This window comes from Leucoraja erinacea, chromosome 29 (genome assembly GCF_028641065.1).
Source record: "Leucoraja erinacea ecotype New England chromosome 29, Leri_hhj_1, whole genome shotgun sequence".
Taxonomy (NCBI): Eukaryota; Metazoa; Chordata; class Chondrichthyes; order Rajiformes; family Rajidae; genus Leucoraja; species Leucoraja erinaceus.
The window spans coordinates 11,380,768-11,627,988 of NC_073405.1; the positions used below are offsets into that span (position 1 = coordinate 11,380,768).

Consider the following 247,221-nt stretch of genomic DNA (forward strand, 5'->3'; position numbering starts at 1 on the left):
TAAAAAATTCCGATATTACGTGGTAAAATATTATTTCGATGAATTTAAAGGGAATGTGTGGGTAAATGGTTCTGGTCTGTTGGATGAGGGTGCGAGTCGGGGCTCCAGTGAGCAGAGGGATTGGGGAATGAGTATAGGGACCAGGGCCCAGGGGAGGGAAGGTCTGGGAACCAGGGGGGTGGGGTGGGGGAGGAGAGAGGATGTTGGCAGAAGTACTGAACCCAGTGAGCTGTGGGGATGGTGTATAGGGACTAGGGTCATGGTGAGGTGTGGGGGGAGAAAGCAGAGCATGGGGAGCTAGTGGGTGGGGGCATGAGGGGGTGGTAGTTTGAGACCAGGTGAGGGGGCATGTATGAGAGTATGGGAGCCAAAATCCTCGTGACTGGGTAGGGGAGAAGGGGCGGCATGCCAATGTATGGGGAAACTTGTGCCTGGGAAGGTGGTTACGCACCATACACTCATGATGAGAAGCACACATCATTTTACTTTTGTTTAGATTTGTGGAGCGTTCCAGGCAAACGAGGGCTGCTGTGACCATCCAGAAGCACTACCGGATGTTGCCAGTGCGGAGACTCTATGTACTCACTCGTAACTCAGCCATTACAATTCAAGCTTGGGCTAAAGGCATGGCTGCAAGGCGAATGTATCGCAAGGCAGGTTTTCAGTGGTATATCTTCAATGCACTTCAATTAAAAAAATATTGGTGTAACTCAGCAGATCGGGCCCCATCCCTGCAGAACAAGGATGGGTGAAGCTTTGGGTCGGGACTCTTCTTGGGAGAGACTTGTGATGTTTACCCCGGAATGTGCTGCCAGGGATGGCGGTGGAGACCGATAAAATAATGGCATTCAAGTGGCTTTTAGATAGGCACATGGATATGCAGGAAATGGAGGGATATGGATCACATGCATGCAGAGGAGATGAGTTTAACTTGGCTTCATGATTGACATGAACATTGTGGGCCAAAGGGCCTGTTCCTGGGCTGTACGGTTCTATGGCATCCTAGGGGGAATGACTGGTGCTATATAAATGCAAAGCTGTTTGTTGATGTCTTAAACTTGTTTGGTATTGCCTTGCATATAAAATCAATGACCATAATACCAGCATGTTGATGAGGGATGGGAAGGTGTACAAGTATGTGTGTGGAATGGATCATAACCCACTTTGCAATTAAAGGTGAACATATTTTCAATTAGATGGTCCAGGAGCAGAAGGCTATTGTCTTGCAGAAATACATACGAGGATGGCTGGCTGCCCTGAGGTATGGGAGAACTCTGCACGCTGTTGTCTACATACAGTGTTGTTACCGCCGCATGATGGCACGTCGTCTACTGAAGAAGCTGAAGGTGGAAGCTCGGTCAGTCGAACACTACAGGAAGCTGAACAAAGGGATGGAGAACAAGATCTTGCAGCTGCAATGTAGAGTGAACGATCAGGTGAGGGGGAGAAACATGCAAGTAAGTGTCTCACACAGGAGTCAACCCATTCATACATTTATTGAGTGGGGTAGGGGGCAAGGTATGTGGATGGCTCTTGGTTCAGAACTTTTTTTTTTAGCCAGTCTGTGTTTGAAATCTGCTTTAAGCCTGTGTTGGCAGCTTTATAGGTGTCTAGTTTGACCATGTTTGGAGTATTGCATGCAGTTCTGGTCATCCTAATACAGGAAGAACACATAGGCTTTGGAGAGGGTGCAGAAGAGGTTTACCAGAATTCTGCCTGGATTAGATGGCATTAGCGAAAGGAGAGGTTAGACAAACTTGGAGACGCAAGGAACTGCAGATGCGATTGCTCTCTCAGGAGCTTCTGAGGCTGAGGGGAGACCTGATAGAGGCATAGATGAGGTCTTTGCCAGAGTGAAAAAGTCAAAATGTTGCCTCTTTCATTTTAAAGCTACAGCTTAGCTACAAGGTGAAAGGGACAAAGTTTGAAGGAGATAAGCTGTGCAAGTTTTTAGAGGATTTTGGATGCTTGAAATGCGCGGTGGTGGAGATATTTCAGTGACTTTTAGATGGGCTCATTGATATGCAGGGATGTGGATTATGTGCAGGCAGATGAGATTAATTTAGCTTGACATGTTCAGCACAGTGGGTCAATGGGGCTGTTCCTGTGCTGTAATTTTCTATGTTTTTTGAAATGCCAATAAGGGTTAGTGAATTGAATGATTGATTCTAGAAATAGCAATAATAATATGGGGAACATTTGTCAGACGTGTCGGACAGCCATACACACACACAACATAACGTTGCGTTTATCTTTTATGCAATATGCAGATAACAAAGATTAATGTCGTCATATTAATTGAGAAAATAAGCTAGACAGCAATCTCAAATTTGCTCCATATTCTATCACCTGCCACAAACCTTTTGTCCTGTGTTGCAGTGGCTTCCAACACAAAGTCAGTCCATATCAATGCAAACACTGGACTCTGGCACTATATGGAACCTTACAGTGGTGGTTTTACACAACTTACCTCTGATTCTAAATTGGTTATTGACTTGTCTTTGCAGTTTATTCATTTTACTTTGATTTCTACAGTGTAAACATCAAATGGCAAGTAATTTACATTGAATCACCAATGAAATGATCAAAGTGACAGATGCATAACAGTTTTGATGCCCCACACATGAAGTCTGCGAATGTAACAACAAGTTGTTTGTACAATTTCTCACTTTAGACTAAGGAGAACAAAACGCTGGTGGAACAGATGACTGCTCTCGCCACTTCTCACAAAAATGAGGTGCGGTGTCTTAAGAATGAAATGGAACACATTCACCGCAGAGAGGAAGAGACCAAAGTCCTGATAATGCAGGAGATAACAGCAAAACTGCAGGAGGAACTCCAACAAGCTCTCCAGGGCAGGAGGGACACCGAAATTAAAGCCTCTCACGAACTGAATCTATTGAGACGGGTAAGCCTGCGTTGATGGTTCTTATAGATTGGAAGGTGCTTTGTAATCCTTTAAAGATGGGAAAGCAAATTGGGAGCAATGGACCAGTTTAACACCAGAAAATGCAGGTATCAATTATATAGGATGTGGTTTGGGGGCACTTAGAAAATATTAACAAGTTTAGGTAAAGTCAACAAGGAGATATGACGGGGAAATCTTGTTTTGATTAAGCATAATAGTTTTTGAGGGTGTAACTGGCAGAATAGATGGCACAAAGTGGTGAATTTGGATTTGGTAATCCCACAAGTGATTAGTGTGTAAAATGTAAAGCTTGTAGGACTGGGTATTGGGCATGAATTGAAAGTCTGACATGGATCAAAGTAGGAATAACTGGGACATTTTGGGGTGCAGATAGTTTTAGTGGGGCACGGGAGGGATTTGTGATTGGGACCTATCTGTTAAAACAACACTGATGATTTAAATGAGGAAACAATGTAATATTTAAATTAAAATGCTGGGAACCATTCGGTAGGTCAGGCAGCACCTGTGGATGGGGAAACTGATAACTTTTCAGGTTAGATCTCTTTTATGGTTATGCCAAAATTTGGTCAAAGCTGCCATCAATGTTGAATGATTATAAGTTCAAGAAATATTGTGAACAAGTCAAGATTTACAATGGAATGAGGTTTGCTTTAATGCTATTCGGGGCACTGTGGTAATGACTGTTTGTGGATTAATTTGGCCATTTTTAAAAGTAGCAACACAATTGGAACGAGTGGTAAAGAGGGCATGTGGTAAGCTTGCCTTCATCAGTCAGGATATTGAGTGTAAGAGTTAGGAAGTCGTATTGTAGCTTTATAGGATTCTCGTTAAGTTGTATCTGAAGTATTGTGTGCAATTTCACCTGTTTAAAAGCACAAGCTACCAGGGTTAAAAAATAAAAGTAAAAAAAAATAAAAAATTGAATAGTGCAAAAAAAAAAAAATTTTGAATATTACAAAAATCTACTGAGTGCTACAACATCCATTGTAAATGGTAGTAATCACCTTTTATCTGTTCTACATGCGACTCCATTTCCACACCATCATTCACTGTTCAGAAGTAGTTTAGCAAGACTAAGGCACAATTGAGCATACGAAGAAATACCCTGGATGAATCGAGCTCCGACATTTCAGGCAGAAGCGAATAGCTTGACATTTTATCCATTACCATCTATGTTCACTGTCAGTGACTAATAAAATTAGTATATTATAAAATAGTTCAGTTTATTGTCACATGCACAGAGGTGCAGCAAAAAGCTTTTGTGCTAACCAGTCAGCAGAAAGACGATACATGATTGCAATTCCGCCGTCCACAGTGTACAGACACATGATGAATGGAATAACGTTTAGTGCAAGATAAAGCCAGTGATGTGCGATCAAAGATAGTCCGAGGGTTTCCAATGAGGAAGGTAGCAGTTCAGCTCTGCTCTCTGGTTGTGGTGGGATGATTCAGTTGCCTAATTACAGCTGGGAAGAAACTGTCCCTGATCCATCGTTGAATCACTTTATCATAATTGTGTGACTAGCAGCAGACAAGCAGAGTTAGTTTGAAAGCGTCATCGTCCTTCCCAGGTGATAGATCAGTGGACACCTGGAACCGTCACCGTACCTTCCATGTTACACACCTGCTGACTTCGAAACGTATCACTATTTTTATCCTTGCTGGGTCAATATCTTGGAATTTGCTATAACCACCATTGTAGGGTTATGTCAATCCAAATTGTTCTAGAATTATTATTTATCAAATTTTATTTTATGTTTTATGTTTACTTCAGTTGTGGTATGACATTTTTTCCAGAAACTTGCTGTTCTTGAAAAGGAAAATGGTCAGTTAAATGATGAAAAAGAAACTTTTAATAAACTAGTTCTGGAGCAGACAAAGATCATTGAAGGTATTTTTGTCAAAGCAAGTTTTTTTTTGTTTTTTTTTTTCCTTCATACTTCATTGTGATCTGTTTGTAAAAGTTATGTATTCTCATGCTAACTTTGCATAATCATCAAATAGTACTACAGTCATCACCAAACAGTGGCTTATTAAGTGTAAAATTGGAAATTGTCAGTTAGTTGAAGTTTAATCTTTGTGTACAATGATGTACATTTTAACCAGCATTTAGTCTGCACCTTTATTTAGTTCAGAGATACAGTGTGGAAGCAGGCCCTTCGGGGCACAGTCTGCGCTGACCAGCGATCCACGCACACTAACACTATCTTACTCGCACTAAGGCCAATTTGCCAAAGCCAATTGGCCTACAAACCTGTATGTCTTTTGAGTGCGAGGAAACTGAAGCACCCAGAGAAAACCGTGTCAAAGGGAGAATGTACAAACTGCATATAGACAGCACCCATAATCTGGATCGAACCCTGGTATCTGTTGTGAGGGCAGCAAATTTACAGCTGCATCACTGTGCCACTCGTAATGTCTGTATGGCCCTAGTAGTGGAATAGTCAATCAAAAGATAAACTCTGATCCCTTTACAAAACACAAATGACTGCAGATGTGGGAAAACTAAACTAAAAATGCTGGAAACTATCAGCAGGTCGGGCAGTATCTGTGTTTAAGATAAATTGCCAGTTCTTTCATCAGAATTCTATGCACGTGCCTGATGACTGCTACTGGTCTCTCCTCGCCTGCCAGAATACTGGTTTAGGTTCATTTTGTCACGTTTGTTGTTTTGCCTGGTATCCAAACAGATCAGATATACGATGCGTAGATACAATCAAGTCAAACTCGAGTACAATAGGTTGAGCAAAGTGGAAGATGCAGTGCAGAATATATTTCTTAGCTTTGTCGTGCATCAGTTCCATAGACCAAGGCCAATGTCCACAATGGGGTGAAGGTAAATCTGATGGTACCCTACTTTATGGAAGAATCATTCATAAGCCTGATAATGGGAGAAGCTGTTCCTGAGTCTGGTGGTGGTTGCATTCAAGGTTGGGTGAACTTCTGTTGAACGCATCCCCTCCATACTAAATATAAACATAGAACACACAGCCCTACAGCACAGGAGATTATTTTGACTTTACATCATGTTCCGCATGGACATTGTGGGCTGAAGGGCCTATTCCATGTGCTGTACTTTTCTGAGAATGAACACTTTTTTTGTTTTGTGCATCAAAGAACAAGTTGCCCTCAAGGTGGCGTCAAAGAGTCGCCAATTGCAGGCTGAGGCTGAGCAGGAGCGCTTTCACTACCAGAGTCTGATGAAAGAATTCTCCCGTCTCGAACAGAGATACGACAACCTGAAGGATGAGATGTCCTTTATGAAGGTAATTTTACTTCAGTTTTTGTCTGCGGACTGGAAATATTCTGAAGCCATTTCTGTGCATTGCGTTAGTCCTGGCAAAGGATGTAAAATTCCGTTGGTTTAATTAATCAAGAGTTTAATTGTCAATGGACTGATGATGGACCAAAACTCTTTTCCCTTTGAGAATATGGAAGATTCAAACAAGAGGACATGACTTCAGAATTAAGGGACAGAAGTTTAGGGGTAACATGAGGGGGAACTTCTTTACTCAGAGAGTGGTAGCGGTGTGGAATGAGCTTCCAGTGGAAGTGGTGGCGGCAGGTTCGTTGGTATCATTTAAAAATAAATTAAATAGGCATATGGATGAGAAGGGAATGGAGGGTTATGGTATGAGTGCAGGCAGGTGGGACTAAGGGAAAAAGGTTGTTCGGCACGGACTTGTAGGGCTGAGATGGCCTGTTTCCGTGCTGTAATTGTTATATGGTTATAATACACATAAGTAATGTTGAGTAAGTAAATCAATGACCCCAATACTAGTGCAAAATGAACTCAAGTCCTTGGTGCATCAAAGATAGTTTATAGTTGAGTTAGTATCTTGTAGTGTTTAAGGTGGTTGTTGGGGAGCTGTTCTTGAACCTGGTGGTCACTATTTTCAAGCTTGTGTATCACCTTCTGAATGGTAGGAGTGATATGAGAGTGTGGCCAGGGTGTTGTGGGTCGCTGTCTTTTTGACACAGCGCCTCCTATTGATCATTTTGATGGTGGGGATGTCACCACATGTGATGGACTGGGCAGTGTCCAACACTGCTTCATGTGAAGGACTGTAAAGTGACTCCCTTCACGGTAAGGAGGCAAATTCGGTCAACCTAAACAGTTGTTCAGGAAGGTTACATTTTTTGGGGTGGTAAATCGGAATGTTTAATTGCATTTTGACTTGCAATGGTGTGGGATTTTCTGTCTGTTTAGCTGATTTTATGTTCTAATTTAAAAGTTTGCAAATCGTTCACGTGTTTCTGAATGCTCGATATTTATAGATATTTAGAAGATTGGCTGCTTTGACAGCCAGCAAAGCAATGGGAAGTCCTTTGCTATCTGTTGAACATTGAGGACTGTCTCCGCTGCCATCTCAAAAGCCCACCAGTCATCAAAGTTCACCACCACAGTGCTAGATGTTTGTCCCCCGATCTCTGGGATGTGATTAGCGAGTGGCATGTCCTAGCAGGAATAAAAATAGAAGATGTTGGAAACACTCGGTAGGTCAGACAGCATCTGCGGAAAGATAAGCAGCATTGACATTTCTGGTCCAAGACCTTTGACAGAACTGGGCAAGGGTCTGAAGAGGGGTCCCACATTGAAATATCGTCTGTCCATCGCCTCCGCAGATGCTGCCGGACCCATTGGATTCCTCCAGCACTTTGTGTTTTATTGATGAATGAAAACAAGATTAATATTGCTGAGAGATTGTTGGGGGATTTTATGGATAGGACTAGGGGATAGGGCGAGACCAAATTGGTTAAATGCAGATGATGCTGCATTATTTGTGTTCTGAGTTTAGGTATGTTGCAAAACCTACCTGAATCGTCGTTGAGAATCTGTCCCAGCCCGTGTGCGCGATTTTGGCGCTGTTTAGAGGGGGCGGGTTTAAAATGCGATTTTTACTAGGCTGTTGCAATCGAAAATGTTCAGCCTAGTAAATCATTAACGAAAAATCGCTGAAAGACCCCGTCGCAAAAGGTAATATTAGTTTTTATGGCGTTGTATAATAGTTTGTACTAGTAGTTTCAAAAATGTCACTCTCTAAACCGCGCGACCTGAAAGACGCAGCCCCAGGGGGGTTTTTATGGCGTTGCATACAGTAGGGGAGTAGTTTAAAGGCATGTCCCTTTGTTTTTACCTTAAAACCAGGTAAAGCCCCAGGTTTTATATGTCGAACCCTTATTTTACAAAAAAAAGGGCTTCCTTGGAACCCTTTATAACAAAGTTACTATTGCGAGTAGCTAATTTTGGGCTGTTTATGGTTTATATCCCGCCCGGGTGGGTGTATTTTTTTCTGGGCATTTGGAGGGCACAAATCTTACCGCAATGTGAACGTATCAAAACCCAGCGCGTTCAACAGGAACCGCCACTTGACGAAAGCTGATTTAAAAATGGACTTTAATTTACAGCAATTGAACACTAAATTCCTTCCATTCCATTGGCCTATAAATTAATGTAAATGAGATTTAAAAATCATGTTTTATTGAGAATTATTTATGATATTATTTGGACACTACATAAAAATATGTATATTTAAAGAATAATTATGTCATTGGTAGTTTAATCTAATAAATTAGAATTTTGGGCAAAGAAGAATGGAGGTAGATTGAAGTTAGAATCTAGTAATTGAAGTTTTAAATTATACCTTTGGGTAACTTTTATTGGTTTAATTTCAGTCAAAGTAAGATTATTTTATATTTTTGTTTCAGAATGGTTCAATCTACGATAACTGAAAATTTAATTCAGTTCTCTTAATTTTTAAGAAAGTTATGGCCTTTTGACAGCATGTACGATCACAGCTTTTTTTGTTATGTCCATAGAAAATCAATAGGGAACAAGATGCTAATTTCCGAGTATGAAAATGGCCATAACTTTTTAAATACTTGAGATATGAAAGTGAATTAGGTGTCAAATTAAACTTCTTTTTTATGCTTTTATCTGATGGGATACTTACAGATAAAATTACAGATTTTATTTTAAATCTCAAAATTTTGTAACATTGCTACTGAGTTGAGAGTGATGGCTGTGGGATGTTCCCAGCAATATGGATGGTTAATGGAGAGTTTAAAAAATCTTGAGCCAGAATTACAGCTGGATGGTTCTTTCAGAGCTCTCCAACATCTGGCAGCTGTGACACAGCCCTCAGTAAGTGGAGCCGGATTAATGCGTTCACCAGCAGAATAGGTGACTCTGCTGGCTTTCTGTCCCTTGAAAATAAACCAGAAATCAGTCGATCGTTTGATTACTTTGCCTTTGCATTAGTGTGGAATAAGTTAACTTGGATTCAAGTTTATTATTGACACTCGTTCAGAGGTACAGTTTTATTTTAAAGGAGGCAAGGTGCTGGAGTACCTCAACATGTCAGGCATAATCTCTGGAGAACATGGAAGGTGACACGTTTTTGGAGGCTGGACCTGGTCTTAATGGAACTTTCTTGCGACTGACGCCAAATTTACAGTCTGAAGGAAGGTCCCTGACCCAAAACATCACCCACATGTTTCTCCAGAGATGCTTGCCTGACCCCGCTGAAGAACTTCAGCACTTTGTGATCCTTTTTTTTTGTAAACCAAGCAACTGCAATTCAATGTGTCGACATTTTTTTTGTTTTTGCATGTTTATCTAAGAGTTTGCAGTACTACACCATGGATACAATCAATCCGAACTTGGTCGACAGAACAAAGGTGTGCAGAATATAGTTCTTTGTGGTGCACCAATGTCTGTTGGGCAGTGTTTGCGTCCAACAGAGAAATTTTTTTCTTTTTTGCATGGCTAACATCTAATCGGTTTGTCTGTCAGTACTACACATGTGTTCTGAATCCATCCGAACTTGGTCAAACAGAACAAAAGGTGTGCAGAATATAGTTCTTTGGCTATGTGCACCAAGAAAACTGTTGGGCAGTGTTTGCGTCCACCAAAATTGATCTTGTTAGTCAGTGCTTTCGTTGCATTGCCAGTGGGTTGTCTGTCCTCTGGTTCCATGTGTTCTGAATCCAGTGCCTCAAAGCGGTCTCAGCATTTTGACATCTGGAAGTGGGGCTATGCTCATCTAAGAAACATCTGGCACAGCAGCACGTTCCCAGTGACCATGAGTTTATTTTTAGTCCTGCCATTTCGAGAGAAGAGCAGAAAACGTGGCCACTCTCATTCAGCCTCTCCTTGTACAGGGACTGGAATTCTCTTTGCACCATCAATTCTGTATTTTATTGCTGAAATTTTGCATTCTGTACTAATGTGCTTTTTTAAAAACTCGTGAATCAAATTAATTCAAGGCAAGAATAATAAATGTTGGGTAGGCAACGTTTCGGGTCGAAACCCTTTTTTGACCTAAACAAAAATAAATGTTATTTCCCTGTAGCGTGCTTTGAATTAATAGAAATTGGCTTGTGCACCACTTTCAAATGCCTTCTGGAGGGGATGAATCAATGTATATAACCTGCCACTGTTTTAAAATGTACCTCCGCTTACCAATGAAGGCCTAAGTAGAATCCCCTTGACAACTGACAATTTGTTGAAATAAACTAACAAACCTTCTGGTTTTAAATCTTTAGTGTAGAGTAAATATCCTCTAACCCTGATGTCTTATTATTTTTGCTAGTATCAAGAGCCTGAAAATGGGAACAAGATACTAAAGGAAGAGCTCAACCAGCAAAGAAATGTCAGCAATTCTGCAAATGGCTCCAGTGAACAAAACAGTGCCAGCTGTCATTTACTGAACCAGCTTGAAGCAGCCACTGAAGAAGTGGAAATTCTTAAAGAGCAACAGATTTGGTTTAAATCTCAACTCCTTACAGCAGAGAAGAAGATCGAGGCAATGAAAAATAAGGTAAAGGGCTCTACCCAATTAGTAATTCATCTTTTGTGTATGTCTTGTGATTTACTTTAACTTCTGCAGTTGCTTTTGTATATTAAGAATGGCATACTCCAGAAGGAAGTCAATGGGGCAGGAGGTAGCCCTGGGAGATAATATTACAGAAAATCCAGATTTTATAAATGCATTAAGGAAAAGAGGGTAACCAGAGAGAATGGCCATCGCTCAGAAACAAATGTGGTCATTGTGTAGAGTTACAGGAGATGGGCAAGGTCCACAATGCATATTTCTCCTGTTGTTACTGCGGATAAAGACTGGATGAACTTGGGATGGTCTGTTGGAAGTGTCTTGAGGGTGGTCAGTATTCTGGTCGAGGAAGTGCTGAATGCCCTAGGGCGCATGAAGGTAGACAAATCTCCCGGGCCTTATCAGATATATCCAAGCACACTGTAGAAAGGTGGAGAATAAATTGCTGGTGCCCTGGCTGAAATATATGAATCATCATTAGACATGGGGGAGGTGTTGGAAGGCTGGAGGGTGACTAATGTTGTGCCTCTATTTAAGGCTGCAAGGAAGAGCCTGGGAACTATTGACCAGCGAGCCTAACATCTGTGGTGGGCAAGGCACTGTAGAGTATTTGGAGGGATAAGATTGCATTTCAATAGGCAGGAGCAGATTAGGGATTGTCAGCAAGGTTTGGTAAATGGGAGATCATGTCTCACGAATCTGAATTCTTTGAAAATGTAATCAAAAGGTTGACAAAGGCAGAGCTGTACACATTGTCCCTATGGATTTCAACAAGGGATTTGATAATGTTCCACATGGTAGGCTGCTCTGGAAGGTTAGATCGCATGGGACCAAGAGAGGTCCAGCTGACTGGATTGGAAATTGGTTTTGTGGAAGGAAGTAGAGGGTGATGGTGGAAGGTTCTCATTGTAGAGGTGGAGGGATGATCATGTAGCATCAGGTGCATGAGATCTTGAGGGAAATAGTGGATGTACAGCCTTTTACCCAGAATAGGGAAATCAAGAACCAGCAGACATGGGTTTAAGGGGAAAGATTAATGGGAATCTGAGGGGCACCTTGTTCAGAAGGTGGTGAGTACATGGGATGAGCTGCAGAGAAGGTAGTTGAGGCTGATACTATTGGATGGGTACAGGAGCCCTGATGGAAGTATATACAGCTGTAGAATGGAGGTGTAGATAGGCATGGCCTTCACTCAGGATGGAAACGATCAAATCCTAGAGGGCATGGCTTTAAGGAAAGAGGGGCAAAGTTTAAAGGAGATGTGTGGGGCAACATTTTGGGTGGTGAGTGCCTGGAATGGTGCCTGGGGATGGTGATTGAAGTCGACACGATAGTGGCATTTGTGTGACTTTGGATTGATATATTGATGTGTAGAGAATGGGGGAATGTAAAATGTGTGCAGCCAGATACGCAATAAAGTCCTAGCTTGTCCACTCTCTCCCTTTTAGTCAGTCCCTCAAGTCCTGGCAACATCCTTGTAAACCTTCGCTGCACTCTTCCCATTTTAGATTCCTTTATTGTCATTCAGACCTTTCGGCCTGAACAAAATTATGTTGCCTGCAGAACCAATAAAAACAAAACATACAATAAACACAAATTAAACATCCACCACAGTGAGTTCACCAAGCACATCCTCACTGTGATGGAGGCAAAGTCTTAGGCAACAGCATCCTTCCCCCAGCAGGTGATTAAACTGAACACAATCCTCTAAATGTGGCCACTTGTACATTAATTAATTTATGTACAGCTGTAACATAACTTCTGTACTCATTTACCCAGACTGATGAAGGCCAATGTACCAAAAGCCTTTTTTAACCACCCTGTCTACTTGTGACCTATACTTCTAGATCCCGCTAATCTACAACACTCCCCAGAGCCCTGCATTCACTGTGAAGATGTTGCCCTGGTTTGACTTCCCAATACCTCACACTTGACTCCATTAGCCATTCCTCGCCTTATTTGCCCAACCGATCAAGATCCTGTTGTAATTTTTGATAGTTCTCTTCAGTCTTTGGTAAAACCTACTTTAGTGTCATCTGCAAACTTGTTACTCATGCCTCTGACATTCTAGTCTAAGGGCCTGCGTGGGTGGTAGTAAATGCTGACCTTGCCAGCAAAGTTTAGATTCTATACAAAGTAACTTTCTCTGCAACTAAACTTCAAATCCAGCTTTGCCATCGGGAAGAATTTCATTATTTACCCTATAGAGAATATTTGAGAGTCTGACTCATCCCTTTTTTTTGAGGAAGAGGCTCTGACAATTCCTGAATACTGATGAGATGAACAACATTGGAACTGGGCATTGAGGTGAGAGAGAAAAATTTAATAGGATCCTGACGGACAACTTTTTCCACCACAGAGTGGTGCATATATGGAACCAGAGGAGGTAGTTAAGATGGGTACAACCATATTTAATAGGCATTTGATGGGTACATGGAGAGGAAAGTTTCAGAAGGATATGGGCCAAATGTGGGCAAAGGGACTCGCTTGGATGGGGGCAGCTTGTTGGGCTGAAGAGCCTATTTGTGCTGTATGACTGAGGATTGTGGCGTATTTATGCCACCTTGGGCAAACTTCTGAGTTAATTGTGCTTTGTTTGTAACCTATAAACCTTGGAAATTGTCAAGGTTTCCTGACGGTATGCTTGAATAGGGATTAATACAACATGCAAACTGCAAACATTGACAGCTTGTAAAATCACAAAGGGAAAGACTATTTATATGGACGTTAATCTGTTCACCACTGGCCTTACTGCATTAGTTGCTCTGCTAACATAAGCCTGCTAGCTAGCAGTGGTACAAAGATGATAACAATGATAAGTGTAGAAACAGTTGGTCCAGAGCATGACACCTTTGCATCCATTGGAGTGTTAGAATCTTAGCTGAGGAGATTCAACATGCCTCCAATGACTCTTTGCAATTTCTACAGAAGCATCGTCGAGAGCATCCTACTGAGATGCATCACGGCCATGCATGGCAACTCCTCTGCCCAACGCTGGGAAGAGGGGAAAATGCAGGGAGTTGTGAACACGGCCCAGTCCATTACACAAACCGACCTACACCACTTCCCCGACCCCGTAGGTTAACGATGATGAGGGTTTGATGGCACTGGGCCTGTACTCGCTGTAGTTTAGAAGAATGAGGGGGGACCTCATTGAAACGTACAGAATAGTGAAAGGCTTGGATGGAGTGGATGTGGAGAGGATGATTCCACTAATGGGAGGGTCTAGGACTAGAGGTCATAACCTAATTTCTTTAGTCAGAGGGAGGTGAAACTGTGAAATTCTTTGCCACAGAAGGCTGCAGAGGCAAAGTCAGTGGATATATTTAAGGCAGAGATGGATAAATTCTTGATCAGTACAGGTGTCAGAGGTTATGGGGAGAAGGCAGGAGAATGGGGTTAGGAGGGAGACATAGATCAGCCTTGATTAAATGGCAGAGTAGACTTGATGGGGTGAATAGCCTGTTTCTGCTCCAATCCCATGATCATGATCTTATGAGATGAATTATTGATCTTTTGATCTACCCCTTTGTGGCCTTGCACTTTTTTCTGCAATTTCTCAATACAGGTGTGACTATTCTGCACATTGTTTCCTTTCTCTTTTGCACTACCTGATGTCCTCTTGTATGGGATGATTTGCTTTAATAGCACAATAAAAAACAGTTTAGAACTATCTTGTTACAAGTGTTGGTGATATACGAAAACCATGGTGGGACAAACCATATAACAATTACAGCACGGAAACAGACCATCTCGACCCTTCTAGTCAGTGCCGAACACTCATTCTCCCCTAGTCCCATCCACCACCTTCACTGGAAACTCATTCCACACAGCCACCACTCTCTGAGTAAAGAAGTTCCCCCTCATGTTACCCCTAAACTTCTGTCCCTTAATTCTCAAGTCAAGTCCCCTTGTTTGAATCTTCCCTACTCTCAGTGGAAAAAGCTTATCCACGTCAACTCTGTCTATCCCTCTCATCATTTTAAAGACCTCTATCAAGTCCCCCCTTAACCTTCTGCGCTCCAAAGAATAAAGCCCTAACTTGTTCAACCTATCTCTGTAACTTAGTTGCTGAAACCCAGGCAGACAAAGCCAACACTTTCCTCATAGGCTGTCATCAAAGAAACCCTCAACCAGTCAATGCTAATTCCATTTGTCCTTGGGCTTTATCCATTACTGTTATACCTAGTGCTTAACATTTAAAGTTATTAAGTAATATTTGGGCCTGATGACATTTTAACTGTATTTTCAACATAAAGTTTGTTGGAACCTTGTTTAATATAGTTGCTCTAACCAAAGTATTTGAAAGCACTATCCTTGTCCACCCAGCTGAATTCTAGACTGATACTTTGGAGTTGTGGTCTGAGAACTTGGGAGAGCCTAAGATAATCCAGAAGAATGTTGGCATAATGTGTTCATTCTGTGTTTAACAACTCCAGAAAATGTAATTTCCTTGTGTTTGGGGGAAATCAGCTGGAACTGTTGTCGAATGAGAATGAGTAGTTGTCTACAAGTTCTCTAATTTATGGGCTATTTCCCACTTGCAGGCTTCTATGGTGGACATGTCTGCATTACCTAAAGATGGAAATAAAATGTCGGCCGATGATTTGCGATGTGCGTACGATGCTGTCCGTGTGGCCAACAAGTAAGTAAACAACAACTTGGCGAGCTGCATTCCTACTTTTGTATGGTCGGGTTGTTCTATAGTTGGATATTGTTTTTCTTTTTGCTGAGTTTGCTGTTGGTGTTTGGAGATCGTAGACTGAGTGGGAAGGGCAATTACACGGAGCCTGAAACTGGTGAACCAGCAAAATTGAAGGGAATAGCTCGGTGTGTTTTTTCTATTTGCTAAACGTCCTACCATAAGCTAGGGTCCTGTCCAATTTAACCCATTGTGGACATTGGAATTGGTCTTTGGAACTGATATGCAACAATGCTGAGAGTGGGTATTCTGTACTCTATCTTCCTCTTTGCTCTGTGTACTACAATTGAGTTTGGTTTGATTATATTTGTATATAGTATTATCTGATCGGATTGGATAACATCAAAACAAAGCCTTTCAATGGACCTCTGTGCAAGTGATAGTAATAAACCTAAACCAAATTTGCAAAGCTCTTCGAAGCAAAGCTCTCCACAACAGTTGAGGTGGCTGGTACAAATTTACACCTGGATGGGGCAACAAGGAAACTGTGGCAGGTTACGCTTGCACCAGAGGAGTTGATTGATCAAAGTAAAATGTTTTTGAAAGGCAAAACCAACTGGAAATTCATAACATGTGAAGGCGCTTTCAGTGCTGAAGATACACAAGTTCTGCCGCTGTGTCCCTTTAGTTGAAAGACACTGGGTGGAAGCAGGCCCTTCGTCCCGTGATCACCTGTTCGCACGAGTTCTGTTATCCCATTTTCTCCTCCACTTCTATGCACTAGGGACAATTTATAGAAACCAATTAACCTAGAAACTCACACGCCTTTGGAATGTGGGAGGAAACCCGAGCAGCTGGAGAAAACCCGTGGTGTCACAGGGTGAGCATGCAAACTCCTCACCAACAGCACCCGAGGTTGGGATCAATCTCGGTTGCTGAGGTGGCAGCTCTACATGTAGTGCCACCCTTAGTATCCCCAGTCAACTGCTGGCCAAATCACTGCAGACCTTGATGTTTATTGATAATGTATTTCCCTATTTTTGTCCTATTCTTAATTCTGTCTGCATTTCCCAGGTTCCGTCTTTGATTTGACATTGATTTAAACGTACACTAATTTACAATTTTTAAGATCCATTCTGATTGTTTAGTGAATTTAGATTTTATTTATCCCTAGACCCAGAATAAACTGCCTTTCTCTCTACATAAATATTTCTAGACCATCTCTGCTCGGTAGTCAGGTTTATGAGGAGCTGGGGAAGCAGAGCTTGCTTTCCTGCCTGCTAATTTTCACATGCTGATGGTGTGAATGCATCACCCACTCAGCCACCCACACTCTCTGGTTTTCTGGCAGTTGACTAAATAGAATACATTAACTGGGGGAAAGAGATTGTGTACAAGAGATCTGTAATAGGAAAAAGTACAACTTTTGGGGAATTGCAATTGATTTTCTTTCTAAAATTGTAGAATTTATACTTTAGAGATACAGTGCGGAAATTGACCCATTGAACTACAGAGTCCGTGCTGACCAGAGACTACCCTGTACACTAACGCTCTCCTATGGAGCAGGGATTATTTGCGATTTACAGAACCCAATTAACCTACAAACCTCCATGTTTTTTGGAACTTGGGAGGAAACCCACATGGTCACGGGGAGAACTTGTAAACTCCGTACAGACATCACCTATAGTCGGGATTGAACCCGGGTCTCTGCTGTAAGGCAGCAACTCTACCGCTGAGCCACTGTCCCACCCCAGTGCATTTAAAAATAAATATGTGCAAACTTCAGAATGTTCCTTAAGCAGAGAAGGGAGGGAAAAAGTGCAATGTAGTGTTAAGAACATGGCATAAGATAATGAGGGGAGGATGTTGTCACCTTTAAAACTGCCTTTCTCCAACACAATTGTGGCTGATCCAACCCAGGACTCATCTCTTCAGTATCCACGTACCTTGAGAGTGCTGTACCGACCTTCCGATGAGGTTGTATAGGAGTTTTCTTCTCTCTCTTTCCCCAGTTCAAAGGGGCATTTGAAGGCCAACTCCGGGCTACTGATGCAGGAAACGTGTTCCCAATGTTGGGGGAGTCCAGAACATGGGGTCACAGTTTAAGAATAAGAGATAGGCCATTTAGGACTGAGATGAGGAAAATCTTTTTCACCCAGAGAGTTGTAAATCTGTGGAATTCTCTGCCACAGAAGGCAGTGGAGACCAATTCACTGGATGTTTTCGAGAGAGTTGGATATAGCACTCGGGGCTAACAGAATCAAGGAATAAGGGGCGAAAGCACAGAAACAGGCCCACAGTTTCCGTGCTGAAGATGATGCCAAGATAAACTAATCTCTGCCTGTGCCTATCTAAAAAATCTCTCAAATGTCACTGTTTTATCTGCCTCCACCATTACCTCCAGCAGCACATTCCAGGCACCCACCACTGTTTAAAAAAAAAACCAAAAAAAAAAAACCTTCCCCTGCACATTTGGTTTAAACTTTTGCCCCTCTTACCTTAACTATGCCCTCTTGGTTTTTAAAAAAAATATTTTCATCCTGTGGGAAAAAAGGTTCAGACTGTCTACCCCATCTAAGCCCTTCATCATTTTACTTTTCTATCCAATCTCCCCTCAGCCTCCAATGCTCTGGAGAAATTAATCATGGTTTGTCCAGCCTCTGCTTGTAGCTAATGCCACGTAAACCAGGCAGCATTCTGCTAAACTTCTTCTGCACCTTCTCCAAAGCCTGCACATCTTTCACTTTGAGCATCTTCAAGCTGGAATGTGCTTGAAGCATTCTGGATCATTGCCAGGGACATTGTGTTTTGCTTTTTGAGGGTTCTGTTTGGTTAGAAGGATACAACTCTCCCCCTCTGGTTTGGATTCTGCAGACCGTAGAGGAATTCTGATTATAATCATAGAATTTAATTTGTACGTGGCTAACAACAGCAGGGTCTGCACGATCAACTCATGTACACCTTTCCCATGCGTGGGGTTCATCCTTGAGACAACGTGGGTTTCTTCTGGATACTCCTCTTTCCTCCCACATCCCAAAGCCGTGCGGGTTTGCAGGTTAACTGGCCTCAGTACATTGCCCCTAGTGGATGAGAAAGTGGGGTAATGTAGAACTAGTGTGGATGGGTGACTGATGGGCAGCCTGGACTTGGTGGGCCGATAGTGTAGGGAAACTGCATATGCTGGTTTAAACCGAAGACCGACACACAAGGCCGGATAAAACAGTGGGACAGGCAGGATCTCCAGAGATGCTGCTTGACCAGCTGAGTTACTCCAGCCTCTTGTGTTCTTCCCCAGTGGGCCGAGGGGCCCATTTCAATGCTGTATCTTTCAAGCGATCGGCTATTTTGAAACACAAGGTTGGTTGAAAAAGCTTGCGTAAAGTGACACACACACACAGTTTCATTAAGCTCGCAAGTATTTGGCTATCGTTGCATTAAGGTATTGTTTGTTCTTTTAGTGTGACTTGTGCATCCAATTTCCTTTTTTGACGTGCTGCTTCTGCAGTTTGTTAATGTGCTGCAGTGCGATTTGTATCATGCCAGGCTTCTTGTAGATGCTTTACGGTGCAACTGCCAGGACCATCTGTTCCAATTGCCATAAATATGCCTTGTTCGTCACAAGAAAGCTCTGGCCCCTGGTGTGATTTACACGAATGTCGTACTCTGTGTACGCCTGAGAACTCAGCGCTTTTATTTCCAGGAATGTTCTTGTTCGTATTTTTAAAGGCACTTGTTCCTGATGAAGGAAGCCTCTGTATGGTCCCCACAACTCGCCCTTTGCTATATGGGAAGGAATTACTTTCTGACAGCTGTCTACTGCTTGTAAAGGGGTTAGTGGAATAGAGGGCAAGGGACATTAAGACTGATCAGGCAGCCATTAGATGCTTCCTGATCTGCCTTGTCACCAGTTTGGAGCCTAAAGGGCCTGTCCCACTTGGGCGACCTAATCCGCGAGTTCTGGTGAGTTTGCCCTCGACTCATACTCGCAGCATGGTCAACACGAGGTCGTAGGAGGTCTTCATAACTCTCCTTCATGCTCGAGAGTAGTCTCCGCGTACTCGAGGCCTCAGCTAGGTCGCGGCGTTTTTTTCAATATGTTAAAAAATGCCCACGTGTAAAAAAGGTCGCCATGGAAAAAATCGATACTTTTTTTACTCGTAGGTTTAGTCGTAGTAGGTCGGCATGTTAGTCGTAGGTAATCAAGGGTAGTCGAAGGTGGTCATAGATAGTCTTCATCATAGTCGAAGGGAGGTAAAAGGAGATCGAAGGAGGCTGTTTTCACACTCCATATTCAGTGTCCAATTTTCCGGTAGCTAGTCGAAGTTGGTCTTCTACATAGTCGAAGGAGGTCTTCAACATGTCTTTTTTTTTTTTTTTCAAACTCTTCTAAACTCTCGAATTAGGTCGCCCAAGTGGGACAGGCTCTTAAGTTTCCATTCTGATGAAATTCGAGGCATTGGTTTCCTTTTTCTTTGCAGTAAACAGTCCAAGTACAAAATGTGTTTCACAGTCTTAACCAGTGATCAGTCTTAACCAGTAACACAATATGCAATCCTGTGTAAATCCTAAACTACAATTGTACATTACATAGTGGCACAGCTGGTCGAGCCACAGCCTTGCAGTGCCAGCAACCCAGGTTCAATGCCGACTTCTGGTACTGTCTGTGTGGAGTTTGCATTTTCTTCCTGTGACTGCTCCAGTTTCCTCCCAAAACATCCAAAGATGTGCAGCTTTTTTTTTTTGATGTTCAGTCTCTGTAAATTGCTCCTAGTATGCAAGGAGTGGATATAAAAGTAGGATTACGTAGAACTAGTATGAACGGGTGATCGATGGTTGGAGTGGACTGAAGGACCTGTTTCCATGCTTTATTCCTCAAATTAAAACTAAAATAGATATGAATCATGACGTGTTCGGCACGGATATTGTGGGCCAAGGAGCCTGTTCCCGTGCTGCACTGTTCTATGTTGTAAGAAAGTAAATATTGTAAATTGTTCTTCTCGGACGTGAAGCTTCTTGATTTAAAAAATAACTTTTCTCCCACTTTTGCTGCCCACTGTTATGAAACCTAACTGTGCCCAAATGATGCCATTGTCTTATACCCTGTCCTCATACAGCTAGCATCCCATCTACTGGGTAGCTTTATTTTTCCACTAGCATCTGTCACCTTCTGTCCCTTCCTTCAAAAGCCTTGGAGTAGGTCAGGTGGTCTTGATCAGTAGGCAGCAGTGTGGCACAGCAATAGAGTTGCTGCCTTACAGCACCAGAGACCTGGGTTTGATCCTGACTACGGGTGTCTGTATGGAGTTTGTACCTTCTCCCTGTGACCACATGAGTTTTAGAGAGTCAAAGTGTGGAAACAGTCCCTTCGGCCCAATTCTCCCACATTGACCAACATGCCCCATCTACACTAGCCCCACCTGCCCGCATTTGTCCCATATCCCTCTAAACCTGAGCTTGTCTTAAACGTTGCGATAGTCTGTTAATCAACTATATCCTCCGGTTTCCTTTCACACTCAAGACCCGCAGATTCGTCGGTTAAATGGCTTCTGTAAATTGTCCCTAGTGTGTAGGACAGTGCAAGTGTATGGGGTGATCATTGGTCGGTGTGGACTCGGTGGGCCGAAGGGCCTGTTTCCATGCTGTACCTCTAAAGTTGACAACTCTATAGCTAAAGTTGTGTTTCCATTCTCTCTACCTACTCAGACTTCTCCTGGACCAGTTACAGGAAGAGAAGGATCGACGTTTGAAGGAAATGGAGGTTTTCCAACGTGAAGCCAGAGAGTCTGGCGAGAAGTTTGAGAAGCGGCGCCACTGGTTTGCTCGGTCACGGGAAGCTGCGCTGGTGGACGGTTTGGACGGTGGTTTACGGCAGGAAATTGTGAGACTAGCCAGTGAAAATTTGGTAATGCAACAACTTCCCCTTCTATTCACGTTTGTTCCTCTGGAGGTGGTTGCATGTTGGACAATATCAGAACCAGATATCTCTTTGCCCCATCACCAAATGAGATGTATGTGAAAGTGATGCACCAGTCCCTAGGGTTGAGCAGGGATCGTAAAACAGTACAGCACAGAAACAGGCCCTTTGGCCACAACTTCTGTGTTGAACATGATGCCATGGCCAACTAATCTCATCTACCTGCATATGACCCATTCCCCGCATGTCCATGTGCCTGTCCAGAATGTGGCGGTTGCTTCGAAGGCAATTGCGCCTTTCTTATTCATTGCAATAAATAGTGGACATAAAAGATGTTTTCTGATGGCATATCAAAATTGATGGTATTGGTAGGAGCTTGGATTGTCCAATTTGTTGTGCCTGTCAAGGGAAGAGTTTTTTTAAATAACCCTACATGACTCTTGAGATCAGGTTCCCAGTGCAGTTTGAAATCTGAATTTAATTTTGTTTCTGGCCAACATCAGCTGGGCTTCAGAATTTAAATTGAATTTGCCCTCCTTGTGGATGAAGAACAGTGTGTTCCCACACAGTTCCTTCCAGTCATCCATCTCTTCGGTATTCTTCCCCATTGTCCCAATCAACCCTTGTTTTTTTGACCAGGACCTACAGATGCTCTAGTCCATTGAGCAGTGTCTAGTTTGTAGAGCGTAGATACAGGGTCTACACCGACTAACATTCCCTGTACACTAGTTCTATCCTACACACTAGGGACAATTTGCAGTAGCCTTCTTCTTGCGAATGAAACATAAACCAAAGGAATAGTTAGATATCAAGCCGGGTGTTGAGCAGCCAGGTTGTCTCTGCGTCAATGTCTGCCAGGCCCTGACCTCCATTTGGTGGGTGGTAGAGCGGGCACCCAGAGATGACGAGGTTGGCCGTCTGTTGTTCTGCTCCGCATTCACAGGCTGGGCTCTGGCGGAGGGAGCCCCCATCTCCACACGCTGGCATTGAAACGCCCAACTCCAGCAACAAGTCTGTTGAGCTTCACCCATGCTCCTCTGGTGAAGAGATGTATCTGTGTAATGGAGACGAGGTTGCCTTCCACTCCTGTGACCACTTGGTGGCTATTCAGTGTATAGTGGCCAATTAACCACAAACCTGCACGACTCTGAAATGGGGGAGGAAACCGGAGCAGCCAGAGAAAACCCCCATGATCACGGCAGCCCCCGTAGTCGGGATCAAACCCAGGTCTCTGGCGCTGTAAGGCAGCAACTCCAGCACTGTGCAACTGTGCCACCCTGTCAGTGCTGGAGTAACTCTGTGTCAGGCAGCTGCTGTGGAGGGAATTGACCAGTTTATTTTATTTTCCCCATGATAGCCTTCCTTCCTTCCTCCTTGGAAGAAGGGTGATGCATGCACTAAAGACACTGCATTTGCTGGGCAGGTGATGGTACATTGGCCTTTGTACCACTCCTTCCTCTACCAGGCCCAGGACTAAATGTCAGACTCAATGTTGCAAATGTTATCTTCAGACCAGAGTGTTGGTCCTCCAGCACTTCTAAATGTCCAGCATTCCAGCGCCACCGGACAGTACAATACATTATTCATAAAGGGGTAATTTTCACCGAATGGGTTTCCCTGACACTAGTTCTATCCTACACACTAGGGACAATTTGCAGTAGCCTTCTTCTTGCGAATGAAACATAAACCAAAGGAATAGTTAGATATCAAGCCGGGTGTTGAGCAGCCAGGTTGTCTCTGCGTCAATGTCTGCCAGGCCCAGACCTCCATTTGGTGGGTGGTGGTGCACGCTAATGAGAGATGACAAGGTATCATTGGGTGTCTGTTGAAACTGCTCTTCAAAGTTTGATTCAATTGTGGGCTCTGAAATTTGAGTGGCCCCAAAAAACATCCAATGCAGCACAGGGACTGAACATTTGCCCCACAATGTCGATGCTGAACATGATGCTAAGTTAAATTGATCTTGTCTGCCTGCACATGATCCATATCCCTTCATTCCCTGCATATCCATGTGCCTATCTACAAGCCTCAATTACATCAGCCTCTGCCACCAGCCCAGGCAGCTCATTCCAGGTACTCTCGTAGTTGCCTCAAAGCTGGGTCCAGTAGCCTTTTGACATTTCCACCCGCGGAGAAAGATTCTGACCGTCTACCCTATCTATCCGCCCTCATAATTTTATGCACTTCTATCAGGCCTCCTCTCAGCCTCTATAGTTTCAGACTAAACCATCCAAGATTGTAAGGCAGCAACTCCAGCACTGTGCAACTGTGCCACCCTGTCAGTGCTGGAGTAACTCTGTGTCAGGCAGCTGCTGTGGAGGGAATTGACCAGTTTATTTTATTTTCCCCATGATAGCTTTCCTTCCTTCCTCCTTGGAGGAAGGTGATGCATGGACTAAAGACACTGCATTTGCTGGGCAGGAGATGGTACATTGGCCTTTGTACCATTCCTTCCTCTACCAGGCCAAGGACTAAATGTCAGACTCAATGTTGCAAATGTAATCTTCAGACCAGAGTGTTGGTGCCTCCAGCACTTCTAAATGTCCAACATTCTTCCAACCACGGTTTTGATTCAACAAGGGTAATTTTGTTTTGAATGCATTTAGGAACTTCTTCCTTTTTAACCCAGCAAGTTGTTTTTCACAGAATTGCTTATTTTGAGCGACTGGCTGGCTTCAAACTGTACTTGAACCAGAGTCGGATTTTCTCTTAGCAAGGTAGTTGTCCAGGTCTCAGTTTAATGGAGTTTTTAAACAGGAGGAGGGCACGTCAATGATGAAGTCGACCCTGTATCATTGGGTCAACGTCTTGAAACGCTTTCAAAGTTTGATGCAATTGTGGGGAGCTGTGAGTGTGACATAAACTAAGAGTAATACAGCACAATGCAACTTGGGGTTCTGCCAAGTCGATGCTGTGATGCTAAGTTGCCTTGTCACCCCGCACATCCATATCCCTGTGCAATCCATGTCATCTGTAAGCCTCAATTATTTCAGGATCTGTGGGTACATGGGACTAGCTCATTCCAGGGGCATCTTCAGTTGCACGGAAAGTTGGGTCCAGAAGGGCCTTTTGACATTGCTGCATGCGGAGAAAGATTCTGAGATGTCTAGCATGGAAATAGGCCCTCATAGGCCCACCGCACTTCCACACCGCCCAGCAATCCCTCTATAGTTCCAACATAAAACAACGCACTATAGTACGACAATCTACAGTGGAACAATGCCATCTAATCCATCAATCAGTGTTCTTTGACTTGTGGTGGAAACCAGAGATCCTGGAGAACACCCACATGGTTCACGGGGAGAACGTACAAACTGGAAGAAACTGCTGCTTATTGTTTTACTCTGGTCAGCAGCGGCCTCTGCAGCCTGTCCGCATTTTTATTTTTTTGCTATCTAACACCTGTAGTTTTTGTCGGTGGGCTTCTGAATGTGTGACGTCACTTGAAGGGGGTGGGGTGGGCCATGGGGCAAAACTTTTGAATCTCCACGGTGCAGTGATCTAGACCCGGCACTTCTGTTTGCTGCGTCGATAGGAACAGAGTCAGTTTTCGTTGGAATCAGCAACGAGGAGCGGCACAGAACAGTCATTTCAGGACTGGCTTAACGACTCGTGCCGACTCGGATTTCACCGTTGCCTGGAGCTGGCCGAGTCCAGAGCATGGATTTTTGAGGAGGAGGGGATTCATCCCATCGATCCTGTGCCAGGGAGAAAATTATTTCCACATTTCCACTCTATCCCCTGACTATGGGGAGCTGTGTGCTTGCACAACTAAGATCCCTTTGTATATCAATGCAACTTGGGGTTCTGCCAAGTGCTGTGTTCCCCTTGCCTGCACCCGTCCAATGTGCAACACCTCATTTGTAGTTGAGAGAGGCCGCGGGAGAGATATATGCGAGTACACACCTAGGGGTCTTTAACACCAAGGGTGTGCGACCTCGCACCAGCCAGCGTGGCTGTGTGGGGCGACAATCGCCATCGCCAGCATGGGGCATGACTTTGACTCTGAGAGATGCAGCATGGAAGACAGGCCCTTAGAGATAAGTTTATTTGCCCAGCAATCCCATCACAGCTATGTGATGGATGTTTATGCGACAATGTTACAGTTATGTTGTGTAACCATCAAATTTGTGTTTAATGTATGGGGTGCAGAAACCAGAGATTTCTTTGGACAACACCCACAGGGGTCAAATGACAATTAAAAAGACTATTGACTATTGACTATTGACAAGCACCCGTTGTCGGGATCGAACCCGGCTCTCTGACATTGTAAGGCAGCAATTTTCCTGCTGTGCTGCCCTATCAATGGACAAATCAAATATTGTAGCAAATTGGTACATTCCTTCCACTCCAAGTCCCTGCCAAAGCGAGTAGATGTTTAAATACTTGTTTTCATTCCCACAATCCAGATTATTAATGCAGAGTAGGACTGATTGCAACCCTGTCTAACTTTGAAGGGCATGTCCGTGTACGTTGTCCCAGTGGATGTCGATCATCAACCCTGTTCCAGCTGTTCTCTATACATTAACCAATGTCTTGTGCACCCACAAGGAAATCCGTGTCTAACTAGATGTCTAACTTGCCTACCACCCTCTTGGATGCGATTTGATTGAAGGCTTTTTGGTAATCTGGGCATGTCAACGGAAAAGGTGGTAGTTAGTTGGGCTGAATCTGTCTGTCATAAACTGCTTGAAACAGTTGTTATTTCTCCATAGTGTTTCATTTGCTAAAACTGACCAGGACTCTTTGTGTGTTTCATCTTTCTGAGACACTATCGGTCCACTTTCCATTGAATGAGCACTCTGTATTCAACGTCCTCTTGTAACTAATTAGTTTTCTGTGATGGTGACTAGTAAAAGCCCTGCCCCACATTACAAGTTCATTCCAAGAGCTCTCCCGAGTTTAAAAAAAATCAAACTCTTGGTAAGCACGGAGAATGAACGTAGCGGGTACGTCGGAGCTCGGGGACGTCTCTTAGTGCTAACGGCAGGTACTCGGGAAGACTCGCTAATGGCAGGTAAGCACGGGAAGACTCGTGAAGATTTTTCAACACGATGAAAAATGTCCACGAGAGCCCCGAGTACTGACGAGTGGCCATTACCGCAAATCTCCGAGTTCGAATCGGGGCAAACTCAGGAGAACTCTTGGAATGAACTTGTACCGTGGGACGGGGGTTTAATGCAGTAACTTGGCATGCATCTTGACCACAGTTCATCCTATTGAAATATTTACAATATTTTCATTTATCTTTGCTTGTTAAAATTCCTTGTTGAATTAATGCAACAAATCAATTGTGGTTAGAGGTTTGATGGTTGGTCTCCTGATAATTTGAGCTGTTATTTTCTTTAGGACTTACTGGAGCAGATGGACAAACTGAATAGAACTGTACAGAAGCTGAACAAACAGCTGAAATCCATGGAGGAGTCAAGTATGGTTCATCTTGTGATTTGATTTGAAGATAAGATCTTTGCAGTAGAGTATTTTAAACCAATATTGTCAGGGAGTTTTAATATATGAAGGTTTTTTTCAATGGGTCCTGATTTATTAGTTTAGAGATAATGTGTGAAATCTGGCCATTCTCCCACCGAGTCTGTGCCGACCAACTACCACCCCTACACTAGCTCCATCCTCATTTTACATCCTACACACCAGAGGCAATTGACAGAAGCCAATTAACCAGAAAACCCATGTGTCCATGGGGAGAACGTACAAACACTGTTCAAATGGCACCCACAGTGGAGATCAGACCCAGATCTCTGGCGCTGTAAGGCAGCGACTACCTCTGTGCCACCCTAAATCCAGCGTATTAAGAGTCACTTTCCCTGAACTGATTTAGTAACTGGATTTAATCTGACACTTTTACAAGATAGTATCGCAACAGCAGATTCTTGGTACAAGGAAGTGCAGATGCTGGTTTTGCAGAAAAAAGACTCAAATGCTGGAGTAACTCAGCGTTTCAGGCAGCTGTTCTGGAGAATGTGTAGAGGCGATGTTTCTGTCGGGTTTCTTCTTCAGACTCTAGATTCTAGGGCAATACCAAGCAGGCTTTTTGAACAAAAATTGGAATGTAGAACTAAGTATTTGTAGATATGTTAACCTATTTCCAAATTTATTTGCTATATACCAACCTGCTATTTTTGTAGCTTAGCTATTATTAAACACTGGTTTTGGGAGCTAAACAGGTTTAACCTAATTTTCAAAACTTTACAAACAATTCACCTGAACTTTCTGCATTTTCAGCAGCCTCATTCTGTCTCCAAAATAGCTGCTGGATCTTGATTTAAGCCACAATTAACAACAGTTCCACTGATGAGACCTGCTGCATGTTGACACCATTTCATTTTTTCAGAATTAACAGCTAGGGTTGCTACGTGCAGTGTATATATAGATGGCATGACTAGTAATGCTGCTGCTACCTTGGTGTCGGCGATCTGGGTTTGATCCTGATCTTGAGTACTGTCTGTGTCGAGTTTGCACGTTCTCCCTGTGACCGCGTGTGTTTTCTCCGGTTTCCTCCCGCATCCCAAAGGCGTGCAAGATTGTAGGTTAATTGGCCTCTGTAAAATTGCCCCTAGTGTGTAGGGAGTGGATGTGACAGCAGGCTAACATGGAGCTAGTGTGAATGGGTGATGGATGGACTGCATAGACCCGGTGGGCCAAATGACTTGTTTCCATGCTGTGTTTCTGAACTAATTCTTTAGTACATTCTATAGTATTTCTCTCCACATTTCTTTTGCCGTTGGAAGTTCCATGGAAGTTGGTGTGTTGAAGTACTTGTGGGCTTGATCTTCCATTAACCAGGGAGCAGCCTGCCTGCTCATCCTTGGTCACTGCTGTTACTCCCAACAGGTCCCTCCACCCAGATGGGTCCCAGCTGATTGAGGACATCTAAGAACTTGATGAACAATGTTAAATACAAATTGGAGGAACAGCACCTTGTATTCCACTTGCTTAGCTTTCAACCCACCTATAAGCACATTCAATTCTCCAGTTTTAGGTCATTAAGCTACAAACACCTTCCTCCTTTCTCCCTGTGCCCCACTTGGGGTTGCACCCATTTTTCCCTTTCCCCTTTCACTAGAATTCCTTCCTGTGGCTTTGCTTTTTGTGCCTCTTCTATCCTCATCTCCTTAACTCGCCTCTTTTCTGCTCCAGATTCTGGAGGCCAGTTCTCTGGATACTTTCAAAAGAGAGCTAGATAGGGCTCTTAAAGACAGGGATATGGGGAGAAGGCAGGAACGGGGTACTGATTGTGGATGATCACATTGAATGGCGGTGCTGGGTGGAATGGCCTCCTCCTGCACCTATTGTCCAGCCTTTCTCCAACCATCTGGCAATCAAAACTCCCCTTGCATATGTCCACCTATCACCTGCCATATTTTTCCCCCACCTCTTCCAGTTTTCTCCCCTGTACCATAATCTGTCTGAAGAAGAGTCATGACCAGAAATGTCACCTATCCATGTTCTCCAGACAGGCCACGTGACCCAATGAGTTACTCCAGCACTTTGTCTTTTTTAATGTAAACCAGCATCTGCAGTTCCTTGTCTAAATGTCAATCATCGGCTCTATGAAGGTCTGTTCTGAACAGTCTCTGCTGGACACTGTGTCCTTAGTTTAGTGTCCTCACAATTATTCTCTTCTGCAAAGCAGGAAAAATGAAATATCTCCCAGAATCCAGAGTCGGAGTGCTGCCCGAAATGGCTTCCATCCAAAGGAAAGTTAAAGGTTTCCAAGGAATGTTGGAATGCAGAAAAGAAGATGAATCTCAATTAATCAAGAATCTTATCACGGGTAAAATAGCCATTTTATGGCCAACTTTATTGTGTTTGTGTGTAAGGACTTGATATGTTTTGATACCTCGAGTGCTTAATTATTATATGTAGAGACAGTTAAATACTTACTTAGTGCAGCTTTACAGCCCCATTAACACAATATATAGACATACATGTGTACAATCATAATCTAAGAATTTAATCAACAGTAATACTTGAACACCAGACTGTGATAGTGTAAAACTGAAGGTCATAGTGCAACCAAAACAAAGTCCAATGTGGGTTGTAGTCCCTGAGGTAGGGTTGTGGTTAATATTGGGTTGTGTTCAACAGCCTGATGGTTGCTGGGTAGAAGCTGTTCTTGAAGCTGGAAATCTTCATCCTGATGTTGTGGTGATTTGGGTGAGGCCATGGTGTTGTGGGTCTTTGATGCCGGCTGCCTTCTTGAGGCAGCATCTGCTGTAGATCCCTTCGATGGTGGAGAGGTCAGTACCTCTGATGGAATGTCTACCACCTTCTGCGCATCTTTCCTGTAAATGTTTTGAGGTGGGCTTGGCTGGTTTACTAAACCAAGATTTTTTTTTTTTTTTTTTTTTTTTTTAATGAACTTTTCTGCTGGTGTGATTCTTTTTGGAGGCGTGATCAAATGAAAATACTTGGCTATTCTGAGAGCAATGGAATAATGGGTTTCAGCATTTGGATCTTACAAAAGATTCAATTATTTGCAAGATACAAATGTTTCTGAGTAGCCAAGTACAGTAACAGGGCTGGAAACCTGCAGGCAAAGCAAATTAAAATTTGATACAGATTAGGAGACATGGGAGAACCATGTACAGTCTCTCTGGTTAAGTGCTGTGGATGAAATCATTGCTGGAGGATGGGTGAGATGGGTACATCCTTGGAAACAGACTCTCATTCAGCCCCTCTGGGAAACTCCCCTCTACTTAAATTTAGTCATGTACTGTAGATCTTATTTTGTTTCTATTCTTACCAGTCTTGGCTAGTGGGGTGGGAAACCATTGCTTCTCCTGCCCAGGGCTCTGGTTAGCGGCTGCAGGATTGTTTAGGGTCGGTAAAGGATGAATTGTATTTAACATAGAAATCGAGACGAGGCTATGAAATTATAATTAAAGGCTCTGATGGAGATGAGAATGTAATTAAGGGCTATGGTGGAAGGATGAATCATTTTTGAAGATATTAGCTGTAGAGAAAACGAGTTTTGTAATCTCATAAATGAAGTAACCTTAAAATGTGAAGCCAAGTATATAAATGCTGAAGATTGATTTTAATTCTACACCCATTTGGATTAGGAGATATGTAATCAACATGATTTATTTTTTTAATTGGCACATTGCTAGAATTGGGAACTAGATTTGTTAGTGCGCAGAGTTGATTTAAGGGTTGTCATATGTAGAATCTCTTTCGGTTTCAACTTCCTTGTCCCTGCTATCAAAATGTATTTTAATTTAAAATATCACGTCTGTAATGGTTTGGCTTTATTATTGCTATGTGTACTGAGGTACAGTGAAAATCTTTCTTTTGCATGCCATCCAATCCGATAATATTCTACATAATACAATCAAGTCAGACTTGCATACAATTAGTAAAGATGTGGAGTGCAGAAGTTCTATTAATATAAAGTGTTTCATCTCCGGAATACTGGTGACAATTGTAATTACAGTGAAACTGCCTGATTGTGCTTAATTGATTTGAATTGAGGTTTGAAAGTGACATGTTTAAGTGTAAAGGTGTTAATCGTTTACAGATCGGCTAAATAATTTCCACATCTCTTCCACTTGAATAGTATTTTAGATTCTGCTTCCTGCCCTTTGATACTTGGAAAACATCATGCACTGCTTTCTAGAAGAGAAGTTATTTGCATTAGTTTTCTGAGCTAACCTCGCCTTTGCATGTTAATGTGGTGTGGGGGTGGGGATGGGATAGTGGATGTTCATACCATTGGGATGTAAGCTAACCAAGCTTTGTGTGCAGCCTCAATCAGGCAATGGAAGAGGCCCATCTGAATGTTATTTTTGTGTCTGGACATTATTTCTGTCACTTTAATTTCTCTTCAAAATAGCTGTTTTCGAAGTTCCACTATTGATGTGTTTAGAGTAATGAAAGGCTCTCTGATTCTCAATCGGTCTTACTCTGGACTTGCGTGAAAACTTTAAGCAAAGGTTTGGATTTAGCCATATGAATTTAATTTAATTTCCTTTAATTCTGTATAGGTTAGAAATGGTAGAGGCAATTATCTTGCGCATAGCAGTACCATGTCTGCAGGTCTAAAAGATGTGCGTGCACACAAGGAACTGCAGATGCTGGTTTACAAACAAAGACATGAAAAGTGCTGGTGTAACTCGGTGGGCCAGGCAGTATCTCTGGAGAACATGGATTGTTGACATTTTGCATCTGAGCCTTTTCAGATTGATTGCGGTAGGGGGAGGAAGCTGGAAAAGATATGTACAATGCAATATCATATCACTAAGAGAATGGCCTTGGGTAGATGCTAATCTTTGATCCACCTTTAATCTTTCTCAAATAGCTAATACTCGAGTAGAAATCATCTGCATTCAAATGAGTTGAATGGCTCGTGGACAAATTACATTGTCCATGGTCAGTCAGTGAACAGTGCCAGCCATTTGGTAAACTTAAGATCGACACAATACTGGAGTAACTCAGTGGTCAGGCAGCATCTGTGGAGGGAACAGACTGGAGACGTTTCGGGTCGGGACCCTTCTTCAGACCCAGTGACGTTGTGAACTAGTTTATCTCCAACTGGTCACGTGGAAGGCTTGTAAACTAGTGAAGGGGAAGAGAAGCAAATAAACTTTAATGCACTCGGAGGCAGAGTAATGGAGACTAGAATGTCACACTTACAATAACAGTATTTAAAAGACACTTGGTCAGGTATGTGGATGGGAAAGGTTTAGAGGGATATATAGGTCAAACTTGGCAATTGCGACTGGCATAGATGGGGTGTCTTGGACAGCATGAACAAGTTGGGCTGAATGACCTGGTTCTTTGTTGTATGACATGGATAGAAAAATATTTTAATTTTCGATGTTGAGAACTTCAAACATTTAAAACATGACACACGAATCTCCCTGGACTTATAACGGGTGCATCATTGCAGCGGCTTTGACTCGATGATTCATCCCTCTGTGTAGTTCATCCAGCACCTGCATGCACCAACGTCCCAGTTGGGAGATGCCATCTCCACAGTGTAGGAGAGGGTGCAATGAGGTCCGACTGACTGCTTGTTTTCCCTCTCTAATCATGTCTGTTCTTGTCCAAACTCAGTGTAACATTCAACCAACAACATGGACTATTGGCCATTAGGCTGAGTCGCACAGCATGGAAACAGGCCCTTCTGCCCAAATTGTCCATGCTAGCCAAGATGCCCCACCTAAGCTAGTCCCATTTGCCTGTGTTGGCCCTTATCCCTCTAAATCTTTTCTATCCAAGTATCTGTCCAATGCTGGTATTGCAAGTGTGCTGTTCATATCTCTGTTCTGCCACTTCCCCATGCCGACAAAGATACCCCATCTACACTACTCCCACCTGCCTGCATTTGGCCCATATCCCTCAAACTGTCCTTTCCAAGTACCTGTCTACAATGTCTGAACTGAACACTATTCTAAATTAAACTAATCTCCTCTGCCTGCTCGTGATCCATATGCCTATACCAAAGCGTCTTGGACACCACTGGCAAATCTGTGTTGGTTCACTCTTGTTGTGGAAATCTAAATGATCCTTTTCTGCTTTCCTTTTTGTAGATCTCAAACCACACTCTGATGCCATGGTTCCACTGCCCACCCTACCAGCTTTCATTCTCTTCATGTGTATCAGACATGCCGATCACACACGTGATGAGCAGAGGGCTCACTCCATCTTCACAGCCGCCATAGAGGGGATCAAGAAAGTCTTAAAAGTAAGTGAACACTTGACTAAACGCAGTATACAGTTCATGGGTTTTAAAGCTTAAGAATTTGTGAATATTTAATGTGCATTTACAATTTCTCACTTTCTCTTTTCTTTGTCTTTTCTCTCCTTTTTATAAGTGATAGGAGCAGAATTAGGCCATTCGGCCCATCAAGTCAACACCGCCATTCAATCGTGGCTGATCTATCTTTCCCTCTCTACTGCCTTCTCCCCGAAACCCCAGACACCCGCATAGATCAAGAATCTATCCATCTCTGCCTTGTATCAATATTCATTGACTTGGTCTCCACAGATTCACCACCATCAGGAATGAGGAACTTGACGATGGGAGATAAACGTACATAGAAGCAGGATGACTGTGGTGGGGGCGCGGGGGGGGGGGGGGTGTGTGTGTGTGGGAAGGTGTGTGTGTTCACACCATTGGGATGTAGTGGAGTTCACCAAGCTTGGGATGCTAACAGCCTTTGTGTGCAGCCTCAATCAGGCAATGGAAGAGGCCCATCTATCCCATGATAGAGAGGTCGGTAAAATAGTTAGTAGCCGGGTGATCCAGCAGGTCTCTTTGGGCGGAGCGCAAGTGTTCGATGAAATGGTCGCCATGTCTATGCTCGGGTGAGGCAGGAGTTTAGTGGTGGGTGTTGAACGCCCTGCGGGGGGTGGTGGTGGAGGCAGATATGCCAGTGGTATTTAAGAGGCTTTAATACAGGCACATGGATATGGATCACGAGCAGGCAGAGTAGATTAGTTTACTTTAGAATAGTGTTCAGAACAGACATTGTGGGCTGAAGGGCCTGTTGCCATGCAATATTTTCACTGCTGCTTGACATGCTGAATTAATTCATAGATCCGAAACTACTGCATAGAAAAGGTCCCTTTGGCTCATCAAGTCAACACCGGCCATCGATCACCCATTCACACTAGTTCTGTTATTCCTACATTCTCATTCACTCCCTACACACTTTAGGGGCAATTTAATCTACAAACCCGTACGTCTTTGGGATGTGGGAGGAAACTGGAGCACCTGGAGGAAATCCACAAGGTGTGCAAACTCCACACAGTGCTCCAGGTCAGGATCGAACCTGGGTCTCTGGCGCTGAGGCAGTGACACTACCAGCAGCACCACTATGCCAGCCCTGCCCTTAGCAGTTTACTTTTGCAGAAACACATGTTGTATGTAAAAAGAAAATATATCAGTGAAAGCTGGTAATGTTAAATGAGTCTATCCTTGAAAAGGTTGCAAAAAGTCTGAGGGTTTTATTTAAAAAACAACTTTTCAGTGTTTTATCCCTCTGCTTCTTTTCTACATCTTATTTCCCAAAATAGACCAGACCATTTTTTGGCTTTTGCTGATAATGATTGGTGCTTTTAACAACGTCATCAATCTTTCCAGCGTCATGGTTTTGCTTTCCCCGGCCCAAAGTCTGAATGTTAATATAGCAAATGACCCCATTCTGATCACAACATAACCTTTGTAATGTTTAGTTTAGAGATACAGCACGGAACCGGTTATGCCTACCAGCGATCCCCGCACATTAACACTATCCTATACCCACCAGAGACAATTTTTTAAAAATTTACCAAGCCAATTAACCTACAAACCTGTACGTCTTTGGAGTGTGGGAGGAAACCGAAGATCTCGGAGGTAACCCACGCAGGTCATGGGAAGAACGTACAAACTCTGTACAGACAGCGCCCATAGTCGGGATTGAACCCGGGTCTCCGTTGCTGCATTCGCTGTAAGGCAGCAACTCTACCGCTGCGCCACCGTGCCGCACATTAATTATCAATCTGACAGGTGCAAAAGTTGTTTATTGGCGGGGTAAGGTCTCCATTTGTGTGGCAAATGTACATTATTGCTCTGTTGATCTTGATTGAAATCATGAAGGAATAGATATGACGAATGCAGTCTTTTACCCTGAGTAGGGGAATCACAATCCAGTGGGCATGGGTTTAACGTGAGAGGGGAAAGATTTAATAGGAAATTGAAGGGCATTTTTACTCTGGATGATGGGTATATGGAACGAGCTGCCAGAGGAGATAAGGCAGGTACAATAATAGCATTTAAAAGAGACTTGGACAGGTACGTGGAGATGAAAGGTTTAGAGGGATATGGGCCAAATGCAAGTAAACGAGACAAGCGTGGATGGGGCATCTTGGTTGACATGGGCAAGTTGGGCCAGAGGCAGTCTCCATGCTGTATCATTTAAACACTGTGAAGAGCTCAGTGAAGCTGCAGCACTTTAACCTGTTCAGTTCCACCCCCAAGAATACTCTGGTCACGGCCAATAGTTGGGGGAAAAAAACCTGGCAGTGAACTGGTTAACCAAGGTGAAGTGGTCAAAAACAGCAGAGGTGGTGAAAGGATAATCTGCCATCAGAGTGGCTTTTTATTTTTTTTTTTTTTTTGTTTTATTATTTATTTCTAACAGAATAAAAGAATAAAAAGCAAGTGTGAAACAGCATACAAAAAACAAAACAAAAATATTTATAAAGTGTCATAAACAATATCTATAAATAAATGAAATCATACGTGTCCGAAATCATCTTCATCTTGTCTTTAAATTTTGCAGAGGAACAATGACTTTGAGGTGTTGGCATTCTGGCTGTCGAATACTTACCGACTACTTGTCTGCTTACGACAGTATAGTGGAGATGAGGTGAGTGGTCACAGTTCGTGTGGGGGCAAGTGTTCTAATGACAAATCGGTGGGGTGTCACCAAGTTGAACAGGGATGTGGTGGGTGGGGAGTGTGGGGATGCCATGTCAAACACAGGGTTTTAAGGATCTTTCATACATAATCTAATAATACCAAGGCTCTTCTACATTCTCATTAATTTGCATTGGTGCCGTTGATTTTTCAAAGTATTATCATTTGTTGCAATTCCCACAATAGGTTAATTTGCTCTACGATGGGATTGTGGACTAGTGGGTGGATTACAGGACCAAGGCACCCCATCATAATTTTACATTTATAAATCAGCCTTTAAATCTACAGATTGGCATGGATTATGGAGGCTGTAATCACAGCAAGACTTGTTTAATTTACTAGATTTACAATGACACTTGGACAGGTAGATACTGTACATGAATAGATAAGGTTTAGAGGGGTACGAATCAAAGACTGGAAAATGGGACTGGCTTAGATGGGACATTTTAGAAACATAGAAACATGGATAATAGGTGCAGGAGGAGGAGGCCATTTGGCCCTTCAAGCCAGCACCACCATTGGTTTTGATCATGGCTGATCGTCCCCAATTAGTAACCCGTGCCTGCCTTCTCCCCATATCCCTCGATTCCGCTAGCCCCAAGAGCTCTATCTAACTCTTTTAAATTCATCCAATGAATTAATTGGCCTCCACTGCCTTCTGTGGCAGAGAATTCCACAATTTTGCAACTCTCTGGGTGAAAACGTTTTTTTTTTTTTCTCATCTCAGTTTTAAATGGCCTTCCCTTTATTATTACACTGTGGACCCTGGTTCTGTACTCTACAAGATTGGGAACATTTTTCCTGCATCTAGCTTGTCCAATCTTTTTATAATTTTATGTTTTTTTTATAAGATCCCCTCTCATCTCTAACTGAGCCTCAAGCTTATCCACTTTACTTATACTTTGTGCATTCATATATACTTTTAATCCATTATTATTCGCCTCACCTTTCACATCTATTCCTATTTCACTTGGCCATGCACTCCAATCCTTTCGTGAGCTTTCTGTCCTGTTAATTCCGGTGTCTTTCTCATACTCTTTCCCTTTAACTCCATCCTTGTATTTCCAATTTGTCTCCCCTCCCCCCCCACACTATTTAGTTTAAACCCACCCGTGTACAAGTGGCAAACCTGCCTGCCAGAACGCTGGTGCCCCGCCTGTTAAGGTGCAACCTGTCCCTTTTGTACAGGGGCTGAATGAAGGGTATGTCGCTGTGCTATAGGACTCTGACTCTAAATTGCAAAATGGATAGCAAATTTTGGAATATACACAGTCTGTTAATTCACTGGTCCTCTACAAAGTAGATCAGATTTGCATCTTAATACAGCGTAATCGTAAATTTGCTATTTGATGAGAACAGTCTTGATAGATTATTATGGAAAAACTCATTGGGTACTTGATAGTGGTCATGGACTTGGTGGGCCAATTGCCCTGTTTGTGCTGCAGGAGTTATATCAAGATGCCGAGAACAATGTGGTCACTACATTAACAGCTTTATAACTTATCAGAATGCACGCAGTCCAATAATAGTAGAAGATGGAATTGGATAAGTTAACCAAACCTTAGCATTAATAACCATTAAATAATTGTTATTAAAGGTGCATGGATAGGACAAGTTTAGAGGGATATGGACCAAACACAGGCAAGTGGGACTAGTATAGCTGGGACATGTTGGCTGGTGTGGGCAAGTTGGGCCAAAGGGACTGTTTCCACACTGTATCACTCGATGACTCTAATTGATTTTCTTTTTGGTCTTGTGAACAGAATTCTGTTGAAATGAACACGCCTGAACAAAGAAAACATGCCTTGAGGAACTCTGATCTGTCCCAATATTGCCTGGTTTTAACTGACCTCATCATACAACTCTATCACCAACTGATCACAACTGCAGAGGGAAGACTCCGACTGATGATCGGCAAGTGATCCTGTGCACCACACAACACACTCTGACATTAAAGATAGACACCAAGTGCTGGAGTAACTTGGGCAGCATATCTGAAGAACATGGATGGATGATGTTTTGGGTTGGGACCTTTCAGACTGATTGTAGGCGAGGGTGAAAATGCTGGAAGAGGCGAGGCAGGGCAAAGAACAAATAGAAGTGGAGCACTCCATTGCATCAAACATCAGGGAATTTCTGCATTGACTTTTCTGTAACGTGATGCTTGTGAAATGGTTTTGTGACGTGCCATGATTTTTAAACTTAAACGATTTGATTCTCTTTGATCTGTGCCTTTAGTGTCTGGGATGCTTGAGAACGATACAATTCAGAGCGTGACTGTGCGTCCAGCCCGTTACAGAAAGAAAGCAGCAGATGCCCCTGGCAACCCCGGCTTATACACACTGAACTCCATCCTCCAGCAACTCAACGCATTCCACGACACCATCTCCAAACAGGGTCTCCACTCCGAGATCATCAAACAGGTTTTCCGGCAGGTTTACTACATAATTGCAGCCGTTACACTGAACAACCTGCTTCTCCGGAGGGATGTGTGCTCATTTAATAACGGGGTCCAAATCAGGTAATGGCCTCCACGATGAATGTAACTAACTGACTGTTTTTTTGCTTTGCGGTTAGTTTTAACTTTGCAACGGGAGTCAGTCAGCTAAAACAGTGCAAGGTGAACAGTGGGGTCCACTGGGTTACTCCAGCTCTTGGTTTAGTTTGGTTTATTATTATTGGCACCAAGGTACAGTGTAAGTATTTGTTTGCATGCTATCCAGCCACAGAAAAGACTATACATGATAGCAATCAAGCTGTCCACAGTGCATGGATAACGAGTTCAGCATTCAGTTCAAGGTAAAGTCTGATTAAAGATAATTCAAAGGTCTCCAATGAGGTAGATGGGAGGTCAGGACCACACTCTAGCTGGTGAGAAGATGGTTCAGTTGCCTGGGTGAATAGTAACCTGGTTACTGTTGTGATTGCAAGCAGTGTCGAAGGCCTAAATACACTTGGAACAGAGGATGCGTTCAATTAGCTGACCTTTTGAAGCTGTTAGCTGCTATTTTATGTCATGGTATAACTGTCAATAATGACATGGCATGACTAAAGCTGCGTTTTTCTGGTATAGCAAATTTGGAGAGTTGGCAGACTTGTATTTTGTGATGTGCAGCATATTTTTACATATTTGTTCATGATATTGGAGACCATTTGGCACTGAATCGATACAATCCCATTTCCAGCATTAGTTTTCTTCAGCCTATTCTCTCTATATTCTTATTTCCCCCCCCCCCCCCCCCCCCATAATAAAATCATGAGAGGAATAGATTGGGTAGATCCCCAGTCTCTTGTCCAGAGTAGGTGAATTGAGGACCAGAGGACATGGGTTTAAAGTGAATGGGAAAAGATTTAATAGGAATCTGTGGGGTAATTTTTTTTATTTTTTTCCTCAAAGGTGTATGTAACCAGCTGCCAGAAGAAGTAGTTGAGGCAGGGACTATCCCAACATTTAAGAAAGTTAGACAGGTACATGGGTAGGACAGGTTTGGGGGGATATGGATCAAACGCGGGCAGGTGGAACTAGTTTAGCCTGTTTCCACAATATCACTGGATAAGTCTCTAAAATCTATAATCCCATCAATTAATTTAGTCAGACATTGCACTTTTAAAGTATCATCTTGGAAATGGAGCCATAAGTTAGAACTTCCATGAGTTATCAACATGGCCCTCTGTAATTTCAAATAAAGACAGTGCTGGAGTAACTCGGATCAGGCAGCATCTCTGGAGAACATGGATAAATAACATTTCGAGTCTGGATCCATCTTTGGATTTCAAATCATTTCATAAAGGATTCTTATTTGTTTCTACCTCTGCAATTGCAGTCAGATTGCTTTAGTTCTCGGAATAAAAGGATGTACCTTTAGAAAGGCGATTATGTTTTTCTTTAGTCAGAGGGTGGTGAATCTGTGGAATTTATTACCAGAGACGACTGTGGAGGTCAAGTCACTGGGCATTTTTAAGTCTGAGATTGACAAATTCTTGATTAGTAATGGTGTTGAGGGTTATGGGGAGAAGGCAAGAGAATGGGTAAGATAAGTCAACCCTGATTGAATGGCGGAGTAGACACTGGGCCAACTGGCCAACTTCTGCTCCGATGACTTATGAACCTATGAAGTACAAATGTACTAATCTTTTGCATATTTATTTGTTATTCCTGCACATTAACCGTTACTGTACTCAAGGCCACCCTGGATCCTTTGACTACAAACGCATTTCAATTTTATTTAGATTTGTAAAGAAAATCTGCTTTAATTTTCTAACCAATGCTGACATTATCTTTCTGCCTAAATATTTCATCTGCCATCACATTTGTCCCGTTATCCTTCTGTCATTTTGAAGTGTCTTTTCCTCCATTTTCTTAATTTCTCTTCTATTAATTGGGAATATTGTACTGTCTCCTTTACTGAACTATTGACATAGATCTTAAAAGAAATCTGGCTGAAGCACTAATCCTTGCAGAGCTTAGACAGATTTTGGTGCGTTTCTCTTTCCTTTGAACTGCTCACCAAACCATTTAATTCCAACCTTATGCACCCTTGTGTTGTAATGTGCTCATCATACTGAACGTTTATGGAAAAACGTTCATCAAAGCTGCTAATTGCAACTTAATGTTTGTCAAATAAAAGAGCTTTATTTTTCTTCCTTAATCTAATTTTGACCAGTCTTGTGGTTCTCTAAGTGCCTTGTTTCCACATCCGTTTGTATGTTTTGGCAATCTTGCCATAGCTGACATTTGATTTGATTTTCTCTTCCCATCTGCTCATGAATGAGTTACATTTGGTACCGACATGCAACAAATTCTGTAATATCAAAGCCAGTGCTGCTTACTATTCCTGGAGCAATCTTTTATGACTGAAGGTTATGAAAAGCAGAATTAGGCCATTTGGCCCATCTAATGGGTGGCGCAGCTGTAGAGTTGCTGCCTTACAGCAAATGCAGCACCAGAGACCCGGGTTCTCCCCGTGACCTGCGTGGGTTTTCTCTGAGATCTTCAGTTTCACACTCGAGACGTCCAGGTATGTAGGTATTGGCCTGTAAATGTAAAGATTGTCCCTAGTGTGTAGGATAGTGTTAATGTGTGGGGATTGCTGGTCGGCACAGACCCGGTGGGCCGAAGGGCCTGTTTCCGCGCTATGTCTCTAAACTAGTCTACTCCACCATTCAATCATGGCTGATCTATTTTTCCTTCAACCCTGTTCTCCTGTCTTCTCCCCATAAACTTTGATGCCTTTCAAATCAAGAACCTATAAATCTCTGCTTTAAAAATACCTTAAGACTTGACCTGCATAGCAATGAATTCCACAGCTTCACCATTAATTTTGAATATCCTTTAGGGGTTTGTTCACGATCAGTTCCAACAAGATTTGTCGGCTTTTAGTTGCATTGAGTTAGAAAAAATGTAATTTTGAAACTAAATTTGTGCTGTTGTGTTGATTATAGTACATAAATAGTAATCCTGCCTGTTTTCATTTGTGTATCTTAAGTTCACTGGCTTCAGCAGTGTAGCATTCTGTTTTACTGACGTTGCTCTGTGTCTTGATTTATTTTGGAAAATAGGTTAAATCTCAAGTCCTCTGTAGATATTATATGACACCCATGTGTATAAATCTAAATTTTGACTGCTGCTATTGACTTGATAATTTAAAACAAAACCGTAAAATTAATTGCAGGGAGTAGCTATTGATCAGTAGTTTTAAGGGGTTTCTTAATTCTTATTCTTTAATTTAATTTCTTAAGGAGTTCTAAAGAATTTAAATTCTTCAGGGGTTGAACAGGCTAGATGCAGGAAGATTGTTCCCAATGTTGGGGAAGTCCAGAACAAGGGGTCACAGTTTAAGGATAAGGGGGAAATCTTTTAGGACCGAGATGAGAAAAACATTTTTCACACAGAGAGTGGTGAATCTGTGGAATTCTACGCCACAGAAGGTAGTTGAGGCCAGTTCATTGGCTATAATTAAGAGAGAGCTAGATGTGGTCCTTGTGGCTAAAGGGATCAGGGGGTATGGAGAGAAGGCAGGTACAGAATACTGAGTTGGATGATCAGCCATGATCATATTGAATGGCGGTGCAGGCTCGAACGGCCGAATGGCCTACTCCTGCACCTATTTTCTATGTTTGTGTGCGTCTCGCGTGTATAACGTTAACATTCCAGCATTTGACTGCACGTTTCTGTTATTGTAAAGCTTGGCAGAAAATTGGAGTTCACATTCTTGATGCCATGTTCATCTTAATTGTTTTAAATTCCAGAGTTGCTCATCGTTCTCTCCCTCCTGATTCAGGAACAATCTCAGCCAACTAATTGAATGGTTAAGAGGCAAGAGTTTGCACCAGAGTGGTGCAGCGGAGTTACTTGAGCCGCTGATACAAGCAACACTGCTCTTGCAATTGAACAAGGTGACTGATGCCGATGCTGAGGCTATCTGCTCAATGTGCACAGCACTCTCTCAGCCACAGGTAAACGTTGACTGGTGCCATAGACCCAAAATGTCGTTTCGTCTTGTATTAGTTTGAAAAATAATGGCAATGTGTCGAACTGGAATCTCTTTTAAAATAGTGACTGGTTACATGTGAGAAGATGAAGTCGTTAGGTTTAGATTTCAATTATTCAGATATTACAACTTGTGACATCCTAATTCTGAAAGCCTTGTGATGGAATCAGCTGTTAGAATCAGAATTTGCGGTATTTCCAAATGTGCGATGTATTCTTTGTGTATTTTCTTTAATATATTTTTCCTGATCGCTTTTACTTGTATGCTTGTCACAGATTGTGAAGATTTTGACCCTCTATACACCTATTAATGAATTTGAGGAGCGTGTGACTGTATCTTTTATAAAGAACATCCAGGTTAGTTTATGGACTAATTTTCAATGAGTAAACCTTACTTTCCTCAGTTTCTTTTTTTTTTCCCAACGTATTATTTAGAAATTGTACTTGGGTCAGAGAAATGTTTAGATGGTAACCAATTTAGTTCATGAGTAAAACAGTGTTGGAGTAACTCAATGTGTCGGGTAGCATCTATGGAGGAAATAGTTGATTCTTCTGAGTCTGAGGTTGTCCTGACCTGAAACATCAGCTATTCATTCCATCCACAGATGTTGCCTGACCTGTGGTCCCCACTCCAGCACTTTGTGTTTAGCTCAAGGTTCTAGCAACTGCCGTCTCGTCTTTAATTTGTTCATGATCTCATTTAACTCCATTTCCCTTTGAATGAAGCAGATAAAACTAGCTTTGTTTTTTGGAGGCAAGTGTTGAAGTTTGGCTGATTTTGGGGTTTCCACTTGTGCCTTGTGATTCAACCCCCTCCTGTTTGGTGCTTTTTAAAGGCGGAGATGTGTTGCAAATGGGGAAATAAAATCCTAGTTCATGCCGACTTCTCAAAAGAAGCATTTTGAGTTTTTAATCTGCCTGCAATTATTCCAAGTAACTAGTATTTTATGGAACACGTATTATAACTTGCATCTGTTTCAGGGGTGTATATCTTTAAAGCGCTGGTAGTGATTAAACTATTACATTTTGTTTAATTAGTGACTAATGGAATGGAGTAATATCCATGAAGTAAGATGTTTGGAGAACGTCAAAATTGTGAAGGACTTGCGATTGAATAGAGTTGTCTTTACAGGGAAGATGTACTTCATAATTAATTTCTCTCCAAACTATTCCAGGAAAACATATCCTTCTGTGCACATAGATTCCTCTCCCCCTCCCCCCCCCCCATTAAACAATTGTGATTCTCGTGAAAGAATCCAGTTGGAGCTTTTATTCCAATGTGTCTTTAACAATCTGCTGAAGGGACTCGGCACGTTGTGCAGCATCTGTGGGGTGCGGTGGAGCTAAGGTTCTCAATGTTTCGGTTTGAAAACCTGCACTGAGACTGGTTAACCAACAACGTATTCCTCCACCCCCACAGATGCTGCCTGGCCCACCCCACCCGCAAATTGTTCATCGCTCCAGCATCTGCAATCTCATGCTTGCAGAACTTCTGTTTTTCAGTACTTGTCTGGAACCAACTCTGGTTACAAATTGGCTAATTATTATTATTTTTTGCTTGATGTTTTGTCTTGTGCAGAATCGATTAGCAGGCAGAAGTCCAAGTCGGCACTTACTGATGGAATTGAAGCACGTGTTTGCTGTGAATTTTCCTATCATTCCCTCGCCAGTGAACCTGGAGGAGATTCGAATCCCTGAAACCTTGGAGCTGGACTTTCTCAAGAGAATCTGAAGATTGTTTTTGGGGAGATTACTTTCTACTTGCACAGATTTGTAACTGACAAGGTTTTTGAAATAAATTTTGCACGAGTCATGATTATTTAGAAATCGTACATCAAACATTTAATTGAATAGTTCAGTCCGCCTTAACTCAAGCTGTTTTAAGTAAATTCAATTGACAATAACTTTTATCACTTATTTATTGTAGAAAGTACATAATTTAGGTAATTGGTTGATGCTTCTGCAATTAAACTAAATTCGGCACTTTAGAAAACTAATGTGCATTCCTTTAACCTTTGCACAGGTGTTCAGTTTGGCTGCTATCAGTTTTTAAGCTAACATATTATTGCACTGTTAACAGAGTACCTTTATCTGAATATTATATTTGCACCTGAGCAACCAGGCACTAGACATGGTGTGTCACTGATCTAACAAGTAGAAATGTTGCATTCTGAATCAAACTCCCACTGATTTTACTCCTCCCCACTTCCCCACGTCCTAAACATCAAGTGGCTTCACTTGGGAGAGATCACCTGGTTACAATAAGCATAATATATTGGGATATTCTGTCACGTTCAATGAAATTTGTTGTTTGTAAATTCATAACTAACATTTTAATGCTAAGAGGTCATGCTTATAACATTGGTGGATTTTTATGTACAGACATGTAAATGTGTTAAACTTATTAATGTGAAAAATATGAAATGTGAAATTGTTTAATGCATATCTTCATTAAAGAGAATGACAATTGTAACTACATGGCTACAATAAAAAAAAAATGTGATTTTAAAGATTAAGTTGGTTGAAACGTGTAATCTGCGAGTGTACAATTGGTCCTAGAGTTCATTGTGGATGTTCAGTTGATGTAGAACAGTACAGCACACGGGCAGGCCCTTCAGCCCACAATGTCTGTGCCAGTCATGATGCCTAGACCATTTATCTACCTGCACATAATCCATTTCCCTCTATTCCTTGCATGTCCATGTGCCTATCCAAAAGTTTTTTTAAACACCACTAACGTATCTGCTTCAACTATGTTACAGGCACTCACTCTCCCTCTCTCTTTAAGTCCTTGTCCTGCACATCTCCTTTAAGCGTTGCTCCTCTCTTAAAGTAATATCTCTTGTATTTGAATATTCCATCGGGTTGGGGGGGGAGGAAGAAGGAAAGATTCTGATTATGTATGCCTCTCATAATTTTATTAACTTCTATCAGGTCTCCCCGCATGTATGGGAATTAAGATTTACAATTAAGTTCTCTTGTATGTTGCCTCACGGTTCAACACTTGGAATTGGAATTGTTCCACTTGAGCAGACAGAATATTGTCTGTCTTTAAAATTATAGTTGAATAGTCTCTACACTTCAGGTGCCTCTACACATGTGGGAACTCCTGGATCTCAAGTCAAACTAGATGTTGGAGCTTTTATATTAACTATTTGGAATTAATACGGCACTTTCTACAACTGCTACAAGCAGCTATGAATAACAAGATGAATTTGGTGAAATTCTCATAATTGTCGAGATTATTACTGTTAAAGTACTTGCCGAGCTGTTCGAGATCCTGCTATAATTTTTGATAACTTCACTATGATACCACCCACTGTCATATGCAAACTTGCTATTCATGCCTTGTACGTTCTCATCCAAATTGTTGATATAAATCACAAATAGCAACAGGCCCAGCACTGATCCCTGAGGCATGCCACTGGACACAAATCTCCAGTTTGAAAAAAAAACAACCTTCTACCTTCCTCTGCTTCCTTTCTTGGAAACCTTTATCCAATTGGCTAGCTCTCCCTAGATCCCATGCGATCTAACCTTCTAGAGCAGCCAGCCATGCGGAACATTATCAAATGCCTTGCTAAAGACCTGTAGATAACATCTATGGTTTTGCCCTCATCAACCTTTGGTTATTAAAAAAAATCCTCTTAGATTTGTAAGACAATATCTCCCACGTACAAAACTATGCGAATTACCCCATATCAGCCAATCTATGCAAATGTACATCCTTGAATAGAAACATAGAAAATAGGTGCAGGAGTAGGCCATTCGGCCCTTTGAGCCTGCACCGCCATTCAATATGATCATGGCTGATCGTCCAACTCGGTATCCTGTACCTGCCTTTTCTCCATACCACCTGATCCCTTTAGAATAAATTGTCCACCACAGATGTTGGGCTTATGGTCTATAGGCCCCAGGGTTTAAATAGAGGCATTACATTAGTCACCGTCCAGTCTTCCAGCACATCGGTGTCTAATGATTTGTGCATCTCAGCCAGGGCACCTGCACTTTCTTTAACTTTCCACAGCTCTACTCTCACATGGACACTTAATTCCACCCCATCTTCCATCACCTACATTCCTTCCTCTGGCTTCACAATTTGCAACTCTCATCCTCTGGTCCCCCCCCCCCCCCCCCCCCCCCCATCTTTTCATCTCTGCCCTTTGTCTAACCATCTGTTCATCAAAAGCTCCACTCGCCTGTATCCACATATAACTTGCCATGCTTTGTCCTGCCCCTCGTCACCTATCTATGTTCTCCAGAGATGCAGCCTGACCCAGAGTTAGAACCTAGCACCTGCACATCCTTGTTTCTGCTCTTTAAATGCACCTGCTCTGTCACGTTGATGCAAATTTTCTTGAAGCTTTTGTGCTGACAAGTGGAAAAGTAAATGGTTCCAATATCATAATGGCATTTTTCCACGGTGAAATCAGATGAATGCTCTTGCTTGCATATTGTAACTATTATTTATTATGAACCCTTAAAACATTTTCCTTCTCCCTGCCTGCTCTTCAACTTTTAACTTTGAGCAAAATTGCTTGAGTTTCACTTTTATTCCCCTTCCGCCTCTGCAGCTGAACAATACAGAACTTGCTCTGGCACCACTCCAAGTGCTGAGTAACTTGTGAATAATTTTACACATTACAAAGTGGCATGCTGCTTTAGTGACACATGGCTTAAAAATATACTGACATGTTAACTACTGGTATTACCTTTTTACACAGTAGATTTTAACAAAACATTCTAGGATGCTTTTCTGTTTTTATAAATTGTTTTCATTGTGGCAAAAGGTGCAGTTGGAAAGCAGATTGAGGCTGTACTGGTGTTGAATATAGACACAAGCTGGAGTAACTCAGTGGGACAGGCAGCATCTCCGGAGAGAAGGAATGGGTGAAAAATATTCACAAGCTATTCATCACTTGTAGTGGTGCATGGCTTCGGGTTAAGACCCTTCAGACTAGTTGATGTGGGGGGGGGGGGAGAAAGGTAAACGAGAGATATGGACAATTATGTAGAGCAGTGGTTCCCAACCTTTTTTTGGCCATGCCCCACCTAATCGCCTCTAAAATCCTGATGCCCCCCCCCCCCCCCCATGTGGTGATATATAATTCTTATCATTTAAAAAGTGAACTCCGTTTCAGCTGAAGAAGCTTAAAACGCCAATACCTTGGTTTAAACAAGCTTCAAAAGAACATTGTGGTGATTATGTAATAACTACACAATAAAGACCTTTTTTACCCAAAAAAAAGTTATTTACTCAAAATAACATCTGAAACATAAACTACATGTTTACCTGATGGAAAATCCAAAAAAATAAAAATTGAAAATTTGGACCCAGACCTCCTCAGTCGCGCTCAATTGCCCCCCTTAAAAATCAAATTGCCCCCCTGTGGGGCGTACGCCCCACGTTGGGAACCACTGATGTAGAGAGATTGCAGAACCATCCATTTTCCTTCTACAAACGCTCTACCTGTTGAATAAACAATTTGCACAATTCCTATTAGAAACATGTCCATCTAAAGCGACTCACTGCCAACTTGTCACCAAGCCAATGATAGACACAATATGCTGGAGTAACTCAGCAGGACAGGCAGCCCCTCTGGAGAGAAGAAATGGGTGACATTTTGGGTCAAGATCTTCAGGACATATCAGGGGAGAGGGAGAAGCATAGGTAAGGAAGTGTAAGGTGTTAAAACAGGACAAGGGAATAAAGATCAAGGAACATGTAGAATAGATCATTGTTATCATTGTCAGCTGGGAGAAGATCACAACGAAGCAAACAGAGATAAAATGTAGTCTGAGACGGTAAGACTGGCCAGAGGACTGGGAATGGGGAGAGATGGAGAGAGGGAAAGCAAGGGTTATTTGTCATTTGAGAAGTCAATGTTCATACCGCTGGGGTGTAAGCTGCACAAGCGAAATATGAGGTGCTGTTCCTCCAATTTGTGCTGGGCCTCACACTGACAATGGATGAGGCCCAGGATTGAAAGGTCAGTGTGAGAATGAGAGGAGGAGTTAAAGTCTTTCGCAACCAATCACCAAGCCAATGTTCGATCCAGTTCACTTGTATCCTTTGTGCTTTAACCTTCTGGACCACAGTGGCGCATTCGTTGATTAGATCTCATCAGTGAGCGTCTAGGTTACAAAGAACGGGCAGCATCTCTGGAGAACGTGGATGGGCGAGGTGAGACCCTTCAGATTGCACGTCTTCAGGCTAAGTGTTGGTGTCAGCACTAGTGTGTTAATGTTGCAAAGGGCACATTTCCATATGAACTATTGACATTCTTGTAGTCTTGCTCTTGCCTCTCGTTCATTAACGATGCATCTTTCCTCACATAATCTTGGTACTTTCACACATCTGTGGCAGTTATAGCATGTTGCTCTATCCCTCCTGTGCAAAGTTTGTCTTTAAGGGTTGGCAGCTAATTGGATTGCTGTGCGGAAATGTGGCAGCAGCTGTGATAAATTTAATTCATCCATCTGGTGAAATTATGCTAACGTTGCTGCACATTTGTTTGTGGACAATTTTATGATATCTATGGATGACCTGATATGGAGCTGGTGCTACATGCGACATCCTGTTAAAGTGCACCAGAAATTAGTTGGTTGTTATCATTCAAACCCTACCCAGGCTGTTTAAGAGGAACAAAAAGATCCTGAATGTTGTGATCAGTGTTGTGAACTGTTGTCACACATTTCTGGTTGGAATGAGTATCATGCACACCAACACCCCATATGCCAAATATGCATTGTGAGAGAATCGATGTAAAATAGTGGGTTTTGTCCCACAACCATTCAAAAGCCATGACACAAAAGCCACAAAGCGTTGGAGTAATTCAACAGAACAGGAGTCATCTCTGGAGAATATGGCAAGGTGATCATTTGGGTTAGGATCCTTCATCTGACTGTCATCCATGTTTTCCAGAGATGCTACTTGACCTGTTGAGTTACTCTAGCATTTTTTGGAATAAACCAGCATCTGCAGTTGCTTCCTACACTGACACGAGTTTATAAATTCATCTGCAGAATATCAGATTTGTTTTTATTTATCGGAGAAATGAGGAACTGCAGGTGCTGGTTTGCAAACAAGACAAAATGCGTGAGTAACTCAGCGGGTCAAGCAGCATCTCTGGAGAACATGTCCAGGTGGCATTTCGGGTCGAGATCCTTCAATTGACCCACTGAGTTACTCCAGCACTTTGTTTTTATCTATCATTCAGTATGTTGGTCATTTTGGATGTGGGATGAAAGACTGTATCACCGTTTTTGAATCGTATACTTTAACATTTAATCTGGTAGTGTAGTTAACCACCTATGCTGAGGATGTTGAGATGTGACATTGATACCCTGGTGTCCTGCATTAAAAAAAATATATATCCATTTATGCCTTTGTTTATTTTGAAGCTTTTGAAAAATGCTATTATATACTATCAGATTAATCCAATAAATTGAAACCAGTTAATATGTGAAAAGAAATTGGGTTAAAAGTTTATTTTAAGAGGATGCCAAACTTGGTTGTATGGCACAAATTCCATATCTGCTAACCAATAAACAAATGTTTATACTTTTAAAATACAAACTATATAAAAGAAAAACCCATGTGCGAAGACTTGTTCAGAATAGGATCTTAAACATGAATGTAGTAATAGTGCAAATCATGCCACACAATTCATCTCTGAACATCAGTCACGTGTTGCAATGAAATTGCCTCTATCGTATGTGCTATATTATTTGGAAACTATTTTCAGCATGCTGGGTGCTGAAAACATATCAAAAACACCATTTTGATAAATGACTTCACAAAAAAAAATGATTTCATGCTGTTTTCCCACATCTTCAATAAAATAATTATTCAGCCATAAAGTGCCATATCCCTCGTTGAATTTTACTGTCATGCACTCCCTCAAAAGAAAACAATTCTTACACTTAACTTAGCACGTAAGGCAGCAAAAACAAGTGTCACCCATTGTGAACAGGAGAATACCACATTTGGCACTGCAACGTGGTTTTAAACCAAAAGCAACATTTATTTTGAGGTCCCTTTAGGATTAGACACCAGTTTTTTTTTTTCAATACATAAGATCTGTAAAATAAATTGTGGCGAACATTGCTATTTTTCCATGATCCTGATGCAAAATGAACTAGGATAACTTGATCTGTGATGAGGTGACATTTCTGCTCCTATAGAATGCTAACCGTATCTATAAATGAATCTAACTTTTATTTCCTTGACCACTCGTGGACTAAACAAAAGGGCAGTTTTTGCCTGTGCACTGAATGGGGAGTGTATGACATCACTAAAGGTAAGAGATATTAAATATTTAATGGTCTTTGTTCCTGATCAAGAGAGCCAAGAGTGAATGTTTAGCAGTGGGTATGTATTTTTGATAAAATATAATGAAAAATGGCAAGGGGGTCAAGATAATCAGCATCTGACTAAAGTGCCCTTTCAAATCTGATCAATTTTAATTGTGCTTTGCCTTAATATTGTTTCCAACATTAAGTAAATGTTTGTGTATGATTTAATCAATTTAATGGCTGTGATCAATTACTGATGACTGAAAAGTTTTGACTTGGGACTTTGCCCCTTGCTTATAGAGATAAAAATAGAAATTGTGGTTTAAATTGGAGATATATATTAAAGCTTGCCAGGGTGTTTTACTCTGAAAATACTTTCAATGTTGACTTGCTGCTCTTGTTTCAAGGTGGTACATGTGCAAGCAGATTGGATCATCAGTTTAAGTAGACATTGTGTTGGACAGGCATTGTGGAGCAACAGGGCTGTTACTTTGCTGTTCCATATTCTATCAAGATACTGGCCTGGGTTTCCCCCGGGGGATCTGATTCTTTTAACATGACATTTTCCTTGTAACTTGTACTGGGAAATCTACATGCTGAGCCTGGCTGAGTTCACCAGGGAGCGTGGCTGAATGTTAAAGCAGTTATAGAAAGAACTTGCCCTTTACAGTTGTTCAATTGTGGAAGGGCTCACCAGAATGGAGTCAGCTGTGTTACTAAGTATGGATTGGTCAGTGCTCGATCTTTTTAATCTTTTGTGTTGTCTTGTATCATTTAGTTACTTTAGAGGTACAGCGTGTAAACAGGCTCTTTGACCCACAGAGTTCAGCGATCACCCATATACCCTAGCGTTATCCTACACACCAGGGACAACTTACAGAAGCCAATTAACCTACAAACTTGTACGTCTTTGGAGTGTGGGAGGAAACCGGACCACCTGGAAAAAACCCACGCGGTCACAGGGAGAATGTATAAACTCTGTACAGACAGCACCCGTATTCGCGATTGAATCTGGGTCTCTGAGGCTTGTTAGGCAGCAACTCTACTGCTGCGCAACTGTGCCGCCCCATAATCTTGTAATCTATTGTTGCATGTATATTTCTACCAAAAGCAACTACAGTAAAACTCTCCAATAATTTGCTATCCCCCAGCTTGGAGATCCTGATGGTTCAGTATCTTGCTCATTGGGGCCTCATTCCCACGTTCTCCTTAAGTGCACCATGTTCACTGGAAAAATGCATTATAATATTATGTAATATCTTAAAAAATAACATGTTGGGGTATAGTATATAAGTGTAGTAGCATTCACTCTTGGCCAGTGGTCTGGAACATCTGGCAGATTAGCACTGCTGGTGCTGCTGCATTAGTTTTACTGTATGCCTTGGAATTTGAGTGGAGCTGTGATATTTTTGCATTCCATAACTACCTGATCCACATCCGGAAAAGTAATCTTGTTGGAAGGAGCTTGTCTTGAAGCCGATCAATGGTAGGACAATGTTTGGCATGACCCACGCATGACTTTGTTCACAGCACTCCTGGGGAAATGCAGGTAGGGAAACTGCTTGCCACAGCCATAAACCCAGCGTTGTCATCTGTCAAAGCTATCAACATTTTTCAGTGCTTCTGAATATTTCTGATATTCAGATGCATTCAAAACTTAAATGTTTTCATTTAAAAGCCCTTTTAATTATTTAAATATTATTGCAAGCAAATAACTTGTCATTAGAATTTTTCCTTGTAGGTATGAATTCTGCATAGAAATGAATAGGCTTATAGATCTTGTGCCAGGTCAAATGAGAGTTGATATCCCAGCTCAAGTGCTGTGCTATTCCAGCAAGCTCCTGCCACACCATTGAGGAGTGCTGTGAAAGCTTGGTCAAGGAAATTCAAGACTTGTGCGTTCACCAGGTCTCCTACACTTGTCTGTAGAAATGTTGGCTAAGTCCAGGCCAATGGAAGTCAAAAAGGAAACACTTGGGAGCTACAAGGAGTGTGTACATTAAAGATGTAGCTAACTTGGGTATAAAAATGAGGTTATCTTAACAGTCTGTGTAGCAAACCGTCAGTCATTTCAGCACCAATTGTTTACAGGAAAGCATTTGGTTATAGTAACTCCAAATCCCAATATGTATACATGTTGGTTTTCCTTCTCTTGTTTTGTATGTGTGGCAGGGGCAATTGTTTCAAATGTAAATAGAATACTAGGATCACTATCTTTTATTACTAATATACACTCCAAATGCTTCATGCATCTACTCATCTTCTGAGCCTTGCATCTAAAGCTCTCTTTAGTCCTTGGTTTCTATATAAAAAAACAAATAAATCTATAACTAATTAAATGTCCACCAGTTTATCTCTGGCAGCACAAGAAATGGATGTGTTGAAACAAATGGTAAGAGACGATGCGTGGTGGCTTACATTTGTAAACCTTTTGTGGATATTATTACAATAAGTTGGTCATGCTTATTACAGTATTTTTTCAGATTGCATGAAACAGCTTGTCATGATGACTATTCCCTGCTACTGGTTCAAGAGTTGATTGGCTTGTGGATATTTAACTTCACTCACATTCGTCACATCGGAGTTATTGTTTTACAGACATTTTGCAAAGCAGTTAATTAAACCCCAAAACTTGTGTCTAATCTTAAATGGTACGTAAAATACTGAGCCTGTTTGTGAATACAGCTCAAATTAACAATCTATTCAGGAAATACTGTGGAATGTGTCAGAAATTAGTTACACCAGTCAATATAAAGACACTTTGGCAGTTTGGTGTTGAAGAGAAAGGTTAACTGAGGCTTTTCACAAGAGGTATACAAGTTCTTTCAGCTGTAGGTCTCTCCACAAGAACAGGATCACAGTGCTCATTGTACACAGGCTCAGTAGAGTCATGTGGGATTTATTTACTCGAGTGACATTAACCATTAAAGTTAATCCGGTTGTAACTCCATAAGAATACTCTGACTTCTCCGGGGCTGGGTGCTGCCTCTCATGAACAAAAAGTAAAATTAATTGTCCACACTGGCAAAGAAAAAATAAATTAACCACAGAGACATGCACAGACCAAAACTTAAATCGGGCCTCCTGATTTGTTATTTTTTTGCTTACTTAATTGGGGCATGTGGCTTCATTAAGATGAGAGAACTGAAGCTCCAAAAGCTTAAGACATTAAAGTTTTTAATTCTGATCTACCTTTCTGATTTTTGGCCACCTTTTTCAACTGCCTTCTTCAGCAGATCGTATGTCAGATTTCAATTTTACAAATTCCTTTGCCACCTCATCATTGTTTCTTTGTGAAAGTATCCTGAGGACAGTTAATCCTGTCTCATCCATGTGAATCCTGCGGCCCAGAGGTAACCAGCAGGCACAACTTCCCTTCTGGATAATATCTCGCAGCTGCATCATGGCGATACCAACACTCCGATCTTCTCTTGCAAAGCAGTAATCTTTCACGCAAATCTGGATTTCATAACATTCTGGACCATCCTCGGCACTCAAAGTGCTGCAGAAGAAAAAGCAATTGGTTGAGTGAATGATATAAATTTAGAGGGATGTATGTATCTCATTATCCTTCCCGCACGTGATATACAGTATCTCGCTCATCTTTTATCTATAATTATGATTGCAGTTGTAATAACTTGCATGCATAGACAAAATTACTTGAAGTTGGAAAAACTGAAACCAGATTTCAGAGAAAATATAATTTTGATACATAGAAATTAGACCCATCTGCCTGTCTGCCAGATATAATCCCAAATTAAACTAACCTCATACCTGTGTGTGATCCATGTCCCTCCATTTCCTGCATATCCATGTGCCTATGTAATGGGCCCTTAAATGTCACTCTTGTATCTGTCTCCACCACCACCCCAGGCAACACTATCCAGGCACCCACTGTGTTTAAAAAAAAAACCCAACTTACCCTGCACCTTAAGTTTGCCCCCCTCATCTTAAAGCAATATCCTCTAGCCTTTGACATATCCACCTAGGAAAAAGGTTCTGACTGTCTACCCTATCTATGCCTCTCATAATGTTGTACTTCTAGATGAATTATAATAATGGCTGTAATAACATGGACTTTCTGAAGACTAGGCGGATATATGGGAAGAGGATAACACGTTAGATAACCACCATAAATTAGTTGAACAAAGCAGTTATTTTGTATCTGAGCAAAGCACAGTGCTAGAGGAACTCGGCAGTTTAGGCAGCATCTGTGACGAGATGGACTGGCAATGTTTTGGTTCGGGTCTGAAAGAAGGGTCCTGACCTGAAGCATTGTTTGTCCATTCCCTCCACTGGATGCTGTCTGACCTGCTGAATTTCTCCTGAACATTCTTTTGTCAAGATTTGAGCACCTGCAGTTTCGTGTGGATCTAATTTGCAACTAATTTCGATTTCATTTTGCATGCATCTTGAAATGTCACTGTTTCTGCTCCAATGATCCCTGCGTACGTTAAATATATGACCGATTCCTGTGAATAATTCATGTGGGGAAAACAAAACTACAAAAAATTCACTGTTGACTGAAGTTGAGCAATTGGGGGAATAAGGTGAGTTACTGAAATGGCTGCCCACTACTCAAACAAGAAATGGCTACATTTGACATGCTTTTCAGAGTAACCAACAGGCCATATTAAATGGCCCATTGCTAAAAGCAGAATAAAAAGATACATACAATTGAAAGGTTTCATTAAACTTTGGAGCCCAGCTGTTGTTCTTGGATTTAGTGGCAAACCTCCTCTTCTTGTCACTCAGGTGAGGGCCAATCATATTAACTTCGACAAATGGACGGAAGATACCAGTTGTTTGCCACTTTAGATCATTGGCAGCCACAACTGCAAGGAAGGAAAAGGGATTAAGACTAGAGTATATATTTAATTGCAGTATAGATATGGTTATATTAAATGTTTTTTTAACCAGGCTGATCAAGAATGAACATGATAAATGTATATTTCTGGTAAAACTATCAAAAAAAAAATACTAAAAAGTCTGAAGCAACTGGGCTGTTGCATCTTCTATTGTCCAGGAGCTTGTCCTATAAAAAGTGAGTTTAAACCTATACGCATTGGACATTACAAGAGTGCAAAATGAATTTACCGAGATGGGATAGATGCTGAGATTTATTTCTCTCTAAAACTTTAGAGTATATATTCAGGATAATTGGGAAAAGAAGATTTTCTCTCTTCCCCATACATACACACAAAGATGGTTGTAAGCCTGTGCATCCATTCAGTATATTCAAGGCCGAGATCAAAGGTTGCACAGGTATTCCAAAGATGTGGGTATTGTGTGGCAATGTTTGCGTTAAGGCATATGATCCATCAGTGGTGGGACAGGCTCGAGGGATGGCGTGCTGTTTCTCTCATTATTATGATGAATGTATTTGCTGAGAAAACCTATAATTGTTTTTGAAGTGGTAGCATAGCAGTAGAGTTGCAGCCAGAACTCCTGCTACAGCACCAGAAACCCGGATTCGATCCTGACCGCGGGTGCTGACTGTACGCAGTTTGTACGTTCTCCTCGTGACCGTGCGGGTTTTCTCCTGCATTCTAAAGATGTACAGGTTTGTAAGTTGATTGGCTTTGGTTAAATGATCCCTGGTATGTGCAGGATAGTGTTAGTGTGCGGCGATCACTGGTCGACGTTGACTCAATGGGCCGAAGGGCCTGATTCTGCACTGTATCTCTAAACTAAACTACTCAATGCCAAAAAGCTAGGATGTGGATGATGTTCATGGACTGTTGCCAGACCAATTTCCCTCTGGGGATGAATAAAGTTCTATCGTATTGTATTGCAACCAACCTTTCACTGTGATTTTGTGCTCTCCAGTTCCTGGATGAGTGAAAAGCTCAACGTGGATAGATACTTCTCCCACCGGATCATCCACACCAGATCCTATAAAATTGTAAAGAAATATGAAGGCCCTCTTAATTATGATTATTAACTGTGTGTAAAGCATTCGGTGCAAAACTCACTGTATGCGAAGTGAGCCTCAGTGAACGACTAATTTATTAAGTGGGATAGCCATGAGTGACATGCATAAATCTAACCAGTTAATATTTCCTCTCCCTCCAACCCAGTGCAAGCAATGTTTCAGCCACCATAATGCCACTGGTTCTGTTCTGGTGAGTTTGATGCAATTAAAAATAACAGACACCAGTCTACATTCGAATCTGCATGACAAATGCTTTAATTCAGTTTGTTGGGAGTTTAAATCCAATTGGTGTGACTTCAAAAATTAGACTATGTAGCCAAGCAGTGATATTATCAAAAACAATAGATTTTGTAAATCTTCTAAAAGCTACTATTCCTCAAAATATATTCAAACTTTTTTTTTCTCTCCTTACAAACTGAATATTATTTCAGAGGAAATTCCATTTCAGGGTCTTGCAAAGACCTTTTCTTTAACCCAAATGAAAAAATCCTCCCTAATTATAAATGTAACAAGCAAATCACTACTTTGTGTGTTGATTATCTGTAGAAACCTGCTTGCTGCAAAAACATGCACGAGGACTGCTCAGTTTGGGTTGCTTAGTTTTAGATTCTTTTATGCCCCACTTAGGTATCAACTGAACAGTTGTTTCAAGCCCAGACATTCTAATGCTGCCATTAATGGCAACATTACGCTCAGACATACCCTTTTCAGGATAAACCTCCTCGCTATGGGTAAACCTAATACCCTTCCCACCATGCACTGAGTTGTGATATCAAAGCCAGACGGCAGGCGACAATGTAAAGAAAAAGAAATTGGAGTGAGAATATGCACAGAAGACAGACATATCAGTTGACCTAAGAAACAGATTTAGACACAAGATTATTGGAAAAAAGTACATTAACTTTTGAGCTAAGAGCTTGTAGAAATCAAAAACAAAGAAACTGAAATTTCTGTTACCTTTCATAAAATTCACGTTATGGATTTGTTCATGTAGTTGTGTAAGAGATGAAGTAATATTTGAAAATGCTAATTCAGTATATTTAGCGTACAAAAAATGAGACACCTGTTTTCTGGATATATTCAACTAAATATTATCCTGAATGATCTCAATGTTTCATAAAGGAGCCAGATGTTCCAAGTCTTACCACTATCCAACACCGTTAGCATTAGTCTGAGAAAACAATGCAGAGAATCCAATATACACACCGATATTTCAGATTATATATATCGATTAAGATATTCAAATAGTATACAATAATTTTCATCCACATCTTTAAGAACATTAACTGACATAGAAAATCAAATTCACTATTTTAGATTGGTCTAAAATCTTAAATTTTAATTAAGATTAATCTTAATAATCATTGGATGTGAGCATAACAGGTGGCTAGTGTTTATTATCCTTGGTGCCAGGCTGCTGTGTTACTTCACAGGGCTGGTAAAATTTAACCATTTTATTGCAGATCAAGACTCTGTTGTAGGTCAAGGGCGAATAAAAATAGCAGTTCCTTTTACTTAATTACCAGAATGTGATTTTCCTAGCTTCCCTAATGAACTGTTAATTAACCAGAGTAACCGCAAAGCTACCACACTCTTGATTCTTGTTTTACCTGGTAAATTTGGGATGATTGTGAAAATGTAGAAGGGAGAACTTATTACTAAATTGGATTAAAAACATTAATTTGAATTAATTGCTAACTAAAATATGGATTTATTGCAAAAGTTCCACCAGCTTTCATCTACACAAATTCTATTTTGTCCATTTAATCCTCATAACAAGAGGATTTCAGTGTAGGAGTAAAGAGGTTCTTCTGCAGTTGTACAGGGCTTTGGTGGGACCACATCTGAAGTATTGGGTACAGTTTTGGTCTCCTAACCTGAGGAAGGACATGTTTGTGATTGAGGCAGTGCAGCGTAGGTTCACGAGATTGATCCCTGGGATGGCGGGACTGTCATATGAGGAAAGATTGAAAAGACTAGGCTTGTATTCACTGGAGTTTAGAAGGATGAGGGGAGATCTTATAGAAACATATAAAATTATAAAAAGGAGTGGACAAGCTAGATGCAGGAAAAATGTTCCCAATGTTGGGCGAGTCCAGAACCAGGGGCCACAGTCTTGGAATAAAGGGGAAGCCATTTAAGACTGAGGTGAGAAAAAACGTTTTCACGCAGAGAGTTGTGAATTTGTGGAATTCCCTGCCACAGAGGGCAGTGGACGCTAAGTCACTGGATAGATTTAAGAGGGAGCTAGATAGAGCTCTATGGGGCTAGTGGAATCGAGGGATATGGGGAGAAGGCAGGCACGGGTTATTGATTTGGGACAATCAGCCATGATCCCAATGAATGGCGGTGCTGGCTCGAAGGGCTGAATGGCTTCCTCCTGCACCTATTTTCTATGTTTCTGTTTCTATGTAACCCCTGTTTTGAAACAAACTAAATTCTTGTTTTTAAAATAAAGTAGATTTTGAGTGGAGAAACTACAAAACCTTCAATCATAACAGCATAGGGCAGGTGAAAACATTTAGACACTAAGACATTCCAATTGTGTTTTTACCACAGTCATGGGATGCAAACACTTTAATGCCAATTAAGACAGAATGAAAGGTGGTTTGTGCTTATAAATTACAAAAATAGTGACTACCCAACCCCATTTGAATCCAAGAAAGAAAATATTTATCCAGAGGCAGATTGTTGTTATAAATGACATTTAAATGATCTTGTCATTGTAAACTGGTTTCTAATTATTTGTTAGAATAATTTGACATCATTTGAGAAAGTTTCAACACTTCTGTTATCCAGCAACATGGGATTGCATTCTCATTTATCTGTAATAATCAAAGAATCATCTGCAATAATGTTTTCCTGGTCCTGCACTGGTAACTCTGATGTTTTCTAGAAACTAAATTTTCCCCCTTTTTTTACAATCCAGTTGCTACCACTAACATCATCCAAACACACATCGGGTTCATACATATGATGATGGCATCAAGCCTCAACTTAAGCTTACCCCTCTCAAACTCTCCAGTGCTTAATTTATCACTTTGTTTGCCTGACATTCGTTCCTGGAAGAACTGAAAATTATTTCAATTAAATCACACTCCCACTCCTTGGCAGCTGTCCAAGGCTGAGATGACCATTCACAGCCGTATCTTATGAACCAGCCATGAATGCCAAACTACAATCTCTAACATCGCCTACTTACACCTCTAAATCATTGTCCAATGCTGCTCCACCTTCACTCGTCTTTAACTGACACTCTCCTCCATGATCTAACACCCATTTAACTCGTCTAAAATTCTGTAACAAGTTCCTTGGATGTATTTGCTCATCCTTCTAATTCTAGTCTCTGACTTCCTGATTTTAAGTCCTGCCTGGGTATTACGGCTCTGACATTCCCTCCTTGAAGCTGTCAGGTAATTTGTCTTTCAGATTAGAATGCTTCTTTGCTTGCTGCCAATTATGTTTGATAAAAGGTGCTCAAACTGCAAATCGTCTTTCTTCAAAATTGAGCAGGGTCCTACTGCAACTTATTAAATCACCCAGTACCATACCTTTATTAATTTAACTGACTAGCTTCTAATTAGATTTCTATTATATTTCACAAGTCTTTGAAGCTGCATGGTAGATGTTCATGTAATTTGAAGAGTACCTTGCAGCTGTTTAAAGCTATGTTCATAATCAGTTTCAATTTGAAGCTGTTGAGTAACTGAAGCTTTATTCTCCTCAATCACATTTTGTTACTGGTTTTGTAGGGAAATTAAAAAAAAATTACTCAATTCAAAGCTGGAGTAGAATAAAATATCTTAATATCAGGCCTAACCAATCTTAGAGTTGATTGTATTATACGAAGGATGTGGGGTTTAGGGAGGGTGCAAAAGCTATTCACCAGAATGCTACTTGGATTAAGGAGTGGTGGAATCAATATGAATTGTGTTCCACTGGGCTATCAGAGGCTGGGGGGAGACCTTCTTCCCTCAGATAGATGTATAAAATTATGAGGTGTAGATAGTCAGAATCTTTTTCCAGCAATGTCAAATACCAGAGAGCATCAGATTAAGGTGAGATGGGGGAAAGTTTAAAGGAGATGCACGAGGCAGGTATTTTCTTGCATTGTAGTAAGTGCCCTGTATGTGCTGCCAGGTGAGGTTATAGAAGCAGAGAGAATAGCAACATTTAACAGGCATTTACACAGGCACATGAACAAGGAAATGGGGGAATATGGATAATATGCAGACAGATGGGATTAATTAGACTGGCATTGTGGTTGTCACAGAAAGTGGGGTGCTGTACCTTTCTGTGGTCTCTGTTTCTATATAAGGCGAGGGAAACAGGGAAGCATTGAGTTCAGTCGGAAGAAGGGTTTCGGCCTGAAAAGTTGCCTATTTCCTTCGCTCCATAGATGCTGCCGCACCCCCTGAGTTTCTCCAGCAACTTTTGTCAAGCATTGAGTCAATGTTAGCTGGCTCAGGGCTGATAAAGCCCTAATTAACAAGGCCAAGAAACTCTACCAAACGTTAACAATAAACAGACTACCTCTGGAACTGTGAGGAAAAAAAACCATAGTAAGGGCTGAAGCCACACTATGTATTCTTGGAGAAAGATTAAATGAGTTAATGTCAGGCATGATGTTGCAAGCCTTGAATATGAAATCTAGAGGGAAACAGTGTTAACGTAAGCTAATGGTTTTAATGTACGTATACATCACAGTTTCTAGGTTGAGGTTTAGTTCCTCCAGCTTGTATGTGGCCTTACTCTGGCATTGGAGGAGGCTCAGATCAGAAAAGCCAGTATGGGAACGGGAAGCACAGTAAAAATGGTTAGCAACCGGGATATCCAGTACGCCTTTGCAAACAAGTGTGTTGGACAAAACAGTCTACGCTTGGTCTCGCTGATGTAAAGAAGGGAACATTGGACAATAGATGGAGGTGAGGGAGGAGGTATAGGGATAAGTGTAACAACTCTTGCAATTGCAGGAGAATTAATAAATTGTACTCATTTCAGTCAGAAATGTACACCACATAGAAACAGGCTCTTTGGCCCACCTCAACCTTGAAACTGTGATGTATACGTACATTAAAACCATTAGCTTACGTTAACACTGTTTCCCTCTATGCTCTTTCTAGCCAAGTACCTACCAAAAGCTGATTATATTAATTACAACCCTGGCTAGCTAGCCGCTTTTACAAGTGCCTGGCTGTCTGAAGTCTTTGAGGATCTGTGTTGTTCCTTTGTACAAAGAACACACCTCCTATGGGTAATGTCTCCAGGTCCTTCCACGCACTCGTCCGTTCTCTCCTCACTTCAGTTCTTGAAGAACCAATATTCTCCTATTTGTGGAAGAGTACTGCTTATATTGTTCAGTTCCCTTTACAGGCTGCCTCCTGTGCTGCAAAGCTATGTGCCAGCATCTATGTCATCTTGCAATAGGTCAAAATGATACCACTTTCTGAAACTGATACATCACAGTAATGTAAAATAAAGTCCAATAAGAGTGTTCTTGGAACTTAGAAAATGTTGATTTGAATTGTCACATCACTTTTAAAACATGATTAAGGCAAAACAAAATGCTGTTTTAATGCCATTAGATAATAGGAAAGGAATTACTCGACAGCTATTTATTTTCAAATTTACAACTGGCATTTTCCAGCTACCCAAGAAACTAGTTAATATTGGTGTTGATAAGTCTAATTGCTCCAACCTTCCCTCCCTTGTGTCATATAGCACCAAAACAGGCCTTTGGCCAACTTATAATTGCACCTGCCACTACCCCAATTTCTGACGGATCTTTCCATGTACGTACCATCCTCTGTGTGAAAAACTTACCCCTCTGTTCCACTTTAATCCTAACGTGGAAAAGAAGACTGTGACTATCTACCCTATCTTTGCCCTTCATATTTCATAAGCCCTTAGAAGGTCACCTCTCTGCCGTCTATGTTCTGGAGAAACAGTTGCATATATTTCATTCATTTGTTCTATATCTCTCTGCATCACTGTCTACATATCTCGTTTTCCATTCCCCCGACACTAGTCTGAAGAAGGGTCTCGACCCGAAACATCACCTATGCCTTCAGAGATGCCACCTGTCCCGCTGAGTTTCTCCAGCATTTTGTGTCTATCTCCAGCCTAACCATTCTCTCCTCATTACTCAACCCTCCGGTCCAGGAAACATTCCTGTGAATCATTTCCGCACCATCTCGAGCTTACTCACGTCCTTCAAGTACCTTATAAGTTCACAAGACATAGGAGCAGAATTAGGCCATTCGGCTCATTGAGTCTGCTCCACCATTCAATCATGACTGATCTATATTCCCCCCTCAATTCCATTCTCCAGTCTTCTCCCTGTAATCTTTGACACCCCTTACTAATCAAGAACCTATCAATCTGCTTTAAAAATAACAAACACTCTGACCACTGTCTGTGGCAATGAAATCCAGATTCCCCAGTATTAATTTATCAATGCTGTCCTTTCAAAGCAAGGTCAGAAGTAGGATTTTGCACTGTGTTGAAATGCCTTCAGCACTCAGATCATCCTTGCCTGCAGCTAGAAACATTCAACATGCGGTGAAAAGTGGGAAATAACATTGGCACTAGACATGTCTAACCATCTTCTCCTGACATTCAACAATATTTCTAATGCACATATATCAAGTTAAAATCTGGGTACCCAGAGGCACAAATTGCTACTAACAACTAAAGCCATTCCATCAACTATAATGAATGCACAAGTGCGGTGGAATATTTCCAATTTGATTAAATGAGTGCAGCACCATCTCAAACAACCAACAGATAGGGTACCAAAGCAACATTGCTAATCATTCATTTCCTCCACCACTGCAACTCCAGGCTGCAGCTCGCACTTTCTACAAAGTGCACTACAGCAATTTGGTAAGACTTCAAAAGTAGCGACCTATGATCGCCTTGAATTAGAAGTCCAGTAGCCTTGTGAAAATGCCACCACTTGGAAAATGAATTGCAAATCATTCAGTGTTGCTGGATCTAGATACAGGCAATGCCCGACAAAACCTTTCTCTTGCTCTTGCATCCACAATTTATGTGGCAAATGACTGCAAATCAATATATTTTACACGTTGCTTTGTTTCTCTCTTAATCAATCAGTGTCTGATGTGCTGAGTATTTTGCAACTTTTTGCTATTTCTATTTCCAATCTGTGCAGTATTTTTGCTCTAGCATCGTGGAGTAATTGTTTCTATGTTAGATCACACTGCTTCCATTGATTCTTGATCAACCCTAGACACAGAATTCTTCTCCTATTGGCATTATTGATTTCACATGTTAGAATAAAGTAGAGGATACAAAAGGAAGATACAAGCAAATGATGTAAAAATGTTGTTAGCAAGTTAGATTTTTGTCAAAAACTGATGAGCACAGTATAATTAAGATACGAACATCCAGATGAATAGATATTGTATGAAATTGACATACTGTGTAAAAATAAATCTGACAGCATCTTAAAATCTCTAAAATATAATTGCAGCCTTCTCAAGGGCACAATGACTTAGATACACTGGGACCTCGATGATCATAATGTTGGCACCACGTCTATCAAATATCAGGTTTGGATTATCAATCGGTAACATTATCTAAGTTTTCCTCACTCCAGAGGGCATGCTCAACATTTCCAGCATTTTCTTTTTAGATTTCCGGTTTCAATAACAGTTCTGGCGTGCATTTCAGAACTTTAATAGGTCCCTTTGTTTTCTGTCTCTCTCTTATTGCACATTAATTTATTCACTAGATAGTTCATTAAACATTGGGATCTCCTGATTTCACCCTATCAATGATAATCTCTGTGATTATGCAACCCCATCTCATCTGCCAAGTGACCCTCTCTGTAACCCAAAGCTAATGTGTTTTCTCAGCTTCCTAGTTTTGATGAAGGAGTCACAAACTGAAAAGCTTATTGTGCTTACTGGGTTTCTCCTTCCACGGATGTTACCAGACATGCTGAGCAATTTCCGATTTTTATTCATATTCCCAGCACGCGCAACTTTAATTTTCTATTACTGTCGACATCCAGTGGTTTTCCTAATGAAACTAAGCTTTCTCATCTTCCATAAAGGTATACATTAGTTGGAATTACACTTACTCCACCCATCTGCCATCTCCACCCTGTATCCATTTAACACTTGCCACGCTTTGGCCCCATTTCTCTTTTCCAGGTTTCTCCCCCTACTCTAATCAGTCTGAAGAATGGTCCTGACCCGAAATGTCGTTTGTTCCAATTCCCTCTACAGATGCTGCCTGACCCACTTAAATCCTGCAGCACTTTGTGTTTCAGTCAAGATTCTGGCCTCTGCAGTTTCACACGTGTCCATATTTATTCATATGTTTTGTTTTAACTTTACTTTTGTGCACACTTTGCTGGTAAAGTAGTAATGAATACACCAGTATAATTTTGTTAGATTTTCAAACAGGAACAATGATAAACAATGGGATTTCAACTATGCAATCAGTTATATAGATCAAAACAATATCTACATTAATCTGAAAATATCCATATGTTACAGAATACACATTAAACACAGAATAAAACTTGAGAAGATAATGCCAGATAACATGCATCTAGCATACAGGAAGGAGTCACCAAAGCTGTACTCACCCTGAGATGACTGAGATTGGATGAATGTTTTAATGAGGGTGTCAGTGGCCTGTGTGTACAGCGACAGAGCATACCGTAGAGATTGCAGATCAAGGCTCTTTTCCAAAAATGTCTTTTTTAGGCCAACTCCACCAGCATGGAAATATTGCTAAATCATGAAAGATTCTCAATCAGCTCCACAAGAAATCAGAACTAAAATTTCTTCCAAGATACAATGCTAGGTTAAGTCAATTGCAAGATCACCGTGTGAATTAGGTAAACATATGGAAAAAATATTAATAATGCGCAAGCAAGAAAATGAAATTACGGTATAGAGTTATACAGTCTGGAAACAGCCCCTTCCACCCAGCTTGTCTATTCTGACCAAGGTGCTCTATCTACACTAGTCCCACCTGCATGTACTTGGCCCATATCCCCCTAGACCTTTTCTATCCACGTAGCTGTCTAAATGTCTTTTAAATGTCATTATAGTTTCTGCCTCAACTATCTCCTCCAGCGGATTAGTCCCATATACCATCCATTTAATAGATTCCTATTAAATCTTTCTCGTCCAATCTCCGGTTCTTGATTCCCCTACTCTGGATAGAAGACCCTATCTATTCCCCTCATGATCTGAAACGCCTCTATAAGATCACCTCTCATCCTCCTATGCTGCAAGGAATACAGTCCAAGCCTGCTCAACCTCTCCCTTTAAGCTTAGGCTCTCAAGTCCTGGCAACATCCTTGTAAATCTTCTCTGCACTCTTTCCAGCTTAACAACATCTTTCCTATAGCAAGGTGACCAAAACTGAACATGATACTCCAACTGTGGCCTCACAATGGTTTGTACAGCCATAACATCTGAAGTCTGAATGTATTAGATTGCAACACAATCTTAATACGTGCCCTTGTCCCAAATAGTGCCCTGACCCACTGAGTTCCTCCAGCACTTTGTGTTTTGTTCAAGATTCCAGCATTTGTAATTTATTATGTCTGCAATATAATCTCATCCATTTACCACTCCAACTAAATGATATGTAATGATGCACAGTCATCTGATACTAGATATTTCACCAATATCTCATGTTCCTGAACATCTAACATTGTTAATTTTACTTTTCTCTGTAGAATTTCTATATTGAATAGCGCTGCTTCGAAAAACTTGTAGTGTAAGAGCGTCTACACATAGAAACTGTAAGGACAAATTGTTTATGAAATACAAGTATTGATTACCTTAATAGTATCAAGTGCAAGCTCCACTACAGCACACTGTTTGGGGGAAAGACTTTTGGCTTCTTCTCTGACCATATGATCCTGAAAAGTACAATCAGACAGTAATTTATCATAAAGGACAATAAAGCATACATCAAAATAACAAAATAAAAGTCATGAAACTAATGGAATTTCTCATTAATTTTTTCTATTTCCTTATTTTTTCCAATAATTTTCCTATCACATTAAAATGAATAAAGGTACTTGAATTAAAGTATCACATTTCTTGCCCTCCAGTCACAAAGTACCTCATCTGCAGCTAGTAAAGTGCTAAAAATCTATCGTGGCCTCACCAGTCCTTTCTCTTGTCTCCCTTATCAGCAGGTCAATACGTCTCATCTGGCACTAGGGATTATTTTACTATAATGTCCTTCTCCTCACTGAATAAAGATGAGAAGTATTAATTTAAGACGATGGCGCAGCAGGTAGAGTTGCTGCCTCACACGGCAGAGACCGGGTTCAATCTGACCTCGGGTGCTTACTGTGTGAAGTTTTCATGTTCTCTATGTGACCACGTAGGCTTCCTCCGGGTTCTCCAGTTTCCTCCCACTTCCCAAAGATGTGCAGGTTTGTAGGTTAAATGGGTTCTGTAAATTGCCCCTAATGTGTTGAGCGTTTATGAGAAAGTGGAATAACATAGAACGTGTGATTGGTGGTCAGCGTGGACACGGTGGGCCAAAGTGCCCGTTTCCATGCTGTATCTCTAAACTAAACCTCACGTCCTCTACCTGCGCCCACATAATACTTTGATCCCAAATGGGCCTTATTCTATCGAATACCGCAACAAAACCTTCTATGAGCTTTTAGGAGATTCTTATAATTGAGTGATCAAAAACAAATTAGCAGAATGTGTATTAAAATAGACTAATAGGATAATATTGGAAAAGTCAGCAGTCGCAAAGAAAGCACTTCATTCTTACATTTAGTTTTCGGTCTCAAAAACAACTAAATCATTGGAAGTTTAGACTTACAACATAATTGTGTGATAAACTACACTTGTACTTAATATAATTTAAAGTACTGGTTGGAATCACATTCACTGAGCAATAGAAATATTAGAGTTTATTTCATCTGATGGATGCTTGCCATGGTTACACTGGCAAAGATATAGATTAAGATGCACTGTACTCCTACCTTTAGTTTTGAAAGTTGCCCGAGTTCTTTTGCAGCGTTGAAAATAAGTTGCGTTCCCTTTGAAAAAGAAACATATACAATGAATGCCAATACTCAGCTGAAATTATAGTATTAAAAAAAGCTGTAACAATCTTGCACTTCACAAAACTTTTTCAAAATACAGTCACAGACACATTCAACACCAAATGATTTTCTTACATCGCTGTGACAGACAAGCTTCACCCTTCCCTGAAAAGAGAATATTTATTACCTTTTCACACATTGCTCATCTATTTATTGCAGAATGTTATTGACAAAAAAAACATAATAGTAACCACTTATATATAGGGAGAGAATTATTTTAAATTAAAACATGAAACGGCTGTGAAATCCATCTTAAATATCTGATAAAGATACATGGTATTATTATATTTAAACTGGAGTTGAGGTTCTACAATACAAATGTTTAAAACAGCAGCTGATAAGATTGACAGACATAGAACTAGGCAGGAAATTCAGGCAAAGCTATGCTTAGGTTGACTTCAATAAAATAGAACAATATGCGTATTGAGAATCTCAAAAACATGATGTAGCAATACCGTACTACATGAATCAACTGAAGAACAGTGACATGCATTTATATAGCATCTTTAGCGTAATAAAATATCCCAAGGTACTTCACAAAAGGACTAGTAACTAAAATTTGATACAGAATCTTACACAGAGGTAATGTGCTGAATTGTGTTGACTGATATTTCCAAAGGAAAGGAAACTGCTGATTATCCATCATTTTGAATTTCTGCACATGTGTTAGTCACATACGGAACTCTGGCATGTGCTGAAAGTCATGGGCCAGCACATCAGACTGTCTACTATTTGGCTGCAATCAACATTTTGCCCCTGTGCAAAATAAAAGTGCAGATAAAGGCTTTACTTATTCATTTTGATTTAAATGTTTTAATTACGTATTGATATTTTAATTACATTTTGATCATTATAATTTTTTTTTAAACTATTAATAATTAAAATGTCTCTATTAGTTGTAATTAAAAATAATTAAAAGCCTTTGACGGCTGGTGAACTGCATGGGGTCTGAACATGGTGTCTGAGATATAATACTGTTTCAAGCCTGCTGCCACACTGGACGTTTACTGGGTGTAGGGGCTCGCAATCAGTATATGAACAGGCGTTTGGGTCCGCAGGCAGACGGTCCAGACAGAAGGCCTGGTCTAGCCTGATCTGACCCATTAGAGCAGGTGAGCAAAAGCTTCAACAAAATTGCATCTGAAAAGTATAGTATAGTATATCTTTATTGTCATTTTCCTGAGTACTCACATACCCAGAGGAAACAAAAAAAAGTTGCTCAACCAGTGTCCATTCAGTGTGCAGTAAAAAATAAATAGAAATAAATATACATATATCATGAACAAATTAAACACTCTACTCTCTACTAAACATCAACAGGCGTTCCGATCGGCAGCGGCACGACAGTGGCTCTTCTGCAGTGTGTCCAGGTTGGTGGTTGGTGCGCGATACTTTGGCAGGGGGCAAAGTCCGTTTATCAGTCTTATTGCCTGCGGGAAGAAGCTGAGGAGCATCCTGCTGGTTTTGCAGCTAATGCTCCTGTACCTCTTCCCAGATGGTGCAAAGTACAGAGGTGAAGAGACAGGAAGAGACAGGAAAGGAATTAATGGGTAGCCATCTTGAGAGCATGAATTCACAGCTGTCCAGAATGGAACAATTAAAAATCGGAGCTGTGCTAGAAATCAGAAGAGGCATAAATGTCTCAGGGAGGAGTGGAGAAATTAGCAGAGGTTTGAAAAAACAAAGACAAAATGTAAAATCCTAGCAGTCCTTAACCAGGAATGAGTGTAAGTTCGGAAGATAAGGATGATGGATAAACACAATTTGAATGGACAATTGCCCAAATTATCCTCATTTAACACACAAGAACAATTAGATGCAAATTTTAGACAGAGTGGCTCATGTCTGCCTGATGACAGAAATGTAATGGCACTGTTGTTTAGATTCCATGCCAATCTATACCAATTTATCCTCTGTTCTGTCAGAGAATCTTCATTTACATCACAATATATATTTTTGGCTTGCCGACTTAAATAATTGAGAACTGAGAAGAGACTCTGTGCTTTAAAATGTTAATGAACATTTAATTGTACCTGCTATATATTCTGTGATCTGACAAGGCAACTTTATCATGTTGTGAATTTAGTGGTAACTGGTAATTTGTGTAAACATTGGAAACAAAATAAATGTTTTGTGGGAGAAATGTGTTGCTGGGTACTCACACAAGCATATCTATTTTCACCACATAATTGTAGAAGGCATTTGTATTTTTTTGGAATAAATTTGTATTAAACCCTCTGTGTGCTCAGGATGGTCGTGACTATCTTCCACACTGTTTATTTCATCCCCAGGATATCGCATGTCAGAAAAAAATAGACAATGGAGATAACACCTAAATGAATGGCTGTTATTATTCTACAGTAAAACACGAAGTGCAGGAGTAACTCAGCAGGTCAGGCAATATCTGTGGAGGGAATGGATAGGAATCATTTTGGTTTGAGACATTTCGGGTTCAGATTCAGACCGATTTGGATCTCGACCCTAAATGTCGCCTAAATGTTCATTCCCTCCATAAATGCTGCTTGACATGCTGCATTTCTCCAGCACTTTTGCTCAAATTTTATGGTGCCTCAGTTTAACACTACAAATAAACAAAGGGAAGTGCAAACAAGAAACTATAGTTGACAGACGTCTGGGTGAGAACATCGGTAGCAAACCTGGGTCTGAGGAAGGGTCCCAGCCCAAAATGTCACCTCTCTAGGGGTCCTCCAGAGATGCTGCCCTACCTGCTGAGTTACTCCAGCACTTTGTGTTCTAAACATAGGGAAGTTATTGATCATAAGATCCAAGTTACACCAATTCAGAAGAACATGAACTGCAATGACACTAATGGGCAGCAGGTGTATGGGAAGACGTTCCCTTTGTTCCCGATGCTCCCTTTCCTTTTTTGCTATGTGATCATCACTGGGTCTAGATCGTAGAACTCCTTATCCAACAGAACAGTGAATGTCCCTTCACCAGAAGGACCGCAGTGGTTCAAGGCAGTGGCTTAACCATCTCTACATGGCAGAGGGATGAGCAATAAATGCTGACCTGGCTTGTGCTGCCCAGATCCCCGAAAACAAATTAAAAGTTCAGATTATCTCAATTAGAAATTAGATGGAATACCTAACATTTTATTTCTTTCATTCTGCAACATCTATCTATCTGCGTTTAATTGTGCATGTGTGTGCTCTATAGATAATGACAGATTGCATCCATTTTAATGAAAAGGTCTGCTTTCTCACAGTAATTATTCATTACAAATTGCAGACCATAGTTTCAGTAGGACAAAATTATGTTCGGTATGTGGTTCAGCCCTCTGGACTAATCTCAATCAAAATGAACATGTCTAGAAACATTCTATCACCCGAGTCTGACAGCTAGTCTCAAGGAAGATTATGCTTAAGGCTAATTTTGCAATATCCTTTCATTCAGTCAATGAATATTAATAAAGGTAATAGAATGTTGGAACATTTTCTGAAGTTAGCTGTTCTTAGAGAAAATTAGTAACAAATAATAAATCTCTTCTTTGCGCTTAGCCACTACTTACGATCCTTCAAATTATGCTATTTTAGATGCATTTCTATTGGGTTGAACAGGAGCTGGCAAAGCACCTCAACATTCTTTTGGTTTATGTGTTGCATAGAACTCAATTTATCTTACAGTCTGGATCAGAAATGTTAGTATTTTCCTAATTTATTTAAAGTCAAAAGAAGCGCTGCTAAAGATCCTATGCATACCAGAATACACCATTTAATGTACAAAAATAAAATTATTTTGCATTGTGACCAAATATCAAAACTATTGCTTGTAAGACGACATTTTAATTTGCAGATTTTCTTCCTAAAATCATTTATATTTGGTTTAGTTAAGAGATACAGCATGAAACCAGGCCCTTTGGCCCACTGAATCCACGCTGATCATCAAAAATACGCTGATACAACAAAAAAACACACTTTAACAAAAGGTTATCAAACCATGGTTGAAAATATCCAAGGAGAATCTGATTTCACAATCGCAATTTTTACCCAAATTGGGCTGTACACAAGCGTTGTACTCCAATGCATTTTTTGTTTTGAATTTTTTGTCAAACTTATATTTATTATCCATAGTGCTTGCTTGAAGCAATTTCTTACACAATTCAAAATTACTCGGTGTTTGTGAGCATCAGTTGTAAAAGGATCCTTTAATCACAAATAACCTGCATATGTTCCGTGCCTATCACCTAATCTTGCACCTCCTCAATGATCAAAGCAAATAAGAGGTAAACGGTTATATTCCGACTGTACTTAAAAAACAATTTTAGATTAAGATTGCAGCATTTTTCATTGTTGCCAGCTCTTATTACAAATAATGAATAAAACATAATTGCAGATACATTTCAGATGCAGGGCAACTCTTGCAGAAAAAGAATCAGCCAGCAGTTTAAAACATATACCGCAGCTATTAATTAAATAGTGGTAGCAAATGATACACAAAATACCATTTCAAAAAATACAAGCAGTTAGCTTTTACAAAGATAGACATTTCCTTGATGTACACATCCAGAATTGAGCTGTAAACATACAACACACTTTTGACAGATTTAAAAAAAATCCAAAAGAGCAAACATTTAAGTGACAAAACAAGGGGAAATTTCAGGTATGGGAACCCAGCAGAGGTTGTTATTATTAACCAGAGTCAGCCATGTGCACCAGCTTGTGGCAGCATACACTAACGAGCGCAGCCACACACATTACTGACTAATTCTATTAAACGTACAGCAGACAGACAGACACATAGTGCTGTACTTACAATCATCTGCCATAATCAGAGAGCAAAACAATTAAAGAAAACGATAATCAGACCAGTGTACTTAAATTACTTTTCTAGTTTTATGCAACTTTTTAAATTAGTTGATTTTATAAACATTAAAAAAACTTATTAGATTCTGTGGCCCTTTGGTAAATTGCCAAATCTTAATTATTTAAAAAAAAATCAATAAAGGCACTGTCAATAAAGATCAGAGATGTAAATATCTGAATTACTTAAAATCTATTATTTCAAATGGATCTTGATTGCACTGCTTTAAAAAACATTTACATGGTAAAGAATGTAAAATTCATCTGTGCACATAATGCTTTTGTAACAACATTTTATATTTTAATGATGCAAAAATGCCTAAGATCCTGAAAGAATTAAGCAATTACAACAATGATTCACATAACGTTTGTTCCCATTAGTTTTTAAAGCTAGCAAGATATCTAGAGCAAAGGGATTTAATTCTTTTTCTCCAGCTCAGGCCTTACTTAAGGAACCTATATAATGTAAGGAACAGTCAGTTTTTTGTTTTTTTCCAACATTTTCCATAATTGTGGCATTACCAAGTAAGAATAATGTTTGGAAGTATATTTTAATTTTACATTTATCAATTCCTTAACTGAGATAATACATTAAGAACTATCAAGTCGGCAACCCAATCCACGTGGAAGATTTTCCCTCCTATGATGCAACTAAATCATGATGTAATAAAAAGCATTAACAATACATTTGACATGAACACTTGCACAGCCATTGCAGATCAATCCTGCAATTGGTTGAATTGGCCCCTGAATGAATTTGTTGCGATATCCCACTAAGTCACAAACAATGATTGAAATGTAGAAATTGCTGCTTACCGTTTGATCAGTTAAAGGTGGCAGGACAATAGTTTTCTCCATTGTGTTCATTACAATCTTCCACAATTCTTTCAGAACGCGCTTCAACACTGTTTTCTCGCAGATCTTTGCGAACAGGGTCAAACTGGAAGAGGAAGCAAGTGTGTGCACCAGTATTCAAACTAACACCTAGTCAATGTAGTTTTACGTAGCACCTTCAACTCAGCCACAGTATAGATAGTCTGCTATTAGGCATTAGTTGTGTTTCTAAGTAACCTTGTGTTATATAAAATAGCATTTTAAAAATCATGTCAATGGTGGGGGGGGGGGGGAAAGGGGGTTAGTGGCTAGAGTTTCATATTCGCCATAACAAAATTCGTTTTTTCATGCAGGATTTTAAAAAATGATGGTCTTTTCAATAGCACTACATTTATTTTTGTTATTGTAAGCTAAAACTACTAAAGGCTGAATGTTATATTGTTTAATGGAGAAATTGCCCGTGTCAATAGAAGCGATTACGTGGCAATTTTAATGATCAACTACGGTGAAACTAACAAACTGTGTTCTAAAGAGACAATGGTGGGTCATTTCTGCGGGGTGGTTACAGGAAAGGTTTTTCACCTGCTATAATGTTTAGAGGTGCAGAACTTCTAAAATGAAACTTGATACCACCGGTCCAAGGCAGGTGAGAGTGCAAAGATGTAGTGAAGCAATCAGAATTGTGCAAAGCCACACTTGGAGATGTACAAAGAACACAGAGAAAGGTTGGGTAGATAAAGTTAAACGGACAAAAGACAGGAGAGACAATGGAAATATTTGAACACAAAAATGAATTTTAAAATTTGAGAAAGTGAAAGCCTGAGAGCTGCTGAATGAGAGAATGCATTCTGGAATAAAGAATTTTGGAAGAGATAATGTAAATTTCACCCTAGATTAGAATAATTGAATAATTTTAGCAAACAGTTGGCTGAGCTGGGTAAAATCTGTGCAATATCTGGAAGGTAGATGAAGCTAGTCCCGGTGCTGGGATCAGAAAGCCTTTAGATCTATCGAACAGCAGTTTCTGCCACTAAAATATATAACTAATTGATGCCATAAAGAAGTTAAGCAACACATTTATACACTGATTTTCTTGATTTCAGAAAAGCCCTTCATGAATGGCTTTTTTTCTGAAATATAATCACAGTTATAATCCAGGAAATAAGCCAGATCAGTATAAACTTATTAAACAGTGGAGCAGGCTTGAGAAATTGAGTGGCCAACTCAAGCTCATAATTCATATGCTTATAATAGCAATGCGATCATCTGGCCTATATGATTTTAGTTGAGGAATAAATATTAGATTAATTATTGAGGAGCATATCCATGATCTGTGCAAATAATGATCACCTCAGGGACGGATGCAACTTTGGTTTAACATCTCATCCAAAAATCAACATCAGCAATGCCACATTTTGTCAGAACTCTATTAGAGTGTCAACTTAAATTTTCTGCTCAAGTCTTTTGAGTGGGAGTCCACAATCTTCTCAGTGGGAGATATCAGTACTACCGCTGAGACACAGCCTAAACCCATCAGAGTATATGCATGATACATTGCTTATATTTAAAAATAATTTAGAGACTTCCCTTTTGCACTATTTCATGCATTATTCTCCCTTTGAATATATTGTGAAAGTTTCAAAAGGATAGAATCAAAGTAGATTTCATGGTTTTTTTATTTCATTTTATGACAACTAACATGTAAAAGTAACCACTTGGCTCCTTTGGATTCTAACTAACTTTAGTTCATTCAGTTTTGAAATGCAGATGGCATGTGGTATAATGCCTTTCTTCCCCAAGATCGCCCTGGTAACTTTAACCTTTGGTAACAGTAAATAAAAATGACAATGTCAATTTTGCTCGCTGTGTCAACACCTCACTAGATTTTTATTTCCATTGACATCAAGAAAGCAAAGATTGCTTTTGATTGATTGATCGATACAGAATGGAAACGGGCTCTTTGGCTCACTGAGTCCATGCTCACCATTGACCACCCTTTCACATTCGTTCTACGTTATCCCACTTTCACATGTTATCCCAATCCCTACACCCTAGGGTCAATTTTACAGAGGACAATTAACTTACAAACCCACGTCTTTGGAATGTGGGAAGAAACTTTAGCACCCAGAAGAAACCCACGCGGTAACAGAGAGAATGTGCAAACTCCACACAGATGGCTTCTTTTACATGTTAGCTTTGAAGGAGGAGAGTGCAGTGCAGGTTCAGTGTCCATGCCGAACTCAGCAAACATGCTAATTTAAAAATTGAGAAAATGTTGACTAACTTGCTATCTAGTAAGTCCATGAGTGGCTGGAGAACATTGTCAGCATCCTGGGCCACACTGTTGCAAGTACTGGCAGGCACATTTCCAGTTCCTTTCACCTGGCTGAGAATATCTCCCATCTGCTTTACACATTCCTCAACATGAGGCTGAAAACTGAATATAAGCAAGGATGTTAAATACAGCATTAAACATAAATCATTCTTTAAGAAAAACAAAGGCATAAAATGTTGCACATTTGCCCTTTTTGAGATACTATTGCCTTTGTAACTGTTAAAGTAAAAGCTAAATACTAAGAAAATAATATGAAATAAATGACTAGTAGCTCTCATTGAAATATTATTGATTGACTGAATGGAATGGACTAAAATGAGTTAGATCCCATCCACACGACACACTCCTGCCCGCACTTGCTTGATTAAGATGCAAAGAACCAATCAGGTTGATGTATCTAGCTTGGGAGATTATATATAACTTTTGCAATTGATTTTGCAATTAAATAACTATACAAGCCAAATTCTGATGCTTATGATTTTTATCATTTATCACCCGATTAGATGGTTTTCTGATGTCCCAAGTTTTTGCAGCAGCCTCTTTGGTCACGTGTGAAATGTGTCATGTGTGAACCGTTTTTATATTTATTGTTTCTTTTTTTATTGTTTATATTTTGTGTTTAAGCTTTCCATTAAAATACTTAATATTGAAAAATGAATAGAACTTAAAATCATGAAATAAAAATCTAGTTTGCTCACCTATTTTAGCGATGTCTCATTCTGTAGTCCCTCCCGTTGTCAATGCTATTCAGAGCGCTATAACGGGGTTTTTTTGCATTCGCGATTTATATTTTAAATTTAAACAATGCGATTATATTCAATTCAATTCAATTCAACTTTATTGTCATTGCACAAATGGCAGGGAGCGGGGCACCGATGATGTGCTGTGCGGCGGTTTTCACCACCCGTTGCAGTGCCTTCCTGTCAACTGTGGTGCAGCTGCTGTACCATACCGTGAAGCAGGTGGTCAGGATGCATTCGATGGTACAGCGGTAGAAGTTGGGTCTGGGGGGACAGGTGAGCTTTCTTAAGCCTCCTCAGAAAGTAAAGGCGCTGCTGTGCCTTTTTGATCAGTTTGGTGGTATTGAGGGACCAGGACAGATCCTCTGAGATGTGTACCCCGAGGAATTTGTAGTTGGAGACGCGCTCCACCTCAGTTCCGTTTATGTGGATGGCGGTATGTCTGCCACCTCTGGTCTTCCTGAAGTCAACGATGATTTCCTTCGTCTTCTTAGAGTTGAGGACGAGGTTATTATTGGTACACCAGGCTGCCAGGTTCTGGATCTCCTCCCTATAGGCTGTTTCGTTGTTGTCCCTGATCAGTCCTACCACCATTGTGACATCGGCAAATTTTATGATGGCGTTGGAGCCATACTAAGGGACGCAGTCATAGGTGAAGAGGGAGTAGAGGAGAGGGCTGAGCACACAGCCCTGTGGCACGCCGGTGTTCAGTGTTAGTGGAGGAGGTGAGGTTGTTGATCCTAACAGACTGTGGTCTGTTGGTGAGGAAATCCAGTGTCCAATTGCAGAGGGAGGTGGTGATGCCAAGCATTGACCCTGGCATGAACTAGGGGCCACGTGATGGGTTAGGTGCTGACATTTTGTAAGGGAGCTTCAAAATCAGTAAGTGTCCCATGTCTTGTTAGTTTTATAAATTTAAAAAAAATCTTTTTTTTCAAATTTTGAAAAATATTAAATTTTGGTCAAATTTTGATCACAAATTAGCTCAAAAGGCCCATTTTTATTCCTGTGATATTTCATTGTGTTTTAATAACTTTCAAATTTGGCTAGGTTGGTACCCTTATTTACAGAAACACCCATATCTTAAATATCTTTGCCTAAGTTTCTTTATATACCCGATTATGATTAATTGCACACGTACCTTAAATCCTATAAGATTTTTGATATCCCTACCTTAATGCAAACACTCTGCTGAGATCATCCAGCACATTGTTGAGTTTTATTTGCAGCTCTTTTAAAATGTCACTGGCTTCTGAATTCAGCTGCAAATACAGACATGCATTTACAGTACACATAGCAAACATTCTGAAATACAGGCATGCATTCTGAAAACCATTAGCCAAGCTGAACATGGTGATTCAGCGCACTGAACTAAAATAAAGAATGAAGTTGAATGTCAAAAGCAACTATCATAATGAGCTTAACCGCATTTAGTATACTACTTTCTTAGTGTTTTACCTTCTTCATAAATGTACAAGCCTATCAGGACAATGCATCCATGCATGGACTTGTATCTGAAGCACTGTTCTGGAATGAGCAATGTGCATTATTTATAGCGATTACTGGTGCAAGAACCATTAGAAATCACATATCAATCAAAGGAAAGTGACAATAGTACAGTAACATTAAAAACAAATGATACCATGCTAATGGTATCAACACTAACAGTTGCCCTCCAGTTTAATTTAGGTCAGTTATATTTTGATAGTTGGGAACACTCCAGCTGAGTGCGTGTTCATATTTTTGTAACATTAAAAATAATGTACATAGGAGACAATATTTTCTTTCTATGGACCAAATATACCAAAAGGGACGCGAAGAACAACTTGTTCACATAGAACCAGCACGTATGGTACTATTATAACATTTAAAAGATTCTTGGCCAGGTAAGTGCATTGGAAAGATTTTCCGGAATATTGGCATGGGGCAGGCAATTGGGACTAGCTCAGTGAGAGAGCTTGGCCAGCATGGACAAGCTGGGCCGAACCACCCGTTTAGCCAATAAATGCTTAATTCATCAATCAATGTCATAGACGGTAGAATTTGCATGGTAACACCATTATGACACTCGCAATCTTTGGATTTCTTTTGACAGGTGAAATATTGTGAAACATAACAGGAGATTAAAGGTTGATAAGAAATGTAATTCGTTAAATTAGAAATCATAAAAGATTTAAAACTAAAAATAAATTAAGAATTTCATAATCTTACATCTTTTCCTCCCATTGCTTCAAACATCTTCTCCAGTTGCACTCGTAGCTGCTGAATGTTGTTCATCAGGATACATGGCTATAAAATGTTATTGTATCAGTAATTATTTCTATGGTTATAGGCTTTTAGCTTTACATAAAATGCCATAGATTGGCTTACAAGTACAATCAATGTTGGCCTGCCCCGAACAAATAACAATGATGTCTAAAAATGCATTACAGTTCTATTGAATGTGTAAAAGGATTATAAAACTCATGCGCATTTCTTAAGGATTGAGAAATAACTTAAAATATGAAATGGCAGAACACTAGCAAGGTGTTGGAGACTTTATTGGGATAGTAGAGTCTACCTTACTGGTGTCCCCATGATCATTTTTAGGGGCATAAAGAAGTGGAACTATACCAAGATACCAATGATTGAATCATGGATTTATAATAGCTTTCTACATTTGCCATTGCTGAAACAATACTTTTAAAGATAACATTTGTGGATTGCAAGTATGTTGGACACCGCTCATCTTGAGGAAAAGCGATTCCTCCTAATGGATAAATCAGACCAATTCATAACGAGTTGGTCTCCATTCGTCGTTTTTTTGGAATCATATGGTGCAACACAATTGTAAAAAATAACTGTTTCAGGACTGGACGAGGGTTGGTCAAGATTATAAATAATGATCTCCTTTTCTTTTTTATTTTATTTTCTTTTCTTTATTTTCTCTCTCAACTTTCTTCATTTACTCGTTTTCTTTCTTCACACACTATATATATCACATCTTTCTATTCTTTACTATCTAACTTCTTTTTCTTATTCTAATCTTTTTTCAATGTAACAAAAAAAAAGTTGTACATAAAATGTATTATGAAAATATATATTAGGCACTTTTGTGCCATATGACTGTACTTACTTCTAATAAAATAAAATATTTAAAAAAAAAAAGATGATATTTGTTGAAACTTCTGCAATATTTATTTCCTGGCCCAAAGTGAGTCCCAAGAGAACTTTAAGCCAATTTTTGCTGTTGAATTTTGCAAACGTTCAAAGAACAGAGGGATGACTTTTTGTCTTAAAATGTCTGGTATTAAGATACAACAGTGCCATTTTATTAAATATTAGTAAAATTAGCACAACATTTTAATACTAGAGTGGAAAACATTAAACCAAACATTCAAAGAGGAGAAAGGTAAGAAATGGGAGAAATAATAAAAACAAAATAATTTCTTCTCATAGATGCTCATACAAGTGCAGTGTTTACCAATATTCCGACTTCAATTCTATAGTGCTGATAGGTTACAGAATATTAGAATAGATTACCACTTTCTCCTTTGAACAATACGATGCGTAATCCTTCGCTATTATCTCAGAATACTGCAATAGCACATTGCTAATTGTCTGAAAAATAAAATTTATATTTATTTAAAAAATTGTTTTCTTTGCACACAAACTATAAAAATACTTTAAAAGGGAAATAAATGTTGATATTGGAATAATGAACCAGAGTGCAATTTTTTTATCATATTCTTCAATGAATATCATGCCACCTAACATTTTTGGATGTACAGATATTTAAAAGGAATCATCAGTGTTTGTACCAGGCATCTATCATTTCTAAGGGCAAAGAGAAGGGATGGGCGTGCATGAAATTTAAAAGAATATTATTGCTGGTACATTAATTATATGGTGCTCATTTCCATTAAGCCAGGCTTATTATTTAAGAAATAATTCTTAGTTTAATTTAAAGATACAGTATGGAAACAGGCCCTTCGGACCACGGAGTCCACGCCGACCATCAACGGTACACTAGTTGTATGTAATCCCACATTCGCTAGGGTCAATTTACACTAGGGTCTATTTACAGACGGCATTTACCCTATAAACCTGCATGCCTTTGGAATGTGGAAGGAAACTGAAGCACCCAGAGAAAGCCCACGCTGTCACAGGTTGAACATACAAGCTCCGCATAGACAACACCCATACTCAGGATCAAACCCAGGTCGCTGGTGCTGGGAGGCAGCAGCTCTACCACTGCATCAATGTCTTATTATTGTAGCTCCAGAAATCAAAGAGTCGAAGTGCCAGACAAAAAGAACCTACGTTACTCTTCTCTACCCCAATCTGAAGCAGTTTGCACAATGGCACCAGTATAAAATCAGGAGCTGGCATTAACAAGATGGCAAGCTTAAACTAAGATCCATGGGGTGAATCTACTGAGAGACAAACAGATGTATCATGCTCTACAATCAGGCAGTAATGCTAGTAAAAAATAATAAAACTCTGGCCAATAGATATCGATGACATACAGAAATATTATTGTAAGTCCTTGTATTTGATAAGGAAAGCCTCGACAGCAGTGAGGCTGAAATTTGAATATAGTTTGATGTCTTTTCACCTAATATGTTCATAAAGACTCATTCTTTACCTTGGCAAATCTTCTCATGTAATGTCCCACTATTTTAGGATCAGGGCATTCTAGCTTCTTAATAATTTCAAAACTCTGGTTCAATTGCGAGAAGACATCCACGACAGAACAGGAGAAGAGGGCATGTTCTGATGTTTGCTGGAACTGCGGTTAAAAATAAAGGAAATTAATTTTGATTTTCATTTGATCATTTGATAATAAATCTATTTACACAGTCTGCTTTCATCTTAGATGGAAAATTATTGAAACAGATAATAGAATTGAACGATTGTTCTCAGAATGAAGGAAAGTATACATTGAAGTTCTCCAGGAGTTGGTACAAGTACCTCTGCTTTTGTTAACTTATTAACTTTACTTTATAGTTGGGACTACGGAAAGCAATTTCTAAATTTGTGGATGACTTAAAACGTGTACATGGTGAACTATGAAGAAGAATGTGATAAATGTCAAAGAGATATACAAGATGGTGAAATGGGAGTTGGAGAGAAGGGAATATATGAGAAAACCAGACTATTACATTTTGGTGGGAACAATGAGAAGAGTCAATATAAACAGATGGATGTAAGTCTATAAGAGGCACAAGAGAGAAATTTGAAGGTACAGTTTGTACACTGTTTATTGAAAATTGAATCACAAATTAAGATAGTGCTTAAAAATGCTTACACAAACAACTGGATAACAATGGAGGTTTTAACAATGAAGGTTAAAAATGGGCAACAAGCAGAAGGTAGGACACAATAAGGGTGGCCTATGTGTTGGCTCTATGTAATTATGTGAACATGCATTTCTGGATTTCTGAAACAATTACAGTAAAAGAGTGGCCATTTGGCCCAACACATCCATGCTGGCTCTCTACCAGAGCAATTCACCAGACCAACCCCACCTGTCCTTTCTCAGTAACCGTACAATTAATTTTCCACCATTTCCATTTTAATTGAACCTGCTTCTATTACACCAACAGGCAGTGTGCTCCTGATTCTAACTTCACTTGATAATTTAATTGAAAATAAAGTTAGGTTATTTTGTAATCTGCTCACTTCTTTGTGGGCATTACAGAAAGCAGTCCTGTCAATATTCATAGAAACATTGAAAGTAGGAGCAGGAGTAGGCCATTCGGTCCTTCGAGCTGGCACCACCATTCAATATGATCATGGCTGATCATTCAGAATCAGTACCCTGTTCCTGCTTTTCCCCATATTTTTTGATTCCGTTCGCCTTAAGAGCTATATCTAACTCTCTCTTGAATATATTTTAATGGATCCTTTCCAGTCTTACACAACCTACCCACATAGCTGAGTAAGCTCGCATCTGACAGTCGTAATGATCTTGACTGAACCGAGACCCATTGTTTTGACCATTGGTATGTCCATGGCGATTGGTTGCCGTTAAGGTAACAAAATTAATAGTGAAAAAAAATCCAAATTCCTTTGAGGGATCTCAGATGGCAGCGAGAATTGGTCTACTTCCATTGGGGGTAAGGTGCCACAATGATACCCCCTCTCTCTGCACACCTCTGTAATGCTAAAAATGGGTGGTGGGTTCTCATTAAAGCCATTTCAAGCCGCTTCAGATAACATGAAGAGCTAATGTTGTTGTTTTGATGTTGATGTTTTGCCTCTTGTCAGATCACATATCACAAAGCTATCACAGCAATTTTTAGGTTAGGATGTGAACAAATATTGGTGATGAATACATTTTCATATATTTAAATTGATATCTGGATTATTTTTCTTTGAAAAGCAGATTCAATAATAACTTACGAATAGACATTACATAAATATATGAAGAGGAAGAAGCCTTAGAACAGTGGTTCTAAATAGTAGGTGAGTGGAACCTCCTGGATTGCTCTTTCAACAGGTATGAGTAGAAAGGCAGTTTCTGACCTGTGTGTTTTTACTGCTAAATCAATATTCTCGCAAATGTACAAGATGTAGAAACAACTTAAGCCCACAGTTAGTTAATACAATAAGCCTTACCCCATCCTTCTTGTCACGTTCTAGTGCACCATGCAAGAAGTCTCTAGATACCTCTTCATTCTCATCCAACCATTGTATAACAAATGGTTCAAACCAACTGTGGGGAACAAGGATCAAAGTTTAAACTTGCATTTTAGAAATATATTACATCCATGCACAATGTCATTAATAAGCTTTCTTCCTTAAGAGTAAGGACCCAATTATTTTCTAGATATAAATTAATGATAAGCTAATAAAAGTAATTTATGCTCAGCATAAAAATATCAAACAATGCAGCTTACATCAGTTCAATTATTTATAGAGATGTCATTTTCAATGTTTAACTATTTCAATTAAGAGACTTCCTACTGAGTACATGAGCGTGTGAATATTAAGCAAAGAAAAAAGCATATTGCAAATATATAGTGGGTCAGATAGTATCACAAAAACGGAACAAAACATTTAATGAAATAATTGAATAGAACAGCAAAACCATTGCAATAATAATGCTTTGCATCTAACATATGATAGCAAACGAAATAATGAACAAACAGCTAGGATTTTTCCACTGGTTTGTGGGTTTTTAAAGCTAATGTCGAGGAGCACCCATCGCTGAACCTTGGGTTGACATAATTCTGCAGACATTTCGGCCAGGCATAACTACAAAGGATCTACAGTACAGATATAGATCTTTTGAATCAATCAAATCGTGTCTGCCTATGTGGCCATGGCCATGAAAGATCACCAACCTGAAATCTTAACTTTTTCTCTCTACAGATGGAGCCCACTAGGCTGATCATTGTCAGTATTTAGCTTCTATTCCATATGCCCAGCAACCAAAATTATTTTGCTTTCACACACTTGGACATAGATTGGATTAGTTGTATGATACCATAGATATATATCATCATCATCATCCCCCCCCCCCCCCCCCCCCCCCCCCCCCCCCCCAGGACAGAGATTTTTGTATGGACCTTCAAACGTGATATTCAAACATGTGCATGCACACTTTCATATAAGAGCACCAGTTTGAGATACACACACCCTCATATGGACCTTTGAGTGCTCTGTTTTGCAACAAAGTGGGCTTACTGTTTCAGGGAACAGTAGGTAATTGAAAAATTGTCAGAGACAGTGGGTATCTAAGTGGAGGATGTGGTCTAAGTAGGTTCATTTCTCACCTACTGCAATTTGTATCCATGTGCTGCCTCGTTTTGAGATGGTAGTCTCAGCGCACATGCAGATGGAGTGGTCTATGGCAGGGTACTTATCAGCAAAGCCTAAATTACATTGTTGCCCATGGGTATTTCAGCAGTCAAAGCAAGAACGTAAATAGTTGGCTCAATCTCTGCTAAAACAACACAGATTGGATCACATGGCAGTGCCAGAAAGTGAAATAGAAGAATAAGCGAAAAGAGAAATAGCATGCACGAGTGTTCTTACAGAGTATTTAGTATATATTTTGACTGGCATAATAATTTTTTTTGTGACTTGTTTACTTTTTAATGTGTAGTCAATGTTGCAATTTGGTATGGTAACAGCATTTACCGTATAGGACAGGGACATGGATAGGAAAGGTTGAGAATGACATGGTCAGATGCAGACTAGTGGCACGTCGTAGTCCTCCTAGATAAATTGAGCTGAACGGCCTGTATGACTATGCAAGTCTATGAATGGTCTTGAGATCAATTTGTTTGGGAAAGGGGCTAGGGTCTGAGGTTTTGACAAAAACCTAGACATATGTAGAAAAATAATTTAATTTGACCATTTAACATAATAAAATTGCCAACCATGCAAGTTCCTTGCATGACTCATACATTCAGATTATGAAGTCGGTGGAATGGAGAAATCTTCCAGATATGTAGTCACTTTCACTGCAATTAGAATTCAGCTTTAAGTTTAATGGTGTGCAAGTTTAACACTGCCCCAGTAAGCTTCTGCATTTCAATGAGCTTTGGTAGTAGTTTGATACTTCATAGCTTCATCAACTTTTATTACTACATTTAATTATTTATGCGCTTACATTTTCATTTGTCTTTACTGTTCTACCTTAACTCTTAAATAAATGGCTGTAATTCTCCCACAAAATGTACCATTTCAATATATTGAAGTAATTTGTCTTCTATCCACCAATCTTTTTGTACTTTATTGCACTCCTCAACCTTATGTGCACTGCTCTGTCATTTGGCAACAACTGTCTTCTGGTCCCATTTTCTATTATCCTGTGAACTTAGGGTAGTTATAAAACAACTGTTGAAAGGAGTTTACAGTATTTTTGATATTAATAGTCTTACTTGGGGAATCCTTATTCACTAAAATTTGCTGATGCACATAAGGCATGTAGTTTATTTTGTGATTCTATGACAATTAACATTATATGTATACTGATTATTTTCAAGTGTGATATTAAAAGTCAGCCCTGAGATTGGCAGGGTGAATATAAATTGTGTTTAGATATACCGAACAGGTTAATAAATCGGTTTTAATTTTTGGCATCATTCATCAGAAGTAAAATACATTTGAATCCACAATGTATTTCCATTCTGACAAGGATATGTCAAATGTTGAAGTATATTTTTTGTGGCAAAATTAAAGAAACATTTGACTAAATTGTTATTGATAAATAAAAACTGAATGAAAACTAAATTCTATAAATTGTGAATACCTATTATATTACTCATTTGCAACATGATTGTAAGATTTGATATTACTGAATCATTGTGAATGTGTGAATGAGAGAAATTAGCAATTTCTAAATGCCATTTGGAGATATTCGGATCATTGTTTAAAGACACTTTTTCAGGTTGCTAAATTTCTTGGTGCTCTTTAATCCTATGCTAATCCCATTTATTGTCCCCATATTCCCATCAACTCCCCTCAAATGTTACCATTGGCCTACATTCTAGGGGCAATTTATAGTGGACAATTAACTCATCAACCTGCATGTCTTTGGGATGCAGGAGGAAATTGGTGTGATCAAGGGAGAATATGCAAACTTCACGAACAACATCAGCAGCAGGATTGAACCTAAGTTCCTGAGCAGAGGATGCAGCTCAATTAGCTATACCACTATGCCGCCCTAACCAAAGAGAAGTACCAAAGAGAAAGTTGTGCACTTCCACTAGAGCTCAGTCCTCCTGAAGATAAGGCCCCATGCAAAAGGGTCTTCAGTAGAAACATAGAACAAAATAGGTGCAGGAGTAGGCCATTCGGCCCTTTGAGCCAGCACCGCCATTCAATATGATCATGGCTGACCATCCAAAATCAGTACCCCGTTCCTGCTTTCTCCCCAAATCCCGATTCCGTTAGCCCTAAGAGCTATATCTAACTCTCTTGAATATATCCAGTGAATTGGCCTTCACTGCCTTCTGTGGTAAAGAATTCCACAGATTCATAACACAAAGTGTTCCCTCATTTCAGTCCTAAATGGCCTACCCCATATTCTTAAACTGTAATCCCTGGTTCTGGACTCCCTCAAAATGTTTCCTGCATCTAGCCTGTCCAATCCCTAAAGAAATGTGTATGTTTCTATGAGATTCCCTCTCATCCTAAATTCCAGTGAATATAAGCCCAGTCGATCCATTCTTTCTTCATATGTCAGTCCCGCCATCCCAGGACTTAACCTGGTGAACCTTCGCTGCACTCCCTCAATAGCAATAATGTCCTTCCTCAAAATAGGAGACTAAAACTGCACACAGTACTCCAGGTGTGGGCTCACCAGGGCCATGTACATCTGCAGTAGGACCTCCTTGCTCCTATACACCAATCCTCTCGCTACGAGGGCCAACATGCCATTTGCTTTCTTCACTACCTGCTGTACCTGCATGCTTACTTTCGCTGAAGTATTGAAGTACTTTTACTGAAGTACTGAAACTTTAGTGTCAACAAAGTGAGTGTTTCTTAAAAATAGCAATTGTACCCAAATACTGACCACACTGGGAGATCAATTATTAAAGGAACACTTACGCTGGGTACTCTGGGACAGAATTCTTGAAAGCTGGGAGGTCTTTTACATATTCATTATACAGCCACTTGACTTTGAAGTGTAAATTCATATAATCTGCACTTTTGCAAAGTCTTTGTTTCTCATGTTCTGAAAGACAAAAAATGATCGCAATGTTTGTGTCGTGCTTTTGTCATAAGAAAATGAAAATGTTGTACATAATTAGAATTGTTTTTCTCCAAAACTAGAAGTGTGTGATGCCTTACGTATACAAGTCATATTTTAATGTGTAACAATGATTATGTAGGCAACAATCACATCTTGCGAGTGCTATATATATATATATTCAGACGCAAAGGATAATACATGAAAACATTTTATTAATCAAAAACACATGTAATTTAAGACTTACTGCATTGTTTTTAGTTTCCATTTAAAGTCCAGTTAATATATAAACAAACTAACAATATTCTTTTAGCACTGAATGCATTTTGTTTTGAAAATAATCAAAAGGTATCAAATCCTTAGCCAACCATAATTATATTTTGTATGTTTTTTTATGAAATCCCTAATACTTTGGTTTCTCTCTTTGGTAAATTTGAAACCAAGAGTTATTATTTTTCATTGTGGTGATTCTGAAGTAGCAACTAATTCAATATGAACCACAGATATTGATTGCTCCCACTTTGATATTTGTCTGATATGTAATAATTTTTGTAAGCCACAATTTACATATGGAAGTTACTGAACAAAGATCTCAGAATTAAATACAATATTTAAATTGAATATTACACATTAAACAAATTATTTCCCACAACTAAATGAGGAATAAAATAATATTGTGGCTTGTACGCAGACAGAAGATTTTCATAAATAAAAGAACAACTTGCACATTGTCATCTTGTAAGCCATAAATATTAATCAAATAGTACAACCTTCCATTGCATATTTCATGTCCTGGGCAAAAAGGTTCCACATTACTTCTGCACTTATCTTTCCCACATTCAATTCCTGTGGAAACCTAAAAACAACAAAGAATGTATGGCAGACTTAAATGATAAAGGGTGAGACTATTAGATATAGTATTGCATCTTTGTGTTTGCCAATTTAAGATCAATTACTCATTGTATATTTCTACACGTAACATAATTTAACTTTACAAGAGTTAGTCAGCACTTCTTCTAAATTGAATTGGCCTACAAAAACATGAACACCTTTCATCCCCTAATTGTTCTTTCTTTCAGCTGCAGCCATTAACGTGGTGGGAATCACCAGCAGATCATTCACTGGTAACTCCACCAGGATCCCATCAGACAATAAGGAAGGTCCATCTACATGACTGCTGCTGGATAAATTACCCTTCAAATCTCATAATATTCCACCTTGTAAATAATTGGCTAATCCTATATTGGATTAAAAATCAAGTCAGGAGTGTTTAAATGTCATATATATGGACAAGGAACAACGTAATTCTTACTTGCAGCAGCCTAACGGGCCTGTAACACAATACACATAGATAATATACCATAAATTAATAACCCGAATACTTGTGCTAAAAAAAAGTCCAAAGTCCTTTGTGCAACCCAAGGCAGTCCATAGATCACTGGTTAGTGTCATGTCGTCTTCAGGAGCCTGATGGTTGTTGGGAAGAAACTATTCTCGAACCTCGTGGTCAGAGTTATCAGACTCCTTTACCTGCCGATGGTTGGCGTGAAATGGGAACGTAGTCAGGGTGGTGTGTGTCCTGGAACACTCTACCCAATGGCACAATGGGGGTACATTCACCTCAAGGGCTACAACTGGTCTAGAATCAGCTCATTTCACCATTTTTCACCACTTAAGAGATTTGCAATAAATGTTGGTCTTGTCGGTCAAACCTCTGAAACATAGCCAACATTTTTCTGCAATCGTGCCTCTTGAGAAACTTGTGGCATTTATTTTTATATGCGGATGAATACTTTATTGTCACATATGACAAGTCACAGTGAAATTCTTTGCTTGCATACCCAAGGTATGCAAATAGTTGCCCACAAAGGGCTCTTTCAAAGTTACAAAGAAATCCTGTGCCAAGTCCCCCTTTGTTCTCCCCCTTCCCCCCGTCACGGCAGTCCCCCCCACGTCAGGTCCTCCATTGTCCTTCCCTCCTCTTACGATGGTCCCCCCATGCCGGACCCCATTGTTCTTCCCCCTCCCTCACGGCCGGTCCTCCCACGCCGGGTTCTCCTTCGTTCCTTCCTATACATAGGAAGGATATTATTTAAATGTGTGCTGCCAATGCCAATAAGTATATAAAGTGTAGATAAAGTAATTGAGCAATTAAACATAGAGGGTTTTCTGTTATCTCTTAATTTAAATATTGCTGCAGCTGAATAGCAAAGATGTTATTTTTCCTAAAGGGAAAGGGGGAGATGCAGCGAGACCTGGGTGTCATGGTACACCAGTCATTGAAGGTAGGCATGCAGGTGCAGCAGGCAGTAAAGAAAGCGAATGGTATGTTAGCTTTCATTGCAAAAGGATTTGAGTATAGGAGCAGGGAGGTTCTACTGCAGTTGTACAGGGTCTTGGTGAGACCACACCTGGAGTATTGCGTACAGTTTTGGTCTCCAAATCTGAGGAAGGACATTATTGCCATAGAGGGAGTGCAGAGACGGTTCACCAGACTGATTCCTGGGATGTCAGGACTGTCTTATGAAGAACGACTGGATAGACTTGGTTTATACTCTCTAGAATTTAGGAGCTTGAGAGGGGATCTTATAGAAACTTACAAAATTCTTAAGGGGTTGGACAGGCTAGATGCAGGAAGATTGTTCCCGATGTTAGGGAAGTCCAGGACAAGGGGTCACAGCTTAAGGATAAGGGGGAAATCCTTTAAAACCGAGATGAGAAGAACTTTTTTCACACAGAGAGTGGTGAATCTCTGGAACTCTCTGCCACAGAGGGTAGTTGAGGCCAGTTCATTGGCTATATTTAAGAGGGAGTTAGATGTGGCCCTTGTGGCTAAGGGGATCAGGGGGTATGGAGAGAAGGCAGGTACGGGATACTGAGTTGGATGATCAGCCATGATCATATTGAATGGCGGTGCAGGCTCGAACGGCCGAATGGTCTACTCCTGCACCTAATTTCTATGTTTCTATGTTTAGCCCAGATTGCACCATCAATATTTTATAGACAAAAATCACATTTATCACTTCCTGCTGCTTTTTAATATGGCAGATGGCTAACTAGCAAAAACTACCATCTGAGGCTAGCAGGCAATTCAACACCTGCTTTAAGATTCATACATATTAAGTATTTTATAAACAGCACTTATTTTATCTGTAAACTAATAAAAATATGAACTTACTGATTGAGGCAGTGAGTGTATGAATTCTTGTCCTCTTCTATGATTGAAACAATCAGTGTGATAAGTTTGGACCAAAAGTCCAAATTTCTGGTGCTAGGCCCTTGCTCTTCTGGGGGAACCTCTGCCTTTTTATTCTGAAGAATCAAACAGAATCAGATGGGTATAAAAATACCTTTTTAAGTGCCTGATAGATTACCAATCTAAATACACCCATGAAATAAAACTTCCAAGGTGGTGAATATCATGTTGAAATGCGAGTCTTACATCTTTCTACTCTTTCAATGATGTGGAATTCTAATTTTAAAGTTGCCATAGCTACCCAAAGATTGGATTTTTCTATTCCTACCAAGTATCTAAATATATTGGAATAGAACATGAATAACACAGATGGCTTTTAATTAACACTTGCACTAACATCTTTGCAAAATTATTTTTATTAGATGCAATACTTTTGCACGGACTCAGGATTATTCATTAGTATAGCTACACTTTAGTTATATTATGTTGCCTAATAAAGAAACCCATTTCCAGATTCTTGCCCAGAAAAGCAAAAAAATATTCTTTATTAAAATGCTATATAAATCTTTTCATCATTTAGTTTAGAGATACAGCATGGAAACAGGCTCTTCAGTCCGGCGAGACCACACCGATCATCTTCACACTAGTTTCCAGGTTATCCCACTTTCTACACACTAGCGACAATTTACAGAAGCCAATTAACTTACAAACCTGCACGTCATTGGGATGTGGGAGGAAACTGGAACTTCCCGGAGTAAAGTCACACGGTCACAGGGAGAACGTGCAAATTCACATCCAACGTCAAGATTGAACCCGGGTTTGGTGCTGTCAGGCAGCAGCTCTACCACTGCGCCACCCCTTCTTGCATTAATTCAATAGATATTTGCCTCCCATAGCTGAACTAATAAGCATAAACTTAAGGATTGGCACAGGCATGAAAAATGCAGAATTCTATTCAGTTATGTCATGCAAAGATCCTAGTAGCCAAGAGAAATGCTAAACTTATGCAACAACAGAAGATTAAATTTTATGCAAATTGTACATTAAATCAATAAGCAATAATCAAAAAGATAATTGACTGTGATTGACTACCCCTTACTCCAATTTGGTCGACTTGAACTAGGTGGGCCGAAGGGCCTATTTCTGTGCTATACAGCTCTATGAGTCTGTGAAATTCTATAAATAACCAAGAGAAAATAGATGTTAAAAGTTTGGTTTATTATCTTCAGCCAATATTACCTCAAGATATTTGGGATTCTCTTGTATTCTTACCTTTCCTTTCCTTCTCATTTTCTTGATACTGCTGAATTCTTAAATATTCCCAAATCCTTAGCTTTACTGCTCAAGCCTCATACCTTTATCATTTGCTTTGTTCAAATTTAAGACCCTAGTTTCAGATTGAACCAAGTCACTTTGAATCTTTATATACATTTGACATTTTAATCATTGTTTGCTAAATGCCACACATTGTTAGATTATTAAGTAACAGATCTGTACTCACAATGACTTATCAACTAACAGTGCGATCTTCCAATACTTCTTACTGATGCTGTTCATTAGACAGACGGCATTTGGCACATTTCTTGTGATAAATGTTCTGGCACGCACACTGTACTAAAGCTGTATGCTCTGAAATTGAATTTTAGGCCCCGATGCATTGGACTATTATTGATGTGTTATATGCAGGTTCAAAGTCTAAAGTTATAAAGGCAGCCTTAAGGGAACTTCAAACATTATAAAGAAACCATCTAATTTTTTTTTTATGTAATGAGGCCAAACCATCACAATCCTTGAAAGTAAATGGCCACTGCTGCTAATGAGGTATCATTTTATTATTATCAGCTTTCCAAAATATCAGTGTATTTTAATAAGAATACTGCAGTAAATTAATTTTATCCAAGTTCTTCCATAATTAAAAATACAAGTATGGGCTGAAAGGACATGCTCCTCTCAGACTAATAAAACCTAATTGCATTCTAAAGTGTGTAGCTCTGGAAAAGTGAGCAGTTAAGGCTAAAGTGGTGTATCAAATTACACAAATGCTGATATAATTTCTTACTCTGTGTCAAATAACAGATATAAACTTACTGGATCTGTCTGGTATTCTCGGCTGTACAGTTCATGACAGTTGTTGAAGATGTATTCATAAGTTGAATTCAAGCAAGCCTTCACACAATCTTTCACAACCTGACTGGCCCTTGGAGGGCTCTGCAATTCCTGGACCTATGAGAATGAAAGACGTTTGAAGATTTCTAAGATTGTTTTTTGTCCTTTTAAATACCTTCATCAAATAGCACTCTAATAGTGTTGCCCTGTAGATATTCCATATGTATAAGAATCATTTTACAAAGCTGGAAACATTACTCAGCAGCATTTTATTTGTTTTAAGGAAAACCTTTTTTTCGTACATTGAAAAACAGACATAATTCAAATCTATGTTCTCAGTGGGCTGCTCTGATCTATTTTAAGTGTATAATTAAGAAATCACAGCATGCTAATATTGTGAAATAGCTATTCATACAAAATGGAGCTGATTTAAAATGGAGCTGATTTACCAACTTTTGTTTAATTTTCTGTTCCTCTCCAACCTGAAATTTGCTTAAAATGCTGGAATAACACAGCGGGACAGACAGCATCTCTGGAGAAAATGGATCAGGTTTTTTCAGACGCAATCTGTTTAATCATCCAAAACTGAATTCTCTTAAATACCCTTCTTTTTGCAATTCACGTCGAATCGTCATTATATAAATTTGTCCTGAATGATTCAAATATTTTATCCTCACCAATTATAACAGTATCTTTCCAATTTAAAAACAAGATATTTCCAAAGATTCCTATTTGCTTTCTTGTGCTTAATTTTGAGAGCATCTCTTCAACATCTTATAATTGGACAATATTGCAATGTTGATTGATTCAGTTAAGGGATCAGGCTAGTTGTTTGGGCAAATGATACTCCAACAAAAGGTTTTAAACTAGTTTAAAAGATCACATAAACATTGTTTAGAAGTTATTTATGCTTGAAATTCCTATCCTTTGTGCTAATTGGTCAACGTAGGGTAACCAGCCTCTAATCAGCAATAACTCCATATGATACGTCTTAATCTTTAGGAATGTATTTTGGTCGACTTTCCCTAGTTTCAAACTACAAAATCTGTATTCATTAAATATTAATTCTATTAACCTACCTTCATCCTAAAGAAAGTAATGCTGGTTAGAAGATCAACAGTTGACTTCAAATCTTGTAATCTTTCAGGACTGCTTGCTGGGAAGTTATTCTGGTTAAAAACAAATATTACATCTACAATTTGAAAATTACATCCATAAATGCAAAAGAACAGACCATGAAAATTTAATTGACTTTGAAGAATAGAATACAATCTAATGAAATAAAATCTGTTCGATTGACATTCCAGTTACAGAGTTACAGAGAAAGGTTGAACAAGTTAGGGCTTTATTCTTTGGAGCGCAGAAGGTTAAGGGGGGGACTTGATAGAGGGCTTTAAAATGATGAGAGGGATAGACAGTTGACGTGGATAAGCTTTTCCCACTGAGAGTAGGGAAGATTCAAACAAGGGGACATGACTTGAGAATTAAGGGACAGAATTTTAGGGGTAACATGAGGGGGAACTTCTTTACTCGGAGAGTGATGGCTGTGTGGAATGAGCTTCCAGTGAAGGTGGTGGAGGCAGGTTCGTTTTTATCATTTAAAAATAAATTGGATAGTTATATGGACAGGAAAGGAATGGAGGTTATGGTCTGAACGCAGGTATATGGGATGGGGAGAATACGTGCTCGGCACAGCCTAGAAGGGTCGAGATGGCCTGTTTCCGTGCTGTAATTGTTATATGGTTATATGGTTCTATGGTAGAAATTTATTCTCCGTCATTGAATTGATTTGAATTGAATACATTTTATTAGCCAAGTATATATATACATGCAAGGAATCATATGCTCAATGTACTCCATTCTTAAAATTCGATTCCAGATGGAACTAACATGTACACTCAAGAAGCATGATTAGAACATCCACTTAATGGACTCAGCAGAGGATGAATTTTCACTAAAATATTCAAACTAGGGAATTATTTTAATGTTATTTTTAAAAAGGTAATTCTTATTAGTTATTGAACTCATCTCAGCATTTTGCTCTCTCCAATGTGTTGTAACACATGCACATAAGGAAGTTACACAAAATTGGAAAATAATATAATTTACTTTCAAATTTCGAACTTAGCTTTACCAATCAATTATATTTCATTTCTACCCACTAATACATGGAACAGGTGACATTAAATTATATGGCAATATTATAAATGTATCAGAAACCTTGCTTCTGTGCAGACATCATTGTTTATCAATATTCTATGGTTCAGTAGATTCAGTCACAGCACAAAAAAAAAATCAACTTTTATAGTGGCCTCTGGTAGAAGGAAAAAGATTCAACTGGACTGGAAATTGATCTCTGCTGTGACCCTTATTAATCAGGAAAACCGAGGAGGCTTGAAATACAATAAATTCCAATTTGTGCAGAATAGACACAGTCTCTTGTTAAATGTTAAACTTGTTTCAAGAGAAGTTCACAAAATAAGTTACAACCAAGAATTGACTCTAGATTTTTACTTTTGGTGTTTCAGCAGCAAAACCCAAGGGTTTCCTGCACTTATTGGAAACACTGGGGCAATCAACAAAACCGATTGATTGAATTGAGTGAAAGATAAAGCAAAGAAACAGACCCTTCAGCTCACCGAGTCCACACTGACTATTGATTACCTATTCGCACTAGTTCTACGTTATCCCACTTTCTCATCCACTCCCTACACACTAAAGACAATTTTCAGAGGTCAAATCCACACGGTCATAGGGAGAATGTGCAAACTCCACACAGTCAGCACCCAAGTCAGGATTGACCCGTGGTCTATGGTGCTGGGTGAGGGCAGAACTACCAGCTGGTGCCACTGTGCTACTATAAAAAAAAAACCTTTATGTGGAGCTGGAAGGAATGAGAGTTACCCTGCCTCTACTGTGAGTGTTAATAACTGCAGTGAGCTGTTGCATTAGTTCTCCTCTTCTGCACTTATCGATAACACCAACATTCACCTCACCACAAAAGTCTAAACAGTCACTGAAAGCATCTGCCGCAAATTATAGAAACCCAGGCTGGCAAGTTTTTGACCACGACTGTATAATCAAAAACATGGATTTCAAGTTTGAGAACTTCAAATTAATAGATCTACCTCATGGGATAATTGATAGATAAACAATTGAACAAAAATACTAATAATGTACTGCATTGCTGACTTAAAATGGAAGTGCGACATTAATTTTGGCTCACACATTGTTTTTTGCCTGCTATGTTAAATGGAACGTGCAATATGGATAAATGTATCTTGCCACTGACGTTTTTTGTTATAAAATACTTCCAGTTGCCATTTTCTACATTGACAAAGAAGATTTTTAATGGCCCTTTTCATTAATGATAGTCGTAAAGATTAGCTGAGGGGGGAGTAATATTAGCCTTTTGCACTGCCACCAAAATGTTGCAATTCAGTGAATAGGTGGAAAGTTTAGATGCAAAGTACAAGCTGGACAACTTGCTCAGTACTTGAGAATTCTGTGTCTGTTTAGTGATTGCAGTGGATAATTCTGTAATGAAGAGAAAATTGCACCAATAGAAGCCTAATGTGCAAATGAGCATCCCATTTTGTCGGCCAAACTCAAGCTCAAATACTAATTTTGTCTGCAATTATACTTTCCTTTATTACAGCCTTCACATTATTATGAATCAATTAAAACATTAGGTGCATTCAAATTTGAGTAAGTTCAACAAGGATTCCATTATTATTGTATTAAAGGCAGTTCTGCTATAATTCAGTAATTAACAAATCTTGTGTTATAGAAAGTCACATTATAAAGACTACTGCGAAGTGGGGAGAGAGGGGTTAGAGGATAGAGCGTTTCAGACTCTAATAACAGATTTTTTCAAAGGATTTTCAAAAATAAAGATCTTTGCAAGAGCAATAAGTTTATTTTTTTATTATTGCCTACTAAAAATACTAAAGGCTGGACATTACATAATTTAATGGAGTATCATTGCACGATTGTCAACGGAAGTGATTGGTCGACAATTTAAATGACCAAATTTATAGTTTATGATACTATAAGTGTCAACTGTGTTCTTAAGAGACAATTGTATCTGATTATTATGACAACACTACCAGAAACAGTTTTTTTACATGTACTATCATTTTCACAAGGCAGCTTTTTTTCCCACTTGCCAAATTCAAAGTAATTTTGAAACGGTTCTCTCATTCCCAACTGAAATCGTGTTACATCCAATTCGGCTTGGCAATCCAAATACTGTTCCCTAATTCATTAATCTTTATATTCAATTTGTGCCATGGAAATGCATTATAGCAGAACAACCAAACATCTAAGCAGGCCTTTAATTCATACTTATATTTAAGACTTCATTTCCCCAGGCTTCAATGAGAAGACATTACTTTGTGCAAAAACTCACCCTATACATTGACAGATCAATACGAAGGGAATTATGCAGTTGGTCCAAGAGTTTTACAAACCTCTCTTTCTGCAAAAGATAACAGAAATAATTTAACTTTTTTTCATGAGAGTGAAAAACATTTTAACATATATGAAGGTAATAGATTATATTTTATAACATATCTCATCACAAAAAAACTATAACAATTATTCTGAACTGAATATGAATTCTATTTTATTCCTCTATGGCATTCGTCACAATAAAACAATTAAATAATTAGAATCACAACTATTAAAAATGTTTGCCACACCAGCACGGTGGCATTGACATGTTTGCAGTTTCCTTACATGTGTCACACCCGAGTCTATTAGGAATAGCTGAACATTAATCATTATCTTGTGCATCAAAATGTACCATGTTCTTTTAGAAGCATTTCAACATATATAATTTATTATATCTCAGAATTTTAAATATAGATTTATCAATTTCAAAACATAATTAAACTATGCATATTTGTTACATATTGTATCTTTAGGGTAAAGAAAATCACAAATCATCCGATTTGCCATACGGCATTCACTGACAATTGATGGACTGAATTGAAGCATACAATGTGGAAACAGGCCTTTCAGCCCAACAAGTCCACTCTTGTCATCGAACACTAGTTATCAAACTTTCTCATGCACTCCTGACAAATTAGGATCAATTGTCAGACGCCAATTATCCTACAAACCAACATGTCTTTGGGATGTGGGATGAAACCAAGCGCCCGGTAGAACTGCACACAGTCATCAAGAACATGCATACACCACACAGCATTCAAAGTCAGGATTGAAACCTGGTCTTCTGGTGCTATGAGGCAGCAGCTCTACAAGCTGTGTAACAAGATAACATAATTTATCTTACCTGGCGTCAAATATTTCCAATTGAAACCCTGATATAACTAATTTCTGATCAAACATGATTAAACAGGCAATAATCAATTCGCCCATGAAAGCACATTTACACATATAAAAATAATGTACTTTTTTTTTTAAATGACACACCTCCCGAGTACATGAATATGCATAGTTTAATTGTTTTGAAATTGATCAATCTATATTTAAAATTCTGAGACATAATAAATGATATATGTTGAAATACTTCTAAATTCTTCAGCAAAGCTCAATAACCAATAATGGGATAACATCCCATGTTAATTACATGGATTCAAAATAATTTACATTGAGGAACCCATTGAGGAAGCTATATTTAATGACAAGCTTTCTAAGTTGTTTAGCTTTGTGTAAGAGATTGGTGCCCAGATACTATAAGACTTGACACATTTCGCATAATCAGTAAGAGTGCTGCATTCAACTACATGACAAGCATGTTCTGTGCTGCATTCAACTACATGACGGCGCGACTCTCGTCAGCAGTGGCCTCTGCAGCCCGTCTGCGTTTTTATTATTTTTTGTCTATGTTTTTATGTCGTTTTTGTTATTTTTTGTTGGGGTGTGTGTGTGTGGGGGGGGGGGGGGGAGGTGGGGTGGGAGGGAGGGGGTAACTTTTAATCTCTCCCTGCACGGGAGACCCGACCTTTTCTTTGTCGGGTCTCCGTTGTCGTTGGGGCTGCAACGAGGAGCGGCCTCCAACAGGAGAAGACCGGGGGCTCTGGTGCCGACGACTCACCTCACCGTCGCGGAGCTGGCCGAGACTGGAGCGGGTGGAGCGGTGGTGGAGCGCTGCTGCTGCTGCGGCCCGACCTCCGGAGATTCGGAGGCTGCAACTGCGGGTCTGGCAGACAGCGACACCGGGAGCCCGCGGGTCACTGGAGGAAGACCGCTTTTCAGGGCTCCCGCAACGCGACTTCTCCCGCCCGAGTTGCGGGGGTCGAAGAACTCCTGGAGCGGGGCCTTACAGCACCGCCCCGCGCGGCTTGGAATGGCCGCGGGACTCTGCGAGCGCACGCCGGGGGCTCTAACATCAAGAACCCGGTGTGCGACCTTGCACCACCCGGCGTGGCTTTAATGGCCGCGGGACAATCGCCATCGCCAGCCGGGGGCTTTGACTTTGACTCTGACATCGGGGGGGGGGGGAGGGGGGAGTGCAGTGGAGAGATAAGTTTTTTTGGCCTTCCATCACAGCGATGTGATGGATGTTTATGTAAATTATGTTGTGTTGTTGTGTCTTGGGTCTATTTGTTTGTAAGGTATGGCTGCAGAAACGTCATTTCGTTTGGACCTCAAGGGGTGCAAATGACAAATAAATTGAATCTTGTTCTTCTATTGCAACTTTCTGGAGACGAAAATAAAGTTTCAAGGAAGCTACTTCAGCTACCATAAATGCCTATATATTCATTTTGTCATCCTCAGTACAAATGAGAGCTAAAATATTCATGCGGCAAAACTAAAGTATTATAAAAGGCAGCTCTGCAATTTTTAGCCAGCACAACTAGCGATGCAGAAAGATTCCGATCCATGGAGGAATGCATTTCGTTGTCTCTGTACTGTACACTGACAATGACAATTAAAATTGAATCTGAATCTGAATCAGAATCAAAATTACACCAGTATAACGACAGGGCATATTGACGGTCTTAAATTGCACAACAATGGATTCTTTTTTTTTGCATTATATACAAATCATGCATTTCAGAAACATCAAATTATGTATATATTCTCCCAATGTTTGGATTTTTCTGCATATTTTGCTAATTTATTAATTGGCTTTATATTTTTCACAATTTTAGTTCAAATTTCATTGATTTCAACATTCCAGAGAATCAACATGAAATGGGAGAGATTTACTGCTGTGCTCTATATTAATACATACCCCAAAATTGGAGGCTGAAAAGCGATCAGAGGCGGAAACATTGGTGGAGGCAGTGGTATGCGCGTAGTAAGCATTGATATTTGCCAAAAGAGTGCTCATTACAGCAGGTACACCAGGGCACATATACTTTGAAGAGAGGCAGGCAAAATGTCTACAAAAGCACAAAAGTAGTAGCAACATTTCAGTAAACTTTAAATTGTAATTTATATAAATAAAATTCACTCGAGATAAATGCACCTCGAACAATATTTTAACAAACAAATAAGTTAGCTAGCTGAGGTCAAAAACTGCAAATGTTGAAAATCTGAAAGAAAGATGGAAAGTGCTGGGAAAAGAGATGCTGGTTTACAGACAAACACTCAGCAGGTTAGTCATCTGTGGAGGAGGGATAAATAGCCTAACATCTCCTATCCATGTCATCCAGATATATGCAGCCTGACCCACTGAGTCACTCCAGCACTGTTCTGGAAATAATCAGGTGATCAAGCATTACCACAAAGAGAGAAATCAAGCTTTCAGGTCAATGACACTTCAGCACGATTGGAATACAGAGGAAATAAGCATTTGTGGGGACACTGTGCATATGAAGCGCCAATTCACATCTATTCTTTTAAACATTTGGCATTCAGAATGTTGTTTACCGAATGTAAATCAGGTGACTACAAGAGTTACTGCCACAAGGTGCCTCGTCTTCCTTATCAGGAGTGACTGCCTCATCTTTTATCTCATTGCAGCCTTTGGACTTAATATTGAAGTTGACAATCTTTGCCATATAACCTTTCCTATTTGTGTGAGATATGCCTGATTCTGATATCTTCCTCAGTTTTTCTCTGCATAGATGCTACTCGAACTGTAAGGATTCCCAACATACTCATTTGTTTGAGATATCCAGCAACTGCCATGCTCTGCATTTCTTGGTTATAGTGTGTTCATTTGGTTATTTTCCCCTCTATGTACCCAGTCATCTAATAACCAGACAGCACCAAAAGTATTGTCATCTGCATCCAGACCCGATCTCCACTCTATGTACTACCAAATATATTTCTTTAAGTTCTCTATACTGGTCTCCTCTTTGTGCAACATAAAATATACCTGATTTTTTGTATTTTCAGTTCTGAAGAAGGGTATTGACTGAAATTTTAATGCTGTTTTACCCCTCAAGAGATGTTTTTTTAACCCAACTTTCTGCATAGTTATACCATTACTTTAATTTTAAATAAATGACCTACATAATGGACCTAATAGGTCCCACTTATTAAAAATGTTTTAAAATAATATCATTTGTATCTGCGACATATGGTTCCACACATGGCCTCATTGCTTTTGGTTGGAGTACAGTGATAACTATGCATTAAAATCTGTTGCACTGAACGGGAGAAAAAAAATGTTCAATTATATTCCACGGTTCGCCCAAACTTTTCCCATCCATTGTCCCTGATTTATCTCCACTTTACTGATACCCACTATCACAATAATAATGATGGCTAATTCGGCAAGAAACCCAAGAGTAGCTTGCTCACAATTCTCCAAGTACCTCCTTCAAAACAATTATCTAGTAGAGCTTAGATGCCAGGGAATGTTAAAATTAAAATATAACCTTAATTGAGGGATAGCAACCAATGCCGAGTAGTTGAATGTTCAATTACTACAATGTGAAACCAAGGGATCCAAGGTATTTTTTAAAGCACATACATTGGCTGTATCATTTCCATTATGTCAAAAATTCACATGACAAAGAATAAACATCCCCTTAGCGCCATTCCATAAAAAATGACAGTCACATCCTTGCCAGCCAATTAATTTATTTTTAGTGATTTGAAGTGATGTTGCAGGTTACTGTTCTTTTACTGGAGAACCTAGTCTGAAGAAGAGTCCAGACCTGAAACCTCACTTATCCATGCACTCCAAAGATTTGCCTGACCTGCTGAAATACTCCAGCGCTTTGACTTTTTTTTAAAATATAGAATGCAATATTTATAACACTACTGGCCAGAAGTACCAGTTTAAAATGCTCTTCCTTATATTAACAAAAATAAAAAAATAATATTTGTGAAAACGCTAACGTATTTTACAATACATACGGTATTCAACAATTCACATTAAAACAGCTGCAAGAACTTACGTCATAGCCTGATAAATGGATTCTACACCAAATCGCATTGCAAACTCATCCACAATTTCTTGTGCAGTCTCATCAAAATAAACTTTCCAAGCGTCATCTCCTTTTGCATCTGCGATTTTCACAACTCCGTTGTTTTGTATATCCGTCAAGAAATGAAATAAATTCTAATCCATAAGTGCACAAAATCAGAACATTTAGCAAAGAGTCACAATCAAAATGCAAACATTTTACTATAATTAATGCAATGACTATTATTGGATCTTGGTAATATATTGTACATGCATAATTTAAATAGTTACAAAATGTCTGTAAGGCAGGTCAAAATATTTGTGGAAGAGCATGAGAAAACAGGCTTTTTTTGCTCCTTCCAGCCTGCGAAACACTCCACAGAATATAAAATGGAATACTAAGGCAGTTTGATGATGGGTTACAACCGTAAATTGCTAACTCTGTTTTCATCTACATGAAAGCTAACTGGCCAGAGAAGAATCTTCAACATTTTCTGTCTTTACGCGTCGAAGATAATATTCACCAATGACATTTTTAACACTGCCATTAATTGGCTGTGATACTCATAGAGAGTCACAGTCATATAGCATGGAAACGGGCTCTTCAGCCCAACTATTCCACGCTGACCAAGATGCCCCATCTAAGCAGGTTCCATCTGCTTGCACTTGGTCCATATCCCTCTTCTATCCATCTACTCTAGTTAACTCAAAAATGAAATGCACTAAAAAATGCACAATTTTCTGCTAAAGAAAATGGAGGTTAAACTTTTCCAAGAAAAGCCAAGTTTCGACAGCATTAAAGTTAGAATGGCCTAGAGCATTACTGCCAGTCAGAAGCAATTACTGTACTGAATAATGTCAACAAATAGAGAACAATCCAAGCAATATATACCACCAAATCAATGTATTACATTATAGTTTATGAATCCTTCCTCAAATACCAGAACTCTTCCAAGTAACTACTTGGAATTTATGGTCATTCACTGTAATGTAACCATTTTAACTTTACCTGGTTACAGCTAATTGTAATAACAAATACAAATGTAATACAATTACAATTATATAAGCAAACATTTCAATTTCATGCCTATTTAAAAAAAATACATATGCATAAATAATCCCATTTCATCAAAGTATGTTCAAGGTTGCTGATAATGTGAGTTTCAAATACATCAATCCACATTACCTTTGGAATTTAATAAAAACCTTGTATGTAAAGAATGAGACTTGCAGAAAAGATGCTGCCATCTTAAACAATGCTATATATCCAGAATAAATACACACACAGACACAGGTAGAAACACTGCACCACAAGGCATTAATCCTGGATAGATACTTTCAAAGCAGGTGGAATGTGGAGATGTAGGTGACAGTTGAGGTGGTTAAGACAGAGGCTATTTGGCAAAAAATATAAACCTGGAAGCTTTAATTTGTATGGAACCCATTATTTCCTATTTTCAAAGGAGGTGACCAATTTTCCTCCAATTTAAATATTAGTAATATTAATCATTATAATTATATAAATATATTATAATGATATGAACATTAAATGTAAATAAACATTACCATATTCAATATTAACTATATTAAATATTAAATGAAGACATCCAATCAGAAACCCAGGATCATCAGTTAACCTTACTGATCACCAACTTCTCCCAAGCCATCAGTGGGACCAAACATTTCTTCTCACCAACCACTGGATTCCCACATGTAACATTTGCTCACCCACTCCTTCAAATGGAACTGCTCAACATTTGCAGCCTCAACAACACACCCTTCCTCGTTATATCTATAATTCAACCCTATGTCTCAATGATCAGTCCCACTCCTACTTACTTGCTCTACTAGTCATCAGCCTTAGGAAACACGTCCCATTCATTTAGATTTCCCGTGCAGATCCATCTGCAAAGCCCTTCCCTCCCAAAGGCCCCTTAGGCTTAACTATGGTAGGACATGTAAGAAACCATTCAACCAAGCTGGATGATCACAGCAGCCCACAGTTCATGTCAGTGGATTGATTCTTCCCGAGGGAGAATGCATATATACCATGTAATTACCAGTGCATAACCAATTACCTCATGTAGACATGTATACTGAACATGGTAGGGTGCTACTTTCTCTTCTCCTTTTATCTCCACACTGATATGTAATCGGATGGCACCAGATACTGCAGATTTGTCAGTACGTTTATCTAGACGTGGAAATTATTATCAGAGAAAAGGTAGTTAAACATGACATGAATAGTTTACAGGCATTTATTTGAAAAAACTAAATAATAATACACTAAGAATTTATAATTTCACACTGAAAATTATTGGAGTAATATTGGGAAAATTCATCCATTTTCAATACTTTAATATTTTTCTGGAGAACTGTTTTTAGTCTTTTATTAGGTTACTATGTTGGTACATTTTTTTTTTAGATGTGCATCCTTGAAATAAAGACACATAAGAGAAATACAACAAATTTCAATAATGGAAAAATATCATTGTACACTTCTAGCAAGGTTCAGATGCATGAAGATTCATGGTCAAAGACAATGCGATCCTTGCCCTTCTCCAAGCTTGTAGATGTGGCTGCTACACATAGAAATTTCAGTAAGGATGCCATTAATGAAGCACAAACATCTTGTCCATTGCTTCTTGCTGAAGTTGGAGCACTTCCTGTTCACATATGGCTCCAGTTGATTCTCATCTCTACCACTCAATCCCACCCCTCAATCCCATTCCCCATCTTGCAGCTTGTTCGACTTGCCCAACCCCTGTTCATTGTTCCATTTTTACTCTTTCTTGGAGGACTACTTATGCATCACCCACACCAAATCCTGGCATCACATCACTCCAGTCCTCAAACAACTTCACTGGCTTCCCATCTCCCACCGGATCACCTACAAAATCCTGGTCCTCACCTACAAAGCCCTCCACCATCTGGCCCCCCCATATCTCACTGACCTCCTCTCCCCCTACCAACCCTCACGGTCCCTCAGATCCACATCAGCCGGTCTCCTCTCCATCCACAAGCCCAACCTCCGCAGTTTTGGGAACAGAGCCTTCTCCAGGGCAGCTCCCAGGCTCTGGAACTCCCTCCCCCAACTGATCCGCAATTCCGTGTCCCTCACCATCTTCCAGTCCCGCCTCAAGACCATCTCTTCACCTCTGCCTATCCTTAGCCCCACGTCCCCCTCCCTTTTCATCTGTGCTTGAATTGCCTCATATTGTGTTTTGAATTGAATTCTGTCTTTAATTTGTGTACTAGTCATGTCTCTACTATTTATTTCATTCCGCTTACATGTTTTTCCTCTGCTTGCTAAATTTTTGTAAGGTGTCCTTGAGACTCTTGAAAGGTGCCCATAAATAAAATGTATTATTATTATTATTATCATTGTACTCCCACCATTGGGTGCAAACATTTTTTATAGTTGAATTAACATCAGAAGTCTTTCAAAACCTGCTATATCCCGACTTCTTTACCTTGAAACAACCACAGCATTTCCCTTGAAACATACCAACACCTAAGGCATGTAGAACTGTAGCAGCTATCAGCCAATCAACCTATAATTAGTATGATCCATTTAGATAGTGTTACTGGCATGGGCACATGTTCAGCCATGCAAGATTGAGTGGGTGCTTGCTGGAGGTGTTAGCTACATAAAGGGAATTGCTAGCAATACATCAATGTATATATTACTCAATGGGCAGGGAAAATATGGTCCCCTTCTGTTTGAAAGAAGTCTAACATTTTGATCTTTAGTAAAATTGCGTGGAAAATAACATTTAATATACTGTCAATATATAAAAGCTACATTTGGACCACCACTCATTGCAGAAGTCACCAGCTTCTGAAATTACAAAAATAACCTGGATTACACATTTGGTTGTTAACTACATGAAAAGAATTAAACTGAAGTGTTTATTACAACACAAATTCCGCACTTTGGAACTCTGACTCTTTTGCCTGACCATTTCCCATCAGCGGCATGGCAGGCATGATTAACAGAACATCTTTGAATCGGGTTGATTCAAAATTACTCGATATTACGTTGTACAAACAGACATTTTATATTTATTTAAGATGACACTATGGGCAGGTTAAACATTTAAACAATTAAACATTATTCAGGTACTATTACAACAAAGCACTTAAGAGTGTAGCTCAGTGCACTCATAAGTATATTTATTCCAATTAAAGTTTGGGCATTGGAACAAACGGAAAATAAAATTAAGAATTTACTTTTACAGAGCATCTTTTTCTCAAGTTTACATCAGCGATTGTTTTTTATTGTCATAATACTCAAATAACATGTCCTCATATTGGTTTCATACTTCAGAAATAAAGTCTTCTTTCCCAAAGCATGGGCCAAATGGCCTAATTCTACACCTATAACTTGTGAAGATCTAATCAGAGTTTAATATTCCCTATGATACAGACAGATATCAGCATTAACATTGCTCTTGGATAACTTCAGGAAGGTGTTTATTGTGACAATTTAGTACTCAGATATCATCTAGTTCATTACCAATTTCTAGTGTTTACAGTTTCCTTTAACTGTAGAAAGAAAACCCCTATCCATTTCAAGTGCTAATTATTGACTTTCTGATACAATTCAAAGCAGCAAAACTGATTCTAAGATTTAGTGCACTGAATTATGGAAAGCGACAGAATTAATTGATTTCTTTCCACATGAAACTCTGAGTGGACAGGTAATCTGGGTTTACATAAAATTCTAGAAATGTAGATAAAAGTTAATGTCAAGTTAATAATATCAAATTAACAAATGTATCAAGTGCATTTGTGTACTGTATTTGCTGAAACATAAATGATTGTTTACAGTTGTTATTCCTTCTACTGGTAGATATTTTTAAACTTTTACTTCAGAAACCTCCGGAGCATTTCTATCATGGATCAACAAAAGCAATACAATATCAAGTACAATGCTATCAGATACTTATTTCCACAATGGCTTAACTATGCTCAATTAGGTACTTCTGTTTAAATATTAAACAAAAGATGATTTTAGGACACGGTATGAGCTGTGAAAGACAGTAGGCAAAATGCACTTAAGCAATGAAAGAGTAAGTAATTAATGGAGCAATAATTATGCGCTAAATGGTTAAAAAAGTAAACAACAGCTCCATTTAAGCATGAACACTGAGCAACACCACAACCTAATTAAAGATCATATTTGCTGACAATAACATATTGACTATTTTGGTATTCATTAAATGTTATTTAAAAGCATCTGTTTGAACAGTTACAAAAGTGAGGCAACATTAATTATTTGGTTGGCTACCTTCCTAAATTGCCATTATATCATATTTTCCAAGTATGTGGTATGCAGATGCCAAAAACAATAAATTACCCCAGATTCATAGCAAAACTTGTAATTAGACCCTAACACTGATTTATAACATCAGAAAAATGTGATTAAATGTCATTAAATCAGCCACAGAAATTAAAAGAAAAAAATGTCAGAACCTCTTTCTATTAAGGGTCCACTAGATAATTTTGATATCAGATTTTTCCTGCTGGACAATTTCCCATCAATTCAGCAAACCTCATACCAAATTTGGTTTAATCACATGGTAATCTTTTGCAACACAGTACAACTGTGTGGCAGAAAATATTGTTAATACTGTGGAGTGAAAAAAAAAAATTGATTCACCAAACATGACTATCAACATAATTAATTAATGGTCATGGAATCATTAAGAAATTTACAACACGAGATGGTAATTTGACCCACCGTGTCTGTGCAAATTTGAAAATAAAACTATATGACCTAATTCCATCTTCCAGCCTTAGCCCCATATCCCTATAGACTATGCCTCTTTAATAATACATGCAGGTACTTTTCAAATATAATGAGAATTTCTGTACCTATCACCTTTTCAGTATGCAAGTTCCAAATCCTTATCATCGCTTAAGTGAAAAAAAAAAGCTATTCCCCTCAAATCAGTCTTCCATGTCTCCTAGTTATTGGTCCATCTTCCTATTGGTCTACCAGAGTCTTTCACAATGTCATACACCTTAACTATCTCACAAGGATATTAAATTATGGTACAATAAAATATAATCATGGAAAATCAATATAATGAGCAAAAAACAAATTGGCTCCTAATTGTTATTCCCTAACAATTTAACATATGTAAATAAAATGCACTACACAGTAGTGCCAGTTTCATCATAAGATTGTGAAGCAACTAATCAGTATCTAAAATCTATTTAAGGTACTTCATTTTCTATATGCCCAATATGATTACAGAGGTTATTTTACAAGCTATCAATGCCAACCAAACATTCGCAAAAACAACCCAGTGGCTATGCCATCAACCAGTGATGACATAACATGGTTATAAAACAAACTGGATTTTTTTGTCCAGTTTTGGCAACAATTCCTTGGTAACGGCATAAAGTTATCATTATTAACTCTGCTCACAGCATTGACCATACATTTCAGTCTTCACTGAACCTTTAATAGCTTCCATCCTAGAAATCCTTGCATTCCAGAGCTCGATTCAATGTTTGGCCTTTTAATTTTTATTCTTCTGCTCAGATGCTGCGAGGCTCACCTCGGGGTCCATGCTTTTCTGCCTCCAGTGGCCAGGTAAGGGAAACATGACCCATTTTACACCTGTTGTCCAGAGGGCTTTCATTTTGTTCAAATTCCCAGATCTGTACAACTATTCCACAACCCCCTTCTGCATTGGGAAATGTCTGTTGCTATTCAGTGCTTTCCCCAAGCAAACTATTGTGAATTAAAAACTCTCAATTGGAGAAATTCAACGATACTCCTACGCAGCACAATGCATGAATAGACAAATATGCTACCTACAAAAACTAACCCCGTGACCTAAAAGCGCTAACTTTATTAATTAGTTGTATTATTTAATATAACTTGCATTTTATTTATTGATTTACACTCATATACATTCTATTTATAGTTACCTATCTAATCTGTTATTATTTTTCTGTATTTCAAGGATATAGATTACATTTTTTATAAGAGATTTAGTAACACAGATGCTTTTGTTCATAACTAAAAAGATAAATAAAATTATTACAATTCTATGTCAATAAAACTTAAGATGTTTTTGATGATTTTTATGTTAGCCAGAATCTGTTGAATGTTGTTTAGGAAATACAGACAAGCATATGATCTTTAATTTCTCTAAGCTTGTACGCTACAGACACACTGTTTAAAATAATAAAAACCTGTATGGTAATGTATCTCAGGTCTTGTGGCATTTTCTTTTGACTGCCTTCACACCAACATTCAGACTCTTAAAAACAGTAACTGAAAAAGGAAATGAAAACAAAAGATTTAACAAACTTTTTCAACTGCTCAACTCTGAAATGTGTAAGATGCATTGTGCACAATTGTTTTGTTTTAAGTTGGTTTCTATGGAGAATTTCCTTACAATTTTTACACTTTCGTCTGAGATGTCCCCCATTCTTAGCCATCTCAACTTTTGTTCTAATCCACTGGAAGGAGCAGATATTTAGTTTTCACTAGTCACCGTCACATTCCTTGGTATGGGGGTAATAATGTGCAATTATCATGATCGGATTTGTTGGGGTGAAACTAACGTGACAAGAATTTTCTGGGTTGTTCCTGAGTACACTTTTTCATACAATTAGTTTTAATCTAATAAATAATAACAATGTGATTAATCAAATTCTATGAAATCAAGTGGGACCATCAGCAAATGATAGTGCAGGAGAACAATTAAGAAACATCAGCATAAAATAATTAGGTTCAAGATAAAAACATATTAAGAAGGAATCAATGGTAAAGGGAGAATATCCAAATGAATTGGGAAGTATACAGAAGATAGTGGAAAATCAAGAAACACGACTGAATTTCTTCATAAGAGATAGAGGGATGCAGCAAAATTGCTCAAATTACTAAAACATTCATGATAGAGAAGTGATGGAATTTCAACATGATTGTGTGAGTGTGTGTCTGTTCGTAGGATTAAACTAAAAAATATAAAAAGTTAGTCATCAAGATCTTTTGCACAATCTTAATCAAAGCCCATCCGGAGAACATCTTTGAGCCTTGTACCCGAGCTCAGAGGCTCACAGAAGATAGACTGGAATTTTTCATCTCCTTGGCAGATTATTGGCCTGACCTTGGGCTCCTTTCCTCCTTGGTTAATCTGCTAGAAGTAATCCCTCTTTAGTTACTATCCCCCAACCCAATCCCACACCCATCCCTAGATCCTGCCTCCAATCTCAAATGCAGAACAGGGGCTGATCCAGCCTATGGTTACTGGTCACTTTGCACCTCTGAACCCAACTTCACTCCTGACTTCCAAATAGCACATTAACACTTTTACAGGTTCTGATGCCTTGCAACAAATGCTTGTAACCGTGGACACGGGGGTCTACTGGCAGTTGACATTCTATTGCAATGCCCAATTGGATACACTAATATATCTAGACCACAAGGTGCTCAAAGTTCAAATGGTAGGTTCACAATTTCACTTCATATTAGCTTGAAAAATGTTGCAACTTACACATTTCTGAGAATGATCACTGCAGCAATAAATTAAAATAAAGCCTAAAGCAGTTCAGCAGCATAATGGCACTGTTGATTGACCTCCTCTGTCACAGCTCAATTTTGACCTTAAATGTTATGTGGAGTTCTTCCTCTGACCACGTGGGTCTCTCCCGGGGGCTTCAGATGTGCTGGATGAAAGGTTAATTGGCCACTGTGAATTGTTCTGAGTTTGCAGATGAGCAGCAGAATCTGGAGAGAGTTGAGTGGGAATGTGAGGGGAATAAAATGGAATTAGCATAAATGGGCCTGTGATATTCAGTACAGGCATGGCAGGCCAAAGACCCTGTTTCATGCTGTTTCATTGATGTGTGTTGTTTAAATTTAAATGTGGTGGGTACGCAGAGGAGGCTATATTCTTACTGATGATAGATGTTGGATGGATTTTTAGTGATATGAGAGCAGGGATGGTAAGAGAAGAATAGCAGATAGCATTTTCTAAACTACAGGAAAAGCTCAATTAACTGTGGCTGTCTTTTCTGGTTATGCAAATATTTGTCATTTATCACCCTGTGTATTTCTGCTTACATTCACAAAAAAGACATAGGATACATTTAAAATAAAATCTCAAAGCTGTGAAAACAAGTTCTAAATACAGCTGGGTACAAGTTATTTTTGAGAATGTTAGATGATGTAATTGCTATAAGATATTCAGAAATGTGGATAGAAGTAGTTCCCACAGAGTTCCCAGAACCCACAGAGGATGAATGGAATGTTACGGCAGGCGCGGGCATAGACACCCTGTGTCTCCCTTTCAAGGGAGATGCTAAAAATGCATGGAGATGTGACTGCTTTGTCATTTCATTTCATTATTTCAAGTATCATGTGACTGCTAAACGTCTAGAGGTAAAACAGCATTCGACAAAACAATGATAACTACTGGAACTTACCCAAGTTATACCAGACATCCATTTCACCACTTAGTGTTCGAACTTCAATAATGGTCTGACCCAAAAAGTCATCAGATTCTCTTTTAAACCTTTGTTTTACCCGTGATTTGATATCATCATCTTCATCCCATACTCGTACTTTTATTCGATCAGATGAATTATGACATTCACTGAAATAGAACAAATGTTATTTTCTGAATCAATAATAGTTCTGTTTCATTTTTAACCTTTGCTAACCGATGGAACCATTTTTTAATGTACTCATAATTGAAGAAAAAGTACACACTCTCTTCTCTGTTCTCTTGGGGATGAAGCAATTTAGATGCACACCACACTTTTTAGATTTTTGTTTTTGTTTCACAGGCACTAAACCAGTTCTGAAGCAGTATTACTCCTTCAATGTTGCAAAATGGCCATTGTGTTTCACCAAACAATACCACAATGGCTAACATATCAGGAACACAAGGTTTAGAGCCACAGAGTGATACAGGATGGTTGATCTGATAAAAAAAAAAGGAGTATTATATGCATGCTATGGAAATACCATAGGGTGAATTTAGAAAATTGGGTAGATGATGTGGTCAAACGCATTAAATACTGACAAATACTTTGGTCTGGGCTGCACAAAAGGATTTGAAAAGAGGACTGGGAATTTGTTCTGTAAGTCGATACGAATGACTCATTGAACATTTTTGCCTTTTCCTGAAAATTTCTACATTCTGTTATAAGTGCTTGGGGATAAATGCCTCGATCAACTACAACAAATTTGAAAGTAAAATGTACAGTATGTTTGAAATTCAGAATTACTTACAAGTTAAAGTTCTCCTCCCAGATTGGATTAAGGTTCCCATAGATAGTCTTAGTACGTTTTTTAGTCTTCCCAACTTGAACTGTAACGTAAGGATCACTGGAACCAGTTTTATCCTTGGCTTGCAAACCTTGGGCACACACCACTGTAAGCAAAGATTTAAAAAAATATCACTGGAGTTGCAAATGAACAGTTTTAATTATGGTCTCAAAAATGGTCTCGACTTGAAACATCACCTGTTCCTATTCTCCAGAGATGCTGCCAGCTTTTTGTGTCTATCTTTGGTTTAAAAAAGCATCTGCAGTCCCTTCCTACACATTTTTTACTTATATTTTGATATATTTTAAGCCAGAACTAAAAGACAAAAATGCCTTCTCAAATACAATTTATATAACGCTAAGATAAAACTTTGAGGAAAAATAAATTCAACAAAATTCTGAAATTTCATAAATGATTGATTCAATTCTGAAATGAGAAGGGCAAGTCTCAGAAATGTTGGCTATGATACTTTTATCATAATTTTCCAAGTTATACTTGAAAAGACTATCTTGACTTTTTGTGCTGGCTTATTCACTTGCAATCTATTTACAGCGGACCGGTGTTCTATGACAGCCTGTCCTTTATTTACACAAACATTCAATTCTAGAATAAGATCCATCTATCACTGTTTATGAACGTAGATATGGCTTGTTTGGCTTCAAACATCTGATTTTTCCTTCATTGTCATTGTCGTACTCTTTTGGCTCCAGTGCATACAAGCCTAGCCGATCCAACCTTTCCCCATAACACAATCCAGCCATTTCACAAACTAGAGTATAAACAAGAAACTGAAGATGCTGGTTGACAAAGATATAAAGCACTCAGCGGATCAGGCAGCATCTCTGGAGAACATAGATAGGTGATGTTTCAGGTCGCGACCCTTAAGCATTGAGCCTATATAAAGGCGAGGAAGCTTCTTATAGCTCATCAGTTTCAACATAATCCTGGAATGGAGACATCATTCATCAATCTGACAATCTTTTCAAGGAATCATTTAAGTAAACACTAGTACTCCTACACAGTTAGTTAACTGTACGTAATTGTGTCTCACAGAATGCTAATAGTACCTCTGTCAACTTTGCTTCAGTTCCTTTTTCCAAAGGCAATATCATTAAAATAAATTCTAAGACTTGTTCATCCACATAGAAAATCCCTTCAGTATTTTTATCTCTAAAATCGACCCCAGAAACTTCAACCGCGGAGGTCTGCGGACTTTAATAACGTGGAGCTCGGGGTCCTTGGTTAGGGAGCGGCTTCGGGAGCTCTAAGCTGCAGGAGCTTCGACCGCCCCAATAACGGGAGCCTCGATCACCCCGACGTGGGAGCTCCGATCGCCAGCTGCGGGAGCTTCAATCACCCCGACTGCGGATGGTTCGACTACTCCGACCGTGGGAGAAAACAAGATAAGACTTTATTGCCTTCCATCACAGTGGGGAATGTGGAGGAGCCGCTGTGGTGGATGTTTATGCCAAATTTTTATGTAGTTGTGTGTCTTGTTGCCTTTTTGGTATGACTGTATGGCAAACCAAATTCCTCGTATGTTGCAAAACATACTTGGCTAATAAATTACGATTATGATTATGAAATGGAGACACAATATAGTGACCTGTAATTCAGATGGAATTCATATTTCTGTACCATGACTGAAAAATAAAACGCAACAATATAATGCCCAGAGCTTATTTCAGTATCTACATAGTCCATTTATGGTTGATATTATTTACATCATCTGATTAGAATCACATCAGGACACAGCAAGACACATATGAGAAATGCCCCAAAGCTCAATATGCTTAAATAATCTATGAGAGATAATAAGTTGTTTATTAGATAATCAGATTTCACGCTACTATGGAAATATATTGTCTCAGATTTAAAGAGCATGAGATAATAGGTCTGACCTTGCTAGCAGGACCTGCTGCCCACAATTACTCACGTGGTCCTGATGCTTATACTCAACTAAACTAGATGTTGATTTCTTTAAACTAATGATATAAAAAACTCAAATTAGGAAGTACTTAAACATAGATGCATAAAAACATAATATGCACAATTTAAAAAAACAACCTCTGTTCTCTGCAGATCTAAAATCCTCATTGAAATCAATTCCCCTTGAGGAGTTACATTAAGTAGCAAAATGTCTTGCTATAGATCTCACTACTGCCAATTGAATTCAGGATATTGCGACTGACTGCATGAAGTGTATCAGTCCTGAAACTGATTCTATTAATGGATAATTTCCAGCTGATCCATTTGGAATCATTGGTTTAAATCCATCCAATCTGTGGCTGTTCCTTCCAGAGACCTTTAAGTATTTGTTACATTGGAACAGTCTTATTGCAACACTAAATCTGCAATATTAATGCAGTCATTAACAAAAGACAAAGGATTTCAATGAAATTACCTCTCCACTAACTCAAGGGAATATAGCACCATTCTATTCAATCTTTCCTCAAGGGTCAACCCCACTCTCCCAGGACTCAACCTAAATCATTATTCATTCATGGGATATGGACAAGGTCAAGATTTTTATTTGATGTAATGGCCCTGTCCCACGGTGCGAGTTCATTCCAAGAGCTCTCCCAAGTTAAAAAAAAAATCTAACTCGTGGTAAGCACGAAGAATGAACGTAGCGGGTACGTCGGAGCTCGGGGACGTCTCTTAGCGGCTCGTAACACTAACGGCAGGTACTCTGAAAGACTCGCTAACGGCAGGTAAGCTCGGGAAGACTCTTGAAGATTTTTTCAACATGTTGAAAAATGTCCACGAAAGCCCCGAGTACCGACGAGCGGCCATTACAGAGAAAGAGAGTTCCTTTTTACTTCAACCCAAACCCCCCAAACAACCATTTGCAGGCAGTGCTCTTTTATTTCAAACTAACCATATTTTCAATTTCAAACCACATTAAGGGTAATTACTCACAGGTGTGAAGAGATTTGTTCAGTGTCATTCAGAGCTCAGAGTGACAGAGACTAATTGACAGAGCTCCATCTTGATGAGAGACTGATTGAGGCACCCCACTTCCTGGTTTTATAGTCCCTCCCCCTCCCTCCAGCAGGGGCAGCAGAGAGAATGGGGAAGTTTGTAAAAACATTAATATCTCCGTCATTTTTCTTCGACTGGAAAAATCCTCCGCACACATGCGGCGGAGGGGGGCTCTGAGCAAGTTGGCCAAAAATGACGGCCGTAGGTGGTGGCGTTCTCTCGGAAAACGCAGCACAGAAGGCCAAAGGTGGTCAAGAACAGAGATTTAGTAATATATAGATAGGTAGATAGCAAATATCCAAGCACTAATCCTGAAGGCAATTAACCAGCTGCATCCTGCCAACCTGAAAACATCTTGTCTGCTTTCTAAGCACTAATTAATTCATAATGATTGTTAATATGTTACACACCATGAACCATGATTTTGCACATTTTTCAAACTTTAAAATATTTTAAATCCATTGTTGATCCTCAACCCTGTGACATAACTTCTAAATATTAACCCGTTTAACAAACCATCTTCTAATTCGATAACAGTTCTGCTCAATATTAGTATTTCTAATAATAGTAAACTTTGTTATTATATCGCTGACACCATGTTCTAGCATTTCCTGTGCTACGATGTGCTGGAATGAGTCTGCAGCTCTCTACCGCTCTCCTTTCTCCAACTCAATGTCAAGTAGAGATAGAGCCTTTTCATATCAAATCTTCAGAAAAAGACAATGCTTTATTTGGCTGTTCAAAGTCCTTATGAATATGGGATAAATTTACAATAGTGGACATAATCTACAATTATCACAGACTGATAGAATAATGCTGTGAGAGGTCCTAGAGGAAGTGGAATTGCAATGTCAGAATCTGTTCTCCATTCACAGTGCAGATACGCTAATATGGTTCAATTTATTCAAATCTTGATGTCAAACCATCAACTACAGCGTAAACAAGTTATATGGTAATGGTTCTAATCAGCTATGGAGTGGATTATTGCTGCATGAACCTTATTTCAACCACAAGGTTTATTGCACAAAAAACCTATATTAACTATTTATATGTGAAGAATATTGCGGTTACTAAGATTGAATTTGGATATGACTGTACTCTATCATAGATTCCAAACATTGATTTTTGGTAGATATTCGATTTTGAATGTAGCAGACAGGGTAAGGGAAGTTTAAATCAATATTTAGTACAATTCCATTTATTATGCCAAAGCTGTGGTGCACAAATGTATAGGACAGATCCAGCTGCAAGATAGGTGAATCCTACTCACAACACAATCACCGTTCTCGATGTCCAAGACCAGGGATGAGAAAGCCAGGTCCGTGCTAGGCCCAGTGTTCTAGACTAGAGTCCAGATCCAGAGACATGTCAAGGATGAGGCCAAGATTAAGCAATTGTGGCTTGTGTCTTAAAATCGATTTTAAAATGTCAGTGTCTGGTTTATATTATTAATATAAAATCTGTTTTTGATGAGTATAAGGGTTTTATAACGTTGTTCACCTCTAAGCTTAAGTAGCCACTAAACATTGGCTACTTTTATATCTACTCTCTAAACAGTGAACAAACATTACTTTCTGAAATCTTAGGAAGATTGGCATATGACCTAACAAAGATGGATACTACAAAGAACTAACTCTTGCACCAATTTAAATCCAAGTATATAGAGTAAAAACACAATTATAAGGCTATTTATAGATGAGGTACTGTGCCACATAGGGAAGATAGCATTTGATTCGATAGATGTACATGTTCTGGATCTGTCAGCATCTGCTGAATGCTCTGAAACACTGCTATCACAAGGGACCACACTTGATGACCATCTGGTGGTGTTGTACAATGGCAATGGAAGAAGAGAAGGATGGTGAGAGAAACGGAGAGAGGGGGTGATGGCAAAGTCCATATCCGCAAGAACTTCGAGAGACCAGCTCATCAAAGAACATTTCATTTAAATCATTGCTTCCATTTCCAATACGAATAATCTCATTATACTTCCAGGCATAATTCAATTAAAATGTTAGCGCATTGCTCTCACCAACCTACTTGATGGTTAACAATCCAAAAAAAGTTCTGAAACAATTATCTCAAAATCTCAAAGTCGACCAAAAAAAATCATGAATCATCTTTCAGATGTGTATTTTATATGTCTGCTTTCTCAGCCCAGACAAAATTTTCCCCCGACTTAAGAGGTGAAAGACTATTGAGCTATCATTAAGGATTCCTCAAGATATTGGTGCATATTCTTGAGCAGTTTTTATCCTCAAAGGCCTGAATTTAGTTTGTACTAAGATGCCACAAACCAAGATAAATATTTTGCCTACTGGAATGCATGGCACCAAAATCCATTGATGAAAGGGATGGCAAAGGCATAGGTAAATTGTCATTCCCACAAATAACACTGAGTGCCCATCCCATGGATCCAAAATTATTTTTCAGGGTCAGCATTGCAGCACTACTATCCTCTGTGGGCAAACAGATGGCACATATAACACAAACTTTGCAACACCCCATTCATAGTGACTACCAAAACCATTACATTTGGCTTTAGAGCTCGCATCGCATCTGTAACGGCCATTAAGAGAGATTCTATGACATGGAGAGTGGGGAGATGGAATGGGTAAAGGGGAGCAAAGGAATAAATTGCAGTAATGCTGGAGCTGACCACTTGGTGAATACTAGACTGTTGGAAGGGATGTTCTTCAAGCTCCACACTCAGCCATGAGAAGTGTTAAAGTCAAGCACCTCACAAGGTCGGCAATCAGACGTCTCTGCCAGCCTGAGAGCAAACATCTACGTAACTGTGAATACTTGCAAACTTGGTGTGCAGTCACATCCTAGCCCTGTGCCTTGCTCCCTATGGATTTATGCCCAGTGATTCACCTCTCCTAACCTAGCTCCTGAAATACTTGTGGAGCCAATATCCAAATATGAGCGAGAAAAAGTAACAAGGAACCTTCACGAAGATAGGCAGAGAAGCTTTCACATGTTCAATACTTGCAATAAAATGCAAGGAGGAAAGGACAGAAAGAGAGGCAGACTTGGCCAAAATATCTTAACCGTGTCAGCCAGTATATATAGACTGACACACAGCATGACAGAGAACTAGGTATGAAAATAAATCATGCACAAAACTTCTTCCACCATTGCTAGCTGCCACAATAACACTTCCTTGCCTGTTGTTGGAACACTTTCTCTTCTTACATGGCTGTACCATGCAGAGCATCTCCAACCTTCTGCTAAAAGGTTGCAAGTAGTGAGAATCTGGTGAGGCTTAAAAAAAACTTTAAAAAAGGTAAACTAAAGGTAAACTGCCAGGTGGAGATATAGGAATAGAAATGATAAAACTGAGGTGAGTTGGAGTGAAAAATGTTGAAGTTATTACTTGAAGTACATTGTAGAACAAGGAATGACGGTGCTGTGATGGAAATGACAGTGTGAACAGACAGCATGACAACAACATTCTTGCATTAACAATTTAGGGCACTGACTGTCAGATCTGTCATGGAAACACATTTGGTAATGTCTTCTCACTATCTCTAAGATTATCCTTAAAGAGCTTCTTAAAGGAGAGAGAGATAGATGACATTCCTCCTTGTTGCTGCCTGTAGCAGGATTTCCAAGACAGCAAGAGTGAACTAATTGTATTAATGCACAGTATATCTGATGTGGTGTCAGGGATGCCGCCAAGTGTGACCGTGACCACACCGACACTCGCAGATAGGCACCAAATGCTGGAGTAACACAGCGGGTCAGGCAGCATCTCTGGAAAAAAGGAATAGGTAGAGGTTCGGGTCGAAACCCTTCTTCATACTGAGAGTGTGATACAGACTCAGTCTGAAGAAAGGTCTCGACCTAAATGTCACCTATTCCTTTTCTCCAGAGATGCCTGACCCGCTGAGTCACTCCAGCATTTTGTGCCTATCTTCAGTGTAAACCAGTATCTGCAGTTCACAAGGTAATTGTTAACAATACACCCAAATTATCTTCAGTTCAGTTCTTGATAGCCTGGAAATAAATTAAAAGGCTTTAGCAAGATTTGGTCATGCAGAAGGAAATTAAGCTATCCTAGTAATAGCAGAGAGAGGAGAAAATTATCAGTTATCATCTTCCATCCATTGAATCATTGATCTGTTATTTTCCTGACATCTGCAGAATTATTGCATAATTTGTTTGGAAACCGTTATGAATCCAATGACGTGACCAAGAACGCAAAATAAAATAGGTAAGTGCAGGCAAAGACTTTGTATCCAAATAATATGAATCTTAACACTTTCTTCATTGCAATTGTTAACAGAACTTACTAAATCTGCGATATATTGCAACTTTTGCAAAACTATAATGTCAAAGGACATTTATTAACTGTGATAAAATGTCTACTACCCGAGTGGGAAAATAAAAAAAATGGTCAAGATGTGTCCGACAACTAAATTTAAAAGCCTACCAGTGATGTTGATTTTTGCTGACCATTTTGATGTGCCATCCAGGACACTTTGCTTAACCGCCTTCATCTGTTGCACGTGTCCTGACTTTGCAAGTGCAAACACCTCCTGGATAAGTTCAAAGATTTCTGGCTTATTTCTCTCTCTGATTTTCATTCGATCTTTCAGAACCATAATAATATTCTGTGTTCTATCCTCCGCTCCATGTTTTGAACTCTTTTCAGCAGCCCCTGAAATTAAATTGGTGATAGTGGTATTAAATTTAACAAATATTTTAAATATAATGTAAAATTAAATCATTAATCATTCAAATGAAGTATAATCTTCATTCCATCACATCTATTCTTCCACTATAATGACATGGTCCAACTTGTAAAATCAGTTACAATCACTGAGTTAACGAGAAGTGGTGATTTATTTTTTTGAATGGTGTTTTCCCTTAATGGGAATAATCAATGAATCATAAATGCACAGAAGCACAATGAAGGTAATAGAACCTCTTGACTTGGAACATTGTAGACTTATGTACCAAAACATGGTTTCAGACTAATAAGGTCCAGATTTGCATTCATGGTTTTTCAAACAAGTTACCCCCATTGTCAATGTCAATCAGTGGAAACAATGAGTTGAAAATATATCTGATTCAAAGGTTATCAAGTTCTGCATCTTACGCACTCCCTTGGAATTGACAATGACTTGTTTCCATTCTGTTTTTGTCGGTTCCAGGAGGACTGATGAAGTAAAAGTGAAAACGCCAGATTCTTGTATTGATGGGAGAAGGTGGTACCTGATGGGTAGTTTGTGAGGTGGTGAGCTTCAATTTCCATTTACATAGGGCACACGTTCCACAATGTCATATTTTGTCAGTAGTTGTCTTGCTATGGGTGATGTTAGAGGTATTTGTTGTCCCTCACTTGGATCATGATCAACCAGTGCCAATGATTGGACCAGGGGTTTTGTCATGAGCTCTTGATCTTTCTCATTGAAGAAAACAGGATATTTGTCAACGGAAAACCAAGCTGCACATTCACTGAATGACATGAGCGTTTTTTGCTATCACTACACAATCATGTGCAAGTAGATTGTGCATTAGTAGATTGGCATTATGCAAAAGGCAACGTGTAGGGCATCAGGAAGCTAGATCACAAGGAGGGGAACATGCAACATGTAATTCTGAAAATCCATAAAAAGGACCATAGTGTGGACATGCAATCGACATTTCAATAGATTTTTCTAGAATGTATCTGTTATTAATGATATCAACCATCATTGCCACCATTGTCAATACATAAATCATTAATGTAGTCAATTTTCTCCAAATTCAATTTCAATAATTGCACTTTCCATTTCTTATAAACAATAAATATCTGTACTTTTAAATAATGATATTGTTTACTCCATACTACTGTTTGACCCTTCAATTTAGCACAGTAGAGCAGCTGATATTTTTTAATCTACCAAAAGCAATTTGTGTCCCAGCAATAATTTCAACATAAATATGACATTCTATAAAGGACTACTCAGCAGTCCTGTGTGGAAGCTACATATTCTATCTCAAGAAAGAAACAGCTGCCTCATCAAACCGTTAGCATTAATACATTCCATTTAGCTTTGAATTACACTTAGTTGTTTAGTTTAGTTGGGTTAAAAACTATGTCATGGCATGCTGCCTGGGAATACCTTCACAATACTAAGATGAAATGCACCTGCATTGTGTTGTACATCTAAAAATTAATTGATTCAGACAATCCATCTATTTGAATACCTCCAGTCAAAGAACATCAAGCATTAGGCAGCTCCAAATGAGGGAAGCTTCCATACAAATAACTTACGTTGTAAACAATCTGCATTGAGAAGATCCTGGCACTTTTCGTGACATTTGACCCCGCATTCAGTGCAACGCATTCCCTGGCGAGCAATACCCCACAACAAGCCTTCACATTCGTAACAATAGGTGGGAGTGGTAGCTGTCCACACTTCAAAATTGTGTGGTGTTGTGCAAGAAATTGGGTAGATTAAGGCTTGCAGGGTCTTCTTGTAAACATGGTTTTTCTAACAAATAAAAAAATTCACTTTAGTAATCATTTTACAGCATGAAAGATCGTGTCAAACTTTGTTTCGGTACTGCATTAAAATAACTTCATCTCTTCTCCTGGTTGTTTTAGCTAGACCCTCACCTTAGCTTGATCCAGAATTTAACTGTTGCAGTGAGTGATCTGATGCCAACTCTGGGAAATGAACTTCTAAAGTCTTTCAAATGAAGTATAATCTTCATTCCATCACATCTATTCTTCCACTATAATGACATTAAACCAATTAACCATGCATGGTGGGATAATCTAGTACATTGTTTGGCTACCCTTCCTTTATATTGAAAATCTATTTCACTTCCAGCACTGAAGCTTGAAAATAATATCCATATTATGCCACAATAATTTTCTGTTTAACACCTCAGAATGGTATACAACAGTGGAACTATGATAGTGGAAAAAGACTCTCAGCTCATCTCAAGCTTGCTGAGCTAGAATGCCCATCTACATGTTGAATTTGCCTACATTTTGTCCCATAAGTGTTGGATTTGCTAATTTTCCGCATTTTTGGATATCACCCCAATTAATACACCCATTAGTTTTTTGTAAAATGTTGCACTGTAATATGATACATTCTCCATCAAATCTGGTCGTTTTAGAGACCACTGGAAAAGGAGCCTTACTGAGTTTAAAGGAAGCATGGGAAATGGTGCCCTGGTGAGCCGTGCTTAATCACTAGCATTTCTGAACAATAGAGTACAGAATTATTGGAGTTTTACAGTAAATCATTAAAATCAATGCAAGATGAAATAGGTTACAATAGTTCACCGAAAAAATTGGATTTCTAAATAGATACGAACTATTTCTTTGAATAATGCATTCTGAGTGCTCTGACGTCGGCTGTAGGAAAAACTCTGTGGCATTGAGTTGGAGCGGTAGCTGTGGGAGACAAGGTTCAGTACGTTCACGGGATGACGTGCTTGCGTGGATGTGTTGGTGGAATGGGCCTCTAGAGGACCTGCAGCAGCCGGATGATCGTTTGGATCAGACGCCGCTGGAGTTCCCACAGAGGTTGAGTGCACAGATCAGACGAAGCCTGCAGCAGTATGTAGTGGCGAAGCAGCAGTGGAGAACATGGAAGGCACCGACCACAGCGCCTAGCCTGGCCGACTCTTGAAACACCCACCCAGTGCCACCGCCAGGACATTGGGCCTTTAAGGCCCAGTTAAATTCTATATTTTTAAGGACTTTGAAACTTGAAAGATACCAGATGGTGCCTGAAGTGTGGCGACTTTTGTGTACTACCTCAGTGTACTCTTGCATTTAAGTAAGACTGTGCTTATGTGTAGTAAAATATTTATTGAATTGTAGGAGAAAGAAATGTCACTATACCGAAGTGTATGTGACAATAAAGTACCATTGAACCATTGAAAGGTTTTGTAAATGACTTATCTCTTGGTAGCAGATTGGCTGTCTATTTCTTTGAAACTGATTGGGTGTGAGATATGTTACAGTCAACGATTTGATTTCTAAAGACCCTTTAAAGGAGTAAAGCATCTTATGGCACCACACAGAATTGTTATCAAACAAATCCTGTGAAAAAAATTGATATAAAAGAGGTAAGTTCATAGTAGTTTCTCGAGCAGGAGAGAATGATAAGAAGATGAAAAGACTTTGAGGTGTTTAAAGAGGGTATTCTAGAGATTAAGCTCTTGGTTGTGATTAGAATCAGAGGTGCACATGAGGGCAGGTTTAGATAGTGGGGGGATCCTATGATTAGAAGCATTTTCAGTTAGGGAAGGTAAGAGTGGCCATGGAGAGATTTGAAAACAAGCATCTGAAGGTTAAAACTGGGACAATGCAAGATCAGAAACCAGTGTTGGTCAGCAAGCACATGGTCATGAATGCATGGGGCTTAGTACATATTCTTATTTAGACAGTCGAGTTTTAGTCCAAAGACAGAAGGATCAACCAGGGAGGATTGAAACAGTCAAGTGCAAAGAAAGCAAAGGATTTTATCGAGGTAACATTTTAACATCCCACTCGATTACTTTTTTAGTTCTGTCATCTTCTTAATCCTTTCTTGTGCTACATAATTTATTTTTCCAGTAGAACAACTGAACTGATTAATTACTCTTCTACATCTTGAAAAAAAAGTTGTATTCATTATTCAAAGATCACAACTTTAAAACAAAATATTTGGCAAAAAATATGTAGAAACTCATCTTACCAGTTCTTCATCATTAAGAGTACGAGTTGCCAATGCAGAGGTAATACCAGCTTTTCTTGACTGCACCAAAGACTAAATAAATAAAGAGATAAATTACCTGCATAACACACGGCAAATGTTTTTTGGGCAAATAGTACATCTTTAATAGCTAGAATTACACATAAAAATATTATAGGGAAACCAATTACCATCCTCACCCTTATTTCACAACCAGGAAGCAACACTGCTTATTGAACAAACAGCAGAATCATAGAGCCAACAAAACAAAGTTATGCATTTAAAGGTCTAAAAAATTCTATATCAAGTATTGCAATTTCACATTAATGCATAAAATAATCTTGTTCAATGGATTTTTAAAATAACATGGTACCTATGACACCGGGTGTACTGTTATGTAATGGATTACCCAGAGATGGAAATAGTGACTCATTTTCCTGTAATCAGCTAAAGGAAACCTGGAGGCAGAAGATTGAGGCATTTTCATAATTCTGCATTTGGGATATGAATATATTTCTATTAACTATTTTAAAAAATTGGGAAGAATTCAAAAGAGGCTAGACCCAAGGTACCTGCAGTTGTAATAAGAATGCTTCTTGATAATTTCAGTAATTATAAAAACTGTTGTTTTGGAGTGCAAACATCAGAAGCAGTTCTTTGTGCCAGGGACATCTGAATTAACAGTTTCTGGAATGAACTGCATTCTAGAAAGTATACCACAGCAGAATATTGTGGGTGAAACAATGGATGGTGCAAGGTTTGATCAGTCTTGATTCCTGCAAGTTCTAGCAGGAATCAAATATTATTTGGCACATCACAAAATACACACATTTTGCAGTTAAAATAATGAATTTTGACATTTGCTACTACTTAAATCACATTTAAACAGTGTATTTAAACAGGTTCACTGGCACTTGCTCAGTCATTGTTGCAGTTTTGCTGCCCGTATTGATACAATTTAATCCAAAAATATTTTACACAAAAAACATGGCAAAAAAGATGCAACTAGAATTGGTGGTGTATGAACCCTGAACCAAGATGATCCAATTAACAGGAAATATAATTTGATATAGATCCTCTTACAATAAAAGTTTCAATGTGTAGCCTCCTTCGTCAGATCATGTGTTCATTATATCTCATAGCTCACCAAATAATAAAAATTCCATTGAACGATGTGTAGCTTCATGAGAACCATTTTCTAGCTCTATTCTAAAAGAATAGACTTTCAGCATTTTGTTATAATAGAATTTGGATCAGATATTGGCAACAATATATTTATGTTTATGAAATTTAGCATCCAAAATGTATTAGGCTCTGAATTACTATGCTGCAGTAAATCTCAAGTGTTGTGACTAAACAAATGCTAATGGGGATTCATAGCACACTTCATTATCTGATTTAGTTCAATTTACTTTGGTTCATTGATTGTTCATCACTACCAGATCTTCATCAGACCAAGAATAGACCACATATAAAGCACTTACCATAGCCTGCACAAAGCGAATGCAATGATGAAATAAATTACAAAACATTAATACATGGATTAAAAAAATACCAAAGGCTTGACATTGTAGGACAAACCACAAGGTCAGTAATCATGGACATCATTGGCAAGTTAGAATTACTTTTTGTATGTTCATTTAAATAAACCGAGGCCAGTTTTCACTTTCATAGTCAACATGCTTTTGTTTCTATTTGATAATTATGGAACTAAAAGAAAGAAAGTTTCTCTAATTATCCACTGACTCGTTGTAGAGTAGTTCTTTATTATATTATGGATAACCCATTTCATTCTTTATTTTTGACTTAATTTGTTATATTATACCTTCTTTAATATTTTGAGTTTATTTATAACCTCAACCTGCCCGTTTGTTATACCAGAATCAAGAATCATTTGAATAACCTAAAGGCTTTGCAGGCTTAAATTAACAAGTGCAATTACTAATACTGCTTTCCATTTGGTATGGAAGAAGGTTCTGTGAAATGGGATTGGGGTAGAGAGTGATGAAGGTGATATTGGAGGGAGGAGGAGAGGGGAGTGGAAAGGGAGGAGGTTTTGGTCTTGTAATAAAGTCATGATTGTCAGAAAGACAGCTTTACCAAATATCCTGCAAAATTGAACTAAACAATTAAAAAAATAAAAATAGAAGTCCTAATCAGAAATAGCCTGACTGACAGAACTGATAGATATATTGGGCCAGACATCTGCAAAAACAGATAAGTGTATTGGAGAATGTGAATGATTGTTGGGGTAGGAGGGACAAATGGGAGTAATGTTAGTCTGATTACAGCAAGGAATGTGTCAGAGGTGCACAGCTCAGAAACAAGTTCCTTCAGCCGCACTCCTCTCTGCTGACCATGATGCCTGCCTAAGCTAATCCTACTTGTCCGCATTACGCTCATATCCATCTACTCTTTTTCTCAATGCCAAAACCATTTTCCAACTCCTCTGGCAGCTTGTTCCACATAACTACCACCTTCTGTGTACAAAACCTACTGTTCAGATCACCTTTAAATTTCTCCCCTCTCATCTTAAAACAATGCTCTCTAATGTTAGGCTTTGGAAAAAGACTATTTGCTATCAACTCTATCTATGCCCCTCATCATCTTGTAAGATCATTCTTCAGTCTCCTATGTTCCAATGAGAGCAAACCCAGTCCATCCAATCTTTTCTTGCAACAAAAGCCTTCCATTCCAGGCACAACTCTGGTGAATCTCTTCTACGCTCTTTCTAATGTTTTGAATAGCAGTAACATGACGCTCTAACCCTTACTGGCTTATAAAGGCAAGCATGTCAAATGCCTTCCTCACTACCCAATCCACCAGTGCTACTATTTTTAGGGAATTTTGAATTTGCAACCCAGGATCTCTCGTTACATCAATTCACCCCCACCATTTACTGTATATGTCCTGTTAATATTTGATGTACCAAAATGCAGTACCTCGCACTTGTCTGGAATGAATTTCATCTGCCAATGTTCTGCTCAGTATTCCAGCTGATCTATGGCCCTTTGTATTGATCCATGTTCCTTGGTGTTGATCCAAGTTCCTTGTTTGCTATCTATAACTCCACCAATTTTGTGTCATTGACAAACTTGCTGATCAGACCGGCTACATTCTCATCTAAGTCAACGACAAACAACAAAGATCCCTATACAAATCACTCTGGCACACCACTGCTCAGAGACATCCAGTGGGAAAAATAATTTTGTATCCAGTACACCAAATCCCCTTGGACATCGTGTGCTTTAAGCTTCTGGACCAGCTTATAAAGTGGGACCCTGTCAAAAGTCTTGCTAATGCCCACATCTACTATCCTGTCTTCATCAATTTCCTTGGTTACCTGGGTGGAGAAGTGGTGAGAGGAAGAGCGGAAAAGTCTAATTGATCAGATAATGGTGTGGACTAGCAGTCACATCCTAGGGAATTGGATGTGATAAGACATTTAATGACAAGTGTTGTGCCTGGAAGAGGCAATCCTGTTTCCGACAGCCCACAAACTGTTCTGACAAGCACTTAACTCCTGGTCTGCCTTCAGCTGCTGGTTTCCCTTGCAGTCTTGTGATAAAATTTTGAATAATTGTTTAAGCCTGGCAGCAAACTTAATTATAGTTAAATGACCAAGCCTCTCCAAGAGCAAATGATCACCTAAATCTCACACAATCTCTGTTAAAACCAGAAATGCCACTTGAGGTAAACACAATTCCAGTTTCAGATTTTGGAATTTCACCCCTAATGACAGTATTCTGTATTACATTTAAAGTATTTTCTATAAATGCATAACAGTATTGGTTACATTAATTAATTTAAAATTAAATTGTCAACTCCTTCAATTGATAAAGTATTCTCCTTGACTATCTGATATTCTCTACTGTCCAGTTTAAAAGGATATCATCAGCCTTTTTATAGCTTTATGAATCATTTTGCTCGTGGGATAATGAAATGTCGCCATGAAACCTTTCTGGTGATATTACGTCTAAATCCATGGGAAAACATCCTTGGTTGTTAGAACTAAAAGTGCAATGCAGTAGAAGCTACAGTATGTGTTTCTCTCTGCTTCCACAAGTCAGTTCCATTAACTTCAATGGAGTCCAATTTCAGGAGCAGGTTTATATACATGGCTGCTACAGCAGTGCACATATACCAGCAGTGGGCGTAATTGAGTACCTACTTCTTGCTAGTTTCCATTGTTCTACAGCAATTTGGTTGAAATCAAGTGTAAAGTAGTCATAATCTTGTATTCAATAGATAGAATCCTTTTGTGTTCAATCGCCATCCCAACATACTATTGTTTGATTTGTTCATATTTTACCTCAGCTAGAATGTTTTCTAAATTGTAACAGTCTTTTTTTATGAACAATTAAATATTTACAATTTCTGCTGTTAACTTTACTTATCCTAAAACATTGATGTCAAACATTAAAAAAATTATGATTTGTAAGTAATATTTGTATTTTATCTTTAGTGCTTTCATTATCAGTTTTAATCATTTGAGGAGGTAGGAATGCCCATGAGAATGACAATTCTACAACCATCACAATTTTATGCATCTACATTAATCAACTCAGCCAGACATTATGCATGAGCGATCTAAAGAGAAGCATATGAAAAAGCTACATTCAGAATTTGAGTATAAGAGGATGGCTCATGGAGTTAGACACAAGTCATGAATAGTCACAAAACAGGGCATTTAGCACCATTATATGATGATAGCATTATTGTGAATTTCTTGTGCATTACATCTTATCCACAGTTAATAAAATACAATAATGTCAACTATCATGCCCTACATGGTAGAATACTCCTCTTATCTCCTTATATTTGAATAAGTGTTTTTTCAGTAATTAACATACCATGGAAACAACTGTTCTTTGGTGTCATACACTGAAGCCAATTATGATAATCTTAATTTTACCATATCTATTTAGAAAACAAGCATCTCTAACTGTATGCAGTAATATACATGCGTATACAATTTACATGTTTTACTATCAAATGCCAATATATTGAGATCATTAAACTAACATGCATAAACGACTTCAAAGTTCACACTTATTTTTGTGCTGAACCAACAGTCTTTTAGTTGAATCATAAAAGGGCTTAATTCTCACAAACTGTAAATATCTATCATCATTTAAATTTTGCTAAAAGTACCCTGACTTCAGTAGACTATTAATGTCTAATTCTACAGGGAGCATTTACAATAATTGTCCTCAAATTAAGTGTGACTTTACTTGTGGTCAATAACTTGACCATCCTTTGAACACTAACTGATGTTTCACTTTATGCATCCACGTGTTTGTCTTATCAACATGAGCCAACCTTGCGATTAGTTTTATAGTGCAGCACACATCTGGTATCTTCCAAACAGAATTTTTGTTGAAAATTTCCAATAAACTTAATCACAAACATTTGATATGTTAAAACATTTGTTTAAAAGGGTAGTGCAAATCTGCCAACTGAAATTAGTTTCCAATAGCACCAAAAACATTTGTTTGTAGTCTGTATCATACCATAATATGACATACAAAAGATTTTATTCTATCAAAGTAATTTGTCTCATCAATTTACTGCACCATCGATTAGTTCAGTCTCTCATGTCAATTCCCAGCCCTACCATACGTTAATTCCTAACCTATGGTCATAGGAGAGCTCCTAAACTTCTCCCTCTGGCCAGATATTATAACAAACATGTATATCACCCTGAGGCATCTATTTTTCTGTACATTGTAAAGCTACGAATATTGTGTCATCGATCATAGTGCTGTGAAACCTCATATTGTAGGTGAAAATTTTGCTTTACTTCCTTACAACTTTAAAATCAAAAATAACGATATTTTAGCTAAATATACATTTCAAAATGTTAATCGTTAATAATACTGACTTCAAAATTCAATGATGTGATTTAAAGAGGTCCACAAATGGAAATCTTTTGAATAGTTAAATTAATTAGGTATTGGATTTAATTCTGAAATTGACCATATGCAATAATTACATTTCATTATCAACATTATTACTTTGATCTTCTTGAGTTATATCCGAATTTTAGTGCTGTGATCTGACACTTTGATTAAAGAACTATGTATTATTTCTTGCTATGCAGTGAGCTGGTGCAATTGAAAAAACATATAACAATGCTCTGAAAAAAAAAAAAACTGTTCAGCACATGTAAATACAGGTTATAATGCATTGCTCAGTATTAAATAGAATAATTTAAATTCCCATCTTACGTACACACTTGACATTTTCAGAGGAGTAAGTACACATTATATTTGAAAAAATGTATTAATTATCTCTGTGTTTAATTACCAGAAGTTATAAAGTAAAGGTTTTGCATTTAACCTCTCAATATTAGTAGGAGAATGTTTAGGGATAGGGAAATGTATCAGCTTGGCAATCACCATAAAACTGGGGAGACGGGTAGTTCAGTATACCCTCCGGCAAATTCATCATGCAGAAAAGCTTCACTTGTGTTTTTTTTTAAGCTGTAGATCCCAACAGGCTGCTGCAATGATGTCTGCTTTACTTTTAATACACCCTGTAGGAGCAATCGTTCCAAGATAACTGCTTTCAACAGCAAAGCTAAATGGGCCTCGTTAACTGGATACTGACTTTTAAAAGATTGCTCTCCTGTTCCTGTTGGCAGTTGCTCACTGAATATGACCTTCTGATTTGTTAATATTCTGACCTTAGTCAAAAATCCCTTCAGCCCAACTTGCCCATGCCCCATCTGCAAGATGCCCGTGTTTGGCCCATAACCCTCTAAATCTTTCCTATCCATGTACCTGTTGAAATGTCTTTTAAATGTTGTTATAGCACCTGCGTCCTCTAGTAGCTTGTTCCATATACCCACCACCCGCTGTGTGAAAAAGATGCCCATCAGGTGCTTATTAAATTTTTTTCCTCTCTCACCTCAAACCTACGTTTTCTGGTTCTTGATTCGACTACTCTGGGTAAATGACTCTGTGCATACACCCTATCTATTCCCCTCATGATCTTATACACCTCTGTAAGATCACCCCTCAGCATCCTGCGCTCCAAGGAATAAAGTCCCGACCTGCCCAACGTCTCCCTACAGCTCGGGCCAAGTCCTGGCAAAATCCTTGTAAATCTCTGCAATCTTTCCAGCTTAACAATATCCTTCCTGCAGCAGGATGACCAAAAACAAACAGAATACTCCAAATACAGCTACGCCAATGTCTTGTACAACTGTAACATAACATCCCAACTTCTATTCTCAATATCCTGACAGATGAAAGACAATGTGTCACTGTAATTCCACTTTCAAGGAACAATGTACATGCACTCCTAGATTCCTTTGCTCTACAGCATTCCCCAGGGCACAGCCATTCACTGTGAAGGAGGCCCTGTCCTGGTTTGGCTTCCCAAAATACTACACTTTGCATTTATCTGCATTAAACTCTATTAACCATTCCTCAGTACCATTACAGTACCATTCAACAGAAGTCCATTAGGAACTAACATGATCCCCTTAAATAACAGAGGTCAAGGGTGTTCTTGTAGCTGAAACATAGAAACATAGAAAATAGGTGCAGGAGTAGGCCATTCGGCCTTTCGAGCCTGCACCGCCATTCAATATGATCATGGCTGATCATCCAACTCAGTATCCTGTACCTGCCTTCTCTCCATACCCCCTGATCCATTTAGCCACAAGGGCCACATCTAACTCCCTCTTAAATATAGTCAATGAACTGGCCTCAACTACCTTCTGTGGCAGAGAGTTCCAAAGATTCACCACTCTCTGTGTGAAAAAATGTTTTTCTCATCTCGGTCCTAAAGGATTTCCCCTTTATCCTTAAACTGTGACCCCTTGTCCTGGACTTCCCCAACATCACGAACAATCTTACTGCATCTAGCTTGTCCAACCCCATTAAGAATTTTGTAAGTTTCTATAAGATCCACCCTCAATCTTCTAAATTCTAGCGAGTACAAGCCAAGTCTATCCAGTCTTTCTTCATATGAAAGTCCTGACATCCCAGGAATCAGTCTGGTGAACCTTCTCTGTACTCCCTCTATGGAAAGAATATCTTTCCTCAGATTTGGAGACCAAAACTGTATGCAATACTCCAGGTGTGGTCTCACCAAGACCCTGTACAACTGCAGTAGAACCTCCCTGCTCCTATACTCAAATCCTTTTGCTATGAATGCTAACATACCATTCGCTTTCTTCACTGCCTGCTGCACCTGCATGCCTACTTTCAATGACTTGTGTACCATGTCAACCAGGTCTCGTTGCATCTCCCCTTTTCCTAATCGGCCACCATTTAGATAATAGTCTACTTTCCTGTTTTTGCCACATTTATCCACATTATACTGCATCTGCCATGCATTTGCCCACTCACCCAGCCTATCCAAGTCACCTTGCAGCCTCCTAGCATCCTCCTCACAGCTAACACTGCCCCCCAGCTTCATGTCATCCGCAAACTTGGAGATGTTGCATTCAATTCCCTCTTCCAAATCATTAATATATATTGTAAATCGCTGGGGTCCCAGCACTGAGCCTTGCGGTACCCCACTAGTCACTGCCTGCCATTCTGAAAATGACCCGTTTACTCCTACTCTTTGCTTCCTGTTTGCCAGCCAGTTCTCTATCCACATCAATACTGAACCCCCAATACCGTGTGCTTTAAGTTTGTATACTAATCTCTTATGTGGGGCCTTGTCGAAAGCCTTCTGAAAGTCCAGATATAACACATCCACTTGTTCTCCCTTATCCACTATACTAGTTACATCCTCGAAAAATTCTATAAGATTCGTCAGACATGATTTATCTTTCGTAAATCCATGCTGACTTTGTCCAATGATTTCACCACTTTCCAAATGTGCTGCTATCCTATCTTTAATAACTGACTCTAGCAGTTTCCCCACTACCGATGTTAGACTAACTGGTCTGTAATTCCACATTTTCTCTCTCCCTCCATTTTTAAAAAGTGGGGTTACATTAGCTACTCTCCAATCCTCAGGAACTACTCCAGAATCAAAGGAGTTTTGAAAAATTATCACCAATGCATCCACTATTTCTGGGGCAACCTCCTTAAGTACACTGTGATGTAGCCTATCTGGCCTTGGGTATTTATCGGCCTTTAATCCATTCAATTTACGTAATACCACTTCCCGGCTAACCTGGATTTCACTCAGTTCCTCCATCTCATTTGACCCGCGGTCCCCTGCTATTTCCGGCAGATTATTTATGTCTTCCTTAGTGAAGACAGGACCAAAGTAGTTATTCAATTGGTCTGCCATGTCCTTGTTCCCCATGATCAATTCACCTGTTTCTGACTGCAAGGGACCTTCATTTGTTTTAACTAATCTCTTTCTTTTCACATATCTATAAAAAGGTTTGCAGTCAGTTTTTATGTTCCCTGCCAGTTTTTTTTCATAATCTATTTTCCCTTTCCTAATTAAGCCCTTTGTCCTCCTCTGCTGAATTTCTCCCAGTCCTCTGGTAGGCTGCTTTTTCTGGCTAATTTGTACGCTTCATCTTTTGTTTTGATACTATCCCTGATTTCCCTTGTTATCCACGGAAGAGCTGAATGTTAGTTCAGCTCTACAAGACTGAGAGAAGACATCATCTGGTATACTGAGCATCAAATCACTGCACTAGCATCAAGAACAACCTCACACACTGCTTGAAATAATGATCTGAATGAACTCCATGCTCCCTGTAGGAGATGGGCACACACATGCCGATGCTCTGGGAAACAGAGCAAGTAATGTGGCCCCTACCACAGATGTGGGAGCATGTATTGAAATTAATTTGGCTTCTATGTGTGCCTGACATAAACCACAAATTGAGCCAACGTTTTCAGCCGAAAACTCCCAAGACGTTAAGGTTTTTTAAACGGATAAGTGTAGCAGTTCCTGATAATAGTAACCAATCAAAAATTGCTTTCTGAAATCCTATTTACTACTTGACTGGTTAAGGATTGTTTACTGCTGCACCAGAGATTACTTTGAAGTTCCAAAGATTACCCTCTTTCCTGCGCATTGTTGGGCACATCTGCTTTGTGCAGATGTTTGGTATAACAACTTGAAGCCCATACAGGACCAAATAACTCAACTCTTAAGACTAAAGCTATAACAGAAGGCGAGATGGTGACAGTTTTTGTGCTGCATCGCTACTGCAGAACTAGCAAAGGAGAAACCTGTTTGTTTGTTTGCTTGCAAACCCTATTCTTCTGCATAACTACCTTTGGCCTCATGCATAGTAATTTTTTTCAGCACTGAACCTGTAATGAATTTGTTAGCTCATTCAGTGCAATTTTCTAAGCACTGAAAACTTTCTAAACCTCATGGAGAGTCACCAGCTATCTGTGGTGTATGGATCAGTGCATTCCTGAATTCTGTGGCTGCACATTCTAACTAGGGTAGGGGGAGGACAATGGATCCCATGCTGATACATCTAATCTCCCATTGCACCATCTGTAAAGGATCTTAGTCCTGCTAAACTGAGGGGCTGGATACACTTTGTTACTGGTCCCTACTTTTATGCCATGAGTACATGTGCTTTATGTGGCATTACATTCACAGATTAAATGATTTTTTTCTTCTTCAGATTTATTATCTGTTTGATTAATTTCTTCACGTGTTTTATCTATACTGTACCTATTATTATTTTTAAATGATTTTTGTTTAGGTTTAATTATATCCATTTCAAATGATCTCCAATGATCAACATAATTTAGCACGAGCTAGGGTGACATTTGACCACATGAGCTAACAAAAGACCATCAGAGCTGCCGGGGCAGGGTCTCAAGATCTGCCGCCTGATAACTTATTGCCTCCATATTCAGCTGACTAAGTACTACACCCCTGCTTAAAAAAACTCAATACCAGTAACAATAAAGTTCACTACTCATAAGCATTTTCCTTGTCTCAGTAGAGTTGACTATAGTTAGTTGGCACAGCTTGAAAAGTAATAACTCTTGGAAATGCACTTAATTTTGCACATGTGCCATTCCAAAGGCAAGATGAGACTGTAATTATACTTTGTTGTACTTGGTAAAGCATTCACACTCCACCAGTTTAATGTCAGCGTGAAGAAGAAATGGAGTGTGAAACAGACATGCAGGCTCAGACTAAATTTGAAGCCACAAAGAAATACAACTGAAAATGTTGGAAATATTTAGCAGGTCAGGCCATATTGTGGGAAAAGAAACTGAGCTAATGTCAAAGACCCTTCTTCATAACTGGGAGGACAACATAATATTTCAGGGAACTGCAGATGCTCGTTTACGAAAAAAGATGCAAAGTGCTGGAGTAACTCAACAGGTCAGGCAACATCTCTAGAAGACATGGATTTTCTTCATGTCGGGACCCTTCACAGACTAACTGACAGAGGATGTTTGTTAAGCTGTAGGATGGGTAAGGAAGGGGTAGTTCCCTGATCGACATCCAACCAATAATGAGCTTCATACTTCTTGCTCCCAGTTCTGTCAAAGGATCTTTGACCTGAAACATTAGCTGTTTGTTTCCCCACAGATACACAGTTTGACCTGCTGAATATTTCCAGCATTGTGTTTTATTTTGAGATTTCCAACATTTTCAATTTTTTTTTTTTTCAAGAAAGAAAATTGCCTCTTCCAGTGATAATCACCCAGTTTTCTTCCAGTTTGAGGTCAAACAACAACCCTGTACTCTGATTGCTAGCTGGAGCTTGGTTGTACCACAAAGCCACTTGATGATAAGACTACTGCTAAAGTATGAATATGCCATTACACGCTGGTGTGGTTTTCTCAGAGCTTACCCATTCATGTGATATTTCAATGTAGATTTATCTAGTCCTTTCTGGGCCATTATAATACTAATTAGTCCATCCAGGATATCCAAGTTATTGCCAACTTTCGTGATAAATCAAAGCAGCCTACTGTTATAATTATTTTACTATTACACCTACCATTGTTTATGACAAAATTCAGTGCTACGTGTTGCCAGAGAATCATACCTGTCATTGCCAATTGTCTTGAAATGTACCATACATTTTTCAACATAATTGGCAACTTCTACTGATATTTGCCAATTATTATTTTTCTGTGAAAATATTATTCTACTCAATTTAACATGCTTTGGAAATGTTTGCTTTGTACTTATATTCTTCAGTGTACATTTGTATTTCATTAGAAGATGCAAATCTGCACAAATATTCTTTCATGTGTAAAATTTATCATGGTGCAATACCTTTTAATGACACCCCTGAGAGTACATTGTGGTTTAATTAATAAAACATTGCGTTTGGCTTACCTTTAGTCTTCAGAACACTGCACAGTTTCTGGTTATTCTCTCACCTTGTTATCATTATTAAAGTAAACTATTTTAATAGGACATTGAGATGCACATTCATCACTACTTGTACCTCCTGTTCTAAACATGCAGTTCTTAGATTAATTTCATGGCATACAATCTTCAAACAACCGATGGCATTCTCCATTATTTTATTTTGATATTTTTCCTGGATTTTTAAAACTGGCTTCCTGAATTAAAAGTTCCAATTTTAATATGCAAAATCCAATAAGATTTAATTTTCGCTTTTTCCTCTATTAAAAAAAACACTATCCATTATTGACTGTTTCAGATTTTACATCCTAGAAGACTTCAGTTGGCAGAGATGCAATATAACATTTTTAAAATTATTCTGATAATGATCAGAGTTTAGAAATCTTTAATATCTATTCATTCAAGTATCTAAACTTGAATAATCCTTTCACACCAACTTTACAAGAGAAGGCTATTAGGGCTTCAGGGGTCAGACTGGAGGACCGAATAAACAAATCACCAGGCAATACAGAAGTCAGAAAGGGCCAGCATTGAACAGAAAAGGCAAAATATATTTGAGAAAAAAAAAAATCAGAAAACAATAGAAAGTGAAGCTAAGCTGTGGCAGTGATATTTAAGAACTTTGGTTTCTAATTTGCTGCTTGTATTTGTTAATTATTAGATCATTGACATTTTGTACAATGACATTATTTTAAATTAAACAAGCCAGCTTCATGCTACAAAATGCATTCACCGACTAGAACGTAAAACAATTTGGAGAGAAGCTGGAAATGGAATTCGGCATTTATTTAATATTGCTTTTGGGAAGACTGATTGGAACATAGATTTTACACACAGGCCTGGATTAAATGATTGCCATATCCAGATATTATTTGGTAATTAAAACCGTGCCAAAATGTTAGAAACCAAAGTCTTTCGGCCCAGTACTGAACCCAGAAGCCTGTGTAATATTGAAGAAAACTAGTTGCATGTGAAATGGTATTGCCCTCCCTTGAATATAGCAGTCAAGGATTTTCTCACCAGGTCGCTGACCAGTGGGAGGGATTTACGGCGTGGCTTAATATCAGGCATGCTGTCAATGCTACGCAGAAATTTAACGGCTGCTCCCCTACAGTTACAAGTGAAACAAAAGACAAAAGAAAGAAACCAAAAGTAAACAAAAAAAATCAGAGAGAATTACTAGCAAGCAAGGCAACAAGCAAAATTCCTTAACCATTAGATGCCTCAGAGCATAGTGGCAGGTCACTGTGGGAGAAAAGAGATGTCTCACCAAATCACTAACAAGATTTTTGGGTTTTTTCTTTCGAAGATCTGGCATACTGTCAATACTGTAAAGCCCACCGCCAGGCCTAGAAAAGACAGCAATAGCAACGTGAAGTACCATTACACAGTGGGGCAATGATCTCCTTGAGGCCCTGGTATTGTCTTGAACAACAGTAATTCTGTATATTATCTCACAAAATACAAATAATATTCTCGATGCTGCACACGTCATTTACTGAGGTAGAAAAATGAAAACATCAATACTGGTTGTCACTCTTTACATTTTTCAAGGGCATTTTGTGAATAATTGCTTTGGAATCTCCTATTTTCTACAAGGAAAAGCACCGTTTTAGAAACTCCAACAAAGTCAATAACATTCAACAGGAATTGTGCATTTTTAAAAGAATCATCTTACCACAGCTGATTGGAATTTGAGACTTGTGTAAAGTTATATTAAACAAAAATACAATTAATAGTAACTGGACGGTTTTGGTGGTCTTAAGTTTTCATACATTAACTCCTTAATTCATTTACAGTATATGTCCATTTTGAAACAATTAATGTGTGGTAGCATTTAATGCAATGGCTTTATTTCAATAAAACTGCCTATTTGCATATCAAACATGTTACATAGGTAAATTAAACATTTTTAAAAATAACCACTAATCATATTACCAATTACTTCCATGTTAACTAAATCTGCCTCTAATTTGGTTTATTGTCCGCTCAGCATAAACTTCAGAACATACTGCAGTGGCTTGAGGCACATATATGTTGTTATAAACCATGTTGTAAAGTTTTGTTACATGCAGTGTCTACATAAACAGAGTCTTTGTGAATGGGTTATCTGCTGAATCTTGATTTGTGCTTCCCAGACCAAGCAGAACTTCCTCCAAATTAGAGTAAGCAAACACAGATTTTAATTTTAATTAACTTCTACATACACCCCTCCTTTCCTTTCTCTTCCAACCCCTTCCCCCTTCTTTTTCCCTCGTCCCCCCCTCCCCTGAACCCTGTCTCCCCTCCACCCTCATCCCTTCTCCAGCTTCATAATTCACAACTTTTCTATCCTCGAGCTTCACAATTTGGCAACTCATTATCTTTATGGCTTGCACCACTTTTTTTTCACCTTTTCCTTTGTCCAACAATCTGCCTTTCAAAAAAAAAAACCCTCGCCTGTGTTGACCTATTGCTGAACACGCTTTGTCCTGCCCCTCCTCTCTTCCAGCTTTCTTTCCCACCCCCTGCAATCGGTCTGAAGAAGGGTCCCGACACAAAACATCACCTATCCATGTTCTCCAGAGATGCTGCCTGACCTGCTGAGTTATTCCAGCATTTTATATCTTTCTTTGGTAACCCAGCATCTCCAATTCATTGTTATTATAGATTGGGTGATTGTTTTATGGATCACTATGTTCAGTCCACAAAAGACTCTCACGAGTCTAAAGAAGGGTCCCAACCCGAAACATCACCTATCTATGTTCTTTACAGATGCTGCCAGACCAGCATTTTCTGTATTAATAATACCAAGGTGTCATCTATCGAGTAAAAGTGGTTACAGTGGCTCCATAAAATTAGAAGAACACTAGCTATGTGACAACTACTTCCAAATTTCACAATATAAAGAAGGCTTGGGTTAGTTACTCATACACCTGCCTTTATTCCTCTCTTGACAAGCCACATTGGTACAACAGTGTCAAATGTGACTAAATGACTTTCAAAGTATCCCTCAAGTAGTACATTCAACCCATTCCCAAATCAAGCTAAGTCAATGGTCAATACAACGGCTGTGCTGATGCTTATCAACAGTAAACCCTTGTACAACAACTGTTTATTGATCTTTCTCATTACCTACAATGGTTTGGTTACCTAGTATTACTGACAATTTATGATATTATTGATTATTGTATATTTATGTGTTGTGTAATTGCGTTAATGGGCCTGTAAAGCTGCAGAATGTGAGGATTTAATTGTTCTGTTTATGGGCGCATATGATAATTAAACACTCTTGAATTCTCTTGAACTATTGACCCCCCCTAAAGAATTAAATTAAGTAATGACTTCACACTGTCCATGAACAGTAGACAGAGGTAGATTGCAAAAGAGAAAGCAATCTATCTTTTATAGCTATCAACTTAAAAACAGCTGATCAACTGGTCTCTAAATTTGCTAATTTACCACCACACTTCAAATTATTTATTTTAAAATCTGAGTGCCCTGTGTGAAAGTATATGCTATGCATGTTAAGAACCCTCCTAATTTGGATCAGGAGGCATGAGTTTGGGTCGTCATCAAAGGCTTCATGGTTTTGCTATATTAACTAAACACTAAAAGGCCAAACCTAGAGGTGTTCTATCTAAATGCATGTTGCATCCACAACAAGGTGGATAGATTCATTCCACAAATAGTCACAAACTTGTATGACACAAACAACAATACAGGAACATGATCAAAGTTATTCAGAATTATCAAAATTTATGAGTGTCTAGACAAAAGTCCAAGGAGATGGGGGTATCTGGTTAAATGAAGGATGACATTGATATACTTCAAAAGTATATTTGCTCTGCAGGTGGAAATAAACAGTTTAGGTGAAGCTGAGAAGCAATTGAGTCAGAAAATACCTTTAGAGTGATTGATATATAGGACCCCATTCAGTGGTGGTGATGGAGGGTATGGAATAAATAAGGAAATTGCTCCAATTACAACAGGGATAATATAGTAATCATGGGTGACTTAATCATGGGAGTTAATTAATTATTCTGTTCAAAAGGGGCCCTTAGGATAGAATGGCCATTAACATGGTTGCATTAAATTCAATAGTGATGTAGTTCAATCTGAAACCGATTTTCAATGTAAACAAAGGAAACTTTGTATTTTCTTTTACAGGAATAAATGGAGCTTTCTCAGTTGGAAGGAAGAGATTGCTGCTGAGGCCCCAAAATTCACATATGTATTAATGTAGATGGTTGACATGATTAGATGTAAAATTTCCAAGGTTGTTGATGATACAAAACTAAGTGGGAATGTGAGTAATGATAAGGATACACAGAGGCTTCAAGGAATGTAGAAAGGCTAAGTAAGCAAATGGGTAACAACAAAGCACATGAAATGCAATGCGGCTATTCACCACTACGTATGCTGAGTATTTTGATTTTAAATAGTGAGAGGTTGGAAAATCTGGATGCCCTTGTACCCAAGTCTCTCAATGGTAACATAATAATGCAATAGGCAATTAGGAAGGCTATTGCCAGAGGATTAATTTAACAGGAGTAATGTCTTATGACAATTATATAGGTCCTTGGGGAGACCACATCGGAGAGCTGTGTATAATATTGGTCTCCTTACATTAAAAATAATAGAGGGAATGCAATGAAGATTTACTAAATTGGGTCCTAGAAAGGCTTGTCTATCATGAGGGGTAAAGATCGAATAGGCCTGACCCATTTCCTAGAATTAAAAAAAAATGACCTTAGTGAAATATATAAACGTTTCAGAGTCCACCTAATGGATACAGGATCCTAGTGTGAACAGGTGATTGATGTTCGACATGGAATCGATGGGCTGAAGGGCCAGTTTCCTTGCTGTATCACTAAACTAAACTGAGATCAAGAGAATTAGACAGTGTGGATATAAGACAGGAACATTGTGTTGAGGTGATCTTGCTGAACAAGCTAGAGAGTACACATGGCAGTCTTCTGCTTTCTGTTTTTCCAAAGTCGACATCAGTATTAACTTTACTACTAGAATTATTACTTCAGCTGCTATTGTATGATACCTGAAACAAATGGCAAAACTACTGCCTGATTTTATACAACTATATTTGTCTATCAAGGGTAAAATAAAGCTCTGTTTGCAAGACTTCAAACTATCAGAATAATTACCCTTTGTTTTTATGCCCAAACTCCCGCCTTTCCAGCCCTTTTGATTTTCACGTTCAGCAATAAAACACAACCCACAACAAGATTGACATAAAGAAAATATGCACTTTACTGAAAAAAAACCTATTATCTTGTGCTGTGGAGACAACGATAATATTTAAATCTGATAATTAGGTCCGTTGTTTAAAGTTCAGAGTATTCATTGCCGATGCATTCAATTTTGTTACTGGACAACTGTACTAATCGACCCAATGAACTGCTCAGAAATGCGAGAATGAGAATCATTGCAAGTATTTTTTGACAGATCACTTTCTGTTGAATCATTTTATCAAAATTTGGCCAGAGAGAATCATGATATCCCTATTCATTCCGACTGATGGATAACATTCAGCTAAATAGCGAATTTTAATTATTATTTCTGAACAGGAAATAAGGGAATATGTATAAATCAACCTTCTGCTACAGATGGTTGTTTTCCTATTCATGTTAGGTACTAGACTAATATCTTATATTAAATGATCGCAGATTAGAGAATTTGGAAACTGCTCAACACAGTTGATGATTCATTCCAGGAAGAGAATTAATATTTAATATTTAAATTTAATAACATTTAATAATAATTAATTATAGTTTCTTTACAGCTCTACAAATGTTCTCAAAGCAATAACATCTGCAGTTCCCCATAGCAGTAATACAACTGGGTACATTTCCAACTTTTCATATTAAAGAATAATTGTTGATTGACTTTTCCATTGATGACATGCCCAAATGTAATTTCCACTAGTAAATTAAAATGAAACTAAGATATCATTTTTTTAATCCAGAAGTTCCTATGAACTCTGGCTAGTCCACAAGCCCAAGTTTTATGCTGTCATCTGAAAATCTGCCTGTACGTTTAGACAGTTGAGCAAAATTATTATTAAATAAGCTAAAAATTGAACTAACTTGAAGGTGTAGAGCAGTACAAACATTTTAATACAATGTAAATGTATTTTGTATTTTACAAGGTGTAGTAATCAATAAAATATAGTTTTTGCTACATACATTATGACATTGTACTTACCCTCCTTTAAACCAAAGTGGTTTTGGCAGATCACCAACTTCCCCAAGTTGTGCCTGGAGAGAACACAAATTAATTGCTAAATTTTAAACACAATGTTATTTCCACAACAATTTCTCCAAAACTCAACAATTCATATTGCAGCTGATTTAAAAATCACCAATATTCTTTAATTACACTTTATCAGTGACATTGATTTGTCACTTAATATCGTTAAGTGGCTTTTACTTGAATAATGATGCTATGGAAACACATTATATTTTAAAGGTTAAAGTAATAAGATACTACTGGAAGTGGGTGGGCGGCGCGACTGAGGCCGTCTGTCTTTTTATTATTTTTTGTCTCGTTTGAATGTAGTTTTTATTTTATTTTTAACTAGGTATGTGTGTGGGGGGTTGGGGGGTGGGGAAACTTTTAAAATCTTTTCCCTGTAAGGAGAAACCGACCTTTTCTCTGTCGGGTCTCCGTTGTCGTTGGGGCCGAGCACCGTGGAGCGGCCTCCAACCGGAACGACCTGGGGCTCCAGTCGCAGAGCTGCGGACCTACTTACCATCGTGGACCTGGCCGAGCTCGGAGCGGGAGGAGCTATGGTGGCGCGCGGCTGCGACCCGACCCCAGAGATTCGGAGGCTTACCGCAGGTCTGGTGGACAGTAACACTGGGAGCCCGCAGGTCCCTGCTGGGAGACCGCTTTTCAAGTCTTCCGCAACGGTGACTTCTCCCGCCCGAGTTGCGGGGTTGAAGAGTACCTGGAGCGGGGCCTTACATCATCGCCCGGCGCGGCTTTGAATGGCTGCAGGACTTGCTAGCGCCCGCTGGGGGCTCCAACACCAAGACCCGGAACGTGGCCTAGCATCGCCCGGCGCGGCTTTAATGACTGCGGGACACTTACCATCGCCTGCCGGGGGCTTTGACTCTGACATCGGGAGGAGAATGGGGAGTGCAGGGGAGAGATAAGTCTTTGCCTTCCATCACAGCGAGGAGGAGATGCGCTGTGATGGATGTTTGTGTAAATTGTGTTGTGTCTTGGTTCTTTTCCTTGTGTGTATGACTGCAGAAACCAATTTTCGTTTGAACCTCAATGAGGTTCAAATGACAACAAATAAATTGTATTGTATTGTATTGTATTGTATTGTATTGTATTGTATTGTAAAGCAGCAACTTGTTATATATAATTGTTTGATGAAACATGCAGAGTAGCTTAATTCAGACATAAGAAACAATGTTTAGAAAGTGGAAGCGTACATTTGTCAAGCATTATCTCAGTGTGTACTTCCCTTCTGTTAGATATATGCTGATCTGCTAATACTTCAAAAAAGCAGTTTGCTCTTCATTCTTGTAAAACTCAATGGGTAGGAAAAAACTGCAGATGCTGGTTTAAATCGAAGGTAGACACAAAATGCTGGAGTTACTCAGCGGGACAAGCAGCATCTCTGGAGAGAAGGAATGAGTGACGTTTCGGGTCGAGACCCTTCTTCAGACTGACGTCAGGGCTGCGAGCTCCACGATGTTAAGACCGCAGGCTTCCGCAGTTGATGCTCTGAAGTCGATCCCTGACAAGGGGATCGCAAGCTCCATGATGTTAAGCCCGCAGGCTCGCACAGTTGGAGCTCCCGAAGTCGATCCCCAGCAAAGGGTCTGCCAGCTCCACGATGTTAGGCCGCAGTGCCGATGGAGATACGATACGGAAAAAGTCGCATCTCCGTCGAGAAACGAGATTAAAAAAAGTTTCCCTCACCTCCCACATAATACAAAACTAAGGATACACTAAAACATACATTTAACAACAGACTAAAAACAACAAAAGAAGAAATGGACGAGATAGACTATTGGTGAGGCCACCATCGTAAGGCGCCAACCTTTTAAGAATTCTGGCTGGCTGAGATAACTTTCCAAAACAACTTTTCTCTAAACTAACCTAAACTAAACTAAACTAAACTAAACATGTCTTAGTGACTGGAAGATTCTATACAGTGGTGTTCTGCAGGACTTATTACTAGTTTACTTATAGTGAAAAGAAAGTTGACCAACTTTCCTCCTTTAGTTCCGTTGTTATCGCTATTTCTTCAAAACCCCTGAATCTTTCTTCAATCATAAGGTCCCTTTAATTCCCTGTCTGAAAAGGTAGTGGAGTCATAAGCCTTCATGATTTTTATAAGATTCCAGGAGGAACCATAATGTGTTTATCTGTTCTGTAAGTCTCTATGGTCTAAGACAGAATTGGGAAGATACTGAAGTACAAGTGAGAGGCTTTCACAAATCACTTTTTTAATCTTGCACAATAAGTTATGAGAGCTTGTCTTATTTTTCATGTGCTCATGCCTTCTCTGGATTCCACAGATTGTGCAACATTTATGATCACAATCACAGGGTAGCAAAGTGCTTTCATTGACTTCATTCAAGCAGAAAGAAGCATTAAAAGTAACATATCCTAAACATTTTTTCCTCGGCACAAGAATGTACTTATGCTCTGTTCAAATTTTCTCATACATCTAAGAAAGAAATCTATCTCTGAAATACTATGGGTTGGGAGCAGTGGGAGTGCAGTGACAAGCCAATTTATTACCAGGCTCAGACAGTGCCTGAACTTAAATTAGCTAATATGGAGAAAAAAAACATGCACAACACAAATGCATTTTTTTTAAATTACAACTGTCGACATGCATGGATTTAATTTAGTTTTGTTTCCATAATCAATTTGTTTTTCCATTTGTGAGCTTGTCATCCATATTACACATATGAAAATTAGTAGCATGTAAAGGAATAGGCCATTTAGTTCCTCAAGCCTGCTCTGTTATATAATGTCTGATCTGATTGCAACCCAATTCCATATTCCCATCTACCTGCAAAAATCTCTCATCGCGGCTTATCAAGCTTACGGTTCACCCTTTGTTAGCAATATACAGCTTCTTTAAACAATTCCGATAAAATGGTCAAATGTTATTTCCTATTTTCGATGCAGGTTGACTTTGCTCAATTATTTAGAATTTTTCTAAGTGCTCTGCTTTAATGTATTTCAACAGCTGCTTTTAACATTTTCCCTTAATGGGTATTAAGCTAACTGGCATGTGTTTTTCTGCTTACTGTCTTTCCGCTCTCCCTTTCTGAATAAACAGGTTACATTTGTTCGGTTATTTTTCAACTTTATTTAGCAATAGTTATAAATGTTTAAAAATTTTTTTTAAATCATTTCCAATAGATGTAACAGTTATTATCTTCAATATAATTTGTGCTTAAATATTTACTTTGTGGAAAAAATAGACTTACCTCTTGAAGTTGCATACGAACTTTGTTAAAAGCTCTAAGCCAATTGGCTTTGGCCCTGGACATATTAGGATGCCCTTCCGCTTCATTTCTGTAACTAAAGACATGAAAATACATCAGACGTTAAAATTATTTTCACAAATAAAAAGTCTTATTTAAAATTTCTCAATAAATTCTGCTAGGAATTATAGACACGTTCATCGCTTTAGGACTCAAATGCTAGCGACAGCTTTGGATATTTTGCTGTCAAATTTTTTTTCTCCCATTCTAATTCCTTCCTTTTATACTTTTGTTAGGGCATCATTCAGTGGGAACATCAAATCTCCCTGAATTTACTTAAATGGATTTACATACGAGGATTTAGAGAGTAATATTATACGTGGAATAGACACAAGTAACTTGCTGGTTTACAAAAGTGAGTATTGAAATCAAATCAAGTACACATGAGTATTGAAATCAAATACACTTCAAGATGAAACATATCCTTTATCTACTTAACAAATTAGTAACAGTAAAATCCTCTTTACTTCTATCTGACTTTTTTTTAACAATTCAAATTACTGTATCTCAGAAGAGGAGGAAACTGAACAAAGTTTAAAATTCAGCATAATTGCAAGCTTTATTTATGCTTTGGTTTTTATTAAAAAAATTATTATACTCTTGAAAACTGAGGAAATACTTAAGGGGCTGTCCCACTGCGGCGACCTAATCCGCGAGTTCAGAAGAGTTTGCCCTCGATCCCCTCGCAGCATGGTCGACACGAGGTCCTAGGAGGTCTTTGTAATTCTCCTTCATGCTCGAGAGTAGTGCCCGTGACCTCAGCTAGGTCGCAGCGTATTTTTCAACATGCTGAAAAATGCCCACGAGTAAAAAAAGGTCATCATGGAAAAAATCGATATTTTTTTTACTCGTTGGTTTAGTCGAGGTAGGTCGTAGCAGGTCAGCATGTTATTCGTAGGTAATCGAGGGTAGTCGAAGGTAATCGAAGGTAGTCGTAGATAGTGTTCAACATAGTCGAAGGGAGGTCGAAGGAGATCGTCTTCACTCTCCATTATGCGGTGTCCAATTTTCCCGAAGCTAGTGGAAGCTAGTCTTCAACATAGTCGAAGGAGGTCTTCAACAAGGAGGTCTTCAACATGATACTTTTTCAAACTCTCCTAAATTCTTCTAAACTCACCAATTAGGTCGCCGCAGTGGGACAGCCCCTTAACAACTGAATGGTCTTTTCATAAGCTAGGATACAGTCCCAATTCTCTACCCTATCTCTTTCTCTGGAACTGTTACACTATAATGTTGAAAACAACATCCTGCGTTTTGGTATCTTTCTCTACATTCTACCTTTTATACGTGTTTGGCTCAATTGTACTCATGAATAGTATTATCGAATTTGATTGGACAACATGCAAAGAAAAGCTTTTCACTGTACCTCAGTACACGTGACAATAATAAACCTAAACTAAAGTAGAAATATAAAAAGATAGTCAAGGGGGATGAAAAGAAAAATAACAAAAGGCACAAGACTTGAGATTAGAGAATTATATCCTAAGGATTCGATCCCCAAATATGAAGCTGCAGAAGTAGAAAGATACAAATCCTTAAGTCCTTCTAGCTTTTCATCACATTGTTGTTGCATCAATCCTCTGCTACAAGTTATTTCCCAGCCCTTTTAAAATGCACAACTTGTACATATGGTGAAATATTCAACAGTAATTTAAAAAGATACATACAGAAAAAAATGTCAAAAGGTCATAAGTGAGAGGAGAAGAATTAGGCCATTTGGCTCATCAAATCTACTTTGCCATTCAATCATGGCTGATCTACCTCTTCCTATCTAACCCCATTCTCCTGACTTCTCCCCATAACCCTAGACACACGTACTAATCAAGAATCTATCAATCTCTGCTTTAAAAGTATCCAATGACTTAGCCTGCACAGCCTCTGTGGCAAAGAATTCCACAGATTCACCACCCTCCGACTAAAGAAATTCCTCCTCATCTCGTTCCTAAAGGAGCGTCCTTTAATTCTGAGACTATGATCTCTGGTCCTGGACTCTCCCACTAGTGAAAACATCCTCTCCACATCCACTCTATCCAAACCTTTCACTATTCGGTAAGTTTCAATGAGGTACCCCCTCATCCTTCTAAACTCCAGCGAGTACAGGCCCAGTGCCGTCAAACGCTCATCATATGTTAACCCACTCATTCCTGGGTTCTGGGTATATTTGACAGGGTCTTTCAAAAAGCTGACTGAGAAAGGGTTGTCTGAATCCTTGCATGGTGTATGACTCACTTGTGTTGTGCCAAAAAATAATTGATTTGATTCAACAGCATGGAATTATTTTTCCCTTAGCTGTTTCATTAACAAGATGACTTTTCTCTCTAATTATTAATCCGTTCCATTTCGCTACCTATATTTTACTCGTTATATGTAGTTAGCTTAGGTACATGCTGTTATAGTGAGATCTTAGCATGTTAAATTATTGCAACATAAATTGAAGGGAATTGGAAAAGGACCATTTTGTTAACAGAAATTCAAACAGTGAGTGGGTAATACTATTGTAATTTTAGGTGTTTAATTTCATGAAGCAGTGAAGCATATATTCTGCAGAATGTATTCTGCCAAACTACATCTTTAGTGATAACATGACTATTGTTGAAGATGTAGCAATGCAGAGTACATTCTGCAACATATATTTTCCAATGCTTCATGAAATTAAACACCATAAATTACAATATTATCCACTCGGTATCAGTTGCAGCATCACATCTATATTGAGTCATTTACGAAGTGGGCTCCTCAAAGTGAAAATATGCAACAGTATTAACAAATAATTTAAAATCCTTACATTTCCACTGGTTTGACTTCAGGTTGCTCTGGTGGCTCTGGTGGTATCTCTGCTTCAGGTGGAGCTTCATCTGGAACCGCAATTTCTTCCTCTTTTGGTTTTTCCTCAATTATTTCTACCTCCTTCTGAAGCTCTTCAGTTTCACAACAACCCTCCAATGGCTCATTATCTTCTTTTTCCGAGTCCACAGGTTCTTTCTGACAGCTCACTGAGCTGTGGCAAGAGTGATAAGAATCACCGTCGCGTTCATCTTCTAAATCCGAGGCTTGCAGACTCTCGTTATCTTGGTCAAAGTCCTCACTGAGCTGGGAGCTACCCTGGCTCAGTTCTGCAGATGAGGCATATCTGCTGCTACCTGTCGGACTGCAAACACGGAGAAACATTTAGCCTTCCAAATTCAAAAACAAAATAATTTAGAAAGCAGATTTTTTACAGAAAGCAATATCAAACAACTAAAAAACATATAATGTAAATTTTGACTGACAATCTGTCCTATGCAGACTGAATGAGAATGACATAACACACCTTAGAGATATAAAAGCACATTAAAATATCTAGAAGTTCTTAATTTATTTTGTGTTCTTAATTCTTTATCATTATTGTAAAACATTATATGTTGCATGAACAGAGGAGCAGAGGTTAATCTTGGGCAATCTCCAAAGATGCTAGGTTTGAATGGTACTTTACTGACCAGTGTAAATGCATAAAATTCTCAAATCACAGCAGTGTGTTCACATATTTAACCTGCTTCCCAAATTGCTGCAAAGTAGTACAGTGAAGATATGAATAAAAGCACCTCAGCTGGGAAACCAAATCAGCCCATGAAAATGTTCTAACACACTAGCTTTCTAAAGAAGTTTTCAAGGGAATTCATTCTTAAAAAACAGACTGCATAAGCATATTTTCTCACAGTTACATAGAGTGCTTGTCAATTTGCCAAGTCAAATAATCTTTTCCAACCCAGAAAACCTACTCCTAAGATTACTCCAAGTGCTGCATTTGGGACCAAAGAGTAATACTCACAAGAGAAGACTGAATGTCTCGTATTTTATTCATTTTCACAATGGATGGGGATTGTGAAGGTGGGGTTCATAGGGGAAGAATGTGGTTTTTCACTTGTCTTTTCACTTTGTGTGTTTACAAACAGAATTCTACATATTGTATTTGCATACTCAAAACAGCAATCAGGAAACAAATAACTTTATATTGGAGACCTATAAATTCTAATGTATAGAACGATGGTATGAAAATACTCATTAAAAGTGCCTATTGTAGGCAGTAGGCCATATGCCATCTAAGCCTGCTTGACCATTCAATGAGATTATGGCTGATCTGATCATGGCCTCACATCCATCTTTCCTGACATTGAACGTTCTGGTCTTTTGATCAACAGCAATAGCAATTTTACAATACCAAAGAGTTTATAAGGATATCAAATATTTTTACTAACTCTTATAAAATAATGCTACCTTTGCACTATCTAATGGCATTCCATTTAAAATGAATCACAAACAATAACTGCCGAAGTCCAAGCACCTCCTAAGTGATTAGCATTAGGTTCAAGTTACATTATTTCTTGATCAGACATCTGGAACACTTCAGATTATTTGATAAGCTTGCAAAACTATCTGAATGTAATATTTTTACTTAAAGGAAGAAGAGGGTAACAGATTTAATATTTAGCTGAACAAATTGAACGAAGATCTACAACCCTTTTATGCACTTCTAAAGTTGAGACCAATGATATTAATACACACAAAATAAAATGAAATTAGGCCATCAGACCCCTCAAGCCTGCCCACCATTGAATATGATAATGGCTGATCTGCCTCAGGCCTCGTCCCTTCTGTGCTAGTTCCTTATAGCCCTAAATCTCATAATCTTTTGAATATCAAATTCCACTACAAACTTACATTTACTGGGAGCCTCTCTCATTAATTCTCCATACCCATACGTTGTAAGGTAAGGTCTGGATGTTGGGATGGCGCTGAATCCCAAGTTTTTTCACAGAAAGCAGTTTAGAAAGCAGATGTTTTACAGAAAGCATTTTAGAGGTGCAAATGTTGCTTCTACCAAAGCTGTAAGATATTTTAATAGATTCTAAATGTCTCTGACAGTCACAGAAATTTAGCTACTAAAATTGAGTAAAACTAATAACAAAAAAGTAAAAAATTGTGAAAACATTTAGAAATACCGTATTTGCCGGCAATGAAGGCGCACCTGCGTCAAAGACGCTCCCCCATTTTGAGTTGCTAAATTTTGAATAAAAGGCTGGCGGGACATAGAATTTCTCATGCTCAAAACCCCCCCCCCAAAAAATTTAAATAAAGAAAGTAAAATTCAATTTGCCCAGATCTCCTCCATTCTGAATGACTGAAAGGGTGGGGGGTGGAGGGTGACGGCAGGTGAAGAGATGGTGGGAAAAACGGCAGCACACCGGGACAAGTTGAATCAGTTGTGATCTTATTGAATGACAACACTAGTTCAAGGGACCAATTGAGGTTACTCGCGCTGACACAGGACTAAGCTCCACTCCGCTTTATGATCTTTGCTCTTGAGCTGGTCCCCTCGCTGTCCGGTCTCCAGGCCAGGTCAAAAATAGGGATAATGAGAATTTCAAAACTAATGCCAACTGCTTTTGTGCGCGTCTGTTGACAAGGCAGCAGCATTCTTATTCTCTCTGTTATTCTCACTTGACCGACAACCGCCACACACCTCCTAAGCATTTCCCTATACAAATTTACATTGAAAGTCACGGACCGGGGCAGTGAACGTCATGCAGTGTCACCCAGCGCAGCAAGTGAGGCCATGTCCTGCTCCCGGCGGCAGTTTGAATTTAAGGATTTGCGGGAAGCGGCAGGAGAGAGGTGTTCTAAGGAGAGCACTGCCAGAGGTGAGCGGGCCGGCAGAAGGTGCTGAGGTGGCGGCAGATTCTGCTGTCTGGTCCCGGCGGCCGCTTGCAGCCACCCGAGCTACTGCCCTCCCCGGCCACAATGCGGTGGCTCCGCGTCCGGAGCGCCGCGGCAGCAGTGGGTGAGTGAGTTGCTGGCATGATCCCCAACCCCCTCCTTCTGAACGCTCCTGCCCTCCCTGCAACTTTACCCCTGGCGGCCCAGCCAATTTGTGCAGCCCAGGCCATGCTGACCCGGGCCAGACTCCCCACACGCTGTGATGTCCTTTTACAGCCGCTTCCCATCAGCTGCCAACAATGAGGGATAGGCTTGGCTATCCCTCAATACAGCAACATCGTTCTTGGCTATCAACCTAACCTTCGGCTTCCAAGACGCAGGTAAATTTTCGTGCCTCATTTTTGGGTCTTCTTCTTCTTCGAGTCCGTTGCAATCTCAGATGTCGTTCTGCCAGTATCTGGCGCAGGTCACAGCTGGTCGGGTCGGTTCAGCCAGGTCCTGGGGGCTGCACTGGGGGGCGTTGTCACACTCCAGTAGGTGGGACATTGTCTGTACTGCTCCACAGCTGCATGTGTCTTCTGCCTGGTAGTTCCATGCTTTCATAAGTGCTTTGCACCTCCCCTGCTCCACTCGTAATCTGTTGAGGGTCTTCCAGGTTGGCCATGGGAGGTCGTGCCCGCTGGCGAGGCATTCAGTCGGAGTGATTCCTCTCTCCGTCCAGTCGTGGGCTCGTGTGTTGAGCTGGTTCCATTCATCTTTCCAGATGTTGGTCCTTGCTGTTTCTTTGGTTGTCTGGAGAGGTGGGACTGTCTGCAAGAAACTGGCTCTAGATTTCAGTCGGGGTGGAAGTGCTGTGTGTCTGTGCAGGGGGTGCCTGGTATCGATCTCCTGTGCTCTCCGCTTGTCTTGGGCAACGATGGATCGTCTGATATGGGGGGGGGGGGGGGGGGGGGCAATACCAGCTAGGGGGGAGTTACTACAGTTTGGGTAAAAAATAGCGTCTTCATTGCCAGGAAATATGGTAATCAAGAATATTAAACCCAGATCATGAAATTGAAAAGTAAGTCATGCGCAAACTTCCAGTTCCAATTGAACTCAATGGAATCTCAGACCTATTCCATGTCTTGAGCTGACTGCCAATTTCCCAGCAGTATGATTTTTCCATGCCATTCTGCCTATTAAAACACCCACTTAAAAGTGAACATGAAAATCCCAACAAGATTGAGCTTAGTCGCTTAGTCATTAAACATGGTTCCACTCCACTGGCTGAATGCCAAAAGGTTTTTTCTGATCCACCTGTCACAGGCAGCAAGGTTCAGCTCAATGATTTTCGCATCCAAGCTGCACCGATCAATATAATAATTAGAAACATACCAGTTAAAGGTAGGCTGCACTGCTGCGAGGCATCCTATGGCTTAAACAGAAAGTGATAAATAGCTGGAGCAGGTTTGATAGTCATTCTACAGGTGATCTAGTCATTTTACAGATGATCTGACCCAGGGAAAATGGAGAATGGCACAAGCATGTGAACGAGCACCCAAGTTTCAAATGGTGACGCAGATACCAGAATATTGTAGCTTTCAGAACAAGAAGTCAGTGAATGCATCAATAATGTCAAATCCCTCCAACTGACCTCAGAACATCTCAATCAATCAGTTAACAACAGTTTAAATCTTTCAGGGCTCATTGACAGACTTTTATACTTTCCACTGCATCTTCACACTATCAAAATCTCACATTTCATAGCTTGCACACACTGTCTGCTATTCTGCCATGGCATGCAGAATATAATAAATTTCAAGCAATCCTTATTAAAAAAAAAAACTGCTGGAGGAACTCAGCAGGCCGGACGGACAACATCTGTGGAGGGATATGGACAGAAGACATTTCTCTTAATTCTTTCTTTGATAATAGGTATAAAGCTAATCATAAGCCATGAATCAAAGCTTTTTTTTTCCAAACAAGATGGTGCAGGAGAGAGGCGACGTTTTGCAGGCAGCATGCAGGAGAACACTTGTATATGTTTTGACCTTTAAAAGTTGAAATCTGCAGCTAGAATTACAGTACCTGTAATAGGAAACCAACTTTTAAGGCATTTAAATGCCCAGATCCCCAGAATGGAGGCATTTTCTGCATTTAGAAAGACTTTTAGCATCTGGAATTATGATTTTCAGAAATAATTTTGTGTTGCATACAATGAGTAAAACTAGATGTGTACATTTTTTAACTAAAAAGAATACATCAATGCCAGCAGATATCTTCACTACATTGGAATGATTACAAAGGCTGAACACTACAAAGTTGAATACTGATTCAGCTTTAATAAGATGTTAGCTTGTATTACTTCAGTCCATTGAAATGATAAAGGAGAATCATCAGGTGGGATATACTAGTACCTAGCAAAAGCTGGTTAAATATCAACACACAGTCCATGGTTGGTTTAATTTGTTAAAACTGACCAATGTTGCAAAATGGATAGTTGTTCATTGCAAACATTTTTAGGTGATGCAGTATCATGGCAGGTTATTGAGTGTTCAGTCTGTACTAATGAAAATCTAATATAGAGGTAGTTCTAGTTTGCGTTAGTTACGTTCCTAAGAAACCTCCTGTAAAATAAAATTGCGTCAATAGGAAAACGGGAGTAAGGGATTAGAGAGTTTCAGACTCAGAATATCAAAGTTATCTTCATGCAGGATGTAAAAAAATATTTTAATAGCTACAAGTTTATTTTGTTACTGGTAAGAATACTAAAGCCTGTTTGTTACATTGTTTAATAGAATATCAATGCACATGTATCTGGCCTCCCACAGTGAAACTGGCAGTCGGTGTTAATACATAGAACAGTACAACACGAGAATGTGACATATTCGGCCCATAATGTCTATGCAGAGCATGATGCCAAGGCTATCCCTAATCTACCTGCACATGATCCATATCCCTCCATTACCAGCACATCCAGATACTGTATCTATCCAAAACCACTAATGCCACTATCATATCTGCCTCAGCCACAAAACCTGGCACCACGTTCCAGGCACTCACCTCCCTTTGTGTAAAAAAGATGCCCCACACATCTCCGTTAAACTTTTCCCTTCTCACCTTAAACTCATGTCCTCGAGTATTTGATTTTGCCTTCCTGGGAAAAAGGTTCGGACTCTCTACCATTTCTATGCCTCTCATAATTTTATGTACTTCTATCAGGTCTTCCTGCAAACTCCAGAGTTCCACAGAAAACAATCCAATTCAATCCAATTCTATATCTCCCTATAGCCAATGCCCACTAATCCAGACATCATCCTGGTAAACTTCCTCTGCACCCTTTCCAAAGCTATATCCTTCCTGTATTAGGACAACCTGAATTGCACACAATACTCCAATTGCAGCCTAACCAAAGTCCTATAAAGCTGCATCAAGACTTCCCGAGTTTTACACTCAATACCCGGCCTATGAAATAGGGCATTTCATGACACAAAGTAACTAAGCGGGTCAGGCAGCGTCTCTGGGGAACAAGGATTGGTGACATTTCGGGTCAGGACCCTTGTCAGACGTGGGTCCCGATCTGAAATGTTGCCAATCCATGTTCTCCAGAGATGTTGAAATAAGGACCTGTAGATGTTGGTTTACAAAAAAGGATCTAAGATGAAGCTTTTCATTCTAGAACCCAAGATGAGGCTTTCCATTCTAGGATCCACCACACCTGCTCCCGAGCTGAAGCTTTTCTTTCTTGGACATCCAAGATATCCTCTTGCTTTAGTAGACATGGTTTCCCCCCCTTCTGTCATCCCTGATCCGCATCTCCTATGTGTCTAATGGTGCTGTTCTTGTTCCCCCTCCTTCCAGATGGAACTAGGATACAGTTCCTCTGGTCCTCACCCTTCACCCCGCCAGCTTCCGCATCCAACACATCATCCTCCAACCTTTCCGGAAATGGCAACATGATCCCACTACCAGTCATATCTTCCCATCTCTACCCCTTTCCACTTTCTGCAGAGACTGCTCCCTCCACAACCCTTTGGTTCACCCATCCCTTCCCACTCAAACCCAATATACATTTCCCTGCAACAGCTGTCCCTATACCTCCTCCTTCATGTAACCCCAGTCTAAAGGCGAGACAAAATTACAACTCCTGTAACATCATCTACTGTTTCCACTGTTTGCGTTGTGGCCTCCTGTATATTGGCGAGACCAAACATCATCGGCGGTCACTCGAAACGAGTATGACTGTCCTCTTTTGGGAGGACGCCTGTGCGTGACTTTGTTTAACGTGGGGAGACTGGTGCACAGACAGCTATCACATGGTTCTTGACAGATCTGGGTCAGGTGCCAGTGGCATGGAGTCCAAGACAACTGGGGACCCTTTTCTGCTGCAGCCTTCATCCACCTTCCTAGCCATTGTGACGCTCCACTAAAGTCAGCCATCATCCTCCGCCAGTTCAACCATTGAGGTCTTGGTTGGATTGCTATTTGTCAGGGACCTTCCCCTCAACCTTACCGCCATGGTTGGCCATACCAGGAGCATAGCTCCAGACGGCATCGCTCTCAGGATCACACAAGCTTCTCCACCACGACAAGGTAACAATCCGCAGAGACCAAGCATACACTTGCCGACCATTTCGCTGAAGACCATTTCGCACTCAGTCCGCCAAGGCCTACTGCATCTTCCAGTTGCTAACCATTTTAACATCCCTTCCCTTTCCCATACTGACCTTTCTGTCCTAGGCCACGTCCATTGCAAGAGTGAGGTTACACGTGCACTGAAGGAACAACAGATCATATTCCACTTGGATAGCTTACAACCCAATGGTATGAATATTAAAATCTCCAATTTTAGGTAACCTCTAACAATCCACCATGTCGCCCCGCTCCCCTTTCTCCCTCCCCGCCCCTGTACCCCACTTGGTCTCTCACCTATTTTTACCTTCCCCCTTCTCCTATATTCCTTCCTCTGGCTTCACTATTCACAACTCTTCAATCTTGTCTCACATATTCTGCTTTTATCATTTGTATTTATTCCAATGATCTGCCTATCAAAACTCCCCTCACTGGTGTCCATCTATTACCTGCCAAGCTTTGTCCTGCCTCTCCTTTTTTCCACCTTTCTTCCCCTCCCCTATAATTAGTCTGAAGGGTCCAGACCCGAAACATCACCTATCCATATTATCCAGAGATGCTGCCTGATGTGCTGAGTTACTCCAGCACCGTGTGCCTGATGTAAATTATTCTTTCTCTGTGTTTTCAGAATTCATGTTTATCAGCTTTGCCAATGCGCTGTGAACCTTAATTGGCCAAAATAGATAATGAATGTAAGAGTGAATCTCTCAGTGAATGCTTTAATCTCTAAACAATCACAATGTAGTACATTAAATATTGATCTACTTAATAGCTGCCAGGCAGGTCAAATGTGAGCTTCATTACTGTAATTGCAGAATTGCCTGTACAACAAAATAAACCATAGTTATTGAGGTATTGAGGAAATTTGGTATAAATTGTTAGCATTCAGAATCACTGAGCATACAGAAGGCAATATTGAGCCAAGCTGTCTTTTAAATAACTTCAAATTACAATGTTTTCCCAAAAGGCTAAAAAGCAATAAAATTCCGGATGCTGGAAAGGGGAAACAAACTGAAAATGCTACAAACATTCAGCAAGGCAGGCACAATATGTGGAGATAGAAACAGAATTAATTTTGTAGGTCTCCAGCCTTTCCTATGAACATACGACGACAGGTTATTGACCTGAAACATTAACTTGCTGAATATTTCCGGCATCTTGTTATTTTAATTTCAAATTGCTAACATTGGAGTCAATCCACTCTAGAGGGCGGAACTAGCCCAGTATGCGAACTTGACACAGCCAAATTAATGTCGAGGGACAGTCCCGTGCTGTGTAACTGTAGGACTCTGACATTCATATATATTCTTTCTAGTTTGGCTGAAGTTTCCTCATCCTTTCTCCCATTTAAAACATCTAGTACGTTCCTTAGATCATTAGTTGAAAGGATTTTTTCAACAAAATTGAGCTAAACAACAATTGCTATGAGAAGTATATGTTACAATACCAAAGGCAGCAAGAAACCTAATGAATCTGTTATAAAGTTTAACATAATGATGGCCAGCAATCATCATCACCGATATAAAACATAGATAGTACATCACAGGAATGGGAACTTCTACAGGTGCACAGTGGAGAGCATGCTGACTGGTTGCATTGTGGCTTGGCTCGGCAATTTGAGCGTCCAGGAGCAGAACAGAATGCAGAAAGTTGTGACCACTGCCCAGTCCATCATCGGCTCTGACCTCCCCACCATCAGGGATCTATCGCAGTCGCTGCCTCAAAAAGGCTGCCAGCATCATCAAGGACCCAGACCATCCTGGCCACACACTCATCTCTCCGCTGCCATCGGGTAGAAGGTACAGGAGCATGAAATCTGGTACATCCAGGTTCTTGAACAGCTTCTTCCCCACAGCCTAATCTCACCATCAAACAAACTTTGAACTATAACATCCTTTATTTATGTGTATATATATGGTCTATACTATATAGACACACTGAACTGTTCTGTATTTATGCTTACTATATTCTGTTGTGCTGCAGCAAGCAAGAATGTCATTGTCCTATCTGGGACATGACAATAAACTCTCTTGACTTGACTTCAACTCACAATGTCTGTGTTGAGCAAGTTGTCAAATTAAACTAATCCCATTTCCTGCACATGGTCTACATCCGTCCATGCCCTGCCTGTTCATGTGCCTATCAAAATGCCTCAAATAATGCTATTGTATCTTCCACTACCTTAACTGGCAGCATGTTTCAGGCAGCTACCACTCGGTGTAAAAATAATAGCCCTGCAAATTTCCTTCAAGCATTCCCACTCTCAAAGCTATGCTTCCTAATATTTGCCATTTCCACCCTGGGAACAAAAAAGACTATCTATCCTGTCAATAACATTACATACTTCTACCAGGTAGCTCCTCAGCCTCTGTTGCTCCAGAGAAAACACCCATTTTTGTCCAACCATTTCTTATAGCTAAAGCTCTCTAATCCAGGCAATATCCCGAATAATTGCTTCTGCGTCCTCTCCAAAGCCTCCACTTCCTTCCTGTAATGTGACCTAAACTACCCACAATACTCCAAATGTTTGAGGGTTGCAGTTGCAACTAGACTTTCCTACTTTTATACTTCAACATCCCAACCAATGAAGGCAAGTATGCCTTCATTATTACCCTATCCATTTGTGGGGTCACTTTCAGGGAGCTATGGACTTGTACCCCAAGATCCCTCTGTACATCAGTGCTGACAAGAAAGGGTCCATTTACTGTATACGTTCCTTTGTCATTTAACCATAGAATGCAACACCTTGCACTTGTCCAAAGTAAAATGAAGCAACAGCAAATACATATTTTATGAAAATAACTGTGAAATGGGATTTTGCTATTGCACAAACTATATTTTTTTACTTTTTAGTTTCCAAAGATGTTATTTGATATAATGAAAACATGGCTATGAATATTTGAGCCACCTTAGAGGACTCATTCTCCTTTGTACTAATGGACAGTAATATAATATATCCACTGTGTTTCATTTGAGAGCTATTAATAATTCTTAATTAAAATGTTTAATGCTGCTGTTGACATTATGACCTGACTAGTTTGTTATAATAAAACTTAAACAAGATTTTTTTTTTTAATGTTAAGAAGTCTTTTGGCTTAAAATGAACTTTTAATGTCCTGCCAATAGCCAATTTAGAGTCTGTCAAATTCAGTATCTTGGCAGCATACATCAGTTTTGGAATGAAATATTGGGGCTAATGGTAGATGGTTATAAAAGACTAAAGAATTACTTACAATTATTGATTATGTATCAATTTGTGGTCAAGCATAACAACTGAAGATAAATAACACGTCAGGCTTACAGCATTGTAAAATAATAATTGTTTACCATCTGCAAGTACTCCAGCAGGTAGCTAAATATTATGATAAGATTCAAAGTAAAGCAAAATTGACAAAACATTTCCTCCAAAGTGGAATGAATGTCTAACTACTGTGAACAAGAGTTTAGAATCATTTCAAATTGTAAACCATTGCTGTTTTTTTTAAATATGACACATCATATCCAGAAAGGAGCAAATAAAAAACAAAACAGACAAATGCCTGTTTGCAATATATCACTTTTCCCTATAAACTTGAAATTAGTCCCGTCATGTGCTAGTGCACATGCATGCGTGCTTGATTAGGATCTTTGATAAATATTCCTTCTCTACTTCCCAATGTACAATTCAAAAATCACCTTGTTGCTCATGAATACCTAGTTGACCACTTTACATATGACACTGTCTTCAAGTTAAGATTGTACAGAACAGATAGTTCTCATAATTAGAGGTTGAATCTCCAAGTAACTTTTTGCTAAGGATTAAATAATGGTTCATATACCAGTACACTCACAAATGCAAAATTTAAAAAAACAGGATCTTAACAAACAACTTAATTCCCTAGTACACCCGAAATACACAAGACTTATTTTTCAGAGCGAAACTGCTTATATTGGTAATCTGTATAAATGCCTGTTAGAGACTGGGTTCATCTGATTTTTATTGATGTCATTGCCAGTGCACTGATTACCTTACAAAAGCAACACTGTCCAAGTAATTTACTTTGGGAATCCTCATAATGTAAGGAGGCTTTCACAAAAATTAAATCGATTGTAATTCAATAATAGTTCTGCTATTTGTCCAAAATTGTCTTTGCATTAATTCAGTTTGCACACACCATAATTTACGTTGTTTTACAATACAAACAGTACATGATGCCACATGCTAAGTGTCAATGCTAGCCCACACACTTTCATATCTTCTGGGAATCGGCATTCTATTCAGTAGTCTTCTGCATCAAATTTAAGCTCAATAATTTACTGTAATAACAAACAAGCATTCAAACCAGTAATTACACGTTTGTCAAATTTAATTTGGCACACTAAAACTGCTGATTGGTACATTATTTTGGAAAACAAGGCTCAGTTTAGTTTTAAAATATTGTTGGAAAACTTCTGAGACATTTCTCTCCAACCCCAAAAGCAATTTACAAGCAGCAGAAGATTGCAGTCAAATTATCCAAATATTAGTAATGACCACCAATATTTGAATAGTTGGAAGCTAACAGTGAAAGATTTGACCTCAAATTCTTATTTAAATAAATTTATTGACATTTTGTTGCAATTTATCACTTAGTAATATGAAAATCTGAAGAACAGGAAACTGAACATACTTTGAGGTCATATATATAGTCATAACACTTATATCCTGAACAATTATATACTTGTACCGTTTAATCTTCTGATATTACACCATTGAAGCCACCAAGTTCACAAATACAAAAAAAAACACTTAAGCAAGCATGCACACAACTACCAGACAAGAAGCCACAGCACATTGTAGACCACAAATGTCTAGTTTAATGACAAGGCAATAGATTTGGTTAAAACCCACCTATCCGACAGATCTAGAGACTGCCTACTTTCAAGGGAACACTGACGACTGGTTAGCCTGCTAGAGTCTGACGCAGTCTCTAGGTCACTGCGTCCATTTGTGGCAGAGTCTATGCTATCATAGCGTCTACCAGAGAAAGCGGAAAGCACAAAGAGGAAAAATGTGAGGGAAGATTAAATAAACAAAAAAGTTACTTTTTAATTGTATACTCTACTGAGAAAACAGTATTTTGATCACTTATGAAATTAATTTATATAATACTCAGATATATTACTGATCATATAATACTCAGATATATTACTGATCAATTACACAACACTTTGTTGCAAATATGCCAAAAGAGGATCAATATTACAAGCATTTGACTTCTCAGCCCACTTGTTGATGGATTCTCAACCAAGTGTTTTGAGCACAGAGGATTATTTTTAGGGTAATGACAAAAAGACTTATACCATCATAATTATTATTAGCAAAAGCAAGCCAGTCTTTTCATTGGCAAGAATTCATAGGCACAGTGGTCTCACAACATAGTACACAATAGTTCCTTCATTTTCTAACGTTCATTCTCATATTGTGGTGTAAGAACATTTCAATAGCAAACCAAATGACAGGGAATAAAAATATAACAGTCTGTTATATAAAAATGAGTAGCAACATTTCCGGTTTGAAGTTATAAACAAATTTCACTGCAGTAAATATCAATTAATGAGAACAGATGTTTGATGAATATAGCTGTGAAGGTAACAACCATGTAACCATAGTATATCTGTATAGGATTTTCCAAAAAGCAATAGCCAACTGAACATAAAGTTCCCATTAAAAAGCTTTTGAATGCTTCAATATCTTAATATGAATTATAAAAACTAGCTCCCAGTATAGTGTGCATCTTTACACATTGATTTTCTTTGGTATTATTTAAATTACAGATATGTTACACTCCACATATTTCCCACAAATTGTTAAATTTGTAATATTTTAACCAAACTTCAAATTACACATCATTATATTTCAAATTAAAATCAAAGAACGTTACCCCTAAAGCATTTTCACACAGTATTCATCTCCTTATACTGGTACAAATAAATACATGGTTACCCTGCAGAGAATTAGAAAGAACTCTGATGTCTAGTTAAAAGAAATGAAAAAAAACTGATTAATTTAACATGTTATCAATCAGCAGGGAGCAACCTAAGAGAGAATCACCTTCATAAACTCAGTGAACAATAAATGCACTAATAGCTTACAGCATAAATACTAATATTTAAACTCATTTACATTAATGATGTTTATATTTCTACAATATTTTAAATATAGGTAATAAAATCAAGTAGTAAATATCACAATTATAAATGCAACATCATGCTGCATTTATATTACTTGCATTGTTTTATAATACAATATATTACACATTTGAAAATGTTCAATTACATGCATAATAAAATATAATTTTGGCTTAGCTTGTGAAAGTGTGTGCTATTACAACCATTCAAAATGTTTGCTTGCCATGAGAAATGCTTTGGCTAATATAATGTATGAATAACTTTGCACTAGTCAAGTTATAACGTATCAAAATATAACGTTAGTTTTCAAATTACAGGATGGAACTGCAACAGCTTAATAAATCACATTTGCACATTTAAAGTTAAAAAAAAAGGTTTAGATGTAATGATCATTTCAAGGAAGTAATTGTGGGGGGTTTTTAGGCATGTTGTAAATAATATTTCGTACTTTCAACATATCCATGCCAAGAAGGAAACCAAGAAACTGCTACCTGGCCAGTCATATTTTATTTCATGTTGTGTGTAAACTAGAGAGTGTATTATACATTCTCTTTTTTTTCTTCTTCCAGACTGTGGATACAGTAAATACTTAATATATTTGATTGATAGAAGCTGAAGCTTTGAGAATTACAATAAAAGGTCCTAAATTACATTATAATTGAGTCTACTAATATTGTTTTATTAAAAGATTACAAGGTAATGAATTTTATAAAATAGCATCAAACTCTGTTGTGCATTTTGCCTATAATGTGCAGAAAATAAATAATGAATAGGTCTTGCCATGCTGGCTGGAAGCAATCAAATTATTAGCAGCTAATCAACCTAAAGGTAGAAAAGAAACTTATCAGAAAGTGGTGAAATATAAATAGAAAGGCTCCACCAGCAACTGCAAAATGAAGAGCAGAGATCCTGAAAATTATATTTAGTTATGTTGAGAATGAACATACACTGTTGAGTGAAAACAATGTTACAGAAAACCCATTTTTCAAAAGTATGGTTGGGTTAACCTGGAACAATTTGTTTTAACATCTATTTTAGAGTCGTTGTATAAAGATAAAATTACTAAATCTACAAATGAAACAAAATAAGAAACAACCAACTTAGATGTTTTTTTCAAAAAAGAATTGAGCTTGATAAATCTTTTCTTTAGTAAAAATAACATATAGTGAATTAGGTGTAATGGAGAGCGTCAGATGACTATGTGAATTTTCGTTCTGCCTGTGCATAGAGCCACACAGACTCACTACTGAAGAAGATTCAACCTACTGTATATAATTAGGAGGAGGAACAAATAGAAAGAATAATTTGTTCAAAAGAAAGAGATAAAACCAGAATTTTTCACAGCAGTTGCAAATGCCCATACATTCTATTATAACAATATTTTTATTAACTCCCTCTAAATGAATATTTTAAATCGTATCTCCAAAATCATATCTCCAAAAATATTGTGAAATTGGTTTGTAAATGTTGTTCTCATTACTGATAATCAAAACAATGTAAATATATTTATGGATCATTATTCTTCACTCAAATAATTACATCAAGTTGCTAACTATAACATTTTGAAAGCTTTATGCATTATAGACAATTGTGCTTGTAGAATACTTTCCTACTTACATTCACATAGAGGTAAATATCATATAAATCAAAAAATACAATGATTAATTTTATTTTAAAAAATAGTAATTCAAGAATTATCTAATGACATCATAAAACAACATTTCTATCAAAGAATTATATTTAACTTATCTTTCATAACTGTAGCGTAGCGCATTAACTTTTTTTCATATATTTAAACTGATTCAAGTTCACATTAAAACCACAATCTCTCAAAATAGGAAATCAGCAATTGTGTACACCCTTTTGCAAATTTATTTAATTACCCTGGCAGCGAGTGGGAAGAATATCTCTTCCAATGGACAAAATATATTCAGCCAGGTACCTCTCACTTCTTTTCCAGGTGATTTTTGTTAACCAGTGAACATTATTAACAGTGGAGCTGACAAATTAGAATGTTAATTTACACCAATGTGCTATCACTTCGGTATTAGTCCTCTCACACCCTGGTCAAACTGTGCTCCAGGCCAGAGTTCAGAACTATTTACAGGTTAACTTAAATACTGGGAGAGATACCAAGCAATTATTAGATTGGCAGTCAGAAAGGTATAAACATGACAAAAAACACAGATATTTTCATTTTAGAAAATAAATCTCAAAAATCATTTCAGAATGATAAAGATTAGATAGCTTAATAACAGAATAGCATCTAAGTACCGTAAATATTATTTTTGATTACAACCTGTTACTTGTGCTCCCTCCCCCTATCCTAGCAAGAAAGAAAGCATTTTACACCTCCAATCATATATCGTAATTTTAAAGAGGCATTTGTTCTCTCTCCGAATTACCTCCAGTATATCGGAACACTCCCAATGAACTTAATTAGACCAGAAATTAATCACATCAAGAATAAACCACAATCTCGTCTACAACCACTGTGCAGTCTCAGGATATAGCACAATGCTTTTACTGGATAACCCACTTTTAACTGAAAACAACAATCAATATAGACTGAAAATAATACTTGTTTGTAAAACCAAACAGCCATCAACAAAATAAATTGTACCTTATTGGCCTCTGATGATCTGAATAATCTAGCTCATAACTGTGAATAGAATCAGTGCAAGAATCCCGCGATCCATTCTGTTGATGCCGTGAAGAAATGGAATACTGATGGACTGATGCATTAGGCTGAGATGTTGTAAAATATGGAGGTGGGATGCTGTTGCTAGTTTCACTTCGATAGTCGCTGTCTCTGTCATCCACTGCACTGTCAGGATCTTCATTGTCTATAAACAATGAAAACCACATTGCCACAATGATGAATTTACAGAATTGTAAAATAATACCAGTTTCAAAGAGTATTATTTCCAAAATGTTTCAAGATCTTCAATATTTTCACAATTCTCACAACTTGCACCCGATGGATAGCATTGTTTAATATATACCTGGATTCTGTCATGTTTGGAAAGATTTAAAAGGATGCAACAGCAGCTAATAACACAAATTAACTGGGTAGCTCATTCCTCAAAGGACAGTTGGTCTAAGATTAAAGGAAGTTGTGAAGATCTGAAAACTGTATAACACTATTTTAGAAGAAGCTGAAGTTCATAATAATTTTCCTCATTGATCTAGCAGTTTGTAGCACAAGCAGCAAGAGCATTAGATACAGGAAAGTATTGACCAGGAATTGATCCTTGGGGCTAAGTTATGAAAACAATGGGTCAGATAATGCCCGACCCATTTTGCACCTCAAATTCACTTCCCATCTTAAACACCCCCATGTCGGCACAAATTAATTCAATGTCTTGTCAGCACAGCCAACTCACAAAGCCAAAAGGGCGACAAGTGGTGATTGGGACAGCAGGCTCCACAAGTTGTGGCCCCCAAATTTGTATTGTTTAGATGCCATTTTTGTTTGTTATGCTGTCAAAGGCCATGTCAATTGTCGCTAAGTGTCAATTATCAGTATAATAGAAATAAACCCAGATTCCACAAAACAGAAACACAAGACTAATTTTAATTGATGCAGCCCACTGACCAGTCTTGCACTCTCTCCATGAGTTACTGACTTTGTACACATGCATGCTTTTGACTGTCCTTGATTCATTGACTGCGACTTAGTGCAAGATGATTAGATGAGGCAGAATTTGTTGGGTATATCCAAGGTGGACTCCTTAAACAGTATGTAGATAGTCTGATTTGAGGAGGGGAACTATACTGGACCTTGAATATCTCGGCAAGCCACAGCCATACCGACAGTATCAGATACAAAGAGAGTTTGATAAACTTGGATTGTTTTCTATGGCGTGTCGAAGGTTGAGGGGAGACTTGATAGAAGTATATAACATTATGAGAGGCATAGATAAGATAGACAACCTTTTTCTAGTGTGGAAATGTTCCTTCACTAGAGAGCATAAGCTAAAAGTTGAGAGGGGGCCACGTTTAATGGAGAGATGTGGGGCAATTTTTGCTTTTACACACATGCCTGGAACACATTGCCAGGGTGGTGGTGGAGGCAGATAAAATAGTGGTGTTTAAGGGGCTATTAGAGAGGCATGTGGAAGTTCAAGGAATAGTGGGATATAGATCATGTACAACTAAATGAGATAATTTAAACTTGGCATCATCTTGGCGGCGCCGACTTTAACATCGGGAGCCTGGGAGCTCCAAACCGGCGCAGCCTTGTCGGCTTCGGAAGCCGCGGTCCCCAGTTAGGAAGCGGCCGTTCCAGGTGGCCCAGCCGCTGAAAGGACTCTCCTGACGCCGGGGCAACAGCACCCGGCCAGAACGGCCAGGAACATCGAGCCTCCGTAGAGGCAATAACGGAGGCCTCAATAGACCTGACTTTGGGAGAACTGGGGATGGGGACTGGACATTGTGCCTTCTCCCACAGTGATATCCATTGTGGGGGGATGGTTTTTTTTTGTGTGTAATGTGAATATGTTAGTTTGTGTCCAAGATGGCTGTCGGAAGGGAGAGTGGACGCTGGCGCGGTTTAGCTGCCGCTGCTCTCTCTTCATATTGTGTTTTTGATTTTTTGTCTTTGGAGCGAATTCTGTCTTTAATTTGTGTATTGGTGATGTCATTATTTATTTTACTCCGACTATATGTTTTTTCTCTCTTGTTAATTTCTGTAAGGTGCCCTTGAGACTTTGAAAGGCGCCCGCAAATAAAATTTATTATTATTATTATGTTTGGCACGAACATTGTGGGCCGAAGGGGCATTCCTGTGCTGTACTGATCCCCGAGTCAAATGGAGACCTTATTGCAGATCCTCAGTCTATCTTAGATTGGACTTTAACTTGCACTAAACGTTATTCACTTTATTCCCTTTATCATATATCTCTACACTGTGAATGGCTCGACTGTAATCATGTACTGTCTTTTCACTGATTGGTTAGCACGCAACAAAAGCTTTTCACTGTACACGTGACAATAAACTAAAGGATAGGTGCAGCAACAGTCTGACTTTATTGACAATTAGGCTTCAGTTGATTTAGTGCTTAACATCACCAGGACCCTGAGATCCTCTGACAGGAATCAAGGCAAAATAATCTGACAAAAGCCTGTGAGGTTTTTCAAATATTTTTGAAGTCATTGGTATCCAAAGACATATAAAAAACAGAAGTTGTTTGAACGGGTTAAAATTGACAACATTCTAATAAAATGTATTTAAAACAATGTGCTCTGATCTCTATTTCAGATGCCGTGCCCCTTTGTATTCTCACTCTCCCTCTATCTCTATTTTCATCCATCTATCAATCAGATGACTCCAACTCCATCAACAACTCATCATCAGGGAATCTTTATCCACCCTATCAGAGAAAGTCCCTTTGTCTTTCCCATCCCTCCTCCACCCTTCTTGCAACTGAAAACTACGGTAATTTGTTTTCTCTTTCCCAATTCTAATAAATGACATTTGATCTGAAGCATTATACCCGTGTTTCTCTTTCCTGTTGAATGTTTCCAGATTTTCTATTTTCATTTCAGATTTCCAGCTCCTGCAGTTTTTTTATTTCCAATTTCTTTCTTGAACCTAAACGTTTTTTTCTGTTATTGTTTTATGTACTATTGCACTAAACTATTGTAAAGAGTCTGCCAACCACTTCTCTATCCATGTCAGCACTCTATCACCAATACCATGTGCCCTAATTCTGCCCACTAATCTCCTATGTGGGACCTTATCAAATGCTTTCTGAATGTTCTATATTCAGCTTTCAGAGTACTATGTACAATCCACAAAAATATTTCTTCCCAGTATATTGTATAGAAGTTACCCACTCAAAAAAATTGTTTATTAGACAATGTGCCTGTCACAAAAAAAGTAATGGAACCATGGTAATGAAGAATGATGATAAGGAAATTAGCTTAAAAAATGCGAATGAAAGCTGAATGTCACACTCAACCATAATTTCAGGTGGATTGAGTGTGGGAATTCATCAACCAGGCATGAATCTTAATTGTCCAAATGCCCTTGATGCAAGATAAAATATTCAAGATGGTTTCAATTATGAAGGGATTGGTGCAGGTTCATAAGTAAATAGGCTAGTTTTGATTACGGGCAAGTTTTAGGTCGCCGAAATATTATCAGAAGAAGTTAAGGTATTGGCATTTGGTTTCAGAATAAAACATAGATGGACCATGCTTTGTGCATTTGGGATCTGGATATTTCATGAACTAGCTAAAAATTTAATCTCAGCAGATTTTTTTTTTAAATGAAATAACAAGGATGACTGATGAACAGTTGCTAGTTTAGATGGATATTCAAAGTTGTTTTTGATCAAATGCCACCAATAGATCTGCTGGAAATGTTAATGCCCAAAAGTAAGGAAGTAAGGGTTGGACCCAGACTTTAAGAGCTGTAAGCAACCACTGTTCTAGCAGCTGGACTATTCGTCCATTGAATTATAGGATTGCTCTTTCCAAATGGTTAGCATTAAACCTATGGAAAAGTGACATATGAAAATATCTCTTCTTACATCCAGAAGTTGTCACTGTGAGTTATGCTCAATTTCTCATTTACAATTTTATAATTTGCCATGTGTATAATTAACGATAATTAACTGCAACCTACTACGTTAACAAACTCATCCACCATGTGTAGAGATAAATATCTCCTAAAAAGTTATCGTAATTAGTTTCTTACGTCACATATTTATTTTTTAATGTAGGAGGCCTTTCAACCCACCGAGTTCTCAGAACATTCCCAATTAATCACATGTTGCACTTATTTCCTTGTTCTCCCATCAATTTCAACCAGTGCTTCTATCTTTCATCTTTTGCTGAAGTAATTTACAGTGACCACATGAAATTAAACTAAAACTCCCTTCAAACAATTGCCAGTGATTTGATACTATTACTGAAACTATTTTCCCAAAAATGGTTGGAAAGAATGATCTTCAGAATGAAATAACTATTTAACTGCATGTCCTGAATAAAAAAGATTAAAAGATAAATAATTTTACTTGTGTATAATGCAATTTCTTTAAAAACTTTCAACATCTTGCTATTGTTCAGATAATTAAAAGTTCAATATCACAAAACTGAAATTACTTAAGTGCCTGCATTTATACACGCACGCATACACATCCGTGCACGTGTACACACACACACACAAAGACAGAAAATACTCAGCAGTTCAAGCAGCATCTGTGGAGAGCAATCCATGATCTTTCAACAGAATCATCAACCCGAAATATTAGCTCTCCCCACAGACCCTACTTGTTGGAGATACCCAAGTATCTCCAACATCTGTAATGTTTTGCTTTGGCATATTACATTACTTTACTTCAAATATCAAGGCATATTTAATTATATGCCACAGAACTATTTGAAACAATGTGTGTGATCAATATAGCTAATTTTGATTAATAAAATAATTTTGACTAATTAGGAAACAAAAATGATCAACATTTATGTTATCTTGTATTTAATAATGATAATGTATAATCTCAATATTTGTTCTTTAGGTTATTCAATTTCCTTGCAGTTAAAGCCAAATTATATAATAATTTTTTTAAGAATATCTGGTGCAAAGTTTGTTTAAACAAAAAAGTAGCCTGGTCTATCAACCTCATTCTGTATCAAAAAATCTGTTGACCTGTTAAAAACGTTATTTACTCACTGAACACGATAATCTATATTTGACTGAATTTGCAGTCTAATAATAGATATATTGTCAGTAAGAAGCAACAAATAATTACATACTTTGATTTTCTCCCCAGCCGAAATAGCTCCAGTTGCCTGTGGGGTAATAAAGGATAGCAAACAATTAAAAAAAACTACACACAATGATGACTAACTAAGCAATAAAAGCAGGTAGTCGTGTTATCAAACTTACATCACCACTCAAAAATGTTTTTCTTCCTAGGTTTTATTTTGAAACCTACAGTGGCTTGCAAAAGTATTCATGCCCCTTGAACTTTTCCACATTTTGTCACGTTACAACCACAAATGTAAATGTATTTTATTGGGATTTTATGTGATAGACCAACACAAAGTGGCACATAATTGTGAAGTGGAAGGAAAATGATACATGGTTTTCAAATTTTTTTACAAATAAAAAACTGAAAGGTGTGGCGTGCAAAAGTATTCAGCCCCCTTTACTCTGATACCCCTAAATAAAATCCAGTGCAACCAATTGCCTTCAGAAGTCACCTAATTAATAAATAGAGTCCACGTTTGTGTAATCTAATCTCAGTATAAATACAGCTGTTCTGTGAAGGCCTCAGAGGTTTGTTAGAGAACATTAGTGAACAAACAGCATCATGAAGCCCAAGGAACACACCAGACAGGTCAGGGATAAAGTTGTGGAGAAGTTAAAAGCAGGGTTAGGTTATAAAAAAATATCTCAAGCTTTGAACATCTCACGGAGCACTGTTCAATCCATCATCCGAAAGTGGAAAGAATATGGCACAACTGCAAACCTACCAAGACATGGCCGTCCACCTAAACTGATAGGCTGGGCAAGGAGAGCATTGATCAGAGAACCAGCCAAGAGGCCCATGGTAACTCTGGAGGAGCTGCAGAGATCCACAGCTCAGGTGGGAGAATCTGTCCACAGGACAACTAGTCATGCACTCCACAAATCGGGCCTTTATGGAAGAGTGGCAAGAAGAAAGCCATTGTTGAAAAAAAGCCGTAAGAAGTCCCGTTTGCAGTTTGCCACAAGCCATGTGGGGGACACAGCAAACATGTGGAGGAAGGTGCTCTGGTCAGATGAGACCAAAATTGAAGTTTTTGGCCTAAATGCAAAATGCTATGTGTGGCGGAAAACTAACACTGCACATCACCCTGAACACACCATCCCCACTGTGAAACATGGTGGTGGCAGCATCATGCTGTGGGGATGCTTTTCTTCAGCAGGGACAGGGAAGCTGGTCAGAGTTGATGGGAAGATGGATGGAGCCAAATACAGGGCAATCTTGGAAGAAAACCTGTTAGAGTCTGCAAAAGACTTGAGACTGGGATGGAGGTTCACCTTCCAGCAGAACAATGACCCTAAACATACAGCCAGAGCTACAATGGAATGGTTTAGAACAAAGCATATTCATGTGTTAGAATGGCCCAGTCAAAGTCCAAACCTAAATCCAATTGAGAATCTCTGGCAAGACTTGAAAATTTGTGTTCACTGATGCTCTCCATCCAATCTGACTGAGCTTGAGCTATTTTGCAAAGAAGAATGGGCAAAAATTTCAGTCTCTAGATGTGCAAAGCTGGTAGAGACATACCCCAAAAGACTTGCAGCTGTAATTGCAGCGAAAGGTGGTTCTACAAAGCATTGACTCAGGGGGGCTGAATACGTTTGCACGCCACACTTTTCAGTTTTTTATTTGTAAAAAAATTTGAAAACCATGTATCATTTTCCTTCCACTTCACAATTATGCGCCACTTTGTGTTGGTCTATCACATAAAATCCCAATAAAATACATTTACATTTGTGGTTGTAACGTGACAAAATGTGGAAAAGTTCAAGGGGTATGAATACTTTGGCAAGCCACTGTATGCAAATGAGTTCCCTTGTCCTTAAAATGTTAAATTGAGTGGTTCATTAACTTTTATTTACTGAGGGGGATTGCCTATATGTGACACACTAAGCTTACATTTGTAAACTACTGGAAGAACTCAGGACTGTTACAGGGTCTCGACCTCAAATATCGACCATCGTGTTGCCTCCACAGATGCTGCTTGATCCCTAGTATTCTTCAAGAAGTTTCTTTTTTTGTTCAAGACTCCATAATCTGAAGTCTCTTGTGTCTCCTAGCTTACATTTATTTCTTGCATCCCTGATGTACCTTCTATTTATGTTAGTTTTTAATATTCCCTTATATTGGTTATGCTCTGGAAACAGACATGTAGAGAGGAAATATCAGATATTGGCATAAAAATGTGTTTCTAACACTAAGCTTCAAATAGGAGCCTAGACCTTTTATGTTTTGCTAATGAATTGCTTCAAAATTCATTTTGGTGATATATTAAAGCATTGCAGAATGTAATAAATAAGAAGGGGGCTCCTGTTTTTACAGACATCGTTTTTTATGTAATTTTTTGATAGGTAAAATAAAGCAGAGCTGCTTTTTCAGGACTGGTGTTCATTCACCAAAGCATGAAACTATCCAAGCTGCAGAGAAAGCACCCCTTGAAAGCAATTTTCTTTTGTGCAACATTTAGAATGTTACCAGTTTCATGGCCTATCAATTATGACTGTAGAAAATAAAAAAGATAATTGACTTGAGGCATATTTCCCACCCTCATAGTCCTCATCAATGTGGCTGGCAGTATCTTGTGAAGTGTAAGCAACAAAATTACTTGAAAATGCTACTTAAACACTGTGGCTGAAGGATAATTTTTCTGCTCTGTGTCAATTCCCTCCCCAAATCTCCAATGCACGAATTGCTACTAAGAGAAGAAGAAACTTCACAATTCCCATAAAATATTCATGCAATGACTGCCACCTTTCATTTTTGCAACTGCATGAGCCTCAGCTACCTCAGTTCATTATTTCAATTTTTGAATTTGATATGGGGGGAATAATATATACCCGAGCTCCAAGGTTTAAAAATCCCAGTACACCCCAATGATCAACTCCTGTTTGAAGAAAGGTCTAACTACTAAGCTGCAGAGATCTGATGAGATAAATGTGATTTCTCTCCCTCCCTCGCACTCTTGTAACTGTATACAATTTGCATACTAGCTAATCCATTCAAATTGGCTGTGCAGTTTCTGAAAACAGGTTGATTACAGCAACCATGTTAGAAAGCATGACACCAATTGCTGCAGCATCACTTAGAGAACAGAGGCAAATAGCTACACTTCACAGGTATATATCCAAGAGTCAGTCAAGTCATTTTCTTCTCTCAAACAAAAACCCAGCATCTGGAGGAGATTAGGTTGGATCCACTGGCCCAATCAGTGCACACAAACACAAACTCGAAACTCAAAAGATAGCAAATATACTGACTGTGATGTCAATCTAAACCAATCTCATTTGTCTGCACATGGTCCATATTCCTCTATTGCCTGGCTGCTCATGTGCCTGTCTAAATGCCTTAAACTGTCGTAAACATTGCTATAATATCTGCTCCTACCAGCTCCCCTGGTAGCATATTGCAGTAACCTACCACTCCTGTGTTTTCATTGAAACCTTGCACATTTTCTTTAAACATCAATTCTCTGGGACCACAAGCAAAAATTGAGATTTCCCCACATGTGCCCTCTTTAGTCACCATCCTTATGTTTACCCAACTGCATTGCGTGGGTGTTTTGGTGAAAGTCATTACAACATTGCAATGCCAAGACTACTGATCCAGTATGTGTCACCCTTTTTAGTTTAACACACACTTTTCTTTCCAGTCAAGATGTAAAAAATTGCCAGAAGTGATATTCAACTGAGATAAGATTAAATTATTGCATTGTCCTATAATATTACATCACTCACGATCAAGGCAAACTCCTTCACTTTCTCTGCAATCATGATCAGAATGCTTGGAAATGCTGTTAGTAAATAATTCATTCTCTTGCACTGGTCCATGATAATTCTAATCATTGGTTGTACCCTGAGGTATACCATCTGTCTCCAACTGTGCATAGCTTGGAGAACACTTGCCACAGGATCATCATAGCTACCTCTATCATCATGAGCTACTCTATGACTTGTGAAGTATGAGTCACCAGGTGAATAACTACCTAGTTTAATAACTACCGGCTGCAAGCAACTGAGCTGTGCATGATATCCACAAATCCTGCTCTCGCAAGGATTCAACCGAGGAATCAACCTCCACCCTCTTCAGTTGGATGTGCAAAAATGTGCATTACTAGTGCCAAGTTCAAATTTGCAAGTTAATGTGACATGATCACATTTCACTTGCTGTTCAAGTGCAGTCAACATGATTCACGGCTGCATACCAATGAACCTCCACAACTCCCCCTTCCGTACCTGCAGAATTTATGATGACCTGCACTTCTTGTTGGAATGAGAGGTAGAGAACAAATGAAATAATAGACCAATGAGCATTTGTAAGGACAGATTGAGGTTGAGGTGGATGCTTAGTTTAGTTTAATTTATTGTCATGTGCGCCAAAGTACAGTAAAAAGCTTTTGTGTACATTGGAGAATGTGCAACTGCAATGTCCTATTGTTGCCCTGAATGAATGTGCAGGGCATTACATTCTTGCCTCAGAGTTGACTATTTCTGTGCAGTCCTGGCGAGCCTCCCTCATGCTCCACCCCTTAGTTGAGAAATCATCCAAAAGCAAAATTTCATCCTTAACTACCCAATCTCTTGGATTAACATCCTCCAAAAATCTCTACTCTGCTCTGCTATAATTCTATGATCATCCCCAAATGTAATTTCTCCACCACCATCATCTGTGTGACCAGCCTTAGAGCCCAAAGCTGATGAATTTATTTCCTTCTCTACTACCTTCTTAAAAACCTATCTCTTGACTAAAATTGCTTAATATTTTTTACATGACTTGGTCAATTTTGTTTGATAATTGTTCTGAAAAGCAGCTTGAGATGTTTTTGCTAAGTTTAAAGCACCATATCATCAAAGGTTTTGTTGTGCTGTTGTCAGTTTTCAGCTATTACAATAGTGTGCAGTGATTATTTCACCATTACTCTCACCAGAAATTCTGGACTAGAATAACTTATTAACTGGGGAGTCAGGCTCTGGATTATGCAGCAAGAAAAGTGGTCTGCTGTCGTTTCAAAATTAAGATTCAAGTTCAAGACATCAAAAATAATTTAGATCAATACCAGGGCATGATAAACCAATTGCTGATGGCACAAAAATTGAAGAAAGTTCACATAAGGAGATTTCAAAGTGACATGTTTAGTGACCAGGTAAAAATTTGGAGCATGGAATATTAAATGGGAATATACACAATGGCATATTTTAGCGGGACCATTTCTGTTGTATGAAATTCTATGATTCCAACCCAATAACACTATGAAAGATAAAAACCATTGTACTTAAATAGTGAGAGCCTGCAGAATTCTGAGGGGCAGAAGGATCTGGTGCCCTGGCGCATGATTTGCAAAAGGCTAGAATGTAGATAGAGCAAATAATTAGGAAAACTAACATTATGAATCCTTTATTGCTGAAATGTTATGCTTCAATTATATAGGACATTGCAAGATCGCATTTAAACCACTGTGTACAAGACCAATCTCTTTAAGGGAGAATATGCAGGTTTGTAGGTTAATTAACCTCTACAAATTGCTCCTACTGTATAGGGAGTGGATACAAAAAAATGGGATAACATAGAATTTGAGTAAATGGCTGAGAAAAAGAGACTCCAATATCAAGATAAATGAGGAAACATTTGCTCTTGGCGTCATGTATCTTTGGAAACCTATTTCTCAAAGACAGTGGAAGCAGAGTTTTTAATTTGTTTTTAAAAGACAAGCAATGTGTGTAGGGGGGGGGGGGGGGGGGAGCAGCAGATTAAAGGTTATCATTAATAGTTAGACTTAAATACAATTTTTTAAAACTTTGGTCATACTTACAACATTGAGAGCCCGGAATAGGTAAAGGCCTTTCCCCCTCCTCTTGGAATGCATACTAATTGAAACATCAATTAATTCATACATCAATATTACGTCACATAATTTGCAGCTGTAATATTTTGAATTTGTCTTTATTTTGCATTTACAGTATTGGAGTTTCACATAATGGCACCAACTCTGTTATTGTCTCCGAATTACCCAGATTTTACAAAGGAACATTCTCTTCTCATAGAAACATAGAAAATAGGTACAGGAGTAAGCCATTCGGCCCTTCGAGCCTGCACCGCCATTCAATATGATCATGGCTGATCATCCAACTCAGTATCCCGTACCTGCCTTCTCTCCATACTCTCTGATCCCTTTAGCCACAAGGGCCACATCTAACTCCCTCTTAAATATAGACAATGAACTGGCCTCAACTACCTTCTGTGGCAGAGAGTTCCAGAGATTCACCACTCTGTGTGAAAAAAGTTTTTCTCATCTCGGTCCTAAAGGATTTCCCCTCTATCCTTAAGCTGTGACCCCTTGTCCTGGAATTCCCCAACATCGGGAACAATCTTCCTGCATCTAGCCTGTCCAACCCCTTAAGAATTTTGTAAGTTTCTATTAGATCCCCCCTCATTCTCCTAAATTCTAGCGAGTACAAGCCGAGTCTATCCAGTCTTTCTTCATATAAAAGTCCTGACATCCCAGGAATCAGTCTGGTGATCCTTCTCTGCACTCCCTCTATGGCAATAATGTCCTTCCTCAGATTTAGAGACCAAAACTGTACGCAATACTCCAGGTGTGGTCTCACCAACTGCACAACTGCAGTAGAACCTCCCTGCTCCTATACTCAAGTCCTTTTGCTATGAATGCTAACATACCTTTCGCTTTCTTCACTGCCTGCTGCACCTGCATGCCTACTTTCAATGACTGGTGTACCATGACGCCCAGGTCTCGTTGCATCTCCCCTTTTCCTAATCGGCAACCATTTAGATAATAGCTGCCTCACTCGCATTTTGTAGGCGTCTGAACGTAATCCTTCATAAAGCAGAAAATTCTGTAAACACTCAGCAGGTCAGCGAGCACCTGCAGAGAAACAATGTTTCAAGTTGATAGACTTCATCAGAACAGGACTGCAGATTATATCTGATCACCTGAGTATTTTCAAGATGTTCTGCTTTTATTCCAGACTTCCAGCATCCACCATACATTGCTTTCACTAATATAGCATGCTTAGAGCGTGAAATTAAGGAGAAAAATACAATCTTTTTTAAGATGGTATTAAAATACAGAACTAAAGAGATTGAGCAAAAGATTTAAGAAACCGTTTTAATTTCTCTAATACAAACTAATGTTTAAAGGAATAAAATTGCATGTTTAGTTATTTAAAAGCAAATCTTGTTTCCCATAATGGTTAAAAACTCATGTAAAAAACATTGTAAGAGGCATAACTTTTACTGGCGTCTTCAGTGGGAAATCAATGGGCAAGTAACCTCTCTGTATTTAAATGCAGATGCTGATGATAGATGCTACTGCTCAACTTACCATTTTAGTAAAGAGAACAAACTCCCCAATGCCATGAAGATTTTGCAAGGAAAATTTAATAAAATAGTACAATAATTCAGACTAAACAAGGATATCATTTTTAGCACACCAAAATCTTACACTCTGGCAAATTTTAAATTTGTTGGTTTATCAACATGATGCAAAGATGCTTGTACACAACATTATAATTAAAAATCTGTAAAATGTTGTGTACTGTTGGATCCAAATATTTAATCCTGATCATAAATTGCTGTAATTCCAGGATTACATTTTTTTAAAATGGTGAGCGTCTAAAATGCAATATCATTCAAATGTTGTACAGTTAATACACCAATAATGCCCGTTATTAACACTTACATCATCGTGATCTCGCATCGCATTCAGCTGTTCTAATTTTTTAGCCCAGTATCGTGCTTCTTCTTCTGGGATATCTGCAATGGAAAGTGCATTTCTTCATACATATTTAAAGTAACATCTTAACTAGAAAACAAAATCAAATGAAGCAACTTCACAACACCAACAACACTTCATGCGATTATCCTTTGAAAAGTCTAAATCTGTTGTACAATTTGACTCATATTATTCCGTCCAACAATTAAACTAGGTGCAGTTAAATCTCATTACACAGAACACAATGTTTCTTCATTATTCTGTGCAGTTGGCAATAACTTTTATTGCAGACATTACAGTATTTTAAGGTCTCTAAACTGCTCACAAGATGTGCAAGAAACATTTTGTTTTTCACATGAATTTTTAATAGGTTCAGTTATTTATTGACCTGTCGTTATTTACTTCATCAATAATTGCCATTCTAAAGTGCCGTGATTCCCCAATGATGTTGTCATGAATATATGCAGAGATATAGATTTTAAGGTGTCTTCAATTTGATCAATTTTAGCAGCATTTTTTGCTTTAGTCACCAAACTAAAACTATTGAAAGATAGCACATACCCTGGTATAGTGCCTAATCATTCTCATCCTAAATAGTTCATCTGGTTATCAGCTCTTCACATTGTTCCTGCTATGACTGTATGCACCCTACTAATTTTGCTAGTCAGCAAGATTCCCTCACACCAAAATATCAATTTCTGAAATTTAATATGGTGTTGATGTTGAATAGCAGCAAATGTTCCCTTTCATTATGACTCTGAAAATGTGTTTTTGTCTCATAAAATTAACATTTTCTGGTCTACACTGTATTAGTTATTTGCCTTAATAAACCTGTGAAGAAAATTAACCTGAATAGGTTGGGATCAAATGGGGTAACATATTGAGGTGGTATAAAGGTATTCAAGCAGTCAAACAATTGATGAATAGTAGTGAAGCACAACAAAAACCATTGAACTTAAAATATTGGAAACTTATTTTCATGCTAACGTAAATTCTGACATTTCTCAATATTTTTAAAATCAGTAATGCTTATCCACTCGGCTGAAATCCATATAATTTAGAACTATTCTTACAATTCTCCCAATTGTAAGTTGTTGTCTAATGTTTTACTTCCAAACATAAATACTAAAATATGCACTACCCAAGCATAGAGTAATTTGGTCACAATAAAGTGTTCAACATGAAGAAAATAACCTGCAATAAAAATTGCCAAAGAAGACAAACCAATACCAAGAATCTGATTCATTTAATAATGTTGTTAAATATTAATTATTTTAAGTGGTCAGTAAATGTTTGGGTGTCAATGTCATTAATAATTATAATTTTTAACAGCACAGATAGTAATAAAAAAAATAAAAACAAGAGTGTTTTTAAAAAGTATAGTTTAGAGAAGCAACCACTTTGTGTTCATGTGAAAGGTGATAAGTATAAATCAACCTTAATGAGGCAAAGAAAGAAAAAAACTAAACCTACCAAGTGGTAATTCAAATCGAGTATCCAACAAAATCCTGTGAAATGTTGGGTCTTTTGTTCCACAGATTTCATTGTCTGTCATTATGACCTCTGAATCAAGAGTCAACCATTCACCAGGTCCCTCCTTCAAAGAGAAAGTGGAAAGCAAGTGATTGATAGCGAAAGATGACACAACACAAAATAGAAGCTACAGTTTGGTTTTGAATTTGCAGTTTAGAAGGTACAGAGAATCTTAAGGGAAGAATTATTCATTACAGCTGATCCATGGCATGCATTTACCTATATAATAAAGTACAAAGAATAGGCAGCTGAGAATGTAGGACCCCTTCAAAATTGAAATAATCCCAAATCAATTTCCAACATTGTACCTTTAAAAAAATGGACACTGTTTTCACCCAGCGTATCGTTTATCATATAATTAATATATTATGATTTTTTTTCCTGAAAATATTACATTTGACTTAATCTGGTTAATTTATCCAAAGCATTGCAGCATTATACCATCACAATTATGAATTGAATGTTTTATTTATTAATAACCAACACCTACTTAAAAACATAATTGCTCTTCAAAACCGGAATAGTTTGTGCTATTTACTGAAGAATTCACCACTCAGGAGATTCAATTTTAAAATGATCAGGGATGGAGTCAAGGAGGCAGGTAAAGGGACAGGTGTTGCATCTCCTGCAGTTGCAGGGAAGTACCTGGGGAGGGGATGGTTTGGGTGGGAAGGGACGAGTTGACCAGGGAGTTTTGGAGGGAACGGTCTCTGCGGAAAGCAGAAAGGGGTGGAGATAGGAAGATGTGGCCAGTAGTGGGATCCCGTTGGGATCCCACTACAGATTATATGCTGTATGCAATGGCTGATGGGGTGGAAGGCGAGGACAAGGGGGACTGTGTCCTTGTTATGAAATGGGGGAGGGGGAGTAAGAGCGGAGCTGTGGGATAACGAGGAGACCCTAAAGAATGAGGATCTCCGATGCCCTGGTATGGAACACCTCATCCTGGGCGCAGATGGGACAGAGCTTACAATTATCGAATTAGAGATGTAATTAGAGATTAGAGATTGGGAAGCTTTAGACCACATAGATTGGCCACAACAAATTAACAGTAAGATTGTGGAGGATTTTTCATGGAATATATAATAGGTATGTTACAAAACCTACCTGAACCGTCGATGAGAATCTGCCCCCAGGCCGTGTGTGTGATTTTGGCGCTATTTAGAGGGGGCAGGTTTAAAACGCGATTTTTACTAGGCTGTTGCAATCGAAAATGTTCAGCCTAGTAAATCATTAACGGAGAATCGCTGAAAGACCCCGTCGCAAAAGGTATTATTAGTTTTTATGGCCTTGTATAATAGTTATAGTAGTTTAAAAATCACTCTCTAAACCCTCGACCTCTCGCAGCCCCAGGGTTTTATAAAGCAAACAATTAAAGGTATGTACCTTATTTTTACATTAAAAGGGGCTTCTTAAGAACCCTGTATATAAAGTTTTCTATAGCGAGTAGCTCATTTTGGGCTCTTTATATCCCGCAGTATTTTTCTGGGCATTTGGGGGCACAAATCCACTGCAATGTGAACGTTCTAAACCAGCGCGTTCACAGGAACCCACTAGAAAGCCGATTTAAAATAGACTTTAATTTACAGCAATTGAACACTAAATTCTTTCCATTTGGCCTATAAATTGATGTAAATGAGATTTAAAAATCATGTTTTATTGTGAATTATTTGTGAATATTATTTGGACACTTAGGCTATTTAAAAATGTTAATCATTTATTAAGAAATGGATAGATGTTTAGATCTAGTAATTGAAGTTTGAAATTAGCTACAATTGGGTAACTAACTAATTATATGCTTTAATTTCAGGTCATCCAAGTAAGATTATTTTATATTTGTTTCAGAATGCTTCAATCTATGATAACTGAAAATTTCATTCAGTTCTCTTAATTTTTAAGTAGGTTATGGCTTTTGACTGTCCATGATCACAGCTTTTTTGTTATGTCCATAGAAAATCAATAGGGAACAAGATGCTAATTTCCGAGTATGAAAATGGCCATAACTTTTTTATTACTGGAGATATAAAAGTGATTTAGGTGTCAAATTAAACTTATTGTTATGTTTTATCTGATGGGATAAATTGCAGACTTGATTTTTTTAATCTCAAAATTTTGTAACATTGCTATATATAAGAGATGGTTTTCCAAAAAGGAACCAAGGAAGCAGCAAGCTGTTTAGATCTCATTTTGCCTAATGAAGAAAGATTAGTTGAAGATTTAGTAGTTAAAACTCCTATTGGGAACAATAATCATAATAGGATAGAAAGCAATTTAGTTCAATCTGAAACCAGGGTCTTAAATCTGAAGAAAGCAAACAACAAAAGCATGAGGCATAAATTGGCAATGGAAGATAGGGAAGCTACATTAAGTAGTACAGTTAGCAAACAATCTCTAATTTTAGAAATATACAAGTTACAGAGAGCTAAATAAGATAAACAGCTACAGCTATCAAGGGAGGTTTAAAATAATACTTATTATTTCTTCTATGATAATTTAGGATTTAAGTTAATACATCTATATTTTATTTCAGATACTAGTGTTGGTGCATTTTAAAAATTCTTCAGTCTAAAACGCAGCCAATTTTTACACTAAACCAATGGGAAATACTTCCTTGATTTACAAAATTTAACAAATTGTTTTCATAAATCCTAACCTTTCTGATAATTGAAGAATACCTATACAATATGGAAAACTGCAATGTTATTTATTATTATTTTAAACCTCCCTTGATAGTTATGGCTGTTTATCTTGTTTAGCTATCTTGCCTATCTGCTTTGTAAGAAAGTATAAAAAACAGACTTTTTGTTAAAAGATGCCAAGAAACTTGAAAATTGCAGAGGAATGTAGATGTCCTAGCATTCAAATCAATTAAAATTATCAGGCAAGTTTACCAAGGTTTAGAAAGGCAAATTATGCGTTAATTACAAGAACACAGCCATCTTGCTCCAAATATTTTGAGGTCTCGGTGGGTCGACACTAAAAGCTGGAGTAACTCAGCGGGTCGGACAGCATCTCTGGAGAAAAGGAATAGGTGACGTTTCAAGTCGTGACCCTTCCTCAAACTTTCAGTCCCGGTGGGAACTGAAAGACTATGTATAAGTTTTCCCTCCCTGAACAAGGAAAGATATTGCAATACAGTAGTGGGAATGCTGCAAACATTTTGCCAGATTAATTTTTTAGGTGAAGATCAAAACAAAACCGCAAATGCTGAAATGGAAAATGCTGTAATGCACGCTGAAGACATCTGCCTTTACAACATCACCTATGCGACAAGTTCACTGTATCTAAATTGTCATAGATAGTCTGGCCTCATATGTAATAATGGATAAGCAGAGATATCCTAAATGAAAGATTATAGAGATCAAATGAGCCATCTTCATTCCAAGCCATCCACCTTCTGAGGTAACTATCCCAAAATAACTGGATAGGGAACAACTTTTGCCATCTTTTTCTGGAGTTAAGTTCAAACATCATATCTGTACTGCCTCTCAACGCTGTATTCCCTCATTCATAACTCTTCCCTTACATCAGTTCAACTGGTTCTGAAAACAATAGTTCTTGGCATCAAAAAAATCAATTGATTGCAACCTGTAATGTTCTTTCACGAAATTCACAATTTACCCTTTGTGCTCCTGATACATTCTTCCCCTATCCTTACGTGCAGGTATATGGAGACAGGACATGACACTAGCATGTTAGAAGTGCTGATTGAGGGTTAGGACAATTAAACATTATTTCAAACTGTTTACCTCATTTGATTGCCGTATACTTCTTAAAGGAATCCACGCTGTACCAACCATTGTGTCCCAGATCAATCCTTTGTTCCACACTTCAACAGTCAGGCCTAGGTCTAAACGATTGATTTCACTGTAAAATAAAGGAAATAATTCAGTATAATAACATAATTTTTAAATTAAGGATAAAATTGATATAAACTGATTTGAAAAAATAATATTTTAAAAATTCAGTAAATAATGGTCAGTGCAAAGTGGATGGATCATGTGCCTGTACTGTATACATTATCATTTTCTATGATTCAGTTTTACTTTCACACTTATAACACCTTCCATATTGCAACAACTCTAGATTTTTCCTCAGTCACCCATTTCCCCAACTAAAAGCAATAGTTGTTTTTCAAACAAAAAGCATTAATTATTTTGAAAAATCCTATTGAATCTCTTTGTCCCCATGATAATAGGACATTAAAATGTAATGAAAATAAAGGGGGAGGTGGGGAACAGGCACACGTGAGATTATACTTGAGCAAATCCTAATACCAGCATGGCATCAGGACAGAAAATCTTACTCTATATTTCTCACAATGCAATACTATTTACATTTCAAACTAGAGTTTTAACATTGGCACACACCACTGAGAGCAACAAGCAGTGGATGGGCCAACTTGGCATACCCGCATAAAAAGTAATACACATTCACATGAGGAAGCTCGAATGAAGGAATCAAAGAGGAAAAGAGAATCTGGAACATCAAGAACCCCAGAATCTCTACACTCCTGTCTTCTGTGTGAAAGGAACTTTGGAGCCCAGATTGATCTGATCAGCACTCCCGGTATACACAACTCAGCACTTTAAACTAGATGTCATGGTCTTACTCCAGAAGGAGTGAGAACAGCAACAACATAATTTCAAATTACTATGTTAGCTGCACAATGTTTATTGATAGTACACAAAAAAGCTGGAGAAACTCAGCGGGTGCAGCAGCATCTATGGAGCGAAGGAAATAGGCAACGAAATAGGCCCGAAACGTTGCCTATTTCCTTCGCTGCATAGATGCTGCTGCACCCGCTGAGTTTCTCCAGCTTTTTTGTGTACCTTCGATTCTCCAGCATCTGCAGTTCCTTCTTAAACAATGTTTATTGCTATCCTGACGACACCAATCATACGAAACCTGTGTTTTTGTTTTGCTTTCTCAATTGGACTGGTTCTATAATTAATATCCATTCTTTCAAGTGAAGACGGTCATACCATAGTGACAGACTGGTTCTTAGTTTGTACTTCACATTTAACAAACAAATGTAAATATTTTGCACTGAGCATAAATGATGCTTTAATCAAATGTACAGCCAAAATATGGCAAGCAGGAGGATTTAAGGTGGCAAACAAGTTATACATGAGCAGAGGAGTGACTATTAAAATCTTTTGGATTTGCTCATGTGTTATTTGCATGCTTGTGTAGTACTAGCCCCTCGTGAATAGACAATTCTATATTTAAGGCAAATATCTGCCAGTCTAGCTTTTGGGCAGCCCGAAATGTAACCGAGTTGGCGCTACTGTTTACAGGAGGAGGCGGAGGTAAATTTCTTTCTTGTTAGGAAGAGCCTCACCATAGTATGGCAAGTCAGGTGCACTTCCAACTAGTAACTGCGGCTTGGATCAGTTCCCACTGCCCTAGATCAATGTCCCGGCACCAATCTAGGCACGTGTCAGGGTTTTTTTTTAAAATATTGAGCCAAATGGCCCAAGCCGCCGTTCGGCTGTTCTATTCCACAGAAGGTGCGATTGCTACAGTTGCGCTAACACATCATTCAGGCCCCTTGTCTAACTTCTGAAGTGAGTGGCAGTCCTGCACTTCAACGAATACAGAGATTTGATGACTGGTCATCCCAACAGGTGCATTTTACTTCTGAACTGAATTTGCAAACTAACTTATTAATTTATAAATGTCAGATTACCTAACTCCTAGAACTGCAACTCTGCATTTGCCTCTCCATGTCCTTGAGAACATGGAGAGGAGGTGTGCAAACGAGTTTATCCTTTACTCATCTGTGTGCATCTTAAGTTTAAAATAACCTATCATCAATCTTCATTAACGTAGTACATGCCCAGTGAGCAAGGAGCAAGCTAGTAATTTCAAATCGTGCCTTGACAGCAAACTGATCTCATGATAAGCATCAAGGACAATTCCCAGCACTTGTTTTCCGGTGCATTCAAATGAGCATAAAACGTTGTTTATTTTCCCAATGTGATGCCAAAAGCAATCACATCCGTTTGTGTAGAAGTGAAAAGTATTAGTACGATGGAACTAAATGAATACATTTCTCAGAACCAAGAACATACACCAGTTTAAAAAGAATTGTCAGCACTAATTGTGTTTGGCTCGGTTCAGTTACAATCCAAGTCAGAATGTAGAAAAGTACAGAACAAGAATAGGCCCTTCGGCCCACAACGTCTGTACCGAATGTGGTGCCAAGACCAACTCGTATCTACCTGCGCATAATCCATATCCCTCCATATCAATATGCCCATCCAAAAGTCACTTAAATGCCACTATCATGTCTGCCTCAACCACCACCTCTGGCAACAAGTTCCAGGCACTACTCTCTGTGTAAAAAATATGCCCCGCATATCTCGTTTAAACATTGGCTGTTTCACTCTAAAACTATGCCCTCCAGTATTTGAATTTTCCAGGGAAAAAGGTTCTGACTTTCAACCCTATCTATGGTTCTCATAATTTTATTTACTTCAACCTGGTCTCCCACAACCTCCGGCATTCCAGAAAAAACAATCCCAAGTCTGACCAACCTCTCCCTGTAGATAATACCTCCTAATCCAGGCATCATTCTGGCAACCCTCCTCTGAACACTTTCCAAAGCCTCCACGCGCTTCTTGTACCGGAGCGATCAGAACTGCATGCAATACTCCAAACACGGCCTAACCAAAGTCCTATAAAGTTGCATCATGACTTCTTATACTCAATGACCTGATTTATGAAAGCAGGCATACCATTTGTCAGCAGATCTATATCGGTGAGACCAAGCGGAGGTTGGGCGATCGTTTCGCCGAACACCTCCGCTCGGTCCGCAATAACCTAGCTGACCTCCCGGTGGCTCAGCACTTCAACTCCCCCTCCCACTCCGCCTCCGACCTCTCTGTCCTGGGTCTCCTCCATGGCCACAGCGAGCAGCACCGGAAATTGGAGGAACAGCACCTCATATTCCGTTTGGGGAGTCTGCACCCCGGGGGCATGAACATCGACTTCTCCCAATTCTGTTAGTCCTTGCTGTCTCCTCCCCTTCCTCAGCTCCCCTGCTGTCTCCTCCCACCCTCCAGCCTTCCGGCTACTCCTCCTTTTCCCTTTCTTGTCCCCACCCACCCCCACCCCTGATCAGTCTGAAGAAGGGTTTCGGCCCGAAACGTTGCCTATTTCCTTCGCTCCATAGATGCTGCTGCACCCGCTGAGTTTCTCCAGCTTTTCTGTGTAACATACCATTTGCCTTCTTTATCACTCTATTTATTTGTGTGGCTCCTTTTGGGGAATTATGGACTTGGACCACATGCTTTCTCTGTTCATTTATGCTGTTAAGGGTCATGCCATGAGTTGTACATTTTCCCCTTACATTCAACCTCCCAAACAACAATACCCCACACTTGCTCAGATCTGCCATTTCTACAATATCCCATCCAAACTCCATCTGCCATTTCTCTGCCCATTTCTGTAGCTGATCTATACTTGAACAGCCTTCTCACAGGAAGTAGAGTATCCAATCACTGTACCACAAAATACAAATGGTACTCTTCTTGGTATTCTTCAAATTACAGTCATTTTCAATGTCAGAAAACTAGCCATCCTTTTCACTCCCCCAAGTATTCTTTCATTTTTTCTCTCATTCTTCTCTTCTCAATCCCAATTTAAAACGATCACAAAATAAAACTATCCATGACAGATTTGGTTGTATGTATCTGGATACCAAGACATTTTTGTTTTATGTCCAAAATACAGACAAATACAATTTACTTTCAATCTCATTCTTACGGTATGGTTGCTTTTTAAAAAAAGGTGAACTTTTCATTCAACTTTGAATAATGGTTCAGAGATATGTAGAACAGTGAAGTACACCCTCAAGCATGATTTTCAATGGGAGAGGATGGTGCATTCCTCTGCTTAAAATGTTTAATGGCAACAGCCTCTGAAAAGTAGGAATGTTTGAATCCTGCTTGTCTTGATATTCCCCGTAAAATTTGATAAAGTTGTCCCTTCGAAATACGAGATCTTATCTGTGGAATCACCTGTGGAAAACCTTTACAAATCAAAGAAACAAGAGCAAAGGAAACAGTAATCTCTATAAAATATTTCACACTCAGCAAGCCAATATTTTTACTTTGCAATTTCACTTTTACATGAAGCTTTTGACACCACCTTGAGAATCCATGCCCTTCTTATTGCCAGGTGTGGAATCGGCAGATGACGTTTTGGTTTGGGACCCTGCTTCAGACTGATCTGATACCAGCATGGTATTTTCTGGGCCAGTGGGAAAAGAATCTAAGAAATAATACCAACTCATAAAATGGATGCTTAACATAGAGCTTCCAATAGTTGATCACACAGCCACACATAAAAGCAATTCTCTTGAAATTTTGTAAAAGCTCAAAAGATCAGCCAGCTCCTGGTCCAGAAGTATTATTACAATTTAGTGATCTACAAATTATTACTACATAGTTACACATTGAATTTAAATTTTCATTCAAAGGTGTGAACAAGGTTGACCCAAAGCCTTACAACGACATAGTATTTGGCATACAAATATATTAATCCCTGCAAATCTAATCACCAACCATAATATGTTAATTAAAAAATAAATATTAGATCTTTGCTTTAGCGAGATTGCTTTTACATTCTCATTTTGTGGTATTGTACTTTTTAACTTACCATCAATGGCAAGCCAATGGGAATGTCATATTACCATGTTCACATTTAAAACTTACAACATGAAATCCTGCTCCCAGCATGGTAGGCTCCCCCGCACTGCTATGGTCGTACTCTTGACATTTTGAACTTTTAAAGTCACATAGGTATTATATCGTTCTGTAAAAGATAAATTGATTTATGTCAGTAAACATTGATTAACTGAACATCATGGACATCGATTGCAGACACTGGCCTTTCTCTAGGCTGTGACATTGCAAGGGGGACTACGGCACTCCAAAAAGATAAGAATTAGGTGAAGGTAATTATACTACAGTGCTATTAAAAAAAGCACATTTTCTTCTAAAAAAAAGTGGATATTAAATGAGTCAGCAATCAACATACAGTCTCCAAGTAATACTACAATTAGATAGCAAGGCTTTATTCTGGTTGGAGGTCTGTTAGCAATACCACAGGATATAAAGTGAAAGGCCTCGTGATTGGTATAGGAAGAAGGGTTTCATGAGGTATGGGTTGTGGAAAACTTTCTTTAAAATGTATTTTACAGGTATAGTGAAACGGCAGAAAATACAACTGTTAACTTTATTTTCTTAACAGGCCATTCTATAAATACACAGGTAAAATCGGTCTCCTCCTTTTATGATCACCGATTCCCTGACAAAAAGCCTACAGGCCACCCCCAGTAACAAACAAATTCCCCTTTTTTAAAAAACATTCCTGTCAATTTTGCCCATATGTCAGCAAATACACAAAAATTACCTGATAGTAGTCACCATATCTCCACAGTCATGAATGTTATCTAAAGCTCAAAATTTACTTAATGAACACTTGGTCTACTATTTATAGGAATGTATGTACGTATGTTGGCCGTTTGAATGGAATAATATTATGAGTACGAGTGTCCACAAGTCAGGTGTTGGTAACCCAGCGATAGTCCCTTCCTTTCATGAAAATTAATTTAATTGTTATTATGTCATCCATATCCAGGTATTAACAGTTTACAACAAAATCAATTTTGGAACCAAATGTTTGTGCTTACAGAAGAAATTAGCGTGGGATGGGGTGAGGAGCTGGTAATAAGAGCATTTTCTTAACAGAATAAATGCAGTGCTCGGTGCCGACGCCAGTGATGTGAACTATTTACAAAATGAAATTTGGTAATGGTATTTTCCAAAAGTATCTGATTAATAGTGCTATGGTCGCTGTGAAAAACTGTATCCAATTGTCAGAATATTTAAATTTTGACATTACAAAATATTGTAAAGATGGAAGGTAGACAAAAATACTGGAGAAACTCAGCGGGTGAGGCAGCATCTATGGAGCGAAGGAATAGGTGACGTTTCGGGTCGAGACCCTTCGTTCCACAGATGCTGCCTCACCTGCTGAGTTTCTCCAGCATTTCCGTCTACCTTCGATTTTTCCAGCATCTGCAGTTCTTTCTTAAACATTGTAAAGATGGATGCTTGCATCAAATATCCTCAGCAAAACAATTAATTGAATCAATATTTACCTTGTGGACCATCAAGCTTTGCTTTCTTAACTGAAAAAGAAAAATTGGGATAACATTTAGAATATTTTTTTACTTCATTCACTGTACTAAAACAAATAATTCTGGGATCATGCACTCACAGGAAGCTAGACCAGAAATTAAATGACCTGTTCATAGTAATTTTATTAAAACCATGCTTAATTCTTAACAAATGGCCATGTGCTCAAAGTTTCAGGTAAATCCTATAGATCATAAATCTAAGCTGACACTCCTTATCGTACAGTGGTATTGCTACAAAGTCAGATAAGACAATGAAGAAAGTTGTTAGTTCTCTCAGCCAGCTGTTCAACGATCCCAATGCAACATTTCAAAGGGTAGTAATCCCTAGCACCTAGACCTCAATCAATATCTCAAATATTAACTGATCATTACCACACTTAGAGCTTGCTATGCACAAATTGTCTGCTACACTTTCTACCTTACAACAGCGACAACACATCAAAACGATACCTTGTAGGGCTGCAAAATGCTTTGGGACATCTGAACAGTACTTTGTCAATGCAAGTCCTTCTTAAAAAAAACTACAATCACTGCAGATTTCGATTATTGAGTACACCACCTGTTCAGCAGAGCAGGATATTAAACACTGTCCTTAAATATAGAACACAAACTAGCACATGCATATTTCCAGCCTAATTTAGGTCCCCTGCCACTTTATTTCAGAATGCCAAATGTAGTGTTGGCAGGTCTGGGCTAAATTTTGCTGCATGACATTAAAAAATTGCAGACATTTTTTAATATCACAAATGCTTCGCACGCATGCTCTTACATGGGGCAAGTATGATGATAGCATCTGCTTCCCTTGTATAATGCAAGTAGTAAAAATAGACTTTTTGTTGCAATAATCAATATTAATTTACTATTAACTACGTTCAGATGCCAAAACCTAAACTGGATTTGGCTGTTTGGGTTAAACTCTTTAGAACCGCATGGTGCTGCAGAAGTTAGCACTGTGGCCTCAGAGCTGCAGGAACCCCAATTCAAACCATTTCTCAAGTGCTATCTGTGGAGGTTGCATGCTCTCTTCCATGTGCTCTGGTTTCCTCTCACATTACAAAAATGTGTTAGTAGTTTAATTGACTAATGTTAATTGCCCCTAGTGTTGAGAAATGGCAAAAGGAATTAATAGGCAGTTGATGGGCATGTGCGAGAATAAAATGCAGAAGCGTGGAGAATTGAGAAGAGAAATAGGATTAATAGAATTGTACTACAGGATGCTGCATAGATCTAATGGGCCAAATGGTGATCTCCAGGGTTGTTAAATTATGTATAATTGAAAAATTCTAAACATCAGGTAACCATATATTCTCCACTCTGTATCTTCTCCTTTGCACTATCTATTGTACTCGAGTTTGAACTGATTGTATCCATGTATGGTATATGTGATCTGTTTGGATAGCAAAACATAGCTTGTCATTGTTCTATTAAATGTGACAAAATAAACCTAAACCCAAACCAACATTGGGTAATATTCAGAATTGTTTTCCATTTTTCACATTCAGCAGGACACAATGTCATTAAAGATACAGAACAATGAAATCAATCAATAATCATAATTCTAAATATAAACTTATAAGTGCCAGAGTAATACAAATAAAGTGTTTTTTTTATAAATTCATACACAAGTATCCGGATAAGTTCTGCTTCTCCAGGAACAAAGCATCACTGCCTCCTTCAGTGTAAATCTATATTTAAGATGATGTATGAAAGTATGCCTCCATTTTTTGACTGAACAGCACATCCAAATGTCATTACCAAATTGACACGTCAGCTGTCTGCCCCGAGTGTTTTAATTCAAAAGCTAGAGTTTGAGCCATAGTGACAGGAGTTCATGAAATCCCAATATACAAAGACTATTCCGAACAAACCTCCATATGAATTAACTCATCCCACTGCACACTTTTAGTTATGCCTTATCAATTCAGGGGGAAAGTACTGTAAAAATGCTTTTTGTTTTAGCTAAACATGTCTAATTTACAATCACAGATTTTGATAACTTCCAAAATATTTACAGTAACTTTATAATTGATTAGAATACACTGATTTAGAAATAATTATGTCAACAGCTTACAGAATGGAGTGAAGACAATAAGGAGATGAACTGCTAATTAAATATTGAATTGCTATCTATGAATTGCTATATATATCACAAACAGCAGAGGTCCCAGTACAGAACTTCACTGGTCACAGAGCTCCAGCCAAAATATCTACCTTCCACCACAAGCTTCTGCCTTCTATGAATAAGCCAGTTCAGAATCCATTTGACAAAATTACCATGAATCCCATACATCTTAATCTTCTGGATCAGCCTATGATGAGGGACCTTATCAAACGCCTTACTAAAATACATGTATACAACATCCACACCCCTACCTTCATCAATCTCCTTTGTCATCTCCTCAAAAAAAAATCAATCAAGTTAATGAGACACAACCTGCCGCGCACAAATGTGTGCTGACTATCCCTAATTAGCCCATTCTCTTCCAAATGAGAGTAAATCCTATCTCAAAGAATTCTCTCCAATAGTTTCCCTACCATTGATGAGAGGCTCACTGGGATATATTTCCCTGGATTCTCTCTACTTCCCTTCTTAAACAAAGGAACAACATTGGCCACTCTCCAGTCCTTCGGGACCTTGCCTATGGCTAAAGAAACAAAGGTTCCATCAGGCACTAGGGAGTTATCCACCTTAATGTTCTTCAAGAGACTCAGCTGACATCACCAAATTTGGAGGAGTTAAAAACAGTGTGGAATGCAGTTAGAAGATATAGATGAGCTGCAGAACTAGGTGGAGACAGGGCAGATGGAGTTTAACCTAAGCAAGTATGAGGTGTTGCACTTTGAGGTTGAATGTAAGTAGGGCGTATACAGTTAATGGCAAGACCCTTAACAGCATTGATGTGCAAAGGGACCTTGGAGTCCAAGTTCATAGCTCACTGGAGGTGACAGCACAAGTAGATAGGGTGGTTAAGAAAGCATACGGTATGCTTGCCTTCATTGCTAGGGGCAAAGAAAACAAGAATCAAAAAGTCATAATGCAGCTCTATTAGACTTTGATTAGGCCGCAGTTGGAGTATTGCGGTTCTTGTCGCCCCATTACTGTGGAGGTTTTAGAGAGGGTACAGAGGAGGTTTACCAGAATGCCGTCTGGATTAGAGGGTTTAAACTACAGGGAGAGGTTAGATAGACTTGGATTGTTTTTTTTCTGGAACATTGGAGATTGAGGGGAGACTTGATAAAAGTATATAAAATTACGAGACGCCTGGAAAGGGTAGACAGTCCGTTATTTTTCTCCAGGGTGAAAATATCCCATACTGGAGGGCATAGCTATAAGGTGAGAGAGGGAATGTTTAATGGAGATGTGCGGGGCAAGTTTTTGTTTTACACAGAGTTTGGTGGGGGCCTGGAATGCACTGCCAGATGTGGTGGTGGAGGCAGATACGATAGTGGCGTTTACGAGACTTTGGGATAGAAACATGTAAGTGCAGGGAATAGAGGAATATGGATCATGTACAGGCACTTGAGATCAGTTTAACTTGGCAGTTTAACTTGGCACCTGAAGGGCCCATTCTAGTCTGGTACTTTTCTATGTTCTATATTCTAGGTAACCAAAAAGGATGATGAGGGCAAACCCATAGACGTTGTCTGTATGGACTTCAGCAAGGCATTTGATAAGGGTTGGCTGCTCTGGAAAGTTCAATTGCATGGAAACCAACGAGAGCTAACAGAATGGATAAAGAATTTATTTCATGGAAGGAAGCAGATAGTAATGGTGGAAGGATGTTTTATGGACTGAAGGACTGTGACTAGTGGTGTGCCTCAGGGATTGGTGTTGGTGTTGTTTGTGGTTTATATCAATGATTTTGATGTGAAGGTTGTACTGTATTGCAAAGATTGTTATCAAAAACTATAGCAGGATCTTGATCAGTTGGGCAAGTGGACTGAAGATTTGTTATTAGAGTTTAATGCAGTTAAGTTTGAGGTGTTGCATTGTGGAAAGTAAAATCGGAGTAGTGAATGGCAGGGCCCTGCGGAGTGTTCTAGAAGGGTTGACAGAATGGTCCCAACCCGAAACATCACCGATCCATGTTCTCCAGGAATGCTGCCTGACTCGCTGGGTTTTGCATCTTTCCTTGATGAATCGGCATCTGCAGTTCTTATTTTCTGATATAATTCTGTATTTTTTTTTACTTTGAATCATATGTTAGCATGATTAGTGGAAGAGGATGAATCTTAATACAAGGGAGGCACGGTGGAGTAGTGGTAAAACTGCTGCCTTGCAACACCAGAGACCCGGGTTCGATCCTGACTATGGGTGCACGGAATATCTGTACAGAATTTGTACGTTCTCTCCGTGACCTGCATGGGTTTTCTCCGAGATCTTCGGTTTCCTACCACACTCCAAAGACATACAGGTTTGTAGGTTAATTGGCTTGGTATAAATGTAAATTTGTCCCTAGTGTTAATGTGCGGGGATCGCTGGTCAGTGCGGACTCGGTGGGCCGAAAGGCCTGTTTCCGTGCTGTATTTCTAAACTAAAAGAAACTGAACGTTAAAAGGAGGCTTTTAAGTTATCCTTGATGACATGGATAAAACCAAACTTTTAAAAAAATCAGTTAAAAAGTTAACAAACCCAAATATTTCTATTGTGGTGTAAAATTTCTCACGAGAAGCATGCCTCAGTGTGCTGTCCCGTCATCCCACTACCAGATATTTATGCATTAGTGGGTGAAAGTGTGAGTCAACACACATTGTGTATAAAAATTGTAGCGCTATCTTGTACCGTTTGCCGTAATTGCGGGAGCACAGCCCGCACATATATAGAAACAAACAAGAGGAGAGTTTTAGTAATATATAGATAGAAAGATAGATATTTAATTTATACTCAGTAATTCTATTCTCAAAACATTGTTATTTCTTCACAACCAAGCTTTGCTTCCCATTCATTTGAACAAATGACAGAAATTAACATTTTTTATTGAGGATAGTTGCAATTTTTTTATTAAGGATAATTGCAATTTTTTATTAAGGATAATTGTCCCTAGTGTGTAGGATGTGAAAGTATTTTACGTGGTGATAGATCAAAACATGAAGGATTAAGTCTTTCAGGGCTACGAGGAAACGGTTAGAGGAGTTGAGACCAACATATACGAGCCATAATCATATTGAACAGTCAGGTAGATTTGAGGGGCCTGGTGGCCTGCTTTCTTGTGTTTCATTGTGAGCACCAAACTCAACATACTAGATAGATAAACAAGTGATTTTATAGCTTCATCCAAAAGGACTGCTTAGGTCCCTGGATGGCAAGATGGGAAGAAATAAAATTATAGGTGCTGCATATCCTGAAATCATGAGAAAGTTCCACTAGTTGGTATAGATGGAGCAGCGAAAATGCGGGAAAAAGGGCAACATGTCAGGGAATGGTTTTGAAGATGGCAAAAATTGAAATAGATTATCCACTGAATGCAGAGGCATGCAAGGTGGGTAGCGAGGGCAGAACAATCTAACCTTGCTCTAACACAGAAGAAAATGGAGTGAGCATAGGTTGAGGAGTAGGAGGGAATGCAGCCAAGCTCTCTGTCAACTATGTTAGGAAACCATGATTCTGGAAGTATAAAAAAAACAGAAGTATGGAACAAATCAGAATATACAATGGAAACGAAGAACTGAGAAATGAAATGAATTCCTTGCAAAAGGCAGAAGCATTGCTCAAACGGGAGGTTGTGTATCAATCCCTAGAATAAGGTCCAAAACAATAATAAACATAGGCAGTTAAAAGACTATGCACAGCTATTCTACTCTCAATACATGTACTGGAATCATAGAATCATACAGCACAGAAACAAACTCCTGGCCCAGCCAGTCTGCATTGACAATCATTCGTCCAGTTAAATCATCATCAAACTCTCCCAAATTCCACCATTCACTTATAAACAAGTGGCAATTTATGGTGGTTGATTAACCTGCCAACCAGCATGCCTATCAGACATGGGAGAAAACCCATTGAATACTGGGAAAAAATGCAAACTTTGCACAGACAGTACAATTGATCAGGTTTGAACCCGTGTCTCTGTGCTGTGAGACAGCTTTATCAGCTGCACTACTATAGTCCGCGGTAAAACATTGTGTTTATGTTACAAAAAACAAGCTCATTTGTGTAAAACGTTTTCTGTCCAGTTTGATTTTTCTTTACAGGCGGATTTTTTCCCCCATAATCATCCGGCCCGCCGAGCGCCTGCCCCGAGCCCGACCCAGCGCCCGCCCCGAGCCCGGCAGAGAGCGCCGGCCGAGCTCTGGCTGTACCGCATCCTTCGCAAAGCCGCTGGCACGGCTACGCACCTTCTGTGAACATGTTTGAGAAAGAATTGCAGATGCTGGAAAAATCAAAGGTAGACAAAAATGCTGGAGAAACTCAGCAGGTGAGACATGCAAGGATTGCATGAGTCTGTCTCACCCGCTGAGTTTCTCCAGCATTTTTGTCCCCTATAATCTTTGTTTTTGTCTACCTTCTGTGAACACGTGATTTGATGTCTGCCATCCGGAGCAGGATGGGGGCGGGATCCATTTGTACACATGATAGATGTGGCCCGCCATCCGCTCACAGACATGTGCCCCGGCCAGTAAGCAGAACAAGGTTGCTGACCCAATTTAGATCTTCATTCCAATGTGATGACAGATTGCCATTCCCCATGGTTCATCTTGTTAATTGACAATAGTGACAAACTAGACTAACTGGTCTTCACCATAAAATAGTAGGCCTTCTTGCTGGACTCTCCCAATTTTGAAACTCATGATACTCCAGAAACCATTACAAAGGCATGTTATAGCATGAATCATTCCAATATCATAGGTTTGCTTACTTTGCTATGTACTAAACTATTTTTGAAAATAGCAGATGGGCAATTCAAATACACTAAAAGTAACCACTAAAAGTAACTAAACCAGAAAGTTCAAACACTTGTTTGTCTGAATGCTCACCACTGTCTACATAACGTAGAGTTGAGTCAAGTCTATTGTCACAGTATGGTGAGATACAGGTATAATGAAAATGTTGCTTGCAGCAATACCAGTCTATTAGACTCAGACAAAACACATGAAAACAAATTACACATAAATTACATGTAACATTTCTAAAAGAGGTGCATTATAGTGTTCCGTTGTCGACATAGGATGAGGGTTATGCAGGTTGACTGAAGGACCTGATAGAAGCAGAAAGTAACTGTTCCTAAACTTGGTGTTGTGCAACTTCAAGCTTCTGTACCTTCTGACCAAAGGTAGGAGTGACAAGAAGGTATTGCCCAGATGGTAGGGATCACTGAGAATAGATGCTACCTTCTTGAGACAGCACCTGATATAGTGGTTTTCAATGGAAGGAAGTGCTGTGCTCTATAGCCTCTTGTGTTCCCGGAATTGCCATACCGGGCCATGATACAACCAGTCATGATAGTTTCAATGGTGCATCTGTAGAGGTTTGCTAGAGTATGGTGAATCTCTTAAAATTTCTAAGAAAGTAGAGGCGTGCTTTCTTCATGATTACATCTGTGGGCTGGGCCCAACATAGGTCATCTGACATGATATCACACAGGAATTTGAAACTGCTAACTGTCCCCAAACTTGACACACCAATGAAATCTGGTGCATGGTCTCCCAATATCCCCTTTCTGAAGCCAACGATTAGTTCCTTGATCTTGAGCAAAAGGTTGTTGTTGTTGTTGTTGTTGCACCACTCAACCAGGTGTTCTCTCTCTCTGTGTTGTATGCTGATTAATCACCATCCAAGACAGATATTACTAGTTTTCTTCCTTTTTACCCATTTATAACATTTTTGATTACAGAGTATTGTGTTATAAAGCCAAAGTGGTAGCTCAACTTTAGTTAAAAATACAACTAATGCCTAGTAATCATTTCAAAATAGTGTCATGAACATTGCATGAATCAAGATATACTTTCACAACCATTTATACCTATGGATTAAAAAAACTCTAGTGACTTCAAACTATACTCACAATTTCAGTCAACTCCTGCCAACATCTGAATGAATTATAGAGTACAATGTATACAATGCAACTGCTAGACTGAATAGGATGTGACTTGATTTTATCAAATAACCACACAGCAAGAAAAACTTTGAAATATGTGCATTGTGATGCTTAATCAATTTGTAAAATTGTGATGGTGCAGTTGGATTTCAAGGAAACCACCATTTGTGATTGAAAATCGTATTCAACTGTACTATAGAAAGCAAGTCATTATACTAAAAAATGATCTAAACATCTTTTTTGGTGTGCGCATGCAATCAAAGTCAGCCTTGCAATAGGTTTACCTCAAAGTTCATAATTCCTCAACTACACTAGCACTGAACATTGACAGTCAAGTGACATTTCTTTCTCCATTTTTCTCCCTTTGAGAAGCAGCATGGCTTGTATCATCTGAACATACCACAAGTACACCTTCTTTTCTACATCTAAGAAAAATTGCCACATAGTGCAACCTGATAAAAAAAATCTAGACAGTATTAACAAAATATATTTGCACATCAACATATTGTGCAGTCTCAAAATTGTGAAATACGGGCTGCCATTAATGACATTCCATTACACTAATTAATTGATATTTAAGCACAGTTGGAAAGAAAGATGCCACAGAAACAATGACACATCACAAACATGTCAAAACATCATAAACTAGCATTAATGCGAAGCGTCCTTAACATTTAAGTGTTGAAACCAAGCCACAAGGAACTGTCAAGTAATTTCAAAAGCTCAGCACTATACGGAGGCATAGAGTTATAGAATCAGAGATTGATAGTGTGGAAACAGGCCCTTCGGCCCAACTTGCCCACACCGGCCAACATGTCCCAGCTACACTAGTCCAACCTGCTCGCGTTTGATCCATATCCCTCCAAACTGTCCTGTCCATGTACCTGTCCAACTGTTTCTTAAATGTTAGGATAGTCCCTGTCTCAACTACCTCCTCTGGCAGCTTGTTCCACACACTCACCACAGAAAAGGTTACTCCACAAATTCCTATTAAATCTTTTTCCCTTCACCTCAAGCCTATGTCTCTGGTCCTTGTATTCACCTACTCTGGGCAAGAGACTCTGTGCATCTACCCAATCTATTCCTCTCATGATTTTATATACCTCAATGGGAGCAACCCTCATCCTCCTGCACTCTGAGTCCTAGCCTACTCAACCTCTCCCTATAGCTCAGACTCCCTAGTCCTGGCAACATCCTTGTAAATCTTCTCTGTACCCTTTCCAGCTTGACAACATCTTTCCTATAACATGGTGCCCAGAACTAAACACAATATTCTAAATGTTGCCTCACCAACATCTTATACAACTGCAACATGACCTCTCAACTTCTATACTCAATACTCTGACTGATGAAGGCCAATGTTCCAAACGTCTTTTTAACCACCCTATCTACCTGCAACTCTACCTTCAATGAACCTTGATAATGCACTCCTAGATTCCCCTGCTCTACAACACTTCCTATAGTCCTAGCATTCATTGTGTAGGTCCTGCCCATGTTAGACTTCCCAAAATGCACATTTCTCTGTATTAAATTCCATCAACCATTCCCCAGCCCACCTGGCTAATCGATCGAGATCCTGCTGCAATTTTTCACAACCATCTTCACTATCTGCAAAACCACTTTAAGGAGCATCCTGGGGAAAAAAGATGGGGCAAAAGTAATAGATTTAAGGAAAGAATTCCAAACAGATCCTAGGCAGATGAAAGCAAGGCTGCAAATGGTAGAACTATAAATAATAGAATTAAGATATTAAATATAGACAAGTATAAAGCATTTCAAATGCTTTTTTTGTGGTGAGGAGGGTATATAGGTAAGGAAGGGCAAGATCATGAAAGATAAGGACAGCATGTCCTCGCTTACCAAAGCAAGAGTTGGGGGTTGGGGAAATCATGGGCAGAGGACGTTTACCAAAATAGCTACTCTCCTTTCGCTCTAGCTTTCATCTCCTACATTCTGTGCTCCCGCACATTCCTTCAACAATAAGGCTACTTTCAATATTCCATATCTCAGCCTGCTTCAATCCACCCACACAGCAGCTGCATCATTTCTTATTCCTGGAACTCTTAAGTGTAAATGTATGGATGGTGTTGCATTCTACACATCTCTTTTATGCCACCTCACTACAACAGGACTCAAATCCAATATGAATTATTTATGCAGGTGCCGAGCTTTGCAACCAGTCGTGTTAAACCAAATGAGGACACTTCATCCTGGCCAATTTTTTTTAAAAAGGCGATGCGTTTATGTATCATCTCACTTCTTGGGATGCTGCATCACTCCATGCTAATACTTGTTTACTCAAGTTGATTGAAAAGAAAATGTGCAACAGATTCAGTACAAAGCTTTCACTTACAATCAAGCATCTCTAGAAATAAAGAGTCATAACAATTAAGATACCAGCAAAAACATTGTTTTAATTACAGGTCTAATTGTAAAACCCGAGCATTTCAAACAGAGGATACAAGTTAAGGGGATGTCCCACTGCGGCGACCTAAGTTCAGAAGAGTGTCTTCGACCTTCAAGCTCGAGGGCACTCGCCTGAAAAACCTCGAGCTGGATCGACCGTAAGCGATGAAACCGCGAGCTGCATCGACCGACCGCACACACAAACACATCGCAAAGGCGGGGGCCAGGGAAAGCGTTGCCTGAAATTCACACCCGCGATGAGGAGGAAGATAAAAGACGGCTGCACAGTGTACGGTAAGTTCTTTAGAGAGAGCGGGGGGGGGGGGGGGGGGGAGAGAAGGGGAGAGCGGAAGGAAGAAGGAAGAAGGAGAAGGGGAGAGAAGGAGGGAGAGGGGGGGGTGGAGGGAGAAGGAGTGGAGACACTTTTAAGAAGTATAATAAAGTTTAGCGGGCATTTAACCTACCGGTCGGTTTTCCTTAGTCCTGAAAACTCCAATGAGCCAATTAAAATGCCCGGTCAGGGAAGGAGATTGCCTACGGCTGCCCTCGACTGACTGTAACTACATAGCGACCCCACTCCACTGCACTACGAGTTCAAAAGAACCATGCCGACCAATTTTTACTTGCGTAAAATTTTTCAACATGCTGAAAATTTTCCGCAACCTAGCTGGGGCCACAAGTATTCAGGAACTTCCCTCGAACATGAAGGAGAGTTCCAGTGACCTCCTAGGACCACGTGTCGACCATGCTGCGAGTTTGAGTCGAGGGCAAACTCTTCTAAACTCGCAGATTAGGTCGCCGTAGTGGGACAGGATCCAGGATCAATAGCACTTGAATGCTAAGCAACAATGTTATGGAATGGAAGAGTTCTATGGATTTGCATCAAAATGCGAAAATCATTGTAAAAATCAAAAAAGAAGAGTTGTTGAGCTTCCAGAACAGAAAATAGAAATTCTTAAAAAGGACTCAATGAATCAAATTATGTTCCTAAAATGCACACCAAGTATCAACAGGAATTGTACATGCTCCCTTATGGAAAAAGTAAATGGACATGGAGTGGTTTGACATTTATACTAACATTTATAGTAATACATCACAGTAATATACTTTATTCCTATGGTAATATACTAACACACAATGTAGAATCTGTTAGATTACTGAATCGAGAATAAAGTGAAAAGAACACAATGGATGGGGAGGAAAAATAAAATCAAACATTAACATTTTTAACCATGTTATTAAAATCAAAATAACTTGCCAAAAGTAGAAAATTATGGTATATTTGAATTAAGGTATATTTGAATTCACAAAACAATCAATTTGTTTGGTACAATTAAAATATATTGTGGCGGCACGTGGTGGCAACCCAAGGGTACCATCCCCAGTCAAATGGGTTGGTGGAGCGGTTCTACCGCTGTCTGAAAGCCGCCCTGAAGGCTCGTCTCATGGGCCCTGGGTGGATGGACGAGTTGCCTTGGGTCCTGTTGGGGATTCGGATGGCCCCCAAGGAGGATCTGTCATCGTCCTCCGCGGAGTTGGTATATGGTGCTCCGCTCACCGTCCCCGGGGAGTTTGTCCCTGCTGCTCTTGGGTCCCAGGAACCCTCGTCATCGGTGCTGATCCGCTTGCGGGAGTGGGTCGCCGCCAACGTCGCGTCATGGAGTGGCCCCTTCCCACTGCCGCTGATGGGCTGCCCGTACATTTATCTTTGCCGTAACTCCCACGGGCCTACTACATTTGATTTGGACATGGGAGGCCGGCATGAAACTGTGCCTGTGGCTCGTTTGAAACCGGCCCACTTGGACCTGAGTGAGCCAGTCCATGTGGTTCAACTACCCCGTCGCGGGCGTCCGCCGTCCCGGGCTCCCGGAGATTCTTCCGACCCGAGCAAGCCCCTGAGGCGTGGGATTGTATCTATGAGTTTCGGCCACCTCGTTGAGCATCCCGTCCGGTTCAGTGCCTCTGATTCCGGGGGGGGTGGGGAGGGGGTTCATGTGGCAGCACCTGGTGGCAACCCAAGGGCATAACGAATCATCGGCTCTGGAGGGCGGCATCTTGGTGTGGGAGGCGCTATTAACGGGGTCAGTACCTGAGTTGGTAGTTAAGGCTGGGCAATGCCCGTGACCTGGGAGGAGTAGGGAGCTGTATTGGAGAGAATAAACATGTCTAGTTCACGCAACTCGTGTCCGATTAGTTTTTGGCTGGACTCCTTCGAGTCCCCGCCACAATATATATAATCTCTCATATTTAAGGAAATGCTTATGAGAAAATTATGAAGCTGCTTCAAAGTTTCTGATTTCTAACTTTGAATGTGCCTGTGTGGCAATTATGTCTGAGTTGTTTCCATTTATTCCAATGAGCTCAAATACGTACTAAGATGCTAAACAAAATTATTTCGATTTAAGATCTCGTCTTCGCACTTCAAAATTAATCCAAAACTTTCCGTGTATTATAATATTGTGTTTCAATTGCTTTCCTTCACCTCCTGGTCTGAACGGCGACAATACAACAATTGTATTTCATAATAAGAACATCGATGAAATGATGCATGATCAAATGGGGAAAATCACACTTGTTCCAAACAACTGAAGGACTAAAATGTTGTATATTATTTATACAGGATGAATACTCAAAGCAGAAAATATTCCTGTTACTCAGTATTCAAAGTATCTGCCATAGCTGAGTGATAACACACTTGAACTTAATATGTTAAGTTCTGGATTTTGGGTGAAATGTTAAACCAAAGCCACATCTACCCTCTCAGCTAGGCATAAAGATGCAATGGCAATATCTGTATAACAAGGGTTAACAAAATTCAAAGCAAAAACATAAATACACTGCAAACACTTTTCAGACTATGCAACATCCACAGGAAGAGAAAGAACACCTTTGTCAAAACGTTATCTTAGTCACTTAGCCAAAATGTATCCCTCATCCAGTTTATCTTTTGAAAATACATAGCATCTCTGACAGATGCCCAAAATATAATGCAAGGTTAATTTACAATAGTTGAAAGCTTTGAAGGAGAAAAAGAACAGTCTTTGAAATCACAAACGAGATAATTCTGGAAAATGACATAGGGTGAAATCTATTCTACAGAACAATACAAGAGGCAAATGCGCACCAAGTTACTCAAGGAAGTTTACCCTGTGCCTCTCAGGTGATTTCCCTTCTAATCCAAGACTCATTAAGACTTATTATTATGCTTAGATGAATTTGAAGAGTAAACTGCCAATTCGTTTTGACCAGCATTGTAAAGCATTATGATTTGGTAAGCATAATAATTGTTAGATTTGAACATTGTAATAATGTAATTACATAATGCCAAAGACAGATGTAAAAAGTAATAAATTAAAGCAAGTTCGCCAGTCCTTTTCATTTAAAGCTTGAAGACATTACAAATGATTACAGAGTGCAGCTTGCAAGCTAAAACGCCACAGATAACACACAATTTACCAATTCAACAGCCTGCCCTCATCAACGTATCTTCACAATTGAAATAGAACCTCAAACTATATATCAATAGTAATTTGTAATCCTTCCTTCTAAGGGCTCAAACACAAAAGTAAGGTAGATTGTGTGAGAGAGCTTTGTTTTCATACTGTTTAACATGGGGCATAATATACCATTCCAAAGGGAAAAATAAATGTTCAGACAAAAAACACAACAGCTTCTCAAATGATGCAGCAGTTAGTTCACAATACACCAATAAGACTCATAATCCAAAATGGTTCTCTCTCTCAAATTGAATATGCATATTCAAAAGAACATGCAACATCAATGAAACCCGGAAGTGTTGAGTCTGAAGAAGGGGTTCGGCCCGAAACGTTGCCTATTTCCTTCGCTCCATAGATGCTGCTGCACCCGCTGAGTTTCTCCAGCACTTTTGTCTACTTTCGATTCCAGCATCTGCAGTTCCTTCTTAAACATCAATGATAATTATTTTGACAACGCCATCACCACCATTATCTGCAGGTTCCCGTCCAAGTCACACACTACTATAACTTGGAAATATATCACAGTCCTGTTATTGTCGATGTTCTAAATCCTGAAACTGCCTACCAATATTATAAGACTGCCATCATTAGATGAAAATTGGCAGAATTGAGGCCTGCGAGGAAGATTGCCAGGTACAGATTAATTTGAAGTCCGATACACCAACATGCAATGAAATTGCTTGTTCACATGGAGTTCAAAGTATAAACAGTGTACGGGCAGTAATTATTAACAATAAATAAGTTCATGTCATTATTTCATTCGTAACTTCATAAGTTCATTAGTTATAGGAGCAGAATTAGGCCATTCAGCCCATCGAGTCTACTCCGCCATTCGATCATAGCTGAAATATATTTCCCTCTCAACCCCATTTTCCTGCCTTCTCCCCATAACCCTTGACACGAATCAAGAATCTGTCCATCTCCATTTAAAAAATACCCAATGACGACCTCCACGGCCGTCTTTGCAACAAATTCCAGATTCACCAACCTCTGACTAAAGAAATTCCTCCTCATTTCCTTTCTAAAGTGATGTCCTTTTATTCTGAGATGCACGCTCCACACAAACATCACGGCTAGGATCAAATTTGGATCACTGATTAAGTAACATCACCAACTGCTGTGTTGTTCCATAGAAATCTGTTTTGCTGAATGACTTTAGTTAAATTATTACTTGTCTCATTTAGAGAATTTTGTTGAATCCAAGAGCAATTAGAATATTGATATTCTAATATGGTAACATTAAATATGCTTTTAACTGCTTATCTCAAAAATATACCACATTAGCTACCAGATTCTGAAATTTGGCATTTTGCAAGTAGAGACTTTGTTACTAACCAAATGGAATTTTAATTAGATTTAGTTTTTTTTGATTTGATTTGATTCAATTTATTGTCATTGTCTTCAATTAAGAGACAACGAAATTCTCTTTCCCTTACAGTCATATAAAAAATAAAATAAAAACCCCCCACAAAAACACAGAACACGGTAGTCCACAACACAAACATCCCCACAGCGGCGCCAAAGTTCCCCACTGTGAGGGAAGGAACCAAAGTCCAGTCAACCTCCTCACTGATATTCTCCAATGTTCACCCGTGGTCGGGGCCTCCCGAGCACCCGGTAGTCGCCGCTACGGGCGGCCCGATGTACAGCCCTCTCGCCTGGAACGATGGAACCCCAACGTCGAATGGGAGAACATCCTCAGGGACCTGGACCTCCGAATCGGCCACCTTCCACTGGAGTCCGCGGCTGCCGATGTCCACAGGCCACGTTGGGCGGAGACTCGCGCTGGTGACCTCCGGCAAAGGGTCCCAAGGACTCCGCGATGTTGAAGTCAGTGCCGCCCGCGCTGGGAGCTCCATTAACCACGGCTCCGCGATGTTGGAGCAGCGGCCCAACACTCCGGAGCTTCAACGGCGATCCCAGGTAAGGCCTCGCCCGCTCCGAGATGTATCCAGTGCTGCGCCGCAGCTGCAAATCTCTGGTCCGGTTCCCAGCAAGAAAGGCGCGCCAATCCAGTTGGTAGGCCGCGAGGGGTGTTGCGACTCGGAGAATAGCCACATCCTCGCCAGGAAGCGACTGAAGGACGGTTTCCCCCTTACCCTACCTGCTTCCCCCCACATAAAATACTGAAAAAAACAAAAAGAACACACTCTAAACATAACAAAAAATAAAAAAGACAACCAGACTGTGGTCGGAGGCAGCCAGTAACAGTGCCACCGGATGTCCAGAAAGTTCCATTAGCATATTATAGTTACGTTTTTAAAAGGATTTAAAGAATTAAAGTTATCAAAGAAGCCTAAATGTGAGCTTTCTGACCTATGAATTTCTGTTCTCTAGCAATTTTAATTCTTGCAATCTGTCAAGTGTATATCATTAAATGATGAATGAAAAAAAATAATGAACTACAAGTCAATTGGATTTTTAATTTTACACCCCAGAAATCTGATAGATATTTTGAGCATAACTTGAAAGAATCATTTTCATAATACGCACAATTACATTTTAAACACAATTAAATTGATGTGAATAACTCTGAATCCAGTTTAATTTAATAACGCAATTTAGGATCAAATAATGGAAAAGCATAAAAATTACCAATACTGGAAAACACCAATATAAAATAAAACGCACAGCAGGTCAGACACCATTTTCACAGAAGGAAACAGAGTCAACATTTTAGAACTGAAATTGACGTGAAATAGTATTACTAATTGCCTCTCCAGAGACGCAGCTTGATCTGCTAAGCAACCCCAGAGTTTTTTTTTTTAATTATAGGATCTTGGGGTCCAAGTCCACAACTCCCTGAAAGTGACAAGTAGATAAAATGGTAAAGAAACAAATGGTATGCTTGTCTTCACTGATTGAGGAATTGAGTACAAGAGTCAGGTAGTCATGATGCAGGTTTATAGAGCTTTGGTTAGACTGCATTTGAAGTACTGCGTGCAGTCTGGTTGCCCTATTGCAGGAAGGCAAGGGAAGCTTCGGGAAAGGTACAGAGGAGGTTTACCAGAATAATGCCTGGATTTTAGCTACAGGGAGAGGTTGGACAGGCTTGGATTGTTTCCTCTAGAACATTGGAGGTTGAGGGGAAACTTGACATCTATATTACTAAAAGTCTGATCTTGACCTGTTGTTCTGTATATTGATTTTAGTTTTTTTTTAAAACGCTGCCACTTACGGCTGTGATTGTTGGCCATCTTACTCACAGTCCCCCTCCGCTGTGCAGGACAAGAGGATTTTTCCCATCGATGAAAAGTAAAAGAGTTATTAGTGTTTAAAGAATGTTGAGATTCTCTCTCCTGAAGGCCACGCCCCTTCCGGAGGGACTATAAAACCCAACAGTGTTGTGCCTCAGTCAGTCTCTGCAAGATGGGGGAGCGAGAGGGTCACGTCTCTCCGTCTGAGCTGTGAATAACATGTCTACTAAACCGTGAGTGGTTTTACTGACCTGTCAGTGCCCTTAATGTGGTTTGAAAAATATAGTTTGGAAATGCTAAAGCTGCGTTGCCTTTGGTTTGGTAATGCTAAAGCTGTGTTGCCTTAGGGTTGGAAATGCTAAAGCTGTGTTGCCTTTGGTTTGGAAATGCTAAAGCTGTGTTGCCTAATTAAAGTTGCCTTGCCTAATTAAAGTTGCCTTGCCTTCTATATAATTAAAAGTCTAATCTTGACCACTTCCTGTTTGCGCTTTATATTGATTTTAGAAAAAACGCTACCACGCACGGCTGTGATTTTTTGACATTTTTTACCCCCTCCGCTCATCAGGTGCTGAGGATTTTTCCCATCGATGAAACATAAAAGAGTTATTAGTGTTTAAAAAATGTTGAGATTCTCTCTCTTGTCAATCATGCCATGAAGGCCACGCCCCTGCTGGTGGGAGGGACTATAAAACACAGAAGAGTGAACGTGGCTCAGTCTCTGCAAGATGGAGGAGGGAGAAGTCACGACTCGTTGTCTTTAGTGGCCTTGCACCCTGCTTGATATGGTATGAAACTGCATTTGAATTTGGTGGCCTTGCACCCTGCTTGAAGTGGTAAGAAACTACACTTGAATTTTATGGCCCTGCACCCTGCTTGATATGGAATTTCAAGGAATAGCCGTGCGGCAACTGCCAGCCCACCAGCCATGAGTGACTGAGCCGCCAGCCCAAGAATCCTTGGCCCACAATGTCCATACTAGCCCTCTGGAAACCAGTCCCATCAGCCCACAAAGCCCATACTAGCTAGCGCCCCCCCCCCCCCCCCCCCCCCCCCATATGGATATGTAGGGAATAGAGGGATATGGATTATGTGCAGGCAGATAAGAGTTGGTCTTGGTATGATGTTTGGTTCAGAGATTGTGGGCCAAAGGGCCTGTTCCTGTGCTGTTCTATGTTCTATTACAATATTTAGGATTAAAATAGTTTTCAAATTTGATCGAATAACCACAAAATTGAATTTTCCAATTCCCAAATTTTGCAATACCCCTGCTCTAGTCTAACACCAACACAATAACTCATGTACATATGCCAACATTAATCTGGAAATCCAAATTACAAGGCTATATTGGTGTGGCTACCATTAAATTGCTTCGCTGATCAACCAAAGTAAAACTCAAAGCATCATTAGGAGGAAAGAAATAACACTGCACATCTAGGAAGTGATTCACTACCTCATTTGAGTATGCATGCATCAGAAAAACATGAGTATTGTTTCCAAATTAAGTACCTTTATATATTGCTGCAGTATAATTCATACAACTTCACAAATTCCAAAATTGGTAGGAAAGTCTTAACCATTCCTATTGTACAAATCCCATCTCCTTCAAAATATATTTTCATATGATCATAAACACCACTATTAGGTGATGAGCATTAAGACTAACATTCCACAGTGTGAATCAAGACATGCCACAAATCACAGGTTGTAGACCCTTAAAGAAAATGATGTTGATATTAATTCAATTTGAATATTCAATTTTTTGGGGATAAAAACATTACAACCGTCTTGAACCCCCCCCCCCCCCCCCCCCCTATATATTCTTTTATCACAAGAATTGTGTTTGCTATCAGCTTTAATTCCAAATGTGTAGTAATTGTAATGACTCCATCAATACGCAATATTGTCTTTTGTAAAATGTGTTACTTTTGTAAAATGTCTCAATTTGCTCACATGAAATTATCAAACCCCTTCCAAAACAAGGTATTGCATAAAAAAATCAAAGAATGCACGTGGACTTTGAAATGAACAATTCCCAGTGAGGTTGAGAAGAAAGAGCTGTCCATGGTACTGTACTACACTGCCTGACGGGTTGCAGTAAGGTGTCGTGACGTTTCCGTTTATTCCACTTCCACACCCCAGAGCGCTAAGTACACGAGCTCCGATAATCTTCACTTGTATCAGCTATGTGTTTCATTTAACATTTAAACTGTCGACCATTTTATATGAAAGCAACAGTCTTTAAAAAATATATCCCACAAAAATACTGATTAAAAGCTGCAAGATTTGTAAAGCATTCCATAAATAATTTAGCTTTTAAAAAGAATCCTAAGCAATTTAACATGTTTTTAAAATAATCATATGTGGTCAAATCATCACAATTATTTTAAATGATTTAGGGTGAGGTATTCCGCAGCAGGTGTTTTAAAAAAAAGTACCACAATCTACTATTCCTTATAAAACAGAACCGTTATTTAAGGAAAGCTGACATGTCTTCATTTCCACAGGAAGATCTGAAGCAACCCCCTACTGCAACGCAAACCACCACCGCCACCCCATCCCTCCCACCTTACAAGATGAACGCACCCTCCCCCCTCGACAGGGCCAACAATCCCCCCCCCCCCCCCCGGCTCCCTCTATCTCCTGACAATTCAAACATCGTGCCCCCCCACAGGTACAACCCCCTCCCATGAAAACTAAAGGGATTGAACAACCGCAACCCCCACTCCCCCCCTCACGACAGTTTGAAACCCCCCTCTTTGAAACCCCCATCATTGACAGGTCAAATACCCACTCCCACGACAAATCAAACAAAACCGATCCCAGGACGAGTATTCCCCCCACCCCAAAAAAAATCAACCGCCCCACCTTTCCTCGCGGAAACCCCTTGATCTCTCTACAAAGTCGCCCCTCTAATTGTGTAAGAGCTGTCGGAGTATTTTGTGGGCTTGGGAACGGGACCTGAGTGAAGGTGCGAGATGCGCCCTTACTCTATGGAGGCCGCTGATATCCATTCATTCATTCATGCATTCGTTCGTTCATTCATTCATTCGTTCATTCATTCATTGATAAGTCAGCGCCGTGCCCAGGGAGCGAGTGGAGTGGCGAGTGGGCCGGGCCGGGAGGGGAGAGACAAGTAGACACAAGCAGCCTTACCTCCGACACAAAGCAGAGACATTGCTCCTCTCCGGGGCTGCACGCCGCCGAGTCACTGGATCCCCGGCCCGCCCGAGTTACAGATCCAAGCCCTTTGACGAGAGGCTTCTTCCTGCCGTTGGTTGTGCTCTGGTTGACGGGCGGACAGCGACTCCTCAGCTCAGCGATTACACGGCGCCGCCATTTTGTCGGGAGCAGCCCCCGGGTCCGGCTGACGTCACGGCCAAGCGGCGCGCGCGGGGAATTGGCGGGATGACAGCGGGGAGCGCGGGCACGATGACAGCGGGCAGCGCGGGCACGAGCGCGAGGCGGGTTGGTAGTTGACAGCGGGCGGCGTGGGCACGATGACAGTGGGTGGCTCGGGCACGTAGCGGGGTGACAGTTGACAGCTGGCGGCGCGAGCTCCTCCCGGGATGAGTCGAAGGCTGCGGACGCTGCAATGCCGCGATAAACACAACGCTGAGCGACGGAGGAACTTAGCCGGCCGGGCAGCGTCTGACGTGCCAGACATCGGTGAGTCCGCATTTGGAGTATTGTCAAGTCAAGAGTGGAGACACTTGGAACTGCAGGTGTTGGTTTACGAGTGATGACACAATGTACTGGAGTAACTCAGCGAGTTGGAAGAAGGGTCTCGATCCGAAATGTCACCCTATCCATGTTCTCCAGAGATGCTGCCTGGCTTGCTGACTTACTTTAGCACTTTGTGTCTTTTTTCCAAGTCAAAAGTGTTTAATCTCCATATAGTCATGCAACATGAAAGCAGGCCGTTCGGACTCATCCATGCCAACTAAGATGCCCATCGAAGCTCGTCCTATTTGACCCATATTCATATAAACCGTTCATGGCCCAGTCCAAGTGCCTTGTAAATGCTGGTATTTGCCTCAACTACCTCCTCTGGCAGCTCGTTCCATATACCCACCACCCTTTGAGTGAAAAAGTTGTCCCTCAAGTACTTAATAGATCTTTATCCTCTCGCCTTAAACCTATGTCCTCTGGTTCTTGATTTTTCTACTCTGGGTACCGAACGAGAAAATGGTAGACAAATCTACACTTGGTCTCGCTGATGGAAAAAAGGCAACATTGGGAACATCAGAGCAGTAGATGAGGTTAGAGGAGGTGCATGTGAATCTCTCTCTCCTGGAAGTACTGCTGTGGTCCCTGGATGGAGGCGAGGGAGAAGGTATATGGATAAGTGGTACATCACCTGCGGTGGCAGTGGAAAGTGCCTGGGGAGGGGGTGTTTGGGTGGAGAGTACCACAAAGTACCAGAGGGAACAGAAAGGGGTGGGAATGGGAAGATGTGACTGGTGGTGGGATCATGTTGAAGGTGGTGCAAATGTCAAAGAATGATGTGTTGGATGCAGAGGCTGGTGAGGTGAAAGGAGAGGACCTGCTGTCCAAAGCCTCCATATCCCTTTCATAATGGGGTGACCAGGATTGCACACAATAGTCCAAAAATAGCGGAGTCAGGGGATATGTGGTGAAGGCAGGCACGGGGTACTGATTGGGGATGATCAGCCATGATCACATTGAATGGCGGTGCTGGATCGAAGGGTCGAATGGCCTACTCCTGCACCTATTGTCTGTAAATGTGTAAAAGGAATTCAAGACAAAACCTATATATTGGGGACGACAGATAGCACAATGGGCTAAGAGTTCGGCTGGCGACCAGAAGGTAGCCGGTTCAAATCCCGCTTGGAGTGCATACTGTCGTTGTGTCCTTGGGCAAGACACTTCACCCACCTTTGCCTGTAATGGAATGTTACGGCGGCAGGCGCGGGCACACCGCGACGCCCTGTGTCTCCCTTTCAAGGGAGATGCTAAAAATGCATTTTGTTGTCTCTGTACTGTACACTGACAATGACAATAAATTGAATCATTTCATTTTTTTCAATCATTTCATTTCATTTCATTTCATTTCATATCTCTATCTCTATATATATCAACATACCTAGTAGATGGATTTGGAACAATGATTAACACCCCCAAAGTAATGGGAGTGGGCCAAAACATTGGGCAAGGTGATAAGACTTACTGAAATATATATTTAAAAGCTGGAGATAATCAGTGTGAAGGGGAATAAGCAATAGCCATTAAAACACATTATTGGTGAGCAATATACTGTTTGATGTTAGATAAATGTATGAATATTTATTGGTTTACTGACAAGCATTAAACAGACCTCTCAGCTCACCTTACCCATGCTGACCAAATTGGCATTTTGGGCGAGTCCCATTTGCCTGCATTTGGCCATATTCCACTAAATAGTATATAAGTTAACAAGATGTACAAATGTTAACTAATGTCAAATTAATCAGTGAGAATGCCCTGCTGGCATAATTAGGAGTCGATACCCCTCTTTTCCATCTTTCTGTTGACCAATGCAACCTTGGTTTAAAATAGTTTAAGTATCATCAAAATTAAGATTTGCCTTAAAGTGATTGAGTGAAGTGGTATAAAAGATGCATTAAGTTATATATTTTGGCATTTACTGTCAGGACAGCTTTGAAACTTTATATTTTTCATTAAGCATCTATGTGAAGTACTGAACATTAAAACTAGATGTTACATTTGGTTTGTTGCCCACTAAATACTGTTAAAAGTGAAGCACTGTTAGCATTTTTGAATTCATCACTTGTAGCTTTTGGCTGCTTGGAATCTGGTTCCAGTAAGCTGGCTTACATCAGACAGTAATTCTACAACAATGAATCAAAATGTCAATGGACTCTGATAGAATTCCTGGAACAAATCATCTTAAAACAGTGAAAGTTAATTACAGTTAAAATTATAAATCCAAAAAATACATCTAATCAATTGTTGAGTGCATGAAATGTTTGATTTCCCTTACCCATTTTTTAACTTTATTTTTTTAATTTCTTTATTGTAGTTATCTGTTTTATTTTATTTTTTTGAATATGTATTGGGGTCAAGGAAAGAGCGTTCACATCGCAGCCCTGTTTCTATCAATCTTTCCACCACCACGCACAAGAAGCGCAAGACAGTCATCATTGGATGCAGATGCCGAGAAGTGTGTTCACTCTGGCTGAACAACTTCTAATCTTGTGTGTGGATTCAATAAGAAGAAGAATGTGTATTATCATTTTACTCAATAACTAGAAGTCTGAAATCTATCATATTCTATTCTGTTTGATTGTTTACTGTGATTTGGGCTGAAATTTACCAGTAGGGAATTCCAGAGTTCAGGTAAGAGTGGCTGCTCAGTATCAAGAGTGGCATCAAGAACCATTAGAAAAATAAAATCAAAGTGGAAATTTCTGCAAGTGTAGAATGACACCCAGCGTAAAGGAAGATAGTAACATTGGGATTAATCTATTCACCCCATGGACTTAACTAATGTTCATTCCAATAATCTTCAGCTGTTTCATTAATGATCTCTTCCATGGTCTTTGGTCCCATTTCTAAATCTTCAGCTGTTGTTGATGAAGATGCAGCCATACCTACAGATATAGGCAACATTCAGGCATGAATTGTTGGGATGATAACCAGTGGGAAATATTCATATCAATTATTATATTTGAACAGTAGAGAATCTAATCACCTCCCTTGACATTCAATGCCATGACTATTGCCAAGTCTGCTATCATCAATATCTTTAGTAGAAACTAGACTAAGTTGGGTCCCAGTCACACAGGAGGCCTGGTCCCCCAACACAACCCATTCCCCAACGCAACATTCCACCATTCACCCGTTCCCCCCAATGCAATATTCCACCACTCACTCATAGCCCCTAACTGCGCAGGCACGGCTCATTTACCTGTATCCCCAAGCACTTCCTCCCCCTCCTCTTCATATGTGGGAGGGGAGGGGGGAGGGAAGGGGGGAGGGAAGTGGGGGTGGGTGGGACGGGGGGTTGGTGGGGAGAGGGTGTGTGTGTGGGGGTGGAGGGTGAATGTGGGTGGGAGGGGGGGAGGAGGGTGTGTGGGGGTGGGGGGAGGGTGTGTGTGGGTGGGGGGGTGGGGGGTGTGTGGTGTGGGGGTGGGAGGGGGGTGTGTGTGGGCGGGGGGGAGGTGGTGTGTGGGGGTGTGGGGTGTGGGGGGGTGTGGGGATGGGGGTGTGTGGGGGGGGGGGGGGTGGGGGGGGGGGGGTGGGGGGTGGGGGGGGGGGGCGTGGGGGAGGAGGGGGTGGGGCGTGCATATATACACACTGAACTTTTTTTTTCTCTCATATTATTTACAGTGTACTATGTTTACATATTATGTTGTGCTGTAGGAAGCAAGGATTTCATTGTTCTATCTGGGACATAAGACAATAAAACACTCTTGAAGAATGGGTCGACTGGGCTTGTATTCACTGGAATTTAGAAGGATGAAAGGGCATCTTACAGAAACATATAAAATTCTTAAAAAATTGGACAGGCTAGATGCAGGAAAAATGTTCCCGATGTTGGGGGGAGTCCATAACCAGGGGTCACAGTTTAAGAATAAGGGGTACCCCATTTAGGACTGAGATGAGGAAACATTTTTTCACCCAGAGAGTTGCAAATCTGTGGAATACTCTGCCACAGAAGGCAGTGGAGGCCAATTCACTGGATGGTTTCAAGAGAGAGTTAGATTTAGCTCTTAGGGCTAAAGGAATCAAGGGATATGGGGAAAAAGCAGGACGCGGGTACTGATTTTCGATCATCAGCCTCGAAAAGCCAAATGGCCTACTTCTGCACCTATTTTTCTATGTTTCTATTTAATAGGAACATGGGGGGCAGTTTTTTCGCCTAGAGGGTGGTGGGTATATGGATCGAACTGTGTGCAATATCAAACTGTATTAAAATCTGGAGTCAAGTAGAGTTGGCAAAACCAAACTGACCATTAGTGAGCAGTTTATTGGGACTAATTGTCACCCGAGAGCAATGTCAACAACACATTCAACTGCTTTGCAGATGATTGATAGTAGATTAATGGTTTTATTATTTATTTTCTTTGGAGAGTAAGATGCTGATGGATTACCTTATTGAATCACGAAGAGCACGGAAAAATTGACGTTTAGTCCTTACTCCAGGATTGGAGGATTATGAAACTAGAAGGCATAGGCTTTTAATGAGAGGGGAGTGATTTAAGAGGGACCTCCAGGGCAACTTTTTTACTCAGAGGGCAGTTCATGTTTTATATATGGCAGCAGTTTGCTGCTTGGTGTGGGCAGGGAACACATTGCCTGGGTGGTCGTGGGGGCAAATATGATAATGGCATTTAAGAGGCTTTGGAATTGCACAGAATAGAGGGATATGCATTATGTACAGGCAGATTAAATCAGTTTAACTTGGCATCGTGTTTGGCACAAACACGGTGGTACAAAGGGCCCGTTCCTGCACTGTACTATGTTTAAATGAGCTGCTGGAGGAAGCTAGAGAAAAGAATACAATCTTGACTCGAAAGGCATTTGGACAGATAAATGGATAGAAAAGGTTTAGTGGAATATGGCCAAATGCAGGCAAATGGGACTCGCCCAAAATGCCAATTTGGTCTGCATGGGTAAGGTGAGCTGAGAGGCCTGTTTAATGCTGTATAGTCTTTGACTGCAGGAGAGGCATAGTCATACAGCATGGAAACAAGCCCTTCAGCCCAACTTGCCCACACTGGCCAATATGTCCCAGCTACGCTAGTGCCACCTGGCTGCATTTGGCTCATATCCCTCTAAACCTGTCCTATCCATGTATCTGTCTTTTTCCTAAATGTTGGGATAGTCCCTGCCTCAACTACCTCTGGCAGCTCGTTGCATACACCTACCACCCTTTGTGTTAAAAAGTGACCCCTCAGATTCCTATTAAATCTTTTCCCCTTCACTTCAAACCTTCACTCTGTTCCTCGATTCTGGGCAAGAGACTCTGCGCATCTATCCGATCTATTCCTCCCATGATTTTATACACCTCTAGAAGATCACCCCTCATCCTCCTGTGCTCCAAGGAATAGCGTCCCGCAGCCTACTCAACCTCTTTCTATAGCTCAGACCCTTGAGTACTGGCAACATGCTTGTAAATCTTCTCTGTACCCTTTCCAGTTTGTCCCTGTATCCTTTCCAGCTTTCCAGTACAACAGCTTAGCTAATTCTTCTTGAAAACTCCTGAGGGCGAGTCCAAGATAATAATTTGGCACTTGGTTCCAAAGATTTCCCCTCGGCCACCAGCGTTCTAAAACCTCCCATAGTCATGACTTCTACCACCCATGGTAGACACATGGGTGCACTGCCACCTGCAATGATGCCCTATCTGCTAAACCTGCCCCTAGCTAACACAGATTACAAATCATAACACTATAGCAAATTCCATCCCTGCCAAACAGTGTGATTGTTAAACCGCTGTGAGCACATCTAAATCTGTAAATGGCAAAGCACTGTAGCACTGGAGACACAATGAGGCCGATGCTGAAATCTCCAAAGTGTTGGAGTAACTCAGAGGGTCACACAACTACTACTGGAGAAAATAGTTTTGGAATCATCAAGAACCCTGTCATGAATGAAAAAATAATTACCATAATATACCTTGGACAATATAGTATCAACAACTTGGCTCGGTAATTAAGAGCTTTAATAATTTTAAAAATGTGCTGTGGCGCCACCTTTTGTTAAGCTGTATCATTGCAAAGAAATATGTTAAAGTGAGGTACAAGATGCTGAAATCTTGAACAAATTAAGCGCTGGAGGAACTCAGCAGGTCAGGCAGCATCTGTGGAGGGAATAGGCAGATGACATTTCGGGTTGGGACTCTTCTTAAAGTGAGTTAAAATATCTCCTGCGACTGGGTTGCAGAATGTTTTCAGAGAGGATTTTTTAAAACAAAATGGTTTACATACCTCTAATTTGTAGCGTGGGATTGTTTTAGTCATCACAGCATTATGTCTAAGGATTATTTTATTTTAATTTAATAAGCATGATAATTTTTATATTTCAAAAATCTTGTCTGTTATGTCAGTGAAATAAATATTTTAGTGATGAGTTTTGATATCATGCCATATTGGAACTTTGAATAATTTGATAATTTTTATTTTTTACAAAGTTACATTTTACCTTGAAAGGCCAGTTCCTGTCCTGAACTTTTCTATGTTTTCTATTGACAAAGAAGTCCAATTGCTCATTGCACTTTTTGTCAATGATGAACATAGAACATAGAAAAGTACAGCACAGGGATAAGCCCTTAAGCCTACAGTATCCGTGCCAAACATGATGCCAAGGTAAACTAATATCCTCTCTCCGCTCATGGTCTATATCCGTTCATTCCCTACATATTAATGTGCCACAACCACTGGCAGGGTGTTTGAGGTATCACACTTTGTGTAAATCTTTTTACCACACACATCTCCTTTAAACTTTGCCCCTCTCACCTTAAACGTATGGCCTCTAGTCATTGAAATATCCACCCTGGGGAAAAGGCAATGACAGTCTACCCTATCTATGCCTCTCATAATAATTTTATATACTTCTATCACATCTCCCCTCAGCTGCTGACACTCCAGATAAAACTATTCAAGTTTGTCCAACCCCTCCTGTAAGGATACTGACTAAGGCCATTGGACCTAATGTCCATCATGTGGTTTCTTTCTGAAATTATATTCATATTTTTTGCTTCTTGGGACTTTTTCCAAGTTAAAGGCATTATTTAAATCAAATTGGTGGTCAAAATCGGAGAAATTCATAACACGGGTTTATTAAAAAAATACCTAATACCTTTTTCCACACGAAGGAAGACATATTTAGGTTGCTCATGTTAAACTCAAAGAGAAGATATTCAGCATCCAGGGTTAGTTGTGGAGATCTCCAATGTACCCGAGAATGGTGTGTAATTATGATTTCAGATTAACTGCAACTTAAGGGTTTATTTTTCTGTTTGTTCTGAAAGCTTGTGGTCATTTCTACATGCCATGATGCAGAAGATTGGCAAGAGGCTTCAGATGGTACCTGAAATAAGATGATTGTTAATTTCCCATTGGAAACTGGAAAACGATTGAGAGTGGCAAAAAGGCGAGGGATGAGGGAGCAAGATTTATAAACAATGTAAAAATGTGGGGAGCAAGATCCTGAGGGGCAACGTTTACATTCAGTGGGTGTTGGGTATATGGAATGGGTGAGGAGATAGTAGAGGGAGGGTACAATAGCAACATTTAAAAGACATTTGGACAGGTGCAAAGTTTTCGTTATATTATTTATTCTGATTACATATTCTGTGCTGCAGCAAGGAAGAATTTCATTGTCCTATCAGGGACATATGACAATAAAATACTCTTAACTCTTGGATAGGAAAGGTTTAGAAGTATATGAGACCAGGCGAGCAAATGGGGCAAGCCTCGATGGGGTATCTATGTCGGCATAGATAAGTTGGGTTGAAGACCCTGTTTCCATGCTGTATCTACAGAGTAGTTTCAGACCCAACTGGAGTGATATTAATTTCTCTGACTTCGAGTAACCCTGGCATTCCCTCTCTCTACATCCCTCCCCCACCCAAGTTGCACCAGCTTCTCGTTTTTACCCAACAGCTAACAATGGCCTGTTTCCTTTATAATCGTTACTTTTTTTGTATATCTTTCATTGATTGTATCTCTCTACATCATTGTCTATATCTCTCATTTCCATTTCCCGTGACTTTCAGTCTGAAGAAGGGTCTCGACCCGAAACGTTACCCATTCCTTCTATCCAGAGATGCTGCCTGTCCCACTGAGTTGCTCCAGTTTTTTGTGTCTTGCAACTGGAGTGACTATCGTTTAGAAACTTCTTGCACATGAGCAATGTTTCCATATTAGTGTGGCTTAAATCTACAATAAACGTTTTCTTCTTCTTGTGTATGGCGTGCATTCTAAAGTTGTTCTATTTGATCTATTTGTTTGTGCACATTGGGTTGATTGCATTAGTCGAAAAAGGGTGGGCCACGTGAAGGTTGCATTCTCCCACCTCTACAATAAACTGAACATAACGCTCTTGCCAGCAATTTAATTAGGGTTGCCGATCCATTCTCTGTTGGCCTGTGGTGAATTGGACTGGGGTGTACAACTCTTAAACATTGCTTATAATAAAAAACACTAGAGTACTGGATATCTGAAACAAAAATGGAAAAGGCTGGAAACAGTTAGCCCGTTGGAATCTTCCTCCAGAAAGATGAAGATGTTAATCATTTCCCTTTCTGATTAGTTCAGACTTTTAAGATTCTGTATTTATTTACGTGTAAAATTAGATATTTTCAAAGAAGCACTATTAACAGAATACATATGGAACAAAGGATGCCTCAACTTTTTAAACACAAATGGAAAAAGTGGATATATGCACTATTGTACAACAGCAAACTCACCTTGGCTGTAATGGGTTAATTTTGTCATGTCAGTCCTTTTCACTGGTGAACGAATGCCTGGCACTCACTGTCACTGACAAGTTACGTTTAATCATTCGTGAGCAATTGCTACTCAGAAAAATGTCATTAAATTATTTCCAGAATGTCAAGCGAACCTATTAAGTGACATTTCATTACTTTGTGAATAGAATTTTGGTTTTTGCACTTGTTAATTATTTATATGGTAATAATTCACCCTTTTAGTTCTTGGTCAATCACCATTCCTGAAATAATGCCTCTTTTTGGAGGGCTCTAATGTTGGAACTACTTCCATTTTACGTGACTGAATCCTCACAATAACGATAATGTAAATAAAATGTTGAATGATTTATCCGAATTTACTGCTGTACTTCATTTCCCCACATTCCCCCAAGAGAGAAAAAGAATTACATGTTGGGACTATTAATGCTACCACACCCTATAAATAATGGTTATAAGAGATGCCCATACTATGTTGCCTAAAATACTGAAAACACAGCCATTTCCCGTGTTTAATGTGGGTGCCATTTGAAACGCAGTCCCAGTGGAACCATTTCAAAACTGTCAAATCCTACACTCTTTATACTCCTTCACTGCACCAGAGGTCTCCAATCATACATCGTGACTGCTGTTGATACCTTTGAAACACAGTGAAAGCAATGAATCAAGGTTTATAGTTATGACTATAGACCTGTCAAATGTGGTTACATTCTTTTAAATTGATAAATTATGTTATATGAGTTGCAGATGGCTCAGGATTTGCAAATTGAGCTAAAATGACAGTTTACGATGTTTCTGATTTATGCAATCATTTATACTGTAACTTATCCAAATTAACATAATGCAATTCACAAAGAAATGTTTAATTCATTTGAAACAAACTGCACGAATGCATCAGAAATAATTGCAGTATGCCCTTAAAGGTACCCTTTATAAAGTTTCAACGTAAACATACCTCAATGTATTGGAATTTGAATACGCAGCAGCACTGAAGGGAGGAGCTATGGCTAAGTTCTCCTCAGCTCCAAGTTTCTGATCTAATCAGAATTGGGAAACTTTTCTGAAGATGCTGGGGACAAAAGCAAAAGGTCCTCCAGAAAGAAGTATATAAAATTATGGGAATCATTGATATGGTAAGCAGAACCTTTTCCCCCCAGGGTGGACATGTCAATGACTAGAGGGCATAACTCCAAGGTAAGAGAAATATAAAGAAGAGGGGCGGTGCATGTTTTTCTTAAACACTGATGGCGGTGGATGCCTGGAATGCGCTGCCAGGGGTGGTAGTGGAGGCAGATATTATATTGGCATTTCGGTGGCTTTTAGGTAGGCACATGGATATGCAAGATCATGCGTAGAGATTAGTTTATTTTGGGATTATGTCTGGCAGAGACATTGTGGGCTGAAGGACCTGTTCCTGTGCTGCACTGTTCTATATCAGCCAACCATGAACCACCAGTTTTAGAGTATCTGTCTCTGGTTTTCAAAAGTTGAGAAGTGTCTAAGCAAAGAAACCACCTATTTTCTTTGATGCATGCATTTCCGGGGCAAACCATTGAGGAAAAAACCTGAATATTTTAGCAAAAATCTTGTGAATTGCTGGTACAGAAGTCTATATTTCCACATAGACATTGAAACTTGTCCCATTCACTGTATAAAGTTAAAGTTTATAAAGTGATTTACTTTTTAAAATATAACTAAAATTGACACTGCACACTGCAGACGAATGGTGAGTAAGGCGCCCCTAAAATTGTTGCGCTATCGTGTACCATTTTGGCTGTATTTCGGGAACAAACATACATACAAGATGAGACTTGTCGATAAATAATAACTGGGGTCCCAGCACCGAGCCTTGCAGCACCCCCCTAGTCATTGCCCACAGTTCTGAAAAGGACCTGTTAATTCCTACTTTTTGCTTCCTGTCTGCCAACCAGTTCTCTATCCATGTCAATACCCTACCCCCAATACCATGTGCTCTAATTTTGCACACTAATCTCGTGTGGAACCTTGTCAAAGGCTTTTTGAAAGTCCAGAATAACCACATCCACTGGCTCTCCCTTATCCATTCTCCTTGTTACATCCTCAAAAAATTCTAGAAGATTAGTCAAGCATGATTTCCCCTTCATAAATCCATGCTGACTTCGACTGATCCTGACACTGCTTTCTAATTGCGCTGTTGTAACAATCAACTCAAGCAGCTTTCCCACTACCGATGTAAGGATGACTGGTCTATAATTCCCCGTTTTCTCTCTCCCTCCTTTCTTAAAAAGTGGGGTTACATTGGCTACATTAGTCCACAGGAACTGATCCAGAGTCGAGAGAACATTGGAAAATTATCACCAATACATGCACAATTTCTAGGGCCACCTCCTTGAGTACTCTGGGATGCAGGCCATCAAGCCCTGGGGATTTATCTGCCTTCAGTCCCATCAATTTATCTAACACGACACAATAGGTGACGTTTTGGGTCAGGACTCTTCTTCGCAGATTGCGGGGGGGGGGAAGAAAGAATTAAATCTGGAAAAGTGCCTGGCAGGTAATAGGTTGATACAGGCGAGTAGGGATTTTTTTGATCAGCAGGTGGTTGGACAAAGGCCAGGGATAAAAAGACAAGGCACTGTGAGACAAAATGATTGAAGAGTTGCAAATTATGAAGCTACAGGCAGATGGAAGGGGAGGGGGGGAAATGGGTCTAGGTGGGGCACAGGGAAGGGGAGGGGGAAGCTACAAACAGATGGAAGGGGAGGGGGAAGAAGAAGGGTGAGAAAGGGGGTAATGTAGTTATCCAAAATTGGAGAATTCAATGTACATTGGGTTGTAATCTATGGAAAGTGGAATAATGAGGTGCTGTTCCTCCAATTTGCATGTTACCTCCCTCTGGCAATACAGGAGGCACAGGACAAAAAATTGTGGATGGGTAGTTTTGGATAGGTTTCTTTTTTCTTTCTGTATTAGTTCTATATGTTCTCCATGTTACCTAAAATATTTGCAATTTTGCATCAGTCAGAAAATTAAGAATTTTCCATAGTTCTGGACATATTCAGCCCAGGAAATTTATGTCCTCTATTCCAGAACATGATTTTGACTAAAATCGACATTGTTACTCCATTGCAATAATCAAGGAGTCTTGAAGAATGGTCTCGACCCAAAACGTCACCTATTCCTTTTCTCCAGAAATGCTGACTGACCTGCTAAGTTACTCCAGCCTTTAGTGTCTATCTTCAGTTTAAATCAGCATCTGTAGTCCCTTCCTACACATCAAGGAGGAAGGGACTACAGATGCTTTGCATTGACTGGGATGAAAAATAGGGATCTTCCTTTACTGGTGAAATAAAATTTCCCTTCTGTTTATTGTTAAGGAACAAGGGGTTCTTCAGCTGTCTTTGCAGGTATCTCCCACCAAACATAAAAAGTGGACAATCTTCCACTATGGCATCACTTAACATGCGGAAGAGACAACTCGGGTTTCCCAAGAATTTATCACTGCTTCAGTGCATTCTTCCGTGATATAGAATGCAGTTGACATCCAGATGTATACAGGCAACACCTACATCCACCTTTCTACCATTTTCCAATTTCTTGACAAACTGACTCTCTGATACTTGTAGTTGAGTTATAAATTTTAGCAATGCCAGCAAATATATTTGTTTTCCACCATGAACACCGACCTTTTATTATCGACTCCCTTCATCTTGGGATTAATCCTTCAACATGAATAAGACTGAAAAAACGTATTTATTATTCAGACTCTTCATCAAGATCCACCGCAATAGAAAGTTTTATCCCGTTTCACACTGCTGAAAGATTACTCATGTTTTTGTCACCTAACTTTAAAAAAAAATACCCTCCATGCCAGCTTCCAACACCAATCTTGTAACACAACCTTCACCTCCACCACCAAATCACCAACATTCAACTGGAAGTGCAAATGGATTAATCATATTGTATCTTCAAAGGAACCTCACCATCACAGAAACCTGTCAGCCAGTTTTATTCATTCGGTGAACTGTAAAGATATTGCTGAGAGCACTGAACAGAGTTCAGAACCAGATAACATTCCGTCAACTATACGGAAGATCTCTGGAACTATCATACATCTGCTGCAAAATAAGGATTTACAAAAAAGTATATTACCTACCTATGAGCAAAGCAAAGTGCTGGAGTAACCTCGAGTAGTCAGGCAACATCTATGGAGAGGATGGATAGCCGACATCTTTGGATTGTGGGAGGAATCCAGAGCACCAAGAGACCAAACTCCATATAGACAGCACCTGCGGTCAGGATAATAAATGGGACTCTGGCAGTGTGTGGAAGCAACTATACCGCTGCACCACTGTGCTGCCCTTCTTCAGACTGAAAACATATAACATAAAACAGCACAGGAACAGGCCCTATGGCCTTTTGCACTGAACCATATGCTGAACCGATCTCATCGACCTGCACGTAATCCATATCCCTCTATTTCCTGCATTTCCATGTGTCTATCCAGAAGCCTCTTAAATGCTATTGTATCTGCCTCCACTACCACCCCACTGCAAGTGGGGTGACTTGTGCACGGACAGTCAGCACATGGTCCTTGACAGACGGACCTGGGTCCAACAGCATGGTCTCCACCACTGTTGGGCGTCTGTCCCAGCCACAGATTTGTTCCACCTTCTCAGCCGTTATGGCGCTGTACCTGTCAGCCAGCCATCAACCTCTGTGTGTCGTACCGTTGTTGAGGTCTTCTTCTTGGGCCACTGTTTGTCAGCACCTCCCCTCATCGATGACCCTGTCAAGAACATAGCTCCAGGTGGTTATTTCTGAGGATGTGAGGCACAAGCAAGCTTCTCCACCATGACAATGTGATGACTCTCAGAAAAGCTGGATCAAGCTTTCATATCTTGGAAATAAGTATTGTGTTAAATCTTTCTAAAAATAGCACAAGAATAATTGAGACAGTTTATTAAAATTAAATGAAGCCTTGTGCAATCCTTCATGTTCAGTACATTGCAAAACATACAAGACCTCATCTTCCCCATAAGATTGCCTTGTTCCTCTTCGGCTATTTTTTTTTAAATCAGCAAGCTTTGTTTAAAACTCATCCTTTTGATACACAATGCTAATTATGTGCAAAAACTATTACTCCCTTTACTTCCATTATACTGTGTAAATTAATCCGATCATTGATGCCTTGGCAATAAATTTGCAGAATTATCATTTTAGAATTTACGCCAAGAAATAATCCAACTGGATTTTAATTTTTCATTGTTCCTTAGGGAATAATGATTAACAGCATTCAAAATGAATTTCCGACTTGTAGAGTTGTAAAAGTTAATGAAAATTGGTAACGGTTTCCACACACAAGGACATGTCAGTAAACACTATCATGAAGTGTTCTAAATGTCACCGTAGAACTTGTTTACAGAACTTGATAGTTAATGTAATTAAACAGATATCATATAGATATTTTATGGATAATTTCCGATCAGTTCAGAGTACAAACTGTACACCATTTGCAATCTGATCAAGAACCTTGTTCATGTTTTTTCTTCTTTTGTGCTGAATTATTATCCTCTTAGAGGTCTCTCTGCTAATATGTCATTACCTTGTACTTAAAACATTTCAACCTAATCATTAAGCAGAAATCCATTACACACAACTATTGAGGTCTCTTTCTGTCCAAAAAGGCAAGAGATTTGGGTGCACAGTTGTTTATTTTACACTTTTTACAGTTACACAAAAGAAAACAAGAGCATGAACAGTATAGTGTCCTAACTTAAAAGTTAAATGATGCATTTTAAAAATACAACATTGTGGGAAGGAGAGGGGGTGGGGGGTGGTGGGGTTAAAAGAGGAAAATACTCTAATATTACAAAAGTCTTAATAAGTGCCAATGGAAAGTTAACTAGCCGTCTTTAGCATCTCCATGGCTGCTTGGAGAGCAAAAATGTGAAAAGGGAAATAAATGTAACGGGATATTTTAATTTTTCATTGTTCCTTAGGGAATAATGATTAACAGCATTCAAAATGAATTTCCGACTTGTAGAGTTGTAAAAGTTAGTGAAAATTGATAACGGTTTCCACACACAAGGACATGTCAGTAAACACTATCATGAAGTGTTCTAAATGTCACCGTAGAACTTGTTTACAGAACTTGATTGTTAATGTAATTAAACAGATATCATATAGATATTTTATGGATAATTTCCGATCAGTTCAGAGTACAAACTGTACACCATTTGCAATCTGTTCAAGGATTAAAAAGGCAACATTTCTGAAGGACAACTGCATCATTGTACCAAATGAAAGAATCCACAGTAAAACTTGAGATAACTACTGGCACAATCTCCATGTCCTGCTATATTTTCATGAAATTTTGAAGATAATGTCACAGGAACTGTTTTCTTTCATATCCTAAGACGCTTCAGGATTTTTGTGCTTACTTTCTTACAAAATAACATTTATACGCGACGTAAAAATATTCTAAATGATTAGACACTTTTCTAGCATTCTTACACAAGGATGATAATGAACCGTGTAAAGTACCATCTCAAAATTAAAAATATCGAGTTATACCTCTGAATTAAGAAAAAGTGAAATTCTCATGGTTTTGGTTGTAAAAAAAAATCCCAGTTATTTAATGGAAATAGATATATTTATAAAAATGATACAATCCAAACCCTTAGTCATGAAAGCCCAAAAAGGTTTCTACTTTTCCACATAATTCACATACCCCAGAATACCATGCACTGATAGAATTCAATCATAACTTCCATACAAGGCAATATTATTAAAATCACAGACATCCTAGTATAATAGCAAATTCGGAATACCAAAGGTGTGCAATAATCAAAGACCAAAAAGATAACAGTTTGCATTATTTCCCACATTTTTCTCAGGTTCCTTAAATTGGATGCTGCAAGTAATCCAATACCAAGGACATGGTCATTCTGGGAGTCTTCTTCCCATGTTCATAGTTTATCACTGAAAAGGCAGAATTAAAAACAGTAATTTCCATCTTTTTACTCCATTACACTATCTACTATTGTAACGGCAAATTTCCGACTCTTCCAGTGTCCTCTTTTCCGTTGCCATTACTACACAGGTAAGTAGGAGTGACCTTACATAGACCAAATAGACCAGATCTTCCAGTTGTTATTTCCAGTTTAATTGGTTGTTCATTGAAGTAATTGTACAAACAAAGAGATGAACGTACCAGGTTTTCCTTATCCTGCATACAGGTTGTAGCAGGCTGTTCTCCCGGGTCTGGTGAGAACTGTATGCTCTCCCTCCCCGTGTCTGTCACTTCCAGTCCCGTCTGTCTGTCTGTCTGTCTATCTATCTATCTATCTATATACTACTCTGTGCATCTAATGACAGCCCCAAAAGTGTCCAAAATAATACTGCAAGATATATCTAGACAAAATAATATAATATGCCAACAGTAGCTAGCCTAAACATAAATGGCTCCTAAAACTATGATTATGCTTAACACGAGTAAAACATTAATCCCAATTTATATGAGGAAAGCTTAGATTTCAGGAAATTACTATCTATGGGCCTACCTATTCTAAATCTCATTACCAGAAGCTGCATCTGAATGGCGATTTCTTTAAAAAAATGATTGATATAACATAATTAAAGACTTGTCCCACCCCTGGTTATTCCTCCTCCCCCCCCCCCCCCCCCCCCCCCCCCCCCCCCCCCCCCCCCCCCCCCCCCCCCCCCCCCCCCCCCCCCCCCCCCCCCCCCCCCCCCCCCCCCCCCCCCCCCCCCCCCCCCCCCCCCCCCCCCCCCCCCCCCCCCCCCCCACCCCCCCCCCCCCCCCCCCCCCCCCCCCCCCCCCCCCCCCCCCCCCCCCCCCCCCCCCCCCCCCCCCCCCCCCCACCCCCCCACCCCCCTTGGGCAGTGGATCTAGAGGCTTGGAAGTACGTACCAGCAGACTCAGGAACAGATTCTTCCCCTTAGGCTTCTGAACCTGTTGCATAAGATAGGCTACTGTCTGATTCACCCCCACCCCACTGTAGACTTTACAGCAACAATTTGCTCAGGGTGATAACACCATATTATGAAAGCTCTGCTCCCACAAGTTGACTCAATACTCTGAAATGGTATCTGAACTGTGGAGGATGGGAATGGACAATGAATTAATAAAAAGTAGATTTCCCCATTTGCTTTTAAAACTTACCTGTCTAACTGACTGATGATCTCCTGCACCCTTCCAACTAGTTTTTCATATTCTATGGGGCTGCTCTCAATGATATTGTGAAGTTTGGCCATGTAAACATCCAGTGTTCCTTCAGTTGGCGTTTCTCCAGTGCCTAGTTACCAAACAAAAAGTAATAGATAGGAATGTCTAGTCATTTTGAAATTGCAGCCAGATTAAACAGCTGCTTCAAAAACATTTATATTTTCTCTGCTAGGCTGGCAGAAAGAAAATGGCTTGCCTAAATACTTTACAATTTATGTCATCAGGTAGTAGACAAAATACAAATCCCAAATCAATGTTGATGAATTTGACAAAACAAACCAAAAAGATGGATAGACACATGGTGGCACAGGTGTCTCTATCTGGTTACCAGGCACCGCCCTGCCCGAGGTCATTTGTGGCCAGCCCTGATTTGTCCTGGATTTTTCTCACCTTCAACTATTCACCCCATCGCCACTTTCAGTTTGAAGTAGGGTCCCAACCCGAAACGTAACCAATCCTCAACATGGAAGTAGCTCTCCAGTGTGAGAAGCTGCCATTTAACTTCCTCAAAAATTACACAATGCAAAAGAAAATACCAGGCAGTTATAAATTTTGATATTTTAATTCCACTTCTTAGTAATTCATGAATGGAACAATTGCATTAAAGTTATCATGCTCAGAGACTGGTGGGAGATAGGTAGAGACAAAATAAAAACAAAACTAGAAAAGGAGGGGGAGGGGGGGGGGCGCAGATTAAGCCATAAAGCCAGATAGGAGGGTGAGGGCAGAGATGGAAACTGAAAGATGACAGGTGGCTGGTGATGCTGGAGTCCATTAAGTAAACAAGGTGGACCCAGAAAGGGAAGGCAGATGGACCAGTTGATTTAACCTTATCTTGCACCTGTGTAGTCTACAACCTAACGCTATGACACAGCATGTTCCAATTTCGGGTAAACCACACTCCCCAGCTCCTTCGCCCATTCTTTCACTTCCTTCTGATTAACCACATACTACATCTTCTGGGACTTCAAACCCCTCCTTCAACTGACCCCACATGCCCATCATCCTTCTCTTAGCTGGACCCACTTATAACCTTCCACACTTATCTAATTCCAACTACTGCAGCCTCTTTTATCCACTTATCACATTTCAATTACTATCCTCCACCCTTCCTTCCTCCCTCCTGGGATGTGCGCACTTTTTTCCTTGCTTCTACTCATCACCCACCAGTTGCTGTCTCGCGACTCCACCTCTTGCCACTCTAGCTGCCTATCAACCCCCTCCTAGCCCTGTCCAACCGGCACTTGCCTCAGCCCCTCCCTCTCACCTCTTTATAATGCCTATCTCCGTCCTGATACTCAGTCCCGATACAGGGTCTTGATCCGAAACATAAGACTTCCCCTTTCCCTCTGATGCTTGACCCAAGTTCACTTGCAGCATGTTTTTTCTTGCTCCAAATATTCAAGTTTAGCACCACCTACCTCTCTTCGCCTCCCGGATGAATACAATGCAGCGATAATAGAGCAAATACCAGGAATGTCCAACCAAATTTAAAAGGCTAGTACCAAGATAAAAAACATACTTCTATCTACTCTAATTATTTAGAAAGATCTGAAAATTTACTTAAGCAAATGGTTGCTTCTTTTAGTACAATTTTCTTTTAAACCTACTCTGTTTCTCACCTGGAATGGGAACAGACGCAAAGCTGACAGTCAGGGCTTGCCGTACAGCTTGTAACTGGTGTTGCAGTGTCAACGTTTGTCTCTCTTCCAGTGCCAGCTCCTGCTCCAGTTTCTCTTTGGCGTTGTTCATACTCTCAATGTGTTTTTGTAAGATAATATTCTGCTCTTCAAATTCAACATTTGACTTTCTTAATTTTCGCAATTCTGATTCACGCGCTTCAAGAAACAGAAACAAATATTCACATTTTCAGTTTAAAAAAAACAACTTTTCCATTAAATATTTGCATGTTCCAGAAGATGAGTGTCAGTTTCCTCAACATTCTGTCCCAATTAAATAACGTACCTTCAAAAACAAATATACTGCCCAAGTAAAAACCAATAGATCTGTGTTTCAGACACGGCCAAATAACATAGCAAGTACCAGTTTAAAGACAAGAAAATCCTGAAGTAACTCAGCAGGTCATGCTTCTCTGGAGAAGATGGAAAGATTACCTTTCTGGTCAGGACCCATCTTCATATTGATTGGAACAGAGGGTAGGAGGGGATTGAACGCTGGGAGGGAGGAGGGGCAGGATAGAGCATGGCTGGTAATAGGTGAACACAGGCAATGGGGGAGGGTGGGGTTGATAGGCAAATTATTGGGCAAAAATCAGCAATGAAAAAGATCGGTGATAAAAGAGATGACAGTCAGAAGAAATGTCTCGACCCAAAACGTCACGCATTCCTTCTCTCCAGAGAAGCTGCCAGTCCTGCTGACTTACTCCAGCATTTTGTGTCTATCAGAGAAGAAAAGACAGGTGTGGTCTCAAAAGCATAATTGTGAACTGTGATGCTCAGGGTCAGAGAAGTTGTGAAGCGAACACTGGTGGACATCAAGGGTAAAACAGTAAGGATTTGGAGCTAGCAGTTACTACTAACAGCTTTCTCACACAGATCTGGCCAGCTCGGTGGCAAGAATTTAGTTTCTGACCACAACTGCTATCAGTTTAATAGGCTCTATAAATTGCCCAGCAATTGTAATATTACACAAGAATGTTGACAGACTGCAATCACCCTAAGCACAATCTATCCGTTTAAGTTGTGCTAAATATTGAAACAAAACACACACACACAATTAAAGTTGAAATTGAAATATTAAAAAAGAATTTTGAAAGCAACATTGTTCAAAATCAGATTATGAAATCAGATCATGAGAAGAAATTGCAGACATAAAATTGTTTATTTGAAAAAGGAGTAACAGGCTGAAAATCAATAATTATGGCTCAATAGTCTGGCTTTGTGACAGATTTGATGTCACAAAATACAAGATTTTCAGCGTTATATGCCATAGATCATAATTATCTTAATCTAAACCAAAAATACGACATATGTTGGAAATCAGGTGAAAACAAAATATTCAGTAATTATCCAGCATTAAGGCAAACGCATGCTCCTTTTTTTAAATTCTAATGAAAGGTTATCAATCCAAAACAGTTTATTTTTTCATTTGAAGGTAGACACAAAATGCTGGAGTAACTCAGCCGGCCAGGCAACATCTCTGGAGAGAAGGAATGGCTGATGTTTCCGGTCGAGATCCTTCTTTTATTTTTGCTGATTGACATGAGTATTTCCACCATTTTGTTTTATTTCATAAATTCTTAAAGAGCTCTATCTAACTCTCTCTTGAAAGCATCCAGAGAATTAGCTTCCACTGCCTTTTGAGACAGAGAACTCCACAGATTCACAACCCTCTGTGTGAAAACACTTTTCCTCATCTCCATTCTAAACGGCTTACCCCTTATTCTTAAATTGTGACCCCCGGTTCTGGTCTCCCCCAACATCGGGAACATGTTTCCTGCCTCTAGCGTGTCCAAACCTTTAATAATCTTATATGTTTCAATATGATACCCTCTCATCCTTCTAAATTCCAGAGTATACAAGCCTAGCCGCTCCATTCTATCAACATATGTCAGTCCTGCCATCCCGGGAATTAACCTTGTGAACCTACGCTGCACTCCCTCAATAGCAAGAATGTCCTTCCTCAAATTTGGAAAACAAAACTGCACACAATACTCCAGGTGTGGTCTCACTGGGGCCCTGTACAACTGCAGAAGGACCTCTTTGCTTCTATACTCAACTCCTCTTGTTATGAAGGCCAACGTGCCATTCGTTTTCTTCACTGGCTGCAGTACCTGCATGCTTCCTTTCAGTGACTGATGAACAAGGACCCCCAGATCCCGTTGTCCCAACTTGACACCATTCAGATAATAATCTGCCTTCCTGTTTTTGCCACCAAAACATATAGAATGTTTTACATATAGAACATTGCTCAACTGCTTTATTCACCACTTTGATCAATATCCCACACAGCTCACAACATGGACACTTGAAGCCTGACCTTCCGAACTGCTGCAGATGATTGCTGAAGACTGATGAAATAGGGTGTAAAGGTTTCAAATTATTTTAATACAAAGGAAACAAAAGTATTTTAAATACAGCCTCCAGGACAATACTGATGTTGCAAAGTATAAATTCATCCCATCCCAAAGTATAAATTCATCACATTAAGGAATGTGGTTATGTCCTTAACCGCAAATTGGGAACTTTTCCCTATATTGTGCTTTCCCGCCTTTTTTTTTATAGCCTCGGACCTTTCTTCTTGTTGGAAAAATTATTAATATTTACTGTATTTAAATAAGAATCTCACTTGCTTTCTAATTTGCTGTGCTGCAATTACTGAATATTATATATTTTAAAACTGCAACATTTATGGTTGTTACGAATTGCTGGGCGAACTCAGCCAGTCAGGCAACAAGTTGTGCCGCTGCCGGTCGGAACGCCTGTTGAATGTTTAGTAGAGTGTTAAATTTGTTCATGATACATGTATTTTTTTATTTTTTTTTAAAATTTCTATTTATTTTTCATGCACACTGAATGGACACTGGTTGAGTAACGTTTTTTTGTTTCCTCTGGGTATGCGAATACTCAGGAAATGACAATAAAGATATACAATACAATACAAACATCTGTGGAGTGAATGGTCAGACGACATTCAGGATCGGGACCATTCTTCAGACTGTCATTTCCCTCCACAGATGCTGCCTCACCGATTGAGTTCCACAAGCACATTGTGCTTTCCACCACCTGCAGCTCGTTACATCCCCTATATCACTGACAGCAGTTTTTTTTCTGACAATGAGAAGTTTTAGCCATCTTGGACATTTAAACACATCCCAGCAATATTTCAATGCTGTGGCAGAGTGGCAGAGACCAGGAAAATTGATCAAGCACAAATCTGCAGTCACCTTGGCTTGCATGCCTCAGTTTCATTATGTGCATTGGGCCAAACTCCAAGCAGAATTGTTCTTAGATTTCCAAGAGAGCACACAATGCATAATCAACCCGTCTCAAAATACCTTTGGTTTGGTCAAGGAACTCTTCTGTAAAAATTGGAGTGTCAAACATGGAAATCCTGTCTGGCGAATCATCGGTGATCTAAATTACAAAAACAGAAATTGATCTAGAAAACTGATGTTTTGTTAATAATTTTTCAAACTTAACATACCAAGCTATCACCGAAGTGAATCAACTGTAAAATGAGTCTTAAGGCAATGATGTACCAAAACCAGATGGGAGAAGTTGTCAACTATCATTAAGTTACTTCTCAGCTGCTTGTCATGATTAAAGCTCCCATTACATCAAGTTTACAAACAATTTTAACATAATAATTGATGTCATGGACAAACTTTCATAGAATGAAAGCATTATGGCAGAGGGAGAAAACAGGGCCCAAGCCATCATGGATTTCAGTGGGAAGCCCATCGTACAGATTAGGAGGTAGTGGTGAAGGCAACTTGTTTGGAATTATTTTATTTTAAATTTGGCAATTTTCAAGTCTGTGCATTTTAATTAACTTTAAAACATTTAATAAATTGGAGACATGTTTACAATAATTGCAGAGAGGTTTTGAAACTGGTAAAAGCTGAACCCTGTGCTTTGCCTTCAGTTCAAAACCTCTCAGGAGTGTCCCAGGAGAGTGTTGCTGCAGTATAGGCTCACAGCCTAGTTGCCATCCAGACTCCAGGGTGCAGAGGACCAGTTCATTGTCAAGGGATTGCAGGGACTGGCTGGTCCAGCAAGGTCTGGCCCCTCATAAAAACAAACAATTTTATGCTGTTTCAGTTAATCAAAATGTTTTATAGCTCACCTTAGGGACTGGTCCATTAACACCTGACCATAATTCTTCTGAAATTAATAAATAAATAAATAAATAATCAGATCTCTTTTAAATTAGAAGCAACATAACTTTCAATACATCCTTAAATTCAACATGCTTTACAGCGATACTGTATTATAAAATGTCAATTAATGAACAAAAGCTTGGTCAAAGAGGAAGGTTTCAAAGTGATAAAAGGAGGAAAGAGGAGGAGAAATATTTGTAGGGAATTTTAGGGCGTATAACGTAGTTTGCTGAAGACACTGCAGCCAAAATGTGGAGAGAATTGGGGTGCAATGATCACAGGTGATTGCTGGTTCAGAGGAAGTCTGACAGCGAAGGATTTGAAAACAAAAATAAAAATTTTAAACTCAATGCTACACAGGGAGACAGTGGGAGTAGTATTGTATTTTACCCAGGCTAGGGAAATCAAGAACCAGAGGACATAGATTTAAGGTGAGAGGGGTAAGATTTAATTAGAACCTATTTTCACTCATTGGTTATATGGAAAGAGCGGCCGGAGGAGGTAGTTGAGGCAGGTACAATCAGCTGGAAAGAATGCAGACAAGATTTGCAAGGATGTTGCCAGGACGCAAGGCCCCAAGCAGCAAAGTAGGTTGGGCAGACTTTATTCTTTGGAACGCAGGAGGATGAGAGGTGATCTTATAGAGGTGTAGAAAATCATGAGGGAATAGATTGGATGAATGCACAGGGTAGGGGAATTCAACATAGATTTAGGGGAGGGGAAAGATTTAATAGGAACCGGAGTGGCAACCTTTTCCATACGGAGGGTATATGGAACAAGCTGCTTGAAAACGTAATTGAGGTAGATACTATAACATATAAAACACACAATCAGCAGTAAGAGAACACTCTTGCCAGTAAGAATAGTCTATATTCTTCGCAAAGAATATCCCAAAAATATTTCAATCCGCTCCCAAAGAATAAGAATTTTCATTCTCAAATTTTGCCTCTTCTACAGAGACTTTGATATTTACCAATACAGCAGTTTGCTGTACAGGAAGTAAAGATGGTCCATGGAATACAAATCTTTGTACAGACGCACAAAGAGATTAGAACAAACAGGATTGAAGGCAAAAGGTGTATAATAAAATGCAAAATAAATCTTCAATTGTCGATGTCTTGTTGCAAGAATAATACTGTACTTTTAAAAAGTCAGTGCTGTCACTGAGCCTGTATAAAAATGGTTAATTGAACAATGCTTTCTTGTACCCATTGCTTCATGGAAGTTCATCTTAAATCAGTGATTTAAATAATTCCACCCACAAAAGTTGCAATAGTGTACACCGTTGAGGACCAATGAGTCCCAGTTTCCACATTCAGCTCCACACTTGTGGCTGCCTTAGCAATCACAAAGATAAAAGTCTCCCTAATAGCATAGGAGTTTCACTGCAATGTTAGTGATGTACAGAAAAAATTCTCACTTTAAGTTCTCAACGTTTGTACTGCTTTACATTTTCCCAGATATAAAATTGAATGACAGCTGTTGTTTTACCTGTTAAATCAGAAGTTACAAGTGGAACAACCCAATGAATGCTAACAACTCAAATAATAAATGTTGGTAACAACTTAGTTGCAAACCAAAGAAACAGTTGTGCAAATGTGAAGATGATTTAGCAGTGTTGATTGATAACACTGTATCCCCATCCAGAATCTTACCTTTCTTCAGTTTCTTCTCTTGGATTTGTTGTGCAGTCATCTTGAATGCTTCAGTTAGCTGAAATTCTTTGAGTTCCTTTAGATATTGTTGCTTATCTTTTTCTGCTTCATCCAGATAACGCTAAGACCGAAGAAATTAAAAATGTCAAATCACAACTCCATGGTGAATGAAAACCATTACTGTAACATGTATAAGAAACGCAAGCCTGTGTATCATTAGTTTTCATCCTGTTCAACTCACAGGGAAAGCACTTGGCATTCACAGAGCTTTCCACTTGTCATTTGTTTCTGGTTGTTGCCACTATAAACTGTTGCTTCTTGATTAATACCACAGTACAATAGCAATTGTGACTTCTCATCACAAATGTAATTTGTGTTTTCTTGATTTTACATTGGTAGGCCTTAACTACAATATAATTGTAACACACATACCTGCTTTTCCAAAGGAGGAAGTTTGCTCCATTCATTCCCGAGCATGCGGGTGATTTCTGGGAACGGCAGGTCCGGATACTGCATACGAATTTGCTCCCGGCGCTCATTGAGAAACCTGACATACCCAGTTACTGGGGCTTTAGGACCATTAGGCAACACTTTCTTCCTCTTCTTTCCTTTTGGCCAGCCCCGCTTTTTCACTACACGTTGCTGTAAGACATAGTAGTAAAACTCTGCAATAATAGTGGATAATTTCCTTTTTTAAATCTCAAAAATAAGATAAAATCCCTACATTGCATCTCTAATCAGAACACAGGTGCTTAGTTGTCAAAAATTGAAGCAGCATCTTGATCAGTTGGGCAGGCAGACTGAGGAATGGTTTATAGAATTTAATACAGAGAAATGTAAGGTGTTGCATTTTGAGAAGTCCAACATGAGCAGGACCCACACAGTGAATGGTAGGGCTCTGGTGAGTTGTCACGCAGAGGAATCTAGGAATGCAGGTACATAATCCCTTAAAAGGGGCGTCATGTGGTAGATAGGGTGGTCAAAAATGTTTTAGGCACATTGGCCTTCATCAGTCAGAGTATTGAGTATAGAAGTTGGGAGGTCATTTGCAGTTATACAAGACGTTGGTGAGGCCACATTAAGACAACTGTGAGCATCATGTTATAGGAAAGGTGTGGTCATGCTGTAAAGGGAGCAGAGAAGATCTGCAAGGATGTTGCCAGGACTCAAGGGCCTGAGATATAGGGAGATGTTGAACAGGCTAAGGCTCTGTTCCTTGGAGTGCAAAACAAAGAAGGGTGTTCTTAGAGGTGTACAAAATCATTAGAGGAATAGATTGAGTAAATGCAGAGTCTCTTGCCCAGAGATGGGGAAATCGAGAATCAGAGGATAAGTGTTTAAGGTGATTGGGGGAGGGGGGCAGGTACTATGCAATTTTTAAGAAACATTTAGACAGGTACATGGATCAGGCAGGTTTAGAGAGATATGGGCCAAAGACAGGGAGGTGGGACTAGTGTAGATGGGACATGTTAGTTGGTGTGGACAAGTTGGGCCAAAGGGCCTGTTTGCATGCTGTATGACTCTATGAAAAGATCGCCAGTCAAAACTCACAATCAATACCCACAATTTTGTAATTTGATAAACTGTGGACGGTTCCGACAAATTAAAGAGCACATTTCAAGGAATAGAGCCTAATTCTATTTATTCATGACAATGGAACGATTACAGGAATGCACTGGTCCTATATTTAGGTTTTCCTGTAACACTTAGAGGAAAATGGTATGCAGATTAACTAATGCAAAATAATTTGTATGGAAGAATATTTGAGTATCAGTAGGACAATATATATAGAACACTCGGACACACCCAAATCCTTTGGTAGTCAGAAACGGCCAAGTTTTCTTTCTTCCAAAAATAGAGGATGTAAAAGATTGCTCAGAATAAGATAGGTATAGGGTTGTAGGTTGTGTTTGGAAACTATAATGTTGTTAGGTGCCCAGTGGGCATAACAATCAATATTAACATAGCAAGTAAATCTGACAAAGCCTAAGTCAGCACATTGAAATTACACTAGATCTGATTCAACTCATTCAGGTTTAAACTATTACTCATCAGATCTTACACACACGACTGTTACTGGGCACCACCCAATGATAATGATGTACATTTAGACAAACAAAATGCTGATAAACAGAATTAAAGGATTTCAACATTCTAAACAAATCAATTTCTTTTCATTTATTTACCTCTTCCTCCCCATTATTTCCACCCCCAGCTACATTTTTGTCAGTTTGCTTGAGAGACGGTTGACTTTTGGAACTCTCAACAACTTCTTGCTTAATGACAGCCTGCAACACTCCATTATGATTGAAGGCTTTAGTGGCCAGGCTCCTAAGGATTAAATATACACAGGTAATACATGTAATCTAATACTTTAAAGCAAAGTAAAACACTCTTCACAGCACACATCTCACTCTACAATAAATTGTACTCATAACTATCGCTGGACATTCATATGCACAATTAAAATAAGCTAACATTGCTTAAACTTATTAGTTGGGCCACTTTTTTTAAAAAAAGCTCTGCATACCACTAAATGGTGCAGTTTAACTAAACAATTCAATGCGGATCACATTCAAAAGCATCTACATGATGTGCTGTTTCAAGAAAGAGATATCTATCATCAAGGATCCCCATCATCCAGGCCATACCTTCTTCTCACTCCTACCATTGGACAAGAGGTAGAGAAGCCTGAAGTCACCAGGTTTAGGAACAGCTATTTTGGTACAATCATCAGGTTCTTGAACTGACCTACACAATGCTAACCTTACATTAGCAAAAAGAAAAACAATACAGACCACCTCTTGCAATACTGTGACTTGTTTTCTAATTCTGTTTTGCACTCATGTGCAAAAGGATATACTCGAAGCAGAGTAGACGCAGTGGAGTTTTAATAGCCCAATTTCTGAGACAGTGGAACTATCAAATAACGATAGATCAAGCTAACGTGGTTTGTATTCACTACAGCTTAGAAAAATAAGGGGTAAAAAGGTCTACATTTTGACAGTACACACAAATTCCTTAGTGGATGTGGTGAGAATGCTCCCTGGCAGGTTAGTCATGTACAAGGGGGTCGGTCACAGTCTCAGGTTATGGGGAACTATATTTACAACTGAGATGAGGAGAAGTTTCACCACTCAGGATGGAATTCTCTGCTTCAAAGAACTGTAGGAGGCAGTTTCTAAATATTTTTTTGGAAGGAAGCCGATACATTTTGCAGTATAAAATACATCAAGGAATGGAGGAGGATGGGAATATGATAGAGATGGGTGTTTAGCCATGAACATAGTGGAAGATAAGGTGCAAGACACTGACCAGCAAATGTACAAATTCCAACTTTATTAACGTCTCTTTGTATCTTCTCTGCATTTATCTTTTCTAATATTTGGGAAGGGATGTACATCCTTTTTTCACTGTCAAAGTGGATGACGTTACATTAGACCATATTTAAATCTATTGCTTAAATTCTGCCCACACACCATCACTACGTCTAAAATGCTTTCCCCTTTTAGCATCAAACGTATTATTCTATTGGCCATCTGTAGAATTAAGGCTTTTGACATCCGTAGAATTCATTATTTGAAATCTGTGATACAAATAGCAAAACCACTCTCAAATTGCCTGTTCTATTTCTCTCCATCCTATACCCCCAGTCCAATCTCTCCCGACCTATGTCCAAGATACCTCATATGCACTTTGTCTCTTCAATTACTTCCAAGCCCCCACTCCCTCATCTTTACTATGGACGTTCAGTCACTCTACACTTCTATTCCCCACCAGAAAGCCTTAAAGCCTGTCAGTTTCTTCCTCGACCACAGAACCATCTAATTTCCCTCTACTAACACTCTACTCCACCTAGTGGAGCTGGTCCTCACCCTCAACAACTTCTCCTTTGACTTCTCCCACTTCCAAGGTGTAGCTACGGGCACCTGCATGGGCCCCAGCTATGCCTGCCTCTTTGCAGGGTACATTGAACAATCCCTGTTCCAGGCATACACTGGCCCTATCTCTGAACTCTATCTCCGTTACAATGATGACTGCATTGGTGCTACCTCCTGCAACCATGCAGAACTCATGGACTTCATCAACTTCACAACCAATTTTCAACCTGCACTGAAATTTACTTGGACCATCTCCGACACCTCCCTCCCCTTTCTCACAGTCTCCATCATAGGAAATAGACTATAGACTGACGTCTATTACAAACCCACTGACTCCCACAACTATCTCGACTACACATCTTCCCACCCTGCTTCCTGGAGTCTGAAGAAGAGTTTCGACCTGAAACATCACCCATTCCTTCTCTCCTGAGATGCTGCCTGTCCTGCTGAGTAACTCCAGCTTTTTGTGTCTATCTTCTTGTTCTATTTCCTACTTGTTTAGCTTTTAATTTTTATATTAAGTCTTTAAGTATTTGGAAATTTTTATCCTCCAAAACAAAAATGGCAATCAATTCAACTGACAGAAATCTTTAAAAATGCTACTAAATCTACACAGCTTAAACGTTTTCAAGAATGACAATATCATAGAAACACATAGAAACATCTACTTACCCAGCCATAACTATAGATGCTTTATTATTTTGCGACATTGTTATAGAAGAATCTATGGCAATAAGAAATTTAAATATTAAATATCTACATCTCACGGTGTTATTAATCAGAATAAAATATGTTCATGCCAGAAATAGTCCATTCGGCCCACCGAGTCTACTCCGACATTCAATCATGGCTGATCTATCTTTCGTAGGTCGACACAAAATGCTGGAGTAACTCAGCAGGACAGGCTGCATCTCTCAACCGCATTCTCCTGCTTTCTCCCTATAACCTTTCACACCCCTACTAACCATGAGCCTGTCACTCACCGCTTTAGAATAATCCAAAAACAGCCTTCACAGCCACCTGCAGCAATGAATTCCACAGATTCGCCACCCTCTGGCTAAAGAAAATCCTCCTCATTTCCTTCCTAAAGGCACGTCCTTTTATTCTGAGGCTATGCCTTCTGGTCCTAGACTCTCCCACTAGTGGAACCATCTTCTCCACATCCACTCTATCCAGGCCATTCATTATTCAGTAAGTTTCATTGAGGACTCCCCTCATTCTTCTAAACTCCAGCGGGTACAGGCCCAGAGCTGTCAAATAATCAGCATGCACTAACTAGGTATGTTACAAAACCTACCTGAATCGTCATTGGGAATCTGCCCACAGCCAGGTCCGTGATTTTGGCGGCGGTGTTGGGAGGGGGGAGGGTTTAAAACGCGATTTTTTAATAAAAGGTATTATTAGTGTTTTATAGGCCTCGATTAATATGAGTTATAATAATTTTTAATTACTGTCTCATTCCGCAGCTCTCTCGCAGCCCCAGGGTTTTTTAAAGCAAACAATTAAAGGTATGTATTATTTTTTACATAAATGGTTGGCATATATATAACCCTAGAATATCAAGTTATCTATAGCGAGTAGTTCATTTTGGGCTTTTTATATCCCGCAGTATTTTTCTCGGCATTTGATGGCACTAATCCAGCGCGATGTCACGTTCTAAACCAGCGCGTTCACATGATCATCCCTGGGACTATTCTCGTAAAAAAATTCCTCTGGATCCTCTCCAATGCCGGCATAACCCCCTCCTCAGATTTGGGTCTAAACTGCTCACAACACCCCAAATGCGGTTTGACCAGTGCATTATAGTTTTAGCATTACATTCCTGCTCTTATATTCTAGTCCTCGCAAAATGAATGCTAACATTGCACGTCTTCCTTACTACCGATTCAACCTGCAAGGAATCCTGCACCAGCACTCCCAAGTCCCTTTGCACCTCCGATTTCTGAATCCTCTCCCCATTCAGAAATAGTCTAGTTTACCCAAGCACATGATCACACATTTTGCTATGCCCTATTGCATCTGCCACTTCTTTGCCCACTCTCCCAACCTGTCCGAGTCCTTCTGCAATATAAACTATAATTAGAAATGTTACAAAAATCTCTCTTCACTTTCTTAATTTCCAGTTCCTAATGCAATTACTGCTAGTTATTAATCAGGCACCCTTGTCATTAAGTGTTCAAGAAGGAACTGCAGATGCTGGAAGATCGAAGGTACACAAAATTGCTGGAGAAACTCAGCGGGTGCAGCAGCATCTATGGAGCGAAGGAAATAGGCGACGTTTCGGGCCGAAACCCTTCTTCAGACTGATGGGGGGAGGGAGGGGGAGAAGGAAGGAAAAGGGGAGGAGGAGGAGGAGCCCGAGGGCGGGCGGATAGGAGGGTGAGAGGAGACAGCTAGAGGGTTAAGGAAGGGGAGGAGACAGCAAGGGCTATCAAAATTGGGAGAATTCAATGTTAATGCCATCCGGACGCAAGGTCCCCAGGCGGAATATGAGGTGCTGTTCCTCCAATTTCCGCTTTTCCTCCAATTTCCGCTGTTGCAAAATTGGAGGAACAGCACCTCATATTCTGCCTGGGGACCTTGCGTCCGGATGGCATTAACATTGAATTCTCCCAATTTTGCTAGCCCTTGCTGTCTCCTCCCCTTCCTTAACCCTCTAGCTGTCTCCTCCCACCCTCCTATCCGCCCGCCCTCGGGCTCCTCCTCCTCCCCTTTTCCTTCCTTCTCCCCCCACCCCCCATCAGTCTGAAGAAGGGTTTCGGCCCGAAACGCCGCCTATTTCCTTCGCTCCATAGATGCTGCTGCACCCGCTGAGTTTCTACAGCAATTTTGTGTACCCTTGTCATTAAATTTTTTTTGCCACCGGGTGGCGCTTCATTGACAGCCTCGCCTTCAGTCTGTCTGTCTTTCTCTGGTTATTTTTAGTGTGTTTAAAAAGTATGTGAGGTCTTGATAGAGGTCTTTAAAATGATGAGAGGGATAGACAGAGTTGACGTGGATAAGCTTTTCCCACTGAGAGTATGGAAGATTCAAACAAGGAGACATGACTTGAGAATTAAGGGACAGAAGTTTAGGGGTAACATGAGGGGGAACCTCTTTACTCAGAAAGTGGTGGCTGTGTGGAATGAGCTTCCAGTGAAGGTGGTGGAGGCAGGTTCGTTTTTATCATTTAAAAATAAATTGGATAGTTATATGGACGGGAAAGGAATGGAGGGTTATGGTCTGAGCGCAGGTATATGGGACTAGGGGAGAATACGTGTTCGGCACGGACTAGAAGGGTCGAGATGGCCTGTTTCCGTGCTGTAATTGTTATATGGTTATATGTGTTAATGTTCTCCGGTTTATTTTATGTGGGGGGTGGACAGGGGAAACATTTTTTCAATCTCTTACTTTGCCGGAGATGAGATTGTTTTCTGGATCTTATCTCCGGTCGCTCTACGACCTTACATAATTGAGCTGGAGTCCTTGCTCGGGACTGACTTTGAGCCCCACCACGGGGCGTGGACTTACCATCGGAGCCAATTCCTTGCCTGGGATCGACACTCCGCGGGCTGCGGACTTTAACATCAAGGAGCTCGCAGTCTCAGGTTGAGACCTACGTTGGGAAGCTCCAAAAGCCGCACGACGTTCGACTAGCCCCGACCCGGTGTAGATCGCCCGGTGCGAGGGAGCTGAGATTTCCACCCCCCCCCCCCCCCCCCCCGATGCAGGAGCTTGATTGCCCCAAAGAGGAGGCCCTCCGCCAGCTATAGGGGTAAGATCGTCCCATCAACTGAAGGTTAGAGGCCCCCGACTGCTGGAGGACAAAGAAGGGTGAGATTAAACTTTTTTCGCCTTCCATTACAATGAGGATTGTGGAGGATTCACTGATGTGGATGTTTATGTTAAAATGTATTTTGTGTGATCTGTTGCTTTTTATTGGTATGACTGGATGGCAAATCAAATTCCTCGTATGTTGCAAAACATACTTGGCTAATAAAGTATGATTATGAATTATTGGAACACTGGGATAAGGAATGCCAGGTACAGATTCAGTTTTTAGATGGTGATTAACAAACTGCCACAATGGATTTCCACACTCAGACTAGTAGCAAAGAGCAGAAGTTACCAGATCAATCTCTCTCCTATATTCAGCTCCATCCCACAGGATAGTTTCCTGCAGATATAAATGAAACGGGTGAAGGAAGAATGAATAAAACGGAACGTTATATTTGATTGCTATCAGGAAATAGGTATACTTGTACTGAAAGCAGAAAAGTCTAAAATAACACTGATGCTCATGTAGTCAGTTTAATCTTGCTAAGTTATTCTGATAGGCTAAAGTAAATTTTTGCTTACAAATATTAACTCAAACACAAAAGTCTCCACTATTGGTCCAGTACCCAAAAAGGCAAAAACAGTGCACGATTTCCATGTCAAACATGACGCCAAATTAAAAATAAACTCCCCTGCCTGCACGTGATCAATTTCCCCCAATTTCCTTCACACTCACGTCTTCTTAAATGCAACTTTCAAATTTACAAATCACAACCAGAAAATCTGGGCAACAGAATAAAAGATTAATTCTTGAAATTTGTGAAGTAAACAATGTATCTTTATTTCACCTTTAATTTCTTGACACAGACTTCACCACTTTGCATGAAAGAACATCATCGTACGTTAAATTTTCTTGGAATGTACCACCTCCATGGTCTCCCACCAGCACTGTAATGCAGGAGTTGCCTGCATTCTTAAAATCTTCAGATCAAAAATTATCCAAACAAATATTCTGTCAATTTTAGAGTTCATTCAAATCTAATCAGAACAGTGAACACGTCACCCCTTTATTCTATCTTTTTCATGTTTATATTGTAAATATAAATATTAGAGAAAACACTTTTATACCATTAATACTAAAAACATTAGCATGTTATGTTAGACTTGACTGTTGCAACTTTCTCTATTCCCCTTTCTCATAACATACACTTATTCCAAACTCTGCTGCCTGCAGCCCAACTCTCACCAAGTCTCAATCATCCACCAACATTGTAATCATTTACTTAGCTACATGTCATAAAAACATTTTAATTTCAAAAACGTTCAATGCCTAGATCCTTCCAACTGTTATAAATCCACACGGATCTCCAAAAGAAATGCTCCTCAGATTCTGGCCCCAAATGTACACCACAATTTGACTAAACCGCTATTGGTGTCTTTGTCTTTAGCTGTAATAATTCCAAAAAGTATTTGAGAAAGCTTCTCCCTAGATAGGTATTCACCGTTGTCCTTCCATGTGCCTCGGCATCAAATTTCAGATCAATAATACTTGAGGTGAAGCATATGTGGGATAGTCTGAAGAAGGGTCTCCAGAGATGCTGCCTGTTGGTAGTTACTCCAGCTTTTTGTGTCTTTCTTTGGGGTAGTCACACCTCATTGTCCTATGAACACCACCCATGGCCCTGCCCGATCTGCTGCAGGCTAACAGTGTTCTATGTATGTATGTCAGCATTGCCCCATGCTCTGGGCACCAAAATCCCAGCTTTTAATCATAATAATACTTTATTAGCCAAGTATTGTTTTGCAACATATGAGGAATTTGATTTGCCATACAGTCGGGGCTTGTCGAATGTCTGGCATTACTACAGCCAGGCATTAACCCAATCATTAGCCAGGCACAGCTCTTGGCCTTTATCGGATATCACCCCAGCACTATCACAGCATTTACCCCGGGAACATCCCTAGCCTTTACCCCGGGCAATGCCCCAGCCTTTCCCTTGAACTCTACCGGTGACCTTCTGAACCCCAGACCCCGCGCGCATGCGCGGCCCGGCTCGGCCGTTAACCCACTCTCCTCTCGCCGTCCCCACAACCTCGAGCCTTTTGGTCCTCATTTACTCAAATAAGGACAAAATAAATCAGAGCCCGTTCGCAGCCGCAAAAAAAGGTTCCTCCCCGTCGGCCCTGACTCGGTCTATAATTACCGATCCTCCGCTTACCGCTCGTTAACACGCGCTGATTCTGCAGCTTCTTCGTTGCTCGCCGTTAACTGGAGGTTGCGGGTTCGTTGCCCTTCAGTGGCACCGACTACCGACCACCCGCAGCGCCGCGTCTGTGTGCAGCGGCTCCGTCAACCAAGTCGGCGACCGGAAGCACCCGCCCACCCCCGCGCCTATTGTTTAAACCCGCGCCATGTATTTACCATCGCCCGGCTTTCCTTGCCTGTGAGTGGACGTTCGGGGTGTCAATTATTCGACGTCAGCGCATGTTTAACAATCAGATTAGGGTTGCGGCTCGAACCAATAGGAATCCGTCATGCAAATAGGGCTGGGCCTGGTGCCCCGCCCACCCCCTGCTGCAATCCAACAACCTCAGTGTTGATGCAAAACACATCAGTGTTGATGCAAAACACATCCTCGGTGGGCAGCTGAGATCAGTACCCCTTTGATAGATGCTGCTCCTAGTCTAGCTATGATAGACTCCCAAAATGGTCACTCCATTCCGAGATTTGCCCTCGGAGGAGATTTAGATATATTCACCAGAGCAAAATGCCCAAAGCATTGCAGATTACATAGAAACATAGAAATTAGGTGCAGGAGTAGGCCATTCGGCCCTTCGAGCCTGCACCGCCATTCAATATGATCATGGCTGATCATCCAACTCAGTATACCTGCCTTCTCTCCATACCCTCTGATCCCTTTAGCCACAAGGGCCACATCTAACTCCCTCTTAAATATAGCCAATGAAGTGGCCTCAACTACCCTCTGTGGCAGAGAGTTCCAGAGATTCACCACTCTCTCTGTGTGAAAGAGTAAGGGTCTCAGGGGTTATGGGGAGAAGGCATGAGAATGGGGTTGGGAGGGAAAAATAGATCGGCCATGATTGAATGGCGGAGTAAACTTGATGGGCCGAATGGCATAATTCTGCTCCTATCAATTATGAACTTATGAAAAACCTCCAAATCCATTGGCAGTATATAAACTGCTGCAGGAAGTCAGTGTGTCAGCAGGCATCAATGGAGACAAAGGGATTGATAGATTTAAGTGGAATTATCCTATCTCTACAGAGGCTGCCTGACCCGCTGATTTTTCCAACAGCCTGTTTTTGTTTTGGTCCAGACCCAGCATCTTGCACAAAAATAAAGTGCTAGATTGCAACAGTGAGTTGGTCGGGAGCATCTGATAGATTGCAACAGTGAGTTGAAGGATAATGTGCCCAGCCCTTTTTGCATCTTCTCTGGCAGCATTTTTCTGAGATCAACCACTCTCTCTGTGGAAACCTTTCCCTTAGGTCTCAATATCTTGCAGTCTCTTGAGTGGCAGGATAAGTAGCATTTTCTACTGGAACAACATCCCCAGCATTGTGACATTCAGTAATTAGATCCCAATTGGATAGTCAGAATCTTTTTCCCCCCCATGGTAGAGGTATCTAAAACAAGAATGCCTGGTGAGAATAAGGGGTTTTAAAGGGAAAGAGAGTGTTTGATATTTGAAACGTTGCAGAGGGAATGCAAAAAGGGCTGGGTTGATTTGCCTGCCACTCACTGCTGTGTTCAATAATTTCAGAATTGATGCAAAAAAACCCCATCTACTCTGGTCTTTTACCCAAAGCAGGTTAATCAAGAACCAGAAGACATAGGTTTAAGATACGAGAGGAAAGATTTAATCGGAACCTGAGGGGCACCTTTTTCCACACAGAGGGTAGTGGGTAGAGGGTAGTGGGTATTTGGAACAAGCAGTCAGAGGAGGTAGTTGAGGCAGGTACATTAACAATCTTTGAAGGACATTTGGACAGTTACATGCATAGGAAAGGTTTAGAGGGATATGGGCCAAACATAGGACTACCGTAGATGGGGCATCTTGGTCGGCATTGGCAAGTTGGGTCAAAGGAACAGTTTCTGTAAAGTATGACTCTATGATGGAATCAGATACAACTATTAAATTTAATGGACATTTAGACAGGCACTTAAATTAGCATGGCTAGGTCGAGTAGGACATGTTTGTTGCTTGTCTTACACCAGACTCCCAAAATTCACCAGAACAAAATGCCATTTTTGTCAATGATTTAACAAACTTCATTCAGTTTGCTTTTCAAATCCCCTCAATAATTCTGAGCCTTCCATTTCCAGTTCTGCTTTGCCTCTTCTCAATCTGTGCTCGGCTTTCTATTCCATAGTCAATCCTCCTGAACTACCAAACCTACTTATGAAGTTAAAAAAAAGTGCTGGAGTAACTCAGCGGATCAGGCAGCATCTCTGGAGAACATGGATAGGGTCCACATTCTCCAGAGATGCTGCCTGACCCACAGAGATACCCTAGCACTTTGTGCCTTTTTTTTTTTGTTTACCAGCATTTGCAATTCCTTGTGTCTACCTGTGAAGAGATTGGTATCAGTCCTGTTCAGGTTAAATACATGTCCGAGCTACTCCAGAACTGGTTCCAGTGTACCAAAACTCATGTCCTCCCTCCTTCCTTCTCAACTGCACCTATGTCTGCACTGTCCTCTGATTCAGTACTCACTTCTTGGGTCTTGGTTCTTGGTTACTTGGACCTCCAAAATATTCCAACTGGAATTTAAACTGGAGGTGGTGAAGGGAGGGATTAAGCCAGAAGGGGTTATTGGGAAGAAAGTGCTACTTTAAATTTAGTTGCATCTGGTTGGGTAACTATAGTTTGGTGGAGATTATTCCATGCTTTAATTGTGCATGGGAAGAACGAATTGCTGTACACATCTGTCTTTGTAGCTGGGATCACAAATTGGATCGAATGCCTTCGTCTGCACCTAAATGGTTTGGGGTTGGTGTAGGTCTTGTGATCTATGTCTAGCTGACCATTTAACATTTTGTAAAAACAGGTCAAACGGTGAGCTTCACGTCTGTCTTGGAGAGGGTTCCACCCCAGA

The 247,221-nt window shown here is 39.5% G+C and overlaps 4 protein-coding genes across 7 annotated transcripts; 2 read left to right on the forward strand and 2 right to left on the reverse strand.

The window, feature by feature from the left end:
• The first annotated feature begins 4,873 nt into the window (after nucleotides 1–4,873).
• On the forward strand, nucleotides 4,874–21,963 carry LOC129711155 (unconventional myosin-Vb-like). The gene is made up of 4 exons (XM_055658606.1): nucleotides 4,874–6,195; nucleotides 10,525–10,752; nucleotides 15,312–15,409; nucleotides 21,110–21,963. The coding sequence occupies exons 1-4, from the start codon at nucleotides 5,995–5,997 to the stop codon at nucleotides 21,420–21,422; spliced, it is 840 nt and encodes a 279-aa protein (XP_055514581.1). The 5' UTR covers nucleotides 4,874–5,994; the 3' UTR covers nucleotides 21,423–21,963.
• A 3,589-nt stretch (nucleotides 21,964–25,552) lies between these two features.
• LOC129711156 (unconventional myosin-Vb-like) lies at nucleotides 25,553–44,699 on the forward strand. The gene is made up of 9 exons (XM_055658608.1): nucleotides 25,553–26,748; nucleotides 28,972–29,112; nucleotides 32,873–33,027; nucleotides 35,609–35,695; nucleotides 37,509–37,659; nucleotides 37,984–38,266; nucleotides 42,027–42,201; nucleotides 42,512–42,592; nucleotides 43,815–44,699. Exons 1-9 carry the CDS (start codon nucleotides 26,685–26,687, stop codon nucleotides 43,965–43,967), a joined length of 1,290 nt encoding a protein of 429 aa, XP_055514583.1. The 5' UTR covers nucleotides 25,553–26,684; the 3' UTR covers nucleotides 43,968–44,699.
• A 2,995-nt stretch (nucleotides 44,700–47,694) lies between these two features.
• On the reverse strand, nucleotides 47,695–210,265 carry LOC129711157 (protein unc-13 homolog A-like). Its single transcript, XM_055658609.1, has 43 exons — nucleotides 209,436–210,265; nucleotides 189,105–189,134; nucleotides 187,654–187,753; nucleotides 182,680–182,797; nucleotides 178,871–178,994; nucleotides 177,365–177,438; nucleotides 175,478–175,532; nucleotides 169,676–169,711; nucleotides 164,532–164,754; nucleotides 148,239–148,601; nucleotides 145,397–145,490; nucleotides 142,134–142,186; nucleotides 136,950–137,037; nucleotides 125,120–125,125; nucleotides 123,639–123,710; nucleotides 121,211–121,430; nucleotides 119,381–119,608; nucleotides 111,922–112,063; nucleotides 111,111–111,280; nucleotides 103,736–103,851; nucleotides 101,650–101,813; nucleotides 99,528–99,678; nucleotides 96,732–96,800; nucleotides 93,400–93,489; nucleotides 92,303–92,437; nucleotides 90,197–90,330; nucleotides 87,789–87,874; nucleotides 86,877–87,003; nucleotides 82,932–83,028; nucleotides 80,956–81,099; nucleotides 79,851–79,928; nucleotides 78,540–78,617; nucleotides 77,502–77,590; nucleotides 75,538–75,690; nucleotides 73,236–73,359; nucleotides 72,373–72,378; nucleotides 67,672–67,701; nucleotides 67,474–67,530; nucleotides 66,301–66,381; nucleotides 65,089–65,236; nucleotides 56,336–56,428; nucleotides 55,209–55,368; nucleotides 47,695–54,035 (listed from the first exon to the last, which is right to left on the reverse strand). Exons 1-43 carry the CDS (start codon nucleotides 209,455–209,457, stop codon nucleotides 53,750–53,752), a joined length of 4,914 nt encoding a protein of 1,637 aa, XP_055514584.1. The 5' UTR covers nucleotides 209,458–210,265; the 3' UTR covers nucleotides 47,695–53,749.
• Nucleotides 210,266–224,410: 14,145 nt separating this feature from the next.
• Nucleotides 224,411–244,485, reverse strand: hmg20b (high mobility group 20B). Of its 4 annotated transcripts, XM_055658610.1 has the most exons (12): nucleotides 244,320–244,483; nucleotides 242,949–243,081; nucleotides 242,453–242,500; nucleotides 239,017–239,068; nucleotides 236,650–236,794; nucleotides 234,896–235,105; nucleotides 234,464–234,584; nucleotides 232,775–232,812; nucleotides 231,984–232,062; nucleotides 228,589–228,804; nucleotides 226,904–227,036; nucleotides 224,411–225,699 (listed from the first exon to the last, which is right to left on the reverse strand). In XM_055658610.1, the coding sequence occupies exons 4-12, from the start codon at nucleotides 239,052–239,054 to the stop codon at nucleotides 225,687–225,689; spliced, it is 993 nt and encodes a 330-aa protein (XP_055514585.1). In that variant the 5' UTR covers nucleotides 239,055–239,068; nucleotides 242,453–242,500; nucleotides 242,949–243,081; nucleotides 244,320–244,483; the 3' UTR covers nucleotides 224,411–225,686. The 4 variants fall into 4 exon arrangements, with proteins under 4 accessions (XP_055514585.1, XP_055514586.1, XP_055514587.1 ...); XM_055658611.1 differs by lacking the exon at nucleotides 242,949–243,081; XM_055658613.1 differs by lacking the exon at nucleotides 224,411–225,699 and having other exon boundaries at nucleotides 226,900–227,036; nucleotides 244,320–244,485.
• Between the last annotated feature and the right edge of the window lie 2,736 nt (nucleotides 244,486–247,221).

Coding starts and splice junctions, on each gene's coding strand:
- LOC129711155 (XM_055658606.1), top strand. CDS start 5,995: ATGTGCTGTACTTTTCTGAGAATGAACACTTTTTTTGTTTTGTGCATC. Junction 6,196..10,524: donor ATGAGATGTCCTTTATGAAG/GTAATTTTACTT, acceptor TATTTTTGCTAG/TATCAAGAGCCTGAAAATGG. Junction 10,753..15,311: donor TCGAGGCAATGAAAAATAAG/GTAAAGGGCTCT, acceptor TCCCACTTGCAG/GCTTCTATGGTGGACATGTC.
- LOC129711157 (XM_055658609.1), bottom strand. CDS start 209,457: ATGTCTCTGCTTTGTGTCGGAG. Junction 178,995..182,679: donor GTATACGGCAATCAAATGAG/GTAAACAGTTTG, acceptor TTCTCTTTGAAG/GAGGGACCTGGTGAATGGTT. Junction 73,360..75,537: donor ATGGACTTACTAGATAGCAA/GTTAGTCAACAT, acceptor TTCCTCTTCCAG/TTTGACCCTGTTCGCAAAGA.
- hmg20b (XM_055658612.1), bottom strand. CDS start 239,054: ATGTCGCAAAATAATAAAGCATCTATAGTTATGGCTGG. Junction 232,063..232,774: donor TTAATGGACCAGTCCCTAAG/GTGAGCTATAAA, acceptor TTTGTAATTTAG/ATCACCGATGATTCGCCAGA. Junction 228,805..231,983: donor GTTCCTTGACCAAACCAAAG/GTATTTTGAGAC, acceptor TGTTTCTTGAAG/CGCGTGAATCAGAATTGCGA.
- LOC129711156 (XM_055658608.1), top strand. CDS start 26,685: ATGGACAAACTGAATAGAACTGTACAGAAGCTGAACAAACAGCTGAAA. Junction 42,202..42,511: donor CAGCACTCTCTCAGCCACAG/GTAAACGTTGAC, acceptor TGCTTGTCACAG/ATTGTGAAGATTTTGACCCT. Junction 42,593..43,814: donor CTTTTATAAAGAACATCCAG/GTTAGTTTATGG, acceptor TGTCTTGTGCAG/AATCGATTAGCAGGCAGAAG.